Source organism: Thermobia domestica, chromosome 2, assembly GCF_964235325.1.
Source record: "Thermobia domestica chromosome 2, izTheDome1.hap1.1, whole genome shotgun sequence".
In the NCBI taxonomy this organism is placed as follows: domain Eukaryota; kingdom Metazoa; phylum Arthropoda; class Insecta; order Zygentoma; family Lepismatidae; genus Thermobia; species Thermobia domestica.
This window is the reverse complement of record NC_137455.1, coordinates 73,963,407-74,247,254: the sequence shown is the minus strand read 5'-3', so window position 1 is coordinate 74,247,254 and position 283,848 is coordinate 73,963,407. Positions and strand designations below refer to the sequence as shown.

The 283,848-nt window shown below is 35.8% G+C and overlaps 1 protein-coding gene across 3 annotated transcripts; it reads right to left on the bottom strand.

Annotated features, from left to right (window-relative positions):
- Nucleotides 1-185,217: 185,217 nt before the first annotated feature.
- LOC145672826 (eEF1A lysine and N-terminal methyltransferase homolog) lies at nucleotides 185,218-283,509 on the bottom strand. Of its 3 annotated transcripts, XM_081741977.1 has the most exons (11): nucleotides 283,206-283,508; nucleotides 254,486-254,608; nucleotides 245,091-245,307; nucleotides 240,599-240,817; nucleotides 233,999-234,252; nucleotides 232,005-232,191; nucleotides 224,551-224,731; nucleotides 217,020-217,201; nucleotides 213,149-213,284; nucleotides 210,968-211,096; nucleotides 185,218-185,576 (listed from the first exon to the last, which is right to left on the bottom strand). In XM_081741977.1, the coding sequence occupies exons 1-11, from the start codon at nucleotides 283,295-283,297 to the stop codon at nucleotides 185,296-185,298; spliced, it is 2,001 nt and encodes a 666-aa protein (XP_081598103.1). In that variant the 5' UTR covers nucleotides 283,298-283,508; the 3' UTR covers nucleotides 185,218-185,295. The 3 variants fall into 3 exon arrangements, with proteins under 3 accessions (XP_081598103.1, XP_081598110.1, XP_081598118.1); XM_081741984.1 differs by lacking the exon at nucleotides 254,486-254,608 and having other exon boundaries at nucleotides 283,206-283,509; XM_081741992.1 differs by lacking the exon at nucleotides 283,206-283,508 and having other exon boundaries at nucleotides 245,091-245,303.
- Nucleotides 283,510-283,848: the final 339 nt, after the last annotated feature.

Below are 283,848 nucleotides of genomic sequence, written 5' to 3'. Positions count from 1 at the left end.
CAAATTACCACCATACAGACGCCAAGTAACGTCAACAACGTTCCTAACGACAGTAGACTCATTCATACTGATAACACAGGTAAAAACTTCTGAGCTGATGTGACTACACTTTCCTGGATTGTCAAATAGCGCGTTCTGCTCCGGATAACACGGTGGGCATAGCTACCGTGTTCCGTTTCTGCATCAAATGCTATGTTTCACGACCGTTTTACGCAGTGTCATAATGATTTTTGAACCGAATGGGTTGCGCAGATCTGTTCAGCGATGGCGATTTGTAGAAAATCCTCAGCAAAAAGCATATCCTCCGCGGATGGACTTAGGGCTTTTTGCTTTGGAGCTCCTCAAATAAAACTGTAAAATCTATCGCAGTTTAGCGGAAAGTTCACTTATCTTCCAGTTTCAATATTTTACGTCTTATTCTAAGATTCCCAACTCTTTGTGCATCTCAACTATCAGTTGTTAAATGATGTTAGGCCAAATTCGCTGCGACTGATACACTTTGCGATATGAGATTCAAACGCCATTTCATGCATAAAAGACTAACTACATTTTATACTATGTCATGTTTTGTTGTGGTTTTCATTAAGGTAACGAGCTATTCTCATGGAAGACTGTTACCTATAATTTAAAAAATCAATAATTTGATAATTAATTATTACGCGTGTTTTATAACGAGACCATTTTATAGGGAGTTAGTGTTTATCTTTAGTTTAGGTATTTAAACTAATGAGGAAAGGAAAAATGGAAACAAAAAAGGAAGAAAAAGCTGACTTCAAAAACGCACTAAAAAGCAAAAAATTATATATATATATATATATATATATATATATATATATATATATATATGAACCAACTTCAAAATAAGGCACTAAAATGCTGAAAATAATAAACGCTAAGTCGAAAACTAGTTTAAGGTGTGCTCTTTCACGTAAAAATAAATTTGACTTGAACAAACCTATTTTAGTTTTCTTTCTTTCTTCAAAACTGTACTTACTTTTCAAACACACCTCGTATTAGTAAACATAGGTTACGCGTCCATGGGATGCCTAGGAAAGTGATCTTATAATTTTTCTCACGATTCCATGGCCGGATATGTTTGAAAATAGTTCAGGATCCTTAAATTAGTGTAAAAAGAGCAATTAGAAATTTATCTTAAAGTGAGCACTTTTTACTACTGTCATGATCTTTATGCACGAGAGTTAGCTATATGGCAATTCAAGATGTGTTTTTTATACCAATACTGTTCTTTATGAAGTCTAAATATGAAGGTCAGAAATGATTTTAAAAAAATAACTCCATACTAGACAGAAAAAAGGGAATAAAAATCCAAGTTCCTGTTCAAACTTCAAACACCTGCATTTCCCTACAACTGTAACATACTGGCTTTATATACAACTCTACAGAGTTGCATTTGCTATTTTTTTTCTAAGCTCTCAAGTGACTGTCTGCTTATACCTGTCCCCCTCCCACTAATGATGATGATAATAACGATGATGATGGTCTGTGATGGCTTTTGCCGTCAGCTGATGATGCTGTTGGAGGTCTGTTGTCGAAGGTGTTCGTTAAAAAAAAAAAAAAAAAAAGAAGAAAATGAACGTCAACTGGTGTTGCCCAGGAACAACCTAGGTCACCATGTGGACGGCGAGAGATTTTTGCCATCAGAAATTCTCTATTTTCGCCCTTCCCTCTGCCCCAACGGCCTTCTCCTCGCAACGCGCCTGCAGCCAAGCAGTTGTTTACCTTCCCCTTAAACCCCTTATGTTGGGCACAAGCCACAGTAAGCTGAACAACCACCTGTTTTGTTATATTGCTCCTTCTGTGATATCATTGTTTAAAAGGCATTTTAAAACTGATGCCCTAAGGAATCAGTGAATTCGTGCTGTACCTGTTCCGATTCTTTCTAATACTCTCCATATGCATGAGAGAAAACATACAGTGATTTCAGTAGAAGTGGTCTCTACTTAGTACTTTAAATTTTGAATCTAAAGACTGAGTAGCTCTTGAATTATAGGTTCTACTTTTTTTCTCCAATAATATAAACAACAACAGCAAATGAAAACAGAGGTGTGAATACGTGAATGTTGGCAGAATTGTTTGCAAGGCGATGCTGGCATTGGTATTGGGTTTAGGAGGTACGCATCTTCTAGAATGTAGCTATGACATTTGCTCTTCCTTGTCCTCAAGTATCAGGGCGTTTAGGATTACAATTCATGTCTTTTCATGTGATAACCAGTGCCGTGCCGTGGAAAATCAGCGCCCGGGGCGAGAGCATGCGGCGGCGCCCCCGTCCGTAAATTTCCCTCTCTTTTCTTTCCTTCTTTCCTTTATTTTGCTCCCGAATTTTTCTCCCCCTTACTTCGGCGCCCGGTGCCACAGCCTCGCTATCTCCCCTCACGGCACGGTACTGTGTGATAACCATTTGACCGGTGAATAAGATTCGAATCCAGAATCTCTGCAAAATTGCTAACCAATTACCTTCCCCCATTTCCCTCTGAAAACAATTCTATTCCCATGCACAAGAAATATTGAAACATCCATTCACTAGTTCTTATCCTTGTAAGTACAAGCTTCATAAATAGCAATCTTACAAAACGTGACACCTTCAGAAGATTTTAGGAAGATTCTGGCAGAAAAGAACGTTTTCACATCTCAGTTAAACTAAAGGTAAACTTTCACTTGATTGGATTAAATTGAATTGGACTTTAACCTCCCTTTTTAATAGCGAGGCTATATGAGCTGTAAACCTGCAGTTTAACGTGGGATCCGAACCACATGAGCCGGGCACCGAACCTGGGTCTTTCAAAGGCGCGTACGCTATTGGGAAGAAGGGATTTTAACTCGAAAATGCGTGAAAACACGTTACTCTCGTTATGTCAGGAAACTACTTCATTTATGGATCTGGAAGGGCACATGCGACCACGTCAAGGCCTCATCGAGGTATTAATGTAAACTGCCATCTCTAGCGGCGGAGGTAAAAGCTAACACTCATCTCCGAAATAAGAAGTTAGGTCGTGCCCTTAGGTCAGAGAAATAACACTACGTGGTACCAGGGCCGTGCTGGGATACTAATGAGGGCGGTGGACAAGTCTACTAAAAGGGCGCCCATACAAACGAGTATATATATTTGATTTCGATTTGAGGTTAGCTATTTACGTTAATACTAAAACAAATTTGGTGGTGATTTTGATATAAAATGACACCCATACTTTCTTTCAAGGTCTCTCTCTCTCTCTCTCTCTCTCTCTCTCTATATATATATATATATATATATATATATATATATATATATAGAGAGAGAGAGAGAGAGACCTTGAAAGAAAGTATGGGTGTCATTTTATATCAAAATCACCACCAAATTTGTTTTAGTATTAACGTAAATAGCTAACCTCAAATCGAAATCCTATTTACTAGAGAAAAACCTTTTAGTTCCTGTAATAACATTTCTGTCAAATAAAAAGAAGCTAAATGTATCAACAACTTAATATAGCTGTATGACCTATGGACGCAGGAGGTTCAGTGCCGCGTTTATAAAAGCTCTCCATTGATTTCTGTCCTTAGCCAACTGAACCCAGTTTCTACTTTATATTTCAATCTCTGCGAGAACCATTTTAATATTGTCCTCCCATCTGCGTCTCAGTGATCCTAATGGTCGTTTTCCTATTTGAACTTCCAATTACAACTTTGAAAGCGTTTCTAATTTCTTCCATTCTGTGCTACATAACCTGCCCATTTGAACCTCCTAGACTTGATGACCCTAACAATGTTTGGTAAACGGTATAAAATTCTGCAGTTCCTCTTTATGAAGTTTCCGCCTTTCCCCATTCCCGTTCCTCTTGGAGTTCGAATATTGGCTTAAGAATCTTGTTTTCAAATACTTTCAATCTACGATTTTCCCTCAGAGTCAGTGACCATGTTTCTCAACCATACAGCACAACATGCATGATTATCGTTTTATATTTTGAGCTACAGATTCCTCAACAGGATTAGCGACAACAAAAGATTTTAAACTGAATAATAACCCAAAATCCCTGCTTCCAGTTGATATTAAATTTTTTAGTGATTATTGTTTTGGTCTGTTAATAATGATCCTAAATATTTGAATGTATGCATTTTGTCGATTGGTATTTTGACACATCCATGAAATGCAGTATTACGAGCCCGACAAACTTCCATTTATTTAGTTTTCTCGCATTTACTTTTATGCCTATATCCCTGCAAGCGTTAATTAAGATTTCTGCATTCCTTTCTATTCTTGTATCATTTCCTATTAAATTTACATCGTTAGCATACGCCATAACCTGGCAAATACAATTCAGCCCTAGCACTTGATTGCTGTCTTTGATTTTCATTATAATGTTCTCCAGAACAAAGTTAAATAATTATAACGACAACGCATCTCCTTGTTTCAGGTGATTCTCAACGTGAAAGCTCGTGAACAAGAATTTTTCTATTTGAACCTTACTTTGGGATTCATTTAAACATATCCTAATTAATCTACCTTTTTCGGTGTTGCAAATTCTGTAAGCATATTGTACAATGTTTCCCTCCTACCAGAGTCTAAAGTCAATAATTAATCTACGTTTTTCGGTGTTGCAAATTCTGTAAGCATATTGTACAATGTTTCCCTCCTACCAGAGTCTAAAGTCAATAATTGATGTGCCAGGATATTGTATTTTCATTTCTTTTCAAGTATTACTCGAATGGTAAGTATCTGGTCGATAGTTTATCGATTTTTACCTACATCCGCTCTGATAATCTCCAATAATTTTATCTGCGTATGGGGTTAATCTTGCTAATATAATGTTTAAGAGAATTTATTGGATCTTGACAGAAGAGAAATGCCTTAATAATTATTAAATCTGTTTTGTTACTTTTCTTCTGAACTAGAACAATGATTGATTCTTTTCACTCTTGTGGTGATTCCTCCTTGTTCCAGATAAGGAGAATGAGTTTGTGTATCTTGCTCTACAATTCTTCCCCTCCAGCTAAAATTAAGTCAACCAGAATTTCGTCTGCACCCGGAGATGTGTGTTTCTTTGTTTTTTAAAATAACGATTTCTATTTTTGTCTGGTTAGGTTTTGGAATATACGGTTATGCTGTATGCATTTCACTTTCTCCACGCACATTAGTTTTTGGCTATGTGTTAAGCAAATTGTCAAAGAAATCTTTCCATCTATTTAAGATGCTATCCTGATCAGTGAGAACTGTTCCGTAGCTTTCTTTAATATATAAGCACGAGGTTTATAGCCTTTCTTAAACCTATGTTGATGCATTTATACATGTCCCGAATGTTTTTGTTTTCACTATTATCTTCAAGTTAATTAATTTTAACTTTCAAACGTCGCGTTTCTTTGTTCTAAAAGTTTTGGAAGTTTTCTGCCAGAGAACAATGAAATTTTATGTAGTTATTTCGTTCGGATTTTGTAGCCAACGCTGTTTCTTCTGTTTTCTCTTCTCTGCTACTTTAGTGCATTCCTGGTTGAACCATGTTTGTTCCTACGTATTTCTGCGTGCCCCAATATTTGTTTTGCTGAAATTTTAATGTTGTCTTTAATTTCAACCAAGTATACTAAACACTAGTGCACTCCGAACCTTCTAAAACTGAGAACCTACTCGACACTTCAATCTGATTCTCCTCTCATCTGACTCTCCTCTAATTTTTAATATTTTATTTCAGATATTGAATATTTTCTTTATTTAACGATACTCTCTCTCTTACTATCACAATCAACTCCTCTGAACGACCGAACATCAGTTGTGCTAGACTGTTTTCTTCTGTCTACTAAAATATGATCAGTTTGATTATGTGTTTTTCCATCTGATGAAGTCCAAGTATATTTATGAATGTCGCGATGTTGGAATTTTGTAATCTTCACGATAAGGTTTCTGGATGTTGCACAGTTCACGAGTCTAAAGCCGTTGTCACAACCTTCCTTATGCAAACATTTATTCCCTATAATCGGTTTGAAAATAACCTCTCGTCCGACTTTCGCATTGAAACCGCCTAACAGAATGTTCATATGGTAATGCAGAAGATGATCAAATACCCGTTCTATTCTTTCGCAAAAACTGTATTCTTTTAATCGGCATCCTTATTTTCTGTTAGGGCATGTGCATTTAAAGCAATAATATTATACCACCGACCCTTAAGAGAAGTAAAAGAAAATCTATCACTAACAAATACAACCCATGTAATTGCTGATATTACGTATTCGTTTGTGAACAAAAAGTTCTGTTCCTAGTTGGTAATTTTAGATTCGTTCCCCGTAAATGAATGTAAAATTTTTCGACTTGACTCATCTATTTCTAAACTCATTCTTTACAAATTTCAACGCGCCTGCCCTATAGAGACATCTTATATTCCATGTTCCAAATCTCATGTCGATTTTACTTTGCTGAGTTCGTGCCAAGTTATCAGTTCTGATCTGGGAATTCTGCGAACTTATCTGAACAATCCTTCTTTTTTTACAGGATAAGGTTGTTAGCCCCACACCAAATCCCCAAGGTGGAGAATCACCCCTTGTCTGTCCGCGACTTCTTATTTAGTATATTCGCAGCTAACCTCTATATCCCAGAGGCCACCTCCTCAATCCACAACCTGAGGACGTGCCGTGCCGTGGTGACAGGAAGACCACATTTTACGGGAATTAATATAGCTATATTTCAGAAATACAATAGGTACTGGTTATCCGAACACTGCTTTAAAACACACAGAAACAATCAATATGCTCGGATATATGGATGCGTATTAAGAGTGTGAAAGCTTCGATGCCGTAAAAATTGTAAATTAGAGACTAGTGTTAGTGTAGTATTACATAAATGCATCATACGTTTGACTATCCGAACTATTCTTGATGTATCACATTGTTTCGTTTTATAGCTACATAACTTTATAATAAGTGATTATACAATTTACCTGTTCTCTGCCAATAGCAACTAATGAATTTATAATACAAAACTGAAATACGTAAGAATAAAATTTAAAACAAAATATGTGATATTTCGCAGGGCATTTTATGTAAAGGGCGCCTTGTATTCTTCATAGGCTCCGTACTACCAGTCAGTACTTGAATTTATTATACAAAGCTGGTATACAGGATAACTAAAACCACTTATCTATATTTTCTAATGTTGTAACGTACCCTTTTACCGGTACTTTACATTGTTATTGTTTTACCGGTACTTTACATTGTTATTGTTTTACCGGTACTTTACATTGTTATTGTTTTTCTGTTGTTTTGTTAAGTGGCCCCCATTTAGTATAGTCGTGCCATTAGTGCAAATACACGTTTTATTTGTTTTTATGAGTTAGTTATCACTGTTAGTAGTAATTCATGTTTCTTCACTATGAACAAAAACTTTCGGGGGACAAGGTTACTCAATAACAATAATTGCACATCTATGCAATAACTGTACCCTATATCTTTATATAACCAATATTAGTCATAGGTAATTTCTAACGGTATATCGGCATATTTTTAAATTTTCTACGTAAAAACATATAATGAATGTGTTAAATTTGTTTTATTAACTAAAACTTACCTATAACATTGATCGTAAACATTCCGCAATCGAACATGGGTGATTCGATCTTCTTTTGTCGAGTGCTGTGGAATTATGGGTAGAAGAATTTAAGATGGCGCGTGACAGAATTCTTACTTAGGAGTGTTGTAAATTGGTGATTGGCCGAAGTAACTCGTACAAGACAGGAGCGAATAAGTGATGGGTATGAATACTTTGAATCTTAATTTAAAGAATTGGTAATGTAGTTTAATATATTCTAGTTGTTGAGAATTCATTAGATTTGCAAAATTTTAAGGCGGTAATAATAATAATGTTCATGTTCTGTGATATGGTATATTGCAAAATAGTGGGGTTTGTAATGGCCAAGCATTGCATGACGCTTCACGAATACAGCGTGAGAGGAAATAGGTGACACAGTCGGCGACCTCCAACTAAAATTGGAATTATAAGCACAAAACGGCTTCTTTTGGACGAACAGTTAGAAATTTCTGATTTAGGCTTAACCTGTAGTCAATTGGATAACATTTTTGGAGGCTCCCGACCTAAAATTCTAATCAACATATTTAGGCAAATAAGTGTCACCTGGACTATCATCTTCGCTTCGCGATGAGGAACCGAAGGGGATGGTAGAATTGCTGTTCTTCCTGCCGAGACACATTTTGAGACCGGCCCCTGCAGTCTACTGGAGAGGAGGGAACGAAAGGCGTCTGGGCTAGTAAAACAGCTTATAAGCAGGTAAAACCGATGTTTACCTTTTCTTTAGTTGAATCGATCAGAGAGATGACAACGTGATTTTATGGTACCATATCTTGTGTGGTGAAATTTTTAAAGCACTGAAACGTTCAAACTGTTTTACAAATTTTATCCGTACTTAGTAACAGTATGATGAATATGTACAGATAAATTTATTGCTGCGTTACGCATCTTCTGGTATCATCCTAATATTATCGCTAATCCGCTGATATTATGATCAAAATCTAGCATGTATCAGTACAATTATCAAATTAGCTTCCAGTGCGAAAATTTTACCGATTTAATTAAATGACGTAATTTGAAAGTTTAGGTTAGCTCCGGTATGGTCAAATAACTTGTCGTTTTTTTTTTGTTGTCTTCATTTCCTTTGGGAATAGTGCGATGTATTGATTGATCCGTATAATTAAATAGTACACTTATAGCATGATCAGGAAAGTACTAAAATTTACATTTGTTTTTTTTTCTTTCATCTTCATTTGTATATAGTACATAGTCATTTACAGGGATAATAAATGTAGTGTTTTTTTTTTCTTTCTTGTATTGTATGTAAAATGTGACCCATGGCGTATGAGCCAATATTATAATATACTACAAACATATGAATTATGAATTGATTCCCGAAGTGGAATCGTATTGTAGTATAAGTACGGGCACGTGCAAGGAACATTTTCTGTTATCATTTTTTTTTTCTGTAATCCTTTCTTTGTACTTTCCTGAGTTTAAATGAGCTTTACTGGATCAATGTATAATAATATGAATTAGTGCTAGCCAAATCTTATCATCGCATTTTGATGAGTATTGTCTCACCAAAGAATATTAACATATCTTAATCTGTTTGACCTACCAAAGAAGCTATTAATCATTTGTCATTTATATGTTTACTTTCTCTTTCTTGTACTGGAAAGCTATGGATATGGAAAACAAGTGTATTGAAATCTGTATAATGACAAAATGTGAAAACCAAAACAGCACAAAGTCAAGATATTTGAAAGCTAACATATTTCGAAATCAGTAACCTTGTTAAAATTGTAATTTTTCTTGCTGTGAATCAATAAACAACAACTTTAACTTTGAATCTATGATTACATTTCAGAAGTTCATATTAAACACCTAGATTATTTGATAGTATTAAGGTGCATTTTAAGTTTGTGTCAAACATGTGCTAGATTGCACATCGACTGAAAATCTCATTGAGGGTCTACCGCTACAGCAAGAACCTGCGATAAAGGTTAAATTCTTGTTGCGCGTGTAAATTAGAAATCATTATTAATTTTCATTCTGATTTTTAATACTGGGTTAAGTTAGTCAAGTTACTGAATCTGATATACGTTGAAATTTTTTTTTCTTTTCTCAATCTAGTCTAAGATTTTGCATGGTATATTTTCTATTTACTTTTATGTGCCTAAACTAGGACGTATCAAGATTGGCGACCCTTCAGCCTTAGGATATTTTATTAGTTTAAAAATTAAAATTTGTTAGCTTTAGCAGGTGGAACTAAAATGAGATTTTAGAATGATTAGCGGAAGTATTGGGATGAGACTGAGAGATGCGTAACTCAACTAATATACATGTGAAATGAGTGAAACAGATATAATGCATGAGACTGAAGAGTATAGTTGTTGTAACGGTGCTAATATTGATGAGAACGCTGTTGCAATTTGCTGTGAGAGTTGCGACAAATGGTACCATATGAACTGTTTAAACATTCCTGAACCGGAACAAGAAGTGCTAAAGCGGTCAGAGGAAAAATGGTTCTGTGCCAACTGTGTAGGTGAACAGCATGTAGATTCGGGTGCTGAGAAAGTGAGTCGTGCTCGAAATCCAAAGAAAGTGGTTCCGGAAATAGAAATTGGGGGAGGTCCATTGTTAGAGAAATTGATGGACATAATTAAAGATTTAAAGTCTGAGGTTTCAGCTGTAAGGGTAGAACTTATTAATCAGATGACCGTTAACAAGAATGATATGAAAACGGAACTAAACAAGATGAGCAGTGAAATAGTAGCATTAAAAGAATCTTTTGCAACGGTAAAGGGGGAGCTAAACAGTGAAGTATCTAAATTAAGAAATGAGATAGATGAAACTAAACAGAATTTAGGTCAAGCTGTAGAAAGTGTACGGGAAAATTGCATGTCTGAAATTTATAATGTGAATCAGGGTGTGAATAATGTTAAAGTAGATGTAGACAAGATCACTAGAAATTTTACTGAATTCACTGAGAATGTAGATTGTAAGTTAGAAACTACCGTTAAGGATGTGTCAATGTTGAGAAATGAATTTGGAAATCTAACCTCTAAATTTGAAACTGAGCTAAAGAATGTGAAAGAACGACAAGTTAATGACTATAGGAAATTTCGGGATGTAAATGAACAAACTGTAAATATGATTGGTATAGATATTGGAGCGTGACGTAGTGGATGCATATCGTCAGAACCGGGAACGATGTGAACGTAACACCGAGAATTTGAGAAAGGTACTCGAATCGGGTGAAAGAAATACAAAGAGTGAAAATTCTCCTCGTGAAGGGAACTTAGTTGAAAGTGATAGAAGTTATCAGGATGGTAGGGAACCTTCAGTTCCAAATCTCGAGAGAATTCGATTTGAAGAAATTATAAATACGACTGAGGTATCCTCCTCATCTGACGTGGAAGCGGTTGGGGATGAATCCGCTTGTAAACATAAAAAAATGAAAGAAAAGAGAAAAAGGAGGGAAGCGCGGTGTGAGTCGCGTACGAAACAAGGTAATCCGTTAGATTTAGTTGTCAATGACCAGGAAACCGTGGAAATATCAAAATTAGACCGTGAAAATAGACACTGGGACAAGAGTCCTTCGTATAAAAGGGGTGCAGGAACCTATCTGAAGGAACTGCATCACTTCCCAAAATTTGATGGACAGCTGACCCAGGGAGTGGCGAAAATATTTTTAGATGACTTGTTACAGACCATGAACATGTATGTACTTACCGATAAGGATCGATTATATATATTAGGACGAGTTTTAGAGAAGTCTGCCAAGATATGGTATAGAAGTGTTGCTTCACAAATAAGAACTTTTGATGATTTTATAAAATTATTCAAGATACAATACATATCGGAGCGAATGGAGAGGGCGCAGAAACGTCACCTCTATTCACTGCGATATGATAGATCAAAACATTCTTCGCTGCTTGGGTTTGTCCGTCACATTGTGGAAAAGTATAATTCGATAGTGACTTCTCCATCGGATCAGGAGTTGAAGGATTTGATTTTGGACTGTCTTCCTGGGGAGGAATCTAAAATCCTGAAGTTAGGTTCAGTTAGTACAGTCCAAGATCTAATCTTAAGAATTGCAGAGTTGGAATGTGGCCCGAATTCTATTCCAGAAAGTTATGGGGGTGCGAAATTCCAAAATAGAAAACCACAAATTCGGAAAACATTCCTCTCGACAACTCGTTCCGATAAAATAGATAATGCGGTGCAAACGGAACCAGTGAACAGAGAAGCGTTACGTAAAGATAATAATTTTGATAATACCAAACCTCGAAAATTTAATCGATCAAATTGGAAGAAACCTAAAAATCTAAAATCCGCCTGGGAAAATCGTAGCATAACTAGACCTATGCCACCATTCCCCATGATGTATGGACAAGTACCGGTATCATATGCGGTACCAGGAATGTATACTTTTAATAGTATAAAACCACCTGTTGGTCAATTCCTGCCTGGTCCAATGGTGACATCTCCATTTTCTTCGAACATGCCTGTAGTGACTACGGTCACATCTGCACTGAATCCGCCGTATTCTTCCGTTGGAGCGGAGTCAGTTAGTAACAACAGTAACAATCATGTTTCCCAGTTTGTTAGTAATCCTGTTATTAATCAGGAAAACATATTGAGCAGTCGTCATTAAGGGGAGGCGATGGCTGCTCGACTGAACTTCTCTCCCCAAAAGAACGTTTTGAAATTAGAGATGAAGTAGTTCCAAAACATAGTGAGCTTGTATTACCCTCTTTGAAGTTATTAACACACTTTGTTTTAAAAGAAGAAGAGGAAGGAAATATAACTAATCAAAATTTCGAGATATATCCTCGGAACCGAAGGGGATGGTAGAATTGCTGTTCTTCCTGCCGAGACACATTTTGAGACCGGCCCCTGCAGTCTACTAGAGAGGAGGGAACGAAAGGCGTCTGGGCTAGTAAAACAGCTTATAAGCAGGTAAAACCGATGTTTACCTTTTCTTTAGTTGAATCGATCAGACAGATGACAACGTGATTTTATGGTACCATATCTTGTGTGGTGAAATTTTTAAAGCACTGAAACGTTCAAACTGTTTTACAAATTTTATCCGTACTTAGTAACAGTATGATGAATATGTACAGATAAATTTATTGCTGCGTTACGCATCTTCTGGTATCATCCTAATATTATCGCTAATCCGCTGATATTATGATCAAAATCTAGCATGTATCAGTACAATTATCAAATTAGCTTCCAGTGCGAAAATTTTACCGATTTAATTAAATGACGTAATTTGAAAGTTTAGGTTAGCTCCGGTATGGTCAAATAACTTGTCGTTTTTTTTTTTTTTTTTGTTGTCTTCATTTCCTTTGGGAATAGTGCGATGTATTGATTGATCCGTATAATTAAATAGTACACTTATAGCATGATCAGGAAAGTACTAAAATTTACATTTGTTTTTTTTTTCTTTCATCTTCATTTGTATATAGTACATAGTCATTTACAGGGATAATAAATGTAGTGTTTTTTTTTCTTTCTTGTATTGTATGTAAAATGTGACCCATGGCGTATGAGCCAATATTATAATATACTACAAACATATGAATTATGAATTGATTCCCGAAGTGGAATCGTATTGTAGTATAAGTACGGGCACGTGCAAGGAACATTTTCTGTTATCATTTTTTTTTCTGTAATCCTTTCTTTGTACTTTCCTGAGTTTAAATGAGCTTTACTGGATCAATGTATAATAATATGAATTAGTGCTAGCCAAATCTTATCATCGCATTTTGATGAGTATTGTCTCACCAAAGAATATTAACATATCTTAATCTGTTTGACCTACCAAAGAAGCTATTAATCATTTGTCATTTATATGTTTACTTTCTCTTTCTTGTACTGGAAAGCTATGGATATGGAAAACAAGTGTATTGAAATCTGTATAATGACAAAATGTGAAAACCAAAACAGCACAAAGTCAAGATATTTGAAAGCTAACATATTTCGAAATCAGTAACCTTGTTAAAATTGTAATTTTTCTTGCTGTGAATCAATAAACAACAACTTTAACTTTGAATCTATGATTACATTTCAGAAGTTCATATTAAACACCTAGATTATTTGATAGTATTAAGGTGCATTTTAAGTTTGTGTCAAACATGTGCTAGATTGCACATCGACTGAAAATCTCATTGAGGGTCTACCGCTACAGCAAGAACCTGCGATAAAGGTTAAATTCTTGTTGCGCGTGTAAATTAGAAATCATTATTAATTTTCATTCTGATTTTTAATACTGGGTTAAGTTAGTCAAGTTACTGAATCTGATATACGTTGAAATTTTTTTTTCTTTTCTCAATCTAGTCTAAGATTTTGCATGGTATATTTTCCATTTACTTTTATGTGCCTAAACTAGGACGTATCAATGTGATGTTTCGTAGGGCGCCTTATGCAAAGGGCGCACTGTACCTTTCACGGGTTCTTTACCAACAGTAACTGTATGTATTTATTGAACAGAACTGTGCTATACAAAAGAGTAAATAAAATCGTTCATCTTTGATGTGGTCTCGCAAGGGCGCCTAATGTAAAGAGCGCACTGCACCTTTCACGGTTTTTTTACCAATAAAACTATAAGAATTTATTACTAAAAACTTGCACCTTTATTTATACTGTGATATTTTGGAGGGCGCACCGGGACACGTCCCGGTGTCCCGGTGGGCCAGCACGGGCCTGCGTGGTACCCCAACACGTATGAAAGAGGGTAGTTGGTGTTCCTAGTGGGGTATATCCAACGCCCTACTGGGAGGTTGCTGTGGTAAAGCCCTCAACTCAATGACTTTTTTAGCGCGTGCTCAAGGGTCCAGAATGGGACACATACAATATATCTCAACGCACTCTTATACCTCAAGAATAAGAAAGGAAGTGCGATCAATCCTTCGTCCCAGGTTTTGTAGATTTCACTAGGTACAGAATCCACGATCCTATCAGGGGAGCCGCCACTCCCAAATGGCCACTGTTTTTAAAGGAAGACAGTCTACATCACCCATTGGGTCTGATAATGTACAGTGTATCACAACCATAAATAGAAGAAGTCTCGTATTGTTTCGATGGTCCACTGAGGGAGGATGTGGTGGTCCCTCTCAAATGGGTCAACACATACTGTTGGGTTCGGAAGGTAGCTTAGTTACAACGTCTACATGCTACCTAATCACGTAAAAGACAGATAGTCTCGTAATGCTTGGATAAGCCTGCCGAATGTTAACTGGGACCAAGGGACAACTGAAAAAAATATGCTAATTCCAGGCTTCTGGATAAAAGTTTTCGATGACAGTGAATGGGAGGAAGCTCTCTGGGATAAGGGACTAGCATAAACTCAAATAGAGACTTAACACGGATCATTGGATCCGAAATTAGATATAGGAGTATCTTGATGTGTTCGCGGTAGAGACCTGGGCGGGCCGACTCTATTATTTCTTTGGCCCGGGCCGGGCTTGGGCGGGCCGACACTGATTTCTCTTCAGGTCGGGCTGAGCTGGGGCCGATTAATTGCAACTCTTTAATAATTATTGACATTCGTTAAACGATAATCAGAATAAAGGCAAACGTTGAAGAAATGTGAACATGAAAAATATTACAAAATGAAACTTCGAAAATTTATCGGGCCCGGGCCGGGCTTGGGCAAGAATTTTAAGAAACTTATCGGGCCGGGCCGGGCTCGGGCCAAAAATCTCCAAAACTTTTCGGGCCGGAGCCTGGCCGGGCCTACGTACATTCGGGCTGGATTGGGCTCGGGCCGAAAAATTCGGCCCGTGCAGGTCTCTAGTTCGCGGTACCTCTACTCGGAAGGCGGTAGTCATTGAATGATAGAGGTAGGCAGGACCGGAAATGACCAAGCCCCTTTAGACATCCTAGGGCACCCAGATTGGATTGGACTCTGCCGAGTTGTGGTAAAACCGTGAGATGCGGTAGCAAGTGCATACATGTAGGAGGTGAGCACGCCTAATGGTACTCGGGCGCCATTCTTGCAGAGCATGAAAGGACCTAACGCAGGGCCGCCTCGACCAGTAGGATAACTAGTAGGAATTCAGAACTTCGGTCTTGCCGCGTAGTGGACGTTTACCATCCTCTGGGAGACGCGTTATACGCTTACAGCCTACCAAGGTCGAAGGACATATCTTGAAGGTGCACTTTGTACACTCCGCATCAAAAAAATTGCGACAGCTAACGCTGTGCAGTTAGGCCACCCAATATACACCTTCTTATCCCATAATCGTGTCAGGTAAAGAGACCCCCTCTCTCTCCTCCTTTCTCTCCTATACTAAAATTAGCTAACAACATGAGTGCAATTCTTATTTCAAACTACACATGTATTAGTTTCGATAAAAATGAAATAACAAAACAGAGACGAAACAAGATTCATAAGTTGATGTAGGGAGAAACTGAAACACACACAATGAAAAATTGAAACTAATGGATGTCTATTACAGAGAGATGCAGAAATGAGGCAGGGAGAGAGAAGAGGAGAGAAAAAGAGAAAGAAAAGGGAGAGCAGATAAAACTATGGAATTCAAGCGTAGTAAGAAAAGAACCTAACATTATAAAGTTCCGTTTCCAGAAATCCAACAGTAATATAGAAATAAGGTTTGTTTTTACATATTTTTTCAGAACTATTCGAATATATAGAGGATTGCAAATTCGGTAGTGTTCATTGGATGTACTGTTCCAAAACACATCCTAATAAACCCAGTAGATAGCGTTGGTCATATCCTCCATTTCAGACTACTAATGCAAACTGAACAAAAAAGCAAAAAAAAAAAAAAAAGCAAAAAAATAAAAAAGAAAAGAAAGAAAAGAACTTATACTTTCCGATCGGTATAAGGAAGACATACCATCAGCGGCGTAGCGAGCATTACAAGATTGGGGAGGGGATGAAACTTGAAATTGCAAAGTCTTGAAAAAATTGCCAAGTCTTAAAAAATTGAAAAGTGTTTCGAAAATCTTAGTCTCACTTTTACCAACCCTGTGGAAATCTATTACAGCAACCTTATTTTCATATTCGTCCCATTCCATGCTTCGTCTGAGATACGAATACGAACAACCCTTGTTCCGCTTTCGAGTGCAATTTTACACCTCAACTCAGGATCACCATGCACGATGCACAACTGCTAATTTGACAACTTATGGCTAGGTTAGGTAATCCACGTCACCCTCCTCACGAGAACCTCTAAAGCTACAATTTGTTGTAGAAATGCATTAAAAAACGTAGAATAAGTTAGGCTATATTTACTGCTTGTGATATAGAGATATTTAATTTACATAAACATTCAATTGAGGAGTACAGTGAGAGACCAGGCTAACCTGCACACAAATACCTCCTTAGCTCATCTACTTCATATTTTAAGGACGTTTGGTAAAACGCCGGATCTTGTTAGGTAGGGTGGAAAAAGGCTCTGGCAGAGAAGGGGGAGGAAGCCTGAGGGAATGTCTTTGTAGAATGATTTTCTACTAAAATGAATAATGTATGTAGTTAGAGAAGAGGAAATTGCACTATAATACATATTATGAGATTTGATTCTACATTAAATTCATTATTTATTATCAAATTGAAATAGTGAATTTTATTGTGAAAAACAGGATGCGAAATCCTTGGGGAACAGGGGAATTCCCCTCACTGAATATTTTTGGACAAAATTCACTCACTTAATCCTTGCTGGAGAAGATAATACAGTGAAATAATGTCAGAAGTTTCCAAAGTAATTACCATAATTCATATGTAATCAACGTGTATTTCATATTTAATTATTAGATGAACTAGTGGTCAGCGGTATACTCGTAATACCTAACTTTGTATAGTTTACTACTTCTGGATGCCCAAATACATGAACTTTCTATATCGAAACTTCAAAGCATAAAGGTGCGTAAAGCTTTTTTTTTTTTTTTAACTCTTCAGTCCTCCAGTCTCCTCCCACTTCGATTTCTTGATTTCGCACTCTGATGAAATATATTAAATACCGGCAAGAAAAATACTAATAGAATATATAACCTCCCTTTAAGGCGTCCCTCCAACCACGCACCCGGGGCACGTGCCTCGCTTCCTCCCCCATAGTTGCGACTCTGTGAGCTACATAAATAACATACAGCGGTATATGTAATGCTTTGACTTCAAATGCTATAAAGGAAGAATTGCAATTTTTGTTTAACTTTCGAAAGAAGTAATTACAGGATTAAAAATAAAGGTAGGAAAGGCAACACATTTGTATGAAAATGAAGTGAAACACACATCGGTCTAGGCTTTTACCCAGCAGACGTATTATTTTGAACCCCAAACTGTGAATTTTGGAATCTTGCACTTAGGTTCACAGCGGAAGCGACGAAATTACTTGACTACAGTGCCGTGCCGTGGTAACTCAGCGCCCGCTAGAGAACTGCACGGGTCGGAATTTTTAGCCCGAGCCCGACCCGGCCCATGAATTTACAATTTGAGGCCCGACCCGAGTCCGAAATATGTTTTAGCATTTAGGCCCGAGCTCGTGTGATAATCAAATGAGCGGGAAATAAGCCCGAATTACAGAAACTTTATAATTAAACCAAATTTGCATTTTTATTTACAGCAATTAGAGGTTTAATTTTGCAGTTGTGCTTTAAAAGTTCTCCAGAAAGAACGGTGTAATATATATCGTTGTGCAGTATATTTACAAAGTTAGGCCCGAAAATACCCGAGAAATATGGTTATATATTTAAAAATTTACTGCTCGAGCACGGCCCGAGTCCGTGCAGACCTCTAGCGCCCGGGGGGAGTGTATACGACGGTGCCCCCGTACATATAGGTGAGACCAACAGACCAACCGCGAAGCGCCACCATGCTTGGCGCGAAGCGGTAATAAAAATTTCAAAATTAAACCTTGTTTTTTCTTGATTTTGAGCACTTTTAATTACTTTTTTCCTTGTATTTTATACATGTTCACATGCATTTTCCTCCCGAAGTTTATGCCTTCTTACATCTGCACTTAGGGCCGTCGCCCCACCCCAAGGCACGGCACTGCTTGACATCCATTGTAGCTTTTCTCCCTAACGAACAGCACCCCCAGAAATCAACTGTGATACCATTTCCAAAACACATTTTGTTTAATTCTCCCTACTCCAAAAGCCCTGTAAATAGAGTCTTACTGGAAAACAACTGAAATAATCTATTGTTTTCCTCTGTATTAATATGATGACTTTTTGTTTCAAAGTCAAAAGTCTATCATCCACACACAAAGCAGACACGGTTACACAATATATTCACTCTGGTATCAAAATCTACTTCCCTTTGATATTTTACTATTGGGAAAAGAACTCTTAAATTCGTCAATTTTACATACTATATGTACATAGTAAAAAGTTTATACTAACCAGTCACTGTCTTGTTCTTGTTTTATTAATAGGCGTATTGATTCTTATCATTCTCTTATTAATCTCCACAATCTGAGTGTTGTCTTGTATACGCTCTTGTATCAAATGCTTTTGCGTCCAATGCTCTACCTGCAACCGAAACTCTTCTTCTGTCTGTCTTTGTTTTAATTTTGCACGCCACGTCTATTTAGCTTTTGTCAGTGATACAATTTCCCGATTTTTCATTAAAGATTCTTCAAAATGCTTAGGAATATCAAATGAACAAAAGAGAAGTGTGATCACTTGCAAAGTCGGATTTAGGTTTAGTGGGGCCCTAAGCTGTTGAAAGTAATGGGGCCCTATACGTGTCCAGGTGAACGTAGGCACCCTATATACAGAAATGTATAAACTAATGATATTTTAGAAAGGGGGTTAGCAGAAGGGGCACCATTACTTACATCATAGTAGCCTATATAACAGGAAGCACTGTTGCTACGTATATGTAAATTTTATTTTATTGATTGATTTTCTTATGCTTTGGAAATGGATATCCAGTTTTCTTCAGGTTTTCGGGGCCCCCAAGACAGTGAGACACTAAGCTATAGCTTGTTTAGCTTATACGTAAATCCGGCACTGATCACTTGCAACAAATAAAGAAGCTTTCAACGAATTTATCAATTTATTTCAAGATAGGAAACTACACAAAATTTATGCCAAGTCCATAAAAGAACTGATAATGATTTGCAGCACGAACAAAACGGCATTCTTCAAATTGCCAACTAGGTATTTTAATTTGCCAATTTGTTAAGAAATTGGGAACTTTGGGGGGAGGGAAGCTTCACCCTCAACCCCCCTTAACGACGCCCCTGGATGCCATACTATTTTTCGATCGGTATGGTAAAATAGTATTTTCTATATTAATTACCGTAAATTATTAATTATATGTAAACTTTGTTATTTTTAAATGACTGAAACGAGGTAATCTTACGATGATGTTTTATAAGCTGGTCATTTGGGGGGGGGGGGCACGAACTCATTTGGGAGACCTGGCCCCGATGGGCCCCCTGTGGCTACACCGCTGATTCTTACCGATTGTATGGAGCCACGAAAGTCAGTGTATGGTATATTCCTAACTCGTCTGCAATTGCACGAACGTATTTCCGAGGACCAGCTTTAAAGATCATAACATACTGTTGGTTGGAAGGTTTATTTTCCAATTTTGGGTCACCAGCATGAAATTTCACAAATAAATGGCGTATGGTACGTTCATTCACCATTTTTTACCCAAATTTCGCTGCTTAATGTGCAGAAAGTCCCAGTTTGAAATCGTAAAAGAAAAACCACGAGGAATTGTATGTTTTGTGTTCTCCATGGAACTTTCACACGACCCTTTATAAAAAACAATGCCAGCCTGTTTTCTCAACATGTAATGAGTTTGTGACATAGCACATATGATTTCGGTCCACCCATTGATTGCGTTGCAGAGGGTGGTTTCCCAAAAGAAGTTTTGTAAAGTTGATGATTTTAATCGAACCAGCCAAATATCTTTTTGCAGTTTATTTTATTTTCCACGCTACATACTTGATTTTTGTATTATAGATATACCTATCAAAAGTCAAGGAGAGTTGGGATGCCTGAAACTGCACAGACGATGCTTGTGTGTAGAATGAAACAACCCGTAATAGCGTAATCCACACACTTTATTCAATATTTACTACTAAAACATCTTGAGGAAATTGTGAGTTCCTGCAGGTGACAGCCACAGTGAATGACTAACTTCTCGTTATTGTTTGTGCTCTATTCGTAGAAACAATAAATCTGAAAAAGAGAGTGAAGAAATAATTAAGAAAGGAGCCTAATCGCACTTTAAGTCTCATTTATTAAAGAGCCTATTTAAAATATCGCCTAGAGCCTATTTAATCAACTGTTAAACCAAAACAATTCGAATGGCATCGTATTGTCTTTGGAAAAATTAAGTAATCTCTTTCTTCTTCTTCTTCTTTCCTGTATTTTTAAAGACGAAACAGTGACAAAGGAACCAGTGATTTTTTAGGCCACCGTCAGTAACCACCTGGTAACACCTGCTTCTTGGTCGGCTAGAGGAATAATGAAAGCAGCGTTGCCAGATATAATGAAAGAATTAAATCTTTTTCTTCTCCAAATGTGTAAGAGGCTTTTCTTTTTCTTTTTCATTCCTTCGTCACCTTTGCAGTTGGGTTTCTTCTTTCTTTTACGTTTTATTTGTCTGTTTTCTGTCTGATCTTTTACCCTGCCTTTTTCTTTTTAATAGACGATAGTTAAACTAAAGGACGTTGACTTAAGGTGCGTTGCACCAATAGTCTTCTATATATCGCCAAAAATAATTGCAAAATATGTATTGAGCTACACTACTGGTCTTTCGAGGGAATCTACCTGAGTATTACGTATAAAACAAGTACAGGAGTAACAGAAAAGTCGTATGTGTATGCATCTTTGTAAGCCTTTATACCCATATATTGATCATATAATGTACATTATTATTATTATTATTATTATTATTATTATTATTATTATTATTATTATTATTATTATTATTGCCATAATTGCCACGCTTTGTTAAAAAAATAAATGATAGGAACTACATTTCTACAAAGTTCTGATTTCAAAATGTAATCAAAATTTGTGTAGCTATACACAAAAGGATAAACCCATCTCATCACTCATCATCAGATCTCCCGAAACCGTTAAACGTACGTACCAAAGATAGCATGGGCAATGAAAACTTGATCTATGACTCAAAACACCGTAACCCACCGTGACCCACCACCCACCGTGACCCAATCCGACCGACCACTCGCCATGACTCACTTTGACCCACCCCTCACCAAAACCCATCATCATCAACTCTCACCCATGATTCACGGCCTCTTCACTGATTAAAGAGCTTTCACTTGTAATAAAACAAGGCCGTGAAATGATCACTAATCAGAGTTTGAATTTCTATGGTCAATCGCTCAAGCACCGCTCTGTTACAAAAACGGTGGATCTGACCTTTACGATATAAAACGGTAAAGTGTTTGTCATGGGCCGTATTACGATGAATTTCAATTTAATTATCGTATATAATTTGTTGAATTACAGACACTTTCCAGTGGAAAATAGGATGAAATCAAAGTAAAGTAGGTAAACGTTAAAAAAATGTATAATTCGATTGTCTCTCAAACGGCAAATATAAGTCCTATTGTTAGTATTACAATTACAATTTTAATATCCAAAAATGATGGAAGATGTTTTTTTTTTTTTAATTTAGATATACTCATCTCAGTTAAGTAAGTAGATATAATCATCTCAGTTTATATTTACTTAAACAATAAAATGTAAGCAAAAGTAGAGGACTTGAAAGTAAAACGCTACATCGATAAAATCATCCTTTTCTTCCTTCCATCCCGGGTTCCGGCACCATATATAACGATAATATAAGATCACTGGTTCCTTTTTGATTTATATTTGAGCCATTAAATGATATACACTCCGTACCTCATTTTTATTCCATTTATTTATTATTATATATCTGGTTGCCCCTGACAGCCTGCTATCTAAAATCTTATTATTTTAAAACATTTGAATATCTCTTCCTTTATATCGATCTTATATATTTATAATTAATATATTTCTTTTCTTTTTCTTCTTCTAATAGTAGAATCAGCCAGCCTAGTACATATGTAAAATATCTTATGACCCAACAAATATACAACGTACCGTTGTATATTATGGCGCCCGACGAATTTTTCTTTTTATTCATTAACTCCATAAAAAAAGAAAAAGAATTCTGGACCGTTTACATATACATGTTAATTATTCGAGTTTTCGAATGCACCTCGCATACTTAAAAATTACAATTCATATAATTATACATACATATACGGTGTATATCATATTTAGTTTTATAACAATGTTATTATCATGTTTATCATCATATTTATTTAAACTTTATCATCTTCTTCATTTATTTATACGTTTCAACGACGATAAGGCACATTCGAGATTTGATTTACAAGTTATTTGATTCCTTTTCGGGGCCATTACATGCTTGTTACAATCCGACCATTATCTATTTGGGCAACATGAAGAAGGTTTTGAAAAAGATTTATGTGATATTCATATAGTTGTTCTTTGAACACAAAAATGATCGAATATAAGATATAGTTAAACAAAATATAGATTAAGATTAAAATATATCAGAACAGAAATAATAATCAGAACATAAAATAATAATTAACATCTTATTAACATCATAACATGAATAATGTGATTGATATTGCATTTTGGCAATCATAAGAAAAGCAAATTAATAGTATGAAACACAAATATTAAGTAATACACATAACATTAAGGCATATGCAGACATAAATTGAGTAACTGCGATCATAGACATGAACTCAAGATTAAATAACATAAAGTAAAATACAATAAACCGAGAAATCATAATGATATTTAAAGCAAAATCCATTGAATACGATCTTTTCGAACATCGGAATTCCAGTCTAAGTTACATGGCCAATAAGTTCATTTAAATCACATTGAAAGTCACAAATAGAAACACAATATTGCTCATTATTTACTTCTTCAGTTCTCGTTTCTTACGTTGAGAATTTTCGTCATCTACAAGATTTCTACGAAGTCCACATCGAACGACATTAAATCTAGGGCTTACATGCTTCTTAGATGTACGTGATCGTACTACACTAGGATTAGGTTGAGTTACACAATCACTACCACTGTTACTACTAGGATTAGGTTCATTTACATCACCGGTAAAATTAAGTTCGGTTCTCTTTCGTTTTACTGATGTCGAGATATCGTGTCTCTTAACATATCTGTACCTATTCTTTCCACAATACTCACGGTACTTTGCCCTACCACGGGTTTTATTTCTTCTGTGATTAGGTTCAGTTGTATCACCGGTACACATGAATTTAACATCTTCCTGCACATTGGGATCACACTTCAATCTCACATGAATACATCGAAGTTGGTCTCAATTAATGTTAGTCTGATTCAAGCTAGCAATGTATTGTATCATTGATGGATTTTCAAAACTTTGCAACATCATTCTTGGATGATGGAAACTAACGCACTGCATCACATTATGTAAAAGCATCATCGGAGTCTTCATTCTGGTCTTTTCGTCAAATGAACAATTCAACGCCTCCAATTCAGTTAAACAATCACTACAAGCATTGGTGGGAACGCACGCTTTCTTTCTGAATTTCACAAATATTGGAATCAACTTTCTTCCTGCTACATGAACCAAAGTCGTGTACATATCACCAAACGGTTCTATTACCATTACCTCATTTCCAGCATTAATTTCATATAGAATATATTGTGAATACAAACGATCAATAGCGTTCATGAGACGAAAGTGATCATAACTTCTCGCACATTGATACATACCAAAATCTTCATTATACACAAATCAGTATGACAATTAAAAACATTTGAACGAAGAGAAAAGTTAGGATAATCTGATCCAATCAGTACGGCAGTATGCTTATACGAACATTCAGCTAATTTCATACAAACATTCAAATCAATAATGTCATATTTCTTCGTCGATGCCAACTTTGAGTCCGCAGAAGGTTCAGGTTCATTTAACGTATTCCTGCTGACTGACGATGGAGTTTCGGGAACTGACACATCTTCTTTAATCTGATTGGTATGTTCCTTTACCGTTGTCTCAAATTTGGCATGTTTTAAAATAATAAGATTTTGGATAGCAGGTTATCAGGGGCAACCAGATATATAATAAGGAATAAATGGAATAAAAAATGAGGTACGGAGTGTATATTATTTAATGGCTCAAATCTAATTTATAAAAGAACCAGTGATTTTTTTTATCGATATAACGTACAGAAATTCGCCCATGTTCAGAAGACGCTGTCCACAATACACTGAGCAGAGTAAGACGGTGGGTCAATTTGGGTCGATGGGTCATGGTGAGTCGGTGAGTCAGAGTGGGTGACGGTGGCTGATGGATCGCAATGTGTCACGTCCGGTTGATCCATGATCCACTCACAAATCTTGACCCACTTGACTCAAGACCCATTCCATTTCTGGTACGCACCTGAAACTTTATTTGAATAATCTTGATACCTCAGCCATAAACACAGGTGATGCAGACGCTTTAGACGATTGCAAAATTCGATCCTTAAGTCGGTAAAGGGGATTTAACTCTTTCTGATATTCACCAGATTTCCAAAACTGTTAAACAAAGGAAGATGAAATTTTGTACAAATGGTTCCCTTGCGCCATAGGCTGTGAATAAGACAAGTTTCGCATTGCGAAATGAGATCCATAAGAAAGAAAGTGGGGTTGAACATATTTTTTCGCCATTCACCAAATCTCTGGTGTATATGTGCTTTCTGGCTTTGAAATCTAGACTGTGAATTGCAAAATGTGAGTGCCAAGTGAGGAAAGAGAAATTAACTTTCTCTGGTTTATTATCGGATCTCTGAAACTGTTGCGCTTGAAAGTAAATAAATTGTGTACAAGTGTTAACCATAAATCAAAGACTGAAAAATATTGGATGTGAAATATGAATCTGAATTGGAAAGAAAGAGTAGTTGAAACTTTTCGTCTTTTACCTGATCTCCCAAAGAGGAGGAAGTCAAAATTTTGTGCAAACGTTTCTTTTAAACCATAGACTTTAGGTAAGATGGCGTTGCGTGAATTATAGTCAATTAAGGGTCTTCACTACAGCGAAATTAAACTACCGCTAACTTTAGAGTTTTTCTGTAATATCTTCAAAACAAATAAAAATACTTGAAAAGCAGAAACGTAATGAACTAGACAATACAATTTTGCATGTGATACCGTTATCACAACTCATCTATTTGCTTTCAATTTGCAACTGTCGATAGATTTAGCATTTTTTGCGGATTCTTTAAATAGCGGCATACCAAAAGCAGATAGGTGAATTGTGGTCAAGGTATCACACGCAAAATCGTATTGTCTAGTTCACTACGTTTCTGCTTTACGAATATTTTCTATTTGTTTTGAAGATATTGCAGAAAAACTCTAAAATTAGCGGTACTTTAATTTCGCTGTAGTGAAGACCCTTAAGGCGTGAAATTGTAAGTACATATGGAAGTATTTTGCTTTACAGAATGTGAATCTGTCATACACTTAACAGGAAATCAAAACATGAATAATGTGGAAAAACGGTAAAGCAAAGTGCTGCTTAGTAGGTAACATGTAGCAGAAAAGTTTAATGATATAATTTGTGTGCTGTACATTTTGTGTGCTGTTTTGTTTATGTAATGTTGTGAACCTGTTTGATGCTTTATTTTATAATTTCATGTTCGTATCATACATAAAGTAAGAAAATTTTGTTTTAAAGTGGGCCCCACTCAAACAGCGGGGAGTTTCCCTGGGGGGAAGTTGCTCCCCTGCCCTCCAACAAGTTACGGACCTGGGTTAGAGCGTTGGACTCATATCCGTGTGGTCTCAGATTCGATTCCCGGCCAGTGCTTCTCAATTTGCAGTGTCCATCTTGCGTCGTGAGACAAACTGGGGAGTCACACGAAAACAAGACGTCACGGCCATTAGGGCTAGAAAGCTCCTCCTGCGGCTGTTAGTGACCACGTGTTTGCCGCTAGGCTGGACGTAGTTCAGCCTATCGCTAGCAGATGGCGCTGGAGCAGGCTTAGGCTCACAAAATGAGCTGTTATGCCAAGTGCTTTGATTTTTTAGATGACGTAAGTGTGACTTCTTTTACGCCGATATGGATCGCCACTTTACGGTTCGTCGGTTTGGAAATAATTAATTTCTCCCACACTTTTGGATGGTCCTATTTCTGGAATTGCCCACTTTTCCTTACAGATTAGGGATGCGCATGAGTCGAGTCGAGACAGGATTTTCCTGACAAAATTCGAGTCGAGACACAGCTCTTCCAATAGAAAAATATACGTTTTTCGAGTCGAGACATCACTTTTACAGCACATTTTCGAGACGAGACAGACTCAAATCTTGTCTCGTGCGCACCCCTATTACAGATCCATATGATTTTTTTTTTATTTTTTATTTTGATGTGAGGATTCACCCTTTAAAGTTCGAAGGTATAGTTCACTAACGCCCTGTATGTCTGTATAAGAACTAATGTTTCATATATCGATTAGATAATGATCTCTTTCTCTATTTTTTTTTTAAACCAATGTTCTACTTTAAATTCCGAGACTCTATAACCTCAGCAGACATTAGCGATTACATTAACAAGGCAATGAAGGGAAGCATCATATGTGCGATCTTCCAACATTTATTATTTAGACAAGACACAACGTGTTACTCGATCCATCTTACTTCCTGCTCACACCACTTATATGTTGAATTACGCACATCTTGAAACAGAAGAGCAGAAGAAGGGTACTGCGTGTTAACTACCATTTTGTAATTTAAGACACCTGTGATGAAGACGATATTACGTTATTTTTGATCAACGAGTTTGCGTTCAATGTATTCTGTATGTGTACACCACTTTTAGGGGAAATTAATAATTACCCAAGATTGCAACTTCTTTTAGCGACAGGTTTTTGGACAAGATGAGGCAACAAATAGTCCAGAAATGGCAGGTGCTATTAGATGGAGAGGATAGATTCATTTCTTTTTCTTTGTTTAATGCAAGAAGCATACTCATTCCTACATGCGTGAAGGAGGCCCCTCCTAAAAGTTGTTCCTAACCAAAACAGAAAAAAAAGGGCTTCAAACTACAAAGAACAGAATATGTGGTTAAGTACAATACTGAAACAGAAAGCATTGAACCAATTTCCTATGGAATGCTCATAAGATACAAACAACATATTTCATTTAATCAGTATACAGGAGGGTTGCCAGCAAATTATCTCTAGGGGACACAGTTCTAATATTGAGCACAAAATCTTTAAGTTTTATGTACCACGATTATGCCGGTTAGACTACAGAAGATGGTTGTGATGAAAAATGAATGGAATGGTGGAATGAATAAAGTGGGAGGAAATGGGAGAACCCAGAGAAAACCCACGCATACGGTGTTTATCCACCACAAAGTTCACTTGGGCTCGAACCAGGGACCCCAAGCATCAGAGGTGAACGCTCTACCACTGAGCCACTATGGCCCTAATATTGAATAGAATTTTTGCAGTAACAGAGTCAAGCATAGTCAGGAACCAGAGGTTAGGCTACGCTTCCATTTAGCAGTGTCATTAAATATTTGTCCTAAAAATTGTGAGTATTTTAATAATAGGGTCTAATAATAATAATAATAATAATAATAATAATAATAATAATAATAATAATAATAATAATAATAATAATAATGGTTGATTTGGAGTTTAGCACAACTTCAATACCAAGGCTAAATAAGACGTGAACCTACAGTTAACATGGTACCCGAATGATATGAGCTTCCATCAGGAATTCGGACCCGAGTCTCCAGGAGGGAGCGACAGGCATGTAGGCTAATCATATAGCCACGAGGGAGTTCAATTTAATAATAATAGCATTTTTTAGTTTAACGTCCTACGATTATGTATCGAGGCAAAGGGAGACGAAAACGATGAGACGGATGATGATAATGGTGTAATTATGAAAGTGAAAATATACGAGACAACCCCGAGAAAAACCACGCATATGGTGTTTGTCCATCACTTGGCGGGAGTACTGGCATTTCACCAAGTACTCCACGCGCCAGAGGTGAGCGCTTTACCACTGAGCCACCGCGGCCCCTAATAATAATAATAATAATAATAATAATAATAATAATAATAATAATAATGGTAGTGGTACCAACAGTAGTAAATCCATTTGTGATTGAAGATACAAGGCCTTTTCTTCTAATTTTTATAATTTGTTGTATTAAAATATTTTATGTTATTTATTTTTGTTTGTTTGTTTTTCAATTATAGCAATTTACAAGTCGAGTCAACTGGTCATTGGGACGGAAACCCTCTAACAGAACATGTAGGGTCAGAGATTTATGTGTGGTCGCCCTAATAATGATCTCTATACAACTCCAAACGAACGAACGAAACTCATTAGAAAATTATCGTTTGTGGATACACATATCTTCAAGAGAAATGAATATTTTCACCGACTCATGAGCTACTGACAAGATGGTTGGAACTGTTTTTTTTTAAAAAAAAAAAGAAAGAAAAGAAAAGAAAGAAAATAGGATTTTAAAAAGTAATAATTTATTTATCATGTTTTTTCTGTGTGGTATTCAAAGAGAAAACATATAGGAAAATAAAAAAATCCTTAAGTTTTACGTCCCACGGTTATGCCGGTTAGGCTAAAGGAGACGGTGATGATGAGAGAGATGAGTGAAATGGTGGAATGAAGAAAGTGGGGGGAAACGGGAGAACCCCCAGAAAACCCACGAGCGCGGTGTTTGTCCACCACAAAGTCCACACAGCGCGAGCTGGGATCAAACCAGCGACCCCAAGCACAGGAGGTGAACGCTTTACCACTGAGCCACCGCGCCCCTTATATATAGGAAAATGTACACATACGTATTGAGAAAATGAGTTGCATAAATGAGTATTCAATTCTCTAGGCGATTTAACAGTCATGAACAAAAGCAAAACGCACAGAAACCACTCTATATTATTGTGTCTATTAGAAAATTAAAATAAAATATTTCATGCCCTTTAGGCTAAGGGAAACGGATGATTAAGGCAAGTGAATAATAATGGAGGAATTTGTGGAATGAGAGTGTAAGAAGAAATCGGAGTACCTCGAAAAAAAAAACAACGAAAAGGATGTTGTCCACCACAAACTTACTAGCTGGGGATCGAACCAGGGACCCCACTGACCATAGATAAGCGCTCTATCATTGAGCCATCGTGAAGTTTTGCACTGAAATTTTTTGTACCCTCTTTTCTAAAAACTTCTCAATGATATCAATATACGAAATCCGGACCTTAAAGACAATCATTTTTATTAAATTTTCAGGAGAGAGAGAAAACAGTGACTTACTTCTTTCTGCCTTTAAGTGCCTTCGGACTTATGTCCAATTTTATTGTTGCTATTTGATAAAATATTCATAATACAACTACAAGTTTTCTAAGAATAAGAGATATCAGAACACGCGTTTCAAATCTGGCAATAACTCATTTTCAGAAAAAAAATGACTTACTCCCCTCTGCTTTTAAGGTCCGGAAATATTGCTTGAGAAATTGGTTAGCGGTGAAAAGTCGTGGAGCTGCAGACGATACGGAACGAAGTAAATGAGAATTAAGAAACACGAGACAATCAAATGTTTAGCACGGTCGATTTAGCGTGTATGGTCAACGATTCCATTCATCTAACAGTGAGATGCAAAATTTTACAAATAAATTATTAATCGTGCATACAAATTATTCCACTAACTAACTATTAATATGCTTTACAATGAGTGCTGGTGTTAATTGAATTAAATTCATGGATGTGGAATTCCGACAATGTAGAGAAGTGTTTGTGTGATAAAAATGTAATCAACTACGTAAGTGAACTCATTTAATAAGAGAAGCAGGCATATGATAACGCCTTGTTGTACTTGCTTGCACCTTTTACTACTACAGAAGATTTGCTAGTGAAGAGTCAATGCCCTCCGATATAAAACAGGTGTTCCATTTGTGCGCGAGACAAATCAACGAACGATTCTTTTGGGCTTGTATGTCCGCATTCTATTCCAACAACTGTTCAGTCTCACTGTCTGAGTCCGGTTGAACAAATTTTCATAACGTTTAAAAAAACGACAATCACTGAAAAATAAATATTTTGTTTACATCGAAACACTCCATTCATACAATAAGATATTAATTCAATGGCCTTGTTGTTTTGAAATACTCTCAAACACTCCTGTGTTATTCATTGAGGATTAATGACTGGTTTTACAAATATGAACAAAAAAGAACCTTTCCTTTCCAAAGTTAAGACATTACTTTTAATATTTACATTTCCATTATCATTAGATATACTTTGTAACTGCGATGCTTTTATTATTATTAATAATAACAATTATATTTATAAACTCTACATTTCGGTAGCAATTCTGCTACTTTTTGAGCCAGACGAAAAATTCGACGAAAAGCAATAATATCATTAGAACAATAATTACCTAAATAATAATATTTGATTAAAAAACTGATTGACAAGATAGGACACGAACCCTGGTCTTCCGCTTAGTAGTTTACGATACCACGAAGCTACAAGTCCTTCGTGTAAAGTGAAAATTAAAGTACTAGTTACGGAGGTAATATATTTTCGAAGCATATTTTACTTTAAAATATCTCGAAACTTAATTAATACAGAATTCTGTATTCCTGGACGTCTTGATAAATTTAAATAATTACAAAATAATATCTGCCATTTTTTCTTCCTTAGTTACGGTACGAACATTAATACTTCAAGCTCATCCTCAACTTGAGGAACTTTTTGAGAAGGTTTATACGACCTGTTTCTGAGTTGAATGAAATGATGAGTAACGCTACTAATGATCATCCCCTTATACAGCCTTAGTATCTGGACTAGTCTTAAAGGGGGTTGCCACGTTAGAAGAACTTGTAGCTGTCATAAAAAAAAATCTTGAAACCGTACCATATTTCACCATGTACACATAGTCTTGCAAGGGTCATAAAACATTTTTTTCATGTTGCAAGGAGTTCAACAGTGTGCAACTTTCTGGGACGTCTTGCTTGCTACCTGCTATCGCCCTCCCGCTGACATAAAGGAAAAACCAGTTTTGCCGCTTCCGAAACAATGTATTCTTTTGGACAGGGAGGAAAAGTGCGCCAAAATACACGTTTTTAATGAGGTTCACTGTTTGTCCACTAGAGTGCAGTGCTGCATAGCTGGAAATACTTTTCTTGCTTTCAAGAAGTTGTAATATGTATACAGTAAATAGAAAGATCGGGTTGCAAGTTTTTTTTTTTTTTTATGACAGCTACAAGATTCAATTAACGTGGCAATGTGGCCTTACATGAAAAGTTTTCAACTAGATAACACTTTTTGTGGAACATCTATTAAGTGGTCTGTTTAGGCAAGTGGTTACCACATCAGCTTCCTGCGAAGGCAGTTTTAGTTCCCGCAGATTCGAAACTTTTAACTTGCTTCAATTCCAATTTCAATCTATGCATTGTGTGATATGCAAGATCTTCTGCTGTGGAGAAGGAAAAAGATGTTCTAGTGACGATAATGACGGAGAATTGAAGTAGGTCCATGAATGGAGACAAAGATTTACAAATTTCCTTCATTCGACCGTTTCAAATTAGATATTTTCAGCTAATTTCAACCATTTTCTAATTCAGGTATGATCAGTGTTATTTTTTCTTCTCATATACAAAATGTAATACAATAATACTTTATGCACACAACGAATTATGTTATTTAATATGGTCACAAAGACCCATTACCCTTGAAAATAAGTAACAGAAACTTTTAAATTTACGTAAATCACTACACGAAAAGAACAATGACATGAAGAACAATGCTTTCGAGAAGTTTTATTAACATAGGAAAATTAAGTGTCCAAAGGATCAATCTGTCAATAGTCATTCTCATGACAAAGGATAATACGTCGCCAGGTTCTGTGGGGCATTTTGCGGAGTATTCCAGATGTAAGTTGAGTGAAAGCTCGTATCACAGCTTCTGTCAGTTTCGTAGTGGTATCGTAACGGTTTTGTGCAACGATGCCCTTTATGAACCTTCATAGCGCATTATCACAGGTGATGAGGTCTGGGCTTCGTGGTGGCCAGGCAAACGGTGCGGACTACCACGACCAATCCAACGCCCAGAAAAGACATCCGTAAGGTGTTCGCGTACGGCGAGGACGTAATAGGCATAATCATGCTGAATCCAAAATTTCTCTTTGATTCTGTGTTCCTCCAAGAGAGGAACAAACCAGTTTCTGCAACCATGTTTCTGTTCATGTGGATGGTCTGCCACTTCTTTCCTAATCTTTCACACTCCCTGTGGTGAATAGTTTCTGTTCCCATCGTAAAAGTGTTTGCTTCGGGAGAGGATCTCGTTGGAACCTTGTCCGAAAGTCTGCATGCACTTCTACCAGTGTCTTATCTATATGGTTTCTCTCATGCACTCAACAACTTGCAATAACATGTTCTTCGATATTGTAACTGGACGTATCAGCCATCGTTTAGATAATCTGAAACAATGGAAAACTTTATATTAGCATTTATAAAGGGATAACGGGGAAACTTACATTAGCATTTATCAAGGGGTAACTTGACTTTGTGGCCACCCTGTAGATATTGCACTACACACTACAATTAATAGAAATTGATTTCAAAGTGGATATTTTGTTTTCGTGCTTCAATTCCACAACAAAAGCCTGATTCAGTACTCCAAAGGCTTACAAACTGTCGTCTGCAGGTTGAAATGTTAGGTGTAAATTGGGTTAAAGTTATGGCCTCCTTCATTTTTCCTTTAATTAATTTTATCTAAAAGTTATTAGAATCCTTTCGCGTCACTAGAGATCGATGAAGCTTGTGATATTACAACATTTAAAATCATCTTTATCAGTGGAGTAGATTGTGTATCAGAGATGAAGTGGGGGTCGTGTGTCAAGATTTGTGAGTGGGTCAGTGGGTCATGGATCAACAGGATATGATTTACTGCGATCACTCTGCTTAATGCATTGTAGACAGCATCTTCTGAACACTGGTGAATTTGTACACGATTTACTTTCAAGGCCTGCATTTTCCTTCCTTTTTTATTTGTTTCTATTTACTTACTATACCTGAGATATGTATATCTAAGTGAAAAAAAAAGAAACTTGAGGTACTTTTGGATATTGATATTTAAACTGTAACAATAGCAATAGGACTTACTAGTTGGCTTTCTAGAAACAGTTGAATTTTACAGTTGTTTTTTTCCTTTATGTTAGCAAACTTTACCATGAATTGACACTTTCAAATTTCATCCTATTTTCCACTGAAAAGTATCTGTAATCCGACAAGGAAATGATAATTAAATTCAAATGATGACATATGATAATTAAATTGGAATTCATCGTAATATGGCCCATGACAAACAACTTACTATTTTATGATGTAAAGGTCACATCCACCGGTATTGTAACAGAGCGATTAAACGTAGAAATTCAAACTCCGATTAGTGATAATTTCACAGTCTTGTTTTATTACAAGTGCGAAGTCTTTATTCAGTTGAGAGGAGGGCGTGGATCATGGGTCAGAGTTGATGACAATGGGTTTTAGGATTTACATTTCTGGTCTTTCGGCATCTAGGGCAATTGAACCCGTCACGTGTTGAGGGATGAGGTCCCTCGACGAGCACACTATCCGGGGAAAGGGAAGGAAGGAAGCGGCCTGGGATATGTAAGTTAGGTACTACTACCCCGGGATTTGCCTGATGTGAATGAGGAAAACCTTATTCAGGATGGCTGGCCTGAAAAAGCGTTTTACACGTTTTTGACCGAGTGCGCCCACCGGGAATCGAATCCAGGACAGCTCGCACCGAAGGCGAGAGCGTTAGCGACTACAGTACGTGAGGCCACTTGATGACAATGAGTTTTGGTGGGTGGGGATCAGAGTGAGTCATGGTAAGTGATGGGTCGGAGTGGGTCATTATGGGTGGTGGGTCAGAGTGGGTCATGCGAGGTGATGGTTCGTGGTGGGTTCCCTGACAGCACAATTACATAGCAGGCATATGCGTATCACGTTCCTTCAGATACATGGAAATGTGTCCAGTATTTGCCTTATATACTTCTGAGAAAGAAACCACATGGATGGCAAGTGATAGTCACCGTCTATGTCCGCCCCTAGACACATGCCTGACATGTACCTGGAGAATGTGCCTAGTATGTTCTACTTATGTTCCTCATGCCGTAAGCGTCAATGAACCACAAAATTACTTCCTCAAAATATGTTAAATAGCCTATATGCGTAATGAGTTTACATTAAGGTGAGTCTAAACAACACTTTAAACTAGTAAAAAAAAATAGCGCTACCCTAGGGTGGGTGCGAACTACCAACCTTTGGATAACTAGCCGCGTGCTCTTCCGACTTGGCCACAGAAGCGATGAAGAGAAAGTCGCTTATAGAGGAATAAATTATTGAGGTCTTTTGCATTCGGCTAATCAGAGTGTTCCTTTAACCGCACATATTCGACTATAACCGTTTGGGATCAGATAAAATCTGCTTGCCATGTAATTTTATAACAAATTGACGAGAGTCTATTTACTTTATTTCATGGCTCTTCCATATTCACTTTCAAATGATCGGCAACAGTTGCCATCTAATAAAGTTGATGCGTTTATTGCTTCTAGTACACAATCGCTTAGGAGAAGAAGTAACAAATGCATCAAATGTGGAAGATGAATTTAGAACACCTAAATGGCGCATGCCTAGCACATCTTGTGTTGTTAGGGTATCTGAAACAATATGTGCCTAAAGGACGTACCTAGAACATGACATATATATGTCCCAAGTGACGACATAAAAACAAATGACTGTTAGAGTGAGAAACTGAGCCAGGTATATACATGCTATATTTGTGGTACATAGTTGCAAATATCAATTAGGTGTAACAAGTACATAAAATTGTTGCTAGCTGAAGTACATACTTAGCACATGAATAGCATATGTGCCATGTGTCGGGCACCTAAAAAGTAGCTGAGACACCTAAATGGCACATGCCTAGCACATCTTGTGCTGTTAGGGTCAGTTGGTCGTGAGTAGTTTTCTATGATCCATGCCTTCTCTGTGTACAGGGTATATTTACTTGTGTATCTTTGAACATTACTAAATATCCTTTATTGTGTTCGGATAATCAATTTATTAATTTATAGGTTTTTATACTATGTCTATGAATCATGTAATACTAAAACATTGAGAACTAAGACTTGGGTGAACTTTTGTTGCTGACGATACTAGGAAATTTCTCATCTTCAAAACAAAACAAGAATTGTTCTTTTTTGTCTCGTCTCGAATTTAAAAACATACTGCTCGTGCCATTTTCAGGACGTAAATATGTCGTTTCGTGGCCAACACTAGTTCATTGTAGGTCACGTTCTTCATAACATTGGTATTGCACAAGGACTTAAAACATAAAAACTAAGAAACAATTGAGCGCTGTTAAGTTCTATAAATGTGTGACAGGTTTTACACATTTACTAAGGAAGTTGTGTCAATGGAGACGTTACCTTACCTTCTCAACTACTAAATAAATGATCAAGTTTAATTTGTGAGGAAGTAGAAATGAAGACCTTCCTAACAAAATCCTTCCATTATTTCCTTTAGTCATGAGACTTAAAGCTTTCAGTGAATAAAAAGGGTTATTTCAGATTCTAACTTGTTTACTTCCATCAAGAAAATCTTGATGAAGCAACAACTGTCATGTAATTCCCATTTCTCGATTGGGTTGTTGTATGAGTGCTTCAGAAAGCTTTTTTCATTTTTTATTTCACAATAACACTTTCTTCCAGTGTTGCCAATAGTTTAACAGGTGTTTTCACTAGATCAATGACAAAAAGCAACAAAACAGTGATTATTTCAGATTTTTCCCTGTTGCTTAATACATGAGGTGAAAGTGTACTGCGAAAATATTGATAACCCATGGTGTGCACAATTGGAGATAAGCACGAGGAGAATTTGCTCCAGAGCTACCCTCTGAAATCATCACTGCACCAGAATACCACTGGGGGTCGCGGTGGCTCAGTGGTAGAGTGTTCACCTCTGATGCATAGGATCCCTGATTCGATCCCAGCTCGTGCCAAGTGGACTTTGTGGTGGACAAACACCATACGCATTGGTTTTGTCGGAGTTCTCCCGTTTCCTCCTACTTTCTTCATTCCACCATTTCACCCATTTCTCATCACCGTGTCCTTTAGCCTAGCAGGCATAACCGTGGGATGTAAAACTGAAAAATTTAATTTTATCTTATTTTCAGAATACCACTGAAAATATCTAAAAGTCGCTAACATTGTGTAAGAATCCAACTAGACATGGATTTAAAAGCAAGAACGATGAAGTTTTCCAATAGATTCTGTTTGGTGGAATTTCAACTACATTGTAAACATCACGGTACATCTCTTGGCGTGATGTAAACCGCGAAAACTACACAAGACTATGCGCTTCACTGACTTAAAAAAAAAAAAAAAAAAAAACCCTCCATATTTCTTGGTAGACACACACTTGTTATAGCAGATTCCAAAAGTTGAATAAAGTGGCAAAAACATTTCACAAGAGTCAGATGTGGGACGTCTCCCTTTCATGTTTGATACGCATCTTTATTCATTCACATCATTACACTCTGCAATATTCTACAGCCTATTTAAATCTATATTGAGTTCATTAAGCATATCTTTTGCAGTAGCCACAATGCTTGGACTTCACAACACAAGAGTTCTGCTAATTTCAGTTTCCTTTTCATACAATTTTACTTAATTACAAAGTAATGCAGCTAAATTCTTACATCGAAAAGATTATAATCTTCTTTTGTTTCTACCCTCTCGCTTGTTCACTGGCTAGCATGGATGCCTTTTATGCAACAGGTCCCGGGTTCGATTCCAGGTGGAAAGGCCTTAAAATTTGGTAGTTGGATTCCCCTTTAAACTGTAAAACCATGTATCATATAATATCGATGCTAACATGGACGCTGCACTCCAATCCTACTAACAAATCCTTTTCTTCTTCTTCTTCTTCTTCTTTTTTAAGTAGAACTCGCTTCCATGCTGCATGGTTTCAGAATCCTAGCATAGATCGTTAAGCTGAAACTTTCATTTGTTTGCATCTGACGAGATTTTCAAGAGAAGCTGGTTGTATTACCTATATTAGGCCTACTAATTCGATATTTCTGGATAATGTTTGAATAATTTCGATTTGCTCGTCGGAAAGAGCGGGAAGTGGGCTCGATGAGCAAGACTTTGTATATCAAATGGTCAGTTCGATATTAAAGATCCACTAGATGTCCACCAAAAATAATTGACGATCAATTAGATTTTCCCACTAGCCACCAGACTAAAAATTTCTCCACAAAACACTCAAAACCACCAGATTTGATAAGGAAAAAACATAATATTGGCAACACTGTTCTTCCCTCTCTTCTCACTTCTGTCTCTTTTTATTGAAGTGTGTGTTAGCATGTTTGTTACATTAGCTCAATTGTCAACAATGTATTCTGCTTGTCTGACATTATTACAATGTTTCCGTTTTTCATAAGCTCACATTAAGATAAGTAGCTTCTTAAGCGAAAATCAGCGTCTTCTTAGCGTGATGAAATAAAATAAAGCGCTCTTTTTATTTTGCTCCCTCACTGAGTATATGTAATGGTATCTTTGATATTAATCAAAAATAGTGTTTCTTAATATCCAGTACTAGGGGTGGATCGAAAGAAAATTGGAGGGCACAAAAATCCTTTTTCTTCGTCCATTTTTATCATTATTATTACCAGTGGCGTATTTACGATTTTGTTTCGGGGGGTCTTTGCTAACTTTCGGGAGGGTTTGCCTGAAAATGTGAAAATTCTGCAAAATATTTCATATACTTTACTATAGTAAGTAAGATTTCGGGGGGGCGGGGTTAAGCCCGGAAGCCCCCCTAAATACGCCACTGATTATTACTAAGCAGTGCCAGTATCAAGTTTAGTGGGGGATCGGGTAGAGGGGGCAGCTACTTCTATGATATAGACTATAATAGTCCTACATAAAATATATATAAAAAAACTGCCTCCTCTCCAAAATGTAGCTGGCGTCATTACTACTCACCAGATTAATGTCTTTCGATAAAGACATTTTGTAGGAAAGGAATTACGCCTACCTGTTTAGGGTAACTGTGTCACAGATTTATTTTCAATTGCTAAAAGTATTTATTGGGTTTTCCGTACATACGAAAACTGAGAATAATTCATATCAGTGTCTTTAATAGTGTTCGTAGACGGGGCGGGGGGTTCTGTCCTGAAAGTAACATATACAGGGTGGCCAAAAATAGGTATACGCCCCTGCATTGATCAAGTATAATATTCTAGTTTCTGAATTTAGCCTATTTGCTTCGATTGTGCCGGGCTTAAGTTATAAGAAACAAAAAACATTAAGAACAAATAATAAAGAAATTAGGTCTACCTGTTTGATAACAATGAGAAATTATATAATACGGGACGGGACTCTATACCTACTTTTGGGCCACCCTGTACATTGAAAGGTGTCCTTTAAGTAAAATTGTACTATATGCAGTAGCATTGATTAGGGGGTAGGCAGACGAGTTTAGAATTCCTTTCAACAGCAAGGCTATAAGAGACATGGACTAGCTTAACGTGGAATCCGAATCACACGAGCTCCCATCAGGAGTCTAACACGAATCTCCTGCGTCAAAGATTACGAGAGAGCTCAACATGCGAAATTGAGCTAATCTTATTTGGCTGTCATGTATGCAGCCCAACAACGAAACCCTCTGAAGAACGGTGTCTGTATATTTCTCCTCGTATGCACTCCCACTCAACAAAAACAACAACGTAAGTGGTGGGTGGGTGTGTAAAGTGCATTAAGTGAAAAATTAGTAATTTAGAGAAACTGCATTTGAAAGTTCAGACATAAATCCAAAATCAAGTTTTGGGAAAATGATTAGCTGTTGTACAGAAGCTCTTCATGTTAATAAGACTGTTTCATGGATTTATGTCTGAAACCAAAAACCGGGTATCTGAACTTTCAAATGCGACTTCTCTAGAACACTAACTTTTGACTTAACGTACTTTACATACGTACCCGCCAATTTATATATATGAAAAATAGTGCCGCCGCGCCAACACAAGAAAACAATGGCATTCAATCTAAATCCGGCGTTCTTGTTGGGTCATACCTTATTTTTGTAGTAGTTTAAGATATGGGAAACTGTGCTATAAATTAATAGGAATAGCTAGTTTCACGCGATAGCATGAATCAATATTAGCAAATAGTTCTGAGGACTATATGAGTGACTTCCTTGGACATATTAGTATAGGGGAGCCCCAAGAAGGGAGAACCAGATTGAGAACTCCGAAACTTCATAACTCTTTGTAAATAATATATCAAGAGCTCACTCACAGCGATTCCACCTGGTCCGGAACCCATCAATCTTTCGACTTTGGACCCCCTTCCATTTAAAAATTCTGGGTGTGCGCCTGGGGCATCCAAATATATAGTGGATACCATCGAGTCTGTGAGCTCCGTTAAGAATCCCGCGATAGTTTGTGTGTGATAACTAAGTTGAACAGCTGTTTGCTACTGTTCGAGAATTAAATTCTTGCATTTGACAACAATCAAGTAACTCATGCTGGGATTTGTTTAGCCATTTGCTTTAGCACTGTCCATGTAACCTTAAACTAATGAGACTGAAAGATAATTTATAAATGTAGTATCGTAAAACGGGGTTACTTTGCACATCAGGGGTTACTTTGCACAAAATATGAAAAGAGTTTCACAATCCTCTGTCGGCAAAACCATGAACAGTAAAGCGGAAGTTTAAACTGCCAGCGCAAGATACAACATCTAACTGTATTTTGGCTATAATGTTGGCGGCTGACATTAGTTCTAATTACTGGGAGGGTTCGTTGTTGTAGAGGTATGGAAGGCAGTCACTTTAAAATCCGCCAAAATTTGAAAGATATAACCTACAAGATTTTCCGTCAAAGTTAAGTCAGTTTCGTAGAATACTACTTTGTATAATGGGACTTTGATGCAATAGTTTAAATTGAAATGTGAAACGTTTTAAAGTCACAAAAAAAAGTAAAACTGGGGGAAGGCGGTTTCAGTGTCTACTCGAGGTTACTTTGCACCGATCCAAAATACCGCTTAGATAGGAAATTATTACTACTGGAACCTCCTGTATTTTAAATTTAGGTAAATTTCCTATTTAGGTATATGCCAGAATGAATTTCTTGTTGGAAAAGAAATTATGAACAGTGCGGATCCAGAAAAGTTGTTTGAGAGGGGCTTCACTCATAAAGGCTTCGTTATTTTTTTAAAAGAAATCACTAGACTTTTTTTGGAAGGGGAGGGGGTTGCAGCTTATACGCATAGGAATGACTAACATTAGATTTTTAAAAAAAGAAATCATACAATTGGATCCGCTTTAGCCTAAAAGTCCCAAACCCCGTACATTTTCCACTGATTACAGTTGGGATGATATTCTTGGAGACAAAGAATAACCTAGGCAAATGAGTTCACGAGGATTTTATTTCTGTTCCTGAGTTGGCATATGGCATTTTTGTGATACATATGCTAAACTATCAGAATATAGTTCCTGTGGCGGTACCAGAAAATACATAATTTTCTTTACAAATATCGATATTCAAACTAAGTACTGACACCGGTATCATCATTCTAATATCAATATTTGTAGACTGCATGCAGTTTTGTGTAGAAAGTAAAATGTATCAATACTGAAGGGAAAACATTGCACAGAAACGTTATGTTCGTATGTTGAACATACTTTTTTGTATGTTGTGCAACGTACCCCCACCTATGGGGTTACTTTGCACTAAAGTTTATATTTCAAAAACTATGGTCATACTAAATGTTTGCTAATGAACTTGCACTAATGTTTTCCTTATACAGACTGTTCCATAATTCGTGTTATTTTCTACAGTGCTGTAAAATTTGGCACTCTTATTGAGAAATATCTAGCTATTATATGTTTAAAATACAGTGTTCTAAATCATTACGTTTGTAAGTTACATGCAATTTTTCTATAAAATTGCTTAAATCTTGTGCAAAGTAACTCCGGTAACCCCGGTGAAGTGATGTCTTACGGTATTCAAATAGGTCAGCTTAGTAAATATGACTACCGTCATGAAATCTGTTTCCAACAAGAAATATTTATTTTAATGAATATAGTTACTCGTATAACAGAATTTGCTGTCCCCTGAAACTTCCCGCCCTGTGCAAATGCATGTGTTGCACATATGGTAAAAGCCGGCCCTGAATGTAGTACCTTTGTATGTTGTAAACTTAGTATGTTGTAATATGTACTCTGAACACCTGTTGACTGTCGGAGATTACATGGTAACACCTTTACATTATTTTCTTTTCTATATAATGTTTTGTGAACTGATGTTTATTCTTTTGATAATTTCTTTAAAGATAAATCCGGAGTATGCTCATCCTTCGTTTTAAAGATAAGAAAAGGGAACATCGGTCCAATGTTGCTAGTAGTCAGTAAAATGTTCCGGCACTAACTCTGAGATGGCTAATATTCGCAATTACATTACAAAAGAATATTCGCAATTACATTACAAAAAAGGGGGGAGAATACTGTACTGTGTTTTAAATCAAGCACACGGTCCAATTTGACAGTGTAAAATACCTGGTACATTGTACATATACACTATAAGTAAATTCAATATTTTTAGTTTAAAACCAGAACTTTCAAACTGAATCGGTTGTTCCAGGTCTTGTGTATTGTTTCCGATATCCAAGGGACGCCCGTAGGACTGAGGAAAGAATGTATTACATTTTACGCGATTTCTTCTCCTTGGCCGTATTACTCTCAATATTCGATTCAAATTTTATATAAATAACATATCCGAAAAAAAAGTATTTTCTAGACATTCATTGAATTTTAAAGGTACTTTGGGAAGAAGTAGTATGTTTCTTGGCACGTACCAGTATACATAATCAGTAGGCTACTTTTACTTCAGGAAGTATTTCATAAGCCCTGAAAATAAAAATTCTGAAATAATTTTGACAGTACGAATTATAGGAGCAACCTACATGTATTACATTTAAGAAACTATTTTTTTTATTTCTTTTAAGAAGAAGAAGAAGAAAAAGATACGTACCATGTTGAAATGAATAAACCACTTACTTATTGAAGATCTGCAGAGTTGTGTTTGCTCGTGCAAGAACTAAAAAAGAGTGCTATTGTGGCTGTCTTGTTACAACGTTTCTTTTCGTTTTCTTCTTCTTTTTAAACGAAAATATTGCACATTTCTCTCTTTGCGTCAACATTGCTAGAGAAAGACTTTTGTGTGCAGAACTGTCAAGGGATCCGTTAAAGATCGTTTTTAACACTGAAAACTGACGTTAAGTTAAACATTTCACTGTCTGAGTGAACGAGAGATATTCTACCTATAACGGTGGCTGTGTGGTATTGCCTATAACCTAATGATAGTCTCAAAATGTCTTTTTTTTTTCTCTCTCTCTCTCTCCCAAGGGTATTTCGTCAATGTGCGTATTACTTTTCATAAACACAAAAGAAGCTCAAACAGACATACATAGAGGGAAATGTAACAAAAAAGAATGTAAGACTACGGTATTGAAAGGAGCGTACGTATGCCATGATTCAACCAAGATAGAAAATGATTTGTAAACAAAATACACTATTGATTCAATCGTACTGGTGTAATTGTATACATACATGAAAACCTAAATTAAGAAGCTGAACAGTGTTTGAAAGCAAACATGGCGATGTGCAAATGTATAACACGTATGTGTGAATTTTAAACTTTTAAAGGCTCTTGTTTATTGCTCTTCGCCTCATTGTCAGAAATTTTATTAATAATCCAGTAATTATGAACTATACGACGCTATGATTTGGAAATATTTATTTATTTACTTATTTAAGAATACAACAGGCTTTAGGGCCCAATTACAGTATTCTGTATAGTGTTCTAAAGTAGTTCAACAGTTCAACTCGGAAATCGTTTGCAGACATACTACAGACAGGCACGTAGCCAGGATTTCGTGAACGGGGGGTGGGAGGGGTCCGTGACATGAAATACTGTGGTCACCACACGAGGGGCTCGAGCATTCTAAACTATTTTACTGGAACTTATATTAGTTCTTTTAGCCAGGATTTTTTAACGGGGAGGGGGGAGGCGTGACATGAAATTCTGAAGGCCCAGGAGCTCGATCAATCGAAAACTACTTTACTATCAACATATATTGGTTTGTTATGACAATAAAATGAGGATATGTTGGTAAGTATTTTAATAAACTATGAAGAAATCTCGAATGAAAGAATAAAAAAAAAAAGGTATGAAAAAAGATTTTACAATATTTATGTTGTTCCTCTGTACATTCAAATATAACAATTTTCCTTTCATTATGACCTCAACTATTATGAAAAGTACATACTCAATAATGTATTGTAAAATATTTTACAATATCTGCGTTCCTTTCTGTGTTGAATCAAATGTTAACAGAACTTTCTTTCCACATGATTTTTTTGTTTTTATTATTCCATCAACTACTCTCTGTTCCAAATGACAAGTTAATAAAGGAGCAGTACAAAATTGTTTTTGAAATAATTAATATGTTTAATACTGCAAAGACGCGATGACGAAAAATTATGATAAAAAAAATGTCCACGCTGTTACGCAACGGCACTGTGCTTTCGGACGCTTGAAATCTCCCTGACTAGCAGCAGAAATTCTGAGAATTCCGTAACTTTTCAAGAAATGTCAAGTTCCCTGACTCTTCCAGGATATCTCGCTCACCTCGCCACCATGTATTTCAAAAAATACAAATCTTCTCATAAGAAAGAGTAACCAAAAGCTTCCTGTATTTGTTTTTTTTTTTAATTTTTAACGCTGATTTTCCTTTTTCTCATTTCATTTTGTTTCATCCTTCCTTATTTTTTTCATTTCCGGTCTCGAAGGGGGGTCCGAACCCCCCTCCCCTTGGCTACGTACCTGACTACAAATATCTAAACTTTTATTTACCTTGCTGTACGCGTTATAAGAAACGCATTCGCCACATAGGAGACTTCATTAATACACTCGTCCTGGCTTTCTGACAGAAAAAGAAATCAGTTTGCTAGTCTTGGTCTTAAGGAAGGGACCTGAAGTATAATCTTATTTGTTATTTCTCAACAGTCAATCTCATTGTTAATAATTTTGAATAAAAATAATATATCTACGTAGTTGATATTAAAATACTACTATATAATCTAGTATTCACGACATTTTCCAACCGATAGTTGCAGAATTTTTAATAAATAAACAATGTTGTTTATGAATTTCACCTACGTATTTCTGAACTTTCAGAAACGATCTAAAACTTCCAAACAATTCAGGCATATTGAAGCAAAACCTGCTAAATAAATTTTTCAAGTTAGTCAGAAGACGAAACAAAAGTGACTCCCTTATGTTTCAGAATTGTTGAACATTTTTTTTTATTGGTCACTACTTAATGAAGATGAGCGAAATCTACCACTAAAGAAAAACTATTGTTCAACAATTCTGAAACATAAGGGAGTCCCTTTTTTTTTCGTTTCCTGACAAAATTAAAAAAATGGATTTAGCAGATTTTGCTTCTTTACCCTGAATTGATTTAATAATCTTGTATGTACGAGGGTCATTCGGAAAGTAAAGAACGTTTTGCGCTAGCGCGTGCGCGTGTTCCCCCACCCCTGCTGCCGCTGGGTTATTGACCTGGGCATACTTTAGCCTCAGTCTGGCACCAGCTGCGATCCGCTACGGTCCGTCATTGCTTCGCTGTGCGACTGTAAAATGTGCGATACAATTACTGATCCCGCCAAGTGTGAGGTTCGTAGTGTGATAAGATTTTTGAATGCAAGAAAAGTGCGTCCGATAGAAATTTATAGACAAATCACTGAGGTGTATAGAAATGTAATGAATGAAGCATCAGTTCGTAAGTGGTGCATTATGTTTAATGACGGACGGACGAATGTGCACGATAAGGAACGTTCGGGCCGGCCTTCTATTGTGACTGACGAACTCAAAGGAAGAATTGAGCGGAAAATGCAAGAGGATAGGCGATTCCCAAAGTTGAAAGACTTTTTGGGTGGAAGCCACTACGGCAGTGATGATGAACTTAAGGAAGCTGTTAGTGATTGGTTCAACAGTTTGGCGGCAACTGTGTATGCCGAAGGCATAGAAAAACTTGTACCACGGTATGACAAGTGTTTAAATTTACACGGCGACTATGTCCAAAAGTAACTTAAGTATCACATAGTATGTAACACAAATTTTGCCTTTGTATATCAGTTATTAAACTGTTTATACAAAAACGTTCTTTACTTTCCGAATGACCCTCGTACATAGAACATGCAGGTGGATTAGTTTCCAAGTTTAACATAACTGCTCATTGTCTTTGCGTTAAAATCAGTAGTTATTTGAGATTTTTCCAGGAAAGTGGAAGAGTTGTCGATCGACATAAGAATTTTGTGTTTTGTATTACTATATCAGGATACAAATTATTAAAAAGCACGTGTTTCTCAAATTCAGGAGGGCAATTTCCCCCGGTCCACCCTCCGTAGTTAAGATAAAAAAAAAAACATTGTAGCTTTTGAGTTGTTTTTGAAGGAATTTAACATCTTATATATTTATGGTGCAGTACATTTATCTTTTCTCTTTCCTAGGGTTACAATAGCTACTTATGTCAACATTTATGCAGACATCTGCATATTTTGGGAGTAAAAATTATTCGTCCACATACATTTTCCCTTATTTCTTGATTTATTTTCAATTCAATTTGAGACATTTTACACGTAAATATACGTTTGGCTATTTGTATTCAAAAACAAATATTGTCAAAAATGATAAGATCTACTGAAAAATATGAATAGACAAAATCAACATGATGATGTCTAAGTACTCTTGTTTTAGTTTTCATACATTTCAATATATTTTTCATAATGCTTTAAAATGAAACTTTGACGTAAAGGATAAAACTTATCATTCTTATTTCGAAAGTTAATTTTTGTGTAAGGAATTAACCAGATAAAAGTATGTTCGCACATCAGAATAGAGTAATGGTGTATACCGTTCGGGAATTACAGATCTTACATTAAATTCTAAATGGATACTTTTTAAAAAAGAAAAATGTAAAAAAAAAAAAAAGTGTTTATTTTCATTTTACGTCTGATAAGATGGAAACTGATTCAAGCTATTGCAATCAAACTAAGAACCAAACAACCCCTGTTTGTTTATTAATCAGAGTGTGAAAAGTAAACAGGGAGTTTCCCTCTAAACTGCACGAGTCATTTTTAAAATGTAAAATGTAATGAAATATAGAAAAGACAGAGCATCAAGTTGTGGAAATAGATTTAATTCAAAATTTTCTACTATTCTGATGTGAGTCAAACCACACTTAGTGTATAATGTTAAGATTAGGTTGGGTTATCTAGGTTTTGGTCCTTTGATGCCTGCACTCCTCCCCCCCCCACGTTACCTCAACCTTTTCCATATTTTAGCCCAGGAATAACGAAAACTAACACCGACCGATATTTCTAAACAAATAAGCATGATGAAAAACACATCAAGCATTCTGTGTTGATCTTTCACGTGGGGAGCGCGACTATTTTTTCTCTTTTTTTTTGGGGGGGGGGGATGGCGAAGCCGAATGTGCCTTCCCACAACTACGAATCTGCCCCAGACATGTATTGTAATGTAGGGTAAGTGATATAAAACTATTATTTTCGGTATACAAAAAAAATATGCTGCCCCCCCCAAAATCTTGTGCTCCTCCGTTTGACACCCCACCAAGAAATTAAAGCTGGCTCGTCATTGACTTAGACCCTAATGTGATATAGATTTCTCCTCTCAGAGCACAAAATATGATCCAAGATAGCCTTCGTAAAAATATAGATTTTCATGCAAGATTGAGTATATTTTTTGATGCGTCATAATCATTCCTACTACTTGGATTTAAAATCAATCGTACCTTCCCTTCACCCTAAGTTTAAAGACAAATGTGTTCAATGACAACTTTCGTAAATATTTCTCTATTTTAATACGATATGATGTGACGTGTTTATTGAGGTTTTCACCGAACTCCTACTCTTGTAGTTGAAGGTAGATATCAAGACTCACTTAACCCCACTACCACCACCACTGACGGAGATTAAACAAAAATTATATAACTTTCATTTAAAAAAATACAGTTTTGTCAAAAGTGGACTAATTTTTACTGAAATTTTCAATTGTCTGTATTGCTTGGAGTGAAATGGACCAATAATGAGGAAGCATGTTCTCCCCAATTGTATGTAATATATTTTCCTGAATATTTATTAAACACATTGAATGTTATAGAACATTGTGTGCATGGTCTCCCTCAGAGGGGAGGAAGGACGAAGTTACTCCCCTGGCTTTTCGAAGAGTTTTCAGTTCTTGGAAATACATCTCAAAACATACTAATTTGCTTTCACAATTAATATATTTATATTTAACTAGATGAACCTGCGCTCTCTGCACAGCGCATCATTCACATGTGAGCCTGAATCTCCTTGTCATTCCTGACAACATCTGTACATGTCCCTTTACAGACACAATTGAAAGACGTCTTGATAAGAATCGGCAAGGGGGACCATAAAGGGGAGAGTTTTTCGATTACTTTGTCAATATCTCGCACCGTTTGCAAGGTTTGAGCCTACTTCCGGTTGCATGTTTCCATGGCGAGTTTCTAATTCATGTATGATCAGTGTTTTCTTTTTTCTTGCATGCAGTACGTAATAAGCAAATACATTACATGCACAATTAATTATAATGTCAGTGATATGTGACATTCGTTGGGCAAAACATTCCAAACAATAAAAATTCATCTTAGAATGGAGAAATGGTTATCCTTCGCTTCTCAGTCTCATTTAGCCATCAAACAACCGCCTGAGAGAAATGTAACCCCTGTATACAACAATGTTGTGTTGGAATGTATAACTCATAGGATATGATACTTCTTAAAATTTCAACACTTTCAGTATACTTCTAAAAATGTAATAAAGAAATAACGGCCATGTTTTTTTTAAATATTCAATTAGAACTGGACAATCTACACAAAATTTGGAATCGACCAGCGAAAACGACACGTTTCTAGCACTTGTGTGTTTCGATCTCATTGTCGAAAGGATTAGAGACAAAAATATAAACTTTTCTTTGAAGACAAACATATAAACCTAGCATTTTAATATATAGATATTATAATTGTGGTTAATAAGGATATGTTATTATAATTGTTGTTTAATATGATATATATGCGCACACGTGCATCAAAGTGTGTGTGTGTGTGTGTGTGTGTGTGTGTGTGTGTGTTTATCTTTCCCCCAGGAATCAGTGTTTGGCTCCCCTAACGGAAAATATCTGCGACCTCCACTGATTGTGCGTGTTTATCGAACATTAGTGACTTACCTCTATATTTTGGAGTTGAAATTAATGGAAGATAAGGGCCGCGGTGGCTCAGCGGTAGAGCGTTCAACTCTGATGCTTGGGGTCCCGGGTTCGATCCCAGCCCCCACCAAGTGAACTTTGTGGTGGACAAACACCGTGTGGGTGGGTTTCCTCGGGGTTCTCCCGTTTCCTCCCACTTCCTTCATTCCACCATTTCATTCATTACTCATCATCACCGTCTCCTTAGCCTAACCGGCATAACCGTGGGACGTAAAACTCAAAAATTTCATTTCATTTCATTTCTTGTGTAGACTTCCATTGTTCCAATTTAAAGTAGTACCTCTTTCGGCAGATCATAGTCTTTACAAATGTTTCTTATTTCTCCGTACACCCACATGAATCATCATGATTGCATTGAGAGTTTTCAAGCTAACTAGATGTCCTATTTGTACCCTTTAATAAACAAAAACAACCTCTGTGGCTTGAAGAACCGAACAGTTTACTAAATTGTATTAGAAAATTTTCATTCTTGCAATGAAAGACGAAAATTAAAATAAATAACAAGTAGCAAATCGGGCCGTTACGGGAGCGACATTCTTTCTGAGTCGATTAAGTATTGTTAAATAGTTGTAAATCTGTAGATGAGGAGAGAGAAGAAGATTGAAAAACAAGTGTTTGTTGCGTAGTAAAACCCTCTGTCTAGAGAAATGAATTGATATGGTAATATATAATGACATATAGGTTAATTTTTAAGAATTACACTTTATTTTCAAAGAAAAAGTATTTTTAGAATTAATTTAATAACTAATAAAAAAAGCCAAAAAATGGCAAAACAGTTTCATAAAATAAGCTATATTTAAAGGAAATAAGCAGTGTTGCCAACAACCTCTCAAGAAAATAGGTAGATGGTCTTTAGAAATAAGCATTTTTACGCAAAATATAGCTGGATTTTGAACTGCTAACATAAGTATAACCCAGATTATAGATTTTAAACACCCTTTTTTGTGCATAGAACTATAAGTGAGTTATAGTAAAATTTGAAATGCTGAGTTTTATTTACTGAAGACTCACAAGTAACATAAATGACTTAAAATTACAATAAAATTCATCAACAACTCATTTGATTTGTGAAAGTCAACAGCCATAATAAGCAGTCGAATTGAAGTAAGTGATCATCAATGTCGTCGTAGCTAGCCGAAGCGCGGAATTTGGATGCACAATCGTTGGATTTTGTGGATTGATTGTGTAGGCTGCTATTGTCCCAATTTTCAGGAGTACTTCTTTCGGCAGGTCATAGTTCTTTTTTCACCGTAAACTTGCACGAATTATGATTGCATTGAATGTTTTCAACCTCATATATTCAAAATTTACGGAAAATAAAATTAACATTTAATTTTCATTTTCAACTGATAAAACAACATAATGGAATAGTGTGAATTCTTTCTAAGTTGCTGTATTGTTGAGTAGCTGTAAATCTGTCAAGTGGGGAGAGTAAAGTTTTTTTATTTTAAAAAAAGGAGATTTTTGCGTAATAAAACATCCTCTGTCTTAACAAATCGATTAATACGATGACAGATAGACTCATTTTTTAAAGTTTAGACTTTATTTTGAAAGGAAAATGTATTTTGGGAATTTATTTAATGGCTAATGAAAAGGCCAAAAATGGCAAAAGTTAGCTATATTTAAAGCTATAAGCATTTCGTAGATTTGTGTGGCTATATACCTCACCAAATATGCTAGATTTACTAAAAAATAGGTCAATTTGGCACCACTGGCTATAAGCATTTCGTAGATTTATATGCCTAAATACCTCTCCGAATAGGCTATATTTAGCCAAAAATAGGCTAAATTGGCATCACTGGTGGTTCGGGATGTATTGATAGTACTTCTATATCTACGGAATTTCTACATTACTTTACAAACTGGTTTCTTTTCATCATTTCAAATTTAGTATTTCGCTGTTTTCTAGTGCAAATAGAAATGGAAATTAAACCAGTTGAGAATGCTCCAAGAGCATTGCCAGAACGAACTTCAGGGACGGCGCTAAGGGTGGGCGGGGGTGGGCAACCGCCCACCCGATGGATGGCCTCGCCCACCCATCCGCCCACCCCAACAGAACAGGGGTGTCATTAAAGGGGGACAGGAGGGGGCAATTGCCCCCCGCAAGATTTTGAGGAATACATATACTTTATCGATTGTCTACTAATATACTAGTGCAAACTGTGAAAGTCTTATGTTGTTGGTGTTCTTGACCCCTCAAGCGAAGTCTGAAATGACACCCCTGCAACAGAAGAAGAAGAATAAAGGTGACCAGTGCCGGATTTCGGTTTGATGGGGCCCTAAGCTATTGAAGATAATGGGGCCAATTTATTTCTAGCATTCTTTTTCAGCGACAAAATTTCGCCTTTTCTGTTTGAATATATGCTATATGGTAATTTATGGACCTAATACATATCTATTAAGTAAATACGTTTTCGTGTATATTTCGTTAACTTAACTTACTGTTTTGAATACATTACAGAAAAACTGTAAAATTTGTAAAATTAGCGGTAGTTTAATTTGGTACCAATAAAGTCCCTTGCCGATCTTTTTGCACCAACTATGATCCACGCTCCACGCCATGCTTCTACAATATGTGGAGACCGCATCATTTCTCATTTCAAGTTGTTTCTATTCAGTTTAGTAAAGTTTGAAACGTTTCCAGGGATCCGTGTAAGTAAATACAGTCTAAATATCATCCAGGGTTGGTAATTACTGCCTGAAGCTCAACTAATCGTGTGAGCTTTTTCCAGGTCAGGTTACTGGAGTAACTCAAAATGGAATGCAACCCTCGAAGATTACACAAGGTGTAATACGACACAAATTCGCTGGAACCAGAGGCGAACTTAGAAGGTTTAAACTGGAGAAGGGGCAACTAAAACCCAGATTATGATAGATATATCGTGAGTTTACTCTAAACTTTCAAAAATATGTAAGTAATGGCTTCAATTATTTTTGTCATTCAAAAAACTGGGATCGTAGACCTCTCCGCACCTCGATCCGCCCCTGCCTTTAGTGATCCATTATCGCACTCTATAGATCACTATATGAGCTCCTCCGTGGCTAAGCGGTTAGCGTACGCACCTTTGGCGTGGGAGACCAGGGTTCGATTCCCGGTGGGAGCTCATGTGGTTTGGATTCCACGTTAATCAGTAGGTCCCGTCTCATGTAGCCTCGCTGCTGAAAGGGACGTTAAACTCAAAATCAACTCAACTCTATAGATCACTATGAAAATCAGTGCCAAGTTCTGAAAGTTATGAAAATACTTCTGCAAACTACTTTTCATACTTACGTACAGCGAAATAAAATAGCTATAATTTCGCGATGTAAAGATTATTGCCGCTTAGGGCTGTAATTCCTTTATATTTTACTATTATTTCGCGAGCTTGTCGTTTTATGCCTTCTTCTTAAGCATCCACTGTTACCAGACTCAATTTCTTGTCGAATTCCAAATAGTACAAGAAAGGGTAGCACTAGAGTTCTATCCGCATACAAGATACTGTATCACTTATGCTGTGAAGTCTTATTAAAGTAGCTAAGTGTAATGGCTGGAAAACAGGGTCCCGATTACAAATGGGGCTCTGAAACAAAATCCCCATTACAAGCGGAGCTGGGAAACGAGGGTTCCTTTATAAGCGGGACTGGGCAACAGAAATCCCATTGCAGGCGCGTTGGAAAACAGGGCCCTATTACTTGCTTCATGAGAGCTTAATACATAACAGTACAGAACACCGTTGTTGTATGTGCGTTTTATCTTATTTGCTTTTTCTTATTATTTGGAAATGACATTACAGCCACTTTTTCTTTAAAATTTTTGGGGCCCCCAAGAGAGCTATAGCTTGTTTAGCTTATACGCAAATCCGGCACTGAAGGTGACATCCTGTACTTCACAAGCAATAGGTATTACTTTCGATTGTAATGTAATAGGTTCTATGACTCTGTTTAACTCTGCAATGGACAATGATTTTAAGACAGATACTTGTAGTAATATAATGGATGCCAAAAGTCGTGATTAATGAATTGAAGTTTAACACACACGCACAATCGTGCTATTGAAACGCCAGGCCAGTGTTTGTATGTGCTGCACTGAAAAAAAAAAAAAAGTGCTTTCTAAAAAGCCAACTAAATAATGGACAGAGCTGGCCAGTATTATCTATTGTCTCATTTTGAGAAAGAGAGGGAGGACAGTAGTGCTTTGTGTCAAGGGCGCCGATCCTGGGGGCCCAAGGGGGCCCGGGCTCCCCCAAAGCCCATGTGCGCCCCCGCATTTTATTTATGAATATACAATATTTGGCATAATTTGAATTCAATTTGTCTTAAAATCCTCATGCATGCCTTCTGCATCTGAATGCCCCCCCCCCCAAATTTACAGAGAAATCGGCGCCCTTGCTTTGTGTTGGCGCGATAGCTTCTTATAAGAGGGTTCCAACTTGCAATTGTTTACAGCAATGTACCACATGTCTTACCCGTGTGGCATTAAAGAGATTTGTAAAAACCCTTATTATAGCATTGTTGAGTTGATCTCTGTTGCGTTCAGAAGTCTTGGCGGTCGGTGCTTGTTCAGCTAATATGTCGAAAAAATTCAGCGATTTCTTCTCAGGCTCGGTGTCTTTCTCGTGTTCAAAGAAGCGCGATTTTCAATCCGTTGATGTTAGTGATAATCCTTCTTCTTCAATGGGGAAAAAGAAAAAATACAAATACATGTGACAACCAGGATTCGCAATTTGAAGTGTTCGATTTCGAGGAAAGTGAAAATGAACTAGATGTTGGAGCGAGCGAAGACGACAGCATTGCTTCTGAAGTTACTCATTTATATTTTTTGCCTCTTGCTTTCTTGTAATAAATACTTCAAAGATAAAAATGTTTGCAGCAGCCTATTTTATCCTTGTTTTACTTTACCTACTTATTGTGTATTTTATGTTATTAACGAAAAGTAGAGTATTATCTGTTAGTCTGCGTTGTTTGAACCTTCTTTTATTTCTATGCATTCATGTGCATTCTTGGAGGGAGAGGAGTTAAAGCAGTCTTGAACTTCTTCGACTACACAGAACACACCGTTATTATTATTTAAAAAGCTGAAAGTAGAGGTAGTGTGTGTGCCACACGGAATTCGGTAGGTCGAGCATATTGCCACGAACTCCCGCAGCCCATCCTAAGTCCTGCATTTCTTCAGTCTTACCAGGTGAATGCTGGAATGGCACCTTCTATAAGGCCAACACAGATGTTCCACATCCTTGTTTCTCCCCTATTTCGGTCTGAGCCTTAGCTAACTAAAGAGTATAAAGATTGAAATTTAATTATTGTCAAAAAATGTCTACATTGCCCAGTTCTCATTTTCGTTGTCCGCCCACCCAGCAACTAGATCCGCCTCTTTCCGCCCACCCCATCAAGCGTTCCTGGCGCCGTCCCTGACGAACTTAAAAAAGAATGGAGAGATAGAACGGGTAGGATACCTGTGATTGTTTCTACATGTAAAAGTAAATCTTTTTATCCGCATCTTGTTCTGTTTCTCGCAAAATATCATCTCTCTATGACTTACAGTTCCCGAGATATGGCTCCTAAAATCTCCCGAAATTCGTATTCTCTTGGCCAATATCTGGGGAACCGTGGCCAGTTGGCCAATAGTCAGTTGATCCAGTAGCCATCGGTTACTATTTGATACCAAAATATATATCATTCTCTTATGTATTGATCAACACTAATATCATCTCTATATAATTTATGGTTCCAGAGACATGGCTCATTGAATATCTGGAAATCGACCACTGTTTGGCCAATATCACGAGAAACCAGTGACCAGTTGTACAGTGGTCACCACTTATTGTTTGGTACCAAAATATTTACCATCCTCTTAGGTCTTGATCAACACCAATATCATTTCTCTATGACTTAAGGTTCCCGAGATAGGCCTATGGTTTCTTAAATCTCTGGAAATCGGTCATTTTTTGGCCAATATCTCGGGAACAGTAAGAGTGACGCGAAAAATTTAATCACTTTCTCTGATAGGTTTTGATGCTCTATCTAATGCAGGGTTCAAAATTGAAAAAAAAGAATCGCAAATAACAGACGGACAGACAGGCAGACACACAGCCATAGATAATTTAGTAACGAACTTTTTAACTTCGTTGAAAATCGTAGTCAACGAATTTCGATTTTTTAAACCTCCAAATTATTTAAAACCTAGAAGTAAATGATAACTAGGAATGCAATGGATATACTCGATTGCAATGAAATGAGCTGAGCAAGCTTAAGCAACGTAATCAGTTTATTGTGACTTTTTAAAACAATCAGTATTTTTCATAACAATCGCACAATTCTTCGTCTTGACCTTTTGTTCCGGCTAAAAAAAGTTTTAAAAATCGTTAATTTGTTTTTAAATTGTGATTAAAATTGTAAATTTTTACGCTAAAAAAATAAAAGGGCTTCGCCGGAATTTTTGAAAATCACGCGCAGATTTTAATTGTTGACAAAAAAATCACGTGAAAACTTTTTCCCCATGTTAAGTCTATGGAAGCGTTTTTCGGTGATTATTCCTCGATGGTACATCGGATTTTTTATTTCGACCTATGTTCTCACTCAGCACGACATACTCTATCAGCGTGCTAAGTTTGGTTGAGATCGGCCAAACGGTCTAGGAGGAAGCGTTTTACGGTCATTATTCCTCGATGGTACATCGGATTTTTTATTTCAACCTATGTTGTCACTCAGCACGACATACTCTATCAGCGTGCTAAGTTTGGTTGAGATCGGCCAAACGGTCTAGGAGGAAGCGTTTTACGGTCATTATTCCTCGATGGTACATCGGATTTTTTATTTCAACCTATGTTGTCACTCAGCACGACATACTCTATCAGCGTGCTAAGTTTGGTTGAGATCGGCCAAACGGTCTAGGAGGAGTTCGCGGACAACCAAACGGCTAACCCGAGTATAAGAGCTTCGCTCGCTTCGCTCGCTCAGCTCAATAAACGAAAATAAAGTAATTAGTCATATGGTTCTTATAATTTGGAAAATAAATGGAAATAAATCCCTTCATGGGAATTTATATGCCAGGGAAAAAACCGAAATATTCCCATCTTTTATTTTCCTTCCAACTGGAAATATTTCCACTGCCCATCACTAGTCACTTCTATATGGTAGTATAATAAATAGCTATATCCCGCCTTTTATGAATTGGCGGTTAGTCTTATGCCGTGTAATGTTCACTTCAGTGACTGTAAATTTTTGTGAGAGTTTCTAATTATTTTTTTTTTCTTTTGCGAGACTTTTTTTTTTCTATTTAATCTTAACAGCTTGGTACAAAATGAACTCCCTTGGTTGAGTTGAGTTGATTTTGAGTTTAACGACCCTTTTAGCAGCGAGGCTATATAAGACGAGACCTACTGATTAACATGGAATCCGAACCACATGTGTTCCCACCGCGAATCGAACCCGAGTCTCCCCCGCCGACCCCCCTTGGTAGTCCGTATTACCAAAAAAAAAAAAAAAAAAACCTATGTAACGCAAGGGCTAAGTAACAATTCTGCATCCGGAAGAATATTATCGCAGCGTAGGACACAACTTCGTAATAAGAAACAATCCAATATAATACGGAAAGTAGCTGTAAAAGGAACCCTGCATCTAATTAGATGACATCTGGAAGCAGTTCTCTTAATTCATTTACAATAAAATATTTGTAGATACTACTGGGTTATTTTCCAAATTTTTGATGTTTTTTACTGCATTTAGGTTACTAAAATTCAACAAAATGGTTGGGAGGGAAGGTAATGTTATTTTCCACCGAAGAAATCTTTATTTATTGGGAAGCCCATTGTTGACAGATCTTTTATTTTGTTATTTCAACAATTAACGCATTTGTGTTGAGTGAAAAGCATTGTATGGGAGAACAAATCAAGATAAAACACAAAGTCATCACCTGCCATTCAAATCCGAAAAGACAAAACCTTTTAAGGGAAAAAAGTAAAAAGAAAAGAAAAAAGAATTGTCTTTTTACCAAAAACGTTAAAACATTCTTTGGAGGCTATTTGAAATAATTCTTCTGTCGCCAAACAACACAAGAAAAACACAGACAGCAGTGGTTTTACAATTAAAGGAGCCCTTTTACTTTTTTTCCCCCTCCATGCAACGTATTCACAGAACACCATCTGATGCTCTCAAGTATTATTGTTATTATGATTATTGTCTTGTAGTAGGCCAGACCACAGAACAACAGATTTTGTAATTTACAGCGTTGCCATCAACTTTAGTAGAATTTTCCATAAGGAATTACTCGGGTAAAGATCACTGATTTTGTGGTAAAATTATTATTAGTGTATCTAAAGCTCTGAATTTATAGCAAAATTCCATAGGATCCTGTAAGAAAAATTTAAGTTTAGTGTTTCAAGCCATACTTCTTCCCTTTTTCTAACATTTTATGTATAAAAATTGCAAAATTCTATTTATAGATAAAGCAATCATATCCAACTTCGCTGGTAGGTTGGATAGCCATTGCGTTTTAGATGCATAGTGTCCCGGGTTTAGGGTTACAAAATAGCGTACTTTACCCGGACATAGCCTCTGTTTTGGGCTCTAAAACTGCTCCGGGTATTTTTTTTTTAATATAATAGGGAAATTTTCCACTTTTTTTAAAGGTTACAGACAACTATTTCAACTTCCAAGATTTGTAATAAATATATTTGTAAATAGTTGTTATGTTAATATTGTGGCACAGAGAAAAATCCGTTCTCCGGACAGTGGTATATTGTAGAAATATACGGAATCCTCTTGCTTACTACAGAAATCAGTATGGAGCATACGTTATCCACATGACACATAGGCACTGCCCTTAGATGTTACATCATGCCGTTGCAGGATGTCTGACATCTAACTGTTTTCCGTATATCACATGCATATACTTACGTTACATTCCTCAGCTATATGTTATATACGTCCATTTGAATGCGAGATCCTGACCGCCTATGTTGTTTCATACGGAAAATACGTATAGATGGAACACTTATACGGAAAATATTATAACACATACGTTTTCAGTTATACGTCTGTTGTACGTTAAGTCCAAAAACTACAGGAATTACGCATGTAACCTACCTTTTTAAGTACTCCACTACATTTTTTTTCCTCAGTGTGCAATGTTTAAAATTCACGGAAATATACGTCCAGCTGTCGGTATTGTTAAAGTTTAGTTATATAAGTTATATTTTCTCTCTATGCCATTAAGAGACTTGACAAGGAATATATGAATAAACAAATAAACTTCCGATAGGAAGGATCGAAAATGGCACTTTCATGCATTTTTCGAAATTGAGAACAACAATTTCAGAAAAGTTCTGAACCATGTGTATGTAGTAAACATGTTAAATTTGATCCAAACCTGACATCTTGTGGTGACTCAATATCTTGTGGTGTGTATCAATACTTGCAATACACAGGAGTAGAAGTGCAAGGGTTCGAAAGAAACTGACTTTTTAAAGTTTTTCAGCGATTTTTTTTCTTTGCTTACAGAATTTTAAACAAAATATTTCAATTTTAGTGGAGAGATAACAGTACATTCGGCCTTTGTTTTCCCATTACAACACGAAAAATCATTTAATTACTGCATTTTGAAGACAAAATCCTGAAGACATTCATGAATTAAAAAAATCAAGTATTAGATAGGAAAGAGAAACTGCATATGTTATCTAGTTCCAACAAATTGTTTATAGAGTTTTTAGATTAACGTTCAACGATAAAAATGTTTTTTTGAAAAAAAAAAAGTTTGTGTATTAGCAATAACTGTTCTGAAAATGTAGTAGATTTCATGGAACAACAATTACAAATAAACTAAAACTTTATTGTTAACTCTGACATTTATTGAGGTTGCTAAAATTCGAGGAAAGAACGTTTAAAACGCTATCCACAAGTTTCTTATTAGAAAAAAACAAAAAAAAAAAAACATGGTGTAACAGTAAACAATAAAGGAAAAGTGATTCTATAAATAATGATGTTTAACTAATATCATACCCAGAATAGCCGTTGGTTTTAATTTTGTGAACTTAACTCTGAAGCTCGTAATAAGATGTTTTTTGAACGAACAACACGATATAAGCAACATTTTATCGAAAACAAAAATGATTTTCTATCTGTCCCTTGGTTTATGGCGCGTTTTTCTTGACTGCCAGATTGAAGTCGGGCACTTGATAAAATGTTTATGAAATATTTAGGCAACCAAAGCGACACTTGAGATATGTGGGTTGCATAGCTACTCTTGTATTCGACAACTGCATTGTCAGTTTGAGAACAAACCAAACCAACTATGGACTGAACATAGGACTCGCAAATACTGACGTTGCAAAAGGAACTTCTTAATTTTAGAATACACTATGGGAAAACATCCGTTATTTTCAAAAAAAAAAAAAACGTTTTTTTTTTTGCATATCTACTCAGGATAAATAAGAACAAAATTATTTCTCAAGCACTAACCCTTCCATTATTGCTATGCAGTATTATGTGGTGCTTTTAGTGCAAATTTCTCTATGCTAGTCGGTTGTACTGAACCTCGTCTAATATTCTACTCTCATATTGACGTGAGGCAGGCACGTAGCCAGGATTTCGTAATAGAGGGGAGGTCCGGGGAGGGCACACCAGAGGCTTGATCATTCTAAACTATTTTACTGCAAACATATATTGGTTCGTTTAGCCAGGATTTCGTAATGGGAGGGGGGCATAACATGAAATACTCTGGTTACACGCCAGGGGCTACACCAATCTTATTTTACTGGCAACATGCCCATATTTGTTAGGACAATAAAATGAGGATATGCTAGTAAGTATTTTAATAACGAACTATGAAAAATCTCCAGTAAAAGAATATAAAAAAAGTATTGAAAAATATATAATCTTCCGAGTTTCTTAAGTTATTCTGAGAGTCTATCAGATCGAACCGGTTTATCGATAGTCATTTGTAGTCCATAGGATTAGCATGGAGCTAGATGGAATTCAGAATGTTCCGTTACAATAATATCAGTTTTCAACTTGACTTCCCCCTAGTTTCCTTCACACAAAGCTCCTCATAAGAAAGAGTAACAGAACGCTTGCTGTAGCTTTATATTTTTAACCCTGATTCTTCTTTTTCTCGTTTCTTTTTGCTTCATCGTTTCTTAATTTTTTACATTTCTGGTTCCGAAAGGGGGGTCCGGATCCCCCGTACCCCCCTTCCTTGGCTACGTGCCTGACGCGAAGCAACAATTCTACATTCGTATTTGATCATTCAATCATGCAACTAGAAAAGACTTAACTGGAAATTACGTTACATATTTCATGACAATCGTAGAATTTTCAGTTATATGTATGTATGTTCTTTTTGCCGATAGGCTTATGTATTTCTCTTTGTTGAATTAGTGAATTTACTTCAGAATATACACTTCTACTGAAAACGGAGGTACAAAAACAAGAATGAAAGCAGTGTGCCCCATTTTTGGAGTACCAAAATACAATTCCTTAACTTTACTGACATATAAGGACACGTTACGTTACTTTCAGTTTCGTAGGTATAATGTTCCAGTTGTGAAAGAGCCAAATGGTATACTGTAGAAATTGCTGGTAAGGTAGCAATGAAAATCGAGGAAATTTGGGAAAGAGCATCATTACCAACAGTACCTGATAAAAGAATCGTGCAAATGATTCGTTCATATTTTACAATAAATACAGAAACATAAAGAAAAATATTAAATTCGAAGACTATGTCTTTTTTAAATTCTGTCTTCAAAAGTCAAGCGAAGACCCTCTTTGACATTTGTTTTTCCAAATGTAGAAACCAGTTTAAATAAACTTGCGAAATAATAGTAAGGCCCCAGTAATCTCAGGATCAGACAGAAAGTGGCTATGGCAGGCATAGATAAGTGTACTACCAGAAGATATAGGAAGAGAGTGGAAAAGATAGCTGAAAGTAATGCCACTCTGCCGGAAATTTGCCAGATATCATCAGGAGTGTTTTTCAGCTATGCAACTATATTTACAAGCTCTCTGTTAAGAGACTAGTGGGGTTATTAACGGAAGTGTTTGACAGAAATAAAAGGAAATAGAAAGTGTTGTGAACATGGCAGTTCTTAGCGGGGCCAAGAATGGTAGTGACCCCTCCTGGCTTTTTGAAGAGTGTTCAGTTCCTACAAATTAATGTCAAAACATACTAATATACTCTCACATACATTGAGCACTTACACATCTACATTAAATACAATAGTTCTATACTTTATTTACTGTAATTAATAAGAATACCTGCGTAGACAATTTATATATATATATATATATATAATGCATTATGGGCACGCATTCATCAAGGTGTGTACGTATTCTCGTCTGTGCTTGTGTGTCAATTTTCTGCCCATTGGTCTTTTGCTGCCTTGGAAAAATTCTGTAAGCGTCCCTAGTTGAAAATTTCGTGGAAAGGAACTTGATGAAATTGGTAGCATGGAAGGAGAAATAAAAGTGTAAACAAGTTAAGATTGGAAGAAAATTTTGCAGGCATATTGTAATTGAAAAACATGTTCTACTTGTAAAACAACAGTCGAAATATATTGATCACATTACACGCTTTCTGGCATATCTATCGATGAAAGCTGAAATCGTGATGGCTGTTGGTTGCGATGGAACTGTGGTGATCAAAGGGTCGAGACTTCGGTTGATAGACGAAGAGATCGGAAAACCACTATAATGGTGTATTTGCGAGTTGCATGCCCACAAGTTTCTTCTTCGTTACCTGCTACAATATTTAGGTTGACACACAAAGAGGGACTTACTCATTTTAAGGATCTGTCGGTAAAAAGTTGAATCATTCAAGAAGCTATTGACAGTTAAATTCGAAAGAGTTCAATCTTATTCCGATCTCGATCTCGGATAATCTTGATAAATTGTCTGGTGTAAATTCTCAGCTGTTCCTTAGTCTTGTGTAAGATGGTAGTTGACGATGGTTACAAAATGTAAGTTAGCACAGTTCAACAGGTCTGGTTAAAGCTATTCTGAGCTGTTGAAAGTGGAGAGTCTAATTCTATACTGATTGAGTCAGAGTAGAAGGAAGACAATGGGAGAATTTTTAACAAGGAAGAATTTCATTGCCAAAATTAAATATGTGTCCAACGGTAGAGGGTAGGCCTGGTTACGGGTTGAACTCAACATACAGCTACGTACCCATGATAACTCCCTAAACTAAATGTTTACGCTTACAAATCGGTTTTTGACGGAGATTGAAGGTAAAAGTGGCACTATTTTTTAAAATGTTATTTACTCAAATGCTTAAATTGGAAAATGAAAAAAATTCTAGTGTATTGTACCTAGGTTATGGTTACAACTCTTCAATCAACGGAAATATGGATGAAAATACCCATGTAAAGCGTAAAAATACCTACATTTGCATGGTGCCCAAAAATGACGCCAGTGACACCTTAAGATGTTTATTTGAACCTAATTTTGCACATCCTGGGTTCGATTTCCGGTGGGAGCACTCGAAAATGTGTACAAACCTTTTTCAGACCAGCTATCCTGAATGAGGTTTTCCTGGATCTTCCTCATTCACACCAGGCAAATGCTGGGGTGGTACCTAATTTATAGGTTGCAGGCCGCTTCCTTCTTTCTCTTTCTCTGGATAGTGTGCTCGCCGTGGGATGCCATCTCTCATAAATGACGAACTAAATGGTCATAGATACTAAAAACCCAGAAATCTAAATACTAATTTTACATATTTACTACGTGTACATACATCTGTACGCAATATTTCCGTGCTAGACTGCTTTCAATTCCGAAAAAAAAAAAAAAAAAAGTTTGAAAATGCCGTATTTGATCCACTCCATATCCAACACTACAACATCACGAGAGCAGGATGATTGACAAGATAGAAGATACAAGTAGTTAACAATTCGATTGAAAAGTGATTAGTTGCGGGTATTTGAGTCTACTGAAGATAGCACAATGGAGGCGTGGGAGACCTGGGTTCGATTCCTGCAGAAGCTCATGTGGTTCGAATTCCACGTTAATCAATTGGTCCCGTCTCATATAACCTCGCTGCTGAAAGGGACGTTAAACTCAAAATCAACTCAACTCAATAGTACAATGACCAGACAATGCATGACAGTAAGAGTAAAGATTTAGAAAACCACTTCCATGAACAACAATGCTAGGTTGGGGAAAATGAGCTCTTCCTTCAGCCATTAAAAGCAATGTCCAAATGTCCAAAGTGATCGACCAGCCACCAAATTTCAACATATGTGCTGCAGTTGCTGAATTCATCGAGCTATCACAACGTTAACCGAAACATAAACTAGCATCAGAACTCGGAACATCACATTCTACACAACGATGTCTGTGAACGATTTGTGTTCTAATCTTTTGAATAAGTCTTACTTTCGTTTCTCATTCTCATAATAAAGAAGACAAAAAACGGATGTAAAACAACAAATTGAAATTAGATTGAAAATTCTCGTTGCTTTCCAACAGAATTTTTCAAGTGGGAAATAAATACTCGCTTACTTGTAATACGTTCAATCCGCCCCAGCATCATAGAACATGGCAAGATGTATTGATAAAAGCAGTGATCAGAGTGGAAAATTGCTGAAGCAAGCAATCTCAGACGCAAAAAGCTCAACTGCACTGTAAAGAAACTTCACAAATTTTACAAAATATGGTGGCAATCTGTTTCAACTCATCCAGGGATGAGAAACAAAAATAAATAGGAAATTTTGGAAGGAACTTTACGATCCTTAAGAAAATATCATAAGTGTATAACAAACATATAAAGACCAAAAGTAAGGCATATAACAATAAGTAGATCTCATTAAGCTGAACATAATGCTATAATGGGTGAGTATAAATGCTTATGCATATTTTGTGAGAAAATTGAAAACAAAGCTTCTTTTTTAAAATATTAAAAATTTATGCTGTACCTACTAAGATAAAACTGAACCTGAAATATAACAAGCTTTTCATCCGAGAACGGTGGCTCAGTGATAGAACACTTACCTCTTGTGCGTGGAGTCCTTTGTTCAGTCTCCGACCAAGTAAATTTGTGATGGACAATATCGTGTCCGTGTGTTTTCTCGGGGTACTCCCGTTTCCTTACTTTTTTTCATTCCAACAATTCTTCCACCATCATTCACTTGTCTTAATCATCGTCTCCCTTAGCGTAAAGGACATAAACATGGGACGTTAAACTGAACGATTTCACTTCATTTCATTACGCTTTTCACTATGACACTACGAATGGGAGATGAACGAGATATAGCCAGAAATTATGGTTAGCTCCTAAACTTTATTTTTTTTTAAATAAAGTGTTTTAAAGATGAGGCATACAGTATGCCAGTCGGCAGACCATATTGAGATAAACAAACTGACAAGTTTGAGGGTAAATTCTAATGCTAATTGTTCGAGAAAATTCAGAAAAAATATTTTTTTAAGGACACTTAAAAGCATGAAGTTCGTTGCAATAATAATTGATAGTTTTTATTCTGGTGCGAAAGACTGTTTATATATTAATTTATTTATTTATTTATTATACATGTAAAAATACAGTCAAGTAGCAAATTGTATTGCTTATTGTTCGTGTTGTCGTTGCAAAGAAAAGACTGATCTAGAACCACCAGATTTTACACACAGACGTTATGACTCGATTAAGTATTTTTCTCATTTTACAAATTTCAAGCAACATCATTAAACAATTAAAGTAAATTAAATATGTTCACCAGATATAATCGCGTACGAGGCCCCTTTTTTAGATTTGCTATTCGGGGGTCGTGGAGGGTGAAAATGTATGCACGTTTCTAGCAGTAAGATGGTTTTAATAATATACAACCCGCATTGTCTCTTGGATGTGCGGGCTTACATATCAGCACAGGATAAACCCCCTTGCAATGGACTTTCTTTTCCTCCAGGTTCTGGAGTAAAACGACGGACGGGTGCTTACTCTTTCTATGCAGGTTCTGAATTAAGATCCGGCAACGACTGATTGTAGAGTATATTCAAATAGTTTTTCGGAATAATTTTAACAGGTAGTCCTCTGTTATGTATTGCCCGTAATATTATTTCAAATACTCCTTTCACTCTACTTTTCGTTAGGCTATATTACTGCTCAGGCCACTAATCAAGCTGGTATAGCATACGTCCTAGAAACATGGCATGATGAATAAAAGAATCCCACTGAACTTTCTGGCTCCAATTTCTCGAATCATGTCATGAATCAATTATAATTTATATTTTCAGAGAAACGCACGGAAAAAAATATCTTAAAAATAAAACTAAGAAACGCACGGAAAAATACCCTGAAAATAAAACTACTTCCTCACATTATTAGGGATGCGCTCGAGTCGAGACATGTCTCGAATCTCGACTCGACTCGACTCGAATTCGAGTCGAGATTCGAGTCGAGACACACTTTGTAGAATTCGAGACGAGTCGAGACAAACGTATTTCTCGACTCGAATTTTCGAGTCGAGACACGAGTCGAGTCGAGACGGCTCTTAAAAATCTCGACTCGACTCGAATGTCTCGAAAATTTTTCTATAATTTTTAATATTATTTTGAAGAAAGTATTCACTCAGAAACAGCCTTGAAACGAATTCCAGCTTTTATTCCTTCAGAAAGGTACAAAACGCATAAAATTAATAATTAATCTTTAAAGATCAAGATTTAATTTTCAGCTCAATTCAGTTAATTAGAACTAATAGTTAATGTTGTTGTATTTGGTTGTACTGCAAATATAATGATAATAATAATAATTGATTATCTAGTTTGTATAAAACTATTATCCGTAGTTTAAATCTAGTTTGTATAAAACTATTGCGATAAAGTGGATTTCATAAATTCTCTGAATGAGCAGTTGATAGTCTATAGTAATTTAGCATAGTTATAATTATTGTTTTTGTTCCCATGAACGCAATAGGGTTACGTAACTTCTGGATTATTCGCTTGCCCAACTATTTTGAGGCTTTAATATGTTGCAGCATATCAAGAGCTACGGATAATATATAATGAAACATTTGTTGTACATCACATATTGTGATACGAGACTATTTTACATAGTATATCTTATCTAATATAAATAAAATAAAGAGTTTGTTTGTGAGTTTGTCTGTCTGTTTGTGTGCGACCTGGGGACCAGACGAGTGGACCGAGAGTTCCCAAAATTTGGTCACGGGTACCTTGGTCCAGGCCCCAGATCAAGACGAAGCGTTTATTTTTAAATTTCGAACCAGGGGGGTCTCGGAGGGGACGTTTACTGGGACCGACCTGAGAACCAGACAAGTTGACCGAGAGTTACCAAATTTTGGTCACGGATACCTTGGTCCAGATCCCAGTCTAAGGCAAAGCGTTTTTGTCAAAATTGTAACCAGGGGGGTCTCAGGGGCGCGTTTACCGAGACATGTAGTAAAAGTAATCCAAATTGATCGACATTAGTGTCAAATCCATAGTTTTCACGGTCGCTGAGATCAATGGTGACACTTCCATCAGCGATGACTTGCAAATTCAGCTACCACTGTACGCGGGCCGGGTGTCAGCGGGTGAGGAATACCGAGACATGTATAAATAGCCCATATTGATTGATACTAGTGTCAAATCCATAGTTTTCGCGGTTGCTGAAATGAATGGTGATACTTCCACAGGTGTTGACTTCCAAATACAGCCCCCATGCTAAGAATGGGTATATTAAGCTAGTATTACAGTAAATGGACTGCTTGGATGCCAAGAACTAGTACAGATAAGTACCTTTCACTTCTGTGAATAGGTATTTTTTTAAAGGATTTTTGTAAACACTAAATTATAAAACAATGAACTACATACAGTAGTTATGGTTTTGGTTCCCAACATAAAAGAAATATGAATTGTTCATGAGATATTGAACTTTAACTTTCACTCCTGGAAAATTTCAATTTTGGAGTTAGGCCACTTGGCATCGAAGCAGTTCACTGTAAGATAAATACATTCCACACATTAGTAACATAGTTGTTCAGGAGCCTTCGATTTCCATCCTCTCAAATGAAAGCTGAACGATTGCTTGGTACATGCTGACTATATAGGAGAAATAGTGTATTAAGTTTTCGAGCTTTGGTGCGTATCCGTATTTACACTCTGATATAACTTTAAGTTCACACTCAAATCGAGCTAATTGTTTAATACATTTCGAAAGCTTTTGTTTATATGCAGCTCATTAAGGAAAATCTATTTCATAATCGTAACATTTATGTACTAAGAAACTATGAACGTAAAGTGGACTCGACCTAGCCTCGTGGCTGCTGTGACTCAGTGGCACAGCTTTCACCCTTGGTGTGTGAGGACTCTGATTCTGTGTGTGTGTGTGTGAACTCCGTGGCTAGTGTACGCGTCTTTGTCGTGGAAGACTCGGGTTCAATTCCCGGCGCGAGCTCATGTAGTTCGGATTCCACGTTAATCAGTAGGTCTACACTTCATATATCCTCGCTGCTGAAAGAGACGGTAAAGTCAAAATCAACTCAACAATATATATGTGTGTGTGCTTATGTGAATTTCCTCGTGGCTGTATGGTTAACACATACACCTTGATCGCGGGAGACTCTGGTTCGATTTACGGTGGAAGCTCATGAAGTTGTTACCGGTATTCCACTTTAAACTGTAGATCCATGCCTCATATAACCATACATATAATATATATGCCTTTGATACACTTATTTTCCGACTTGGAAGCCATCGAAAATTTCCGGACACAGAGTCCCGTAGACCGAAAATGAGAAACATGGCTACAGAGTAAAACTGCCATAAAAATTTAAGCTTTTTAGGCTAACTTAATCCTTATATATAATGCAACTAGTTTGGCCAAGCTATAATGAAGGAAATGCTATTATTTGCAACACTCTGAGAATAGAAAATGTTCGCCAGGTATTACTATCCTCCCCTCTCCTGCAGAATGAAAACCCTGACTAAAACTCAATATTATATATATATATATATATATATATATATATATATATATATATATATATATATATATATATATATAGTGGCGGATCTAAGGGGGGCTATAGGGGAGCCCCCCCTTGACGCTCGGGTATACACTGGATAAAATGGACTTCAATCCTGCTTTACACTGGATAAAACGGAAAAATATGGTTTAGCCCCTCCCTTGATCATATCCTGGATCCGCCCCTGTATATATATAACTATTTTGTGTAATGTAACAAACAGTGGCGGATAGTATTCATGTTTTGTTGCAGAGGTCCTTACGAGGGTTCGCTTCCATCTTCCTCTTCCCAAGAACTAATAAATTAAAAAATTGCGATTACTTGTCAATCTTGTACAGCGGGGGACACTTCTAAATGGTACACCTTAGCCGTAAATCTCCATATGGCTGTACCATTTAGAAGTGTCCCCCGCTGTACAAAGGACGCAATTAAAGTCCCAGTGTAACACCCCTTCACATTTAGATTTTTGCCCTGGAAGAAAACCAGTTATTATTGTTTCTTGATTTCTCAGTCTCACCTACATAAACATACGAATAGAATTAAAGGATAGGACATGTTTAGAGTGCTTGCACGTGACATCTAACTATATTTCTCATCAAATGTGTCACAGATGAAAATGTCCGTTTGTACTGCCTCTATTTTCTGGTACACATGTTTCATTTATGTTATGTTGCTAAAATTCGTTAGGAAACAAGTACAGACTGCGCCTGTGTGCCTGACAAAACGTAAATGTACTGGATAATTATTTCTTCACTTTCTTAAAAAAAAAAAAAGTAACACATCTCATGTCGGCTAACAAAAGGAGGTAGCGGACCAAAGATAGCCGTTGTTTACCTAAGGTCGTTACACAGCAGGGGTTTCACTCAGTCAGAGAGAAAAAAAAAATTAAAGTTTCTACATTTGTTTTGAACTGCAATATACTTCTTCCTTTTATTTTAAGAACCATTTCCTTGTCATTTGTCTGCATCAGAAAAAAATGCAAAAAAATCACTGAATGTGCCTATTTACCCAAAGTACGTACTAGATCACTAGTTCAATAGTAAAATCACTAAATCTAGTATTATACGAAATCATAAATGTGGCATCCCTGGGTTGGAGCGAAAGTAATGGTTGAAGTAAAAACTAGTCCGTATTTCTACTGCGTTCTGTTGTTGAATTCACAGAAATGTTCAAAAATAAATTCAAGAAGTAAAACACGATCCTACAAAAGACTGTTTACTTGCTCACTGGTTTTAGTATTGTGAACTGAAACTCAAGTCGCAGTCATGTTGAATACTTCTGTCCCTTTCTAGTAGTTTCTATTTACAACTTGAGGTAGGATGAGGGTCGAGTCGGAAGCGGTATGTATTGTTTATACTACTTACAATGTTACCCCCCCCCCATAAAATATAAATTCACCCTTTCTCCCTTCCTTTTTTCGAATACAATGAACCGACTCTTTTGCTGAAGAAAGATGCTAAGAGAAAATTGAAACATCTGTGTCTAAACTTTCTTTGAAGCGCATTCTTTTGTATTTGTAGGGTTTTGCGAGTGTTTTCACGTCAATATGAAGAGATAGCCAAATCTTTTACCATGGACTCCTGCTGCGAACTGACCGTGAGTAAACATGAACACCCGATCTCGCTGTGCTCAATTTCTCTCGCACACGTGAAATGGGTGTTGTTGTTTCCAAAACAAATAGGAAATTATCTTGTGCTTTTGCATTTCTGCACGCACACAGGTACCATTGCTATATTTTAATGATCAGAAGAAATATCAAAACCATCCAATATATATGATACGAAACAGCTAACAGAGGGAGGCAAAGATTATAGTATACCAAGTTTTCCGCGTGGTACCATTATGGAGAATAAATATTTGATAAAGTCACGTAGATGCCTAAACCTATTCCATCTGTCCTTATAATTTTTCTGGTCTCATCAATTTCTCAGGAAAATACGTACAACATATGTCCAAATTCCATATACACTATTTCTAAACTAATGAGTAAACTCATTAAAAACACCAACTGATATCAATAAACAGGAAAGAAAACAATACTTTATACTTCTATCATTTGGTACACATCTCTATGACGCACAGCTTGTTTCTTTTCGAAATAGCTCCTTCGTGTCACAGCTGTGGTTAGTTTTGTTTTGTGTTAGGATGAAAGAGAGAAATGCAACATTTGCTTCGCGATGAAGTTATATATATATATTATTAAGATGAGCGGTGATAAGCGAGGTTTAACAAAGAGTGCCTTTCGGATGCACAATTTAACGGGTAGTTGCAGTCTGTGTTGAGAATTGAACCAAAGCTATGTAAGACATGTCAATATTGAGCTCTTTTGTGGTAAAAGTGAACTTCAGAAACACACAAAAGATTTGAAACATCAAACTAATGTAAAGCAATTGAAAAATAGCCTACCTATCGCAGCATCTTTTCTGTGGCTAGGAACATGCAGTGTGTAGTAACAAGAATCGTGTTAAGGACTCTTTTTTTTTTTTCGAACATAACATTCCCTTCCACACCATAAAAGACAATATAATGTTTGTTAAAAGAAAGTGCACATAATATTTTTAAATTTTGTTTGTGATCCTATCATGCATAATTATAAATAATGCCTTTCATACTACGAGAATGAGTTCAACTATACGTCATGGCCCCTCTAAAGCGGGGCCGCGTTGGCTCAGTGGTAGATCGTTCACCTCTGGTGCTTGGGGACCCTGGTTCGATCCCAGCTCGCACCAAATGAACTTTGTGGTGGACAAACACCGTGTGCATGGGTTTCCTCGGGGTTCTTCCGTTCCTCCCACTTTCTTCATTCCACGATTTCACTAATTTCTCATCATCACCCCTCTCCTTTAGCCTAACCGGCATAATCGTGGGACGTAAAACTCAAAGATTTCACTTCATTTTTTCCCTCGAAAGCGATATCTTTCAAAATTATTTATTGTTAGATATTGTAAATTTACGGTATCTATTTTAGTGGACGGGAAATTTTGGATCTAATCGGATAATTTCATGGCTTCTAACAGGAATTCGCAGTTACGAAATTTGCATCACTGTCTTTTGAAAGGATGCCTAGAAAAAATACTACTAGAAAATAACTGAAAACACAAAATGGATTTGATAGCCAAATTCACGTCATCTTGGTTCGTCATCATTTTTCTTTAAATATTTGTATTTAGTATTAGATTAGAGTTTAGTGTCCCTTTCAGCATCAAGGCTATATGAGACGTGAACTTACAAATTAACGTGGGTTCAGAACCATAGGAGTTCCCATCGGAAATCGAACCTAGGTCTCCCGCACCAAAGACGCGTACGCTAATCATATGGACAAGGGTGTTCGATATTTAGTAATGTGTACATAAAGTTGTGAAATTGCGCTTGTATAATGGAATGCAATTCCTTCTACTGACATAAACCTTCACAATACTTAGCTGGACAAAGTATCTTTAAAAAGAAAATGTCACTCTTTATGTTTCAGTTCCTGGTTCGACTGAAGGATGGAACAAATTGCAATGAGCGTTTTTGGATCCTACGTTGTGTAGTTGATTCATCATAAACTTGGTATTTGATACGGATATGAACTATTACACTTATTTGGTGTTTATTTCTAAATAAGTCCTAATACAATTTCATAAAGTTGTAATTCTTCTTTAGTTTGTATCACTTTACACAATAACAAATCCAAAAGGTGTGTTGTATCGGTGCAGTACCAGTTTTTCACGTTTTTCAAAATGTTCCAAAACCCAAAGAATAATCTTTAATTTCTGATATTTTAGTCGTCACAAATTACAATTTTATAATGTAGTCAATGTAACGTCCCGTTCAGCAGCGAGGCTATGTGAGACGTGGACCTACTGATTAACGTGGAATCCGAACCACATGAACTCCCACCGGGAATCAAGCCCAGGTTTCCCACGCCAAAGGCAAGTATACTAACCGTTAGCCACGAAGGAGCTCCACCATAATTTTAGTGGGCGATAAGAAATATTTCGCCAGTGCTTTTACAATAAATAAAATTTTATAAGTATTAAAGAATAGTGGTAAGAGATTTTATAATAGCTCTTTTATTTATGAGATATGAGTATTTAAAAAAACAACTAAAGAATAGGTTGGCGGAACCAAAAAAGACTCATAAAATAAACTTTCTTATAAATACATACGCACCTTACTCACCTTTTATAATTGCTATGCTTACGTTCTCCATAAAAACAGAAATTCTCTTTTAATGATACTTTACACAAGATCATGAAGTGGGTTCAAATTTAATTAAAGGCAAAATACAATACAATAATCCACAAATATTGCCTCAAGTGAGTTTAAAGATTTCTAAACACTAGTGCGAAACCGGGCTCTGCCGTTGCGATCGATTTACAGGTCTTGAGACGAAAGTAAGAAGGGACTTACGCACACAGTAAGTAAAAACAATTAATATGCCTGTAACTTTCCCCCAAATGGGTGTATCTTAAAACTAACCTCACCATTATTTTTCTAATTAAATTCTAGCCCGAAATTATGTATCATATTACCCTATTCCCATTTTGAAAACTTGACCTTAATTCAAAATGGCGGATTTCAAGATGGCTGCCATCAAGGTCATATCTACCATACGACTTCCCCCAGGACTTATATGTATCCACATGGTTTTTCTTCACTTTTCTTCGTTAACGCTCCGTTTACAAAGGGTAGTAAGGGACTTCTGTAGTAATCTCTAATAACCACATCACAACTCTTAAAAGTTATTTAAAAAAATAGAAAACATGCACCATGGCAAAAATTTGTCATCACAAGTAATGATGCATACATGCCTTCTATCAGCAAAAAAAGTTTCATTGAAATTGGAGCCGTACATTTGAGTGATGTCCCTTGTGGGATGTGATTGAACGTGACGTCAGAACACATCGCCCCCCTTCCCGGAATTTACGGGAATTAGGTGACCTGAGTGAGCACATGTGGTGCCAGCTCTCTCCAGCGACCTATCAAGGATCATTGCGTGTATGCCAAGACGTGTCGCCGTTTTTATCCATGCCAAAAGTCGACATACTGACAATTAGGTAGGTAGTCATGATGGTCTGGCTGATGTGTGCGTATATTTTAACTCGTACATTTTGTCTCGACTCGAATTCGAGTCGAGTCGAGACAGAGACTGTCGAGTCGAGACACGAGTCGAGACAGAAACATATTTTCGAGTCGAGACACGAGTCGAGACAACATTTTCTCGAGACGAGTCGAGACAGGCTTAAATCTCGACTCGACTCGACTCGAATGCATCCCTACACATTATAGGCTTTTCAATGAAACATTCATTTATGAAAAATAAACAAAATCGTTATAGGCGTTTTCGATAAAATCGAAAATTTTATTTTTTATTCTTCCTTTACTCAATTCTTACTTTGGGGGAATCAGGTATTTATTATATTTTATGAAACTTTATTTTAGAGGTACTTATTCTTTCCGTAGTAATTGAAGAAATAACGTGTAAAAGGGAAGGGATGAATTTACGCCGGCAACTGTATTTAAGAAGGTAACTTTAGATCTAAACGCAAGAATTGTTTTTAGGTACACTCATGTCCAAAATTATTGTCACATGTCTATAAATATGTTTTGTAGGAATATAATTTCATAACGAATTCGCCGGGTATTTCTTATAATGTTAGTATGTATATAATCGGCAAAGAGATGTATGTGGTAAATTTCATGTCAAAAGAGCAGTAAATAAGAACAATAAAAGAAAAATAAAACTTTCTTGTCCATTTAGCAACATTTTGTTTTACGCATTCTAATTTTCGTAATTATAATTCTTTTCCTATGAAAGTTACCACAAATATACATTTCCCGATTATACACATACTATCAGTGTTAAAAGAACCCTGCAAAATCATTATCACATTCTATTCTTACAAGAAGACAGTTATAGATATGCGACAATCATTTTGGACATGAGTGTACATTATGATATGACTCAATTAAGTATTTTTCTCATTACAGTGTTTACTTTTACAAATTTCAAGCGAGATCTTAATGAAAGTAAATTAAACTTCCCGTATTAGAGTTGACGTGGCTTCAGATTGGACGTTATGTGGGCTGCACATGTTCCTTATCACTATTAATTCCGATTTTCTGAACCATAAGTTGTACATTTTAATTTAAGTATTGTTTTATAATATTGAAACAACATTTTTTGCTCCCACTAAAAATAAAATCATTCCAGACGATGCTACTAAAAGAGATTAGGAATTAGGATTTAGATTTCTGGGCTTTTAGTATCTAATGGCCATGTTAGCCCGTCACGTTTGAAGGATGACGTTCCTCGACGATCACATTATTCGAGGGAAAGGAAGGAAGAATGAAATTGGGGAAGGAAGGAAGCGACCTGGGACCTGTATGTTAGGTACCATCTCGGCATTTGCCTGGTGTAAATGAAGAAAACCCAGAAAAACTTCATTCAGGGTGGCTAATCTGAAAAGGCTCTTAAACGTTTTCGACTGAATGCCCCTAGCGGGAATCGAACCCGGGACCGCTCTCCTACTAAAAACATACGCGATGACAGAACAGCTATTTGACAAGTATTTTTATCTGAGTTCCGCTATTATAATATAGGTTGGCAACAATGCTTTGTAGCCGGAAATCAAAAGTGCAAATGTAGGAAGGCGAAGTGAGGGGATGGTCAGACACGTGACCCTCATCTGAAGAAGAGGAAGTGCGGGCGGGCACAGAGAGGAAAGGCTGTAAAAGATCCACGCGAACAGGCACGAGCCGAAGAGTGTTGTCAGATTTTTCACCGCAGGCTTCTCTTCTTCAATTTCCTTTTCTTTCCATCGTCGCTGCTGAAGGCATTTCTTTGCCCTCAAGTTCAGAATCTGTTTCCCACCTGAGTTGCCACATATGCACAACACAAAACACACTACATGATTTTTTATGTAGTACTCCCTCCTCCACCAACCCTTTCCAATCATTGGATGCAACCTTCATTACTTGAAGCTATATACCTGCAAGCAATACATCATTGTTTTTAATTTATTTTTTCTTAATCGGCTGTTTTTAAGTTTTTTTTTCTTAAGCGGTTAACTCAACCTGAACTGAAACTTGACCACCTGTCTACTTTGGTTTATATTTTGGCGACCCTCCAATATCCTATAAGACAAGCATAAAACACCCGTACCTCAAATGGCATTTTTTCTTTCACCACTTGAAATACCACGTTCTGCACTACACAATACGCAATATACGTTTATTGACCAGATGTGGTCATCCTTCAGTCCAGGAAGGACACTGGTAGACTAAATGGGTTATTAGCTGGATGACGTGTGATCTGTTCAGCAAATTGCTTAGAGTTATATTTTAAAATCGAGATTATTAGAGTTAAGCTAGGTTGTCACTTTACAAGAATCTTTTAGCTGTCATTAAAAAATCTTGCAACCCGATCTTTGTATTTGCTGTTTACATATTACAACTTTCTGAAAGCAAGATAGATAAATCTACCCATGCAGCACTGAACTCTAGTGGACAAATAGCAAAACTTAATTAAAAACGTGTTATTCGGCGTGGCTTCCCCTCCCCGTCCAAAAGAATCCGTCGTTTTGAAAGCAGTGAAAGTGTTTTTTTTTTTCTTTAGGTCAGTGGGAGGGCGATCACAGGTAGCAAGCAAGACGACCCAGAAAGTTGCACATGGTTTGACTCCTTGCAAGATGAAAAAAATGTTCTATGTCCCTTTCAAGACTATGTTTACATGGAGAAATATTGTAGGGTTGCAAGATTTTTTATGACAGCTACAAGATTCTTGTGAAGTGGCAGCTTGCCTTTAGTGATACAACTTTTGACCCACTTGTCCAACAAATGTTCTAGTTGTCTAGTTGCCATGTTTTGTCACAGAAACAAAAGATTATAATTCTTTGAAACTTCATAATACCACTATGAATTCGCTGGTCATTGTAAAATAATCGTACCAACATAACAAGTAGGCAGTGAAAGCCCTCATAAAATGAGAAACACTATGTAGCTGACCATTTTGCATTGAGCAAGCTCAAACTCGGACTAATATCCTTCAATAGGGCTCACGTTTACTAATCTCGCTGAAACTCGGACTTGACGTCGGCTGTACGACTATGACACTCATGAATCTTGATTAGATTAACACGCACACTGTTCTACCAGAAAGCACACAGTATATCAGTCAAGTGCTTTGTTAAAAAATAAATAATTCTCGAACTCTGGACATGAATCTATGTTTCAACGAGGGAATCAAACATATGTACTAGCAGGGAAATCATGCTCCTCTCTGAATTCTTCACGATGCTAGGTTAACATTGAGCACGGGGTGCTTTCCGTTTGAATTCAAGTTCGGAACCACAGCAAGCAATCCAACCATTCAGCTATAATTATTGGATTTTCCTTTTCTTTATTCGAATGGTTGATTAATTATATTCTTTATGAACAATGATAGAGCTCAGAGAGATTGTAATCGCAAACAATAATAATAATAATAATAATAGACTAAGTGTACCGATTATGAGACCGTGCCTAATATGAAACCCCAGTCTAACGCAGTAAATAAGTGCTCAAACCGAGCAGTATGTGGTGGAACTATTCTGTCATTAGGTGTGCCCGCTTTTGCGATGCCATCTTTACTATACATCAGTTGGAAGAACTAGGACATATTTCGTATGCGTAATTTTTTGTTATCTGTAGCTTTAGAAGCGACTTGAAATGTTAAGTGTTAATTTTTTGTTTTTTGTTATTGGATAATTCTGGTTGTAAAAACGTGCCTCAAAACTGAATCTTTCAATGTATTGCATTGTTTTGTTTTCCTTTTCAGACGAGATGAAAGGGAGCTTATGTACCGATTATGAGACCCCATACGGTGCCTAATGAGATCCTACAGGGCTAAGGTTTCATATGAAGACCACATTTTATGTAAATCCAAAATACGCCTAGGAACAAAACTGCAGACTATGTTCATATTTGTAGTATAAAAGCAATAAATTTTGAAATATGTATGTAATGAAAGAGAATGTATTTGTCTATAAGTTAGAGAATAAGAAGAAACATTGGTCATAAAGTATTGCAAGTGTCAGGCGCTACGTTACATCAAAGAACAGAAAAACATTTCCCTGTAAGCATACATAGTCTCTAACAAACTAGTGTGATTTCTAAAATTTATATAAGTGAATCATTATATGACAGAGTTTACTCTTTAAAAAAAGACGTTTAATTTATTTGAGAGATACTACCACGAGTATAGGTCTACTCTTTTATAATAAATTCCCTCCTTCACTTTCTCACGAATCGGTTCCTGATTCAATCTCCTTCTGCAATAGTTCCAGGGAAGATATTAATATCATGGTGGATTGATTTAAATCAGTCTGATTTAAATCACGATTTTAATCAAGATTTAAATCACTTGATTTTTTAAATAAAAATCGTTGATTTAAATCAAATTCTGAAATAAATTAATTTAAAGTGAAAGTAAGTAAAATCCCGTTTCTCTTCTGTTATTTCGATTATGGAAGATAATAATCATAATGCAATGATACTCAAATGTATGTAAGCACAGCATGAAAACGAATATCATGTAGGGAACGATCAGGGAAAATCCCGTTTGAACGGGTTACGGGTGAACCCTGCTTTCTTCTTTGTAACACATGGTTTTAAAAAAAATTATATTCCAACGGAGAAATCACCATGGACATTTACGATGAAAACTCTTTTGTGTCCACGTCTATCTATTTGTTTCCAGATAATAGGGGCGTATTTAGAGGGGCCCGATCCCCTCTCCGAAACAAAAAATAAAAAATGATTTTAAAATTTTGGGCGAAATTTATGTACTAAATACATAGAAGTTCCTAGGGATCGTAATACGACAAATTTTGGATTCGCTAAAATATCGAATAATACTTTTGATAAAGTGGATACTTGACCCCAATGCAGAACATGCCGCGATCTGCGATGTGATCGCAGAAAATTTGCCGCGCCTGTGCAGGAAAAATTGTCAGAGGAAATAAAATAGCCAAGAGAAATGTATAAAAACGTGCCTGCTATGTACAGTGAAACCTCTATTAACGGACACCTCTCATAACGGACATATTTTGTAATCCCCAAACACTGTAATGAAAAAAAAAAAAAAATTGTTGACAAACCTCTCTAAAGCGGACACTCTCTAGTACGGACACGGACAGTCTTTTCTGTCTCTTATAGGTATTATTTACCTCCATATTACGGACACTTTCTCCAGAAACAAGTTGAAAAGTACTGAAAAAATACATTTTCAGAAATGCATACATGTATCACCAAGGAAGCATTGTAATAACATTTTTCCTCGTCAACTGGCTGTTCAGAAACTCAGATGAAGCGTCTTTGTTTTACAACACCCTCATATCCTTTGTTTGCATTCCACTCCCACCCAACCTGTTTTAGAATCAAAAGTGATTGACAGTTGCCTGCCATTTGGGATGACACGTCATTCTATTGTTCCGCTGGAATCAAGCAGAAGACGTTTGGTATTTTTTGTCCGCGTATTCGCATATTGTCTTAGTGCCTCTATTTGTAGACGGAAATCTTTTTAAGTCATTCTGCATCGAATAAGCAATAAGGTGTAAGTTGTTGTGAGCTTTCAAAATGCCACGAGAAGCGCTAATGTTAAAATCGAATTGATAGAATTGTCGAAGAATACTGAGGTGTGCGAAGGATAGCTGAAAATTTTTGTATCGGTAAAACACAAGCACCTGAGATAATATAAAACCAAGACAAGTTAATAAAGTTGTGGTGTGAAAATGACAATGAAAATAGTGTCTCATTGCTTTGAACAAAGTTGGTGTGCAAGTGAATGTTTTTATAGAGTGCGGAATGAAAAAAAAAAATCCTGTGTTAGGGTCGATACTAAAAGCTAAGAATTTGGAGGTAGCAACAGAAATGAATGTTTCAGATTTCAAGGTCTCGAACAAGTGGTTAGAAAAGTTTCGGATTAGACACAAAATATCCTTCAAAGCGATTTGTGGAGAATCCGCAGATGTCGCCATGCCCACAGTCATAGAATGGTTTGATAAATTACCTTCAATAGTTTGTAATTACATATCACCTTATTTACTAATTTACGTAAGAAAATATCGAAACCTCTCTAAGACGGACACCTCTCTATAGCGGACAATTTTTGATTCCCCACGGCTGTCCGCTTTAGAGATGTTTCACTGTATATATGTCTTAAATGCTCGAACAACTCGCATTTGAACTGTTTTCCACGTCACATAAAGCATATTTTTAACAATCACAAGTGTTTCTTCTACTGGAACTGATCATCTTGATTTTTTTTTTATTTTGGAATTCCTGCAGAAAATTTTTGACTTACAAAAGCTCATCGTATAAAAACAAAGAAAGTTCTGCCATCGGCTAATATATAGGATCAGAAAAGGATATTCACGAAGAAATTAAATATCGATTAAAGCAGGGAATTCGTGTTATTATTCAGTTCAAAATCTCTTATCGTCGCGAATTGCGTCGAGGAATTTGAAGCTTTAAAATATATAATACGAAAATTATGCCTGTTGTGCTGTATGGTTGTGAAACATGGTCGCTTACGCTGAGGGAAGAACGCAGACTGAAAGTATTTGAGAATAAAATCCTAAAACGAATATTCGGAGAAAAAAAAAAACCGGAAATGAGGAATGGCGAAAACTTCATAACGAACTGCATAATTTATACCGTTCACCAAACATTGTTAGGGTCATCAACATTTGGAGGCTCAGGTGGGCAGGACATGTAGCGGAGAATGGAAGAAAGTAGGAATGCTTTCAAAGTTTTAACTGGAAGTCCAATCGGAAAACGACCATTAGGAAGACCTAGGCGCAGATGGGAGGACAATATTAAGATGGATCTCGCAGAAATAAGAATACAAAACAGAAACTGGATTCAGTTGACTAAGGATAGAAGTCAGGAGAGCTTTTGTGAACATGGCATTGAACCTCCGGGTTTCATAGGTCATAGAGTGAGTGATTTAATTTTAGGCGAAATTTATGTGCTTTATATGTATTTCATGCTGCTAGCTAGTTCCAATTGTTAAAAAATATGCCCCTGCCAAATGTCAGTAACTTTTGTGAAAAGAAAAGTGTCATGTTGATGTACATTGCTGTACTTTTTTCCTTAATGCTTAAGTAACATTGTTTGGAATTGAAATAGGTTAACGATTGGGAATTAATTCAAAATTAAAACCCAATACTTTCACTTAAATGGCATAATTAACATTTAATACTAATTCCTAATGTTTTTTCTTCAGTTCGCGACCTATATTATACGAAGAAAAATATTTGATTTAAATCAAAAAAATCGATTTAAATCAAAAAAATCAACAAAAATGATTTTTTTGAAAAAAATCATGATTTTTTTCCACCCTGATTAATATTGATATAGAAGATATAGATGATGCTCACGCCTAACGCCTTTTTCCTGACCGGTTTTACTCCCAGGACCAAAATGACGAAGAATGGAAAAGATTTCTACGCTGCAATCGGTGGACACACGTAGCTGTGGCGCTGCAGATATTAATTTCATCTGATCATCAGCATGCAAGACAGAGAAATTATTGTCGGAATAGGTGGTGTCTGTAAGGGTCTCACATTAGGTACCATCTTTCTTCTTCAGAAACTGGATTTTCTTCATTTTTATACAATAATAGAAAAATGTAAGAGAAAATAGTTTGCATTTTTAGCAATAAAAAATACATTAGATACTGACCATTTTCTCACTTTTATGTATTAATTTCACTTCCCATTTTGGAGATTGAGCTTATCAGAAAAATTGGCCTCATATTCGGTACACTTAAAGGAAGTTCGGGTATTATGGAATAGTCGGATAATATGGAATACCTCATTATTTCGCCTGTGATGTGTTACTTCCAAGTGGAGAGCGAGTGGAGAGCGAGTACTTCACGTTCACATGGTGTTTTACAATCAGTCTCCTTGTGAATATACATTCGTTGTGTTGGTAGACGTGAAAATCTGATTTCGTATTCGTGAAAACTTTTACAGGTAAGTGTTTTACAACCTATATATTCCTATTGAAATGTAATAGAAAAACAATTCTTTGTTGACTATGACGTTGGATATACAGAGTGATAGTTTGATAAGTACCATTATTCTATACGCTTTCAAATACGTTTAACAACTCTTTCGTTTCCAAGATGACGTAGAGGGCAATATAGAATAGTATTCCATAATACCCGCAAAAATAGCATGGTATTCCGTATTCTGCTTGGTATTCCGATTACAAAAATATCTGTCAGACATTGGGCAATTATGTAACTGTTTTTGAGTATAAGTTATTCGACTGTCTTATCTACAACTGTAAAGACGATTTCTCCACTCAGATCTGTAGTAGATACCAAAGAAGCTAAATAGTTAAAAAGTATACATAGATCCAACCATAGCGTCAACGCAAGTAGAAAAGCACGTGGAGTATCATTCATAGTACTTCATATATAATCTCTTCACACCTTACATTGTGGTGTAATTTATTTCCGTATTGGCAGAATAGGAAATGTGGTTTTCTTATAAAGTTTGGAGTTTGTTCAATTTTCTCGAGAACGATTATTGCGGATTTAAATATTTCATTACTGACCATGAAATGTGACAAAATTAATTTATCTCGCAAAAAATCCAGAAATAATATTTTACTAGTAAATGCCATCTTCGGATTTTCTCGAGAACAGCTCTAATGACTTTGATTGTACGTAGAGGTATAGAACTCATTATTATTGTTATTTGTTTGCTAAAGTTAGCCTCCCTTTTCAGCACCGAGGACCTTCTCAGTATCGAGGCTATATGAGACACGGACCTAGATTTTAAGGTGGAATCCGAGCCATAATATGTTCAAAGTCAAAATAAAAGGTCTTACTTAAGGAACTGGTTTTTCACTCCTCCTGTAAAATTACGAAATTATGACTTGGTTTAATTTACCTCTGAGGTCCAGATATAATAAAATCATCACCATCATCATAATCAACCATTATCAATCCACTGCTGGATGAAGGTCTTTCCAAGTCTTCCCCACAACTATCTATCTTGGACAATTATTTTCCAGATTACACCCAAGTGGTTCTTGATTTCGTCACACCTTCTTGTATGTGGACGTTTCCTAGGCTGTTTTCATTTCGTGGTATCCAGTCTAGAATCGTTTTCGTCTATCGATTATAATTTCTTCTTGCAATATGTCCAGCACATTTTCCAGCTCATGTTAAAAATTATGTCATTAGTACCAGTCATTAGTTGCCAAATAATTCATTTCTATATATTTGGGCAGCAATAGTTCAAATCCCCTACTTTTGGAACACATACACGCTACTTTTTGATCTTCGAATCTGGCAACACTGACTCAATGATTTAAATCAACACAATGTGAGGACCCCCATTTGGTCTAGCAGCTAGCAAGCTTGACTTCTATTCTCGTGGTCCGAGTTCAATTTCCGGTCGGGGTACCTTTAAGCGACCGAAGTGTTTCGGATGCCACTAAAATCAGTAGCTCCACGCATCCCTTAGCCGCCCTAGCATAACCGTGAGACGTTAAAGTAAAACAAGCCAATCAAAAATCAGCAATGTGTATTACTAACTGTAAGTTCTTCAATAATTGCAAATAGCTATATGATATGGATCAAGTTTGAGGTGGTTGATGGTAGTAGTGTAGCGTGGTATTCCGAAGTGGGGATGCCAAAGTTAGTCACTTGCACGACACAATACTATTGCAATCAGCAATACATAGCTATTCAGAGGGGAAATATAGGGTTCTGAAAAATTTAGAAGGGAGGCCTCCGTAATTGGTGGCCTAGTGCGACATAGAGAAGCAAATGCGTTGATTACGTTAGAAGCCAATAAGCAATTGTCTCAGCTTATTCTTGCCACTACCCTTGTGACGAGAAACCTCGACCCCACTGTTGTATAAACATTGTTTCCAGTATAGTTCCCTTGGGCAGCTTCTTTCTCCCCATACCATACTTCAATCTTGTTCTTGAAAAAATCGCCCCTACAAATTTGTCATCTTGGGTCCGGAACTCAGGCCCCCATTCGTGAATATGGGCCTGAGTGTATACGTATATGATTTGTAGATGCAAATAGAAAGTACTTAAACCAACTCTGGGAGCCTGTTTCTGCGTTTGTATTTCGTTGTCAGATATCCAGATACTGAAGGCAGTTGAGTAAATCTGTCTTCAACATTCGGGGGACGGGCAAGACCGTTCCCATATTTTTTTAAAAAGCAATGTTCAAATATTTATGAAGTTGAAAAACAATGCTGTGGAGGATCAGGGGAGCACAGTTGTCTTCAACATTGGGAGGAGGGTAGATTTGAGGGAGGAGGGCATATCTGAGGTTTTTTTCTGGGGGAAGCGGAGATGAGACTCAAATTACAGTAGATTAATCTGATTTCTGAGGTGAACCTATTGTAGGCGATGTAGATGAAATTGTAGTACATATCAGTATTAAATATCAGTGCCGTGAACACATTCTGTAATCTGAATACATGCATATTTATAATTGATATGTTTCTACTTATGCATCCACAATGATCCAAATTAAAATTTTAGGACACTTGTTTTGTAGTAATATAAATAATGACTTCCCCAAAAGTATGGAAGAAAATCAACTAGGTATGGCGCAACAATACTCTTATTTGAGCAAAATTATGATGATCACAATACATGAATTAAACAAATAGGTGAAAATAGACTAACAATAATTAATGACAATGAAATATTAAAGAATACGATTTTTTAAAAAATGAAACAAGTCAAGGCACATCAATTTCATCTCACTTTCCTTTGTGGCAGTCGCATACAAATCTTCACAATTTCAAATCGGATTATTAGGAAACACAGTTCCCTTGTTCCACCCATTGGAGGGGACATGTTCCCCTCATCTCCCCGGGATATGTGCCAGTGACTGAAAGGTCCAAGCAATCTTTGCGAGGGGCTCTCTCTTGACCTACCAGATCGGTGACCGTGATTCTACAGAATGCTTTATGTTTATGCTTGTGTGTGTGAGCTCCCTCAAAGAGTTTCTGGCAACGCCACTGGACATACTGTATATTTATGAAGAAGATTAATAATTTGCCTTTAATTACGATTACAATTACGATGCATTTCATTATGATTAAAGCATAACTATTCTTATACTATTATTTACATAACCGACTTGCTTCAAAAAGACAATTAACTAACCATTTCTGTTTTGTTCTATCTCCTTGATAGCGCTCGTACGTTCTGTACAGAAACTATAGCTTAGTTCAAAATAGATAGAGTTGGAAATACTTGAATATGCCAGCGTATATCTAAAGCAAAATGTAGAGTTGCAGGGATGTGAAAGGAAGTAGTTGGGCATGCGCATTCGACAGAAAGCAGACGAAAACCCCGTTGTTTGAAGTAGGCCTGGAAGCCCAAGGAACATAGCATCCAACAAGAGGAAAGACAGAAAATGTGTATCTGAGTGACGCTCATGCGTAGGTTCCGCTTGTCACAGTAAGGCGAGACGGTGAGAGCGCATCCAGAAGATTGCAGTGGGAATAATTGTGATAATAACAATTTATATATAATGAAATACGTATTTTTTTCTTATTAACAGGGGATGCCGGGCATACCGGCATTCCCTTACGCTACGCCGCTGGTTGATGGTCAAACTAAAACAAGTGAAATGTAATTAGGGTGTAATTAGATCTTTAACTAAGCACGGTTTTAATCTAAAGTGTACACCAGACCTAAGGCTTATGGGGAACAACTAGTGTTACTGAAAAGTTATCAGTTACATTTAATTTCAGTTACAATTTGCATTTACATGTATTGCTGGAACGAAAATTTTAGGGGGCTGTGGTAGAGCGTTTACTTCCGTTGCTTGGGTCCCTGGTTCGACCCCAGCTCGCGCAGTGTGAACTTTGTGGTGGACAAACACCCTGCTCGTGGGTTTTCTCGGGGTTCTTCCGTTTCCTCCCACTTTCTTCATACCACCATTTCATTAATTTCTCATCATCACCGTTTCCTTTAGCCTAACCGGCATACCCATGTGACGTAAAACTTAAAAAATTTCATTTCATTTTGGAACGAAAACTTGGACATCAACATTATAAGTAGCAAAAAGACTAAAAAAACGTCGTCTTTTTAAAACATTCTTGCACCATAAAACAAATTACAAGTAATTACAAGTAATTACAAATTACTTGTAATTAATTTTAAAATATTTTGCAGTTTAGCTATGTTATTTGCAATATATTTAGAATAATAATTAGTAATTTATTTAAGTTGGCAACACTGCTTAAAATAATGTAACTGCGACCTGTTATAATTAAGACCACCCAAAACTATTGTTGTAATGTTATAGAAGCGAAGGAAAGCAACAATCATTATAAAAATTTAACGCAAATGCGTCATTTTAAGAAGTGTAACAATCACTGTCCATTTGTTTGGTATCACTGAAACAGTTTGAAATAATTGTTGTAAATGGTATTATGACCCTTTAAGTCTTTTGGAAGCATCTATATTACGTGTGTAACTTTGTTACTTCATTCATTCGAAATACATTATACTATGATCATTATATTTGAGCTAATATACAATTGATGCGAATTGCACCGTCCATGCCATTTAAGTTATTAGAGATCTCCAAAATGTTGATGTTAGTAATACTGTATTGTCCTTTGTAACACTGAATAATGTGTGGTATTGTGGTTTTATCCAATATCTAAATTAGAAATATGCAATACCTTATGTAGTGCAATTTGAGAAAATACAACTTTGTGTTCCGTTGGCAACACTGCTTGTTTATCTAGTGGTATTGCAGAGTATCTAGAAAAAAAATCCCTCTAATATTTTACACATGGTACAAAATGGTACCGTAAAAAATTTCATCATTTTTAATATATATATATATATACAGACGCGTATCCAAGGGGAGGGCTATTGGAGCTCCTAGTCGCCCTTGACGCTCAGATACACACTGGATAAAATGGGCTTAAATCCTTGAATCTTACTTTCTTTACACTGGATAAAGCGGCAAACAATGGTTTAGCCCCCCTTGATCATATCCTGAATCCGCGGGCTATATATATATATATATATATATAGATAGATAGATAGATAGATAGATAGATAGATAGATATAGGTATATACAGAGAGAGGGAAGGCTATATACATCAGCACTGGATTTCGTTCTGGAAGAGGCTTGAGGAACAGGTAGGAAACATTTGTGTAGTACGTGCAATGCGAAAAAATGATCACAAATTTATTTCGGGAGGGGCTTCAGCCCGCTAGCCACACCCTAAATACGCCACTGTACATCAGTCAACCGTTCTGATATTATCTAACATAGCAACGAAACAAATTTTGAGTAAAAGGTAATTTTAATAACTAGCAGTGTTCGAGACGAGACCGAGGCTTTCGAGACTGATCTAAGTCTCGTCTCGGTCTCATTTCGATTTGTAGAGGTATATCTCGGTCTCGGTCTCGTTCCGGTACATAAAAGTCCGTCTCGGTCTCGATCTCGCCACATTGTCTCGGTCTCGGTACCGTCCCCACATCACACAGATTTTGCAAAAGTTTCCTCTGGGTCTGAGCTAGTGTGGCACAATGTGGCATCTTCTGATAATTTTTCCGAATTTGTGAAGGTGACACCGAATTTGTTTGACAATCATCATGTTCTAACGAATTGATATTCCTCAATGACTTGTCGTATAACCTCTATTACCCTGGAACGGCCGGACCTTATCTAATCTTCGTACATTTTTAAAAACTGTACGAAATTATCGGAACCAACGAATTGCTGTGTTGTGGTTCACTGCACTTTTGTCTTTCGCATGACAAACGCGTTGAGTGGCTGCCGTAGCGTTATGTCCAAGTTCGAACTCATACAGGAACAGTTCACATATCAGATGTTGAGCAACTATCGTCACTGCCACTAAAAAACTGATTGAAATACTTACGGAGTGGCAGCCTCGGTGTTAAATAGTAAGCTTGACACATTAACTCTTGGGCCAATTTAACCTTGTAGTTAAGGTCGATCATAACGTACACGCGCCTGTTGCTAGGGTTATGGAATTATTGAAAGCATTCCTTGCAGTTACGATAACCACAAAAAATCACGCCCATTATTTCAACAAATATTAGTATATTACTACAATGTATTCAGCACGCGCTCTTCCCCTTTGCTTCCCCAAGTTGACTGAGGTATCCATTTCGAAGATGAATCTAACAAGGGACCATTTCAATTTAGTGAATTTAATTGCTGAAAATGATTGCTAGCACCAGATTCAGTACCAAAAGAAACAGAGAAAAAGAAGGTTTGTATTGGCAGACCGACACCGTATACGGAGTGGAAGATACTAAATGAAGGTAAAGTGCGAAGATAGAACGTAGAAAATGTCTAGAAATGCCATGTTAATTTTTAAACGAGTAGAGGGATTGAGGTCAAATGTCGGATATGAGGAATGCCTGTAGAGCTCCACTGAATAGACGTAATGTGAACAGCGTTTTAATTGCCAATCGTATGTAACTGGTTGTGAAAAGAGTAACTAGTGGTACAACCAGCACGTTTTGTTGGAGGAAGACATTAATGTATCGGAACCCTGGATCGGACAGGTGTCTACGCCAGCATTCATCCAGTGGAACTACTTCTCATTCCGTTACACGGTGCAAACATTTTTCTTCATGTTCCAGAATTCGATTCTATCTCTTTCTACCCCTCGTGCATACTACATGCTCACGGATCTTACTACAGGGTCTCTAGTTCCTCATTCATGTCACCTTTACGAGAGTATTGTTACGTTGCCATAGAATGGAACGCCTCCTGTTACAAAGGTCTCAAACTGTATTGACCACTATTGATTTCAATAAACGATATGCGTTAAGAGCCGTATGTCACATAACCTCTTTCCCATATATTGTTCCTGCGCTAAGATCAAAATTGCGGCTTTTCAGATGTATCCATGATTCACATTACGCCTATTCAGTGAAGCTCTACATGCATTCCTCATATCCAACATTTAACCTCAACCTCTCTACTCGTTTCAAAATTAACATGACGCTTCTAGACATTTTCTGCGTTCTATTTTCGCACTCTGCCCTCATTTATCTCCCACCTTGTATACGGTCTGCCACTAAACACCCTCTTTTTCTCTATTTCTTTTGGTGCTGAATCCAGTGCTAACAACCATTCTCAGAAATCGAATTAACCAAATCGGAAAGTTCCCTTGTAAGAAGCGCATTTTAACGAAGGTAGAAAGATACATCCCCCCCACCACCATGGATGCAACTTAGGTCGTGAGTTGGCAGAGGTTACAGAAGCAATAATAATAATAATAATAATAATAATAATAATAATAATAATAATAATAATAATAATAATAATAATAATAATAATAATAATAATAATAGTGTGTAGATGAGGTGAAGTGGGATTAAATGTAAAAAGAAGTAAAAGAATGAATTCAAAGAGAAAACAAAAAAGAAGTTGATTAACAGGGAAATACTATTAAATGTTACTTCCACGTCATCACGACCAATATTGGGTACAAAAGAAAACTTATAAAAACACAATATATCATTTGAAAATCGGTAGCTAACTCCCAGGTAGTACTGCCCACGAGACCATAATAGTTGAAAAGTAAATTTATATTGTTTCATCTCTTCTCAATTCTCGAAGAATTCTATCTCGTCTCGTCTCGTTGTGTAAATTAATGTACAAAATGTCTACAATATTATTTTCTTAATTTTACTTAAAAGTCACGAGAATCCTTCCGCGTCACAATAGGTCCACGGATGATACGATAGCCTATTCTACCATGTTTATTATTGAAGTATATTCTATGACACAGTATATATATCTTTAAACGTTGGTAAGTGTTCTTCATTGTGTTCGTACAATCAGTTGATCATTTTATACTTTTCTGCGATGAATCTTGTAACACTGAAACAGTGTTTGAGAACTAAGACTTGGGTAACCTAACATTGACCATGAGACTTGAGTACTTTCTCGTCTTGTCTCAAATTTGTTTATTTCTTGTCTCGTTTTCGAGACGAGACAAGAAATCTCTCGTTCCTTGAGCAACACTAACCGCGGGAATTACGAAGCTAAGAATTTTTGAAAATTTTGTGGAAAAAAGACAAACAGGAGAGTGAAAACAGAAAATCAGCTAACAGCTATGACTTCTGGCGCGAAGCTAGTCAGCGAACCGGAACATGGGAGGGGAGTGATGAGTTGCGCACAGTGAGAGCGCTGTGGTCATGTGTAAGCTCTTAGCCAATTGTTTTCGCGCTGATGTAGAAACGTCATGCTGTGCGACTGGATTTAGAGGTGCACGTACGAATGCTCAAAGCTGTTCCGAAAATAATCTACCTACACTAAACTCGGAATGAATTACTCGAAAAATTTTGTCACTTTCGGTGACAACGAAAGTACGAGGTTTGAGAAACTATATTTTCGGTTCTAAATAGTACGTTTGCTAGGCAAAGAAAGCATTGGCCGAAATGTAATTTGCTTTTATTTTCATTCGATACTTTTTCTTACCTTCATTTCTTACCTTCATTGATATATTTACCTTTAAAGCTCCTTGTGTCAGAGCTTTAGACAAAAACTACTATTTCCTCTTTCATTATAAAGTTTACATGCCAAATATAAACTATAAGTTCCATATGTGGCAGATTTGTTTCCAACTAGAGTTGCCCATGGGAAAAGCAATTGAGGCGAAAATCGAGTCGAGAAGTTCCTTTTTAAATTCAAGACAAGGCTAAAAATTTCACGAGTATCGTCGGCATCACTAGTTCGTCCAAGTATTAGACCTCAAGCACTGTTTTCATGTTACATTATTCATAACATAACACTTATATATACAGGGTTTTCATAAAGTCTGGACGGATTTAATTTGCTTATAATTTTCATAAAAATGCTCATAATGAAATCAAATAAAGTGCAAACGGTAGCGGAAGGGTTAAATTTTTAGTTGGCAACACTGTTAGATAAGCGGCAACTCTGAACACGTTGAGAGAGGGAGAGGGAGGGCAAGGCTCAGTTTCTTTTTTGAAGAGGAGACCGTGAATAGAGATTCGTACCTGGATATGTTGCAGATATACCTCATTCCGGAACTGGAGGCACGTGGAATCCAGAACGACATCGTGTTCCAACAGGACGGGGCACCCCCTCACTATGCAATCAAGGTGAGACAGTTCCTTGACGAGAAATTCCCTAACCGATGGATTGGCCGCGGTGGCCCGACCGCTTGGCCGCCAAGATCACCCGACCTTACTCCCTGCGACTTCTGGCTTTGAGGTCATGTGAAAACGGAAGTTTATGCAAAGAAGCCAAGTGGTTTGGAGAACTTAAAGAACAAAATCAGGGCGTGTGTGGCTGGCATTTCGGATCAAACACGGCGGAACGCTGTGAGTGGATTCCAGCGCCGCCTACGCGAATGTGTGGACGTAAATGGCGCCCAGTTGGAGGTATGGCGGTGAATGAACTGAGCTGGGGCAGATTACAGGTAAACATTTAATCCTTCCGCTACCGTTTGCACTTTATTTGATTTCAATATAAGCATTTTTATGTAAATTATAAGCGAATTAAATCCGTCTATACTTTATGAAAACCCTGTAGATAAGGTAAATTGTATATATTCAAAGAGGAACATTTATGAGTTTTCATCACATGAACATTATGGAAAGGAATCGGTATATTGGTAGTCGCGGGCGGGTCCAGGCAGGGTCGTGATGGTTGAATAGACCTGAACAATATCGATCCAAAATCCATCACTGAGAAGAGGAACAGGGACGACGTTCTGTATGAACATGTGAGACTTTTCCTGTTCATGGACGGTAATGTCCGTTGTCATCGTGCCAACCTAATGGACGACTATACAGTGAAGGAAGGCATCCAATGTACAGAGTGGCCAGTGCGATTTCCGATCAAAATCCAGTCGAACATGCTTGCAATACACTAGGGACAAGACATCTTGGAACGAGAAGAGAGATCAGCTACCCAAAGAACTCCTTAACAACCTAATCTAACGGAGCGTCGGTGCCAGATATGAGTGGCTATTCTGGTAACTATACTCAGTATTAACCTATTTTCAGTACCGACAGCGTTCTTGTGGTGTGTGAGTTCGGTCCTTTTTTTTGTGTGTGTGTGTGTGTGTGTGTTTGCGTTGTGTGACCACCTGCTACCATGGTTCTTGCAAATGTGGTCTGTTCTGTGGGATAAGTGTAATGTGTTGATAAGCTGGTATAGTAGCTCCCTTTGATGCGATTAATTTACATTCCTCGCCTTATGCGCTTTTATACAGTCATTATGCTTAAGTTTTGGATACCTGTGTACGTATGTAGATATATACAAACAATACGTAGTAACCTCAAAATCGATACATACAAAAAAAATATATATACGAGTATATATTTCTTAAAACCGGAAGAAATCTTATTCTCACGAACAAATCTACCGGAACATACAGTGAACTCAGGACTGGTGATGATCCCGGAAAATCGGAACGTATGGCAACCTTGTGACCCAAAAGTAGGTATATACCCCTGCATTGATCTAGTATAACATTCTAGTTTATGGGCTTATTTGCTTCGTCTCTTCCGAGTGTAAGGTATAAGTCAAAGGACATTAAGAACAAAGAATAAAGAAATTAAGTCTACTTGATGTATAACCTGTAAAATGCAACGAGCTGATCTGTACGGTGCAGTATACCTACTTTTGGGCCACCCCGTATATATATATATATATATATATATATATATATATATATATATATATACAAGGGCGGATCCAAGGGGGGCTAAGGGGCTATAGCCTCCCCTTGACGCTCAGGTTTACACTGGATAAAATGCGCTTCAATTCAGCTTTACACTGGATAAAACGGCAAATTTTGGTTTAGCTCCTCCCTTGATCATATCCTGGATCCGCCACTGTATATATATATATATATATATATATATATATATATATATATATATATATATATATATATATATATATATATATATATATATATAATGGAAGCATGTTATTTTCCTATTTAGTAGTCATAGATTCTAGAGATTAAATTGTGTAGAAAATAGACAGATGGTCGTCAACCTGGATTTCAAAATCACGCCCGATACTTGCACGAAAATAGATAACATTTCCATTGCATTTCCCACATCGTAGGTAGAGGCATTCAGTTCCTATATTTACACATGCACGCATTTGCGTGTTAAAACTTGTCGCTGTGAATCAAGTATTTCATAAGCTATTATTGTTATTATGTATTCCATACTCGCACACGAACAACTTTATTCAAGTTTATCCTCCAAATGTCACTGCCATGGATGAGGTGATGTAGTATAAATTATATATTATATATGTTTTTGTTACATTTCTTTTATTTTATTACTCTGCAATATGAATAGAAGTGTATAATATTAACAGCCGATAATACTGTTAGATTTCACAAAGTGCATGAAAGTTCATACATAGCTACGCTTTGTTAACAGAATCACCAGATTGCTTCTATGAATATGATTGACTAGTGAGAATTGTGAATTGGGTGAAGGGTGTCTTCCTGTTTTGCCTATTCCTGTTTCGCCTACTAGCCTCCTAGCAATATATATTAAGATTTCTATGTTAACAATATTGTAGACGAAACAGGAATTCCTGTTTTGCCTACTTCTGTTTTGCCTACTATTAAGATGAATTGATATTTTTGAGTTTGGGATTTTTCTTGGGAATTTTATTTTTAATGTCAATTCAGTTATGTAGTAAAATAATTTAATATTAACGAAAATGCATAAATAGTAGCGATTTTGAAAACAACTACAATACGAACAACAAAGGGGGAAGTAGATGTAGGTACTTTCACTTTTACCAAAAATCATCTTAGCTAGTCGAAACAAATACTGCGCTCTGATTGGCGTTTCACTGAGGAGAGAACAAATCAGAATCTCAGAACATGTCTACCTTTGAAAGGAAACTTTTAATGAGCCACCGGGAATATAACGTATTTGGTAGTCTGGTGTTCAACTTCGTGTGTGTCATGTAATTGTGGAAGCTCAGAAATTTCCTAGGCTTTTTCCTGGGCCCGTGCCCCACAACTTTTAAAATTATAGATAGAATTGTCTTCTGAGTGTTTTGTGAGAATACTTTTGTAACAAGTTCCTTTATCCTCGAAGATATGTCTAACTTTGTTAACACTAAGCGTGGGGCAAACTATTTAAATATGAAGGTTATTTATATCGGATTAATAGGAGATATTTGGGCTCCTCACTTAGTCTGTGGTTCTATAAATTTCAAGATATACTTTTGTATGCCATCTTTCTGGGGGAAAGGTTGTTCCCCGGGGATTTTTTCCGTATTCTGATTTCCCAAGTATTTTTTATTGTATTTTATGGTTGTTCTTATATGTTGGGGAAATTATGTTTAATTTTCATTCTCATCCTTTTGTTTTTCTAGATGCAGAAACTAAGAAGTAATAACAATGGTTATTCTAATGTAAATTTAATGTTAGTTAAACAATGAATACTCTTTTTCAATTGCAGTTTTCTCTTATATATATTTGGAAAGGTCGAAAACCTGCAGAAACTCTGCAGTGGAATTGTTATAACAATGGACGGTAGGCCTACATTTAAAGCTGTTCCCAGAATTTTTCATCAACTATATTCTTTACATGGAAACTATTTGGGGCAGTGTTTTTCATATTTACTTTGTCTTCTTCCTAATAAAGAAGAGGAAACGTACTTCAGGATGCTAACTTTGATAGTAGAAAAGGTCAGATAATATAGTTTTTCCTTCATTCTACAGAAGTTATAATCCACTTTGAAAGAGCCGTTATAAATACTGTGGCTTGCATCTTCCCGAACGCTAGTGCGTGGATGTTTCTTCCATTACACGCAGTGTATTTGGAGGAAAATTTCAATCATTGGGACAGGGTGGGGTCGCAGCTCTCCCGCTTGTTGCACTGGAAAATATAGGTGACACTGTTCTCCATTTGCAGGAAGATGCACCAATGGTTCACAGATGCTTTCCATGATTATCTGGTGGAAACATCGGTGGACGAGATAAATGCGAAGATTCATCCGTAAGTATGGCTATCAAAATTAAAATTTTCTCGATTGAATCTACTTTTTACCATTGTCTATATTCCGAAAAACGTTTCCTAATGCCGTGTTAAACATTCTGCGTTGGCGAAGTGGATACAACCCTTTTATTTTACCTTAGCCTAGTTATTTTGATTTTCTGTTATAATGAACTTTGTTACATCTCATTATCTGAATTTCTTGTAACTATTTTGAACACCTACTCCACTTATCTTACTAATGTCTGTACTTATAGTATCACTGGCGCAAATCCCAGGGGGGACGAGGGGGACATGTCCCTTCCAATCTTGGACCTGGGGGGACTGTCCCCCCCAATAATCTGACTTAAAAAGTGCTTTTTGGGATAAGTGTGATGATTTGTGTCCGACTTCCACAAAGGAATGTGAGATGAAAATGAGTTCTCTTGGCTTTTCCATTTCTTTTAAAAAGAATCGTATTCTGTAGTATGTCAAACTGAACTTCGTGCTGTAGTGCGTTTAGTAGTCTCATCAAAATGTATTAATTTCACTTCCGCTACTTGGGCACAAATTGCAATAAACGCCAGAGGAGGATATGCCCCTCTCCTCATGCTAGAAAGTTATTGTCTCAGCTTTAGGTATGGGCACAAATTCCGGGGAAATGGGGAGACTTGTCCCCCCCAACATTGAAACTGGAGGCTTTCCCAATAATCCGATTTGAAAAGTGCTTTTTGCAGATAAGTGTGACGATTTGTGTCCGACTGCCACAAAGAAAAGTAAGATGAAATTGGTTTCTCTTGGTTTTTTCCATTTTTAATGAAAATGAAGGTGTGCGACTGTGTGTGACGCAACCTGATGCGAAATATCTCCTCCTCTCCCCTAGGCCCTAGAACACGAAGAGTATATAGACTACCCAATGTCAGTAGAACCCATCTTTTCAGTAAATGCGCATTTCATCTATTTGTAGTATCAGCCTAGGCATCTACTCATGCTTCGTAAGCTAACTAACTCTATAGCCTATGGGACCCGGAGGTTCAATGCCGCGTTCACATAAGCTCTCCATTGACTTCTATCCTTAGCCAACTGGATCCAGTTTCTACTTTGCATTCCTATTTTTGCGAGATCCATCTTAATATTGACTTCCCATCTGCGCCTAGGTCTTCCTAATGCTCGTCTTCCGATTGGTCTTACCGCTAACACTTTGAAAGCGTTCCTACTTTCTTCCATCCTGGCTTTATGTCCTGCCCACCTAAGCCTCCTAGACTTGATGACCTTAACAATGTTTGGTAAGCCGTATGATTTATGTAGTTACTCGTTATGAAGTTTTCACCATTCCCGTTCCTCTTGGATCCGAATATTCGTCTGAGGATTTTGCTTTCAAATACTTTCAGTCTATATTCTTCCCTCCGAGTAAGCTACCATGTTTCGTAACCATACAGAACAACAGGTATGATTATCATTTTATAAGCTTCAAATTTCTCGACAGAATTCGCGACGACAAGAGATTTTGAATTGAATAATAACACGAGTTCTTTGTTTTTAGTCGATATTTAATTTCTTCGTGAATGTGATTTTCCTCTGTTAATATTGATCCTAGATTTTTGAAAGTATCCACTTTATCAAAAGTATTATTTAATATTTTAACGCATTCATAATTTGCCGTGTTACGGTCCCGACGCACTTCCATGTATTTAGTTTTCTCCGCATTTCTTTCTATTGTTCTCATATCATCCCTTATTAAATTTACATCATCAGCGTACGCATAACCTGGTGAACTCTGTTCAGCTGTAGGCCCTGGTTGCTATCTTTGATTTTCCTTATAGCGTATTCCAGGGCAAAGTTGAATATTAATGACGACAACGCATCTCCTTGTTTCAGGCCATTCTCGACGTGAAAGCTCGTGGCCAAAAATTTTCCTACCCGGACTTTACTTTGGAATTCATTTAAACATACCTTAATTAATATAATTAGCTTTTTCGGTATTCCAAATTCTGTAAGAACGTTGTACAATATTTCTCTCCTAACCGAGTTGTAAGCCTTTCTAAAATCAATAAATAGTTGATGTACGGGGCTACTGTATTCCCACTTCTTTTCGAGTATTTGGCGAATGGTAAATATTTTGTCGATAGTTGATCGATTTCGTCTCTATCCGCACTGATAATCTCCAATAAATTCATCTGCGTATGGGGTCAATCTTTGCTAATAGAATGTTTGAAAGGATTTTATAGGATGACAGAAGAGAGATGCCTCGGTAATTATTACAATCAGTTGTGTCGCCTTTCTTGTGAATTGGAACAATGATTGATTCTTTCCACTCTTGTGGCAATTCTTCCTTGTTGTAGATAAGGAGGATGAGTCTGTCTATCTTGTTCCATAATTTTTAGCCTCCAGGTAAAATTAACTCAGACGGAATTTCGTTTACACCCGGAGATTTGTGTTTTTTAAATTTTTTATAGCGATTTCTACTTCTATTTGGTTGGGTTCTGGAATAAACAGTTCTGCGGTACGTATCTCCCTTTCACCCCGCAGATTAGTTTTTGGCTGCGTGTTAATAAATCGTCAAAGAAATCTTTCCATCTATTTAAAATGCTATCTGTATCAGTGATAACTGCTAAATCAGCTTTCTTTAATATAAGCACGAGTTTGATAGCCTTTCTTAAATTCGTTGATCCCTTTATACATGTCCCGAATGTTTTTATTTTTACTATTATCTTCAAGTTCCTTAATTTTAGGTTTCAAAAAATCACGTTTCTTTGTTCTAAAAGTTTTGGAAGTTTCCCGCCTGATGTCTATGAATTTTTGTGTAATTATGTCATTCGGATTTTGTAGCAAACGTAATTTTGCCTGTTTTCTCTTCTCTGCTAGTTCGAACCATGGTTTGTTCCTACGTATTTCCACGTCCCAATTTTTCTTTTGAGAGAGGATGCTTCGTAAGCAAAAAAAAAAAAAAAAAAAAAAAGAATTCAATTGCTGGAATAATTTTCTCCATAATCTTAAGATTACATCTGTTAACTAAAGAGTATATGACTGCGTCAGTTTTCGGTAACGATTCCTGTAATGTTATTGAGATTATCATCATTTTGCTCAAATATGAGTATGTTGCGTCATACATAATTGATATTCTTTCTTCATAGTTTTGGGGAAGTCATTATTTATATTATTATATTATTATAAAACAATTTTAACGTTGATCTTTGTGGATAACTAATTAGAAACATACCAATCATAAATATGCATGTATTCAGATTTCAGAATGTGTTCACGGCAGTGATATGTAATACTGATATGTACTACTACTTCATCTACATCGCCTAATATATAATATACTCTACAACAGGTTCACCTCAGAAATCAGATTCATCTACCGTAATATGAGTTTCATCTTCCTTCTCTAGAATAAGCCTCAAACCTGCCCATCACCCAATGTTGAAGACAACGAATGGCGTATTTAGGATTTTGTTTCGAGGGGCTATGTTCAACACAAGGAAGGAAGTGGGCAATTGCCCACTTGAGTTTGAGAATTAAATATATTTTAATTTATGCATAAATTGAAATTATAATGGCAAGAATTGCAGACCGATAAATCCTATATATGATATGATACAAAAATTTAGGAGTGAATCTAACCCTTTATTCTATTTACACAAGAAAAAGGAAGCATCCTCTTGGCCTTCCTAATTTCCCGGGCTAATTATTCCGTCGTTTTGGTTTTCTTTAATTCAAACATTTCCTTCTTTTAAAAATAACTAACCGATATAATTTTTCCTTTGTTATAATAACCAAAATTCTGTCGTGTTGACATCCGCGCAAGTTGGTGTGGAACACCAGCTTCGCTTATCAATTCCTCTTAGTTTTGGTGTTACTGATGACGGCCGACTTCAATCACAACTGACAACGGTCGATAAAGTATGATAGGCGAAATGAAAGAAAGTAACATCAAGAAAAAGAAACAGAAAAGTAAAAAGGACGAAAGAAAGAACAAAAGGACGCAGTTCTTACATGGAATGAAATTTGACAAATACAGTATTATTTCTGAACAAAGAACATAAGAAAATGGAAAGTCAATGTCACTCTTAGAAATGGTAAGAAGGATTGTTGGTGTACGTGGAATATGAAAAACTAACAAATTTATTTCGGGGGAGCTTGAGCCCGACAGCCTCCTAAATATGCCACTGAAGACAATTCTGCTCCCCTGATCCTTCCCAGCATTGTTTTTCAACTTCATAAATATTTTGAACAGCATATATATATATATATATATATATATATATATATATATATATATATATATATATATATATATATATATATATATATATATGGGAACGGTCTTACCCGTCCCCCCCAATGTTGAAAACAGATTTGCGCCTATGTATAGTATAGACATATAGAATATGACTCCCGAATCGTATTTCGTACAAAATCCGACAGTGTAGTTCCACTGAAAATGTATATTAGTAATTAACATTGCACTTTGAATTTAAGATTTTAGTAATATTAATGTATGTATTTTCCTTTTACTTGCAGTTACTGTTAGTAGAATGTTCCATCCCTTCCATTTGTCCACTTGATACATAACAGACATAAACTTACGTAACGGGCATAAACATATAGTGTATATGCATATAGAACTGACTTAAATATAACACAACTTAAAACAAATGCCAATATTAAATTTAAAAAAAAATAATATAAGGAAATGTATTAGGTTGAAATAGCATAGTTCTGCTACGTTAAGTTATCGAAACTGTAACCCTAATTTACTTTTTAATAAATTAAGTATTCAGAAAGGTTTAGTTATTCCTGTAGTAAGTTCCAATCGTTATGGATAGAGTTGCAAGATAACTAGAACATTACACTGCTGTAATTATTTCGTTATTTCTTTTGTTTTAGAGTACTGTGGAATCACTTCGACAGCGAAGGAGCAAGAACGACAGACAGTGTTGAGGGATGGCATTCAAAATTGAATAGAAAATTATCTCATGATCATCCCAATATATTTACATTGTTGAAGTTATTAAAGCGAGGACAGCGAGAGAATGAAAGTCTAATGTTGTTGCTGAAGATAGGGAACCGGCCAAATGTGCAGAAATTAAAGTACAAACTCTTAGATCAGCGAATTAATCCTTTGAGAGAGAGATTAAAATCTAGAGTTATAGGTTTGATGGGTTACGTTGATACTGTCCTATTGCATACAATTGGTAAACTGAGTATGAGTGTATGACAGAAAAGTGTACAAATAAATGAACACGTACAATAACATAGCACTTTTCTAATTTTCATTTCCTTTAATCCTGATCACTTAGTTTTATTTCAAGAATCAAATAATCGGATCAACAGAAATCAAATAATTTGTTCTCTTGTGTAGAGATTACTTAAGTATATAGTTTCCTTCTACGTTTCTTATTATAGATTTATTGTATTATAGCAACTGTACACAATCTTAATAATAGGCAAGTGCTTCTTCTGTACATAAGATTTAACAGTTTAAAAACTGATCATTTATAAAATGTTAGACTTTTTTTGCTTTTTTCTTATCGTTACAGTAAGTATTAAGAGTGAAAGGTGTGAAAGGTGGTAATATATATAACTATATATATATATATATATTAGCAACTTGCTTTGGTATTAGTAGCATGGTTATATGTATAGCAACTTGTTCCTTATCGAAGGACTTGTAGCAAAAACAACCCTTGTCGAAAAAGATTTTTTTCAGAAAAATGAATGGAAAACTTCATGTATGTGCATGTTTTAGAAAGTATCAGAGACACGCATAAAGAAACAATTTTGCAGTTTCTCATACTGTGTACTAAAGAAAGCTCTCTTTTCATTCTTCAGAGAAATTTTGTGTTTTGACCAGGGTTACTTTCCAAAAAGCCCCTCAACTGATATTAAAAATGGATATTTTTAATTAGATTATAGACAGACTTAATCATCAGGATTATATGTTTGGAGGCAGACAATAGTATATATATATATATATATATATATATATATACTATTGTCTGCCTCCAAACATATAATCCTGATGATTAAGTCTGTCTATAATATATATATTAATAATCATAAGCTGCTAATATCTACGATTTGTGGATAGTAACTTTTGGGCCGCGCCGTGATCAGTTTCGCACACGACAGAATAGAGTTGCTTATAACTCAGGCACTATTAGTCCTACACTAACATAAGTATACATTTTTTGAAAGAGCATAAAATGACGAAAAGCTTTTAGAGGAAACATTTTTCCGAATTCCATCTTGTAAAGAATCTGTGGCTAAAAAAAACACGTCACGCGCAACCAAAACTGAGTAAAAATAAAAATAACAAGAAAACCATTATATTTAGCTCAAAAATGCACTAGAATTAAATTGTAGAAGACAATTAGACAAACAAAATGAAAAGAAGTTTGAATTCTCTAGCTCCAATGGTTAAGGAGTTATAGTGAATAATAGAAACGGCTAAAATTCGGCTTTCTACCCCTCCCGTGAGGTGTTTCTTCTGGCATCCGGCATTTTTGTGATCAGTGATGGGTATATATTCAAAAAATTTCAGATGCCAAATTGTTACATGATTTGCCCTTAAACTCGGAAACGAGAGCACTTTTGTCAAGTTCATGCCTAGACTATTATGAGTTGAAGTGAATCTTGGAAAATAAGTTAGTATGTCTATTTTTCTCTCTTGTCACTTTGATTGAAGGATGTATCCTAAGGGGGGAGTAAGGAGTTTAAAATTTATACCAAAATAGGGTGTCTTCTCAGTTTTTATCATTATGCTTTCATTTTCATGCACATCCTAAGGGAAGAAAGAGGATTCAAATAATTTCCGTAAACTTATTCTCCTCATGCAAAGAACAAACTTTTCAGATGGTTTTCTCATAAAACTTACATTTGCTTGGTGTTACCCTATACAAGATAGAATAGTTCAGTATCTCAGTACATTTGCTAAGTATAATTTAACAACACATTTGCTAGCTGTCTGAATCTTTTTTATTTATGTTTATTTATTTATTTATTTATTTATTGCTTTCGAGCGATGATAGTAGACAGGCCCGCAACTAGAGGGGGCTAGGGGAGCCAGGCCGCCTAAACTTTTTGTGGCCCCTCCAGACTTCAATACAAAATGCTATTATTAATACAGAAAAACACAGTTTAGATATTTGTAAGATAATTTTTAATGACTTGGCCCCCTAGCTTATTGATGGTCCCCTAAACATCTGTGGCTGGTTTCGGGCCTGATAGTAGAGAAGAAAGCGTTGTCATTGTGCAAAGAACCCCTAATTTGATATTTCAACGCATTTGCACGTTTTTTGATCTCCACACGACACCAAAGTGATTCTTCCATCCTATTCCTCCATCCATTCTTCTCAATAAGTTCGACTAGCTTGGAGACAATACCATTCATGGTATCTGAACGAACCTCTAAACTTAAGTATTTCAGAACATTCTCTAACAGAGGTGAGGCGAATTTTCTTCCTACCCTAAAAATATATAGTAATTTAGTGGAGGACAAAAATGAAATATTGCAAATTTCTCAAAATCAGCTCTAACGATTTTGCTTATATTGTTATATATATATATATATATATATATATATATATATATATATATATATATATATATATATATATATATATATATATATAGCCTGAGTCTAACTTTCTAGAACTAGATGGACAATATTAAGATGAATCTTTTGCTATGTCAAACCCCTCCAGCACCAGTGTTGTATGAGACGTGTATCTATAATTTCTGAAGCATCGAAATGCTTTCAATTTTTAATATTGCTCTCTCACTGGGAATCGAACGTGGGACCATGTGTGCCAAAGGTGCGCGCGCTAGCCACTAGATTAGTAGAGAGCTCAAGCTAAAGAAATACCAGATACTTTTAAAGTATTGAGTCGTTATAAGATGTGGGAAAATAAACAGTTCTTCAATTACGTTATGCCACCTTTTTCCAGTGGTTTTATTTCATTTTAATATAGAAAAACCTTGAATTTAGAAGAAATGACATCATTAAAGACATTTTTCACAGCTTTCTCTTCTCCGAAATCTTTATTTTGAAGCAATGCTTCTACACTGGGAGAAAATGAAAATCAGTAGGAGAAATGTCCGAGATCATCGGGGATGAAAGAGAATATCATATTTTAAATTTTTCATTTTTAAGGCAGTCGTATGTGCCACTTCAGATCTCGAATAACTATTGTCTATTGGTCTGGTTGTCTTATGTATAATTTTCTGTGTATTTGTTCAATACAATTGCAGTATGTTTGTGTTGTCATAGTTTGGCTTGCTTGAAGAAACGAAAAATGGCCAACGTCCTGAGTTTTCACCGGACTGTCAGCATGGTCTTCTTAAAATGGGAGGTAGTTTCTGGATATAGTTTAGAATATTCTTTAACATAAAATCATTCTAATGAGCTTTTACGATTATCATATAACATAAATTTTTCATCGCAGGTGACAATTTGATGAAAAAAAAAGTTAAGCGATGTATTCTTTTAGCATCTATTAGTTCATGAGGTCAGTGGCGGTGTAAGGGCGGGGCGAGCGATGCTCCCGCCCCGGGCCCCCCCACTTTGTGGGGCCCCCGACGGCAGGTAAAAAATAATTACTAAGGAACCTTGTTAGCATGAGCCGTACAAGGGCCGTCAAGGTTTATAATCCACACCTTCCCTAAATGTAAACGCAATTAATTGTCAATCAATATTACACAGATAACGGATGAAACAACACAAATGTTTGTCTAATAAAGCTAATCAGTGCTGGATTTCCGTATAAGCTAAACAAACTATAAGCTTCGGACCTCTCTCTCTTTGGCACACGAAAGAAATTTAAAGAAAAAAACTGAATGTAGATTAAAAATAAATAAAATAAAAGTTTCATTATCTTGGAGGCTCCCAAAGAAATTTAAAGGAAAAAGCTCTGAATATAGGTAAAAAAATAAAGTAAATGTTTCATACTCTTGGGGCCCCCCAAAGAATTTTAAAGGAAAAGGCTGAATGCAGGCGAAAAAATAAAACAGACGTTTCACTTTTTTGGGGCCCCCAAGAAAATTAAAAAAAAAAATGTAGGTGAAAAATAAATAAAATAAAAGTTTTACTCTCTTGTAGCCCCAAAGAAATTTAAAGAAAAAATTATGTGGATTAAACTATGAATAAAATTAAAGTTTCACTCTGTTCAATAACCTCAGAGAAATTTAAAGGAAAAGCTGAGTGTAGATTAAAATATAATGAAAGTCAAAATATATTGTGTTGTTTACATTCTAAGATCTTATGATGCAAGTAATGGGGCCCCGTCTGCTAGCCTGATTCCTAAACTATCACTGTTTATTTATTTATTTATTCATATATCAGTTCAAGAGAAGGGTAGAAAGAAGGAATCAACGTATATAATGCTTTATTAGGGTACTAGCATTCTGTTCCTAATTAAGAGCTCTTTGGTGCAGATGCTATAGTCGCTGATTCACTTGTTTTCCTTCTGTCTTTATTCTTTTGTCCTTTACAAGTCGAATTTTCAGCGAGCGAAACCCTTTTGCTTAGCTGGTTTCCCCATTTCTGCTCTTGTTTTTTGGCGTGTGAATTTACATTTCAGCCCACAAATTTAGAGTGAAGAAAATGTTCAATAAGAAAACAAGTGTTCAAATAATTATAATCAAATATTTCAGCATTATATTTAATTCGACACCTGATTGTTCTCATATGGAACACTCGTCACAAATCATTCGATTTGTTGACATACAACGTGATTCTGTTCAAGTTCGGGAAGCATTTATTGATTTCATCTCTGTCGAAGGAAAGACTTCTGAGAGTATTTCTGCTAAAATACTAAAGAAACTTCAACGTGGTAGGCATGATATTAAGATTGCAGAGTCCAGTCTTGTGATAATCAAGCTACAATGGCCGGGCAATATTCTGGAGTTCAACCTTTCATACGGAATATAAGTCCTTTGGCCATTTTCGTTCCTTGTAACAATAATTCATTGAACCTTGTGGCTTACATGCTGCGCATGTTAACGTTATGGCGGTGACTTTGTTGGGAGCAACGGAACGTTTGTTGGTATTCTTCTCTAGATCTATTAACCGATGGAATGTGCTGCAAAATCACCTAAAGATTGGTCTGAAACGTGAAAATGACACTAGATGGAGTTCAAAAGCAGAAGCTTTAAAGGCACTTTCTAGTCAATTGGATGACGTAATTGATCCGTTGGAAGATCTGCGTGACACTTCGATTGAAACCCTTGATACTACAGAAGATGCTGGTCTTCTTCTTGCAAGCATTCAGTCATTTAACTTCATCGCTTTACTATATTTCTGGTCTGCAGATCTCTCATATATTGATCGGATCCAAAAATTCCTTCAATCTCAGGATATGAGTTTCAGTCAAACTCTTATTCAGTTACAGAGCCTGGTTAACACCATTAATATCTGGAGACTTAAGCTGGACAAGGAAATCATATCCACAGCTGAAAGAAGTTGCAGGGCATGGAACACAACTGTGGGTACACAAAGTAGAAGGAGATGCATGCCTGGAGAAGCAAAGAATGAAACCTGACTGCACAGGCCGAAGTGAAGCGCTCTATCAGTGAAATTCTAGATGAGATGAAACAACAAATGTGTTATCATTTTACTCAGATGCATGAAATGAACGACAGATTTGGATTCCTGTGTTCTATGGCCAATTTTGTGCAGCAGCTAGATGATGAGAGGAGGAAAGGCTAAAAGCATGTTGCTCTGATTTGGCTTTGCTCTACCCGAATAACCTGGATGGCTTAAAATTATTTCAGGATTGTAAGGATTTAATCCGTTCACTAAGATGTGCTCAGAAAGCTAAAGAATAACTTGACTTTTCACCAGAAGGTATCCTGAAATATGTATCTTCAATGGGGCTTGAATAGGGATGCACGCGAGACGAGACGAGAAATGGAAAAGTCTCGTTTCGTCTTGCAGCCTCAAATGTAGGTCTCGTCTCGTCTCGCAAATGTGAAGTCTCACTAGCGTCTCGCATAAAAGTTTGAGTCTCATCTGGCGCGAGACTTTCTCGCATGGTCTCGCAGTCTCGCATATATTCTGGGTCAAAATTTTGCAATGTGTTATTCTATGGCTGTTAATGAATGATGATGTGATATTCTGTCCGAAGGCAGGCATTTGACCTAAAAGTCCTTTGGCAAGGTGAATCCATAGTGGTTTGTCATTGCTTTCTATGGGATGAATGTTCATAACATCCTAAGGAGACGGAACCTAGAGTTCAATATGGTATCCGAACTTGTGTCCCCTCCGCTCCGAATTAAAAGAAAAGTCGTGCTGGAATTTGATTGCTGGACCATTAATTTTCGTCAAATTAATAGCATAATTTACAGCAAAACCAGCATAAATTGTTGCTGGATCCAACATTGTTTTCCAGCTTAGGATTCTCCAGCAATATTTGGCTCTTCTAAAATATCGTCGCCACTATCAACATTTACACGTTTTGGTCGTTTCCTTGAAGGGTGATTTTTCATTATAAAGATGTTTTTATACCACCAAAAGCGCTTGTAGACAACAAAAGAACTCCTCACAACACCATACGACCCAATTCTTTCGGTTCGTTCGCGCTTGTAGCAATGTTGCATTATCGCATTTTATCAACTTTCGCTTTTAACTTACATAGTGTTGCCAGATCTAGAAAATAAAACTACTGACAGATATAGAGCCATTCCTACCATCTCCCACCAAACCTATAGGGCCATCCTACCAAACCAGTGTTTGAATTAAACTTCCGAACTAGAGGGGGATGTTTTTGATAAATATATAGAAAGAAAATACTTATTCCATGTAAAAATAGCATGTTATTTCTGCGAGCCGGGCCGGGGATAAACTGACGAGAGGGGATTTCTTCGCTATCCCCCAACATTAATCGCTAGTAGTAATGTGAAAAAGACAGAAACAACAGAAATATCAAGTTTCGCAGCAATAGGGAGTCTTATTCGCTTTTCAGACCAAAAACAGAAGTACATGTATTCGTGCGCGCCCGCGTGTATGTGTTTGTGTCGCAAAATAAAGTCCTAAATCGATGCTGTAATAAATTTCCAATTTACAAAGCTTTTTCTTTTTAGAAACTAATGAAAGCTTTAATTCTGAAAATCAACCTTGAATAATAATAAATCTCATAAAATGTCTATTGCCCCAATCACTTTTTTGTTTCTGGTGGCATTAACACTCAATTTAGAAAACTCAATAAATGTAAAATCACTAAATATACAATTAAATGTAATTCATAAATGTTACGAGAAGTCTCGCGAGACTTAACCGAGTATCGTCTCGCATGGTTTAGTCTCGTCTCGCATAAAATTTTCAATCTTGTATCGTGTCTCGTCTCGCAAATGCGAGACGAGACTTCTCGCGTCTCGCGTGCATCCCTAGGCTTGAAATTTACTAAAGTTTGGTAACCGCTCTTCAGATTTTGATAACATTGCCCGTATCTGTCTCATCATGTGAAAGGCTTTTCACCAAAATGAAATTGATAAAATCATACTTGCGTTCCACAATGAATCAGGAAAGATTCACGAATCTGGCCATTCTTTCTATCGAAAATGAAATAGGATCCACTGGATTCTGATAATATAGTTGAGACTTTCGCTGCTACCAAAGCAAGAAGGTATCATTCTGAATGTTGGTGGAACATAGGTTAATATAGTAGTGGAACTACTGTCGAAAGTAGTTTCATGTTTAAAGTAGAGGCAATAAAAATACAAAAGTACCAAACGAAAATGAAATCTTTGTTTTACGTCCCACGGTTATGCCGGTTAGGCTAAAGGGGACGGTGATAATGAGAAATGAATGAAAAGGTGGAATGAAGAAAGTGGAAGGAAACGGGAGAACCCCGAGAAAACCCACGAGCACGGTGTTTGTCCACCACAAAGTCCACACGGTGCGAGCTGGAATAGAACCAGGGACCCCAAGCATCGGATGTGAACGCTCTACTACTGAGCCACCGCGCCCCCAAAAGTACCAAGACAGTAATAAAAATCTGACAAGACTTGTCAATTGACTGGTGATAGGTGGTAATGAAAAGTAGGATTATATAACCCGTAGTAGAATTCTGTGCTCACATATTTAATCTATAATATCCCGATTATTCAATATATTCAGGATTTTTTGTTATAATATATTCTAATACTAAGTAGGTTAGTAAATGATAATGGAAATAATCATAAATGACAGAATACAAACATGACTGAATTATTAAATACAAAATAATATAATCATAAAACAAGTGCGAAATCTGGAAACAATAGTAAAAAAGACAAGCAGGGAAGAAATATTCTCGTGTTTAACTATTCATTGATATTTCGGCAAAAGCAGCGGGACTAAATAGATCTTACATTATCACTGGAGAGAAACCGAATGTTAAAGTGAATGGGGCTCATTGGAGGAAGGAAAATCTAATCAAATCAAACCTATCTAAAGTAAAATCAGACAGCTGAGAAACTATGAATAAACTTAACTATATAAGAAATTGCGCAGGAGAAACACCAAGGCGAGAACCGAACAAAAATATTCTAGAAAACAGAGCTTACATTTAAAAATTGCATCGGTTATATTATTATTTGCAATTTTTTCAATATCAGCTAATGGTTAAGTTTTGTACGTAAATTTGTCTCTAACTGTATTATTAGGAGCATTACTTCCACTATTCCATCTAATTACAGTACGCGTTGATACTACGATAGTATAGGTGTAGGATACATTCTGGATTCTTGATTGTTATTTTTGTTGTGGGTTGTAGTTTCCGTTACACTTGTATCCTTAATCCTTTTTCTATCGTGTCCTTTGTTTAAAAATGAATCAAAAATAAGAAATGATAATCGTGGTCCAGTTTATTCCTGAAGGCGGTTCTAAGCATTTAAAAAAATAGACAGGAATGCTGAATGTCAGCCCTAATTGTTTAATATATCCCAGATTATAATGATCTAAACACACACACCAATGGAAAAGGGGGAGGAGCAAACAGAATGAATGATTATGTAAATGAATGTCAAAAATAAAGTGAATAAATGACGATTGTTTAAAAAGGGGCCCCAACCTACTTCACTGGCCCCGGGCCCCAGTTTGCCTTACGCCGCTACTGCATGAGGTACTTAGTTATCAAGTTTCTTTCATTTTACGTAAGCTCAATAAACGGTACATAGCTGCAGTAGAAACATGAAGGTGATCTAATATTTTGCGGGGTCTTGTTGGATAGTTGCTTGCAAATCCTCAGGTAGGCACAGATGGAGGTAAGATTCACATCTCCATAACTGAATTTGGCAAATTAATCTTACTATATCCTCACCAAAGGCGCGCATGTATTTGAGCTTGCTTTTTCACCATTATGTCTTAATCTATATTTGTATAATATGATGATCCGTGGCCGCTTTATGCCTGAAAGCAAACAAAAATACTATACAATATTAAGTTTAAAATGTCTAATATCATAGAACGTTATTACTAGTTCAATTAGGATAAAGTAGGTTATTTTAAATTGATAATTCATTCAATTTTTCGAAAAAGGAAGAAAAGAGATTTCATGTGTAACGACCCAATAGATAAAAAGTCCGGATTTGGGGCAAGGGACTCACAGAATACCATGTGTAAGACTTTGTCGTACAACGCACCAAAGAGTGTATAATAATTTTTGTTTTTGTTTATACGCAGCATAATTTCACATTTTAGTAATAAAGAACCAAAAAGCGTTAGATAGTTATCACGATCGGAACAAGAATAACATGCTTAACAACTCTCAAAAGACATGTAATTAATCGTTGTACAGCGACGCCAATAGACAATGTATACGCAAATATACATCTCTCTTTTATTGTACTGTAGTTATCAGCGTACCTACAAAACAGCTGCTGGTAGAATTAACAACCGTAACAACAGAATATATTTTTTCCTACACCACGTGAAATGTAATACATTAGTGTATTGTATGACCTATAATTAAGCACAAGAAAGCTCATTGAATTGGTGTAACCTTAAAGCGAGTAAAGTGTGTAATTACAGATACAAATCACTCCGTAGGGACTAGATATTCACAGAATCCAAGATGGAATTAAGTAAGCTAAGATGTATAAAAATGATTACAAAAATCTACAATATGAAAAACCTGTAGTTAAGACTATATGTATGTATGACACGATGAAATACTGTGTATACATATTTATCTTACAAATCATAATGATTTTGTTAGTTCGAATTAATCTTGGGTGATACCATTACAATTTCGTCTAGATCAGATTAATAACTGACGGGTGATTAGCAACACTGTTTATACTCTTCGTAATAATCAATATTGGTTCAGTTCACTTTTCTTAACTATTCTATAATACACTTGGAATTGTCCTGTGTTGTAGAAGTTACTCTTATTTTTTACTTATAATTCCCTACTTGTAAGCGCTTATCAATTAATGATCTCAGCATAGTTAAAGTGTATAACATAATAAAATAAAAAGAAACAAGAAAATATATACAGATATGATTTTATCACTTCGGTATAATGTTCCAATTACGTAATAGTGTCATTTTCAATGAAAAGTAAACAACAGTCCATCACCATTCATGATCTCAATTAGAGTCAGTCTCACTAAAAGCATGTTCAATCTTTCGTCTTCCTTTTTTTTTTTCTCTCGTACTATAATTTAATAATCAATACCACTAAATTACAACAATGGCTAACTGTCGTATATCGGATATTGACGGGCTATTTAAAATATTGGTAATTGACTGAAACGCTAACAAATTTATTCATTATCGCCAGTGACGCAACTAGGCTAATTGTTGCCCGGGGCAAGAACTCGCCTTAGCGAACCCCCCTCCTTGACCAACCAAACCAAAACGCTCCCCGATTAGATCCGATATTAGCATCACACAGTAATTTTTCTATTCCATTATTTCTTCAAGTGGTAAAGCTTGATTTCAAAATTACAGTACATAATTTAATTTTTAGTACAAAATAAAACACCAAACTAATTAATATTTGATTGCCAAATAATCTGAGGGTAGCATGCTTGACATGGTTTTATAGTCATATCATAATAACGGCAAATCACAATGTTTTTGAAATTATATCGGGATGTGCATATGGTAGAATGAATCAACACTCTGTTGCTTTAGAATACAATATGTCAAGCTGTCATCTCGAGTATTATACTCTGCATTTTGCAAATCACTTAAGTCGATGTAAGCTAAATGAAAACACAAAAAGCTAGAACTAAAATTTAACTTTGCGGGCTCTTTTGGCTGCAAAGGTTTTTACAATGTCCTCAAAACATAGCTTTCAAGCTAACTTATGCTCTATGGATATGATCCTAAGGTTGGTGAGTCGTTGTTGTTCTCTTAAGTTTCTGAGGTAATTTTTTATAATCTTTAGTTTGCTAAATCTCTTTTCCTTGCCTTATAATGAACATAAATATTTGTCCAGTTTTGCACCCCCCAATATGACGACCGGAGCACAAGCCCCGTTTTCCCCCCAATAGATACGTCACTGATTATCGCTAAATTTTTAGCGCTCATTTTTTTTTTTAAAAGATCATGTCATTTTAATAAAATGGCGAAACGCTTATGGTAATTAATAATTATCGTGACAGTCGTGTTCTTCTGTTTTTCTATAGTCTTAAGACCCGAAAATAGATAAAGGAAGTCAAATTCTGATTTCAGGTTCAGGTTAGCTAGTGCTGGTATTCGAATATTTGTTATTGGAATCATTTTTTCTATTGTTTCCGAATGTTCGTTTTCGATGTACAGTTATTCATTATCTTAATAATTTCTTGAATAACTAACGAATTTTGTTCGAATATTCAAAGAATCCATTAATCCAATATTCGAAAATTGTTTATTGAAATTCAACAATGTTAGTTCAGGCAATTCTACGCCTACAGGGGGAAAGTAAGGCAGTATTTTTATTTTTCATTAGAATTAGGTTTAGGAATTAGATTTCTGGGCTTTTGGCATCTACGTATGGCCATATGAGCCCGTTACGTATAAAGGATGACGTCCCTCGGCGATCACACTATCCGAGGAAAGGGAAGGAAGGAAGCGACCTGGAACCTATATGTTGGGTACTATCCCGGCATTTGCCTGGTGTGAGTGAGGAAAATCCAGGAAAACCTCTCAGGATGGCTGGACTGAAAAAGCTTTTAGACTTTTTCGACCGAGTGTTTTATTTTTCATAGTGACGCCCCTTAGAAGAAAGTAAGTATTATACAACTGAAATTTGACACAATCTAATTAATGACAGCCCGTAGTAACACATGAAAATTCCCAAATTTTTATATTTTAATGCAAAATTTCACGTAAACTTACTCCAAAGATACTGATAGGTGCCTACTGGTTTCAAGTTCAAAGAGACCTAACAAGTAAACCATTTTTCACCACTTAACTCTAAAAGCATAACCAACTTCGAAAATTTTCCTTTAATGCTAATAACATTTCAACATCCGAAAACTTCAAATAATTATTTTATTTTGTCCACATAGTTTTAAAAAATCAAAATAATACAACAGTGGACTCCCCTGGGACATTATCTTGAAATTTATGACATTATTATGGACATTCTTAACAATAGTATCGCACCAGCCACTCTAGAGTAACAAAAGAAAATATATCATTAATTGATTCAATATGTTTAATTGTTGATATTATTCACTTGTGAACGAAAAACCATGTTCCTAGACGGTGATTTTTATTTCTCTCTCTCTCTCTCTCAAAAAAAAAAAAAAAAAAAAAGAGTAAAATTTGCGATCTGCACCGCTTCTTGTCTTGTCTGAATTTCTACTACGTTCATCCTACTCGGGTTAGAATCAAGGTAAGTTATGAGTCCTGTTTTGAGGCTTTGTTCAACGTTTCTGAATAAGCGTCTTTCTTCATTGGATGAAGTTGTTACCCTCTCGCGAAACCCCTAAGCTGGAGGATTTCCTCTTGTCATCTATCCTCGACTGGCATATTCAATATATTCGCAACTAATCTCCATATCTAGGGGCCTCCTGCTTGGTCCGCAACCAATGGAAGCAGTATGCAGTGGTGACATAGGAACCTACGTTACATAATAACTAAATAATATTTACTATGCTGCAGTCATATTCGTGTTAGCCTGGGAGAGTCTCTTATGTGTGCAGGAGCTATTTTAAGTGGTGCAATGGCTATATTATAAAGATTAGACAGGACGTATCATGCCATAAATAACCAACATTAAATCATCTGATTAAATATTTATTTAAACTCAGGGTTTGCTCGCAACCCTACAAACAACCACATATTCTATCGGCAATTCCAAATACCACTTGTATTCAAATATTCATAGAACCAAAAAATGTACATATCACGATTCTACGCTACGTTATGCTTCACAACAGATCGAGGATGTGCCTACATTTCAAATCATTTCCACCCAACCCTAAACGAATTATCCTTCCACACTTGATTGCAGCTAATTGTTCAATAAGACAAAAATAATCCAATCATAAGAAGTACAAATGAACCGATGATGTCATTCAAACTCAGTGAACGAGATCCATTACTATTCATATCTAAAAATTGTTTATCTTTTATACGTTGAGATACCCTAGTTTCCCACGAAGTCATTATTCCTGAGTTCGTTATACTTTTCTCAAATATACGTTAAATATCTCAACTAAAGGAGATCCCTTATAAAATATAAAACCAGTATATAAACTTGGAAGTTCTTGTTTTGTTACATAAGTTCCTGCACTATATTACTATCAAATCTGTCTACATGCGTAAATGACCAGATTGAAGCTGTTCTAACAAAATAGCAATTTTCCTATTTTTCAGAAGTTGGTTAAGTCCGTCATAATCTGTTAATTGGTTAAGTTCGTTATCATTTGACGTAATTTCCTGTTTTGTTCCTTCAGAACTTCATCCCAAAGATCATGATCAGATGTACATTGTAGACCAGAGTATACGAACTGTTCTAAGGTGTCTATAGGAGTTTCGTACACAGGGATTGTCAGAAAAGATACAAGATTACAATTATAAGCAGTTCTCAACAGCACAGAGAGTGCAAACATACACATGATTATACATTTTATAACCTTAACACCATTATTAGGAATAGACAAACCAATAAATAAATTCACAGTACGCAGCAAACAATAAATATACGATAAGTAAGGATTTCTTGAATTTTCACGAAAAGTAATAGTATGCATATGAATGAAAACAAGTAGGGGCTACAAAAAAATAGAAGAACCTAAAATATAATATATTATATTCACAAACCACGTTGTACGCTGGAATGGAGAAAATATTGACCACACATTTTGTTTGTCTGGGAGCTGAAGTAAGTAATTTTAAATCAGATTGGTATGCAGGTACGGAAAGGTCGAATTGTTGATAGTATTCCAATAACATATATTCTCCTGGGATAGCAACATGATAATTAAGATCTTTTAAAGTCCCGTATAATCTTCCGCTTGATTCGTTATCTGATAAATGTCCTCATCATCTATAACAACCACTTCAAATGTAAAATTATATTTCTTAGAGAAATCAACCATAGATTGGTATTCGACTCCGTCATAAAACCTTCGTTTATTATGGTTTGTGGATTATAAGCCGTCATTAGTAATCTTAACGAAATAGCTGATAAATCTATTAAGACACGTCTTTTTACAGTTTGTTTCACTTCAAGCCTTTCATTTAGCCAAGTACCTAATATTTTAAGTTTGTTTGGTTGTAGAGTTTATCCTAGTATATAAGACAATAGCTTATAACAGTAAGGTTGTGTGCTTTATTTACAATTGCGAAATAACTGTAGGGAAAGAATGAAATAAATTTACAATTCAAATATTGATCGGATAAACCTTCAAAGTTTTCAAATAATACTATGTGTCTTCTATCAATTCTTTGCTTGGACAATTTATCAGTGTTATAGAGAACATTAAGTGTATTACAAACATTTAAAGGTGAAAGAATAAAGAACTTGCACCCCTCACTCATTACATTAAACGTGTTAATATTCCAATCACCATGATTTATTGAAAAATTTCCACTCACATGTACAAAATCGTTGAGTAAGATACTAATCAGTGAGTACACATCTTTCCACAAATTAATCCCTTCACCAATTGTCACAATGCATGATTGATCATCAAATAAATTCACAATTAGATCGTACGATCGTATTAGATCGTAATATATATATAGATATACAATTCTCTTGTAATATCGTTCATGTATGGTGAGATACGATATTTTCATAATTTCAAAGTATTTCTTGATTAGCTTCTTCTTTGTAATAGTTTTAATGATGCTAAATATAATTTGTGTCAGATCTATAAGCAAAGAAGAACCATTACAAGTAGTTATTTATTAGAAAATATATAATATGTGGTAAAGAGCTAACGATCATACCATGTACTCACGGTTGGATGAATTTAAAATTGCACTATTTATACTAATTTGAAGATGCTGAATTCAATGAAATGTTTTTTTTAAAAAAATATATGGTTATGTGTATATTTATTTGAGTTTGTATTTTTATTTATTTATATCCTAAATTTGAAATCAGTTTTCAAGGCACTCAATGGTTTTTTGTGTTTAAAAATAGTTTCATTAGTTTCACCATCTTCAAATTAGTATAAAAAGTGCAATTAGAAATGTATCGAAGTTTGCACACTTTTAGTATTTGGATAAGCAGTATTTCAAAGATCCCAATTTTGGGTTCATTTTCTTTGTAACGCCAAGAACGGATATGTTTAAAAATAGTTTCATTAGACTCACCATCCTCAAATTAGAGTAAAATGTACAATTAGAAATATATTCTTCAGCGTGGCAATCTTACCATTGGCATAAAAAAGCGGTACTTCAAAGATATTAACTTTGAGGTCATTTTTCTCGTGGTCTCATATATGAATATGTTTTAAAATAGTTTCATTAGATTCCTCAAATTAGAAATTTATCAAAGTGCGGGTATTTTTCACTAGTAGCATGATCGTTAATTCTGTGGTATATTTTCTTTAAAGTGATGAAATTTTATGATGTTGAAACAAAATCAAACATAAGCGAAAATTGAGAGATGTATTACCGAGAGGAAAACTGAATGGTTACTGTACTCACTTTTAAATCAAAAATTTCTAGTTTGAATCCTTCAGCTGATTCTCGTATTGACGATTTTCTAGAAATTTTCTAGCCCCCTAGGCCAGTGCTAAGATGATGCTTTGAATATACTATAGGACCTACATTAACTTCGTTCAAAGCACTTCCAATTCTTTACTTGTTATTATTTGAAATTTAAAATACTGAGTGACGCCAAACATCAATTTAACCATACAGTCTCATATTTTCGTTTTTTGTCTTCCCGTCTTTATGGGTACAAGTTTGAAGTTTTAAGCTATTTTTTAAAAAAATATTTTCCGACATTGACATGCATGCAAACAACGGCTGATAAATGAATTTTCAAATAGGAATTAATACAATTTTTTAATTTCAATTTTCACAAATGTTACAGTATTTGCAAAGTAGATCAATTCTCCACTCCGGTATATTATCCATATTTCATGGCAGAAGTATGGAAAAAACACGTTATCCCACACACTGTATTCAGTGTTTCTTTCAGAGAAAATGTTCCTGGGGGGCACATTTAGTATTTCTTGGGGCACTTCTGGTGCTATTCTATTTATTATTATATTATAGACGTATTATTTTGGTCTCCTCGGGGGGGGGGAGAACAAGTCCCCCCAAGAAAAACATGTCTGGAAGAATCACTGAATGTATTGTTGAACTTACGTGCAATGCTCACCACCAACACAGTACAACACGGGACTTACTGGGCCTTATGCAGAGTCATTCTGACGTGTGATAGTGCCATACTAAAGAGTTCGACTAACATATGTTTCCTGCACTAGTCACGCCTTTAGTATGACGCTAATCATACATAAAACATCTTTGCATAAGGCGTACTAATTTTAAAGTTACCCAAACAGAGCTCATAAGCTCACCTACAGAAAAAGTACAGGTTTGCCGCAATTATTACACATAAAAAGGATATATATATATATATATATATATATATATATATATATATATATATATATATATATATATATATATAATATTCATATTTTACATATAATAAACACAATGGGCCTTATGCAGAGTCGTTCTGACGCGTGATTAGTGCCAGACTAAAGGGTTCAACTAATATATGTTTCCTGTAATAGTCAAGCCATTAGTATGACCCTAATCAACGTCAAATCAACTCTGCATAAGACCCTATATTATTAACATAGGAATAGTTTCATTAAAAATAATTGCAACAAGTAAAATACGAAAGTGTTTTCAATTCCAATGGGAGCTCACGTGGTCCGGGTAGGTCCTCGTCTCATATACTCTCGGTGCTGAAGCAGATGCTGAATTTAAATTCAACCAACCAAGTATGCTACAGAAATCTTTGTCACCTTTTAATTGCATTTTGATGAAGATTTTGCATTTCTTAGAAGTAACACATCCTTTTGTATAAGTTTAAAAACTCCTTGTGCAGAACTTCGAAATACTCAACCACTCGAATTTCTGATTTTATTATTTCACAGTAGCTTCTGTTGCTGACGTCAGCAGATCACCATCGAACGAAACTACGATATGATCGAAACGGTGTTGACAGACAGAGGCTAATATGCTGAAACAAAACTATTCTTAAATATAAGGTTGGGATACCAATTAGATAGAAAACAAAAACGCAACATGTTGCATTTTCTCTATGAATACTAAGTTACATCGTTGGGTTGCGCTGTTGACAGTATGAGAAATTTATCTAATTTTAAAAAATTAAAATAAATAAAATAAAATAGGGTCTCTAAAATAAAAAATCACACTAATTTATAAAATAACAATCCAGGACTATCACATCTTTTATTTATTTCAAAAGCGGAAGAAATTTTATGGGGTAAATAAAAACGTATAGCACGGTACAACGCAAAATGTGCAGAAAAACGCAAAACTTACGGAGAAAACCTTATCGTAGTCTGACTACAAACTTATCACAAAGCACAAAATAAAAATATACTAGGAATAGTTTCAAAGTAATTTTTATTTTCAGGTGCTACAATACCTTCAATTACATTCCCATACCTTCAAATTATAGATTTGAGTCATTTAAATTTGATAATCTAATATCGTTTCAGGACAAGCGTGATATGTATAATATCTATTACGATGATGCTACTAGATCTTATAAGATTGTAGATGTTAGTACGTCCATCCGTTACTTCACACAACTCTTCAACGAAAGCGAATTTTTGAATTTTAATTTTTGCAATGGACAGCTAGAGTGAATACCTCGATTGAGTTCGTTAACGGAATCAATCCGTTAACATATTCGTGGATAACGGTGACTTCAACGGTGGCTATACATATTCCATACATTCTTTCAACTACCAGCGTAAATATGTACTTCATTCATAAATGTAAGTTTCACGTGACCTTCTGTCATGTCTTTACCAGAGTTTATTTTTCCATGTCAATCAAGGAAAGGGTTTAAGCGCCGAAAAGCCCTGACTTGCATATACCATTGAGTTTAGCCATCCTATTGAATATTAAAATAAGATCTACAATATGTGACCTCTCGCTGTCATTTTCTCATTATTATCATTATCGTTATCAATCACATGGCATATCTATTTCAGCTATATGGAACTAAAAACTATCGCATTTGTACTGGGAAAGCTACAGGCTTAAACAAGAATCCAACGTAAGTTGATAAAAATACGGTAGCAAGTCATGAGTTATAGAATGATTGCTAGTAACAAAGAATAGTTTTCGTATATTTAAAAAAAAAAAAAAAAACTTATTTTTAACTAAGCTTCCTTTCTGGTTCAGAGGCTAGAGTGTGCTTTTGGTACACGAGTTCCTGGCAGACTTGTATCCACGAGGGGTCTAGGGGGGGCGGGCCCCCTAAATTTTTACTCTCCCTCCTAAAATTTTTACGATAGGCTTGCAAATTAACTATAATATGTGATGAACAATACGGTTAGATCGCCCCCCTAACTTCTACCGGACCCCCCTACATTTTTGGGCTGGCTACCGGCCTGGTTCCTGATGGGACAGCATCGAACCCACTATAATGGTTCACACTCCACTTGAAACTGTAAGAATTATACCCTCGTTGCTGACAAAGAACGTAAATACAAATCAGTAAATTACATGTAATTCTTTCAAATATTTTGTAAGAGACACTCAACGTTGATGATGACACATTACACACAACAAATAAGGTAGGTGTACGCAATTTCGCCACGCTAAGCTTTGAATGCTCCCTGAATATTTCTGAACATTGATATTGTAAATATACTGGTTGTTGTAGGTAGCCTGATGTCTCTGGTAAAAATGTTTTCTTCCATAGACCAACAATTAATGGCTTTCAAGCACGACAAACAAAGCCCTTTCAAGTGACGAAATTAAAACAGAGGGTATGAGGTTATTTCTCCACGCTAAGCTTTCAGCACTTCCTGAAAAATTCTGAACACTTTCTGAGGAACTGCATATAAATACATACACGTATATAAGCTGAAAACGGGAACAAAATAATAAAATTAGCAACGAAAATCACAAGTCATGTTTTACTACAGCCTCCGACAACGAACTGAGCGACAAACCGTTTGGGTGGCCCAAGGGCAGAGCTTGGTTGACGTTCGGATTCAAAACTAACGTTCTTATTCCGAGGCCAAATTTATTCGAGTTTTTCGTTCGTGATACAAGTTGTTTAAGTTCAGGGGCGTTCGGATTCTGAGGGCAATATTGTAGTTATAATACCTATGCAGGGGACTTCTCAACCTGCACGATTAGAATAATGATGCCATGAAATGCAGCTCCTGCTTATAGTGATTACAATGAATATAGTTAAGAAAAATCAAAAGCAAAACTTGTAGAGTAGAGTAGAATAGACGAGACTAGTAGAGTAGACTAGTAGAATGGTACATGTTAGTAGCAGCGATGGTGCCATGTAAAAGCAGCAGTTGCAAACTTAAGTACATGCGGGCGCGCTCCCTACTTCCGAGTGCTACTTTAATATCTAGAAAATATCGAAAAGAAAATATCTTCTCTACTATCATATCTATTGATTTGAATTTAAATTCGCTATTATTAACGTAACCTTCAGTTCTTATTCACTTTCAAACACGATGGACAATAGCTGTTCAATGTAAGCTTAAAACTTATTTCTATACAAAATTTCTACATTGACCTTGTTAAACATTGGGAGATAAAACGTATAATTGTCTATAATGCATAAAGTATATTATAACAATTACGAATACTTCATTTCATTTACAAAATTAAGAACTGAAACACTACAAAATTCTCCAAGTACACTTGTAAAATAAGACAACAATGTATGATAACTGTTTTCATGCAGACTAAAAACAGATTCGCTGGGTTAAGTTTATAGTTGCCCCTCCGTGTTTTATAAAAATTAGGAAAATTTACAGGAGAAATGGGGTAAGAAATGATGATCTGGAATTCTTATGTGATGTTTAGGTGTGAAAGTTTGGCAGTAAAGTTATGTTTAATACAAGAAAAGATTTGTAGAATTATTTGCAAGACGCGGAAAGTTTCGATGACTGTCAGTGGCGTATTTAGGAGGGGGGCTTTCGGGCTTAAGCCCCCCGAAACAAAATCGTAATTACGTCACTGGGCACGGTAGTCGTATAGGGTTGGGAATCGGTGCGTTGAATATGATATTTCTGCATTGAGTTTTACAGAATTATATATGAATAATGAAGAAAATCTATTAAATTTTTATGAGAACCACGGATTACTGAATTTAAGTGATAATTGCTTACATGAGAACATGTCCCAGTCACTGTTCTAATCTAACTAAAGTCTTACCGGGTAACCTAACCGAACCTAAACTAACCAAACCTAACTTAAACTAACCTAACAATATTTAATGTTTTAACTGCATTTTTGTAGGTTGGAAACTGCAGGGGCAACTCTAAACTTAAGCCGATTTGCATAAACAACACTTTTTCTGGCCACGTGAAAATAACTCGAATTAAAGTATTTGCACTATCATCATGTTCATATTTTGTTTGTTTTTGAAAAGCGTATTTACATTTTCTCAATAAATCCTCCTCCTCTTGTTTTCCGCTCTTGCGCCACTTACTTACCAAGGATAGAAAATGTTGAATCAGGCACGCTGCCGGTGGGAAAATTCGCAACTATTATGGAATTATTCTGTCGGTTATCAAATGGCTGCAGTTAGTGATGAAAATTTTCCGATTCATGAAAACATACTCCACTTATTCCTACATCGTTGTTTAGTCGAGATGTGAGGTGGAAAATTTTCTTCTGTATTTTTCCGGAAAATTTTCCGTTCTTAACAAATGTCAGTGATAAAATAACAATTCGTCAGTATTCATAAAATTGATTCAATTCATATATAGAAACGTTAAAAAGTGAAAGATCGTTTAACGAATCTGAAAATTTTTATGGCTCAGACAATTTTCAGTACGATGTAGGAACTAGAGGAACAATTTTTCATTAATCGAAAAATTGTCTGTCCTGTACAGTGATGAACATTTTCCGGAATATTTTCCGATTCATAAAAACATACTTCACTTATTCCTACATAGTAGTTTAGCCGTGATGTGAGGTGGAAAATTTTCTTCTATAGTCTTCGGGAAAATTTTCCGTTCTTAACAAATATCAATAATCAAGTAACAATTCGTCAGTATTCATAAAATCGATTAAATTCATATATAGAAATGTTAGAAAGTGAAAAATATTTTAAAAAATCTGAAAATTTTCATGGCTTAGACAATTTTCAGTACTATGGAGCAACAAGTGGAACAATTTTTCATGAATCGAAAAATTGTCTGTCCTGTACAGTGATGAAAATTTTCCGGGAAATTTTGAAACGGAAAATTTTCCGATTCGTAAAAACATACTCCACTTATTCCTACATCGTTGTTTAGCCGTGATGTGAGGTGGAAAATTTTCTTCTATATTTTTCCGGAAAATTTTCCGTTCTTAACAAATATCAATGATCAAGTAACAATTCGTCAGTATTCATAAAATTGATTGAATTCATATATAGAAATGTTAAAAAGTTAAAATCATTTAAAGAATCTGAAAATTTTCATGTCTTAGACAATTTTCAGTTCTATGTAGGAACAGGTGGAACAATTTTTCATGAATCCAATGAATAAGTGGAGTATGTTTTTATGAATCGGAAAATATTCATGACGTAATAAATTGAACTTTTAAATAATAGAATGGGATATTTATACTGGGTGCAATGCTTTTGCGCACGCTTTCTTCCAGCTTATCATTCCATGCAGATAAGAAGCAAAACAAATAATCATTTTAATGCTTTTGCGCACAAAATGGTATGCAACGTTGCCAATTCATTCTTTGATATTAATATACAATATATTTTGTAGTTTTTTTGCAAAACAAGACAGGACTCATTTGATTAAATAAAACAAACTAATTTATTAAATTACCTAAGTAACTCCAACTACCTTATTTTCTTGGCTTCTTCAAACACACTAACTCACTTATCTAACAGAATACATAGCGAGACAGCAAGTGGTTCCTGATTGGTTACCGCCAGCTGGCGGCAGCCAATCCCGTGACAGCTTCCAAAAGAGAACTACAAAAATGAACTTTTAATTAACGACTTTCACTTGGCAGTAGCTGTCACGGCTCGTTAATTAAAAGTTCGTTTTTGTAGTTCTCTTTGGGTAGCTGTCACGGGATTGGCTGGCGGTAACCAATCAGGAACCACTTGCTGTGTCTCTGGAACTTGTTAACTACCAAATATGAATATATATACTGGAGGATACTGAGAATAATTGTAATCTGTTGAAACTGAGACGACAGTATGGACTTCGAGATATCAACTACGAAGAAAGGCGCACCATGCATAATAATGGGAGGTTATAAATATCGTCGTTTCCGTGAAGGAAGAGAAGGATCAACATGGAGGTAAGTTAAAATAGACTTACTAAATTGGTGAGAGCAGAAACTTTTGTTCTTCTCAGATTGCTTTGTGAACAATTTTAATTTCTACAGACTATGTCGACGTTTATAATCCTTGAGTTTAAACGTAGCTTACTGTGCCTCTCCACTGGCTAAAGTAAGGTAATGAAGCAGTGAATGTAAACTAACTTAATACTCTAAGATTTCGAACATTTTCGGTTTTGAATACATTTTCATACAAAAGTAGCAGAGTTAATCTATAGACCTTTTGGTGAGGCACCTGCTCACTATTGCTCCATCTACTAATGATTGATTACTTACACCAAACCATTAATTTTGCAGGTGTACCTTGAAAACATGCTCGGCTACAATTGAAGTTGATGGTACCGAAAGCAGGGTATTACAGAAGGGAGTGGAGCATAATCATCAAGGGAGTATTGAAAATGTTAAGAGGCATTTGTTGAGGGAAAACTGTAAACGTTGTGCTGTAGAATGCCTTGACGAACGGCCAAATAAAGTCATAAGAAAGGAGATTTCAAAAATGACATGCTTGATCATAAGGTTATGAAAACATGCAGAGAAGCAATGTATCGATCTCGGAGGAAGAAAATGCCCAGTAAACCAAAAGATATCACCGAAGCTATTCAACAATTGAAAGAAAGAACGAACGATATAACTATAGCTGGAGAAAGGTTTCTGTACGTCAATGAAGCAGCGCAAATAGTCCTTCTTATATGCAATGAAAACATCAGGTATGTGTTGCTTTTTAGTTGTTGTTGATTTTAATGATGTTTTTATATAGTTGTTTCTATATAGGCCTAGTGAAGAAAATGTTTCGCTTCTATGTGTTCTTTATTCTTATTCGGTATTATTATTCCTTTATTCTTTTTTCATTTCAGGTTCTGGTGTGATTTCCAGGACATGGAATTGTTTGCTGACGGGACATTTGCATATTCTCCACGACATTTTGCCCAGCTATATACCATTCACGGCTATAAGAATGGATATTATGTTCCTCTATGCTTCGCGTTATTGCCGAAAAAAGATAAACAGACTTACGAAGATATGTGGAAGATGGTTATCAGTTTAAACGCAAGAGTGACACTCAGATATATTTACACAGACTGAAAATTCTGCCATAGAAGCTATCAGAGTGATGTTCCCAGACTGTGATATTCGTTGTTGCAGGTTCCACCTAGGTCAAGCATGGTGGCGAAAGATACCAAGTGATAGCGATCTCCGTAGTGCCTATTTAGATTCAAAGTCACAGTTAGGTATGTACCATTATGATTTGTGCCTTAGTTACTTTTCTTTTCGGTTTTATAGTTACTTCTTGAAGCTGTGGACTTTTGAAATAACTCTACTATCATGACATTAGATTATGTCTTCTAAATATGAATTTGTGGCTACTACTCTAGGAAATTTAAGTTGTGAACTATCCATAAAAAAGTCAACAATGTTGAACTCAATTTAATTTCTATGGTTTTTAGGTTCTTGGCTAGACATTTTTTGGACTCCCGTATTTATCTCCAGAGCAAGTACCAGATGCCTTTGCTGATCTGATTTCAGTGGCACCTGACACCAAAGGATTTAGATTTTCAGATTATGTGCTGAACAACTACATCGAAGATAATTGCAGGTAATATTGCAAATCAGAAATAGCATTCTGGTTTGATAAATGTAAAACATATAATGAATTTTGGGGGCAATAACAATTCTGTGGCTTACACCCGTCCCGATCTGGGAAAAACCACTTAACTTAGTTTTAACTATTAAAGAATGATAAATATCAAAATTAAAGAGGTAGAGGGTCTCCAGCCAAAGTGATTAAAAACTGTCTAGTATATAGGCTAGAAGCATTCTCGTTTGAGAAATTAAAGGCATGAATATAGAAATAGCGCACAGAAATAGTAAAGTATTATATGAAATGAGATCCGAAAATTAGTTTCTACTTTATAGCAGTTCTGGAAATCAAAATATTATTTCAAAATAAAAAATTAAACGGTGATAGGATATGGTATTCATGATTACCTTTTCTTTTCAGGTACCTTCCAGTGATCTGGGCTTGTGAACCATCTCCAGCACCTAGGACAACAAATGGACCAGAATCTTTCCACCGTCACTACAACAGCCAGTTCTATTCTAGTGCACCTGATGTCCATAAGGTAGTATCAGTATTACTTGAAATACAGCATGAAACACGTTTGAAGATCGCTTCGGTACGGAAAGGTGATTCGAAACCACAAAGGAAAGAAGAAATTCAAAGGAGGGGACAAATCATGAAATTATACAGGTACTTTCAAAACTCCACACACAGCGAAGTTTCGAGAATGAAATATCTTAAAGTTGTAGGACACACATTTCAAGGACTAAAGTTGTAAAAAATGTACCATACAGCAGAATTGAATATAATAAACATTGAACAGCAGAATTGAATATTTCTTTCGTATCTTTCATATTTACCCTTATTCTTTAAAGTATTGAAACTGTGCGCAACTGCATGATTTGCTTAAGCATGATTATATTGAGATTTGGCAACGTCGTATTTTAAAACTGTGCGCAAAACCACGATTTTATACTTTTCGATCAGCTGTCAATCAACTACAGATTATCGTAGATCTTTGAGAGAAAACTGTGAGCAAACGAGGTGCACCATTTGTACTCTACGAACTCGAGGTATGTTCTCTGCACTTTGCACACACACACACACACACACAGAGAGAGAGAGAGAGAGAGAGAGAGAGAGAGAGAGGGAGGGAGTAGTTGAATTGAGTTGATTTTGAGTTTAACGTCTCGTTCAACAGCGAGACTATATAAAACGGTACCAACTGATTAACGTGGAATCCGAACTACATGAGCTCCCGCTGGGAATCGAAGCCAGGTTTTCCATGTCAAAGGCGCGTATGATAACCGTTTAGCAACTAAGGAGCTCGCAGAGCAAGAGAGAGAGAGAGAAACACTGTAAAATTTTATTTCCCAACTTGAAATAGAAAATTTTCCGGTTCCCGAAAGCTAATTGGAAAATTATAATTTGTTGTTGACTAACTTTCCTCTACTGAAATTCAATTTTGTAGCTCTATGTGCAGCTAAATATAGTGCAAAATTTTCCACCTAACATCACTATACATAATATCCAAAATTGTCAGGCCTATGAAAAGTGTTTTCCACTTGTTTCTACATCGTGATGAAAATTTTCCGATCTATGAAAATTCCTCTCACTTGTTTCTACAGAGCAATAAAACTTTCCGATTCACAAAAAAGTTGTTTTACTTCTTGCTTTAAAATGATGAAAACTTTCACTCATAAAGAGTTCTTCAATTTTTCCATATAAGGCCGAAACTATTTCGATTCATGAAAAATTGTTTAACTTGTTCCTACATAGTATTGAAAATTGTCTGAGCCATGAAAATTTTCAGATTCTGTAAACGATCTTTCACTTTTTAACATTTCTACACATGAATTCAATCAATTTCACGATTGCTGAGGAATTGTTACTTGATTACTGATATTTTTTAGAACGGAAAATTTTCCGGAAAAATATAGGAATTGTTACTTGATTACTGATATTCTTTTAGAACGGAAAATTTTCCGGAAAAACAGCGGAAAATTTTCCCAAATGGAAAATTTTCCGCGGAAAATTTTCCACTTCACATCACTAGCTGCAGTACGTAGAGGAAGGAAGATGCAATCATAAATGTACTATTTCATCTTTATAAAATAATAATAATAAACGCCCTGCCATATGCTCAATATTACTATATATTGTTAACGCGCTCATAACTATAAAAACAAAAGGCTTTCTTTCTTTCGGTGTTTTTATATGATTTTTTAATATATGTATCAATATTGTCTTGCACTAAAAAGCAACGGTTTATTATTTTTTTCAAACAATAACGTAACACTTCAAAACCATCTCTCAGAAATACACGGTTGCACAATCAGGCAATCTAGAGCACATCCGCGCCTACTTATTAGGTTAGGTTAGGTTACTACCACAAGCACAAATTAATTTATTTCGTATTATTCTTTGCGAAGTAAGAAGTTTCACCTGTTGTGCATGCCTATTCTTAATCTACACCTTGTTCTCAGTGTAAATACGAGCGGAAAGCCTAATTAGGAAAACATGTACTAACATTATACATTATTGCAAGAAGAGTTTTAAACTCCATCTTAAGGCAAATGTCACCTAGATACTTCAAAGGGTATTTCTTTGTTTCCCTCCCCTCATCCCCCTCCCTTAAAATCTACACGTTCTCTTATCACCTTTGAGCACGGAAGTGATTCTCGCTTGAACATATCACGAAATCCATTCGCTATTTAATATATGAGGCAAGATTTCGTAACTCCATTTCAACATTTTGCTGCACGAAAATGGACAAAGTACACAATTTGAAAAGATTATTAGCATTCATTTTAATAAGTTCTCTTTTATAGTTTGGTTTTGGAAGAGACACCACAGTCTAAGACAAACTTTTTCGAAAATACATCACAAAAGTTCAAATTTGATTGCCTCTTACAAATTTCACGATATGCTAATAAAACTCTCTTTTCAATGAAATCAGAATACTTAAGTGTGACTCTAAAGTGTAAATATAAGTTTTGGTTTCATTGATTTGAAAGTACTATGATTTTAAAAAACTTTTTTCCATCTGCACAAACTTACAACGAAATCTTAATGATGTGACAAAACCATCTTTCACAACTTCTCCATGAAATATTTAACATAACATCATTGCAACAGTTGTTTTATGATTTAAATTTTGCAAGTCTCTTAGATTCAGAAAGTTGTAGTAACTATTTTGCAAACTGACCTATAAAAGGAAAGATTTTTCATTTTTTTAAATGACATTACCATAACATACAATGTTTTAATTACACGTGAGACACTTTTATTTAATCCTCAATTGACGCCAATCTGGATAAAAAGTCAAGAACTGAAATGCGTTCAAATAGTACAAGAACTGGATTAATGTCTAGTCAGTGCCGGATTTATGTTTGATTGGGCCCTAAGCTATTGAAAGGGACCCTTTACACATCAAACTTTAGTGGCCCTTTATACGCCAAGATTTCTTTTTTAGCAACAAACTGTCGCCGTTCTTTAGGTTCGAACATATGCTATATGCTAATTTATGGACCAAGTGGATATCGAAATGGAAACAATGGCCCGTTACAAGCCGGGCTGGGAAGTGGGGGCTCCATTATAAGCGGAGCTGGATAACAGGGGCCCCATTACAAGTGGGGCTGAGAAATAGAGCCCTATTACTTGATTCATAAAAGTCTAGTACATAACAATACAAAACACCATTGTTGTATATGCGTTTTATCTTATTTTCATTTTCTTGTTATTTGGAAATTAACATTTTCTTGTTTGGAAATTAACATTTTCTCATTTTCTTGTTATTGGACTCCCAAGCAAGTGGGGCCCTAAGCTATAGCTTGTTTAGCTTATACGTAAATCCGGCACTGTGTCTAATGATTGTATTTTTCTTGACTTGATTGGCTCAAGAAAGATAACAGCTAGACATACTTATTTGGAAGAAGTGCTCTGATGTATTTGTCCTTTATCAAATACCCAAGCAAAGAAATTTAGATGCTGGGGAACGAAGGAAACTTTGAGAGAATGCGATTCCTCTTAGCCTCTCCCAAGATCGGCGCCCGCGGTTACCCTTACACAGTGGCTATCAAGGATATTATTAAATAGGATTCTATAACATCCTTGGTGGCTACCGTAAAGTAGCAGGCAAAGGAAGTAACAGATTCTTGATATCGCGAGTTCCTTAGGGCATGTGCCCACAATACATTATACACAAACCGATAATGCACATTTTGATTTCTGAATCAGTACATTGTCTAATATATATATATATATATATATATATATATATATATATATATATATATATATATATATATATATATATATATATATATATATATATAAAAAGTTCATTTTCCCTTGATGAATATTTGAGAACACCCAGTAAAACAGACGAAATATTGCAAAAATATCCCACGCAAAGGGAAAGAAGTCTCTTTTATAAAACCTCTGAACACATTGTCTGTGGAAAAGTGAACTCCAGACAAAGAAAGTTACATGACAAAGACTTCATCATGTCTTTGAGAAGGTATTCGGAAAGGCTATACTTATTAACCAGTCACTTTAAGTCCACTAAGAGATTTTTCATTCACAGAATATTTTTCTTTTACCTCTGCATCAATCCTTTCTACAATTTTCTATTATGCATTATATTCCCATAACTTTTCTTATAAAAAGTCCATTAGCATAGAAAGATTCCTGATAGAAGAACATTTTATAACCTGAAGTAGGTCTATATAGCTGTACAAAGTCAAAACTGCTTTCTTTTCTTTTTTTATCTTTTTGTTTGGATTATTCTTTCTTTTCTGCCTTTTCAACGTTATTCATTTCTTTTATTCTCTTTTTCCCTCTTGAAATATATAACAAAAAATGGGGAGAAAAGGGAATTTTTGAAAATCTCGTCTTTTAGTTACTTTTCTACTCATTAACGAACTTTTTTGAAAAGAAGAAGGAGAAAGGGGAGGAGGAAGAATGACAATCAGAAAAGTTAAGGAGGTTTGCGAAACGAGAAAGAAGAGAAAGAATTGTGCCATGAGAAAGAAGTCTGTAATTAGCAATAATCAATTCTTGCAGTTGTAATAAGTTCATCATTTATGAATATGTCTGTCGTGTGGAAAAAATCACTTTAATGTGTCTGAAGTTGATTCAAATCAAGTCACTTTGATTCACGCACTGTAATTTCTTTCTTTTTGTTGTCAATTTTTAAACAATTTTATTTCTTTTCTTCCGCACGTTGTTCTAATGCTCCTTCTGTCATTTTGGCTTACAAAACTTTTGATACGAATAGCTCCTTGTCCACGAGCGTAATTAACATCCAGAGGCAATGCGATTCGGCTACTTGATTATCCATATTTTAAATTGCTAAGAACAGAGGCCATTGTTGAAGTTGTCTCATAGCAGCTGGTACTGTGTGTCTGATGAGCTTAGAATATTTGTTTCGTGGAGTCACTGTTTTTTTAGAGCTGTTCCGATAATCGAGTAATTGATAACAATTCGATAAAATTTCAAAACCATTTCGTCGATAAAGAATTTTAATTTTATCGAATTACGGTACCGAACTTTCAAGACTCTCGAAGACCCTCGAAATGTGCGAGACCCTCTAAATGCTGGATGCACTCGAAGTGTTCGAGGCACTCGTGAGTCTCGAATTGTTTGAAAGCAGCAAATAGTGAAATATCTCAGTATGATTGCAATTTATTGAGTCGTTTGAATATTTTGAAAAGTTCGACATTATCGGAGGGTTTGGAGGAAAAAATGCAAAGGAGGTTATCATAGTTGTACATAGTATGTACTACATATATGCAGGGTGTTCATTTTAAAATTTGTCTCCCTTGAAATTAAGTGAAAGAAGAATTTCTTCCCACATGTCTTTAAGACCAATGTTTGTGTACCAGATTTAAGTACTTTGTTAGGAAAGGGAGAGAGAGAAAGAAAGAAAGAAAGAAAGAGAAAGAAAGAGAGTGCCGGCTTTAGCGGGTAGACTGGTAGGCACGGGTCTACCCCAAAATTTGGGTAAATATGTAAACGATAAAAGATACAATAAAGAGTAAATATATTTCCCACTATTTATAATAATGGTAGATAATTACTTAACAAATAGCATCAACCACTACTGTAAAAGTAATTTCCTACTGTCATTAATCAATCAAATGTGTATATGCATCCATAAACAAGGGAGCGAGCCTACCAAAAATTAAAATCCTAAAGCCGCCCCTGGTGAGAGAGAGAGAGAGAGAGAGAGAGAGAGAAAGAGAGAGAGAGGGAGAGAGAGAGAGAGAGAGAGAAAAGAAAATTTTCAACATGATGAGGTTCGGGGCCTGGTAGTGTCTCTATCATTTCACTCTGACGGTGCAACTGAGGAGAGGGAGAGTTATTTAAAAATGACCGAAAATGACTTATATTAGTGTCGAATCCACAGTTTTCGGGGTCACTGAGATGAACAATGACATTTCCGATACCATTTAAATCAAATTCAGCCCCGTAACTTGGGAAAGGAGGAGATATATAAAAATGATCGATATTAATGTCGAATCCATATTTTTCGGGGTCGCTGAGATGAAAAGTGATACTTCCGATGCCGTTTATATCCAAATTCAGCCCACAATAGTAATATTTAATTTGTACTGTCATTTTTACCAAACACATGACATAAGGAGTTGTGCATTTAGTTTTATTTCAACACTTCGAAGCGGGTAATCAATGATGTTTCTGGCTTTTGTAAACACAAAAATATGGATTTTATTGATCACATAAATGCATATTTGAACCATATTTTAATTTTAGCTCATATTTGGGCTTAAAGTTATATTAAAGCATATATTCTTATTTTACGCTAGTTTCATTTATTGCTTAGAAATATATCTCTCACTGTTGACAGCGAGGAGAAAGTCATTCAGCTTTTCTCTTTATGGGGTCAGCAAATTGCTGTGATCGATGTTTCAGAGCTTAAAGGTATCTGTTCAGACAAAATACGGGAATATTTTACTAAATGTTTATTTATTTTTGTGAATCACTCTGTCATATTTTTGTCATTTTTAAGGCATAAATGGATCCATATTTTCAAAGTTTTTAGATTATAGAAATTTGAGTCCTAGCTATCAACATTAAAATTCTATCAGGCAAGTTCCTTGCAGCTAAGGTTGTGAAAAACACGGTTTAAAAAAAACGGCCCAGTGGGTTTTATTGGGTTTAATTACGAAAAATCGGTTTTATTAAATTTTGTATTCACATTTAAAGCTGCATGCTTATTTAAAATACCATTAAATCATTCATGTTCTGTTGTACACATGAAATTGTGAAATTCCCTTGTCGTACAAAAGGAATCCATGAAGCTCAATCCGCTAGACATATTTCGATTTCTAGAAACAAGGAAGTAGGCAATTTTGTAAAGTAACAAACAGGTGGGTAATTCTGTATAATATGGAATAACATCCATAATATGGAACACACACATAATACAAATCCCTAGGACTGAAAACTCCCATAGTTTCCCTCAAAACAGTCCAGACCCTGGGATAGTAATTTAAGGTCAGGTGCCAGAGATGAAGAAAAAACGACTTTATTAAATGGATATTAAAAGAAAATAAACAAAAACATACTTCTTTTGGAAAAACTGAAATGTTGGAAACTATTTTTGAAAAATCTCATTTCCAATTGCCAATTTTTCTTTCTTACAATAGATTTTATGATTGTAAGAACCCTTGTGACATAGATAATCGTACTATAGGTCACACACTCCAGCAGATACGCAAGAAGCATTTGGAAGTTTTAACGGAACTCTTTCGTTTTTTATGTATATAATTAACCAAGTGTACTGTAGAGAAAACAAATTTTTAGTAATTTCCTTTTCATACTTTTGAGTGATGATAGGCGAGAAAAAGTATGGTGACCCTGGAAAGATCGTGATTTTAACGGATTTACACGTTTCGTGATTCTTACGTTCCGAAAACTGTCCATTTGTTCGTTCCGATGTAAAGATTTGACATTCATCTAGAGGCCATATCATTCAGTGTATTGAGACTAAGTTTTAAACTTAAGGTTTTTATAAGATTTTCTATAATCCGTTTTCCAAATTTCTTCCTATCCTCCAAATTAAAGGTAGTTTAATGAAGGGTAAAAGTCAAAATTTGTTATCTTCTCGAAAATGGCTCCAACGATTCTGTTCATAATTCATAAATCAATGTTTCATTAATAACTCTATAATGCGGTATAACTAGCTTTTCTAGGGAAAATCCGTGAAGGGTAGTTTACTTTTCGGAGCGGGGTGACTTTTTCTCAGACAATTTTTCAAAAACGATGCCGATTTTCTTTATATTATTCATAAAGAAGTGTTTCATTAAAAGCCAGGTAGTATTGCATAACAGATTTTTCGGACAATTTTCCCTAAAAAGATTCAAATGATTCTCTTCATTTTTCATAAATAAATGTTTCCTAACCTAACTGATAATGGTATAACTCATTTATTCTTAAAAAGAAAAAAAACGTGAGAGATTTTATTTACCCTTTGTGGGAGGTTTTCTCGAATGATTTTCTCAAAATTAACCCAATTTTCTTCATATTTCACAAACAAATGTTTCATTAGTAATCTTATAATATCCCATAAGTAGTTAAATTCGTTAACACTTTCAATCCGATTGTAGTTCGAGAACGACACGCGGTAAACTTACGTTAAATCCGAGCGTGGTTCGGAAACGACACGGCCATTTAAAATTTAAAATACCAAATAAAAAATTAATTCTGTACGCTGTTTCATTAGCGAAAGTAATTCTGGGTGTTTTGTGAATAATCTACTGGCAACCCTGGTCTAAGAATGCTTTTCATTTATCGTAGGGAGAGAAATAAAGCATTCGTTATCATTATCGCTCCACACGCAAGCGCGATTGATCATTTGTGGGCTTGTAATACCATGGGAGTGGGTACTGTGATGCCCAATAGAAAAGAAATGCCGCGTGCACCATTTGCTAAAAAAAAAGTGAAGAAAGGAGAAACAATTGTAATGCAGCGGGACCATCTTCTGGCTATAAAGTGGTGAGATGTACGGGATGTTTATATCAATAGTACTGCTCATAACCATCAAATGATAGAGCAGCCCACCACAAGAGGACAGCATCAAAAGGTAAAGCCATGTGCTGTAGTTGATTACAACACTTACAAAATAGGTGTTGATACGTCAGATCAAATGCTGTCGTATTACTCCTTTGAAAGGAAATCTGTAAAATGGTGGAAAAAATATTCTTTCGTCTCTTCGATCTGAGCATTTTAAATTCGTACATTTTACATAGAAAACTGGCAACGAGCAAAATTGCACTCCGGCAGTATTTGATTGATGTGGCAAAAGGATTGGTCTCAAATGTAGGACTGGAAATCCAGAAGCAATCCCAGGCATCAACCGCAGGTAGACTTTCAGGCTATGGACACTACCCATACTACTTACCTCCAAAGGGTGCAGATCCAAGCCGTAAATGACAGCGAAGGTGTAAAGTGTGTTCAGATCGCGAGAGATTGCGTACAGGGAAAGCCGGTGGAAAACAGATCACAACTTACTGTCCTGAGTGCGACGTTGCGCTTTGTATTGGAAGATGCTTTGAAGTTTTTCACACGAAAGACAAATATTGGGATGATTGAATGTAGGGTGGTAAAAACAATGTAATTTGTATATATTGAGCAAACTTTCAACTTTTAAGTGTACATATGTGTGTGGTCATTCAGTGTCTGATAAAGTGGAAAAATATCTATCAAATGGGCCTGTTGCTGCGTGGGACACAAAACCTGTAAGTACATGATACATTTTTTCTGATAGATCGCTATTTCTACTTTCATGTCCCAAAGTTGCAAAAGTTTCGAATAAAAACTTAGGCAGATACGATTTTTTAAAAAATAACCTTTATTTTGTGCCGGACACAGGGCTTTAATAATTTAAATACCCCTTCAGATCGAAAGTGTTAAAGTTAAATTCGTCTTGAAAAATTCGTCGAGAGGTTTTCTACTCTTGGTGATGAGTTTTAATCGATCAACTTTCTCAGAAAACAACAGATAATTTGTTCGTATTTCATAAATATATGTTCCATTAATAATCTGACAATGTGGAATAACAGATTTTTCGGACAATTTTCTCAGACATGATACAGGTGATTCTCTTCATATTTCATAAATAAATGTTTCATTAATAACCTTGCAATACGGGTTAGGACACCGTATTTCTCATGAATAAGTGTACAAAGGGTAGTTTGGTGTTGGGGGCAAGGTTTTGTTGGATGATTTTCTCAAACAACGATCAGAAACATGGACATTACGGAAAAATGATGAAAAACGACTGGAAGTGTTCGAAATGTGGGTGTAGAGAAGAATGGAGAGCGGAAAACGAACGAGAGAGTGTTAGAAATGATGAGAGAGACAAAGAACAATTTAGATATTATTAGAAAGAGGAAGAGAAACTGGTTGGATCGTTGGTTAAGAAGGAACGGTATCATGAAGGACGTGCTAGAGAGCACGGTGACAGGAAAGAGTTGGAAGGGGCAAAGGAGACTACAATTAATGGACGATATCAAAACAGAAAAATTGACCATGTAGACCAAGGGAAGAAAAAAAACAACCGAACATCGTCTGAGCCGGCACGTCTGATTGGCTACTCTCGTTTCCGCCATGATTGTTGGCTCGAAACATTGCGATCTTAGTGGCGTGGAGTGGGCAGAGTAGGTATGGCGAAGCTGTGACGTATGGCTTCATGATTTTGTTGTATGGGCAGATCCTCTATTTTATAACATCCTTGATGTAAACGAAGTTACTGAAGACCGTGGAGCATGCGAGCTTCTCAGTTGCAGCAAGTGACCTGCCAATAATGGCAGAATACCTATGATGATGATGACTGAAGCGATTTTCATTATATTTAATCATTGACCCTATATTGTTTCGCAAATCATTTCTCACGAAAATATCCACAAGGGTAGTTTACTTTTTTTTTTTTTTTTTTTTTTTAACAATTGCCTCAATCACGACTCATGTGATGTTGTTAATATAAACAAATATTTCATTTATAACCCTAATACAGGAATAGGCTCTAAGTCTTTTCTCATGATAAAGTTAAAAAACAGTAGTTTACTTTCAGGACTGAGTTTTCTTCGAAGTTTTGTTCGTAGTTCATAAAATGTTTGGCGGTTACTCGTACCTTTTATATAAATAAAAGGTTTGTAGTCTCTTTGATTCAAATTATGGTATTACAGAAAAAGTGTATGATTTGTACATTTGTAATTATAATAAGACTAGATTTTGTTTTCTTTTTTGTATCTCTTTTTGATTGTACAGTATGTATGTACGTACTTACCCAAATGTAGTATTGACAAAATAGAGATATATCTTTGATAATTTCCTTCTTTTTAAGAGTGGAGTTTTCATTTGTAATTAACTGAAATGTGGATAAAGTCATTTTATTATTTGTTTATACTAATATGCAAACATGTACAACAAACACAGGAAACGTAGTAGTATAGCTTTCTGTTCCATGTTACAGTTGAAGATTTTTACAAGGGAATTTGATCGAAAATGAAATTGAAATGAAATCTTTAAGTTTAAGACAAGTGAATGAAGATGAAAGAATTGGTGGAATGAGAATTTAGGAGGAAAAGGGATTACCGAGGAAACCCACGAACACGATGTTGTCTACCGCAATCTTACTTGGTCGGGGATCGAATCAGGGACCCCACACACCAGAGATAAGAATTCTACCACTGAGCTAGGCTTCTAAACCTAAAATCAGCCTGTACATGACAATACTGCTTTTTTTCTTTTTGCTCCTTTATATATATATATCCTCACACTGTAAATTCCCATTAGATTCTACTGGGACACGAATACAGAAACGTTGGGAACAGTTCAGTGGAACTTGAATCCATGGTATGAGTTTTTCACCTCACGATCATCAGTCTGACTGACGCCTCAGACTATCGCTACATCGTACAATCATTAATCGGCCACTGGAGAGACACTTCAAATCATACTGATTCTTTGAATATCAATATAAAAATCTTATCTTTCGAATCTTAACTTCAACCATCTGGCATCCTTTTCCTTTGAATTACATTTTTTAAGGGAGTTTTTGTAGCATTAAACTCTAACCTAGTAAAATCACGTGAACGAAAAAGTCATAGGTTATTTTTCGACTTAAGACTGATTTAATATTTAAAAATTCGCAGCAGTAGATCAAGTACGTTGTAAGCACATTGGCACAACGCTGTCGAGGCCAAATGGCAGAGCTTTTTCCTGATTCTCTCAGAGTGACAGCGTTCGTGTTGCAGCCCCTTGTGGTAGTTCATAAAAGTAACAGAAGACATGAGAAATCCGTGGGATTTTCAACAGATTCCGTCTTACAAAAAACATTCCGTCTCATCAGTTATTTATGCATGTCTTCTTTGGCGAATGACGGCCCCTAGCGGACATGAGAATAAAGCAAATCTACAACCTACAAGGGGGAAAAGATTCTTCAATAAAAACGAATTGATCTTTTATTCCCTCCACATCTTTATGCCATTAACAACATGATTCGCTCTAACAAGTTCTGCACATTAAAATAGTTTTTTTTTTCACTAATACGCATTAATCAATAGAAGTTGCAAGATACATATACATATACATACATACAAACATATATATATATATATATATATATATATATATATATATATATATATATATATATATATATATATATACTATAGGATAATTAAGAAATTTCTAATAACATTGTTTGAAGGTTTTTACATATTTTAAACACCAAGATATGAAGTCAATATATTATTAATTGATTATGATCTTTGATTGATTCAAATAGAAAATGCATATGTAACACTTCGGTAACCTTCATGTATGTCCGTAACTACTTATTAGTGACTGCTTTTTAGATATTTGTTTACACACATGTATGTTCAAAATAAATAAATAAATAAATAAATAAAAATAAGCAGTTAACCAATTCTTTGAGTTTATTTCACTGTATGCAATAAATACATAAATAAACTATCTATTTATAACATAAAAGGATATCAGTCTGTGAGTGATGCTAATTCCCAATAGTTCACAATCGCCGCTCCGGTACATTCGCCAGCTGTCTTTATTTGAAATTGGAAAGTGATTATTCTGAACATGAATATACTTTGCTATTTATTATTAAGACAAAGGCAGCATTAAATGGAAATAAGGTTGTAATTTCTTATATAAAATCCACAAGTATCTATTTCATGTCAAGTACAAAATCCCAGTTCGCGCCGTGTGAACTTTGTCGTGGAAAAACACAGTGCTCGTGGGTTTTCTCGGGGTTCTCCCATTTCCTCCCACTTTCTTCATTCCACCATTTCATTCATTTCTCATAATCACCGTCTCCTTTAGCCTAACCATAAAACTCAAAGATTTCATTTACAATATAATTTAGTAACTATGCAACATGAGCACAATACGAGGTAGTATCAAAAAGTTTCGAGACTAGTTTTGTTTACAAGAAAGTGTTTTATTTATCTACATTAACACACTATCACCTTCGAAATATTTAGCTTGTACCGCAATACAGCGCTCCAGCGTTTCTTCCATTGCTCATATATATTCTGGAAGTCTTCTTTTCGAAGTGTGTCAAGAACCTTCTACAATTCGCGCTGGATCTCCCCAATGATGCCCAAACGGCTATCTTTGAGTTGGATCTTCAGCTTCGGGAAGATGCTGAAGTCCACAGGAAATAAATCTTGCGAGTAGGGTGCGTGTGGAAGTATGATCATCTTGTCTCTGGTGAGAAACTCACGTATGAGGAGAGCACAGTTACAGGGTGTATTGTTGTTGTGGAACGGCCAGTTTTTCGTGCGCAACAGATCTAGTCATTTTCCGCGAATATCCTCCTTCAGACGCCTTAAAACCTGGTAGTATTTCTTGCTATTGACGGCCTGGCCCCTGGCGACGAATTCGTGATACGCCAACACCGCAAATGTCGAAAAAGACGATGAGCATGCACTTGGTCGAGCTGCGGACCTGCCTCACCTTTTTTGGTCGTGAAGATGGCGGGCTCTTACACTGTGAAGACTGTTGCTTTGTTTCAGGGTAGTAGCCGAACATTCAAGTTTCGTCACCGGTGATAATCCTCGATATGAAGAAGTGTATCCATAGCACGCTGACGGAGTTCTTGGCATATTTCGATGCAGTGTTCCTTCTGCTCCTGAGTCAGCGACCTGGGGACGAACTTGGTAGCAACACGGCACATGTTCAAATCACACTTGAGGATTACCTGCACTGTTCCTTATCACACGCCGACAGTCGCAGCAATGTTGTGGATTCTTCTCCTACGATCCTCATGCACAAGTTGCCAAGTTGCCGAATGGTTTTGAGATTTTCGGGTTTTGTGCTCGTTAAAGGTCGTCCTGATCTCTCGTCATCTTCCAGTGATATTCTTCCGCTCTTGAAGCGCGCGTGCCTCTCAAAACACTTCGAACGATTCATTGTAGCATCGCCATACACTCACCAAATCATGTCAAGCGCCTCTGTGGCGGATTTGCCCAGTTTCATACACAATTTTGCGTTTGCTCGTTGTTCTAACTTGTTGTTCATGATGAAATCGCAGAAGTGGTAATGCGCGTGGTCAGAATAGCACGAGCTGCACAGCTCCTGATGTACAGTCACAAAAGAAATAAATCAGCCGGGCAAGAGGAGAATTCCCAACCCTGTTCATGTGAGTTAACTTTTCCGAGAGATTTGCTGCTTTCACGTGAGGTCTGTAAGCAGCTCTCCCAAACAAATCCAGTGTCTGCTGAAAAGCAATGTTCTTTTCTATACTAAGCTTAGTGCTTTTAGACAGAGAAGAAAATAATACTTAAATTTATTTTCGAGGAAAACAAATAATTCATGCATAGTAGTTTACAAGTGCCAGATTACCTATTATAATTAATTTATATATCTAAATACTCATGATCTACTCACAGGTAATTAAGGAGTGAACAATGAAAAGTGATTTCGGAAATTCAAGACTGCATTTTTAGTCTAATACTATGAAATGAAATGGGAATTTTAACATCGCACGATTATGTCCTGGAGGCTAAAGGAAACAGATGATGAGCGAACGAAATGATTAATGAAAGGAACTGAGGAATGAAGTGGAAGGCAATAAAGAACTCTTGGAAACAAATGGACACAATGCTCTTCAACACGAACTCACATAGTATAGCCTGGAATCGAGCCTATGACCTTGAAACCAAAAGTGAGCACTCTATCATTGAGCCACTATACTCTAATTATGACGGAAAGGCGCTCCCGATTCCGACATCGATTGGTTGGGTGATGGATTGATTTGGAGTTTAGTATTCTGTTCAGCGCCGAGGCAATTTAAGACCTATATCTTAACGTGGAATCTGAACCACATAAGCTATCACCAGGAATTGATCCCGGGTCTTTCATGGCACTCTGACTATTACGAGGGAATTCCCCGTGGTCCGGTGGTGCTATTCAGCCGGTTCGCTAGAACCGGTTGTTAAAATATTTTCAGTTCGCAAAACCGTTTGTTAAACCCAGACAATAGTACATATTACCTAGTTATAATGAGAAACAGTGCATTTTTTTTATTAACTTTGATTCTAGAACCTCTTACAGCTACAGGGTTAAACATATTATCTCTCAGAACAAGGTATAAGCGCTTATTTCTTAATCTCAAATGTTCAGCCGGCGGGAGCTCATGTGGTTCGGATTCCACGTTAATCAGTAGGTCCACGTCTCATATAGCCTCGCTGCTGAAAGGGACGCTAAACTAAAATCAACTCAACTCAAATGTTCAGATATCAAGAATGAGAACTGCGATTACATCAGTATAGTTGTGACGGTTATTTATATTCGAAACGCATACATACCATTATCAACAACGGTCTGTCTTGTGGTACCTTCTAATGTCTAGACCGCTTATAGATTTTATGGACCGGTGGACAAATTTTCTACGAGCCTCCTCCTCTCCGTCAACGGTCAGCAAACTTCAAAATTTTATGTTGCCAAACTTTTGTTTTCACCAAAATTAGAAAAATAATAATTCAAAAGTTGTCAAGTTCGTATATTATTAATGGACTAAACTTTGTTCTTATAATCAAAGAGTGTGTAAGGAAAATTGCTAAATCCATATTTTTAATATTTAATTTCATTAAATATTATGTAATTTAATCTCTCATGATTATTTATTTTCGCTGTTGGGAATTTCAAACTTGACAACTGAAGGGAGGTAGAAAACTTTAAAGAAAGATATCTTTATCAGACCCATCAAATGTACAGTTATTCTCTACCTCCTTACTCATGGGCGGTTCTGCTACTGTATATCTCATAGATTTAAAATGTCATCTGCTATACTAACAAATACTTTGTGTGTATGAAAAGATTTATTCCGTAGTATCCAGCAGCATTCGTTGATATTTTCAGAATAAATTCAGAAGCAATGTTATAAGTTAGGGAAATGTGGTGAGGAAGAAATAATGTTTATTTTAAGGATGAAATAACGATTATAACTTTACAAACATGTTGTTCTTTCAAAAATGCTTACCTTCAAAATAAGTTGTCTTGTTCCTCACTCGTGATGGGGAAGTAGCCTCTCTGCTGACGTCTCCGTTAAACTGTAATCAATCGTCTAATCAACACTCTTACCTACGCATATCTTATATTTGTATATACATATCAGGGACGGATCCAGAACGGACTTCTAAGGAGGTAGGGGTGGTGGGTTGTAATACTGCTACTCAGAGCTACTTTTAAGAGCTCCAAACCAGAGCCCTGCAAACCCAGGCCCGAAGACGGCCCGGCCCGGCCCGACCCGAATGGATCTGAATTCTGTGCCCGGCTCGGCCCGAACACTGTGAAAGACGGATCGGAAACTAATGTTGGCAGCCTGTGTTAATCGTAATGTGTTTGGCATGGGCGGCGATTAGGGGGGCAAAGGGGGCCAGTTGCCCCCGCACTTTTTTAAGTAACCAATTAATGTATATAGTTTCATTTGAAAATGTAACGATTTTGTATGTGTTACTGATTAATAGGAAAAAATGCTGCCATATAATATTTGCTGTTGCGTGAATACGTATTGGTTGTCTTCCCGTGGAGTAAAGAAAGCTACAGTAATTGCGTTTTAATCGCCACAGAAAATAACCCCAAAAAATAACCTATTGGAGCACAATTTCAGCATACTTTCATTTCTTCTTACAAGGGCTCGATATGTTAGTGAGCCGCTTTGAAGCTAATCGAAAGAACATTATGCAAAAAAGTAGGGCCTATTTCACAAGTTATTCTTTAGTTGCACAAAAATTGACAGTTCCTAAAATGTCTTTTTTTCTTTCTAAAGTAAGGAATATCGATTAAAAAAAGCGTGATAAGAAACAACTTCTACCTTTTCCATTGTTTTGTAGTGTAATATACGAGTGAAGTGTTGTGTTTAAGGATGTACGAGTGTATATACAATAAAATTTAGTAAATTGAACATAATTCTAGGTTTTAAGTTTATTTTGTATAACTGAAGTGTGGATTGTAAGTATTGTTGTGTTTTGATGTGTTCCAAGAAAGTGAAATCTGCACCTAATGGCAACGAACATATTTCAAGAAGTTGCAAAAGCAAATATTTCTTTAAATGTCGTAGCATATGCTTGTAGTATTTACTGTCTTTCATTTTCTAAGAGTAATAACATACATTTAATAGCATGTGTGGAATTAAATATTAAGTTTTTCATTAATCCTCAGTTTCAATATAAGTTTTGCAAAACAAGCATCATTATTCATTACTATGATTAATATTATCCTTTCTATTTATTTGTTTTGCAAATTTATTAAATAATCTGATCACACAATTTTCCAGACAGAATTTTAAGATGTTCATGAGCAAGGAATCAAATCTCTTCTTACACTTTCGTTGTTTAAGAGTACAAAGGGCTAGTATCTATTTATACTTGCGTTGTTCTTCTCAATTTACTTAATAAACTATTATATACGATATACGGTATTTTAACTGAAAATATAGTATCCTATTAGTTATACAACCTTTCGTCAAACAAAATGTTAGAAACAACCAGGAAAACTAACATTTATATACAAATATTCAGATCATGTCTTGCCCCCTCACTTTTAACGTCCAACCGCCGCCACTGGTGTTTGGGAAATTAACTCTTTATTCAAGACTGTAAAGTACTGTACTTCTACTACTCTTATTACTACTACTATTGCTACTGCTATTATTATTATTATTATTATTATTATTATTATTATTATTATTATTATTACTTCTACTACTACAACTGCTACGAGCGTCAGAGTTGACATGGCTGGTGGTACCTACTTTACAATCTAAGTACAGAAAAAATCAAAGAAATACTAGTTATTATGGCCAGTCTGCGTAGTCTGGCCAGTAGAATGCATTCACATCTGGTGCTAGAGGTCGTCGGATCGATCCCTCCTCGTGTTATGTGAGCTTTGTTGTGGACAAAAATCGTGAGCGTGGGAGTTTTTGGATTAGACCGTTTTCGTCCACTGTCTTCATTCCACCAATTCATCCATCATCATTCATACGTCTTGAGCCGTAATTGCCTAAAGAACATATGAGAAAGTCAAGTCCTTGACCTACTAATTAGAATTTGTTCCGCTACATTAGACCACGGAGGCCGAAACCATGAACTGGCGTGTTCATAAGATTAGCGCAATTTGTAGTAATGTTCAATTAGCACGGCAGATTCCAAATCATATTACATGTTCCTGTATTCTTTATAATTCGATGCTACAATAATAATAACAAAAAACAATGATCAAATAAATCACCCAGACCCCAGGATCGATGAAGTGTTCCTGGAACGGTGCGTAACAAGTAAATAACAGAGCTATATGACGGAATGCGAGGCAGTAAATCAAAACAAAATCCACACATATCATTGTTGATCAAAAAATACCTCAAAAGTCCCCTGAATGAAAAATGTATAGATATCAGCTATCAAAAATGCCTCTTAACATCACATATAATAGAAGGGATAGTTGATATTAAGAAAATGAAAATATAAGGTTTCCTAAGAAACCAATAGTGCAAAATGAACATCGCTTTACTGTATGTCCTTGTACGCATCGAATAGCACGGAAACATATTCAACAGTTTCAGGCTTTAGAGCATTTCTCCGTTCCTGAGTACTAAAATCTCTTTCAGTAGACGCACTAGAAGCAGGGATGACGAGATACTGACGCGTTAATTTACACAATTTTGGTAATGTTTGTTCTTGTTGCTTCCACCACTGCAGTATATCTAGTTCTCTTACACATGATGACATGTTGAGGTAGATGTCTACTTCATCAGCAAATTCACCAGAGACTGAATGTCTATCTTCCCAATCCATTAGTTTATTCTTCTTGGTAGGTGGTTCCAAGTTATGCCAACTAGCCTAAAGGAGACGATGGTGAGAAATAAATGAAATAGTGGAGTAAATAAAGTGGAAGGAAACAGGAGAACGCCGCGAACCCCCCACACGGTGTTTGTCACCACAAAGTTCACTTGGCGAGAGCTCGGATCAAACCAGGGACCCCATACACCAGAGGTGAACGCTCAACCGCTGAGCTACCGTTCCAGGAACACCTAATCGACCCTGGCGATTTGGTGATTTATTTGATCATTATATTTTGTTATATTTGTAGCATCATACTATAAACAATACATGAACATGTAACACCATTCGATATTTGCCTTGCTAATTGAACATTATTACAAATTGCACTGATCTTATGAGCACGCCAGTTTATGGTTTTGCCCTCCGTGGTCCAATGGTAGCGTACCAAATTCTACTTACTAGGTCAAGTACTTGACTTTACCATACGTTCTTTAGGTAACTACGGCTCAGGCTGAATGGATGATGATGGGATGAATTGGTGGAAAGAAAACAGTGGGAGGAAGCGGGACCACCCCAGAAACTCCCATGCACACGATGTTTGTCCACAACAAAGCTCACATAGCATGAGCAGGGATTGATCCGACGACCTCTAGCACCAGATGTGAGGGTTTTTTCTGTTGAGCCACTATTCTCCCTCGTAGATCAAGTATCGGTTCACATTCTACGCAGACCGGCCATAATAACTAGCATTTCTCAATTTTATTCTGTACTTAGAAGGTAAATTCGGTACCATCAGACATGTCAACTCTGACGCGAAGTCGTAGCACTTGTAGTAGTATTAGCAGTGGTCGTAGTAGTAATAGTAGAAGTAGTAATAGTAGTAGTAGAAGTAGTAATAGTAATAGTATTACCAGTACATCATAGTCTTGAATAAAGAGTCAGTTTCCCAAACACATTACGATTAACATAGACTGACAGTAAGACCGTACAAACACGGCAAAAATAGAGGTAGTGGAGGACATTAAAAAAACAAATAGGCTGACAACATTAGTTTCCGAACCGTCTTTCAGACTATCGGGCCGATTCGGCCCGAAATGTGCCCGGCCCGGTTAGGGCCCGGTCCAGTTTGATATTACTTGAAACGGGTCGGGCTGGGCCGGGCACCGGGCCAAATCGGGCGCGCCCGGCCCGTGCAGGGCTCTGCTCCAAACTCTGGGATGGGTTTTATTTATATATAAAATAAGAAAGTTTCCTCTTCTTGGGGGGGGGGGGGGCAATTGCCCCGATCGCTTCCACCTAGATCCGCCCCTGATATTTATTTATCATCAAGAAGCAAGTACTCTGAGCAAATTGAGGAGTGAAAAATGTGGAAGGTATCGGAGAGAAAGTGCATTCATTGTTGGAATTCTAGGAAATTGAGGGAAATGTTAGATAAAATGTTTGAACAATACAATTAATTTTTACAAGAACAACACGTATGAAAATAAAGTATCAGTGAGTGGTTCAAACGCTAATTGCGATAAAGCAAAACCAGTAATAGGTAACGACGAAACAATTCAGTGTTCCAAGAATAGATTGTTTCGTAAAACCGGAAGTAGTGGAAATTCACTACAACTTCTGGTTTCAATATTGATTTTCATAGAGCAAAAACGGTAACACATATTGAAAAATGGCCTTTCGATGAGGATCCAGCGTGCCCAGAATAACTTTCATCCCGACCCCTACCCATCATTTCAAAGCGAAAGTGGGGAACACGGTGGGTCAGTGATGGAGCGCTTACTTCTGGTGCGTGGGGTCCCGGTTCGAACCCGACCAAGTAAGCTTGTGGTGGATAACATCATGCCCGTGGGTTTTCTCGGTATACTCCCGTTTCCCCCACCTCCTCATTACACTAATTCTTCCACCATCATTCACTTATTTTAATCATCGTCTCCCTTAGCCTAAAGGTCATAATAGTGGGACGTTAAACTCAAAGATTTCATTTCATTTTCATTTTCAAAGTGGAAGTGGTGTCAATCTACGATTTCAACACTGATTGCCATAGTGTGAAAAGGATAATAGATAGGAAGAAGTAGTTTTTAGAAATAGCACTAAGGGTTCTCTGACTTTATTTTGCTATTCAAAACGGAAGTCGGAAGTGACCAGTTCAGTCTTCAATAAATGATATATAGCATAAACGATATATTAACGTGGAATCCGAACCACATTAGCTCCCGCTGGGAATCGAATCTAGATCTCCCACGACGCTAACACCTTAGCCCGAAGGAGCTCACTTTTCCTTCTACTGAAACCAAAAGTAATAAAAACTAGCACAACTTACAATTTCAATACTGGTACAGTACCTATATAGTAATTATTGTAGTAGATAGAATATACTGTTGTTGATATTGATTCAGTAGCCGAAGAATAGGTTCTATCTCTGATATTATTCCTCTATTGCAAACCGAAAAACCTAATCTACTACCAGTTTCCGTATTAAATTTGCATAGTTTGGAACAAGGGTGTCATGTACAGGGGTTAATGACAGGGACAGTTGTCCCCTGAGTTTGAGAAATATATACATTTTAATCAGCAGTGTAGTATTATACTAACGAAAAGCGTGGGTGGAAGTTCTTGCTCCTCTATCTAAAGCCTGAAGTGCCCCTACTGGTTTGGAAGTTTACCATAGATTCACAATGTGAAACAAAATTTAGACGAGACACAGGAGAAAGTTTAAAAGCTGTAACAAATATGAGAGATCCCGAATAAAACGGAAAAATTAGCAACCTAAAAAGAAAACAAAATAAGATTGCTTGAAAAAAAATGATACATCTTGTTGAGTCAATGGCAAAGTACACATTTTGACTTGACTACAAGCGTATCTCATTAAACCTTACAAAAAATCATGAACATGGGTCAATCCTATTAAAGAAAATCTTCCTTTAGAAAGCGCAGAAGCAATAGAAGTGTTAATACAGATAGATCGGCAATTGGTTATAGAAATTAACGTACAACCCTGCTACCTAAATAAAGAAGTTGTTTAATACTGAGCTGATAGGGGGGAAAATGAAACATTTAAGTTTTACGTTCCACGGGCATGCCGATTAGGCTAAAGGAGACGGTGATGATGAGTAATGAATGAAATAGTGGAATAAAGAAAGTGGGAGGAAACACGAGAACCCCGAGGAAATCCACGCACAAGGTGTTTGCCCACCACAAAGTTCACTTGGCAGGGGCTGGGATCGAACCCGGGACCCCAAGCACCAGAGGTGAACGCTCTACCACTGAGCCACCGCGGGTCATGTTTCGCCCATCATTCTCTTCAGAATAGAACTGCCTTTCAGACGATATGACTCACGTATCTCCATCATGTATCTAAGACGGGAAAATTCCGAAGAAAGGAATTTTTTGGTCTAAATATCCCTTTTTTCAACTTTTAGCCCCTCTGGACCCCCCTGTTTTAACGCAGAGATCTGAAAAAATCTGATAAATACTACTAGGTAGGCTAAATGTTTATGCACAATTTCAATCTTCTAGGTGCAAAAGTAAGTCCGCCAAATATATATATATATATATATATATATATATATATATATATATATATATATATATATATATATATAAAGACAATGTACAATATTCCCATATGCAGAAGGATATTTTGTAAAAATTCCCTGAGACATCCCTAATTACCCTAGGGTCATGTTTCACCCATCATTCTCTTCAGAATAAAACTGCCTTTCAGACGGTATGACTCACGTGTGTCCATCATGTATCTAAGGCGGGAAAACCTTTAAGAAAGGGATTTTTGGGTAAGAATATCCCTTTTTTCAACTCTTTGCCTCTCTGGATCCCCCCCTGTTTTAACGCAGAAATCTGAAAAAAAAATCTGGTAAATACTAATCGTTGGACTGAATGTTTGTGCAAAATTTCAATCTTCTACCTGCAAAAATAAGCCCGCCAAAAATAATGAACATAAGCTTAATAAATGAAAATATATATTTTAGAATTATGACGTCATCACCTCCTATGTCTCGACGCAGGAAGGTGTGAAACCATACGTAACGTCTTCTACAATGCCTCTGGACTTGAAAAACAAAAACAAAAACAAAAAAAAACGGACGAAAAAGCTCAAATAGGAGAGTTATAACGCAATGTACCATGAAACACCCGTATGGTACAAATTGTACCATAAGATCCCCAATTTTGAAACTTTTCAAAACCCGGTTTTGGTTATCCTAAAAACCAAAAACCGAAAAACCGGTTTTTGTGCCTACCACTAGTTCCAATAGATGACGACTCTAGGCCTGATAGTTTATCCTTACTCTCACTTAATACTGTGTTACTGTTGTGCAACATTGATGACTTACAGTACTTGATATCACTACGACCCGAATATGGCGACTATTAACGATAACTTTGACTTTTACAGAGGTGTAATTGAAATGTATAACTCAGAAGCCAGACAGAGTGTCGTAACTAGAGGGTGGTATCCGGGGGCCAACATCTTCTCACCTCAGTTCCTTGAAAACGCTCACCTGTGAGTCTAGTTTTTTTCTTGCATTATGTTATACTCGTCATGTAGCTCAAACTAAGCTAGAGAAAAATATATCACAGTCTTCACGTTTTAGAGATAGGGTCTATGCGCATACGCACAATTATCTGCGCAATATGCGCAGTTCTGCGCAGGTGCAGACAATTCGTTTTTATTTCGTTTTAAAGCTATCATGTATCTACTATGGCTCGCAAAGTTTGCTTGATCTCGGTGGAGAAGTTCTCGAGATATCATCATGACAAATTCCTGCTAGTTACATTAGTTTTGCAAGGTGTCCTATTAGTCTACCAAGTTTCGTCAAAATCGGTTGTTGTGGATCAGACACCTTAATATCACAGGCCCTTTCATCATTATAGAATTTCTGTAGTTTCTAGTTCTAAACATTGTGAGAAATGGATTTCACAGGCATATTTTGAAACTAACTTAAAATTATTCAGGAAGTTCTTCAAGGAGTGTTGCGAGATCTTTTTGTTCTAAACAGTTCCGATTCTTTAGAAACGATTCATTTATTTGGTTTGTAAATTTTTCACGAACCTATAAACTTTCAAATAATGAAAAAATGTAAAGATAATTTTCAATCTAAAGTTTCTAAATATTTTTTTAATTCAAGAAATATTTTAAAAAATCAAATAAAACATTTAATCAAAAAATTTTAAAACTTCTCAATTAGCGCAAAAAACTTTCAAACTTGAAAAAATAAGTAAAAATATTGAAACAAAATTCAGAAACAGTGCTAAAAAAATTTTAAACAAGAGTTTACTAGAACTCTTTTTAAGATTTAAATTAAAATTTCAAAATGATAATCATTTTTTTAAAATTTAATTGGTGTACAATGTTCAAATCTGAAAATTTTAAACCAAGATGTTCAAACACAAAATAAAATAGTAATAAAAAAAATAAACAAAACAACTTTCAGAAATGTTCAACCAATCAAATTTACAATGTTATATATTCGAGTCCTGATGACATGATCCAAGGATTGAAGAAAGTTGTTTTGGAGGATTGAGGAATGAGTGTGGAACACATCGCCTGCAAAGTTGGCATTTCCGTAGGATCAGTCTACAGTGTTGCCAGATCGGCTTGTGCAAAGCCGAGATTGTCTTAGTTTGTTGTCACACGATGTTCTTCCTTCTTTAAACTGTCGTACCCACGAACGCATATTAGACAGATGCATGACACCATCATCACATGTGTCACGCAACTGGTGATGAATTTCAAGCGGTGTCACAACCACGCAAATGGAGAAAACGAATGATTACGCGCTGTTCTTGTAATGAAAACGTCGTCATTTTACAAGTATCATAAATATCAAAAAGTCATCACTCTCACCGCTGCTACTAGAGTTCTGTGTGCCGTACGGTGTTGCCATCTCTATCACGCATTATCAATGAGTGCTTGATTATTTTAAAATAAACGGTAACTGTCTATCTGTTACCAATCCTGAAAAAAAAATGGAGGTGTTATAACTTGAATGCACCTCGTATTGAACAAAAGACTATATGACCGAAAAAAAGAGAGGACATTGAGGAGGAACAGTTTGGATTTCGGAATAAAAAAAAAACACCAGAAATTCTATTGATTTACTGCAAATAATTGGAGAAAGGTTTAGAAGGTTGGGGTATGGAAGGACCGAAGACACATAAAGTGCTTGTATATGAACCAATAAGTAAGAGCAGAAGAAATGAAAACAGGAGTGAAACCGCAAGGGCTGTTCGAAAAGGATATTTGCCTTTCACCAACTTTATGAAAAATTGAAATAAATAAATTACGAAATATAGCCTTTATAATGAACTTGGTAGAATTTATGGGGCTTTGAGAATATTAGCGATTTTAGGACTTTCTTCGGTGATGGGAGGAGGATCGACTGTGGAATACCTAATTTCGAAAGAGGGAAAAGGAGAAAAAATGTTAGGAAATGGGGCGAATCTACAATTTTCGGATTCAAGAAGGCAATGCAATTTTGTAAAATTCATTTAGATTCAACATCGCAGGATCTTGAACTTTAGTGAGCAGTGTTTCTTCCAGGAGGGCACAAGTATTTTGTCAACCGCTCCATTCCTCAGAGCTTAAATTACGATTATTTGTCATTTTTGTATAGGATAGGTTCTTTAGCAAATAGTGTCGCAATGCAGTCCCCTCACATTTTGATTTTGCTCTCCAGACAAAATTTTCTGAAAAGGATCTCCCAGCAGATTCAAACTCACGTCAGCTAATGTCCTATCCTATCCTGAGCCTGAAGCTATACATAGGTGTATATGCTCCATATAGCCTATTTGCTATTGCAAACTTATTTCCTTTTATTTCAACATGGCTATTTGGAATATTTTACTATTGAACTTAATTAAAAAATAATTACTTCTATATATATATATTATTCTGTTGCCTCAGTTTTTGAGAGTCTGTTTAATCGTGTTTCGTACTTCAAAGGAGTAGAACGTTAGACAGGTTAAAACATCTGAACTTATTTTTGTTGATGTAATTATTAAATAGAGAAAGAACAAAGGATTCTTATATACTTTTTTCTTGTGATGTAATGACAGAGAGTTTAAAAACACTATCAGAAATGACCTATATTTTTGATCATTTGTATGAGCTAATATTTTGTCTTGTATCACGTTCTATCTCTGTAATTTTGTCTCTACGTCTAATTTCCTTTTCCCCTGTTATGATCTGTGTTCTTGTCATTTCATCGTTGTGATTTATAGCTGAAGCAGGACCGTCGTTGTAATCTTTATACAATTCGTTGTTAAGTATCTGGTTGTATGAGTAAGAAAATAAAAGAGTGTGGGTTAAAGTCTTCTTCTTTCTCCCGCTCCTGTCCACCATTCCACTCCACATAAAAGAGCCAAAGCGCATTGAATATCTGAAAACATCGCATGGTGTTTCTCATTTGTCATTGCTTCGCAAGGAACTCTGGGAAGTTGCATGAATTAATTATGGTTGCGTGAAGGTGGGTTATTCGTAGGATATTCAATGCACTGGTTATTTTTTCATTTCTCGTACATCTCTTTGGCCTCGTGGCGAATATTTTACTAATGCTCTTTGGCGGAAGAAGCCGAAAAAACATATGCGTCAAAACTTAATTGAAAATCCGTGTTGCTTAAGAACTTGAAAGCTCTGTGAAGCGATTAACAAAATTTTCACACTGAATATTTTAGGATAGTGGCTCCCGCTGGTGGGTGCTTTAAGAAGTTGTTTTGAACCTAACTTCTTCTTTTTTTTTATCCCTTTGGGTAATCTTTTATACTGTGCCCGGAATGATCCTGTTTCTTCATGAAAGTAAGCAATAATCAAATAGTACTCTAAGGCGAGAAATTATTGGATATTGTTAATTTTAACTTGTAAACAATCATAGGCATTGGATTTATATATTTTTACCCGGTGAAGTATGGCTTTTCTTTCAAGTATTCTTACTCGTAAATTATGTAGTTGAAATTTTCAACTCATCAGAGGTATGGGAGGATTTTTTTCAATACACGAGGAGTGAATAGTACGGACATGGGGGAATTTCATAGGTTGGCTGGAGTACAGCGATAGAAAATTGCGCGTTGTGGGGCTACAAGCAACTCTAGTTCCACTAAGGCGAGGTTTCTTTCGACGTAGTATTATCGCAAACGCTTTATATAATACGTAATAGTGTTAGTTCACCCTTTGGCCACGAGAAGCGTTGTGTACGCATGGTGGATTATGGCTTGATCGGCAAGCAAACTCCATCCCCAAGAACAGTTTTAAGTAACAGTAGCTGTCTTGATCGGCTTTTCGTGTTTTTTTTTCAGTCTAGGCGAACCCTTTCCCACGCACTCTGATGACAGTCTTAGTTTCAATATTGTAATCGTAAACCCAAACCTCATCTTCTGTTACGATGACTTCTAAAGTTTTTATCACATTGACACTCTTAATAAGTTTCTCACTGATTTTCACTTTTGTTCTGTTTCTGCTCCTCAATTAACACGTGGCACGAAGGGGATACATGTTCAGTCTTTCGGTTTAAATTGCTTACGCAATTCAAATTTGATGCCTACATCTCTCGCAATTTCTCTAATAGTTAGACACTGATTTTGGCAAACGAAATCACAAACAGCATTCCAATGAGCTTTGTGACAGGAAGTACGTTGTTTCGGGGATTTTCGACGTTCTTCCTGTTTTGGACCGACTGTAACGCTCAAAACACTGCGATCGATTCATGCTCTCGTCGCCGAAACTTGTCTGTTGAATTTGCCACGTTTCCAATTAACCACGGGTACTTTTCTTTAAATATGTTTTGGTCTTGGCTCCAACACACTATTGGATTTCAAGAATTGGCCACTAGTATCACTTGAACTTGCGCCGGCAGATTCCTCCTGTAGACTCCCAGAATCTTCCTGTGGAAGATCTAAACCGGAGTTAGTTTTCTTCGCTTACCACTAGAACACTGAAATAAGATTCCATTGACCACTGGGTACGCTTCATTTTCATTAATTGGCACAGACAACCACAACATTAAAGGAGCAGAGCAACGCACTTAGAAACCAACTGAATCTTGCTCGCATCTACACCCAACTGAATTAGACATACGTGGTTCGCATCAGCTAGATGTCGAAATCAACTTGTGTGTAAGCGTTGTAGTAAGCTGGGAGCTACGCGAACTAGACGAACTAAACGAACTGTTCTTTTGAACTGGTCTTTATTCCGAACTAGTTCCTTGGGAACTAAACCAGTTAAAGAACTGAATTTCCCTTCTCTACACTGAATGAAATTAAAAGGATTTTTTTTTTAAATATTCAAATATAAATTAAAAGGTAAGCGGCTTGTAAGGCTTGGGCTTACTATTGTTGAACCAGCCTTTAGACTTCTGCCGGCAAGCTGATTGTTGAGCATAGGGGTGTTCGATAAGGATGAGGACCTATCGAACTTCGAGAGTGAAAATTTATCGAATTGTCATCGGTTACTCGAAACCGTTCGAGTATTTGAAATTATTGAAGTTTCGGGTATTATCGAAATTTCGAGTATTATCGAAGTTTCGGGTATTATCGAAATTTCGAGTATTATCGAAGTTTCGGGTATTATCGAAAGTTCGGGTATTATAGACATTTCGAGTATTATTGAAGTTTCGGGTATTACCGACATTTCGAGTATTATCAAAGTTTCGGGTAGTATCGAAATTTCGAGTATTATCGAAGTTTCGGGTATTATCAAAAGTAGTGATGGGCAGTTCGGTTTCTTCACCTCTCCAATGATTCCTTCTTGCAGCCAAACTAATCAAACACCTTTTTTTTTCATCTGATAAGTTATTGCAAAGTTGTATTTGTGAGGAGAAAGGAACGTGTACAGAGAGGGATTGCTTTTTCGTCCGACACACACACACACACACACACACACACACACACACACACACACACACACACACACACACACACACACACACACACACACACACACACACACACACACACACACACACACACACACACACACACACACACACACACACACACACACACACACAGAGGAAGTTCAATTTCTTCCTGAATTTTATCTCTTGTTTATTATTTGCTGACAGATATTGTATCAGTGTTGTCAGACGTAGGGTCTTAAACGTACAAATAGAGTAATTTGCTCTTCATACGATATAGTATACGCCCAACACATCAACCATATTAATCGCGTACGGTGTTGCTAAAATGTTGTAGCAAAATTTTATTTTTAAGCCAAATGTGTTATCTTCTGTCGTGTTTGCTTTCTGTTAATGGCCACTAGTTCACACATTGCCGCAATCAGATATGTTGATGCTTTGGGCGCAAACTCCCCCTTTAGCCTTTCAGTAAAATAAATGTTAGTCAAATCAGTGGTGATTTCAGGGGTTTTTCAGGAGAAATATTCCCCCACAAACATATCTCTGATCATGTTCGCCGTGGCTTACCCGTATTTTTGTTACTTTCACCCTTCGTGTATTCAAAATTCTCCGGGGCAGGATTATCATAATTTCTAGATATTTTTAAGAATGGTGTGTGTTTATTAAGAAGTTAAGAAAAGTCTAATCTTAAGTTCCAAAAATGCTTATGCTCATTTTCTATACTTAAAATATATTTTTATATTATTGTCTTAATTATTTTCCTGAGTAAAGTATTCTTGCGAAGAACACCTTATCGCTATTTTAATTTTTTTCATAAATATCAGCACAAGACTGAAATGCAAGCCAAGCACTTGACCAAACATAGCGAAATTTCCCAGCTTTTCATTTTCCCTAAAATTTCGGACATTAGTTAATCTCAGACAATTTTCCGGACACGGCTTGAATCTAGGACGTATGGTAAGCCTACCGGGGGAAACCTTGAAATCATCACTTTAAGTTTAATGAAGATGAAAAACGGAAATAAATCTATTTCCTCGACAGTGAATATACAGTGTAGCATATGTTCTATACAGTCGGTTTGTATATACATGATGATGAATCCACATACTAGCGGATCCAGAAGCGTCGTTTGGTGGAGGCAGATTGCTTCCTGGACGAATAATGTAGGTTTTAAAAACGTAAGAGTTTTGCATCAATTCAGAATAACGTGGTGCATTATTTTATACAGAGTGTTTCAAAACAACACCGCCAACGTTTGGGAGGCGATTCCTGACATAGGGTTGCCATATTACCTGATTTTAGCGGATACCACCAGATTTTCAGGTCTTATATTCGTCTCCCGCTTAACCATCTCTTAATCACTTAAAACCACTCGCTTTTCTTGGATTGGAGGAAAATCTAAGACGACTTTGTTGATAAAGTGTTGTTATATTCAACGTAAACCGCTACATTTCTTTGTCAATCTCAATCGCGAATGGACAGATGACAGAAACAAGATGAACGTAGAAACTGCCAAATTATTACTACTGGTTTTGTACAATATGAAAGACGTATCATGCGTAGAATTTTATGATAAGATTTTATGCAATCGAGATTTTTAAAAAAAAAAAATTAAAGGGAATGAGAAATGTAAAAACATTTGGCATAATCATACACATTTTGGTTCAACCCATGAATACTAATATATGATCTCGTGGGTGCGTATTTCTTTGATAACATTCTGTCCAGTTCAACTGAACAAGTCTATGTTGTTACGTAATCTATATGTTCAACTAGTCTTTGTATATTCAGAAATGATTACAAATTGAACTACGGTATCCTTAGCATTTTGTTTAGATTAGATTCATTATTAATATTTTTTCTTTTAAAATGTTTATACTGTATTTCATATATTGTAAAACTGTGGTAATTTTGTATGTTAGTATGATTTCAAGTAGCAATCTTTGAAAATGATTAGAAATTTTATAAGAGATGGACCAAGACTCCTAAATATGTTTTAGCTTTCTTACGATAAAAGTTTAGAAATTATATTGTATTTCTTAGAGAGAAAACCGTATGAGATCTGCCATATATCGCTTGGTTAAAAAAAAAATGTCTTAAAGATATCATTATTAGAGGTATCTTGGGTAATACTTACTTTACAATTCGAGACTTACATTTGTTGAACTTAATAAAACATTAAAGGCAAAAAATAAATTTGTTTTACTTTAGTTTTGTTAGAAAAGTACATTGAAAGTGTCACTTAACAAAGAAATCACTAAAAAAAAATTGTCAGAAGGATCGTCAGTATTTGTAATACACAAGTTCACATCAGTACTTACGGTTAGAATCCCCCACTTTTCTAATTTCAAAATATGGCAACCCAAAGTTATCGTCGGATGCCACATACAAACAGACAGACAGGACGGCCTGTAATAGGGAGCTTTGTATCCAAAATTCTCAAGGTTTGTTTCACGAGAATCTCAAATACTCGAAGGCATCCGAGCGCCGGATAGTAAATCTTCGAAACGGGAATTTGATGTCTTCAGCCTTATCGAATTTCCTTACCTCTACCTATATCAGTAGCTGTCTCTATACAGAACTTTAAATTAAACTCTCGAAATCATATGTAAAATTATTTTTTTGCCTGTCCCGTTATTGGCGCAATCGGCAAAGTGACTATTAGTAGACTAATGGTGTCTTGGATTCCAATTCCATTTAGGTTATGCATGTTTTCTCTTCCTTTTTCTCTCTTCTGACAGACTGCTTAAACCTTGTACAGGTCTGCGGGGGGAAAACTTTTCCTTCACTTCATTGCTAAGGAGAGAAATTTTAAAATGAACACCCTGCATATATGTAATACATATTATATACAACTATAATAACTTCGAATACATTGTTTCTTCCGAACACTCCGATAACCCCGAACTTTTCAAAATATTCAAGCGACTCGACAAATGCGATCATATTGATATATTTCTGTATTTGCTGCTTTCAAACAATTCGAGACTCTCGAAGAGTTCGAGTGTCTCGAAGTTGTCTAATGTTTCTTACATTTCGAGTGCCTCGAACACTTCGAGAGTCCCGAACATTTCGAGAGTCCCGAACATTCCGAGAGTCTCGAACATTTCGGGAGTCTCGAAAGTTCGATAATTCGATAAAATTAAAATTCTTTATCGATGGAACGGTTTTGAAATTTTATCGAATTGATATCGATTACTCGATTATCGGAACAGCCCTAGTTGAGCAAGAGTGATTACGAAGTGGGGAAAAAGAAGCAGAGGCGGTATGCTTTCCTAAGATTTTGCTTGAACATATCAGCGATGTAAATACGGAAGAACACAGATGGTACATTTACTTAAACATCGTATTTACAATAACATGATGATCCAACGCGGCCTTTAAGTGGATTAAAACAATAAAACACATATATGCCCATATGCTTTTTCGTTTCGTTTTCAAGGCTTTGAAGGCACTCTCGTCTCCTCTCTAGTAGCTAATATTTAATGGCTCTTTTCAACCTCATTTCCATTTTCAAATGCTTCTTTTGGTCTTTTCTCGTCTCGTAGCCAACACTAATTTTCTTATAATTGTAAACATAAGTCCAGACAATGTGAAAAGAATAATTTTGAATTTAAAAACGAGCTCTGTCAATGCCAGGAGCGGATCCAGTTTAAATATTTTAGTCGGTCTGTACGGTAGTTAGAATTTTTTTAAGGGAGGTGGAATTGCTTGCAGAAATGTTGAAAACATCAAGAGCACAAATTCTGCCATTGAATAGGGTGATAGGAAACTATTATTTACTTTCTAAGTAGCAGCAACAAAATCTTTTATAGTACATATGTATTTGTTGACTCAATGCTAACGTCATACTTATTTCTATGTGTAAAATATGTTTCTTTGTTCTACACGCAAATTACAATTTAAATCAGTTATTTTTACCGGTGTGCCATACCGGCCGATTTTCTAACTTTCGGATGCATAACCGGCTCATACCGGCTCACTTTAAGCACTGCTGTGGAATACACAAAGACAACGTCCGTTATCACAGTTCAACGCAACTTTCGGCGACAGTTTCAGGCCGATCCACCTGACAAGAACTCCATTGAGAAATGGCATACATAGCTCATGGAGACAGGGGATAGAATTCGGCAATCCTTGCCACGCAACCCACGAAGTCAGTTCGAAAAGCGGGCCGTGAGTTAGCATTGCCCCGCTCAACAATCTAGCATGTTTTTCGTAAGCGTTAGAAATTCAAGACTTACAAGTTACAACTTGTGCTGGTACTCACTGAAGGTTAAAAAAAAAAAAAAAAAAACGCACTGTCTTCAGTATAGACATGTTGGGATTTCTGGAAAGTGACGATTTTAGGGACAGGTAGTCTTCAATGATGAGGTGACCTTCCATATCAACGACAAAGTCAATAGACATAATGTTGGAATCTCGGCGAATCATTGAGCATGTCAGAGTTTCTCCAAAGTTGGATGTCTTTGCTGCCATACGCAGAACGAAGCTTTATAGGTCATTTTTCTTTGCAAAAATAACTTTTAACGGGATACTCTTATTTTGACATACTCCAGATGGGGTTGATGTCATAACTTGAAGAGGACTCCAGAAATTTCATTTTCCAACAGAATAGAGCTCCAGCCCACTTTCATAATGACGTAATAGGATATCTGAATGAATATCTTCGACAGCGTTGGATAGGTCGCACTTGTCCTGATGATGAAGCGTTGTGGTGGCTCCCGAGGTCTCCAGAAATGCCACCATGCGACCTCTTTTTATGGGACTTTGTCAAAGACCGTGCCTTTGTTCCACCATTGCCTTTGCTGATGTTAAAAGACATATTGATTCAAGTATGGGAGGAAATGGATTATCGACTAGATATCTGCCGTGTCACGAACGGCGTGCATATTGAATCTTTGTAAGCTAAATAAAAAATTGATTTGTTTTCTTTCTTTCTTTTTCTTTTCTTTCTTTCTTTTTTTCTTTTCTTTCTTTTTTTTTTTTTTTTTTTGTATATAAAGGATTCTAAGATCACTTCAGGGAGCCCGAGAATATTTTTGAATAGGGTACATTCTATTTCGGACACACTGTATATCTACCACTTTGACTACCGGAAGTCGGTTTCAATATTGAACCCCCGTAGTTTAAAACTCTACCGTATTTTCACAATTTGAAATGCAACTCATTTGTTTAAAAATAAATTGCAACTTACATTCCGTAATTAATGACATCCATTTTTCTTTTATTACAAACTAGAGTAAGACTTAAAATATTGTTTTAAACTTTCACAATTGTAATTGTGCTAGATAGCATCATTGACTTATCTGAAAAAGTTTTTTAAGATTTCTTTCACTGATAGTTACAGTATTTCGTTTTATTTTAATCCTGTAATCGATATTTTTAATGACTGGAGATAAGACATCTTGTCGGAAAATGATAAATTACTTGAAAAATTACCCTAATTGAGACATAGAAGAACAATTAAGACACCATAAAAAATCTTTCTGATTACAGAACAGAATGCAAATGGTTAAAATGAAACTTCACTACAGAAAAAAAATATTGTGTAATAGTGGAAAAGAAGTACAAAATTAGTAGCATGCGTTCACAAAATAGTTATACTTGATTCTTCAAATTACTGCTCATAGCTACCAGTTTTCCAAGCTGTGATTGTAAAATCAGAAAGCACATCGCAGGAAAATGACAGTGCAAAGACTTATAGGACATGTTTTTTCACGTGTATCATTTAGACATGAATTAAATACGAAAAATACGATACCAACTAGCTACAATTACGCAAACAATTTACCTATTGATTACAAAGCTGTGTGAAATATCCAATGTTATGTCATGTGGTATAATGGGCTTTTCCCCCTTCTTATTTTTTTTTCTTTTGGGAGGAAGGTATAGTTTCTTTCTCGTTCGATTCCGTGGAATGAATCTCCTTCGTCACGGAAACATTAAAACTTCATCTATAAATGATAAGCGAAATGAAAATGGATACGACAGCCTTCTGAAGTCCTGATCACAGTGATGTCACATAAAATGTTACAATATTTCAAACAAATTAGTAAATACGTATACAGTGGAGTCTCGTTAATTCGAACTTGGATAATTCGAAATATTGGATAATTCGAACAAAAGTCCATTCCCCTTGAAAACTGTATTGAAAACAATAGTAAAAAATCGTAGATAAATCGAACTTTTGAACCTATGTTTTGGATAATTCGAAGTAAATACAGTTGAAAATTTTTAATGTTGGACAGAATTTTACCGTGTTTTCAGTTATCCAGATGCAGCCATAGGGAAGAGTAATAAAAAAGATTAATAGAAAATCTATATAATGATAAAGATGAAGGTGAGTTGGGGAAGAAGTAAAGATAGAGAACGTGTGCCAATCTCATCTTGTTTATAACACAATTGGATTGTGTTAGGTTCGGTTCCAGTTCGGGGCAAGTATACTTACGACCTGTGGGGCTCGTGTCTTGATCGGTACGCCTGAATTATGATTTCACTAAGTATAATTATTTATTTAGACACTGAGAATTCCCATTTGTAATGAATGTGAATGATGGAACGGAGTATAAAATTCTCTTTTGTGCAGTAGTGGTTAGAGATTGTGGGATGAATTGCATGTAGTCATTAATTAAGATGGGTTCGATCCAAATCAGTTTATGCGCGTACCCACGCTCAGTGACACGCCCGATGCACATCCGTACAATTTCTACACCAACCAAATATTCTTACCGTTCCAGTAGTGATTTTCGTGAGAAACTGGTATGGAGCAACTGAAACATAATGCATGTATGATATTGATTTACTTAAACACAAATATTATACAGACAACATACGTACTTACTTCAACATTGTAGTTTGATACCTCTGTAATTTTTATATTTTAGGATTTTCATTTGTCATTTACCATATTGAATACAAGCCCATGAATTTTATTGGAAAAATAAAAAAAAAAAGGTATTTTGAACACTTGAATTTGAATTTTGAACTATAACGACGAAGCCGGCAAATTGCTTAACAAATCACCAATTCACACACGCACTGGGGCTTTGGAGATTTTGAAAAAGGAAGGGGGAGGCCAATAGATGTATAGGAGGGCAGTTTTTTTAGAATTTTCTTCCCATTTTTCTTCGAAGGGATGTCCTGTTTTCCAACATAGTTTCTATTTTCATTATTCAGCTGCGTAGTTGGCAATGTACTGGCTTATGTTTCCACTGATTGACAATTTACAAAATATATTGATCTCTTGTTTTACCAATGTTCCTTTATCATAACATGAGTGAAATTCAACATTAGATTTGTTGTTTAGAGCTGAACAACAACGCTGTTACAAAACTAAAAAGGTGTGCTCGTACTTAGTTTGAGCTGATTTGAGGCATTTTGTATTATTTTCGTAGAACTTCACTAAAACTTACGTGAATTATAAAATAACACATTTTCGGCAGTTCACTTCAACTTATATTAATGGAATTTCACAAAGGATTGGTGAATTAAATTAGGATTTTGACGCTGTCCCAAGTACCTCTTCTATTCATTGCTGCATCCATTTTCGCGCACCGTTCCCGCCTTCTTCTTCTAGCGTCGGTTAGCTTACTCCAATCACACCAAAGGATTATTTAAAAAAAATATCCATAAGCAGTATTGTTAACCAAAATATGGATCACGGGTGATAAATAATCTTGCCATTAACATATTATACTTAAAATTCTGAAATCAATAAAAACAACTTAAGATGGCTTTTGAAACTGCGGCACTATTTTTTGGAACATCACCATATCACATCCTTTTTGTTCGGTCAACCGGAAATACAAGTTACTGCTCACAGCACTGCCAACTCATAAAAAAGGATAAAACTAACACAAAGTTTGCGTCGACGTATAATCCATGCGGCCTCATTCCAATTCAGCCAAGGAAAACTGGGAGAATTTAAAATGGAATGGGAGTGAGGGGGGCCACACGCTCATAAATGGCGTGCGACATGGACGATGATCTTCTTTGAAGATTATCAGAACCCTGGGACCTTGGGTTTCCTCTTCTTAGAGTTATTTTTCCGGTTATTATTCCTCTTCTTTCTTCCGTTATTAATATTGATCCATTATAGTTCACTAACATTTTACACAAACGTAGATGGGCTTTTATTTCATGGGCTATATACTTTAAATGGGCTTTTTTTTTTGTGTGTGTGTGTAAATATAAGATTACCTTTGTTTTTATAAGACAATATTTCAATATAAGTCGAGTAATATTGATTATCTATTACATTTTCATTTTATATTATATCCTATTCATATTTTATTTATTAACATCAAACCAATATATTTCTTACACTATTACTTAAATCAAAATTTTCAATTTTTTTTTTTTTTTTGTAAGTATCTGACTCGTATTTTAACATCTTACACTAAATATTCTTATCGTACTAAACACATGAAATTTTCAATATTTTGAGAAAAATGACACATGAAATGCAAAAATAACCTTTTCATCAATATATGCTTCCTTATAACTAATTCTCAGAATAACTCCTAATAATATAATATTTCCATTCTTCAAACCTTTAAAATACAACATTTAAACAGCACTATTAATTAGTTAATTAACTTTAAACACAATACAATAATACAATAACACGAATATATGAAATGAAATCTCTCATTCGTAAACAAAATTTTAAAACATATTACATATTAAAACTTTATTTCACACAATATTGAGTAATATACGTTTTGTCGAGATTTAATTAAATTTATCGGCGCCTTAAAGATTCACAGCTAAATTTTTAACAACGTAATAATTTAGTTATGACTCTCTCTGACCACTCGACGGGATCTGCCTGGCTAAATTTCGAAGGAACCTACCCACAATGAATTATTTGTTCTACCTCCCCGAGATGAGGCCGAATTAAAGAATACAAGGTTAAAAACTTAAAATAATAAAGAATGGGATTTACCAAAATAGCTTACTCCGAGCATTAAAAACATGTTACATTACCCAATACACATATAAGGGGGGGGCCTCATCTCCATGACTTGGCATATTTCTTTGCTAAATTTTCCATTGCTTTGGAAAAGAAATATCAACGGCCATCTGGAAGTCGCATAGCGGGTCACAGATGCCTGCATATATCATATGAAACGACTTTTTTTTTTTTTTTACATTCCTTGCACTTGTTCATTTAGTGCCACATAAGTATTCTGTAGATTTACTAACGCAAATTCCAACACATCGGATGAACACAAATTTTTACAGTACAGAAAATTCAAATACTTATCAATATCTAGCAATTTCTCCAATATTTTATGTATTCGTTGGTTATTACTTCTGGATTGAACACTTTGAGATAAACATACTGGTGTTGTGGTTAATGCATTGCAAAGAACAGTTTCAACACTGCTTTCTAGATCTGAATTTTTAAATTCGTTTGAAATTACATCATGGTATTTCTCAGAACTATGTTTTACTGCTAAATCTAACCAGATTTTACGAGTTTGTTTCGTAGGTTTCCACACCTTAAGTCTATCCACTGAATGTGAACCAATTGACTTACCAGTTAAAGGATCTAACAATTCGAACACCTTTTCTGAATTGGAGGGTTTGTTAACACAAAGATAGGGTCCTTTGAACACATTGAAAAATTTGGAAATTTTCTTGTCTGTTGCGGAACTTAAGTTTGTCTGTTTCAAAAAAACCAAATCATTCACCTGTATTTTGTGTTTACTCTCCTGTTGTGAGTTATACCTTTCATTTCGCTTTCGGATCACTTCTTTTCTTTTAAAATCTGCCATTACCAATTTATTGTCCCAACTTTCATTATCGTTTTCGTTCGTATCATTCGTAAAAATGCCGAAATGTTCGAAGATAGGTTTCTCAGCCTGTATGTTCAAATGTAAACTAGCTGGACTCGCGCCAAGACTGCTAGATATAGAATAGTTCAGCAACACAACGACTTGTGGTATAAATTTCTCCCAAGAACCATGATCATCTTTACAAAATAGCCTAAACAACCTATTCGTCTCCCGATGGATTCTCTCAACTGCGTTCGACGCCGGATGGTAAGGCGTTGAATAAAATATCTTAACACCATATTCTTCCATTTTCTGTTTGAAGTTTTTAGAGATAAAACAACTACCATTGTCCGCCAATATAGCTGAAGGTATTCCCAAGTGCACAAAGTACAATGTCTCTAAACATTTAACTACGCACTTCGTAGTAGCGTTCCGGATCGGATAAAGAACAAGGTAGCGAGTAAAGACGTCTAGAACTGAAAGTATAAATTTACACTTTGAGGGAGATGGCACAAGAGGTCCGATAATGTCAATCGAAATTAATCTCCTAGGGCCTTTCACCTGTATGGTTTCTAAAGGTCTCGCCGGGGGTCGAGTATCGACTTTAGTTCGTTTACACTCGAGACAATCGTTGATATAGTTCATCACGTCTCGCCGCATAGATTTCCAATAACAGATCTCGCTGATGAAGCTTACTGTTCTTTCGCACCCGAAATGTCCACGGTTATTATGCATTTCTTCAATAACCAGATTTACTAAAGATGGTGGGATGCAAATTCTCCAACTATTAGGGAAGTGAAAGTTCTTATACAACAATATACCATTTTCTAGTTTGTAAAATTTTTCTACATTTCTGTTTTGCATCTTACTATAGGGATCATTTGGTTTCTCTAGGAATTTAATGATTTTACTGTACTCAGGATGTTCCTTTTGTTTTTCAGTTAACTCTCCTGGTGTGAGATTTCTGAAGAATGATGGAAGTACTTCTAAATTGTTTATGTCCAAAATTTCACTAGGAGGAGCTAAAACTATCCTGGACAATGCATCACTAGCAACATTTTCACTACCTGAAATGTGCGTTATTTCTAAATCAAATCCCTGTAGTTCAAGACTCCACCGAGCCAAACGAGAGTTCCAATGGCGAATTTTATTCAAAAACACTAATGAGTTATGGTCTGTGTAAACTTTCACGTGATGGCCATATAATAAATGTCCCCATTTACGTACGGCTGTAACGATTGCATACGCCTCTAATTCTGTAATAGTGAAATTTCGCTGTGCACTATTCAAAGTTTTACTGTAGAAACCAAGTATGTGTTTTTCACTGTTAACTTCTTGAAATAATATACTTCCCACTGCTACCAAGGAACTGTCTGTCACTAAACAAAAATCGTGATCTAACAGCGGATGATTTAACAACACTTCTTCAGCTAACGATGCTTTTAACTGAGTAAAACTTTGCTCACATTCGTCAGTCCAAACCCATTTTTTATTCTTTTTCAGAAGTTCAAACAATGGATTGGCTAAATGAGGGAAATGATATACAAATTTAGAACACCACTCGAACAAACCTAACACTCGCTTAAGTTCCTTTACATTTTTCGGACGAGGCAATGTTCGAATTGTTTCTACATACGACGGATCCTTTTTCACGCCTTCAGGTGTGACTACGAAACCAAGAAATTGAAAACTCGTATTGCAAAATGAAGATTTCTTTAAATTTACAGTCATATTGGCTTCTTCTAATTTTGTAAACAACAAATTTAAAATTTCTAACTGTTCATCAAAAGAAAATGTTGGTACAGAAATGTCATCGATGTATGTGACTAACTTATCAAATAATGCATGACCTAAAACAACCAAAAGACAAGCCATTAATCCTACACCTCCATTTGCATATCCAAAAGGGATAGATGTAAATCTATACATTTTGCCATTCCACGAGAATGCCGTATAATCTCTACAATTTTCAGAAATTGGAACTTGTGTGTAACTTCCTACTAAATCAATGTTTGATACGTATTTAGCACCCTGAAACTTTAACAACAGATCATCAATTTTATTTACTTTTAATTGTTTTATTTTTACATGCTTGTTCAAAACAGTTAAATCTACCACTACTCGCATTTTACTAGTGTTTTTCTTTGGCACGCAAAAGATAGGGTGTGAGTGGATTGACACACAAGATTCTATTACGCCACATTGTAACCACTCATCGATTTGCGAATCAATATGCTCTTTAAATTTATATGGTAATGTATACTGCCTTTTAACCAAAGGTTGATCAGTGTCTACCTCAATTTCATATTCAAATTTGGTACAACGTCCGGGAATATTTTTAAAAATTTTCCTATGTTTCAACAACAATTTGAACAATTTCTCTTTCTCAAAATCAGACAATTGTGCTTCCATAACCCTTTCCCGTATTTCTGAAATTGGAACATATTCACTTTCGATTTTACTATCAAATGCATTACAAACTGCAGCTCTATCTAACGATTTACAATGCGATTTTTCGATCTCACAGTCTATTTCTGAAATTTGCTGTGAATAGTAATCAAACAAAAATTTATCTTCGTTAGCAACTTCTAGATTTAACAGTTTCATTTCTTTTTCATTACTACAAGAATTACGAACTTTATTATAAGCTTGATCAGAAAGAACAACGTGATTAACCCATTCTTTTTCTAATTTTTGTTTTTCACCGACCAAATTATTCACTATGGGACACTCTACATTAACTTTTCCAATCTCAAATAAAATTTCTGATTCATCATCGCTGTCGCTAGTAACATTCATTTTAGTATTAATACCAACTTGAGATACAAAATTTACCTTCTTCTGTACATCACCTTTAGTCAGAATTTTTGTAACTTTCATGTTGTCAGCTTGACCACCTAGCATAGGTACGTTAACAATTTCTCCTTCCTTTTCAACCGTAATAGAATTATCACCAAAATCTATCTTTGCCTTGGATTGTGTGAGAAAATTTCTACCCAATAAGCATTCAGTATTCAAATCAGAGACAACTAGCACACGTACGTCAAAACTAACTTTCCCTATTTCAATACACAATATTGTTTCACCTTGCACCTTTTTCTTTTTCTTACCTGAAAAATCCACCAACAAAATATGTGGAGCTGGTCGCAAGTGAGGGTGTGATATGATTGACGCTATACGTTTCCATGTCTCTAACGACAAAATACTAACCGAAGCTCCAGAGTCACACAAGGCTACTACCGGTTGATTTAAAATATGTACTTTTATTTCAGCTGACCTAGCTTGGCTATTAAATTTCTGTTCTTCATCACTACTTTCCGATGAATCAGTGTCCCAGCTTACTACATTTACTACATTTTTTCCAATTACAATAAGCTCGCATTGCGAATCATTGAGTGCATTTTGACTTTCAGTACCAAACTTACCATTTACATTACCAACTCTGCCAACCGCACTCGCGTTGGAGAGCAACTTTAGTTTAAATGTTGATCTTTGTTTTGTGGAAACATAGCTCTTGGGCTATAATACGGAAATTGTGGTCCAGATTGAGTATATGTAGACATTGGCTGAGTTCGGTTCATACCTTCATCATGGTTACTATTTACAAAGCTCACTCTTTCGTTTTGATTTGAATTTTCATACTCGTGATCATCTTCGTAATTACTACGATTATTACCCTGACCTTTATTGCGATCATTATTCCTTCTGTGATCATTCTTACCTTTGTTCCAATGGAACTTTCTCTTGTTCGGAGTTCCCTTTCTTCTGGGTCCGTCAAACTTACCTTTACCTGAGTTTTTGTGGTTTCCATTACCATAATTTCCCCTCTTATTAAAATTCTCGTAATCCCCTTGCACTTCGTCTACCTGATTGACACGTACAGTTCTACCATGAAAGTTGTTTCTATCGTTAGTATTTCTGCTGTCATAATACAGTGCTTCAAGATTTTGTATGGCTGTCAAAAATGAACTGAAATCTAAATTTGGGAACAACGCTAATTGTCGTCGGTAAGAAATAGGGATCAACTGTTTAATCGTATTTACGATGAAAGTATCCGGTATATTAGGTGACAAACCCCGTATCTTATTGAACCTTTTGTGAACGAAATCCGTAACCGTACCATCAGTTTTCGGATTGAACGCTTGCGATTGCAACACTGAGAGTTTGCTTGCGATGACTTGTTCAGAACCAAATTGAGCTTTGAATTCTTTAGTGAAATCTTTAAATGAACGAAATGTACCTAGTTTTGACTTGTACCACTCACGAGCGTTACCGGTAAAAATAAACCCTAATACATCTAAATATTGGGATTCAGGTACGTCTACAGCGTGCGCTGCGATCTTAAACTGCTCTAAAAACGAAGTTGGTGACTCATCATCTTCTAAACCAGAAAATTTCGGGAACATTTCGATGTCACCGTGACGCAATATTCGTCGTTTAGCCCTTTTTACGTCACCCCTATCTGATTTTCTTACTTTAATACGCTTCTTTAGTTTTGTTGTCTCACTAGCTGTCGAAGAACTACAATCTGTTTGGTTGTCACTACTAATTTCTTCCTTACTGCTGTATTTTGACTTACGGCCACTCCTATCATCACCGGATGTACTTAATCTACGCCAGTTACGTTCACTCCCCTTTCTGCTAGCATGTTCAGTCAATGAGGTTAACTTCGTTTGGGTTTCATCTACCTTAATTTCTAACCCTGACAACCTGTCACCTATCAAAGCAATATTTTGGTTCATGCTAATAATATCAATACCGGGAGGGATAGCGTTCTGTGACAAAATATCAACCCTACTGTGCAAAACTACGACATTTCTTTCTAACTTATGGGTCGTATCATTTAATCCCACTAACATTTTTTCTTTGTTTTCTAAATTATCTTCAATCTTATTTACTGACCCCTCGATTGCTTCAATTTTCTCAAAAGCTCGGTCCGCCTTTTCTTCACATTTACCCAAATCGACCGTAATGTTCTCGAGTTCCTGATAATTCTGAAGTGTTTTCCCCCATATTTTCTCACATTTATCATTTACCTTTTCATATTTCTCATCCATTTCTTTGGATATTTGTTCATATCTACCTACGCATTCTTTTTTGAATATTTCTAATTGCACCTCAAGTTTATCGTCGATCTGCTGTTTTGTTGCCTCTGAAATTTCTAACATCTTGTTTTCTAAGGAATCATTGATCTCAGCAATTTTGCTTTCTAAAGACTCGTTAACTTTTTCAATTTTGTTTTCTAAAAACTCACGTACGTTATTAGTTTCTTCAACAACTTTTTCTATTTTATTTTCTAACGATTCACGTAAATTTTGCATTTCGGTTTTATTTGCATTAAGTGCATCCAGCACTAACTTAACATTACTTTCATCCATTTTTTGCAATTACAGAAAATTTCTAAGTACGAGTCAGATACTTTATACCTTTACGTTTCTGCACATAAATCACCACTTTTTACATGTACGGTGAAGGAGTTCTGTCCCTGTTCGGGCGCCATTTTTATAACACAATTGGATTGTGTTAGGTTCGGTTCCAGTTCGGGGCAAGTATACTTACGACCTGTGGGGCTCGTGTCTTGATCGGTACGCCTGAATTATGATTTCACTAAGTATAATTATTTATTTAGACACTGAGAATTCCCATTTGTAATGAATGTGAATGATGGAACGGAGTATAAAATTCTCTTTTGTGCAGTAGTGGTTAGAGATTGTGGGATGAATTGCATGTAGTCATTAATTAAGATGGGTTCGATCCAAATCAGTTTATGCGCGTACCCACGCTCAGTGACACGCCCGATGCACATCCGTACAATTTCTACACCAACCAAATATTCTTACCGTTCCAGTAGTGATTTTCGTGAGAAACTGGTATGGAGCAACTGAAACATAATGCATGTATGATATTGATTTACTTAAACACAAATATTATACAGACAACATACGTACTTACTTCAACATTGTAGTTTGATACCTCTGTAATTTTTATATTTTAGGATTTTCATTTGTCATTTACCATATTGAATACAAGCCCATGAATTTTATTGGAAAAATAAAAAAAAAAAGGTATTTTGAACACTTGAATTTGAATTTTGAACTATAACGACGAAGCCGGCAAATTGCTTAACAAATCACCAATTCACACACGCACTGGGGCTTTGGAGATTTTGAAAAAGGAAGGGGGAGGCCAATAGATGTATAGGAGGGCAGTTTTTTTAGAATTTTCTTCCCATTTTTCTTCGAAGGGATGTCCTGTTTTCCAACATAGTTTCTATTTTCATTATTCAGCTGCGTAGTTGGCAATGTACTGGCTTATGTTTCCACTGATTGACAATTTACAAAATATATTGATCTCTTGTTTTACCAATGTTCCTTTATCATAACATGAGTGAAATTCAACATTAGATTTGTTGTTTAGAGCTGAACAACAACGCTGTTACAAAACTAAAAAGGTGTGCTCGTACTTAGTTTGAGCTGATTTGAGGCATTTTGTATTATTTTCGTAGAACTTCACTAAAACTTACGTGAATTATAAAATAACACATTTTCGGCAGTTCACTTCAACTTATATTAATGGAATTTCACAAAGGATTGGTGAATTAAATTAGGATTTTGACGCTGTCCCAAGTACCTCTTCTATTCATTGCTGCATCCATTTTCGCGCACCGTTCCCGCCTTCTTCTTCTAGCGTCGGTTAGCTTACTCCAATCACACCAAAGGATTATTTAAAAAAAATATCCATAAGCAGTATTGTTAACCAAAATATGGATCACGGGTGATAAATAATCTTGCCATTAACATATTATACTTAAAATTCTGAAATCAATAAAAACAACTTAAGATGGCTTTTGAAACTGCGGCACTATTTTTTGGAACATCACCATATCACATCCTTTTTGTTCGGTCAACCGGAAATACAAGTTACTGCTCACAGCACTGCCAACTCATAAAAAAGGATAAAACTAACACAAAGTTTGCGTCGACGTATAATCCATGCGGCCTCATTCCAATTCAGCCAAGGAAAACTGGGAGAATTTAAAATGGAATGGGAGTGAGGGGGGCCACACGCTCATATGTTTCAGAATTGGTTGAAAATGTAAGATAAATTATTGATAAAGTCAACCAAATGTTATTAATACCGTATTCCACGCAATACATGAAATTCAAGATTTATTGACCGTACAAAAACAATCAAATTTAAGCAAATGAGGTTTACGACTTCTTAAAAGTGAGAACAGAATATTCAAATTGTTACTGGTATTAAATTGTTTGGGCTATTCAATGTATGCTGTAGTGTTGAACGTAAATATATTTTCCATTGTGCACGTAGTATGAATTATGTGGAGTCAATGTCGTTTGTTAGTTTGCTGTATTCGATCACACAAATAATAAGCTGCTTTAAAGGTAAAGTCTACACCATATGAATATGTTTTTGATGCACAGTACTTCGGTTTGTTTGTTGTTATAAATGTGAAAATGAATGTTGTTGGATAATTCGAATTTTGGATAATTCGAAGTTTTTTCGTGTTCCCTTGGACTTCGAATTAAAAAGAATCCACTGTATATGACTAGGTCACGTGTCTTTTTTTGTGCATGTGAACTGAATTCACACGTTTCTTTTTTCTGTGTGCAGTGACGGCTCTTTAGGGAAGTCACATTGTTACAAGGGAATATATAAATATTTAAATTTTATCGTTACAAGGGAAGAAGATTCATCTAAACTTTCGGAACCTGTATGAAGCTTTCTGCATGTAGCTTATAGCATCAAATTTAATTTTTTACAGTTGAGGTCTCCTGAGAAAAAGATGCCACTGATGTTAATCCGTAGAAAACCAAGAATAATGGAAGCCTGTATGTTGACTACACACTACCAATTAAGTCATCTGGATTGAAAGCACTTCATAGGGACGGACTTAATTTTTTTTTAGCATATAGCATAATTCTGAATAAGTTTGCTAGAATCTGGTTTAACAAATAAAACAAAATCCGGTTCTAATAAAAGGTAGAACGTTAAAAATAAATAAAATAATAATAATAAAACTTGTATACGTATTGGTGGTCTCCAGAATATTTTTTCCAGAGAAATGATTACCAACACATTGTAGCGTTATTAATCCGTTTCTTTGCACTGTGCTTCTGAACAAAATAATACATTTACAGATAAATGGCTCGGTGGAGATCATATGGTTCAGATTCCACGTTAAGTTGTAGGTCTACGTCTCATAGCCTCGTTGCTAAAAGGAACACTGAACTGAAAATCAAATCAAATATATTCTTGGGACACTTAATTCATTACTTAAAAAAACTCGCTATCTGTACCATTTTCACTCAATAACAATCAACGTTAAAACCGGAAGTAGTTGGTTTATAACACTTACGCTTTGAATAGGAGCCTAAGAAATACATTGCTTACTCTTAGAACGCTAAATCGATTACATAAAGTCGCTCCTTGCTGTATTTTAGCGTTTTTACTCTATGTATTATATATATATATATATATATATATATATATATATATATATATATATATATTGAGACCAGAACTCATAGTAAATTTCTACCATTTCCGGTTTTAGTACAGACTTAAAAATGAAAGTATAAAGTATAGTTGGGACGCATAATCGATTCAGGAAACCGCTTCTCTCTATCTATGACCGTTTCTACTCTATAGATCAACGTTAAAACCGGAAGTGGTTGATGTTCTGCAACTTCCGGCTTTAATAGAAAGATTAGAGTGCAGATAGAATATATTCTTGAGATTCATTTAAAAAAAAGCTTCTCGCTGTTTGTTAGTGTGTTTGATCTATGCAAATCAATATCGGAACTGGAACTTGTAGTGGATTTCTTCTACTTCCGGTTTAAGTACAGAGTTAAGGATGGAGATGGCATGTATTTTTCAGACGGTTAACCGGTTAGAGAAAACTGGATCTCTCTATCTCTTACTGTTTGTGTTCTACAGCGATCAACGTTAAAACCGGAAATCTTAATTTCTACCACTTTCAGTTTGAGTATTGGACCCAAAAAAGAACATGCTTCTAACTTTTGGTCTTTTATATTTCCACCAAATTTGATGATGATTGGTAAAGCAGTTGAGATTTTTTTTATTCCCGAAAGGACAGGGTAAATATATAGGCCTAAAAGAGTTTTGGTAAACCAAATTCGTTAAAAATTATTGTTTATAGTAATTTCCTTACAAATAACTTGTAAAAATATATAAATAAACCAAAAGCTGTTGTTTTCTTTCTTCAGACTTCTGGTTGAGTAACGCTTTATGCAATATTCTGGGGCAACAGAAAATGTCTTTAAACATTCTTAAAAAAAAAAAAAAAAAAAACTACTACTGTCTTAAAACACTATTCACTTCTTGACTTTCTGTTTGTGTTCGAAATTTGTGCACGGTTTGTGTGCTAGGCAAAGGAGGGATTAAAGGTCAATGAACAATAGCGATGTTGCCAATAGTAAAATTACTATCCTTAGCAAATATGTCAAGGCCAAAGGGAGAATTATAAATTCCGCCAGTGTACATTTCCAAAATGAAACTACCCACTAGTGATCTGTGATTCGATACCAATCCATTTTACCTAATAACTTAACTGACCGGAACTGACTCTTACCATCATGTTCGCCCGACCCGCTCATATAATGGGAACTACAGGAATAGTACTTTTCACATAATCAGAAATGAGAACGTGAAAGAAATTCCCACTGTTTTGGCATTCTATGAAAAAACACACTGAACAATTACATTTTTAACAGACTCAACATTAAAAGAAAAGAGCTTGACTACAAGCCCCCCCCCCCCTTCCTCTGATAATCTGGAGGTATACGCACGATTTAATACACGCGGATGTAGAAGAAAAGATAAAGAAATTTTCAATAGCTATTTTACAAATTCGCTGATTTACAACATACATTTACAAAATAGCTTTTACTTTTCTCTTTTTCATAGTGTTACTGTATATATAAATATGCAAGAGATCATATCCGTACGGCACTTCTGTCCATAAAGGAAACCAAAAATTAATTGCAAAATTGGTTTGTTGTGTATGTAAGTAAAACATTGTCAAAACTTATATGTTCTTTTTTGTGCAGTGACTGATTGAAAATTACACACTCACTATAGAATTCCAATATTGTTCCGTCCAGATACGAACTTTTTCGAATAAAAGAAAATATTGAGTTTTGACAGAGACTGAAAAAGAAAAACCTTTCAACAGTGCAATGTTTACAAACATTATAAAAGGCTCCAATCGTTACGGTAATACAGTTGGAGTAGGAGATTGTTATTTTATACGTGCAATCTAAAAGATTAACTTTTTTCTTTTCTTCCCATGGTGATGCTGTCGATAAATATGCTTTATACTGTATACTCAATGTGAAAGACCAACAGGCGATGGGTAATAAAATAGAGTGTTGAAAAGCGTAGAAAAGTCATGTAATGTGGGGTTCTGTTTAGAAAATTGACAAATTACTTTACTGATACTAGTACTTGTAAAACATTATTGGTAATATATTGACTGTGTATGCGCGTGCAGTTGTGGTAGATTCTGTTTTGTAAAGGAATATTTGAAAGGTATTATGATATATTCTTCTTGTACAGGGATTATATATATATATACAGTGGCGGATCCAGGATATGATCAAGGGAGGGGCTAAACCATAGTTTTCCGCTTTATCCACTGTAAAACAGAATTGAAGTCCATTTTGTCCAGTGTATACCTATACGTCAAGGGGGGAGATATAGGCCCCCTTGGATCCGCCCCTATATATATATATATATATATATATATATATATATATATATATATATATATATATATATATAGTGGCGGATCCAGGATATGATCAAGGGAGGGGCTAAACCATAGTTTTCCGCTTTATCCAGTGTAAAACAGGATTGAAGTCCATTTTATTCAGTGTATACCTAAGCGTCAAGGGGGGAGATATAGCCCCTATAGCCCCCTTGGATCTGCCCCTGTATGTATATATTATAATGGGTCCTTTTTGTACAGATTTTTTTATTAGAGGGTAGAGTATACACGAGAAGTGAAATCTTTGTTTTACGTCTCACGGCTATGCTACATAGGTTAAAGATCGAAGTACACACAAGTATACTAAAGTAATGAGTAACTTAATCGAAAAGTCCAGAGTTTGGTATTCCCTACTCTTTTCTTGATTATTTTAGTCATATCACTTATTCTTGACTTTAGCTTCTGTAGTTTCCTTACCCTGCCCGACAGACACCATCTTGTATTGTGTCGAGTAGGGAGGATTGGGTGCTGCACAAAATTTTAGACCTATTTCAAAGGCAAATCGCTACTAGAGGGTCACTGAAGCCGAATCGGTATACAAGGAATACTCAGACGAAAAGTGTCCTAGAAGCTAGTAACAGTTCTTCTGGTGATTGGAGTGGACAGTGACTTTAATGGTTGAAACATTGTGGTTTGGAAAGCAACGGAGAAATTATCACTCCTCAGTCTGTCAAAAAGCAAAGCCAGAAAACTATGTACAATTGGCTCGTTTTCTGGGACAAAAGATTCCTGAATTAAATATTCCCACAATAGAATATTGTATTGTTTACTGGATGGGAACGATCGCTAGATAGTATATACTAAGAGCAGAAAACTGGTTGGTACACTGACAGAAAACTGAACCTGCATTTTTAGTACGTGGCGTCCAATTTAAACGTGAGGATGGGCCACCCTGTATATATATATTACCTGACCAGCGAACGACTGCGGGTGGCCGGTTTTGGAACTAAAATACAAACAACAGTGTTTCTAACCGGATTACTTGTAATTAATCTATCACAGTTGTTTTTGTCCTATCCGTAATAAACCACTTCACGCATATGTTCAAGTTAAGACTAACACAGTTTCAAAAGTTATAGAAGTTATTTCCAGAACATTTTAAGGGGACTGCACAAAAAAGTACATACACCCTCCATATTAATTTGGCAATAACTTGCGAATAAACTAACCTCAGTGTTTTACAAAGAAACACTACGAACTTCATATCATTCGAGTATAAGGAATTCCTACTTCTTCTATTAACAAAACCTCGAAGTTCATCTTTGTGGATCAAAGTTATACTTTGGCAACTGTGCATTCATTGTTTAAAGTAAGTTCTATTGTGTAGTTTTGGGATAAGACGTGTTTCCGATCAATTGTTTAAGCAGTGTCTTGAATAACAAAATTCTTTTGCATTGAGATCATTTTCGGATGTGCTTTAAAAGTCCGGTCAGAGAGAAACTGATAATCTTTCACCGCCAAACTCTAATCGCCTCCGAAGGAGACGACTTGGATCCGCCCCTGATTGAGAAGATAGATAAACATAACTCTTTCTGATGTCTAACCTGCCATTATTTAGCATGGTTTGGTAATTTAAAAAGCCCAGTATTTCTGCCATATTTTGAAGACTTCCTCAGTCCTCTGAAGTCAATCGACAAATGATTATGTATTATAGACACAAAGATAACACTAGGTTCCCAAGTTTTAAAATTATACATTGTGTATGAAAACAGACAGTAGAATTAATTCTTTGACACCTGAGATGTAGAGTCTGAAAGAAATTCAGAGGCAGTTTAAGGGGAATTTCTGTACGCATAAATAAAAGTTGTGAATTTATTATGTGTTGAAGCAGTGATAGTAAGATTACATTACCCATACGCTGATGTTTTATCAATAAATACTTTTATTCCACATTTACCAAAAGGCTGGATTACGATAATAATAATAATAATAATAATAATAATAATAATAATAATAATAATAATAATAATAATAATAATAATAATAATAAAAAGATGCACTGTAATCAGATTTTAAAAGTCAATCCCGAAAGGCAAGGTATCTAATCCCATAGCCCTTTAAAAAATGAAGGAAAAATGTCTTCTTCACTTCCTTTTCCCTCCATTCATCGAAAAAATTAAATTAAATTCCTTTAGTTTAACGTTCCATGTTTATGCTCTTTATGCTAGAGACGACAAATAATTAATGACAGTGGTAGATTTTAAAATTAATTATTGAGTTCTCACTGGAATTTCAACCCAGAATCACAAACAACAAACGCACACGCGTTAGCCAATAGACCAACGGAGAGAACTTTCACAGTTCTCAAGTGGAAAGGTATCGGAATTCTTCCTTGGCTAAAACTCGAGAAAATAATTTATTTATCAACCGATAAACATACATTTAAAACAAACACAAGCATCGCGAGCCTTGATTTCAACTTACAGTTATAAGGTATTGCGTACTCTAAGCTATCAAAACTTAGTTAGTTTTTTAGTCATTGGCATCGTTATGCCTGCGTTTTACAGGTTGCTCCTGTCTTATAATGAAATCAAATAAAATCAAATGAAATCAATTTTTATACAATCTGCTTAATACATGGTAGACACTCACTTGCATGCTATGTTTTTCTTAAATTATTAATTTCCATGCATATGTCTTATCCACAATACATCTGCATTACGCAGGAATAACCATTCCTACATTCAATATCAACTATATAATTTATAGCGTTCTTTATTAAGCGAAACAGATTAGGCTACTTATAACATGTAAACTGCAACTTTTAGAAATCGTTGGATACACTGCAGAGTGGCGGTGGCGCTCTCCGCTCTCCTGTCCCACCGCGCTTACCTAGAAACTGATGTAAACACAACAGCAGCGTCTCCTCCTCGAAAAACGCACTATCCTGGTCAGGTAATATATATATATTGATGTTCTGACCACGTATGACTACTGCAGCGACAGCAACGAGGATGGACAAGGATCCCCGAAAATCCTGCATAAAGGGAGAAGCATCAAACACCTCGAGATTCCGTCCATCTTATACACTGCTGACTAGTTACTCAAACTTTCTACCCTTCTTGTCAACCATTTTAATAAGCACTTACCTTCCGCTTTGATTTTCTTTGATATTGAACGAGTGTTTGATACTGTTTGGCATGAGGGCTTAGTTTATAAACTAAATCGTCTGATTCCTCATTACTCTGTACGATTAATTGCCAATTTTCTCCATCAGAACCAGGCTTTCGTTCAGATCAACATGGCGAAGTCTCGTACTATTCAACTCAGCGCCGGTGTGCCACAAGACCTGTTCTGTCACCTTTATTATATATTCTTTATGTAACCGACTACAATTTGCTGATGATACTGCTTACCTAGCGCTGGGATCTTCGGTTGACCACATTAATCTACTCCTACAACCAGCTCATTCCAGGTGTCTGAAATGGAAGCTCAAGCTAAATTCAAACAAGGCTCAAATGACTCTCTTTGGGTTTAAACGCGATAAATACTGTAACAGCTACAATTCGGAACGTTTACATAAAACTCTTGTCGATTATTTAATACCACTTCAAAACCTCAAATACCTGTGTGTAACCTTTGACAAACATCTTATCTAGAAACATCATCTCAAGCAACTGAAAGCTAATATCCGCGACGTCTGAATCTTTTGCGAAACCTTAAAGGCACCATGTGGAGGCGGGGAGGGGGAGGTCTCAATACTAAGCTTCCTCTGCTTACATACTCGTATATGAAATGTTTGTATGTCCAGCAATCATATATAGTCATCTCGCCTGGTTATCAGCAGCTCCGACTTTCTATGAGTCTCTCAAAGTTCTCGAATGACACGCCTTACATCTCGCCAACTCACTTGCTCTCGGTACTCCCACTGCTGAAATAATTTTCTTGCTCTCGATAGTCTTACTGCTGAATTATATCTCATGTGTAATTTCCAACCTTTCTCACTGGTTGGCCAGGAGAATCACACAAATAACCCACTCTGATTGACTGCTTGGATCGTGGAGTTATCCCTACAGGCTGTCTGAGGCAGGAGCTATCCCGTACAAACACTCACCGTACTCATTCCTTATTGCTTAGATAAAAAAAAAAAAAAAAAAAAAAACAGGCTTATTGTAAGAGACAATTACTCTACAGAATTTGACTTTATAAAGAGGAATTTTGTATCCTAGTCTTTTGTAATAAAAGGGTGAAGATAGAAAATACGAAGTCTCATGTACAGAGTACTATCTCTCTACCATCGAAACGTTACAATAAATGCATTATAATCAGTCAGCCTCAGGACTAATTACATTTTGAACACCCCGTAAACAGAGAGAATCTTCTAGTACTATATTTATCTATCCACTTCAAAATTTTAATACGCAGTTCGGTGTTATATGAAACTGGATAAATGGTACATGCAGAAATAAAAGGCTCAAATATTTTAAGTAGTAAAGGGAAAAAATGACGTACTACAATAAAGTTTTCATACACAATTTCTCCACAAAATCCAATGATATTCGCTAACCTGTATTTTAAAAGTAAAAGTTATATCATCTAATCACGTGGTCTGTGATAAATAGTGATGTACAGGATCCATTTTTAGCTCCCGCCGTAAGCATAGTGAAAAAAAAAAGTTATCAAAAATAAATAATAAACGACCATCAAGTAATATATTCGAGTTTTGTCTTACCATTGGAATTCGGGAACCATTTCAAATTGTCATTGTTGGCGTCTAGTTTACGGCGCCAATCAGTTGAACACGCGTTTTGATTAACGAAGGATGCAATATTGTTTTAACGGGCTATTATCGGTACTGAAAAGTATTCGAGGATTATATCGTTTGTTTAAGTTAACTATTCTATTGAGTCTTACTAAATACAACGAAATTAACTTGTTTTTAAAATAACTGTAGGCTTATAAAGCAAAATCCACATCCGCTTCAGAAACTACGGAAAGAGATCAATAATTTTCCAAGCAGAAACCAAAAGCATTTTCAAGTGGACGAAAGACACTTTTAAATTAGGATAAGAAAACAATTTTAATTACTTTTTATTTATATTAACAGAAATCAAGCGTTAAAAAAAGCCGATTACAAACAAATAGATGAATAAAAAAGAAGATATTTTTATCTTCTTCAGCTCTCTCCAAACAACAAGTAAAACTACCAGTCAATATAATTTGGACATGACATGACTACAAAGAAAGCAAAGGTTAGAAGTACATTGATAAAAAAATAAATAAATAAAATAAATAATAATAATAATAATAATAATAATAATAATAATAATAATAATAATAGTCGTTACAAAAAATACAGAAGTATAGTAAACATTTAAACAGTGCCATAAAAATAACTAAAAATACTAAACTCACAGTATCCTGAGTTGGAACATTTTAAAATTAATATTTTAACTACACTTTTGGTTCTCTCCTTAATACACCTTTATTTAGTTAGTGTATTTTTAATATTTACCTTCGTCCTGATAATGGATATAGAGTTGCATCAGAAATATGCTGACTAACAGTCAAACGTGCGTTTGTGACCAAACCTTCCATTCACACCGTAATTTTCTGATCTTACAATAAAAAACAGCAAGTAACAACAATGACATGACGGTTCTGGTTCGGGAAGAATTTCTCTCTTAAACTTCCTTCGGACAGTCTTCTCATTATCCACCACTTTTAAACCTGGCGTTATACTGATTGAAAATCGATAACTTTCAAAGAAAGAAACTCAAATAAAATAAACATGTATTGTCCACGTAGTGACCGCGAAAATATAAATTCATTTATATCTTTATTTTTCGTTACGAAGACCTCATTTTTTCCCTAAATTCTCTCCTTGCATATACATTGCATCCCTGGGCACGTGCCCATTTATGAAAATGTACCTACGAAGTTTTACTTTTTTTCTTTCTTTTTTTGAAAGGAAAGCAATGACATATTTTTTGAATCAAAAGATTCAATATATTTCAGTCAAAAATTTTCTTGTAGACCTTATATCTAGAGAACTATAATATAGTGTAGCCACACCCAAACTATCACTTAACTCAGTATGATGTGCTTATTCCGTTGAAAATACTGCCGCTAACTCGATTTAGGGACCGTTCAAAAATTTTGTGCCCGCTGGAGCTACCTCGTGGCTAAGTGGTTAGGTACCGGGATGGGAAACCCGGGTTCGATTCCCGCCGGGAGCTTATGTGGTTCGGATTCCACGTTAATCAGTAGGTCCACGTCTCATATAGCCGCGCTGCTGAAAGGGATGCTAAATTAAAATAAACTCAATTTTGTGGCCCCTGATTTAAACACCAATTATTGGCCAAGATCGCAATCTTTTGATACATTTTTTTTATCATTCCTAAAGTTCTTGTTAAAATTTACTTGTTATTTTTCATGAAGAGATTTTGTTACAAGCATTCCTCAAATAGCTAAGCATGTCTCAAATTACTAAAAAAATTATACAGAAAAAAAACAAAGAAAAGAAAAATCTATGTTTTACAGTTGGAACAGTTGAAACTGCCTAATTCGTATTTATATAAATGTCCATCAAATAACTCAAAACGCGTAACACGCAATTAGACCTCTTGTATTATTTCAAGTATATTTTATCTTCTCTTTTCTGTATTCTCCGATGACGAGCTTTTAATGAGTTCAAAGATATGTTTTTCTAGTGTTTCCTTCAGTGAACTATGTGTGACGGTGGTGCCAATCATGGTAGTATGTTAGTTCAATAAAAAGTCACTCTGACACTTTCTAAGGTAATAGAGACTTATTTCATGACAAACAGGTTTAAGTCTCCACTTAAGTCCACTAATTTTCCTCATAGATAGATAAAATTACGGATAACATTTTTACAGGAGCCGCGCGGTTTAGTTTTGACAGTGATGGCACATAATCACCAAGAAAACGGATGCGGCAAAGAAATTATTTTAGGAGAGGAAATAATTATAATGGTGCACGGTCGAGTGAGCACGCTACATGAGGCATTCTACGGAATCCACAGTAGGTACACATTTTGTTCGTGTAATTTCGGAATGTTGCATTGAAGTATTGCCGTAAATCATTTTTACATTTTTTGATATCGAATAATGTGTTTCTGTTTAATTTTCTCAAGAAAATATGAGGAATTTACTTTGCCTAATATGCGCTTGTGAAAAGAAATTTTTGGTAGGTAATCAAATCATTATAACCCCCGCCATATCACATAGTATAGTCATCATAATCGTACCTGGTGATGCTTGCATTTTTTTTTTTTTTTTTTTAATGGAAAGGGAATTACCGTATAATGTCAATATTCTCGTGACTGCAGCGTACTTTTAGAATTAAAATATTATATCTAAATTTCGTCTGCTGAGATTAAAGGTAGTTAAATTCTACAATATCTTACACACTCAATATCAATGATTTTAGTTTCTTATCGCCAATTCTTCTTTTTGAAAGCATTCAAGATATGGGTATCCGTTTTTTTATTTCTTTCTTTCTTGAACTCAATCTTCACCTCCGAGGCTAATTCACACACAAATTTCGGGCGATCTTCAATGATCAAGGATTCTATTTTCTTGATGCTACTACTGTCAAATGAGGACGGCCTTTAATGGGCTCCGATTCCATAGATGCCGTTCCACATTCAAATTTTCTTGACAGTTTCACAATGCTACAGGATGGTGCTTCAATCCTTATATACATCAGTCATCATCTCATGGGTTACGTCGGAAAAATTTACCCTTCAAAAGCAGGTTACTGTTCTGGTTTCAATTTTACCGATGATACTATCTCAACAAATTATTTGTTTTGTAAAATGAAATCTTCGAGTTTAATGTCCTAAGATTATGCCCCTTAGGCTAAGGGAGACGAAGAATTGATAACGGAAGAATTGGCGAGATAAGAACATAGGAGGAAAACGGGAGTACACCGAGAAAATCCACGTACACAATATTACAAACTTTCTTGGCCGGGGATGGAACCAGGGATTACACGTACCAGAGATAACCGCTCTACCACTGAGCTACTGCGCCCCCATCTGCTTTGCAACGCAAGATGAAGTTGAAATTTTGTAGGTGTAGTAGATGAAATGAAAAATGAAATTTTTCAATTTAACGTCTCACTATTATGCCCTTTCGGCTAATGAAGACGCATGAATAAGGCATGTGAATGATAATGGACGGAGGGATGTGAATGTGGGAGGTGAAACGAGTACCCTAAGAAAATCTATGGACACGATGTTGTCCATCATAAGCTTACTTGGTCGAAGATCGAACCAGGGACCCCACGCAGCAGAGGTAAACGCTCTACCACTGAGTCTCCCATAGGTGTAATAGATATGTAAAATAAAACACACAAAAATTTCAGTGTTTTGTGGAATATGGCGAGGATAATTCTTTACAAGTACCCTCCACTTGTAAATTAACCATTAAGCAAAGTAAGTGCGTGCTTAGGATATCAAGGGAAAGGGGCACCACAGAAATTTTCCATAGTCAAATTTACCATGGTCCAAATAGTGCAGTTGAACTAGTATCCGCAAAACAGGACCCGCATTTTGAATGAAAAATTATATACAGATACATAAATAATAACAAGAGCGTGTAGATCTCCGCAAAGTGTCATGAAACCGAAGGAAAAGGAATCCCCCGTAGCCTAAATAAAAGCAGGGAAATCTTTGTGTGCAGTCTATGAAATGTGTATATTTTCTGTACAGCGTCAGTGGGGAAGGGAGAGGGTAGAGAAGCACACACACACACTTCATCAAAAACAACCTGCTTCGCAGAGAGTAATGAAAAGGTAATAATTAATAATAGTAATGATTGATTTTGCTATTAAAAGGCTATATATATATCACAGGGGTTGGACAAAAAATCTAAAACGTTTGCAAAAGTGTGAAAATCATACCCAGTATGGTGTGGTGCTCCTTTTACGTCCAAAACAGCTTGGATCCGACGTGGAATGGACGTATACAGCTCCTGAATTGTGGTGTGTGGAATTTTGTACCATTGTTCCTCCAAAACATGCTCCAGTTCGGTAATCAGACCGAACACGTCTTTCTAACTCAGACCACAATGGTTCAATGATGTTCAGATCTGGTAATTGTGGGACCCAGGGGAGGTGTGATAGCTCCTGGTCTTGTTCCTCAAACCATGATTTCACCGTTTTTGCAGCGTGACAGGGTGCCAAATCATTTTGGTAGATGCCATCACCATCAGGGAGCAATATTTGGGCCATGGGTAGAACCTGGTCCCCCAAAATGGCCTCATACGCCTTAGCATTCATCATTCCATGGAGGGCTATGATGGAACCTGCAGAAAACCACGATATCACTGCCCATACACTAACAGAACCACCCCCATGCTTTACAGTTAGGAGCAGACAGTTTGTATCTTAGGCCTGCGACGGTGTTCTCCATACGTAAACACGACCGGTTGCTGGAAACAAGGTGAAGGTCGATTCATCGGACCACATTACGTGTTTCCACTGCTCATGAGTCCATGCCTTGTGGTCCTTGCACCAGTGGATATGCCTCTTCGCTTTTACTGCTGTGACCAGGGGTTTGGCGATAGCGGCCTTGCCATGAATTTTCATTTTATGAAGTTCCCGTCGCACTGTTTTCGATGAAACCGGGTTATGTAGGCGTGAATTCAGTTCACACGTAATTTTCAATGCAGTGGTCTTCTTTTTAGCTGCTACAATCCGTTTTAATGCCCTCCGGTCCCTATCTGACAGGATTTTCTTTCGACCACTGTTGTGCTTTGCAGATGTCGTTTGCCCATGAACTGTGTATGCCCTCGTGACATTGGACGCAGGACCTTTCGATACGCGCACAATGTTTGCCACTGTTGCCACTGAAGCTCCAACCAGACGGGCACCAACGATTATGCCTCTTTGGAAGTCTGTCAGGTCGCCCATTTTACCGCACCACTTTCACACCACGACACTCACAGGTGAACTGGTTACTGCTGATGGAAGAGGAAGGTCCACATGAGACACTGAAAACAAAAAACGATCGGCAACCGCAACACGTGTTGTACAGTGGAAGGCCAAACTTACGTGTCCTGTATGAAGTGTTTTTAGATTCTTTGTCTATCCCCTATATATATCATCAGAAATATTCTATTATTAGCAGGTCACTTACCGCAACTGAGAAGCTTCCATGTTCCAAAGTCTTTCTTCATCTTCTTTCTCCATCGTCGTTTTCACGTACGATTTTTCTGTTTTGATATCGGCAATCAACTGTAGCCTCCTTCCTCTTTTTCCTGCCACCATACCCTCTAGCACGTCGCTCATCATGTAGTTCCCTCTTAGCCAACGTCTCACCAATTTCTTTCCCTCTTCTCAATAATATTTAAAACTTCTTTCTTTCCCCACCATTTCTAACACCATCTGATTAGTTTTCCACTCGACCCAAATATCTCTCTCCATTCTTCTTCACACCCATATTTTGAAGGTTTCCAGTCCTTTTTCGTCATTTTCGCGTAATGTCCATGTTTCTGTCACATACAATACAATACTGCACAGAAGCATTTTGTGTGTCTTTTTCTCAACGCTGAACAAGTGGTGTGGGTGGCGTAAATTCTCAGGCATAGTTTTCGAAAAATATGAAGAAAGTTACTTTTGTAAAGCTAAAAATTGATGCTATACAATAATCATGCTACCTGTCTACATGAAACTGAAACTGAAGTATACCCTCATCATCATCATCATCATTTTTTTTTTTTTTTATTTAAGATGACACTATCAACACGATAGTATGCAATATGGTTCATGAAATCTTAGACATACCCCCAAAACTGTGATTAACGCGAGACAGCCCATGCTAATTTTACTCTAAAAATGGCCAAGGGGTGCCTCTGCAACTCCCTGCTGAATATACAAGCTATCTGAACCCACCGCGACCATTTTTATTTTCCGTCATCAGTAGAAAAGGCTAGTCACTACTTTGCTATGTAATCATTTGTCAATGGTAATATCAATAAACAGTATCAAATTATTAGAAAAGTACATATTTCAATAGGAGCCTCAGAGGCACATCTTGGGCCTTTACGTTAGTATAAAAAAATAACTCTATTTTTTTCTGAGGTAAAAAAATGCTTAAAAAATGCAATCAGAGGGTGTATTTCAAAATTATAGGAGAATTTTAGAGCGCAGGACACGGGACGAAATATCTATTAAGAATAATGGCATTAAAAGTGTACCAGGGTGCCTCCGAGGGACCCTTTGGGCTTTCTTGGGTTAACTCTTCGTCTTTAATGATTGTTTAACTATAGAACTGTCCCAAGCTGAGATACATACATCAATAAATAGATGACACCGAAATGAATGAAAAAAAAAAAAAAAAAGACATGCTTGAGGGTAAATTATCATGCGTAGTTTTCAAAATAGTCGACAAAAACCGAATTTTTATGGCGTTATAAAGCATGTTGTTCGTTGCCAATACGACAGATCTTGTAAGTTAAGCATGAACACAGCTAGAGATACGTAATTCTCCTGTTTTTCCGACGCATCTTTTTGTGTACAGGTTACTACAGGAAATATAAACAGTTGCACATTATATCTTCCTTAATGTATATTTATATCAATTAATTTCCGTATTATCCATCCATGTTTCTATCTACGAACCGTATATGGTAATTTTCCTTATGCACACAACGCACTTCCGGTCATTCTTAACTATTACATTAGTTCTCGTTCAATCATATGTACAAACAGCGACAAAAATTCTTTCGGTTTGATGAAATTAGTTTTGTAAATAACTTCAGAATGGAAGGACAATTTGAGTCGAGTTTTCAGTAAATTAAAAAGAATGTAATTTTCTGTACTTTCCAGCCTTACCTCAGTTATTCTCAAAATAAATTTTAGCGAACGGAAAGAACTTTTGTTGCTGACTGTATATTAAATGTAAAAAAAAAAAAAAATCAGTGGGTAAACAACCCCCCCCCCACACACAAAAAAAAAAAACATTCTACTTTTCAACAAGAACTTATTTATTCAACTCACCTGTTACATACAGTATATTATTTATTAGTACAAAAAGATTGTCACGTAATCTTTAAACACTTCATAAAGTCAGTGATATTTACAAGATCATCAGTTTGTAGTTTTCTCTTTTTCGATATTGCATTCACTTTTGTCACAGCTTCTTCCACACAATGTTTCAGTTCGTCCGTGTGTTTCAAATTCGTTGGTAAACAAAAGAACACTTCATTCACTTCTTCTTTTAATTTGTACGAGCATAATGTTCCAAACGTCTTCTTCAAACTATTTACTACTTTCTCCTGAAGGGACGAATCTCTGCATACGAGATTCAAAATGAACACACCTGTTAATAATAATAAAATAAAAATAATAAAAGAGCGTGTCGCATACTAACCCAGATTACACAAACTAATAATATGCAAACACTATGTACTATGCGAGTCATATACACTTTTCTTTAGAATGTTTACTTACATTAATTATCTTTCTTAATTAAAATTCATACTTGCTTAATACATTTCCAATATGAAAACTATTGTTGAACTCTTATTAATTAGCTAATGTTTTACCACTGGTGTTGCAAGAATATAAAGGTTCAGTACCATATTTATAAAGCATATTCTGTAATTGAGTTTTTGCGCTGCAGTATTACAGTAGTTTTTCATACGCAAAAAATCTTATGTTATAGTTAATGAAAATTTGTGCTGTATAAATCCCGACTTACGCAACGAAACCTTGAACAATCTATTTACGTAAGTCCAAGACTGGTTGTATACTAGCAACATATCCGAAGTGTGTTTGACTATTACTTTTGGTTGAATTGATTTGAGTTTACTGTCCCTTTTCAATACTGAGGCTACGTGAGACAGGGTTTGTTGTTTCAGGTGGGATCCGAATCACTACTCGGGTTTGTATGCAAGGCTGGTATTCTCGTCAAGAATCGAAACCAAGAACCACCCTCACAGAAAGCATGAATGTTAGTCCCACCGCCAGAAAAAGGAAAGCTATTATTACTTATTCCATTAACTCTTTCAAGCACGGTGGTGACCGTATTTGGATTTGTCTTGTCGCTTGAAGCATGGTGGTGAGACACTCTCACCGCCAGGGCTTTAGTTCTTGAAGCTTGCTTTTGCTGTCAGCAGACTAAAGCGAATACAAATCACGTTAAAGCCGTGTAATATCAGTTATGGCGGACTTAGTTGCGGAGAATGGTTGTGTACGTTGTTTTAATGCTGAGGTAAGTATACTTTAATTTTGTAAGATTTTTAACAATTTCTGTTGAACTCAAGTTCATGCTTGGTAATTTTAGTACTACAGACACAAATCATTAATTGATAGGATAATAACGCTATTGTTATAGTAGTAATGGGGACACCCTATCGAAGTTTGGACTTTGACCCCGACCTTTGTGACGTCAAAGGTCAATGACCTTGGCCCGGGGTCAATGACCTAGGGGTACATAGGACCACCCCCTCTAAATTTTGGCAGGGGTACCATGGCCCACCCCCTAAATTTTGGCAGGGGTACATAGGACCACCCCCCTTAAATTTTGGAAATTGCCAAATCTAAAAATTTGGTATGGTAGCCTAGGACCACAGTATGTACCTCTATCCGTATTGGGTGTCTATGTCGTTCCCTTTCATGGGTAAAAAATTGCCAAAAAGTCAAATTTCGGGGTTTTTTGACCTAATTTATCCCCTTTGATGAGGTGTTATTACCCTATACGGTTATATGGGCGTATACAGGGGTCCATTCCCTTTCATAAGACATGGGTATATTAATGCACCCCTTGAAAAATTTGGGAGGGGTACCTTGGCCCACCCCTTAAATTTTGGAAATTGACCAATTTAAACATTTGGTATTATAGTACAGGACCCTAATATGTATTATGATAAATTTGGATGGTCCACCTCGTTCCCTTCTAGGGGTACAAAATTGCCAAAATGTAAACGTAAGCAATACGTAGTACCACGTGTTTGGTTTTTGGTCGATTTTATCCCCTTTGATGAGGTGTTATTATCCTATATAGTTATATGGGTATATTTGTGCACTCCTTTAAAAATTTGGGAGGGGTACTTTGGCCCATCCCTTAAATTTTGGAAATTGCTCATTTTATATATTTGGTATTATAGTATTGGACCCTAACATGTATTATAATAAATTTGGGTGGTCCACCTCGTTCCCTTTTAGGGGTACAAAATTGTCAAAATATAAACGTTGTACGTTGTACCACGTGTTTGTTTTGGCTCAATTTATCCCCTTGGATGAGGTCCTATTACCTTATATGATTATATGGTTATGTATATTGGTCCATTCCCTATTATAAGACATGGGTATATTGATGCACCCTTTAAAAATTTGGGAGGGGTACCTTGGCCCACCTCTTTATTTTGGAAATTGCCCAATTTAAACATTTGGTATAATAGTATAAGACCCTAATATATATATATATATATTACTATAAATTTGGGTGGTCCATCTCGTTCCCTTTCATGGGTACGAAATTGCCAAATTTTACTACAACCACGTGTTTCGTTTTTCACCTAATTTATTCACTTGGATGATGTCCTATTACCTAATATGATTATATGGTCATGTATAGGGGTCCATTTTCTATCATAAGACATAGGTACATTGATGCACCCCGGGAGGGGTACCATAGCCAATCCCTTAAATTTTGGAAATTTTTCAATTTAAGCATTCGCTATCATAGTACATGACCTCAATACGTATCATGATAAATTTGGGTGGTCCACCTTGTTCCCTTTCATGAGTAAAAAAAAATGCCAAAATATAAACATAAGCAATATGTTGTATCACGTGTTTGGTTTTTGGCCCAATTTATCCCGTTTGATGCGGTCTTATTACCGTATATGGTCATATGGTCATGTATATAGGTTCATTCCCTATCATAAGACATGAGTACATTGATGCACCCTTTAAAAATTTGGGAGGGGTATCTTGACTCATCCACTCAGTTTTAGAAATTGTTTAATATAAGCATTTGGTATCTTCGTACAGGTCTTCAATAGTATGTACCACTATAAATTTGGATGGTCCACATCGTTCCCTTTCATGGGTAAAGAACTACCAAAAATCAAATTTCGGAGGTTATTGACCCTTTGATAAGTATTTAGCACGTTATATGGTTTATTACCTTTATATGTTTTTGTTCTCTTTTAAATTTGGGAATTATAAAATAACATAATTTGGTAAACGTTTTCTAGGACCCATTGTAGATGTTGGTGTTCCTCTTATGGCCAAATATTCAAAATTTAAAGGTTATTGACCGGCTTTATTATTGAATAACTACAGGATTTATTACTTTTTCATAAGACACAGGTGTATTTGTGTACCAATCTTAAATTTTGGGAGGGGTACATTTCTTATTGTCATATCAATAATTGGTGATTGCTCTTAAAATTGGATAGTATTTCATTCATTGGGTAAATCATTATGATCACGTGATCAGTTATTGACCTATGATGGGATTAGGAGTCCAGGACATTGGTACATTTAAACTTTGTAGGATAAATTGAGAATGCGTCATTGGTATTGATTATTACAGCCAAATATAAACGTAAGCAATACGATGTACCACGTGATTGACCTTGATGAGGTAGTGTACAGGGATACATAGCTAACCTTATTGAATCTTATGACTCATAGTCTTAAGGGAATACATGCTACAACACTGGCAAAGTTATTGTTGATGTAATTTGATTGGTTGATCACTATCTTTCGTGCAATCTGATTGGTTGATGAGTTTCAAATCTTTGCTGCATTCAGTTTTGTTTTAACATTAACTACAGGATTTATTACTTTTTCATAAGACACAGATGTATTTGTGTACCAATCTTAAATTTTGGGAGGGGTACATTTCTTATTGTCATATCAATAATTGGTAATTGTTCTTAAAATTGGATAGTATTTCATTCATTGGGTAAATCAGTATGATCACGTGATCAGTTATTGACCTATGATGGGATTAGGAGTCCAGGACATTGGTACATTTAAACTTTGTAGGATAATTTGAGAATGCGTCATTGGTATTGATTATTACAGCCAAATATAAACGTAAGCAATACGATGTACCACGTGATTGACCTTGATGAGGTAGTGTACAGGGATACATAGCTAACCTTATTGAATCTTATGACTCATAGTCTTAAGGGAATACATGCTACAACACTGGCAAAGTTATTGTTGATGTAATTTGATTGGTTGATCACTATCTTTCGTGCAATCTGATTGGCTGATCACTATCTTTCGTGCAATCTGATTGGTTGCTGATTTTCAAATCTTTGCTGCATTCAGTTTTGTTTTAACATTTGAAAAGTTTTTGATTTTTTTTGTTTGCAACTTTGGTTTGACATTTTTTCGTTTGATATTTTTAGTTTAAAAATTTTTGTTTCGAAATTTTTGTTTGAAAACTTTGTTTCAAAATTTTGTTCGAAACTTTTCGTTTGAAATTTTTGTTTGAAAAATTTTTGTTTGAAATTTTTGTTTCAAAATTTTGTTTGAAAATTTTTTGTTTGTAAATTTTTGTTTCAATTTTTTTGTTTAAAATTTTTTCGTTTGAAATTTTTCGTTTCCAAAATTATTTTCTGTTTAAAAATTTTTGTTTGAATAGTTTTGTTTGGAAAATTTTGTTTCAAATTTTTTTGTTTGAAAATTTTTGTTTGAAAATTTTTTGTTTGAAATTTTTGTTTGACATTTTTAAAAGTTTGTGCACTCATTAGTAAAGAACCGGAACTGTTTAGAACTAAAACCTCTGGCAACATTGTGGTGCAATAGTACACATCAGAATATGGGGTTGTACTTGAAATGAAAAAACACAATTCATTGAAATGGATCATTTTATTACACTCCACATACATCCATACCAGATAGTGGTTCTGGATATTGTCGATACAATGTATTTTGAACTTCTTGCACTAGTTTGTCTTTAGCGTATAATTTTAACTCCAATTGAAGTCTTTTAAGGTCTATTGCGATATCAATTGGTGGAAACTCAATGTCCATTTGATCACAAATAAACTGTTTATCAATACAGGTATGCACCCACGAACGATGTTGACAACCATCACAATATCTAGATACATGTTGTACAATATGCATAACATATTTTTCAAAATAGTACTTTTTAAGAAATATACTTGTTTTGTTGCACACTTCCACTGCATGTTTAACACACTGAAATACGCTGATGAATTTGTTCCATTCCGTTTGCGTTAGATATACCATGTTGCGAGGGACATGCAATGTACTCTTTTTACGTAACAGCACCATCTTCTCTTCGAGGACTGTACGCAGCACCACTTCATGATTTGAGCCTAATGATTTGACTATGGTCACATTTAGCTCATCATGAAAATAATCGTTCATTTGGTCGATTCGTGAACATAATATTTGCCATTCTTCACAGGTCAGTTGTACACCAAATTGTTCTGCTTTGCCCAATCGAATTACTGGTTCAAATGTTCTAGCACTGATACCAATCATCACATGTTTTGTTTGAAATATATTTATTGGATAATAGCTTGCGAAGATGAACTCTTTATCGTTAGAAGTACACATCTTTCCTCCTGAAAAGCACTTGCTCAAATGATTTCGTGGGATGACACTTTATTTGCTGGTTTATAGTTATTGCTGACGTCATTGGTAAGGAATGTGCTGACATTTGAATTCATGGTTTCATCACAGTTGCTGACGTCATGCTGACCAACCACATTCATACAACTATGTCTGATGTGCTGACGTTTGAATTCATGATTTCATCACAATTGCTGACGAATCCGGCTGTGTACTAAATTCAAATTGATGACTTCGACCCAAGAATCCTTTGTAACATAAAGATAGAGATCCAGGATTTAAGAAACGCAGCAGTTCTTCTTGTTTTGATGCTTCCATGGGTAAATATCTTGCTGGTAAAATTATATCCTTATCATTTTCAAGCTTCACTACGATTCTTAATCCAAACTTTGTAGGGATCATTTGGCTAGCTAAGATTCTATAAGGTACATTCTGTTGTAAATCAGTAATCTTGGTAAATGATTTCATCACATCACGTGTGTTTAGAAACTGCAGACAAGTAGCCATGATGATGTTATCATGAATACTAACTCGAACGATACTTATATATGATGCAAAACTGATGACGTTGCATTATCATATTCTGACGTGTACTATTGCACCACATGTTGCCAGAGGTTTTAGTTCTAAACAGTTCCGGTTCTTTACTAATGAGTGCACAAACTTTTAAAAATGTCAAACAAAAATTTCAAACAAAAAATTTTCAAACAAAAATTTTCAAACAAAAAAAAATTTGAAACAAAATTTTCCAAACAAAACTATTCAAACAAAAATTTTTAAACAGAAAAAAATTTTGGAAACGAAAAATTTCAAACGAAAAAATTTTAAACAAAAAAATTGAAACTAAAATTTACAAACAAAAAATTTTCAAACAAAATTTTGAAACAAAAATTTCAAACAAAAATTTTTCAAACAAAAATTTCAAACGAAAAGTTTCGAACAAAATTTTGAAACAAAGTTTTCAAACAAAAATTTCGAAACAAAAATTTTTAAACTAAAAATATCAAACGAAAAAATGTCAAACCAAAGTTGCAAACAAAAAAAATCAAAAACTTTTCAAATGTTAAAACAAAACTGAATGCAGCAAAGATTTGAAAATCAGCAACCAATCAGATTGCACGAAAGATAGTGATCAGCCAATCAGATTGCACGAAAGATAGTGATCAACCAATCAAATTACATCAACAATAACTTTGCCAGTGTTGTAGCATGTATTCCCTTAAGACTATGAGTCATAAGATTCAATAAGGTTAGCTATGTATCCCTGTACACTACCTCATCAAGGTCAATCACGTGGTACATCGTATTGCTTACGTTTATATTTGGCTGTAATAATCAATACCAATGACGCATTCTCAAATTATCCTACAAAGTTTAAATGTACCAATGTCCTGGACTCCTAATCCCATCATAGGTCAATAACTGATCACGTGATCATACTGATTTACCCAATGAATGAAATACTATCCAATTTTAAGAACAATTACCAATTATTGATATGACAATAAGAAATGTACCCCTCCCAAAATTTAAGATTGGTACACAAATACATCTGTGTCTTATGAAAAAGTAATAAATCCTGTAGTTAATGTTAAAACAAAACTGAATGCAGCAAAGATTTGAAACTCATCAACCAATCAGATTGCACGAAAGATAGTGATCAGCCAATCAGATTGCACGAAAGATAGTGATCAACCAATCAAATTACATCAACAATAACTTTGCCAGTGTTGTAGCATGTATTCCCTTAAGACTATGAGTCATAAGATTCAATAAGGTTAGCTATGTATCCCTGTACACTACCTCATCAAGGTCAATCACGTGGTACATCGTATTGCTTACGTTTATATTTGGCTGTAATAATCAATACCAATGACGCATTCTCAATTTATCCTACAAAGTTTAAATGTACCAATGTCCTGGACTCCTAATCCCATCATAGGTCAATAACTGATCACGTGATCATAATGATTTACCCAATGAATGAGATACTATCCAATTTTAAGAGCAATCACCAATTATTGATATGACAATAAGAAATGTACCCCTCCCGAAATTTAAGATTGGTACACAAATACACCTGTGTCTTATGAAAAAGTAATAAATCCTGTAGTTATTCAATAATAAAGCCGGTCAATAACCTTTAAATTTTGAATATTTGGCCATAAGAGGAACACCAACATCTACAATGGGTCCTAGAAAACGTTTACCAAATTATGTTATTTTATAATTCCCAAATTTAAAAGAGAACATAAACATATAAAGGTAATAAACCATATAACGTGCTAAATAGGGGTCAATAACCTCCGAAATTTGATTTTTGGTAGTTCTTTACCCATGAAAGGGAACGATGTGGACCATCCAAATTTATAGTGGTACATATTGAAGACCTGTACGAAGATACCAAATGCTTATATTAAACAATTTCTAAAACTGAGTGGATGAGTCAAGATACCCCTCCCAAATTTTTAAAGGGTGCATCAATGTACTCATGTCTTATGATAGGGAATGAACCTATATACATGACCATATGACCATATACGGTAATAAGACCGCATCAAACGGGATAAATTGGGCCAAAAACCAAACACGTGATACAACATATTGCTTATGTTTATATTTTGGCATTTTTTTACTCATGAAAGGGAACAAGGTGGACCACCCAAATTTATAGTAATATATATATATATTAGGGTCTTATACTATTATACCAAATGTTTAAATTGGGCAATTTCCAAAATAAAGAGGTGGGCCAAGGTACCCCTCCCAAATTTTTAAAGGGTGCATCAATATACCCATGTCTTATAATAGGGAATGGACCAATATACATAACCATATAATCATATAAGGTAATAGGACCTCATCCAAGGGGATAAATTGAGCCAAAACAAACACGTGGTACAACGTATTGCTTACGTTTATATTTTGACAATTTTGTACCCCTAAAAGGGAACGAGGTGGACCACCCAAATTTATCATAATAGATGTTAGGGTCCAGTACTATAATACCAAATATATAAAATGAGCAGGGTCAATGACCTAGGGGTACCTAGGACCACCCCCTCTAAATTTTGGCAGGGGTACCTTGGCCCACCCCCTAAATTTTGGCAGGGGTACATAGGACCACCCCCCTTAAATTTCGGAAATTGCCAAATCTAAAAATTTGGTATGGTAGCCTAGGACCATAGTATGTACCTCTATCAGTATTGGGTGTCTATGTCGTTCCCTTTCATGGGTAAAAAATTGCCAAAAATTCAAATTTCGGGGGTTTTTGACCTAATTTATCCCCTCTGGCTGCACTTCAGGACACTTTTTGGCCCCTGGGTCCCTGCCTCAGGACCCATGGTCCCTGGCCCACCCTCTCCTGTAATGACAAAGTACAACACAAGATAGGTTGAATGGTTGGATTTCGTAATGAAAACAAATGCGACTTCCTGTGGCAAGGTCGGTTAAGATGATTTCTGCAAGTGTCAGCATCAGCTGTACGATAACGTTTCATGGAAAGACTGACGAATGAAGTTTACGCACTGTTGTGAAACAGCGATCCTTAATAGTAGAACGGCGCAACACTGGTATCGTATCTCAGGGAAGAAATCAAACTAACATCACAAACACGTTTTCAAGAAATCCTATTGCAGAACACGAAGCAACTGAGCTTTGAATGATGTCGCAAAACAAATCTGCAAATGCTGCATTCTTTACCGGTGACAAAACTGAATGATTTCAAATGCAAAATCAACATTTCTTTAAATTGAAAGTTGATTAGTTTACAGTATAATATTGTTTCAAGAGATTGGTTGGGTCGATTGATCTCATCAGATGGGAATCCCTGTGGTAACTAACCTTTTCTTAAAATGGTCCCAGGTTCGATTCAAGGTCTTGAAATATGCGTTTATGGTTGTTCTGTGGTAGGGATTCAGAGTTTTACGTAGCGTAGCGGCTATGACCAGAAGAAGCTTGGCGTGCTTTCATGATGATACGAAAAAAAAAGTCCAATTATGGCTGGCCGTTGATCTGAAACAAAAAAATGCACTAAAACGGATCGTAAGTTAGTACTGTCTGATGAAATAAAGCTTGATTAAACTTCATTTCAAGCAATATCAATGTCTCGGTCTGGCTATGGCTTACCAAACGGTTCATCTGTCAAAACTTAGTCCCAAATATTTCTTCAAGACAATTAAAATTTTAAAATCAGTAAACGGCTATGGTTAAATATTTTCAAGAAGTTTGAAAATTTCAAATTATTTCTTTTGTTCGAAACTTTAACTTTCAGTTCGACAATTTTGGTTTGAAATTTTAGGTCCAAAAATTTGATTTGAAAATTTCGTTATAAAAATTTTTTAGTTCGAAAACAGGTTGAAACTTTTAATTCGAAAAATTTTAGTTTCCACTTTCTAGTTCTAACATTTGGATTGAAATGTTTTAGTTCGAAAATTTTGATTCCATTTTTCGAAAAATTTTAGCTTAAAATTTCTAGTTCAAAAATTTCAGTGTGAAACTGATTGATTTCAAAAATTTGAATTCGAAAATTTTAGTTTCAACTTTCTAGTTCAAAAATTTGGACTGAAATGTTTTAGTTCGAAAATTTTGATTTCATTTTTCGAAAATTTTAGTTTAAAATTTCTAGTTCAAAAATTTCAGTGTGAAATTGTGTGATTTGAAAAAATTTGAATTCGAAAAGTTTTATTTCAATTATTTTTGTTCGAAAATTTTAGTTTCAACTTTCTAGTTCTAAAATTGGTTTGAAATGTTTTGATTCGAAAATTTTAGTTTAGAATTTCTAGTTTAAATATTTCAGTGTGAAATTGTTTGGTTTAAAAAGTTGAATTCGAAAAGTTTTATTTAAAATTTTAGTTCGATGTTTATAATTCGAAAATTTCAGTTTTTTCTTTTGTTTGAAAATTTGAATTCGAAAATATTGATTTCAACTTTTTTGTTCGAAAAGTTTAGTTTGATGTTTTTAATTCGAAAATTTCAGTTTGAATATTTTTGATTTGAAAAAATTTGAGTTCGAAAAATTTAGTTTCAAATTTTCACTTGAACTTTTGTAATAACTGGAAAATAGTGGACTCAAAATTTAATCGAATAGTTAAAAACCGTTTATTTGTTAATCGAATAGTTAAAAACCGATAAATTTTAATCGAATAGTTAAAAACCGAATAACGTTTGGCGGTTAACCGTGAAACAATTTCCTCTTTGCACTCACTGAAAAATTTTGGCTAAAATATTTTGAGATGATTTTAACTAAACCGTCAATGTTATTTAAGATATAAATTACACGAACTAACACCAAGACCAAGAAGGTAACCTTAAAATATCGTGGTTCTCTCTTATCAAAAAGCTTAAGAGGAGTGCATAGGGGTATTATAGTGATCTATATTAGGGTTCTATACTATTATACCAAATGTTTAAATTGGGCGATTTCCAAAATTTAAGGGGTGGACCAGGGTACCCCTCCCAAATTTTTAAAGGGGTGCACAAATGTACCTATGTCTTATGATAGGTCATAGACCCCTATATATAACCATATAACCATATAATGTAATAGGACATCATCCAAGAGAATAAATTAGGCCAAAAGACCAAACACGTGGTTGGGCAATTTATAAAATTTAAGGGGTGGACCAAGGTACCATTCCCAAAAATTTCAAGGGATGCACAAATGTACCTATGTCTTATGATAGAGAATAGACCCCTATACATGACCATATAACCATATAAGGTAATAGGTCCTCATCCAAGAGGATAAATTGGATCAAAAAACCAAACACGTGGTACATCATATTGCTTATGTTTATATTTTGGCAATTTTGTACCCCTAAAACGGAACGAAGTGAACCACCCAAATTTATCATGATACATATTAGAGTCCAGTAGTATAATACCGAATGCTTAAACTGGAAAATTTCCAAAATTTAAGGGGTGGGCTATGGTACTCCTCCCAAATTTTAAAGGGGTGCACAAACGTACCTATGTCTTATAATAGGAAATGTATGATCTGTCAGGAAAGTAAATGTACACCTATTTTTCGAGTCTGGCATTCCTGCGCTCCATCCGTGGAGAGTATGAGAATTAAATCAATCAAATGTTTACTGAGGGGCAAAAAGAAAAGCTTAATCTGAATAAGACATTGCAGAGGGGCACAAGCTGTGAATACGAATAGTGCATTGTGTAAATAAAGGACGACACCGAAAGAGAAAGCCAGAAACAGCTGTTAAACTTACAAAAAAAGAGTAAAAATTGTCGAAGTGGGAACATAAAACACAAATACAACAAATACGCCGACAACTAAACAATCACCATGCCATGATCTTGGTGTAGTGGTTAAGGTGCTGGCTTACAAATGCAAAGGTCGCCAGTTCGAATCTTAACCGAGGACATTTAAAAAATTTTTGATTATAATATGTACAACTCATGAGAGATGGTAAAAGAGGTCGTATTTAGTTTTTCGTAGCAATTATTATTGGTAATTTTTAGTACTGATAATACTTTTTGTCTTTGCGTATTGCTTTTGTTCTTGTCTTCATTTCGAAAGAGAAGAATATCCGAACAAATGCCACCAAAATTCCTCATATTTTGAATGTAAACGCCATTTGCAATTAGTGAAGAATAAAAATTGAACGTTCCGATGTAGCTGCAAAAAGTAAAAAGAAAAACATGGAAGTGGACCATACTCATGGTTATTAAAAATACAATTTCTACATGCCTTACACCTCCCGACCACGTTTCTACGTTAGCAAGTAAGAGGTTTGTGTTTAGGTTAGGTTGGTCAATACGTTTTGCAAAGGGGCCCGGTTTAGCTCTGACGCACCACATGTGCAAGAAGGGAGAAAAACACTTTCTCTCTCTCCCTCTGTGTGTCTATTTATCTATCTATTTGTATATATTTAACGCTATTTGTGAATGCCATAACCACCCTAATTTTCAGCGGATTGAGACGAAACTTGGAACAAACATTAATTGTTGAAATATCTTAATGAGTTCGTTAACCAGAATAATCAGATGAAAATGTTCAAAATGGTGCCCTTCAAACTCTTAAAAAGTTCCAAGGGAACCAAATTTCGCCCATAAATAGGTATTCAGAAAGTTTGAATAAATTTTCCTCTTTTACTGAAATATTTGTGAACAGAAACTTATTGAAATATTGGACCCGATTAATCGCCTAAAGAAGGTTCACGCCCTTTCGCTACGGTCAGTTTTTTTTTTTTTTTTTTTTTTTTTTTGCAGGAGGGGGTTATTTTCCTATCGGAACAAGATGATTGTTAGTGATGATGTGAAATTACACTCTGATAGTGAAGTAACTTGTGAAATGTGTTATTTGAAAGAATAATATAATAAATGTGCATTCCTCTAACACAGAGAACTGTAAATCATGTATTTCGAGTTCGGGAGCCTGAATGGCTAGGAGTGTTATTTGATTTGCTTTTTAGTAACACATTGCATTGCAAATAAAGGTAGGCAACATTAGTGGTAAGTAAAATAATAATAATAATAATAATAATAATAATAATAATAATAATAATAATAATAATAATAATAATAATAATAATAGGTGTTGTTTGTGGCAAGGTAATACCTTAATCAATTCTTCTTCAAGCGTAATGATTGTAACGCCATATCTCCCTTACAAACAAAATATTAGCAATTTATATCGAGAGAACGAGAAACTGTAGAGCGATGGGAGCAACGTTGGACAGTATGCACTCATAGTACTCAGAAAAGTAAGCGATTTCAATGCAAAATGAACGAAGAGTCATTGTCATGGGTACTCATGGGGCCACGGCAGAGCCCTCTTTAGGCAAAATGTCGATAGCTTATATCGAGAAAACAGGAGGTGATACTGGGATGGGACCAACGTTGGACACCGTGGACCCATAAGGCGCATCGAAAAAAATTAGGGGGCGAGCCAGCCTTACTTATTTCCACATAATAATATAAAATTATATTGTCGAAATACACACACGAGTTACCTACTAATATTTCATATTATTATTATTATTATTATTATCGACAGCGTCTTTTCATTACCTGTGCGTGTTTGACATGAATCCAAAGAGAAGATCCATCATTCGTAGAAAGAATAATAGTCAGTTACTTTAACTGTGAACGACAGCGAAAATACGAAAAGAGTGGACTACCTGTAGCGTAAAGAAGCAATATTTTCTCTCAAATGGATAAAAAATCAAGCCGAGATTGATTCGAACTCGCATGGACGGCGCGAAAAGCCAGTGCTTTGTCCACTTCTTTTTTTTTTTTTAACTGACTCACTGAACGTGTTTCAGTAACTTACTTATTGCTAATTTTACTTGCTTCACTCGTTTAACTTGCTTTTTCTAATAACTTATAACGAAAGGGACACGAACACAGAAACACCGAGAACAGTTAAAAATCATAGATGCTCTTCCGCCGGGAATCGAACCCGGAACTCCATACACCAAAGGCGCACGTGCAAGCGACTAGACCAGCGGGAAGGGCACCACTCTCTCCCTGTGTCGTTAGGGATTACGACCACTGTCTTGCCAGCTATCACTTCTGTGGGTTGTATACTATGATCACATGTTTCTTCTCTGCTGGAAGAGTAAAACCTACATTATATGTAATACATGAGGTATTTAGACCTACAAGCTCTTCATATAATGTAAAAAAAATGGTCATGCTGGGAATAAGAAAAAGAACATTCCTTGGACAAAACGGAAACTATTGGCATCAGAAATATTTATCTACGAGGCATGCGCAGTAGTATATTTCAGAATAGTTACTGTTTTGTTCAGTAAACGAAGAAAGGGGTATAAAAAAGCAAATATGTCGCGTCAACGAGATCGACCAGATTTGACAGGGGCGGAAGCAGATGTATAGTAATACAACAACTTCGCTCAGTTGATACGAGCCGAGCCGGTTGATATCACTACCCGAGTTGGTCTTCTGCTTGGGCTCAAGAATTCGACCGTGCAGGTCTCAGCCTTAATTTTAAGAACTACAGTATATACTTATATTGGTGATTACGACATTTGAGGCTGTCTCGTAATAATAATAATAATAATAATAAACTCTTGTCTTCTCGTTATCTAGACGAGACGAGATACACTAAAATTGCCCCACGAGATGCACCAAAATTACGAGAGGAGACGCACCCTTGCCGTGAGCAACACTAAAAGTATCCCACATTACTGCCTACATTTCTCATGGCTTTCGGTTTCCAGTCTAATCAGGCCATTATTTCAAAACGAGTTAAAACGAGCTGAACGAGCGAGAGAGCCATTATAAAACTCGACTCAACTCGAAACTCGACCTCGGAAACAGCGCCTTGGCTTGGAACTCAACTCAAGAAAAATACCTTTGAGTCGACTCGGATTGAACTCGAGTCGAGTCGAATTTTGGCTTGACTCCTGCTCATCCCTATTCGTATTTGTATTTTGTTTCCACTTCAACAATTTCTACTCTTTTTTTTCTTCGTTTACCTATTGTTTCTGGATTTCTCTGCCGGTGTCGTCCTTTATTAACACCATGCACTATTCTTATTCCCAGCTTGTGACCCGCTTCAATGTCTTATTCAGTTTAGGCTTTTCTCCTTACATTGACTTGACATGTGATTGATTTAATTCTCACTTTCCGCGCACGACCGATGAAAATGTTTTATTATTATTATTATTATTATTATTATTATTATTATTATTATTATTATTATTATTATTATTATACTATTGAACTTGCACGGCGAAATTACTGTATAATACGATATCATTTCTGTAATTTTACTCCATTGTATGTTATTTAGTTTATTAATGGGCACTAAATTGTCTCCAAATCAACGAATAAATTAACTACGGCATGCACTTTGGTGGAAATATCATTGCAATAAGATTATTGGTTCGTTCCAAACATGTTCATGTAATGATATTTCCACCAAAGTGAATGCCGTAGTTAATTTATTCGTTGATCTGCAGACAATTTAGTGCCCATTAATAAACTAAATAACATACAATGGAGTAAAATTACAGAAATGATATCGTATTATACAGTAATTTCGCCGTGCAAGTTCAATAGTATAATAATAATAATAATAATAATAATAATAATAATAATAATAATAATAATAATAATAATAATAATAATAATAATAATAAAACATTTTCATCGATCGTGCGCGGAAAGTGAGAATTAAATCAATCACATGTCAAGTCAATGTAAGAAGAAAAGCCTAAACTGAATAAGACGTTGAAGCGGGTCACAAGCTGGGAATAAGAATAGTGCACGGTGTAAATAAAGGACGACACCGGCAGAGAAATCCAGAAACAATAGGTAAAAGGAGAAAAAAGAGTAGACATTGTTGAAGTGGAAACATAAAATACAAACACGAATAGGGATGAGCACAAGTCGAGCCAAAATTCAATTCAACTCGAGTACAATTTGAGTCGAGTCAAAGGTAATTTTCTTGAATTGAGTTCCGAGCCAAGTCGCTGTTTTCGAGGTCGAGTTTCGAGTTGAGTTGAGTTTGATAATGGCTCTCTCGCTCGTTCAGCTCGTTTTAACTCGTTTTGAAATATTGGCCTGATCAGACTGGAAAGCAAAAGCCATGAGAAATGTAAGCAGTAATGTGGAATACTTTTAGTGTTGCTCACGACAGAGGTGCGTCTCATCTCGTAATTTTAGTGCATCTCGTGGGGCAATTTTAGTGTATCTCGTCTCGTCTAGATAACGAGAAGACAAGAGTTTATTATTATTATTATTATTATTATTACGAGACAGCCTCAAATGTCGTAATCACCAATATAAGTATATACTGTAGTTCTTAAAATCAAGGCTGAGATCTGCACGGTCGAATTCTTGAGCCCAAGCAGAAGACCAACTCGGGTAGTGATATCAACCGGCTCGGCTCGTATCAACTGAGCGAACAGCTCGAGTCGGCTCGGTTGGGATGAGCCGATGACCCGAGCCGGCTTAGTTGGAACAAGCCATCGACTCAGCTCAATTGAGCCGATGGCTCGAGCTTTCTCGGTTGGGATGGGTCACCTACTCGGCTCATGTGATCCGGTTCGAGCCAGCTAAGTTGAAACTAGTTCATCAGCACGTTTCGACTCAGCTCAACTAAGCCGATGGCTCAAATCGGCTTGGTGTGGTGAGCTGTTGGCTCGGCTCACTTCTCGATTCGGTTCCATATTGAATGAGCTGTAAGCCGAGCCGCTCGAGCCGTTGAGAAGCCCAAACCCGGTCCCAGCTGTTTTGAATATGTTTGGATGAAGCCTATAACTTTTAACAATTTTTTGCTCAAGCCCGAATACTTGCCCCTTCGGAACTCAAACCCAGAACGTGACCGATGTCCTTGCCTCCTGAAGACTTCCAGACGACCGAGATCGACAGTCAATTAGCTTTTACTATTCAGATACAAACCGTATATCTTTTAAAGATTATACATGGAGTTGATATAATAATAATAATAATAATAATAATAATAATAATAATAATAATAATAATAATAATAATAATAATAATAATAATAACAGTTTTAAACTTGCCCTGAAATTTGGCAAAATTTACTTAAAAGTAGAGATTTCGGGGAATGGGATCCGTACCTTCAAGACACACCTCTGCAACTACCAACATTTTAAACTAGAACCTTTTATTGAAGTTTCATGTAGAAAGTATGTTTTGAGGAAAATAACTGTAATAAATATAACTGAATATCACGCGACAGTAAGGCATATAATAAACTAATTTTTAGGATATGCAGAGGTAAATATAAAAGCTTTGCTACAAAAATACCTACACAGAGCATAATTCAATGAGCTCTGAAATACAATGTAACGAAATAGCCTATGAGATTCAGTCTACAGAGCAATTGTTACTTAAAGAATGGACATACACTATTTCGAGAATCGAGACAAGACGGGAAATGTTTACGATACTTTTCGTCTCGTCTCGATTCTCATCTCCAAAGACAGACGAAAATTTTGATTTAGCCCTGACCCGTCTCGAATGTAAAATGTTAATTCTCATGTTATTTTATTTGTTTTAGAAACGAGATGAGAAACTCCTCTTCTCGTGAGCAACATTAAACCAAACCGAAATATTCTTTCCAAATGTCACGTTTCTCCTTGTAATGGTATGACCTGAGCGATAATTTAGCTTCTAGCTTTTAATCTTCTACGAGATAATAATAATTATTATTATTACTATTATTATTCCTGAAGATTTGATAGTTCAAGTATTGAAACATCCGAGTATTCAAATATCTGAATATAATAAAACGTATGTTATCGCTGATCAATCGCCATCAAAAATTCTAAAGTAAGAAAAAAAAAACTTGCAACGTGCATTTGCAGAAGCACCTTGACCACTGAACCGCGATCGCTACGCGGTAAACGATCCGTCTTTAGTCTGGTTACGTTAGGTTTCTTTGTCTCCGCTTGCAAACTTGTATGTTATATTTTTCGATTCAAAATGTCTTTCGTATTTCTTTTATGAAGTCGGCAAAGTTTATATTAACAACTTGAGTTTTTCTTAAACCACGGGTTCACAAGTTCGTTCTTTCTCCACACGAAACTACAAATATGACAGATTGAATTCTCATACTCCCCATTTCTTTCAAAGCAGTCGCCATTACCTGGTCAAAGACTTATTTCCGCCACGATTCATATTAACCAAAATAAATTCATTTTTCGGAAGCGGAACTTTCACTTTCCGGATTTCGCAAAATTATGGAATTCAGTTATACTTCGGAATTCAGAAGAATTTCGGAACTCGGAAAGAATCCGGAATTTAGAAAATTCCGGAATTGAGAAAACCTCCGACTTTCGAAAAAATCCGGATTTTCCGAATTCCGGAATGTTAACGAAATCAAAAATTTCTAAATTCCGGATTTTTCCGAAATCCGAAATTATTACAAAATTGGAATTTTCCGAATTCCGGAATTTGTCCGGCTTTACTTTCGGGAGTCCGAAAACTAATAATTCCGGAACGGGCTATCCCTAGTTTATACACAACCTTTCAGAACACTAAGCTAGTAGCTGTCTACAAACAAACAAGTAATGCAAAGCATGTTGTATACTGCAATACGTCATGTATTAAAATCCGACACCATGACCCTTTTATTACATTATATGAAGAGCATGTAGGTCTAAATACCTCATGTATTACATAGAATGTAGGTTTTACTCTTCCAGCAAAGAAGAAACATGTGATCATAGTATACAACCCACAGAAGTGATAGTTGGCAATACAGTGGTCGTAATCCCTAACGACACAGGAAGTGAGCGTTGTCATCGCCGCTGGTCTAGAGGCTAGCACGTGAGCCTTGGGTGTATGGAGTCTCGGGTTCGATTCTCGGCGGGAGAGCATCTATCATTTTTAACTGTTCTCGATGTTTCTGTGTTCGTGTCCCTGTCGTTATAAGTTATTAGAAAAAGCAAGTTAAACGAGTGAAGCAAGTAAAATTAGCAATAAGTAAGTTACTGAAACGCGTTCGGTGAGTCAGTTAAAAAATAGTGGACAAAGCACTGGCTTTTCGCGCCGTCCATGCGAGTTCGAATCAATCTCGGCTTGATATTTTATCCATTTGAGAGAAAGTATTGTTTCTTTCCGCTACAGGATGGATTTTCTCTTTGGTTTCATGTCAAACATGCTCACGTAATGAAAAGACGCTGTAGATGATGATGATAATAATAATAATAATAATAATAATAATAATAATAATAATAATAATAATAATAATAATAATAATAATATATTAATAATAATAATAATAATAATAATATATTAATAATAATAATAATAATAATAATAATAATAATAATAATAATAATAATAATAATAATAATAATAATAATAATAATATGAAATATTAGTAGCTAACTCGTGTGTGTATTTCGACAATATAATTTTATATTATTATGTGGAAATAAGTAAGGCTGGTTGGCGCCCGCCTCCCTAATTTTTTCGATGCGCCTTATGGGTCCACGGTGTCCAACGTTGGTCCCATCCCAGTATCACCTCCTGTTTTCTCGATATAAGCTATCGACATTTTGCCTAAAGAGGGCTCTGCCGTGGCCCCATGAGTACCCATGACAATGACTCTTCGTTCATTTTGCATTGAAATCGCTTACTTTTCTGAGTACTATGCGTGCATACTGTCCAACGTTGGTCCCATCGCTCTACAGTTTCCCGTTCTCTCGATATAAATTGCTAATATTTTGTTTGTAAGGGAGATATGGCGTTACAATCATTACGCTTGAAGAAGAATTGATTAAGGTATTACCTTGCCACAAACAACACCTATTATTATTATTATTATTATTATTATTATTATTATTATTATTATTATTATTATTATTATTATTATTATTATTATTATTATTATTGTTGTTGTTGTTTTACTTACCACTAATGTTGCCTACCTTTATTTGCAATGCAATGTGTTACTAAAAAGCAAATCAAATAACACTCCTCGCCATTCAGGCTTCCGAACTCGAAATACATGATTTACAGTTCTCTGTGTTAGAGGAATGCACATTTATTATATTATTCTTTCAAATAACACGTTACACAAATTACTTCACTTTCAATGTGTAATTTCATATCATCACTAACAATCATCTTGTTCCAATAGGAAAATAACCCCCTCCTAAAAAATATGACCGTAGCGAAAGGGCGTGAACCTTCTTTAGGCGATTAATTGAGTCCAATATTTCAATAAGTTTCTGCACACAAATATTTCAGTAAAAGAGGAAAATTTATTCAAACTTTCTGAATACCTATTTATGGGCGAAATTTGGTTCCCTTGGAACTTTTTAAGAGTTTGAAGGGCCACCATTTTGAACATTTTCATCTGATTATTCTGGTTAACGAACTCATTAAGATATTTCAACAATTAATGTTTGTTCCAAGTTTCGTCTCAATCCGCTGAAAATTAGGGTGGTTATGGCATTCACAAATAGCGTTAAATATATACAAATAGATAGATAAATAGACACACAGAGGGAGAGAGAGAAAGTGTTTTTCTCCCTTCTTGCACATGTGGTGCGTCAGAGCTAAACCGGGCCCCTTTGCAAAACGTATTGACCAACCTAACCTAAACACAAGCCTCTTACTTGCTAACGTAGAAACGTGGTCGGGAGGTGTAAGGCATGTAGAAATTGTATTTTTAGTAATCATAGTATGGTCGACTTCCATGTTTTTCCTTTTACTTTTTGCAGCTACATCGGAACGTTCAATTTTTATTCTTTACTAATTGCTAATGGCGTTTACATTCAAAATATGAGGAATTTTGGTGGCATTTGTTCGGATATTCTTCTCTTTCGAAATGAAGACAAGAACAAAAGCAATACGCAAAGACAAAAAGTATTATCAGTATTAAAAATTACCAATAATAATTGCTACGAAAAACTAAATACGACCTCTTTTACCATCTCTCATGAGTTGTACGTATTATAATCAAAAATTTTTTAAATGTCCTCGTTTAAGATTCGAACTGGCGACCTTTGCATTTATAAGCCAGCACCTTAACCACTACACCAAGATCATGGCATGGTGATTGTTTAGTTGTCGGCGTATTTGTTGTATTTGTGTTTTATGTTCCCACTTCGACAATTTTTACTCTTTTTTTGTAAGTTTAACAGCTGTTTCTGGCTTTCTCTTTCGGTGTCGTCCTTTATTTACACAATGCACTATTCGTATTCACAGCTTGTGCCCCTCTGCAATGTCTTATTCAGATTAAGCTTTTCTTTTTGCCCCTCAGTAAACATTTGATTGATTTAATTCTCATACTCTCCACGGATGGAGCGCAGGAATGCCAGACTCGAAAAATAGGTGTACATTTACTTTCCTGACAGATCATACATCTGTATATGTCCATATAACTATATAAGGTAATAGGACCTCATCCAAGGTGATAAAATGAGCCAAAATACCAAATACGTGGTTGCAGTAAAATTTGGTAATTTTGTGTCCCTAAAAGGAACGAGGTGGACCACCCAAATTTATAATAATATATATTAGAGTCCTATACTATTATACCAAATGTTTAAATTGAGTAATTTCCAAAATTAAAGGGTGTGGGCCAAAGTACTCCACCCAAATTTTAAAGGGGTGCACAAATATACCCATATCTTATGAAAGATAATGAACCCCTGTATACGCCCATATAACTATATAAGGTAATAGGGCCTCATCCAAGAGGATAAATTGGGCCAAAAGACCAAACACGTGGTACAACGTATTGCTTACGTTTATATTTTGGCAATTTTGTACCTCTAAAAGGGAACATGTTTTCTCCTATTTCGTCCTATCATTTCTCATCACCATCGTTTTTTCGTTGGGGACGTTAAATTCAATATTTCCTAAACTAGCACCAAGAATCGAACTCGGTACGATTGCAAGGTATCCATGTTCACCCCTGAAACGGAACAAAGTGGATCACAAAGTACGTATCAAATTTAAGGAAATAATTTTAAATACGCCTCCATATAACGTAATAAGGCTCCAAAATCGATAATCATCAAAGGGAACGAGGTCCGATACTCCCCTCCTCCCCCAACTCCTGATGTAAATTAAGGTGATCTTATGTGTCCTGAGTGATCCCTGCCCCTGAGTAAACATAAGCATAATTACAATAGGTAATGCAATCCCAAACCAAAGCATCTCTAACTCATTCACTATGGTCCATGTGGGGTCCCAAAAGTGAAATAGGGTCAGCCCGACGTCAAACACATTAGCTCAAACCAATTATCTCTACTTCATTTGCACCAATAAGGGACGTGGTGGCTCAGTGGTAGAGCGTTCACCTCTGCTTTATGGGGTCCTGGTTCAAACCCCCGAGAAAAATAGTTTTGTGGTGGACAACATTATGCTCCAATTTTCTCCCACACTTTCATTCCTTTCTCATCGTCACCGTCTCCTTTAGCCTAATCGTGGGACGTAAAACTAAAGATTTCCATTTGCACCAGTGTTAGTCCATCTCATCAAAGGGATAACAATCCGAACCGCATGAGCTCCTTCCGGGAATCGAACCCTGGTCTCCCACGTTAAAGGCGCATACGCTAACCGGTTAGCCACAAAGGAACTCCAAAGTTTTCGAGTTTCATATTAATACTAATTTATACTATTACTGGGGTCTACTAATTCATAATGTAATAGGTCATCAAGAAAGAGATCAAACCTTGTTTTGGTAATTTTATACCCATAAAAGGGAACGAAACAAGCCATCATAAGCTCCAAGCTAAATCACAGTTCAGTGACGTCAAACGAACATATTAGCTCGAACCAACTACCTCTAATTCATTCATACCAGTAGAGGTGCGGTGGCTCAGTGGTAGAGCGTTCACTTCTGCTGTATGGGCCTTTAGCCTAACCGGCATAATCGTGGGACGTAAAACTAAAGATTTCATTTGCACCCGTGTTAGTCCATCTCATCAAAATATAACAATCTCCAAATTTTATGCCATAAAAGGGAACGAAAGCATTCGTAAACCTGTACTATTTCATAACGTAATGAATCATCAAGACCATATTTTTAGTAATTTTAAAGAATCATCATGACCTCTGATCCAATACTCACAATTCAATGACGTCATAGCAGGACCAAGGTACCTCTGACTCATTCGTACCATCGTGCATGGCCCCTGAATAAGCATAAGCAAAATTTCAATAGGTGACGTAATCCCGGGCCAAAGCATCCCTAATTCATTCATTATGGTGCATGGGGACCCAAATTGAATAATCGAGAGTTAGGCCAAGTGGGGCGATTACTACTGTTATGTAGGTAATTACTCGAGGTCACCACTACGCCAGATATACAGTAATAATATCAGGAAGTGATCTGAATTTACAAAATTGTAAAAGTCGGAGTTTCATTTTCTGAAATTATTTTGTCAGTTTCTTATGATCATAAACGTTTATACACTGTTTCTCTGAATCAATGTTTCAAATATTACTATAAACAAATAATTAATATTTAAGACATTAAGAATAAATATATGTATAAAACATATATTTTATGTTTATTTGTACAAAAAGTAACACGTACACTCCCTCATTTGTCTACATAGTTTTACTGATTTCGGTACACGCTCTTACAACGCGTCGAGGCTAGGCAAATATCCTAGTTCTTGTTTACTATGAAATTGAAAATACTATTCTAGTTCTGAAGAAAATCTTATTTCTATGCTCCCATCAGGGTTTCAATAGTCACTACCCACACCACAAGAACACTAATAAAATGGCTAAGCTGTATTATAAATATATTTCTGGATAAAAATAATCATAAGAAGAAGAACGAAGTAAGGAACACTTTTTTTTTAATAATTTCTAATTATTTAATACAGAGTGTCTCAGGAATACATGGCAAGTTTCTACAATGAATATTAGATATGTACTGTACATACTAGGTGAAAAATCCGAAATAGTTGTTTTTAGAAGTACCAAGATTTATGCGCACCATATTTTTGATAGAATATTGACTATCAAATCATTTCAGCTTCCTTTATAAATTAGACACGACAGTTATCTCTATAAACAGGTATATAAATCTTTTCTATACGCTTTAAACATTTGAAGTCCAATGACTAAAGAAAATGTTTGATCTTTAAAGATGACTGGGCGTGATAAGAAGGCCCTTGAACCCCTTGAAATTCAAAGACTTCTGGATGACAACAATTTTATTTAGAACGACATTCCATCAGGTCCTTAAAGCAACATCGACAGTGACATGTTGAAGACGTGAATGATATATATTACGTTCCTGAACTACAATCTAAAGCTGAATTCCCAGTTCTTATGTTTAGTGACAGTAATTCTGAGAGTGAAGCTGGATTACCGAAACAAATTAGAAAAGTATTTACAGACTTAGACAGTAGTAGTACAATGCATCCCCAAATACTATAGCATCATCATTATATAGTAGTGTTACAAATGATTTGATAGTCAATAACATCGGAAACTGAAGCTGCCACCTCACTAATTTCACTTCCGTACAAGAAAAAATAAACTTATGTTGCCACGAGTATTCAATTAGAAAGTTCAAAACATTAGATAAAACATGCATCATCCGAACTACAGCATTAGCAGGAAATAAGTGTGTACTGTATGGAAGTGCAGCACCTGTCAAGTGCCTTTGTGTTTGCGCGGCGCAAAAAAATTCTTCCAACGAAAATGAAATGAAACCTTCAGTTTGCGGCACACGATTATGTCATGTAGGTTAAAGTGTAACGTTATTTCTTCCATTACAATCCCTGATTCAAAATATATTTTGAATATTTATATACTACGTAAGATTACGATAAAATCACACTTCGAGTATACACTTCAAAATATATATTTCGTACTATATATCGAATTTGTCACATTGAAAAAATGAACAATTATATTCCTACAAGATGGTTCTTCGTTCTTTCTTTTTGTAGTTACCTTAACAACAAGATAAACAAGTTGTCATAGCAACGAAAACACGAAATATATCGATATAATACAAAATATTTTAAATCATTTCTTTATATATTTTCTTCTTCTTCTTCTTAACAGCTTGTGCCTTTTAAATAGCACTTTTGCCCGTAAATAGAAACAATACTTGGAAGTACATACAAAATATACATTATCATTGTAAAAGAAGATGGTGATTATAAGAATGAATAAAATAATGGAATGAAAAAAGGGGAAGCAAACATGATAGATTCGAGAAAACCCACATATACGGTGGTCTCTCCACTCTACACGAGCTGGAATGAAATCTAGTACCCCACTCACCAGAAGTGAACGCTCTATCACTAAGCCTCCGCAGTTCAACTGTTTCCAACAGATCCTCTACAATCTGTACATTGTGGCACGGTGGTAACACAGGCTCCCAACCTCCGATTAACAAATAAAAGCTTGAAGCGTTAATTGAGTGTTTTTTTTATACTGCACTATGCCATTGTAACGTGGAATAAATAAAAGTTGTGAGTTAAAAAACTAAGTTTCTATGCTGGAAAGAGTTAATGAGATGCATATTTAATAATAAAGCTTTCAGTCACATAAACACGTAAACATCTCGTGCGTATGTGAGTACAACACTAATATATATATATATATATATATATTTGTGTGTGTGTGTGGGGGGCAATCATACGATGCAAATATTACTTATATATTACTAACATGTTTCCACACACTTACCGTTTTCCGTAATGCACATTCGAACAGCTTGCAGTACTTCATCTGACACAAACTGTTGGGGTGGACAACTCATGCCTACTTCCACATCTTTACTATCAACATCAAATAAGATTGCATCGAATTTTTGACCTATAAAAGAGAAACAAATATTAATATTACACTCCTGCAAATAACACTGTCCCGAAAAAGAAATAAGTCATGCGAACAAACTCATAGATTTACGAAAGAAACCACTCTGATATTTTGCTTTTATGACTAATACATGAGACAGACTTCTGACTGTTCACAAATAATAATTCTGATATTTTGCTCACCTGTCTAACAAACGTTTTGAATTTAGTAAATCCTTGAGAAGTGGCCCATAAATTAAATCACTGGTTACTTAAAACTAAATCAAGCACGTTATATTGATAATAACTGATGTTTTTTATAAATCTTTAATGTCTGGTAGTGATGACTTGTGTGTGTCAAGTACACCTACGACGTTTGACTGTTTCTGTTTAGAAATGGCGACAGATTGCCGTATTTTCTGCGATTAGCATAATGGATTATACAAATCAGTTCTCACATATCGTAAAGTGGACGACGACTATTATTATTATTATTATTATTATTATTATTATTATTATTATTATTATTATTATTATTATTATTATTATTATTATTATTATTATTATTACTTATATTATTATTACTACTACTTATATTATTATTATTGCAGCCTGGTACAACTAAACAAGTTACAAAAAAAAGTTAACGTCTTAGAAATGTGCACCTAGGCTAAGGAAGACGTGATCATGATACTGAACACGGTGGAAAGGAGAACATGGGAGGAAACGGGAGAACAAACACAAATACACGGTGTTTATCCATCATAAATACATAACCTCACTGCTGATATCCCCACTAAACTCCTAGTAATGAATCACTTAATCAAAGCAACTTGAGATCGAACTAGGGACTCCACACACCAGAGCTTAGCGCTCTACCTCTGAGCCACCGCGGCCCCATTTTTCTTTTCCATGTTTAAGCAAAATTTACAGTATTTTCTTCTCAGTTCAACTCTAAATTACACGTTACATTCTGAATCTTTGTATCTTATTAAATTCATTTACTGATTGATTTGTATTTGTCTTTCTTCAGAAGCGAGGCTATATAGGACAAATCTGCAGTTTAAAGTGGTATCTGAGCCATTATAGTGTCCTTGATGCTCTCCCAACCGGGATTGAATCAGGGATTTCGTGCATCAAAGGCACGAGCGCTAGCCACTACAAATGTATGCGTAGCGAGGATGATGTATCTTATTAGGGAAAAGAACTTTAGAGTGGATGATAGAAAAGAAAAGTTACTACATGCAATTTTAAAACATTAAGAAATTCTACTTCATAGCTGGAAGTAATTAACTCTAAAATTATAACAGAACCATAATTACTAGTAAATTAATACAATCACATACCTTAGCGTATTTGTGTTTTATTTAATCGTCGATCACTTCGATGTCATATTGACATCCTTTTTCAGAAGCGCAACTTGAATTGCTCCTTGAGTTGCTGATACCTTACATTTTTGATCTTGTGTCTTCCACTTCCAACTGCAATACCATTTCTTAACACTTCACAAATATAAACGGAGTCTTCAAACACTAGCGAACTAAACTAAAAAGCATTTAAATTAATGTTAAAAAAAGCATTATATAATTTTCAAATACCACATCATCATCTTGAAAAAAACTGTTTAAATTTGTGGAGTGTTAAGAAATAGTATTCCAGATGGAAGAGGAAGACATAAGATCAAGTGTAAGGTATCAGCAACCCAACGAGTAATTTAATGTGCACGTCTGGAAAAAGAATGTCAGTATGACATTGAAATGCTCGACGATTAAATAAACCACAAATACGCCAAGGTATACAATTTTATTCATTCTTTATCAATTACATAAAAGCGTATTGTATACAAAAGCATTTCGATTTCGAACAGAAACAAACACATTTTTTAAAAAAGCGATTTTGTGCTAAACGTCTTTTGTGTAAGTGGGAATCATAATTTTTAAAAGTTTTTAGGGAAAATGAGTTTACTGTGATAAGAATTGAATAAGTTTTAAAGCCACCTTTAGAAGTAAAATTGAAAGTATATAGGTAAAGATCAACATGATTAAGTCATGAAACAAGTTCATATACTTACCTTCCTTTGAAGAATCGTGAATAAACTGGATTCCGTCCCCAATATGTATTTCCATTTGAGCATCCTCAGTTAACTCAAAGTAATTCTTGGCAACATTGACAATTGCAGGGTCGATTTCAACACCAACAACTTTCATCTGCAAAACATGTAATATTATCTACAAGATTGTGATCAGTTTCAGTAACTCCAAACATCAAATGATTCCACAACTAATAGTGGATACTCTCTAACACATATATGTATAAATGAGGATTATACACAGACAAAGAATGTCAATTTCACGTTGAAACAACTGTTCAGCCATTAGTACTTTTCTTAGTAGTTAAATGAAGACAAATAGAAATACAATCTTTAACTTTTAAATGCACTTTTTAATCCCTGTCCATATTATAGTTTTGATAGTCAAGACACGTTAAATTGCAGACATTTTAATACATCTTTAATACATTTAATAATTTTACCTTTTTTGTCCTGTCATGATAATGGAGCATAGCTGTATCAGAAATATATTTGTTAGTTTTATTTGTGCTTCTTGGAAAGTTGTAAGATAAGGTTCTTATTCTATCCTATTTTTTATTATGACCATATATCAGTTATACTGTAGCCTAGCCACCTATGTTAAACTCAGCAGTATGCCTTGAAACGAAGAACTGTCATACAATCAAGTTAAAACGATTATTTCCTATCTCACAGGCCTCTGTTAGGTATTCAGTACACTTCTCTTCTCTTGCACAATTCAACAGGCAAAGCAAGTACCAACTTCTATAGCTTCCTGGAGCAATTTAGCTAGCGTGTTTAACTTCCTGTGTGTTAAGACAATATATTCTACGAACTTAAATGCCTCTAGTAGTAAATTTATTATTATTATTATCAGGGTGGATTGATTTAAATCAGTCTGATTTAAATCACGATTTTAATCAAGATTTAAATCACTTGATTTTTTAAATAAAAATCGTTGATTTAAATTAAATTCTGAAATAAATTAATTTAAAGTGAAAATAAGTAAAATCCCGTTTCTGTTCTGTTATTTCGATTATGGAAGATAATAATCATAATACAATAAGACTCAAATGTATGTACAGCACAGTATGAAAACGAGTATCTTGTAGAGGATGATTAGGGAAAATCCTGTTTTGAACGTGTAACGGGAAAATCCTGCTTTCTTCTCTTCGTAACATAGGGTTTTTTAATCGTTAATTATTCCAACGGAGAAATCACCATCGACATTTAAGACAAAAATTTTTTTATGTCCACGTCTGTTTGTTTGTTTCCAGATAATAGGGGCGTATTTAGAGGGGCCCGATCCCCTTTCTAATAATAATAATAATAATAATAATAAAACTTTAGGCAAAATTTATGTACTAAATACATAGCATAGAAGTTCCTCGGGATCGTAATAGGGCAAATTTTGGATGCGTTAAAATATCCAATAATACTTTTGATAAAGTGGATTCTTTCAAATATCTAGGATCAATATCAACAGACGAAAACGATATTTACGAAGAAATTAAATGTCGACTAAAAGCAGGGAATTCGTGTTTTTATTCAGTTCAAAATCTCTTGTCACGAATTCTGTCCAGGAATTTGAAGATTAAAATATATATGCCTGTTGTTCTCAGGGTGTCTAGCAAGCAAGCATAATCAAATTCCCTGACTTTCCCTGACAAAATTATAATTTTCCCTGACTCTGTCATTCTTTTTTCTTAGTAACTCATGAAAAGTAACTTATATTTAAATCATGAAAATGAAATCTTTCAGTTTTACGTCCCACGGTTATGCCGGTTAGGCTAAAGGAGACGGTGATGGGTGAGTGATGAATGAAATGAAAAAAGTAGGAGGAAATGGGAGAACCCCGAGAAAACCCACGACCACGGTGTTTGTACACCACAAAGTCACACGGCGCGAGCTGGAATTGAACCAGGGTACACAAGCACGGGAAGTGAACGCTCTACCAGTGAGCCACCGCGCCCCCAACGTATATTTAAAGTGAACTGTAAGTTTTCACCATTATTTATGTGCTTATACAATATTCTACAAACGTACAAACGAACCCATTCATTTACCTGTAATTTATGACTATTTTAGTTGCATCCCTTCACCCGTCACAGCCTGGAAAAGATTTTTCCCTGACACACAATGAAATTCCCTGACCCTGCAAATTCCCTGACTTTCCCTGACTGGTAGACACCCTGCTTCTATATGGTTGCGAAACATGGTCGCTTACTATGAGGGAAGAACGTAGACTGAAAGTATTTGAGAACAAGATCCTGAGACGAATATTCAGACCCAAGAGGAGCGGGAATGGGGGAAACTTCATAACGAGGAACTACATAATTTATACGGTTTACCAAACATTGACCTAATGGTCATCAAGTCTCAGGTGGGCAGGTCATGTAGCCAGGATGGAAGAAAATAAGAACACTTTCACATTCTTAACTGGAAGACCAATCGGAAAAGACCATTAGGAAGATCTAGGCGCAGATGGGATGACAATATTAAGATAAATCTCGCAGAAATAGGAATACAAAATAGAAACTGGATCCAGTTGGCTAAGGATAGAAGTCAGTGGAGAGTTTCCGTGAATGCGGCATTGAACCTCCGGGTTCCATAGGCCATAGAGTTAATTAGTTAATTTTGGGCGAAATTTATGTACTTTACATGTACTTCGTGCCGCTGGCTAGTTTTGATTTTTTAAAAATATACTCCTGCCAAATATCAGGAACATTCGTGAAAAGAGAAGTGTCATGTTGATAAACGTTGCTGTACGTTTTCTCCTTAATGCTTAAGAAATATTGTTTCGGATTGAAATAGCTTAACGATTGAGGATTAATTCGAAATTAAACCAAAATACTTTCACTTAAATGGCATAATTGTCATTTAATATTAATTCCTAATGTTTTTTCTCCAGTTCGCGACTTGTATTATACGGGGAGAAAGATTTGATTTAAATCAAAAAAATCAACAAAAATGATTTTTATTTAAAAAATCATGATTTTTTTCCACCCTGATTATTATTATTATTATTATTATTACAGAATATAACTAACTTTATAATAATCTGTACTATTAGTTGTAATGATACTAGATATTACTCAAAAGAATCGATAATAAGCTTGAGTAATAGTGCAGAATCAATACGTTTGGTAACGTTGTGAACTTAAAAACTAAATTCACCTAATTTCAAGGCCCAGGAATACTGACACCATAATTCCAAGTAAATTTCATCACGATTTTTTTTTTCCCGAAAGATTCTGTAATGATGATTTAAACATATGATAAATATTCTACATGTTTACAAGAAATCACTACATTTAGCTTGTCCACAATTATGTTCCCTGGTATTAGAGTCCAAAATAAAAGACTGCTGACGGTCAGATGATACAACTGCGTTGTGTTTGGTCAAGCTCATCGTCTTTCAGTGCTCTGATTTCGCTTTCCACACCGGATGATTCACGTACAGCCCCAACTGCATCAAGGTGATGGTTTAATACCAAAAATTCTGCGCCCCAACCTAAATAGATCGCAACCGCAGGCATTCATGTTAACGGTCAGGTTAGAAGGGAACTCTAGAGTATAGTAAATACATATTTAAAAAAAAAAAAAAAAAAAAAAAAATCAGAGGCGACAATTTTGCATGAACCTCACTCAACCTTCCACCCGCAGATCTCAATGGACTTTGATCTCAGTAGACTCAAAACTCCCTGATCTTTAAGGATATCGACTTGACAACTTCACTTGCTGTATCTCAATGAACCTTCACTCATATTATAAAGTTGAAATCGGTTAAGCAGGAGTTCCAATTTCGTGAGTTTGGACTCCTTTGACCAAGTAGAATCTTGTTTAAGTCAACGTCAAATATTTAGTATCTAACCTTGGGAAAGCAGCGATGAATATACATACATAGGCCTCCTCCACCCACTCCAATAACTGCTGTTTTTAAGTCGTCTCTTGATTCAGACAGAAGACCTAACCCAGCAACCATGTACGTATGGTGTTCGCACGCAAGATACGTCCAGTCCACTACTTTCTTGGGTTTACCTTTTCTTGATTTCACTGTAAGAACAAATTAAGTGCAATCAATTATATTTCCGATATTTACATCACTCCGTATATTGATTACAAAACTTACATGGTTTTTCAACATGATCATCGGGGTTAAGAAAGATGACTGTGAAAGATGGAAACGATTTTTATTAACTTTTATCACTATACTTATCACACTTCCTATAGTGTATTTACTGATATTCCATATATTTTTAAGTATTTCTAGCTATCTTTAGATATTCAAATGTCTGTCACAGGCAGAGTGGAGTACGACCTTCATAATGCTTTAATACTTTCAATTCAATAATGAATTACGTTATAGGAGGAAAATCAACACAATTCTCTGTGCATACTTCCCCCTCTAAAAAATCAGAAGATAAGAGAGACTGAAAATATGAAACATCCAAATTAGAAGATTCTGTTCATGAACGTTAACGAAACTAACTTAAGTAAAAATTCTATTCTTTATGTAAGGCCCCATCCAAATATACAATGTAGATCACAATATTCTCGTTCAATTGAGGTACAAGCATTCAGTCATCATATCGAGAAAGTACGATCTAATCACGTGGCTTGGCGTGAAAAACGGGACCAAAGATTTTTGTTACTAGTTTACCTACAAATTCATTGATTTTTTATCACTTTCCCGCTCTTAACAAGAAAGAAAAAAACTATCTTGTACAAGAGTTGCTGGGTTTTCGGAATGAATATTGGACCGACTTACTTGTATTTACGTCCCTTGTCGGCAGCGAGGGTATATAGGACACGACCTGCAGTCTAAAGCAGGATCTGAACTACTGTAGTGTGGTCGATCCTCTCCCATCGAGAATCAAATCCACGACCTCGGCATTACAGGTACGAGTTCTAGTCACTAGACTAGGGAAGAGGGCTGATCTATGATTTTATGCTGTAGAGTTTGAAGTGAAGTAGCTTCCTTAAAACACCTCACACTGCTGTTTATGGAATGTTCAGTTTCCTTTAAGAGCAGAAAAGGTTTTCGCACTCCGTACTAGAGCTTCTTGCATGTGTTCCACACTTCCCTATGGGACCTTTCGTCTTGCACAAACACACTTATATGCGGAACTGAGTATTTTATTATCGTATAGAATTCTCTGAAGATATCTCCTACTAATACTCTGTACAGATGTGTCGCTAAGCTACTTGGACAGACCTGATTTTATCGAATTCCAGGACATAAAATGCATTTCACTATCCGCCACTTCGCCAAAACTGACTACTGACGGATGTTAAGGTAACTGATCTTATGAACATTATCTACAACAAAAATTGAACAGTTTATCAAAAGATCGCAGAATAAATTAGTTTACTGAACAATATAAAACCAAATAATAATAATAATAATAATAATAATAATAATAATAATAATAATAATAAATAATGAAATGAAATTAAATTTTTAAGTTTTACGTCCCACGATTATGCCGGTTAGGCTAAAGGAGACGTGATAATGAGAGTGGGAGGAAACGGGAGAACCCCGAGAAAACTCACGAGCACGATGTTTGTCCACTACAAAGTCCACACGGTGCAAGCTGGGATCGAACCAGGGACCCCAAGCACCGGAGGTGAACGCTCTACCACTGAGCCACCGCCTCCACAATAATAATAATAATAATAATAATAATAATAATAATAAGCTCCTTCGTGGCTAAGCAGTTAGCGTACGCGCCTTTGGCGTGGGAGACCCGGGTTCGATTCCCGGCGGGAGCTCATGTGGTTCGGATTCCGTTAATCAGTAGGTCCCGTCTCATATAGCCTCACTGTTGAAAGGGATGTTAGACTCAAAATCAACTCTAATAATAATAATAATAATAATAATAATAATAATAATAATAATAATAATAATTATTATTATTATTATTATTATTATTATTATTATTATTATTATTATTATTATTATTATTTTAACCACAACAATCACTCTAGAATGCTTTGTAACTCTAAAATTCGGCCATTCATATCTATCGAACTACTGGCAATAGACACACTTCACCATTTGTTCGTTTTTAGTAGCTTTATACTTCAATGTACAAAATAAAAAGACCTTAATTTTCCCAAAATCGAGTGTTCTCGGAAAAGCACAATAATAAACACGTTCATCTTTTAGTGCACGTGTGCAAGTTTGACTACAGGTAGGATTCTATTTCCACTAGCCTTACGGGTGTAACAACAACAACAACAACAACAACAACAAAAAAAAGTAATTAAACTTCTGAAATAAAACATATCTTTTTATTAAACATTTTTAAAACATATATGAACCGACTTTTAAAAAAAAACTAGATGGCAGGCAATAAAAGTGCTAAAAAGCAGAAATAATATTAAAAACGCTTAGATACAGAAAACAATTTATTACTACTATCTAAAAAAATTGAGTCGTGCCAAGCCGAACAAATTAATCCTAATATAAAATTATTTCAATAGTAATTTTATGAGGAATTATTACGTTTAGATTGGCACGACTTCAAAAAAAATTTTTATAGATAACAGTAATTTCAACTACAGACCTTCTAGTGATTCTTGGAGCTCGGTTCATATTTTTTTAAAAGTTTTTTCTACCTTTACTGCATTTTTAAAGTCAATTATTTTCTTTTGTTTTATTCTTTTAATTTTTCCACTTTCTCGCTACCCGGTAGTTTAATTTAAAACCTAAAGGCAGCCTTACGAACTCCCTATAAAATGGGTCCCCCTTACGAAACATGGGTGAACAAATGTGTCATAATTAAATATAAAAATTACTGACATATTTTTTTACACATAAAAACTTTCCTTGGGAACAGCTCATTACATTAGTGAAAACTGCATCAAAATATCAGATACTCTTTGAGCCTTTTGCACACGTAATGGTGTTAGCGTCTTGAATCGCAGAATATATGAGTCGCAGCAGGTCTGTCTAATGCCATTTAGCAGTTGACAGTTGAAGTTAGTCAGATGTAAGGTATTACGCCGTGAAGATGAATGAACTTTCCGTAAAACAGTGCTACATTTTCTATTTTAATTTCGACAAAGGTGCAAATGCTATACAAGCCCGTTAAGAAATTTGTACTGTTTATAGGCACGATACGTTATCAGAAAGCAACAGCTAAAATATGATTCAGATACCTTCGTTGTGGAAATTTCTATATTCAAGATATTCCTCGCAATGGCCGACCATTTCACAGAAAAAGTAGATAGATATTCTGGCAAAAGTCAAGCAAGATCAGCGTGTTAAGCAGTGACGAAATCGCCAATGACCTAACCGTTCATCACCAAACAATTTAAACCATTTGGAGAAAGCTTGCTACAAAATGTTTCTTAACCTCGTTATATGCAACTCACTTTACTTTGTTGATTATCTGGTTCCTGGATATTTTGTGATAAAAAATTTCATCAAGCTTGCAGGAATTCTTTGTTTTTTTAATTAATTAATTAATAATTTTTTCAGATATTTTATGTGTAAGAACTTTCCCTGGGTACAACTTACTTGATTAGTGGAAACAGCATCGCAATATGACCAACGGTTCTCGATATAATCGCAAATATACCTAAATACAAACATACAAACATACACACATACACATCAAACAGTTTTTAAGGTTGAAAAGTAAGATGTCTCCTGGACTCCCCACTGGCTTAGTAGCTAGAACGTACACTTTTAGTGCACGGAGTCTCGGATTCGATTTCCAGCGGTTTGTATTCCTATAGCCCGGTGCCGAAGAGACGCTAAATTTCACCGAACAAATAAAGTAGATGTCTTCACTTTTTCATGATTTCGCGATATATTATCTCTGATCGTTTGATTGAGAACTGACATTCCACGCTAAAGTAGTGAGTTCAAATTCTGTTCAAATCATGTAGTTAAACAGATGTGTATTTCAGAGTGTACTACTGTTTCCATCTATATGTTCATTTACTTTGATATTTCTTCAAACTGAAGGAATTAATTATGGAACTTTATTAATTATGGAATTTTTATCTAATTTATTTCAAAACTATGCAAAATCAATTTGATTAAAACCTGACCTCATTAGAAAACTTAAACACAGTAGTAAATATTCTGGGAATTCTTTTTCATTTCTTTAATTGGGCTGTACAATTGGCGTTTACTTTCTTTTAATTTTTGATGGAAGTTTATGAATTACGTTCTTTCAGAAGAAAATCAAAGGTTATGAAATCGGCGAAACTCGAGTATTCAAATACGACAGAAGAATAATGCCATGTGCAATCCAGAAATACAAATTACTATTATTATTATTCAAATATGAATGCAAGTACGCATAAAACAACCTTGGCGAACTAACGATCAAACATTAATGTATGCATTTAACGCACTAATGTAAATAAAAGAGCTAATATTGATACCTGTGATGTGGTGCGTCGTGGAGTTTCTTTTGCTGCGATACTTCACAAACTTCACTATTTGCTTTTATCAGCAAACCTTTTCTCTGAATAACTTTTTCAATCAGTCTTAATAATGTTTTTTCTCTTGCGTACGGGAAAATAGATAGCTGCAGCACTTAATAAATAAATAAATAAATAAATAAATAATAATAAGAAGAAGAAGTAACGGTTCAAGAAATAATAGTAATAAAAAACTTGCTGACAAAGCAAACAATGAGGTTTCTGAAACATTGCACCAAAACAAAACTCCACAACGCATCACACAGGTAACAAAATTTACACTTTTATACAACTAGCGATGAAATATTACACAGATACCATCTGAGACATTTTGTTAAGATTTACACTCATCTATAATGTGCTCTTTAAGGTTAACTAACACTCACCTACAATGGACGAATTTCTTTTTAAAGGTATGGATTACTAGACTTAAATTATCTTGTCTGAAGAAGAGAAGAAAGAACAACAAAGATAGATTTCAGGTTAGCTGCAAATCACCCACAAATACTGAAAAGCATTTTTCGGATTATAAAAAAAATATTTTATGGAAAACAATGCAAATGCCGGGTTTGCTAGGCCATTTGTCAATGTTGACAGTTTTTGCATTGAAATTAGAATAAACTAAATTATCAGGTTTTCTAAAACGTATCGAGTCTTTGGAGGTCAAAACGGAGAATACATTTATTGTGATTTGAAAATAACATCATGAAACCACACATGCATCATTTTGTTCGATGACCTTCAATCATTTTCCCGGAAATAACATAATCCAATTCCTATAGATTTTCTGTTGTTTCTGGTATTTTTTTTTAAAGTAGTTTTCATAGGCATTTTTTGAAACTAACTTAATACAATTCAAGGAGTTCTGTAGAAACAGAAACAAATTATAATCTGATGGTGCCAGGTCCACGCTATACGGTGAATGCATTAAAACCTTCCAGTCAAGTTCTCGCAACTTCTGACAGGTCGTTGAAGATGTACGCGGTCTGGCACTGTCAGCACAGTACAGATTCATCGACAGTACAGATTCGAGTCTATCGTTCTGTCCGGTGGCAGCAGCTCGTGATGCACGATGTCCTTCTAATCCCACCAACCTCACACCATAATCCTCCTGGGTGCCAGTGTGGGCTTTGGCACAGACTGTGGAGCTTCTTCTCGCTTCGAACACGACCTTTTTCGCACATTCTTGTAGGTGCATCACTTTTCATCACTCGTGATCAACTGCTTCAGAAATGGCTCGAATTCGTTGCGTTTCACTAGAGATTTGCAGATAGAAATTCCATGGAGTAGATGTTCTTGAGTCAAATTATGTGACACTCAAATGTCGAATGTCTTTTTTTAACTAGCTTTCTTCAAACGTGTCAACACTATTTGTGATGGATGTTTAGATCATTGACGATGTCATGAATGTTTACATGCCGGTCTTCTGTCAGCTTCTGCCAGAATATCATTTTTGTTGTGATTAGTCGCCCACAGCGAGGAGCATCTTCGACATCGAAATTCTTAGAATAAAAGCGACTGAACCATCTTTTGGCTTTTGCTTTTGATTATATATTTTGGCCATAATTTCTTCATGGGCTTGCGTGGATTTTGCGGGTATATCAAAATAAAATTGTAAAATGCAGTGTAGTTTTTTTCATTCATCTTTCCGAAGCAATGCTTTACGTTTGATTATAAGAATTCCAACACTTTTTGTATCTACTACCTCTAACTGACAACTGTCAAATGGCTTAGGTTGACCTCCTGCGACTCATATACCCTGAGATTTGGAACACTAACGACATCTTATGTGTAAAAGAGTCAATACTTTTTAGACTACCTGATCAAAGAACATATAGAGATGGGAAAGTTCAAGATTTTGCAGTTTCAGGTTCACCAAAACATCTAGGTATAATCAAACACAAGTAGAGGTGAAAGTTACTTTAAAAAACGTTCGTAAGAACTTCGAACATTACAAGTAAGAACTTCGACGAAGGAAACCTCGACTTTAAGAACTGGGATTTAGTTATAAACAGCTTAATTCTAAAACGTAATCCTCTGTGACTTAATATTGTATAGCTAACACAAATTTTCAGATTTGTGCATAGGCGGATTTTTGTAAGTTGATGCAAGGTTAAAGAAAAAGGAAGCAACTGAAGTGAAATAATGTGAAATATTTAAAACTGTATGAAACGTGTCCTAAGTAAAACATGGTAGATCGCATTTCATTGGTATTTTTAAGTTGTGAGTTAGTGTGTATAGTGGTCACTAAAATTTTAATAACTTATTGCTGATTTTAGAATTTTGTACGGAGAAAGGAAGTTGAATCATATGCAAAAATATTTGTGAGGCCAATGCTCTTCATTACTGTCTAGCCGTCGAAAGTAACAGGATTGGTGACCGAAATTATATTAGGAATATAACAATCCTTTTAGGGAAAAATGAAATGAAATCTTTGAGTTTTACGTCCCATGATTATGCCGGTTAGGCTAAAGGAGACGGTGATGATGAGTAATGAATGAAATGGTGGAATGAAGAAAGTGGGAGGAAACGGGAGAACCCCGAGAAAACCCACGCACACGGTGTTTGTCCACCACAAAGTTCACTTGGCGGGGGCTGGGATCGAACCCGGGACCCCAAGCGCCAGAGGTGAACGCTCTACCACTGAGCCACCGTGGCCCCAATCCTTTTAGGATTCCCAGAGTGCATTATAGGTAAGAATTAGTTAACAATGAACTGATTCTTCAACTTGAAATAACCCACTCATTTCAAGTGCCCTGGATGCGTTTGGGCCTGCTGGCATAATTTCAATAGCGTCCATTGCTATCATCTTCAGGCAAATTTCAAAATAATAAATGCGTTAACAATAATGTGCCAAATGCTACCTTTATCACATTTTAATGACTCCTTAACAGTTAAAACTAACTTACTGAATAATATATGAATTATAATAAAACAAACTTTTCTGTAAATGTACTTACTCATTTTCATCCTAGCTTCAGACTGTATAATATTTTGATTCTGCAAGAATATTAGCCTTCTATATAACTGGCCACCATCTCCTTCTATCTCTTCCACGACAAACTCTCCAGAGAAGTCACTCTGGCCACGAAAACAGAGCTCCCGCTTACCTACATCTTCTCCAGCAGACAAAAATGGGACCTACATATAAAAGGAAAATACCAATGCAATATAGCATAAGCACGTAACGAATTGTACAATAAATACGCAAAAGTTAAAGTTCAATTAATGAAAACTACTAATTGCTTAATTACTTATTGAGCGTATGGAACACATTTTCAATATAGATAATACAATGGCTCACCTGTACTTTTCTTTCAGTGAATGCTTTTTTAGCCTGTATTTCAACTGAACTCATCAATCATGATGTAAGAGCCTGCATATAAAAATAACTTAAGCCCTCTGCCCTGAAGATTACTGACCACCAGTTCAGCTAAAATATAGGCTGAAAAAACAAACATTGAAGGAATATTACAGGTGAGTCATTGTTATTACTTATACTAACTGTTTATTACATGAGTTTTTTGAGATTATATTTCGGTTAACTTGTTGCAACCATCACCTGTTCATATTCAGATGTTCTCTGGATCCAAAATGTAGACCTCATTTCCTGAGAAAGTGCTTGTCTCAAGCTGTGTGATCTAAATACAGTTGAGATTATTTGTTGGACACTGAAGAATATACTACTGTTAGCTACAATCAAATATTCGGTATTTCAAAAAAAAAAATATTTAATCACAGTTTACTCAATAGAGAACATCGTTTTCATTAATAAAGGTTACTCACGTGAGTGAACATTGAATCTTTCTAATCACTAACAACATATCTTACGTGAACGTATTATTCTCAATCTGTGCTGGTATTATCTTCCTCATTCATTCCCCTATATATTTGTACCTAACTTCCAATCGCACGTTATATCTTCGTAATCGATTTCTTCCTATTCCAGGTAAACTTGATTAACACAATCTATCTATCTGTAATTCTAATCACATTTTTTCACTAATTTTTATATGTACAGGCTATTACAATTATCAACTCGTAAGACAGTTCCCAAATTAGTGAATACTTTTTACCCAACAACCTTACTCCTAATATCCAACTATTACGTTACTAAAACTTTAAAAAGTACATATATTAATATACACGCGAAGTAAATAATAAACCATGAACTTACTCACTGAATATGTGTCGCACATAGACGAGATGTCACTGGAACCGATGTAGCTATAACCACGTTCACTGAATTTTCAAAGTGTGTTTAATACAAGCGTTAGTCATACGTCTTCAATATATATCCACAACCTTAACAGCAGGCGAGTGTATGCGCCATGATCGACAGAAAGTGCAAGGTCAAGCTATTCCAAGAGGTAGTGTGTCAAGCGAACTATTTAACACGGAGCGCGCTGCTCCGTCAGTACTTTTAGTTAGTTTTTAGTGGCAGTGACGATGAAAATGAAATGAAATCTTTAAGTTTAACGTCCCACGGTTATGCCGGTTAGGCTAAAGGAGACGGTGATAATGAGAGTAAAATGGTGGAATGAAGAAAGTGGGAGGAAACGGGTGAACCCCGAGAAAACCCATGAGCACAGTGTTTGTCCACCACAAAATCCACACGGCGCGAGCTGGGATCGAACCAGGGACCCCAGCACCCGAGGTGAACGCTTTATCACTGAGCCACCGCGCCCCCTAGCAGTGACGATGAGTGCTCACCAATGTTTAATATGTGCAAACAAACACCGCCACCACCACCAGACGAGGGCTACACTTTGAGTGTTAATCTGCTTTCAATGTACTGTTGTATATATAGGTATGTTGTGAACTAGAATATTGCAACACTTATGACTCAGCCTTTTAATTTATGCTAGGTATTTTTATTTTCTTTTTTTATATTAAAATAACTAACAACGGCTTATGAAACCCGAAAGTTCAATGCTGCATTCAAACAAGCTGTCCACTGACTTCTGTGCAGCCAACTGGATTCAGTGTCCACTTTGTATTCCTACTTCTGTGGATTTCTTCCATTCTGACTACAAGAACTGCCCACCTGAGTCTTCTGAATGATCCTAACAATGTTAAGTAAACTGTATTAATTACGCAGTTTCTCGTTATGAAGTTTCCGCCATTTCCCATTGTCGTCCCTCCTGATTTCGAATATTCGCCTCAGGATCTTATTTTCAAATACTTTCAGTCTGTGTTCTTCTCTCACAGTAAGCCATCATGTTTTGCAACTATACAACATAACAGGTACTATTATCATTTTATAAATGTTAAGCTTCAAATTCTTCGACAGAATTCGAGAAGATAAAATATTCTGAACTGAGTAATAACACCGAATTCCTGCATTCAGTCGGCATTTAATTCCTTTGTGGGTATGGTTTTGTCTATTAATATGGATTCTAAATACTTAAAAGAGTCTACTTTGTCGAAAATATTACTTGATATTTTAATATATCTATAATTTGCAATTACTATGATCACGGCATGTATTTAGTTCCCTCTGGATTTACTTCTATAACCATGTCCTCGCAGGTCTTCAACAAAACCTATGCTTCTTTGTATTGTAATGTACTTAGCCATGTAGCACTTGCCAGCCACCACAACAGACTACACTTTACTTTGTGTCACATGTCAACGAAGAAAAAAGACGTCATCTACACTAACGCCAGTGCCGAAAGAGACCCGAAGATTAGCCTTAAAAGGAGAATCAGCGAGCACTCGGCGTCAGTCCGCTCTGGGATTGACCGTACCGACCTCTCCCACTCTGGTCGTATGATTAATAAACCTGGAAATGAAATAAAATCTTTCGGTTTAACGTCTCACGTGATGACGTTCAACCTAAGGGAGACGGATGATTAAGGTAAATGAATAATAACAGAAGAATGGTGGAATAAGAATGTTAGAGGAAACGGGAGTACCCAGAGAAAACCCAAAGACACTGTATTGTCCACCACAAATTTACTTGGGCTGGGATTGAACCAGGGACCACAAGCACCAGAGGTAAGCACTCTACCACTGAGCCACAGTGCCCTCCTGATTAATAGACATGAATGATTATAAAAGAATTGATGGAATTAGAATATAGTACTATCCACCAGAAGCTCCCATGGTCTGAGATTGAACCAAAGACTCCCCGCATCAGATATGAGCTCTCTGCCACTGAGCCCCAGTGCCACTTTATTTTAGTCTGATAAAGTAAAACCTATACATCTTTCCTTGATATAACCTTCCTCCTTATGCACACACCTCAAGAAAGTTGATAATTGAGACCTGTTTCTAACGTAAAATGTTTCATGCTGGTCTAACATAATCGAAACGAACTATGATTTTTCAATTTCTTTTAAAAAAAAAATGTTTCAATCACATCACTAATTACATGGACTACATAAATTTCTGCACCGCTCGATACTTCTTGAAAGCAAAAGATAAGACCAATGAAACAGTTTTGATAAAAGCTCACTTCCACAAAACCAGTGGATCCCATTTGCGTATGGGATCAATCTTACTAATATAATGTTTGAGAAAATTTTATGGGATGTAGACCAGAAAGAGATGTCTCGGTAATTATTACAATCAGTTTTTGGCATCAGTCTAGAGAATTGGTACGACTAATTCTTTCCCTCTCGTGGCAATTCGCCCTTGTTCCAAATAAAAAAAAAATATTAAAAAATCAGTTTATGTATCCAGTTTCAGTATATTTCCCTTCAAACTAATATTAATTCAGCAGAAATATGTTTACATTCAGAGATTTGCGTTTCTTTATAGTTATTCTGTTTCTGTTTGCTTAAGCTCTAGAATATGAAGCTCTGTATCCATTTTACTTTCTTCACCAAAATCATTTCCATTAAAATTATCTTTAAAAAATTAGGGTCGTATTAAATTCGATATTTTACTATATTCAGGCCAATATAGTATCTGATTGTCTCTAATGAATATGAACAGAAGCATCACACAGATACAACATCTCTCTATAGAAAAACAACACCAAATTACCTCTCAGTGGCATCACACAGATACAACATCTCTGTAGAGAAAAACAACACAAAATTACCTCAATGCCATCACACAGATACATCTCTCTATAGAAAAACAACACCAAATTACCTCATTCAATGGCATCACATAGATACATCTCTCTATAGAAAAACAACACAAAATTATCTCACTCAATGGTATCACACACAACACCTCTCTATAGAAAAACAATACCAAATTACGTCACTCAATGAATTTTTACATATAAAAGGAACGTTTTATGCTTATTAATGGAGCTCTTCAACATTATTACGTAAAATACAAACTACCTAATTCACTCAACTATACAAATAACACGGGTGTGCTGTTGCTGAGTGGTAGAGCGTTTACTTCTGCTGAATGGAGTTTCTGGTTAGATTCCAGCTCGCACCAAGTGGGCTTTGTAGTAGGCCAACACTGTGTGCGTGGATTTTCTCGGGATTCTCCTATTTCCTCCCACTTCCTTCATTCCAACATTTTACCCACTCTCATTATCATCGTCTCCTTTGGCCTACACAGCATAATCGGAACGAAAAACTGAAAAGGTTTTATTTTATTTTATTTTTATTTATTTATTTTTTCATTGCTACAAGCCACACTTCAACTATATCTACAAAGAAAATTTAAGAATGAAAACATGTGTAACTGATTCAAAAATCAATCCTGAGTTTCTGGCTCCGTGCCAGTGCGCTAATCACTATGCTACCCAGTCCAGTCCCTCAATAACTACACACGTTTCACTCTTTCCGCTGTATAGGTTATGCCTAGAACTTCAACACTGATCGAAGTAAGCTTATTTGAAGCTTTCTATATAATGACCAAAAAAAAAAAAAAATCCAAAGTTGAACATGGAAAAAAGATATTTTGATAAATATTGGAATACTGTGTTAACAAAATTCAGAACAATGATTATACACAAAGAAGAAATAAATACGTTTATAAAGTTTAGAATTTTTCATTACTACAAAAAATTTAAAATAATAAAAAAGTAAGTATTTCTTCACAGACAGTTGGAAAGTCTATTCAGAGGAAATATCTTGTGTTATAGGAATAAGTAATGAACAGGAGAATTTTCATATGATATGAATTTAGATTTGCTGACGCCATTTTTACTAATTAACCTCTGATATTTTAGTGTTCACTGTATTTTATTATTAGTTCTAGTGTACTATAAAAGTAACCAAGAAATTTCTGTCACTTTTTGTGGAGGTCTGTGTTCTATTAGCCCTCACACCGTGAGTTGAATGAGAATGGAGATAAGGTGAAGGTCAGTTGTTGGTGTGGGTATATCCAACATACTACCTGGTTGTGACAGTTCAGTTACATCATAAGGGCAGAGTGAACATGGGACCTCCACAGAGCGTCATAACAGCCTTTATGCTGTACGAGTTCAAACTGGGGTCAAACGTCATTGCAACGGGGCGGAAGATATGCCAGGCCTTTGGTGAGGGTGTCGTGACTTCGCGGACAATACAGAAACACTCGAAGACACAGCACGTGTCAGAAAACCAACACACGTACAAAATGAAGATCTTCAGGCAACAACTGAAGTGAACAGTGGCCAGACATATGAGGAACTAGGACTACAACTCAGTGTGAGTGGAGAAACCATTCGGCAGCATCTCCATCAACTACACTACAAGTTGGGTCGTTAAGTCTACATGATTTGACTCTGGGCCAGAAGACAAAGCGAGCAGACACATGTGTTTCTTAGCTGTCTCGTCTGAGGAAGGAGCAATTTCTGAACAGGGTGTGCACATGTGATGAGAAGTGGGTCCTGTACGAAGCTCCACGGTGCCGTCATCATTGGTTAGCATCCCATGAACCGGTTCCAAAGCACCTGAAACCAGCACTGTACCAGAAGGTCCTCCTGTGTGTTTTGTCGACTGCTCGCGGCATCATGCATTGGGAACTGCTACCAGCTGGTCAGAGCATCAATGTAACTGTGTACTGTCACCAGTTGAGCCGTGTTCAAGAAAAACTCAGAACTCTGGAACCAGCACTTCTGAATCGGAAAGGGGTCCCTCCTGTTACTGGACAGAACTAAACCCCATATGGTTAGGATGACCAGGGACACCATTCAACACCTTGTATGAGAAACACTATTGCATCCGCCATACTCTCTTTCGATTATCACCTGTTCCATTTCTTGGACAATCACCTTAGAGGAATCTATGGCCTTCCAAAACGTTGGCAGATGGTCGTCGATGCTGATGGGGACTATTTTTGATCTTCCAGGTATGTCTTAGGTGACATATCGATATTCGAAGATGGTGGGTGAAAACGCGACAGAACTTTCTTGGTTACATTTATATTATGAACATTAATTACCAACAGCATTTTCATTATACTTTCCAAGCTATAACCGCTAGCAGAATTTAAGGAGATTGGTTTACCAAAACTACTTTATACAGTTACTAGTACACTGTGTACATTTATCCAAGGGGAAAAAATAATTTGTTCGTGCAATCGGAAAACAAAATCTCAGGAGCTAGTTGATGAATCACATCAATTTAGTCAGGATGTAAGGGGTGAAAAGTTAGAAATCGGGTTTGTTGATGGAGGTGATATTCAAACCGGAAGTGGCAGATATCAACAATATCCGGTTGTAAAATTGATCATTGTATAGCAAAACCAGTATTAGATGGCGAGAAGCTGTTTTCTGCAATCGATCAAGCGTTGTCCCAAGAATACATTTCATCTCCACCCGCAACTCTCTACTGAAACCGGAAGTGACAGAAATCCTCTAGAACTTCCGGTTTCAATATTGATCTGCACAGAGCAAAAACGACACGAGACAGCGAGAAACGGTTCTTCTTTAAATCAATTTAGCGTTCCAAAAATAGGTACCATATTCTCTCTCTGTCCTTTATTCAAACCAGAAGTGGTAGAAATGAACCACTTCCGGTTTTAACGTTGATCGCTATAGCGTAAAAACGATAAACTGATAGCAAGAAGCGGTTTTCTGTAGTCAATTAAGGGTCCCAAGAATATATTCCTCATATCTCTCAACTAAAACCGGAAGTGGTATAATTCTATTACTACTTTCGGTTTCAATGTTAATTGGGAAAATATCGCGCTTAACACGCCAATTTTCTTCACGTCGTCTGCACATGACACTGTTACTTGTTCTTATAAACCATAAAAGGTATTTTTCACATGGAGTACTTCACTAAATAGGATTGTCAAATTCTACAAACTCTTGTGTATTCTAACGTGATGTTTAAGCACTTTTCTTCAGTAGGAAGTAATTACACAACTTCAAAAACCCTTAAAGAATTGGAGCGTTAATTACAACTGCTCCCTCAAAGCATTCTCTGTAAGTACTAATTTTATATTATAATGTGTTCCATTTCTCAATTTCAAGTTACTATTATAATACTTACATTGTTTATCTTACCTGTTCATTTGAGCCTAAATTAGGTGGAGCTAGCTGCATAATACTGCTAGAAAGTTCGTCACGTACTGCATCAAGACTATCGTATTGCTGATCCCTATGCAATGTTACCACTACCAGACGCCCAACATTTGCTGTCTTCAAGAGCTGCAACCTTCCTTCACTAGTTGCGAATAGCCATTCCGTTTCCCTGAGAGAATATTTGAAGTACACATAAAAAAAATACACAAACTTTTTCGTTCATATTTTCTGCACGAAAGTTCAAATTGAAACGTAAATGCTTTTTCATTAGCTTTATCTATATTTAACTTCAGCTGCAGTCAGGTTCGTAACCAACAATTAACTCTATTTAGCCCATTTTTCATCAAATACCTAAAAATGCAAAAACCAAGTACATTTTTTAAACAACTGAATCTCCATATAATATATTTCTAAATAACTAGATCTGTAGTAAATAACTTACTATTTACTATGGTTTTTACTACAAATGAACGCAGCTGATTTCCACTGGTTGATCTGTTAGCCCTGGAACTATGTCGCCGCTTTTATCGTTTCTGAAGGAAATCGTTCAAACAAATGCTAAGCGTCCAAAATCAAAGTTCTTACAATTATTAGAGGGTTGTCACTCAAACTAAATAAACGAATTCACAGTTTTCATCATTCAGAATTTTTCAATTTCACAGTCGGGAAGTTTATAAAAGTAAGCTTTATTGACCTCAAAACTACAATAAAAACCGCCCATTGTAGCTTTTGATATATATATATATATTTTTTTTTGGTATTAAAAATTTGAAACATTTTTAGATTTTCACGGTTTGATAACGAAATTCACGGTTTATTCCTGTTCTTTCATGGTATATGAAATCTATGGCTTAATCATAGTTGGGTGGGCACTCTGTATTAGGTACCAAGAACCTTATCTATTAGTGCAGCGACTGTTAAATACACACGTAAAATTGAAAAATAAAAATATATAAATATACCTTTGTCTTATTTTAAGACAGCTATGCGTGATAAAACAAAGTTTACACTGACATTTTAGCACTGATTTCCCTGAATTTCCATGACTAAGTAAGTAAATTTTCCTTGACTCGAGAACACTATCATTTATGGTCAGGTTTAGAAAAAACAAATTTTTTAATCGACTCCACCATCTCTATACCCGTGCAACTATATTTTAATTTTATGTACAGTGTAAGCTTATATTCTTATTGTAAATAAGTATTATGAGTCAAACTTCCTCATACAATACCACACACTAGTATTATACATTCACGACATATGTAATACTTTAGCATTCTGAATACACTCATAAACAAATCAATACGTATCATAATTTGATATAGCTCTCTGATTACCGACAACCAAGAAAGCCAACTTTTTTCTTCAGTAGTACTTGAATTATTGATTTAACACTCAGACTGACCCTTCCAGGCATGGGCAATGCAGTATGTGTCATAAGTTGTATAATCAATATGTATTACTCTTGTAACCAAAAAAATATATATTTTCCTTATAAACCAATTTTTTCCCCCAACGCCGCTTGTGTTTATGATACCGGCTAAATGAAGCTACCATAAGAAACTGGTGATCGGTGTGCACACACTGTGGACACCTCTACCTGAGCAGCAACATCTATATGTGCCCTCATGGTGGGCTACCCGGCGCCCTGGTATAGTACAAAGGCAGCCGACGATGTCGGCAACATGACAGTCTACGTATTATTTTTTTTTATTATTTGAAAGCTTAGTTTTAACATTTTTTACCTTCAAGCTTCTTTATTTCTCAAGATATTTTTTTTTTCAGTCTTTTTCTTATCTTCTTATTTTTGAATGTCTTAATTCTATACGGTGTTCTTCATAATCTTCTGTGGACAGCTATGTACATCAAAATTGTAAGGATCTAACTTTAAAAAACATACGCTAGGTACGTAAATATTTATTTTCTTATTTAGAAGAAATAGAGTTGATAAATATATAACAGCATGACATACCTACCTCCCTTGAGGAACGATAAAAGCGGCGAATTTCTTTTTGACTCCACCCGGGTGATCCACCACGTGAAGTGAGTATCTTGGTCTGTTTTCCCCTGGACGACACAATTCAAGGGTTACCTTGCTGCCAGCTAACGACCCTCTTGCTACTTGAGAGCATACGAGAGCGGCTTTTTGAATCGATTTTACTGTTGCTATTAATTCTTCTGCATTGTTTAACCTTTGGACATCTTTCTCGTTTATGCACAATTCTATAACCTTTAAATAAAAATACAGATCATATATATAGCTGTAGAGTCTAGCAAGTAATCAGTAACTTATATAAAGCAGTATAAAAGTACAGTATAAGGTATTGTAGGCAACATTCACACTTTTACAATTATACCTATCATTGCTGTAATAACACTTGGATTCGTGAAAACAGAAAGGAGAAAGTCATATTCAAAACAGGATTTCATTTAATTTAAAAGTATCTTCCGAATGAAGAGATTGTTTAACTAGACAGTCTGCAAATTAAAAAACAAGTAATTTAATTTAAGATAAAAAACACTGTATTCGAATTTACTAATCCATTTAGAAGTTAGAACAAAATTTAAGCTAGAGGAAATCTATTTTGGGGCGTAATATTGTACACATAAATTGAACCATGCAGATAAATTGAACTTAAACGATGTTGAAGTTTCAAATTATTTCATATTCACATCATATCAGCGTATATTGAATTATCCTAGAAAAATATACAAGGTTCTCTATTTCGTAAACAGAGGTCCGCCTCCCTTCGATTTTTAAATTTGATGTGAGTTTAGCGTCTCTTTCAGCAGTGAGTTTGTATAAGACGTGAACTTACAGCTTAACGTAGGACCCGAACCACATGAACTCCAGCCGGAATCAAACTCAGGTCTCCTGCGCCAAAGGTGCATACGCTACCCACACAGCTAGAATGGAGCTTCCTTCGATTCTCCTCGAATACAGAGATAGTATTCCTCTTAGGTTTTTTTTTTTTTTTTTTTTTTTTTTAATAATTTATAAACGTTATTTTCCTTTGCTTAAAATAGAAAAATTTATACTGCTGTTTGATTCTGTCCCAATTTCGTTATTTTGCATAAAATGAATATCCATTTGTTCCATACACAGTTTTAAATTTCTTCAAATCACATAGATCCTTACTATTTCACTAAGTCTACAATAAAAATATGGTGTGTTCCACTTAGGATTTCGTCAGTTTGCCTTAATTATTCTAGGCAAAAGTCCTCACAGTTTATTAATGGAACTAAGCATTTTTCATTAAGAGATGGTAGACTAGTTATTTAGATCTTACTTAAAACAGAACAAAACGCACGCAGGCTAGCCATAGCAACTCGAGAATCCTCAATCAACCTCCAAACTTACGTTGTACACAATTTAATAACATGGAAAAATCTGGTCGCCACAATTGGTGGGAACTCGAATTCCAAAATCTCCCTTACTGCCCGATTATTCTACCAACTGACCTAATAAATTATACCATGTGATTCAAAAGTCGCGCATATCCAAATTCAGTTGTTTCTAAATAGTGTTATGGTTGAAAAGTTCCATTGGCTATCGCAAGATAGCACCATGGGTATTAACAACATTGAGATGTATATTGAGCACACCATTGAGATGTATATTGAGCACACGACGCCTGCATCAGTGCATTCTGTATTGCTTGGTGAGCTCATTGCTGAACATTATTTTGCCAGTGGATATCCTTACGCACGTGCTGCAGACGAATTTCTTAGGAAATATCCTCGTGTGGCCTAAGAATTCAACCATTACGAGATTAATCGTCCGTTTTAAAGAATGTGGATCTGCTGCAGACAAGAAGGGAACCGGCAGACTGCCCATTTCGAGTGATGCTAAACTGTCAGAGGTTAGAAATGTGATATAGCGTTTGCCCTCAATAACCTTGAAGGAACTATCAGCGCATTCTCAATTTCATATGGAAGTACTCAGAGAGCGATGGAGAGACTTTCGTGTCCATCATGTTTGCAGTGTTCAGGAATTGAAGAAGAAGGGTAAAGATAAACGCGTAGTGTACTGTACAGGGTTTCGCTCATTTGTTATTAACCATGGCATTGCAAAGCCTGACTGTGTATTCTTCACTGATGAGACGTGGCTTTACCTTAGTAACTACGTGACAGTCAAAACACTCGAATTCGGTCAACTGAAAATCCACATGTGTTACAAGAAACTCCATTACACTCTCAGAAAATTGGAGTTTTGTGTGCCATATCACGTCGTCGTATAGTGGGACCAATTTTCTTTGAAACTACAGTGAAGAGTATCCCGATTTACGTTCCCTGATTTCTTCCTTTGGGATTACCTCAAACGTATAACAACAGGCCACACATACTGGTGGAACTGAAGATGAACATAACAAATGAGATTAACAACATCAGTGTACACATGGTCCACACAGTAGCCTCAAATATAGTAAACAGACTGAGTGAGTGAGGCAGCCATTTTGAATATATGTTGTAAAATTTACATTAAGAGGTAATATAATGTGAAAATACACTATATTAAATATTATTAAGTCACTTGTAGCTCAAACGATAAAAACAATCACCCAGTAAGCGGGAGATCGGAGTTTGAGTTTCTGACAATCTACCGGACAAATTCTATTCTGGTTTATGTCTACTGGTACTCAATGCATATGAAATAACTGTATACACTTTCTAAAAATTTATTTGCACTTTGTTTAATTCCCTATCGTTTAAAATAGAAGCCTTCGCTCAGTTTCGATTAATTTTTTCACTATCGAGTGAATTAAGAAGAATTTTTGTTGGATATCTGGATTTGACTTCTGCTTAAACAAAGTGAGTAACTAATTCCTTTTCCCTTAAAACTTCATTTTTTTTCTTCCTCAACTAGCTGACTATTTTGTACGTAATTCACTCAATGATGTCCAACCCTTTCGCTTAAGGAAAGCGAAGGTAAATCACTGCAGAAACAAAGCCTCTCAATTGGATTGTATCCTGTGTCACGTCAATATTCTCTGGACTGTTACTACTTACCTACATACAATCCTATTTTATATTAGCCTCCAACATATTTTTCTCTTCAAAAGCATTTCTTCTTCTTCTTCTTCTAGACTTCTGGCTTAAGACTATCCATTCCCATACGTGTAACTCATAAGAGTGACATGTCTAGACTTTATTTTTCTTCATAATACGAGAGGACTTGAAGCTTTTGTGAAGTTACACTTTGCGCAACTTCTTTAACAGTCGATCTTTTCCTACCAAATACTTTTTTCAAAACTTTCTTTTCGAAAACCCCAGTCTCTATACTTCTCTGTAAGTTAGCGACCAACTTTCACTTTTATACAATAGACTTTATATCTCTTGTAAATATTTCGACATTTGTCGCGATGATATGTATTGTACAGAGTAGTGATATGCACTTCTCGCATTAATCTTCTATCTCTTAGTTTATTTTGTTCTATTTATCTAGGTGATGACAGTAGGAGTTCTCAAGTCTCAAGTTAGGAAAGCTGTTTGTCAATTAACATGAAGCAACTCAGGTCCTTTTCGAACATCCGTAATTTCGCTTGTCAAGCAAAAGCATCTCGACGTAACACCATATAGAACTTGTTCCCAGCACCAAAGCTGCAAACTTCGTTTTCCAATTTTCGGATTTGAATAGAATTTGGCATCATTTCAAAATACTTACACAGATCTTTCAATTCGGTCAATGATCATGTAAAGAAGGGTTTAAACTACGATGAACTTTAAACTAATTTTGTAAATATCATTTTAAAAAATCTGAAACGATGCCAAGTTCTACTGATTTCATTTTAACTTTATTTTTTTAAGAATTCTTTCAGTCTCTGTAAGTATGGTCCCTTAATCAGTGGGTGTGTATTTCACTATACTTCTATCATCTGTCCAACTGTATGTCTAAGATGTTATCGAAATAACGCATTCATCTACCTGAAATGTTTCTGCGTACCGTCTCGCTGTATTCCCTCCTAAAAGTAGGAGTAGCTCCTTATTTACTATTCTCTGTCTTTCCACGTTCACAGTGCTAGGAGGTAATCTAACCCATTTCTTTTGCAGTTTATTTATGTCCTTACATTTCTAATTGAAACACACTTTACGCTTCTCGACCTTGCCACATCCTACACTTTTGTCCGCTGAATTTTCACAGTATCATGAATATTTTCTCACGTTTCGACAACACCATGCCAGTTTTATTGTTACCATCATTTTCGTTATGTTGTACATCCTGCAGAGCTTCAATTAATTCTTCTAAATTCGCAGTCTTTGATCTTCCATCAAATTTTCTCCTATTTATGGTTTTAGAGTTAATCTTTATTAACGGTCTTTGTCCTGTGTCGGTTTCGCAATCACTACTGTGATCAGACTAACAATCTAATCCTCATAAGAACGGACATCTAAGACGTTGGTATATCTCTAGTTATTTACTAAATTATGGTCAATTTGGTTTCTTGCGCAACCGTCCAAGGAAGTTTATATATATTTATAGACGTATTTATATTGGAAGTGTGTTAATTTAGTTATTAGATTCTTTAAGGCTAAAAATACTTACCACTTTACGGCTAAAATACTTATCAATCTCATTCATTGGTGTTACTTACTTTTTGTGAGATTTCTTTCCCGATTGTTGGACGGAATCAATTTTTTCATTCTATTCTCTCACTGAAATCACATGTAATTACGTTTGTCCCGCTCTTTGGAAACTGGTCGAAAACACAAGGATTTCTTCGTAGAAATTGTCTTTTAGGCAATCTTCGGTTCCCTTCGTAGGTTCATATATAATTATTAGAGACACGATTTTTTGGTGACACGCGAAATGTACCAGTTTTGTATGAAAATGTTGTGTACCTAAAATATATATATATATTTTTTCACTATTTGTTAGGTCATATAACGCTCGCGATTAAAAGTGAAATTCTGTTGAATTAACGAAATTTGCAACAAGTCTCCATATTCCACGAAATTTACGCAAAAATGACAAATTTTCAACGTTTTTACGATTTATTCATTACCATTATTTCTCCCATCTGCATACTTGACCGTGAGTAAACGCTACTAGTTCGTCATTTGTCTACCATAATGAAATATGGGACTGCCAGCTGTCTGGGGCCAGCCCTCTCTCAGTTTGTGTTTTCTTGGCTACAATGATTGTGGTCCCACATTTGCTTCGTGTACTTCTGAACGGCAAAGCAACCGGTACAATGCCGAAAAATCACACGTTTCGATAGAGCACAAGAATTTAAAGATCATGGTTTCTACGTTTTTGATGCACATCAAAAAATAGTTATGTGTAAATTTTGTAATATTAGACTAGCCTGGAAGAAACGCGATTAGTGTGTGGAGCACAATGAAAGCGAAAATCACAAGAAGATGATGTTGTTTTGTGTTACCGACAAAAAAGAAAAAAAATTAACACCAGAAAACAATGAAACAATGCTTCTGTGTTATGTGCATACGTAAACTGTGAACACTAAAGTTCTCTTTTTCTATTAATGTTCTCTGTGTGCGTGTATTTTTCTTAAAATTATACTTTTATTCAATGAGGATGCTTAGTGCTATTTTTTAAAAACTCAAACATTGTTTAACATAGTCATGCATGAGCTCATGTCATGATGATTGATAAGTGGAAATTAAGGTGAAACAACAGGTACCAATTGTAGTTGCCAAGGAAAATAGTGTTCTTACATTGAATTTTTATTCACCGATTTTATCCCGCTTTACGCATGTTTTTATAACGAAATTACGCATTTTTATTTGCCACAAAATCGTGTCTAATAGTTATAACAAATATTCTGAAATGGTCTTTTAGTTTGAAAGCTGTTCTAATGAAGAGACCTTTAACTACGCTGCAAGCGAGGTTCTCGTATACGAAAACGTGAATTGTCAAATCAAGGCGCTATTACTTTCGATTTACCTGATTTCTTGAATCGCTATTATATCTAACCAAATTTTATACGTTTCTTTTAGTACCTCCTATCCTCACGCTTTATACAGATTTCTCACATCACAAGAGCAATTTACCTGTGGAATATTTTATCGCAAGTGTTCCATAGCAATATTGTTTCTTGATCAATTCTTTATTATGGCACTGGATTGTCAACCCTACGCAAAATCCAAGATCTGAAGGAAGGAGGGTCCATTTGCAGTGTTCCAACAGTTAAAATTCCTTTGATTACAAGGTGAAATGAACATCAAGCTGCCGTAATAATCACTATAATGTCTGTCAACAGAACTACTGTAGAAACTGGTGCCTTCTCCCTGGACATATTCCGTCCAGCTAACTCCATTTAAATCACAGCCGCCATTCCATATCTCTTCCTTTTTACTCTATCTAATTCTCTTAATCTGAAAACTCATTAGCATCCCATGATTTTGACCATCATAAACTCATATGAAATGGAATCGAACACGAAACCCAAAGCATTTGACGTAAGCATTATATTCCTGAGTTATGTGCTCTCACAAAACTCAACAAAAAAAGTGTAAGTACGTTTTCCTTTTGTGCGTATTCATTTCAATCAACACTGAAAGAAATTTAAATGACAAAACTTGTGTAACCCTACAGATTTGTCATGTATACTTACAGAAGGTATATTTGGAAGCTTTTTGAACTTAGTACACACTACCACGAACACAGGGAAGACAGGTCCTTCATGCGCATCCTGCTCGGCCTCCGAACAGCGGCAGACACGAAGCATCCATCCAGCCTCTGGGAAATAATCTAACAATGCCTGTAGAATGTGTTCTTGCAGAAGTGATATACACACGTATCGACCACCAATTCGCAAAACCCTGTCGATTTCCTACAATATAATAAAATAAAATATACAAATTTGATTCTAAGCTGTACAATAGGAATTCATTATTTCTTAAGAAAAGTCTTCTTACATACAACTATCTCAAACTCACTCATGCCTTCTCGTTTCAATTACAGAGAAAAATCCTTTACCTCCTACACAATCAAATAAACCGAAACTTCATGGTCCATCTACTAGATACATCTATCTTAGCAACTAGAAATTCTTTCAATCGTTCTCTGAGAATCTTTTGTCCCAACAATTTCTTCTAAATATATAGAAGGTTGTTCCGGGTATGTTTGACCAAACTCGATTCCTTTTCCACGCATGCAAAATAAACTAGCCCAAGACGTGTCTGTCAGTGTAGTATGTGAGCTGTGAGATAGCGCTTGTGTTTTCTCGCAGAGTTGAAAAGCCTACTCAAACAGAGGATCCTTTTCCAAAAAGTACGTTATATAACTTGTTCAGGTGTTCGTGTTTTTTTGAGGGTAATGCAGCTGAAACTGAGTTGCTTTTGGGAGGGTATGTTACAGCACTTTACGATGCAAAGTTAAGTGTTTCAATGATATCAACAACCAGTGTAAGAGCAAGGGTTATGACATTAACTTGACTTTATTCAAGAATGTGATCGGCAAGTATAAGGATTCATGGTTCTAGCGTTCGCTCTCCAAAAAAGGAGAGAGCACAGCCGTCCACACAAGCCACAACCAGCATATACGCCACATTTCACAAAATGGCCATACAACAGAATTCCTCAACCCCAAGACAGATGGTGAATCGACCTTTAAATCCGAGCACAACTGGGAATTCATTGGCAGCATGTTGATATATTTCAAATATTAAGTACTGCTTCCTAATATGCACAGACAAGAAAAAAGATTTTCTTTCCACTTTGAAAGCAATCAGCTACAGAGCTTATTCCTTATTTTCATCTTAGCACTCCACAATGCGTTTCCATTGTAATACATGATAAAGATAACCACATAGAATGTGTTCCATTTTATACAAACCTACAATAATGGCCTATCATTGTTTTTATCTTTATATTAAATAACCAAGCAAGGAGTATATTTATACCATGAACACATAAAAATGCATTATAACTCAGGGAGACAAACTTTAAAGTTTATTTGTGGAATAAAACATTACATAAGTTGATTTCGTGTATCCAGTAAAAGGAGAAAAACACACGGAAGTAGTACTAATAAGGAACAGGAGTTTAGATCATTTTGATGAATGTTCAGCATGATTGTTGGAAATGCATAAAAGAAACCAAAACAATAACATCAATTTCTTTAAATTAAGTTTCTGAACTTTCAAATCTATCATATTAGTACAAAAGTATCAAATTCACATTTGTTTCATTTTACTAGTGAGGAGAACCTGTGAAGGAAGAATCTAGAACATAATTGCAGAAATTAGCATTACAAAACAAAACATTTTTGATGCTATACAATAATCAATTATCAGAAAGTTTCCGCAATTTCCACTTCTGGTAATTATACCTGTAAAGGTTTAAGTACTTATTATCTCTGTGGATTTCTTTAATTTCCCAATCGAAGTTCTTCGTGCATTCATTTTAAATATTATAATTTATTATTGATATAATTCGGCAATTTTCTTTCTGAAATATCTATCCATCGAAAGTAGTTAACAAATTACGTTTTTTCTCCTTTCGGACATCATCACAATATTTGAACACTTCATGCCCTACGAATGAAGTATACAATTAGATAGCCTACAACCAAGTATGCAATAGCTATAAGGTCCAAGGAATAATTTTAAGTTCAAAATTTGTACTATTATGTTCAAAGTAGATGTCCCTCTTTATGTTACACAAACTTATTTTCGAATGGAAAAAACAATTCCAGTACGATTTTCGGTAACTTACAAAAAAAAAAAAAAAAAAAAAAAAAATGATAAGAGAAAAGACATCTCCACCCTATGAATTGTTGACTCCCGGTGAGTACCGGGGTCGATATGGGTATGTAGAGAACCAGTAGGCTCTGTAGGTTACGAATACGTTGGTTTGATGTCGCAAAGTGAGGCGTGTCCGAACATGTGTCGGAAAACAGATCGACGGTCCCGATAGTGTTGTAGTCACTTCTCGGGTCACCGTACGCTACGGGAGAGGCTTCCGGTGGAAATCGTTGGGTCTATCTTCATCTCCGGACTATGTTGCATAATTCTATGCCACACATTACCCATGAAACCACACCACCAAGAAGTGACGGGAACCGGCCAAAAGCACAGATTGTTTACTTATGGGGGGCGCGTATCTCCGGTGAGCGACGAGTCCCTCAGGCATTTTGGGTATGGGGCAGGGTTGACAAAAGCCATGGTTTTTATTGAAAAAAAAAAAACAAAAATCCCATTTTTTGGTTTAAATTTTTTTTGTTTGTTTGAACCAGTTTTTTGGGTTTAAACCTTTTTTTTTTTTTTTTTTTTTTTTTGTTTTGTTTAAATAATTTGCTCTATGTATCTATATCACATATGGACAGAAATAAGTTTGTTTTGCCTTGGTGTTATTATACAACAACCGGGTTATGCCAGAAGGGGTCACATAAGCTTAAAGCGGAATCCAAACCGCTTCTCGGCTTACATCCGAGAGAAATTCTCAATTTGAACTCAAAACCGGGACTAATTGGCCACAAATTGGATAAGTTTGCCGACTCACTCACGAAAGACTCCTGATAAAAATACCTTGCACTAATCTTTACATACTTATTAACATAATTGTCAAGAGTCGTTTCAGAATGACAAAAAGATATACAGTTCCACAAGTGAAACCATTATACAGAATTACATATGGACAATTTCAAAATACTGTAGAGTACACAAGAACTAATTTAGTCCAAGTTAGTTCACTACAATTTTTATTAGTTCAAGTTAAAGAAATACGACGACTTAATTTGCATATCAGTAAGAAAAGTGAATAAAGATATGAATTATTTGAGTCCACTTTGGCTCTGACCCATCTATACATAAATAGATACCAAAGATACTTCTGATTTCAGTAAATGCCTCTAGTGGGGTTTGTATAATCCCCCCCCCCCCCAAAGAACGGCATTTCGATGTATTTTATTAATAGTAAACAGTAAACATTATTAAAACAAAACAATATTTAGAATTTTCTTTGATTGCAATTGCATAACAATAATAACAAGCTATAAAAAATCACAAAAGAAACACTCATAAGCTTATTAAAAAAAAAAAAAGTTGCTTTTGTAGTATAATATCTTTGGGTAATGAATGGGAAATTTAGGTCTCAATATAATACGAATAATATACGGGAGTGAAACGTGACAACCCACAAATGTGTGTTCAATATTTTACGAACATTTACACTTTTACGAACATTTTTCTTTTTTGGTTTAGACTAATCCCCCCCCCCCCAAAAAAAAAGTTGGTGTAAACCAGCCAACCCTGGTATGGGGACAACGGAAAGACACGATAGTTTCCTAATATGCAAATCCCGGTGTCACATTTGAAGTTGTTCCAGTGCCAGAGCTCAAAACGGCCAGACACTGCTGATCGCTCTTGGCTATTTCGACAAAATACGTCAGCTAAGCTTGGTTTGGTTCCAGTTGGAACTCATTCTTGGGCTTAGTGGTGATATCCAACAGGCCCGTAGCTAGGAGTGTGTTATGGGAGAAGCACAGTTCAGTTTCTTCCCTGACACACATACCAAACACATACATACACACGAACCAAGCTCAGCTGATCCATGGATCAAAATAGCCGAAAGCAATCAGTAGAGTCTGGCTATTTTGACTCCTGGCACTGGAACAACTTCAAATCCGACATCCGGATATTCGGAAACTAGGTTGTATGCACGATTTCCCATACCCACAATGCCCGAGGGGCTTGTCGGTCACCGGCCTAAGTAAACAATTTGTGCTTCTAAGTCGGTTATCGTCACTTCTTGTGGGGGTCCTGCTGAATCTCTGTGGTTTCATGGGTAATGTGCGGCATAGAATTATGCTTCTGAGTCTGGAGATGAAGATAGGCCCAAAGATCTCCACCGGAAGCCTCTCCAGTGGCGCATAGTGACCCGAGAAGTGACTACAACACTGTCGGGACCGCTGATTGGTTTTTCGACTCCTGTTTGAACACACATCACTTTGCGACATCGAAACCAATGTATTCGTGACCTACAGAGCCTACCGGTTCTTTACATATCCATATCGACCCTGGTACTTACAGGTCAAGAAAGTAGGGAGTAACCTTTCATGACATGGAAATTACTATTGTATTAAAATACCGAACAATTACTTACAGAAAACATTTTCGTAATTCTTTTCTGAGTTTCATCTTCAGTGTTTGGCATTAATGCGTCCAAAGTACCTTTATCCAGGACACAACTGAAAGCACCATTCTCAAACGTCAAGTCCAAAACATCCATTTCTTGAAATACCATCTCGGGACGAGACGAACTATGCAATTCCTGCATTTGCTTGATAACTACATGGCTGACATCAATATTTGTTATCTGCCTGAAAATTATATATATAAGTGTAGGAAAATTCGGTGTACAGAAAATTTGGTGTGCGGAAAACTCGATGTGGGGAAATTTAGGTGTAAGGTAGATTCGGTGTAATACATAGGCCTATTGAATATTACAACTTACGATAATTGACGACACTTATACTGTGAAAACGAAAACAATAAAATGTAACGAATAAAATGTTATTACCTATTTCAAGAAAAGCTTTTTTTTTTTTTTTTTTTCCTCTGACACTTCTTGTCACAAATAAAACAATTACAACTATAAGTTCAGAGAATAGTTATAGAAACAACTAAAAACACCTTTCATATAGTACATCATAGATCATATACAGGATGATTTTTTAAAACTCACGGATTTCATTTGGGTCTAGAATTTCTAACTGAAGTCCGATTTTCGTGCAGTTTGTGGCAAATGATCAAGGAGAGATGGGAGATTTATGGGACTATGTTTACTGGTTTATATTCATTTGGGGTAATATCGGCCACGCCTCTAGAAAAACAGTAAATATTCGCCAGTGTACCTTACAATTGGAATTAGGTGAGGTGCGGTATGGAGATTTAAGTTTCTTCGTTAGATGGCAACCTCGCGAAGGTCAAGAAGAAACAAGAAACTGGGCCGTTGTATTGAGAATTATGCTGTGCTACTGTATCAATTTGATCAGGACACAGTTACAATAATGTACTCTTTGGAGCAACGTGATTTTACCGTTAAAAAAAAGTTTTTAGGGAACGGAATCTGTTGTTGCTATGCAAAGGGCATTTACACGCATGGTCGTTAGTGAATAAATTGCAAGAAACAGGATCGCTTCAGAATGAGACAGGTTAGCATCGGACGCCGCTGGCGGATGTTGTGCAAGATGTCAGTTACCGACTTTTCTGTCGTTTGTAGCGAGAAACCGGTTATAGCTATTCAACATGTGATTTATGTGTGTTACCATTAACACTTAATTTGTATTCTCACTAACACTTAATTTGTATTCTTCAATTTCGCTTCAAATATCCAATATCTCATTCGTACTGTAAGGTATTCTGGCGAATATTTGCTGTTTTTATTGCGGCCTGCTCGATATTACCCCGGATGAATTTAAACCAGTAAACATATGAATTTAAACCAGTAAACATATGAATTTAAACAAGTAAACATAGTCCCATAAATCCCCCATCCTTCCTTGATCATTTGCAACAAACCGCATGAAAATCGCACTTCAGTTAGATATTCTAGAGCCAAATGAAATCCGTGAGTTTTAAAAGAATCACTCTGTATATACATATGTAAGATGCAAAAATATATTGATCAAAAAAGTCTTAGTGGAACGGGCAATATAAAGCAGGATGGCTTTATCAGATAATAGTTTACAAATAGTTGACTTCTCCTCCAATCAGTCACTTCAGTTTGTTTGCCTTAAGTTAAGGTAAACAAGTACTGCAACCCTATTGACTCCTTATTGACATCTCCTCCAATCAGGCGTAGATACTTTAGTAGAGGCATGTATTTTTACACACTTTTTTTAAAAAAATCGTTATAGTACACAGTAAAAGTAAGTTCTACACAAAGTTTGAAATTAAAACTAATACGCTCCTTTATCTTCAAACTTAAGTTTCTAATGGATTTTACAGTCTACTACAACAAATCTTCCTTTACACCTAGCATTCCCCACACCGAAATTTTCTGCTCCCTATATATATATATATATATATATATATAAGTAGTAGAAAATGGATCGATCTGGGACAACATAGAACAGCATAGAACAACTCAGGAGCCCCTGGGAAATTGAGCACCTTACACCGTGAGCCCACGGTCTTTTACGACCTCCAGTTTAGGGGTGAATTTATTTCCTTTTATGAGCACTTTTTAGGGGGTGTATTCGTTCTCTTTTACGAGCACATTTTTAGGGGGTGAACTCGTTCTCTTTTATGAGCATATTTTCCAACCCCTATTAACACATAGCAGAACATCAGACTACGTAACATAACGAACACATAGAAGAGAAGATAACACATAACACTACGTAACACACAGCAGAACAGATAACACAAAAGAGTACGTAACATAACAAGGGTGTACTCGTTCTCTTTTATGAGCATATTTTTCAACCCCTATTTTAACATAGGAGATAACACATAAGATTACGAACACATAGAAGAGAAGATAACACATAACACTACGTAACACACAGCAGAGCAGATAACACATAAGATTCGTTCCCTTTTATGAACACTTTTTCAGGGGTGAACTCGTTCTCTTTTATGAGCACATTTTAAGGGTGAACTCGTTTCCTTTTATGAGCACTTCTTCAACCCCTATTTTAATTACGAACACATAGAAGAGCAGATAACACATAAGAGTACGTAACACACAGCAGAGCAGATAACACATAAGAGTACGTAACATAACAAGGGTTCAACCCCTATTTAAACATAGCAGAGCTAATACAAGAGTATGGCTTATTTTCCAACTCCTATTTTAACATAGCAGAGAATACATAATATTCATTCCCCTACGAACACATATAAGAGCATAAGACTACATAACATAGCAGGGTGAACTCGTTCTCTTTTATGAGCACTTTTTAAAGGGTGTACTAGTTCTCTTTTACGACCTCCATTTTAAGGGTGAACTCGTTCCCTTTTATGAGCATATTTTTCAACCCCTATTTTAACATAGCAGATAACACATAAGATTACGAACACATATAAGAGCATCAGACTACGAAACATAGCAGGGGTGAACTCGTTCCATTTTTCAACCCCTATTTTAACATAACAGAAATGACATAAGAATACATAACTCATTCCAACCCTTATTTTAACATAACGAGCAAAGATTACAATCGAACACCCACGGTCTACAGATAATCATTTTAGAGGGTGTATTCATTCATTCTCTTTGATGACCATTTTTTCCACCCCTAATGAAATTACATAGGAGAGCAGATAATACATAAGATTCGTTCCCTTTTATGAACACTTTTTAGGGGGTGAACTCGTTCCCTTTTATGATTACTTTTTCAACCCCTATTTGAACATTTTAACAGCAGAAATGACATAAGCATGTCCTCAAACTACTGACCATCGTGAACAAAGGTCAAACTCGAAAACGAAACAACATATCGAGGTGCTGTTTCCACATTTAGCAATTGGTCATCAAAAAAGTACTGACCATCAAGGTCAAAAATTAAAACTCGAAAACAGAGCCACATTTAGTAATTGGTCATCAGGTACTACATGTCCCAAAATTAGTGGCCATCGAGGTCAAAGGTCAAAATACTTAAAACCCAATAACTCGAAAACGGAGCCACATACTCAGGTGCTGTTTCCACATTTAGTAATTGGTCATCAACAACTACAAGTTCCAAAATAGTGGCCATCGAGGTCAAAGGTCAACATACTTAAAACCTAATTATTCGAAAATGGATCCACGTATTGAGGTGCTGTTTCCATATTTAGCAATTGGTCATCAGGTACTACAAGTTCCAAAATAATGACCATCGAGGTCAAAGGTCAAAATACTTAAAACCTAAGATCTCGAAAACGGACCCACATACTCAGGTGCTGTTTCCACATTGAGTAATAGGTTATCAGGTACCACAAGTTCCAAAATAGTGGCCATCGAGGTCAAAGGTCAAAATACTTAAAACCTAATAACTCGAAAACGGAGCCAAATATTGAGGTGGTGTTTCCACATTTAGCAATTGGTCGTCAACTACTACAAGTTCCAAAAATAATGACCCTCTAGGTCAAAGGTCAAATATTTAAACGCAAATAACCCTTAAACAGAGCAACGTATTGAGGTGCTGTTTCCAAATCTAGTAATAGGTCATCAACTAGTACATGTTAAAAAGTACTGATCATCGAGGTCAAAGGTCAACATACTTAAAACCTAATAACACGAAAACTGAGCCACATATTGAGGTGCTGTTTCCACATTTAGTAATCGGCCACCAACTACTACAAGTTCCAAAATAATGATCATCGAGGTCAAAGGTCAACATACTTAAAACCCAATCACTCGTAAACGAAGCAACATATTGAGATGGTGTTTCCACATCTAGTAACTGGTCATCAACTACTACAAGTTCCAAAATAATGATCATCGGGGTCAAAGGTCAACATACTTAAAACCTAATAACACGAAAACTGAGCCACATATTGAGATGCTGTTTCCACATTTAGTACTAGTTGATGACCTATTACTCAATGTGGAAACAGCACCTGAGTATGTGGGTCCGTTTTCGAGATCTTAGGTTTTAAGTATTTTGACCTTTGACCTCGATGGTCATTATTTTGGAACTTGTAGTACCTGATGACCAATTGCTAAATATGGAAACAGCACCTCAATACGTGGATCCATTTTCGAATAATTAGGTTTTAAGTATGTTGACCTTTGACCTCGATGGCCACTATTTTGGAACTTGTAGTTGTTGATGACCAATTACTAAATGTGGAAACAGCACCTGAGTATGTGGCTCCGTTTTCGAGTTATTGGGTTTTAAGTATTTTGACCTTTGACCTCGATGGCCACTAATTTTGGGACATGTAGTACCTGATGACCAATTACTAAATGTGGCTCTGTTTTCGAGTTTTAATTTTTGACCTTGATGGTCAGTACTTTTTTGATGACCAATTGCTAAATGTGGAAACAGCACCTCGATATGTTGTTTCGTTTTCGAGTTTGACCTTTGTTCACGATGGTCAGTAGTTTGAGGACATGCTTATGTCATTTCTGCTATGTTAAAATGTTCAAATAGGGGTTGAAAAAGTAATCATAAAAGGGAACGAGTTCACCCCCTAAAAAGTGTTCATAAAAGGGAACGAATCTTATGTATTATCTGCTCTCCTATGTAATTTCATTAGGGGTGGAAAAAATGGTCATCAAAGAGAATGAATGAATACACCCTCTAAAATGATTATCTGTAGACCGTGGGTGTTCGATTGTAATCTTTGCTCGTTATGTTAAAATAAGGGTTGGAATGAGTTATGTATTCTTATGTCATTTCTGTTATGTTAAAATAGGGGTTGAAAAATGGAACGAGTTCACCCCTGCTATGTTTCGTAGTCTGATGCTCTTATATGTGTTCGTAATCTTATGTGTTATCTGCTATGTTAAAATAGGGGTTGAAAAATATGCTCATAAAAGGGAACGAGTTCACCCTTAAAATGGAGGTCGTAAAAGAGAACTAGTACACCCTTTAAAAAGTGCTCATAAAAGAGAACGAGTTCACCCTGCTATGTTATGTAGTCTTATGCTCTTATATGTGTTCGTAGGGGAATGAATATTAGGTATTCTCTGCTATGTTAAAATAGGGGTTGGAAAATAAGCCATACTCTTGTATTAGCTCTGCTATGTTTAAATAGGGGTTGAACCCTTGTTATGTTACGTACTCTTATGTGTTATCTGCTCTGCTGTGTGTTACGTAGTGTTATGTGTTATCTTCTCTTCTATGTGTTCGTAATCTTGTGTGTTATCTCCTATGTTAAAATAGGGGTTGAAAAATATGCTCATAAAAGAGAACGAGTACACCCTTGTTATGTTACGTACTCTTTTGTGTTATCTGTTCTGCTGTGTGTTACGTAGTGTTATGTGTTATCTTCTCTTCTATGTGTTCGTTATGTTACGTAGTCTGATGTTCTGCTATGTGTTAATAGGGGTTGGAAAATATGCTCATAAAAGAGAACGAGTTCACCCCCTAAAAATGTGCACGTAAAAGAGAACGAATACACCCCCTAAAAAGTGCTCATAAAAGGGAATAAATTCACCCCTAAAATGGAGGTCGTAAAAGACCGTGGGCTCACGGTGTAAGGTGCTCAATTTCCCAGGGGCTCCTGAGTTGTTCTATGCTGTTCTATGTTGTCCCAGATCGATCCATTTTCTACTACTTATATATATATATATATATTTCTTCAAATACAAAGTTAATTAACTTATATATTTATGGAAAAAATACTATAGCAGCATGTTGTTTTGTAATTCACAAGTTTTCTATTCATACACTTAGTATGTTACGAAGCAACACTACGTTAAAATATGCCTGAAACTTGAGCACCTAAATCAGATGCTCTTAATCTACTACGCCTATTTACTAACCGGACGATCTGGGGCAGATTTCTAGTGAGGGCTCAAAATTTCTATCGCTTTATCCTCCTTCCAAGGTGGCTGAGCTTACCTAGCCTCTCTAAAATGGGTACCTAGGGCTATATAGGAAGTGAAGAAAACCAGGGTGTAGTCTTACTACATCATTACCTTAAATTTCGAAGTCGCTAAGTGCGAACCTCTACTCCAACCTAGGGTTGCCATCTGTCCCGAATTAGGCTGGACATCCCGAATTTTGAGAAAATTTGCAGTATCCCGAATTTATGTGTAAAAATAACGAATTATATGGCAGGACGCCAAGTGGATTGATTTAAATCACCTGAATTTTTAAATAAAATCGTTGATTTAAATCAAATTCGGAAATAAATTAATTTGAAGTGGAAATCCCGCATGTTTCTGTTATTTCGATTATGGAAGAGAACAATGAGATTTAAACGTATGTACAGCACAGTATGAAAACTAGTGTTTCGTGCAGAAGATGATTACGGAAAATCTCGTTTTGAACGAGTAAGGTGAGAAATCCCGATTTCTTCTCTCTGTAACATAGGGTTTGTAGATCATTAATTACTCCATCGGAAAAATCACCATGGACATTCAAGACAAAAATTCTTTTGTATGCTGTTTGTTTGTTTCCAGATAATAGGTGAGTATTTAGAGGGGTGCGACTTCCTATCCGAAACTTAAAACTCTTGTACATTTTAAATAACTTTAGATGAAATATACGTATTTTATGCATTTCGTGCCGGAAGCTAGTTCTGGACCACCAGATTCTTTTAACGTATGTCCCTGCCAAATATCAATAACTTTTGTGAAAAAAGTGCCATGTTGATAAACGTTGCTGTACTTTTTCCTTAATACTTAAGACACATTATTTGAGATTGAAATAGGTTTGCGATTGTGGATTAATTTAAAATTCAACCTCAATATTTTCACTTAAATGGCATAATTAACATTTAATACTATTTCCTAATTTTTTTCTTCAATTCACGACTTGTATTATTCGACAAGAAAGATGTGATTTAAAGAAAAAATGATTTAAATAAAACATTAACAAAAATGATTTTTATTTTTAAAAATCATGATTTTTCCCCGCCCTGCAAATTATCATAAATATTGACAAAAAATGTGAGTAACATTTGTAAATTTTGACCCATGACCAACGACTATAGAGATATCAAGTCGTCAAATCACCACCAATGTTATTCTTTATTTTTGCAGATTCATAACTTCTGCTCAAGTGGCCGCCAAGAAGTTGACGCTAAGAAATTTTTGCAGTGCGAACTTTTAATGTAAATTTCCAATGCAATTTTCACTCATTAATTTATGTATTTCCTTTTACTTTTCTTAATAAATTGTTCCAGGTACAATTTAGATACGAGACCCATCGATTACATGTTCGAAAAGTGTGACTCGCTTTAGGCTTACCGAAAGGTGGCAATCCTACTTCGCTCTCCTTAGGTATGTCCCGAGTAATCTTTATTTATTACCATCCATGAGTTCTTCAAAACACATAAGCACATTAAGGGACATATAATTTCGTGAATTCCTTAGCTTCGGCAAATACATTAAAACTAAATGCAGATAAACACGTGTGACTACTACCATTTATCTCACAGAACATCATAATTACCGCAGATAGCCGTGAATAATGACATTTACTAATACCGTAAAATATTTAGGTATGCATTCAGATGATAAATATTTAGGTATGTATTCGGATGATAAATTTTTAGGTATGTATTCGGATGATAAATTTTCATGATAAGAACACATAAGACAAACTAAAGAAAAAAGTCTAGGCTATGTACATAATATGAACTTAGTCACAATATTGAATCTATGTCCCTGTACTATGCTCTATTTTATTCTCACATTAAATACAGTATTGCCTTCTAGGAGTCTTCGCCACAACTTCAGAATATATTCAAACTACAAAAATATGTCATAAGAATCGTTACAAAATCACAAAAACGCATCAGATATAAGAAATTATTTGAATCATTGAGTATGACGACCGTTCCTTCCTTGTACATATTTGAACTACTTAAAATTACTTGGGATCATTTGGATAATATTAAGAGAGAGATTATGATACAACTATCCTACGCGTGAAAAAAAATAACTTATCTACTGTGTATCACAGACCATCTGCATATTGAAAATCACGTATCTATATAGGTGTAAAACTGTATAATAAGCTGCCTGGGTGTATATATATATATATATATATATATATATATATATATATATATATATATATATATATATATACTTATTAGACGAGTTCCTTTGTCAATTCAGTGCCTAAACGGTTATTAAATAAAACTTTATTTTTTTTAACAGTAAATGAATATCCAAGCAGGTCATTGTGCAACTTCAAAAACTAATTAAATCCCTACTGTATATATCAGGTGGTAAATACAAGTACCAAACGTACACATATATACAGTAACTGAAATAGTAATTAAGTTCATATACATTATTACTATATAGATTGTAGAAATGAAATGAAATCTTTGAGTTTTACGTTCCACGGTTATGCCGTGTGGGCTAAAGGAGACGGTGATGATGAGAAATGAATGAAATGGTGGAGTGGGAGGAAACGGGAGAACCTCGAGAAAACCCACGCACACGGTGTTTGTCCACTACAAAATCCACTTGGCGCGAGCTGGAATCGAATCAAAGACCTCACACACCAGAGGTAAACCCTCTACCACTGAACCACAGCGGCCCCCAGATTGTAGAATTTTTTTTAATGTATTTTTCTTAAGTTCTTAAAAGAAGAAGATTTTATTTGTTCTAAGTATTGTATCTGTTTTAAACACTGACGATTTCTATACCTTTTGCACAAACGTACATGTAATATGGTCTACAGAATGATGAGTAATCTAATGTAATTTAATCTAATCTAATATAGTATAACCTAAGCACGATCAGCAAGAATTATTTAGAACTAAGGAGATATCTATATGATACCATAGTAATTAGAATGAAATTGTGCCTGGCATTAAATAAGTAATCTTTTTCTTAATAGTCTTAAACCGTGTCATAACTTAAATATCGAAAATCACCTGTATCCAACATCATAGAGATCAGCACTTAAGGTAGAATTTCCACAGCCTACAACTAGAATTGTGTCCTTTGGTTTGATATATTTGTGAAGAAGTCCACACAACTGAGGGTATTCGCCATACCTACACAAAGAAAACCATAACTTAAGTAAACAAAATACAAACATTACACGGATTTCTTTATATATATATATATATATATATATATATATATATATATATATATATATATATATACCCGGTGATATCTAAATTCTTAAAAGACTTCACCAATTGCTCCGGAAATTGTCAACTATATATATATATATACAGTGGCGGATCCAGGATATGATCAAGGGAGGAGCTAAGCCATAGTTTGCCGCTTTACCCAGTGTAAGCCCCCCTTGGATCCGCGCCTGTACATATATATATATATATATATATATATATATATATATGTATATGTTACGGTAATGTCTAAGAAACAATTAAAAAAAAAAACTTTAAAGTTGAAATATATACATACTTAGAACGAAGAAAGGTTCAAATCATAATCAAGGGTAAACCAACAATGAAACTAAATCGGAAATGATACTACAGGATTAATAAAAAATTAATATAATTATTGAATTTAAAAAAGGCAACAAACAAACATACAGTACGAATGTAATAACCAGTGTGTTTTCTGTAGATACAGTACATGAAATAAACTTTCCCAAATTCAAGAAAACACCCTCCAACAATATTTTCGTAAGCATTCCGTTCCTACATTTTATATGAATATGCATATTTGAATATTTTATATTTAACTACAATACACCCCAGCACTTTTCTAGCGTTCTTGCACTTTTGTTTCAATAATAGAGAATGTTATATATATATATATGGTGCCTTCCATTTCAATTCAGGCAGAGCATGTACCATCACCATCTCAGATATTGTTGAAACTTTTTTTATAGCAACTAGATATGTTTTTAAGAGACCCATATTTTTTTGTTTTGTCGAAAAAAATTTTCCCGCCAAGTAATGGGCCATCAAAGACGGGAGGTACAATTTATGAATTGTAGAAGACATGGAAAATGGTCAACTTCGGAGCCTCACAATTCGGCTATGGAGACAGGTAGAGTTATAATTCTTGTTGTGGTATGTACATAGGGATGTAAATAAACTATATTTTATTATAGTTTGGTTTGCGCATGCGTATCATTTTGTACATAAATTAACAAATGAACGTCAATTTATCTGAAAAGTCGAAGTTTGCGAATTTTTTTCGAGCACTTCCGGTTCGAATTTTAAAATTCTGTTTTCACGGTTGGTAAGACCTGGTTACCCGCTTTCCGGAAAAATTTTTGTATCGATTCTGTGTGCAACCGTTTTGTCGCAAAAAATTCGAGAAATTGTAAAATTTTCAAAAATCGCCATTTTTGGGCGCCATTTTCTCGAAAACACCATCTTTTAAAATTCTGAAATTTTGTCAGATGGTTCAACTTTACATGAACAATAAACACACCAAATACCATTCTCGACCAATGCTTCATGAATTAACTGCAGCCTTTTAAAGTTAGCGAAGTTTCGTTAACTTTGATGTCACAGTTAGCAACACTGGGAACAATAAAAGTGCAATGATTTGATGATGTTTGTGGTTCACATTCATTAAATGAAGAATAAAAGGTTTTCTTGACTGTTTTTTTCATTATTTTGATCAAGAACGCTCTCTGAAATAGTAAAATGAGCCTCCCCCTACTCCTCCGTTTTCTTAAACCGAAATAATCTGAGGTGGAAATTACGATTACGAAACACAGAAATTTTAAATTCACTTGAAATGGCCATCCAATAAATTCTGATGATCTACAAAAAGCTGAACTATTACCTCAGTGATGATTTGGAATGCTCCAGACAAAGTCTCAATTAAGTGCGATGTCATTACAGTGATCGAAAAAGGACAAAAAGTTTAAAAAATCGAAACGTTTTCTTACGCGTTCCAAAGAAATTTACTGACTTTTTAAACAGAACAATCCCAACATAAGAATGGTTCACTCGGAATTTTACAATGTTCGACTAAAGTGGGTCAGTCCGCAACTTGCGAGGGAAGTGTGTATGTGTGTGTGTGTATTGTGCAAATTTTAAGTTAGCTGCTACTGCGTTGCTACAAATCAAAAGTGCAGCCTGTATTGAAGCTGTCATGAGTGACCTATTTCCTTTAGTAGTATGATCCGTAGAAAATGACAACTATCTTCTTCAAGAATGTGGTGAATGTCCTGGAGTGGAAGGAATAAGTGTGGAGTCTTTAATTATTGATCCTGATGAAAATGAAAGTGTCATGTATGCCATATGGGAAAACAATTATCTCGTTAAAATACTGTTCCATTTTCTGTTTTTGTATCGTACATTGCTGGTTTAACTGTAAGAATTGTAATTCATGACTACATCAAGAAAATCCAAAGAGAATTAATTGTTACCGAAAAGCACCGTATAAAATTTCAAGTTACAAATTCTATTTTACTTCATTTGGACTTCGCTGAAAACTGGACTGTTATTCTGCAAAGTGAAATTCAGAGTTATCACCGGAATATGAAACAACTGACAGATTTGTTGTAATAAACGACGATAAAACACACGATTCGGCTCATGTACATATAGCCATAGACAAGATTCTAAAAATACTCGAAGAAAAGCGAAAATATATTTTATAGAAAAAGGCTTGAATACGTGAAAATAAGTGTCTACAATTTCCCAAACCGTGTCAGTGATTTCTGATAATGCTGCATCCCACTTTAAAAATCGCTTTCAGATGTTCGAGATGCAGACAGGTCCGATAAAGCAGTGGTTTCGCAGTGAAACCGGCCATGCAAGGGTCTGTGCGACGGTATTGAGGGGGGGAGGTGTAAAGAATGTGGCAACGGGGCACAACCTTAAGCAAAAACAGATCCACAGTATTAAAACCGCAGAAAAAAAAACAATTCTTCAAGTTTTACGTCCCACGCTTATGCAAGTTAGGCTAAAGAAGACGGTGATTATGAGAAATGAATGAATTGGTGGAATGCAGAAAGTGGGAGGAAACGGGATAACCCCGAGAAAACCCACGAGCACGGTGTTTCTCCACCACAAACCCCACACGGCGCGAGCTGGGATCGAACAAGGGACCCCAAGCACCAGAAGTGAACGCTCTACCACTGAGCCACCGTGTCCCAACTAAAACCGCAGAAGAATTCGTGAGTATAGTGCAAGTACAAACTCCGGGTATTACTCTCGTTTTGTTGCCTGGAACTAAATTCGACGACTTCCGGAAGAAAAAAAAAGGGGAAAATATGCGACCGGTAACTGGTATTCAACGAAGTCATTTTTGGCTTTCGGAAAATGGCGAAGTTTTTATGGCAGTAACGGGTCACCATGAACTAACTTCAAGCTTCCCCCAAAATCGAACTTCTGCAATTCAAAATGAGAATAAGAAATCTGCAAAAAGGAACTTTTGTTACATACATATATGTATGATAACCAGTGGTGCGTAGCAGAAATATTATGAATAAATCATGAATTACGTGAAGTTGAAGTGCTGTTTATGATTCTACATGGACCTTCAGCATTTGTGACTATGGACAATGTGCTACGCAGGGGCGGATCCAGGACGGACTTCTGGAAGGGGGAGGGGATAATACTGCTACTTAGAGATAATTTTAAGAGCTCCAAACTCTGAGATCGGTTTTATTTATATATAAAATAAAAAAGTTTCTTCCCCCTAGATCCACCCCTGGACGAGTTGTGAGTGAGCCAACACCTATTGGAGCACCTGCACAGTTACATGCTGTTAGCGAAGAAGACACCAAACAAACAAATGATTGGTCCACGTAAAAAAAAAAAAAAAAAAAATAATAATAATAATAATAATAATAATAATAATAATAATAATAATAATAATAATAATAATAATAATAATAATAATAAAGATCAGTGAAATTTTGTTTCCGAAGACCATTTTAAGTAAGTGAACTTGAAATTTGTGCGTTTCGTAATCGTAATTTCCACCTCAGATTATTTCGGTTTAAGAAAATGGAGGAGTAGGGGGAGGCTCATTTTACTATTTCAGAGAGCGTTCTTGATCAAAATAATGAAAAAAACAGTCAAGTAAACCTTTTATTCTTCATTTAATGAATGTGAACCACAAACATCATCAAATCATTGCACTTTTATTGTTCCCAGTGTTGCTAACTGTGACATCAAAGTTAACGAAACTTCGCTAATTTTAAAAGGCTGCAGTTAATTCATGAGGCATTGGTCGAGAATGGTATTTGGTGTGTTTATTATTCATGTAAAGGTGAACCATCTGACAAAATTTCAGAATTTTAAAAGATGGTGTTTTCGAGAAAATGGCGCCCAAAAATGGCGATTTTTGAAAATTTTACAATTTCTCGAATTTTTTGCGACAAAACGGTGGCACACAGAATCGATACAAAAATTTTTCCGGAAAGCGGGTAACCAGGTCTTACCAACCGTGAAAACAGAATTTTAAAATTCGAACCGGAAGTGCTCGAAAAAAATTCGCAAACTTCGACTTTTCAGATAAATTGACGTTCATTTGTTAATTTATGTACAAAAAGATACGCATGCGCAAACCAAACTATAATAAAATATAGTTTATTTACATCCCTATGTACATACCACAACAAGAATTATAACTCTACCTGTCTCCATAGCCGAATTGTGAGGCTCCGAAGTTGACCATTTTCCATGTCTTCTACAATTCATAAATTGTACCTCCCGTCTTTGATGGCCCATTACTTGGCGGGAAAATTTTTTTCGACAAAACAAAAAAATATGGGTCTCTTAAAAACATGTCTAGTTGCTATGAAAAAAGTTTCAACAATATCTGAGATGGTGATGGTACAATTTTATATTTTTTTGCCTGAGTTGAAATGGAAGGCATCATATATATATATATATATATATATATATATATATATATATATATATATATATAGGGTTGGGGCAAAAGTCATAGCAACTATTTTTTTTTTCTTGCAGATATGTGAGCGGATCACAAACTTATATGTGTCGTGTGGAAGTTCTGCAGGCATAGTGTGTATGCAGAACAACAGATGGCTCTGTGATAGCTGGTAGTAGCACAGCGAGGGCTGTAAAATCAGTCAGTTAGTGAGTGTCGTGCGAGATGGAAGTAACCCGTGTTGAGTAGCACGCTTACATCAAAATAGCCGTTCTCCGAGGGAGAAATGCGATGGAATGTCACAGTGAATTAGTGGAAGCCCTTGCGAATAATGTCCTACCATACCGGACAGTAGCACGGTGGGTAGGAAAGTTTCAGCAAGGACGTGTGTCAACAAGTGATGAGCAACGTTCGGGACGACCTGTCAGTGTGCGGAACGACGTAGCACGTGCCGTCATCGAGCAGCTCCTGGATGAAAACAGACGACGGACACTACTGGAGTTGGAGGAGGCATCGAGAAACGCACCGTCCACAGGATTTTGTGTAATGAGCTGCAACTACGCAAAATCACATCGCGGTGGGTACCGCATGCACTGACGGAAGTTCAAAGGTGGATGCGCTATGCAATATGCTCCGACCACCTTGCACGCTGGCAACAGGACGGAGATCAATTCTTGTTACGAATAATCGCCATCGATTAATTTCGGACCAGGGTATACGAACTAGATCTGAAACGTCAGTCCGCGGAGTGGCGACATGCTACATCAACAAGGAGGCAGAAGTTCCGTCAGAATCCTTCCCCAGTCAAATTGATGGTGATCGTCGCGTATGACGTCAGGGGTGTCATTGTTTGCCACTTTGTTTCACATGGCAGAACAGTGACCGCACACTACTACAGGGACTTCCTGGTGCGACAGGTACGATGTGGCGTTCGGGAGAAACGTCCGCATCTTGTGGACAGTGCAATCATCCTGCACGACAATGCAAAACCACATAAAGCAGAGTGTGTAGGGCAGCTACTGCGACGTTGGCGATGGAAAGAATTGGAGCATCCACCGTACTCTCCTGACATTTCGCCCTGTGACTTTGATCTCATTCGAAAGATTAAGGAACCACTACGTGGTAGGCGGTTTGCAACACGCGAGGACATTGCTAATGCTGTGCGCGAACAGGTGACCCGATTCACACAAGATGCGGCAAATGATGAGACGGATGGTATTCAGCGTCTCCCATATCGTTGGCAGCGTGTGGTACAAGTAGCAGGGGACTACTTTAAGGGTCTTTAGGCCCAGGTTTGTCATGTCAACTGTATGCGTACTGTGTTGTCCTTCTTTTGCTCCGTGAAGGCCATACTACCGTGTGTTGTCATTCTTTTGCCCTGTATACAACCGTAATAAATTAGTGTGTTACGATATTTCAGTGTTATTCATTGTCCACACATGTAGTTAACACCTTGTTCTTTCGTCTGTATATGTCACATTTTCCAACCGGACTGGTATCTTCAAGAAAAAAAAAATAGTTGCCATGATTTTTGCCCCAGTGTGTGTGTGTGTTCGAATAAAGTGTAGAGATGCAAGGGCTTGTAAAAACTGAAGCTTTTATCTACGGCTTTTTTGTCCGGGAAAGTTTCGGCTACTTTATGATCTTTTCAACTTTAGTGAAGAAATAACAGTAAGTTCCCCCTTTTCTTTCTCAATATCACACGAAAAAACATTTAATAACTCAATTCTGAAGAAAGAAAAAACATGAGAAGCTCAATAATCAAAGATAATCAGTACTTGACAGGAAAGAAAAAGGGCAAATCGATGGACGCAATAGGTTTTATACTTCGAACGAATTGTTTGTGAAGTTATTAGAGTAATTGTCCACGCGAGTAACGTTCCACATAAATGCGGAACAAATTTATCTATCTACCCAAGTTTCCCATATAATACGTAAGAAAGAACAAATTACATTAGGTTTTAATAGAATATCTGAAGCTCACGATAGTAGAGATGCAAGGGCTCGGAAAAAAACCGGCTTTTTTGGAAAAAAACTCGTTTTTTTCTGCTTTGCTTTTTTGCTTGGGAAATTTTGGGCTTTTTTCAAAATTCTGCTTTAAATCGATAAAGCAGACTTTGTTTCGCTTCTCTATAACACAGAAAGTGTTGATGCCGATAATAATATAAAACCTCGAAAGTAAACCATGAATTTCGAAAAGATATTTTAAACAATTTTACTTCAACATTTTTACATTATGAATTCCAAAGGATTAACCAATGTATATAATAAACACATTTTAACCTCCTATATACAAAAGTAAGCAGAATTGGCAAGAACCATGGTTGTTTCTGAAAATGCCGAAAACCCGTTTTGGGGGGCAGTTTAAACCAGGCTTTTTTGGGGTTTAAACCAGGTTTTTTGATTTAGATATTTTGCTTTATGTATTTGTATTACATATTCACAGAAATAAGTTGGTTTCGCCTTGGTGTTATTATTCAACAACGGGGTTATGCTGGAAGAGGTCCCATAAGCTTAAAGAAGTCCGGTCAGTAAATTTCTTAAATTGAGAAACTCCCGCCCTAGCCATCGGGAAAATCCCGTCATTCTTTTAAATGTAAAACAATAACGGGAAAATCCTGTAAAATTTAATTTGCATGTAAAATTTAAAGGTCAACGTATTATAATCAGTACGCTAAAACTGAGTGACACACAATCATAGTCAACGTCTTGCGAATAAAATCAGAAAAATAAACACACTGCTGAACAAGACTGCACTTATTTAATATAAAAACACATTTACACGTGACGTTTCGATCTTCTATCCAAGATCCTCATCAGACGTGAGAAACGTCACGTGTAAATGTGTTTTTATATTAAATAAGTGCAGTCTTGTTCAGCAGTGTGTTTATTTTTCTAGAACTGAGGTATTAAATTACAAATTTAGTATGTTGGTATCATTGAAAGTCCAATCCAAGCTAATGTTGGAAGCTAAGTAGGCAATCGATAAATTTTACCAATTTTAATCAATATATTTAAGCAACCTTCGCTTCTTTATAAAACAACAGGCATGCAGAAATATATAATTTGGTTTCGTTTTGTATGTTTAGGCTTAACATCCTTACGTAATACCGAGGTTATCAAGGAGAAGACTTTCGCTTAAAGTGACATCCGAAAGAGTACTTGGCTTACACATGAAAGAAGGGTTGTGGTTCGACCGACAATTGAACATGGGACACCTTGATTAAAAGGTGAAAAGGAAATAAGACTAATGCAGATGGTTTGACATGTGAAACGTCACCATGAAGTTCACACGATTTGCATTTTTGTTCTTTTAATTTTTTTAGTTTAAACCGGTTATTAAAAAAAAAACAGCTGGTGTAAACGAGCCAACCCTAAGAGTAAAAACTTCTTTCAAAAAATACACAAATAACTAGCAAAATTGTATGTAGTATTTTTACTTCAAAATATTCCATACCCTCTTTTTGAAACAAAATAAAATTAAAATAAAACATAAGAGAAATACTTAGATTTGTATGATACAATTAAAGGCTGCACATGGTTCTGTATATTCTTGAAATTCTACAGTCAAGTTTTTTATAACCACCATCAAGGGCCCCATCAGGGGGGTTAAGGGGGCGCTTGCCCCCCCTAGAGGAAAATGTACTTCAGAATATTGAAAATCCAATAGGATTTTTACATTAGTTACAGCAAAATTTGAAACTATTTTTGAAACGTCGCTTATACTTCCCCTCCTCGGAAACCACAACATGGGCGCCCTTGACCACCATCACGGTTTACCCAGTCCTCAAGTTTTCTGAATTTTTAACAAGAGGGATTCAACATATCATTACGGAACAAAACAAAAAAAAAAAAAAAAAAAAAACTACGGAATATATTTAAGTTAAGCTAAATACAACTGCACAACAAACGTGACTGAGTGGTTGGCTTTTGCGCTTCTATCGGGAAGTCCGGGATTCAACCCAGCATTCGACCATTCTGACAAAGCCTTCCTTTATTCCATCTGAGAATGTAGAAATAGTGCGTGTACTGGCCGACTAGGAGTGTAGGAGTTGGCCGACTTCCTTTCTTATTGTTTTTAAATCGTTATTATTACTAATTACCAGCAGTGACGGTTTTGCGAAGGTTAGAGGATCGGTCTTTCGAACTGAAGCCTGTTCTCCAAAGTTGTGGAATGTCTAAAACGAACGAAATATCTATTAGTTATGCCTTTACTCATAAACTTTAAGCTCCCGTCAAATAAAAGTTACGAATGTTTAGAAAAACTAAACATTAGTAGTAAGAAAACCTCTCCCAAAACACTTTTTTTAATTCGCCACTGATTCTCAGTATAAAATGATCTTCAAGGTTGTATCCGGAAGATTATTGCTAAACATATAAACGAAACGAAATATTAGTTATGCCTGTACTCATAAACTTCAAGCACCTCACAAATAAAATTAGGACTTTTTAGAAAATGAAACAATCAGAGAACCCCCCCCCCCCCAAAGTACTTTTCTAAATCCGCTATTGATTATTTGTATAAATTGGTATTCAAGGTTGTATCTGGAAAATTATTGCTAAATCATTGCACAACTACAGTATAACAGAAATGTGCAAATACGGTTTGACGGACATATTGAAAAACGTATGCTTTGACGGATATATAGAAAAACGTAAGTTTAACTTTCGTGCTAGAAGCTGGAGTACTAAGCTCTTAGAAATGAAACATATAACAAAATACTTTGGTTTGAGTAATATTTACCTGTACCTTGGGCAGAAAGTACTCATACATGTGCACTATACTTAGTAGAATGTTCATTTCATATTAACAAAAGAAGAATGTTTTTAATATATGTAAGTGATTATTATGGGATAGTTGTTGATATGGACATGTTTTATGGTTACCTAGTCAGTGAGTTTGTGTACTTAACAGTTTTAAGAAAAGGATATTATAAGTTATATCAAATAATAAACCAGTTTAGCACCGTTTATAGACGTTGTCTTTTTTATTAAAAAGGTGAGATTAATGGTACATAATTATCAAAGCTAATATTTTCATGCCAAAGAAATACTACCACTTCGAATTTTTTATCTCAGCAAACGAACCAGGTTTACGACTATCATTTTGATAAGTCGTTGTAAAAATTTTGGTTTACCTCACCCAGGACTTTGTAAATTCAATTCCCGAAGAAGAGTAAGGTTGAATTTACTTTTATACTACAGTTAATGAATACGAACTTAACCATATTGCGAAGTGGTAAAGTAATCATAAGAAAAATGGACAACGAAACAATGCAGCAGGAATCAAATACTAGTGACAAAGGTGAAACTAGTGTAACACCAGGATTGACATCGGAGGATCGAATCTTGTTAGCTTTACAGCGACAAATGATGCAGATGTCTACCGAGATAAAGCAGACCATGGAACAGAAGTTCAACGAATCTAACACGACCATGGAACAGAAGTTCAACGAAGCTAACAAACAAAATGAAGAATTAAGTAGACGAATGGAACAGAAGTTTGACGAAGCTAACAAGACCATGGAACAGAAGTTCAACGAATCTAACAAGACCATGGAACAGAAGATAGAACTGAGGTTTGACGAAGCTAACAAGCAATATGAAGAATTAAGTAGACGGATAGAACGGATAGAACAGAAATCAGATGAAACGAAACAGACAATTGTCCAGGTGGTGAACGACATATCCTCACAGTTCGAGGAAAAGTTAAAAAGGATATCCGATGATTGTCAAGAAAAGCACAATCACCAAAACCAAGAAATTAGTGCTGTAAAAAAAGATTTAGAAGTAATAGAATCTTCCATTAAACAGCAAAAGATCCAGGTCAGCAACAATTCTAATAACATACGTGTAAATACACAGTTGTTAGCTACTATTCAGGAAGAGATTAGAACGTTACAGGCTAAAGACAACATTTACCGTAATAACTTGGGTAGTGATCGCTTTGAGTTGCCCCACTCACCAGAGATGAACTCGCCTTCGCCGGGGTCTGATGAGGATATTATACTAGAAGAAAGTTGTCCGAAGAGTACTGATGAGCGAAACGTAGATGGTGCGACGACACAGCACGTCATGGATAGGAACTATCACTTAACAAGAACAAGGCATGAGAAAAAGAAGGTAAAATTAAGTGTTAAGATGAGTGAAATTCGAGCTATGAGCAAATTCAGTGGTAAGTGTAATGAGAATGCTACTTCTTTCTTAGAGAAATTCCAAGACGAATGCAATATAATGTGTATCGATCGATCACAATATATGAAATTAATACCCCATGTATTACTCCCACCTTGTTCCTTATGGTTTAAAGCAATACGTGATCACATTAGTACATATGAGGAATTCAAAGCGGCATTGATCGCAAATTATGAAAATGACTTTTTGCTGGCAAATAGAGATGCCACCCTGAGAAATCAACACTTCAATCCTCGATTGCATAAATCTGTTGTAGAGTTTGTTGTAAATGTCTACAACGAATTAAAGGTTGTTAATCCTTTGCAATCGGAATCGAGAATAATAGCATCGATTCGAAATTTGCTTCCATTTAAATTGCAACAGATCTTATTTTCCACACAGTGTATGAGTTTCAGCCATTTATTGATGCTTGTCCAATGCTACGAAACTCAATACCATGCCCTGAATCCACAATCAGGAATGGGTAAAAATAAGAATAATTCAGATCATTTGGTGCCAGTTCGGAATTTAAATATCCGAAGTGTGAATAATACGGAACCTAACCTAAGCCGAGTATACTCTAGCAATCAAAGTGAGCAAAATAGACAAGGTTATGTAGGGAATCCGCCTAACCTAATTAATCGTAGCAATTCATATGTTAGACCATATAGTCAAAATAGGTTTAAAAATAGACGTAATGTATGGCGAAATTCTAGAAATACAGCGAACTATGTGGATAGACGTAATTGGAGATCAAGAGATGGCACTTCATATCAAAATCAAAATCACGATGAAAGACATGTACAACATAATGTAGAACCTAATCATGATTGTGCGGTACAATGCACTTTATTAGATTCATATGCAAGTACGAATGTAACATGATTACCGTCAATGAAATTAGGTTAAACCCATATTAGTTATAGATTCTTGTGAATTTTCATTTTAAAGTTTATGTGTTAATATCAATAATGAAAACGATTCTTAAAAATACTTGAAATGCTTAAATAGAGTTTTAAGTAGACTGGAAAATTGATTTTCAAATGATTTTTATTCTTTCTTGTTCATGTGAAGAATCATAATTCGATTCATAAATGATTAAAAGCAAAGATTATTTATATTAGATTGATTTGTGTTGAAAACTTAATTGTCAAAGATTATGTTAAGAATAAGATCCATTCTATAAAACTAATTATTCAACGACTACCTTGAATGAAATTCTTCTTTATTATAACATCTTAGTGCTACGATGTATACCTTTAAATTCAACATCTGACTTATTTGTTATTTAATGCGCCCTTAAAGATTAATATTATTTGTAACCCACGTTTGTCCTTTACATTCTTTGAAATCGTACCTTTCATCGATTAATTAAATAAGCGACGATATTTTTAATAAGAAAATATATTAATAATATAATGGATAATAATGAAATAAATATAATTAATGTAATTAAAGATAAATATTGATGAAATGAAAGATTTGTTATGAATGTATTTATATATATGTATATGTGAAATGTAATGAATAGATACACAAGGTGCGATCAAAATATGATGGACATATGTAATGTAAGAACACTAATGTAAACGGACCAGTGGTTCTTGAAGATAAAAGCCAAGCCAATTCATGACTTTTTATTCAGTCCCTTTGTCGAGCGACATTTTTATATAACAAAATACTTTGGTTTGAGTAATATTTACCTGTACCTTGGGCAGAAAGTACTCATACATGTGCACTATACTTAGTAGAATGTTCATTTCATATTAACAAAAGAAGAATGTTTTTAATATATGTAAGTGATTATTATGGGATAGTTGTTGATATGGACATGTTTTATGGTTACCTAGTCAGTGAGTTTGTGTACTTAACAGTTTTAAGAAAAGGATATTATAAGTTATATCAAATAATAAACCAGTTTAGCACCGTTTATAGACGTTGTCTTTTTTATTAAAAAGGTGAGATTAATGGTACATAATTATCAAAGCTAATATTTTCATGCCAAAGAAATACTACCACTTCGAATTTTTTATCTCAGCAAACGAACCAGGTTTACGACTATCATTTTTATAAGTCGTTGTAAACACGGATGACAAACTAAAATGATCTAGAGAAGGAAAAAAAATGTCGATAACTCAAAAGTTAAAATAAAGTTAAATAACCTGTAAAATTGCCCTCAAATACTACATTCTTCATGTTAGCTTTAATTCGTAAAATATGTGCTCCATCCATCTTGATGGTGAATTACAGAGCTAAATATGGCATTCAGGTCGTGGAAATCTTATCTAACTATAGAATATACTACAAGAAAGCTATTTGGATAGAAAAATCATGAAAATGAAAAAAGCCAAAATTTCCAAAATTCTCGTTTTTTTTCCAAAAAAGCCGGCTTTTTATGTGAAAAAAACCATCGATTCAAAAAAGCCGGCTTTTTTGCATCTCTACACGATAGTGTTTTTCGAACGGAAAACGAGAGTAAGCCAAATTCTATGCCAAAACAAAAATTGGTTCATATCTATTTCTTGGTTTGATACTTTTTTCTTCTTCTTTTTGTTTGTCAGTTTGAGTTTGACATCTGATTTGTCTGACATCTTGTATCTTTGATTTTTTTTTACCCAAGTTCAAGTACGAAACAACACTTGGTTTCTCAAGTAGCATATCGATATTTAAGAAACACAAGCAAATTTTAAATGAGTTCTACTCACTAATTGGATGTAAGGAACTCATTGATATTAAACTATTGACAAGGAAATGTTCATATGAAGTTCAAAAAGTCATGACATTTCAAGCATCTGATGAAAGGCAATCAAAAGTTTACTTGAAATATCGGTGCACTTTTGAAGATTGTTGTTACTCTTGGGAATACTTCCAAGTCACTAGTTCAACTTAACTTAGTTTCGATTCTTACAATTCCATTAAAGAAGACTCCATACACACATATATTTCTGATAAAACTAGAAATAGAATCAAGAGAGTTCAACACATGGAGTGGATTTTACATCAAGGGGACCAAAGCTTAAGGAACTTTTTTCACATCTAAAAGTTCCTTAAGTTCACGTGTTAGTTCGAAGTAGCAGTGAAAATGACAAATCATTTGTGTACTTAGAACTTCTATAGTTATTACCTACTATTCACTGAGATATTGTTTTTTAATACTTAGTTCTTTCAGCTTGTTACCGGCAAACATACTGTACCTATAAATTTTTCATTACAACTGAAGCCGTAATAAGTGACAAACAAGAACGTTACAGCATTTAAAGCTAATAAGTGACTGAAACAAGAACGTTACAACATTTAAAGCTATTATATTTGCTGCACATTATCAATGGTGGCATGGTTTATGAATTTTGTTTACAAACGTTACAGGTAGGCTTAACCAACCACGAGACATGATTAGAAACAGCAGTGTGTGTTTGGGTTTATATATGTAAAAGCCGCGGACGAAGGTAAAAGTTCCCATTGAAAATTTCGGCAGTAATAAATACCTAAACGCATTCCCGAGTTAAACAAATAATTAGAATTATGGTCAGTTCAGTCCCTTAGAAAACATCAAAAATAGCTTTACAGAGTATCGAACATCGAAAGCTCTGCAGGCTTTTAATAACGTTTTCCGAGTCAGTGTAAGTCAGCAATGACGCAGTGAAAGCTGAAGCGCAAGGACGAAGACAATAATTCCTGATAATTCAGCAGTATATACATACCGAACTCAGACGATGCAGACTAAATACCGAACTGTCCTCATCTGTGACAAAGGCATAGTGTTAGTGGTTATTATTATATATTCCTTTGTGGTAGGGAAATGTACATACGTATATAATGTCTCTGAATAGCTGGCAACACGCCAGAAATACAACGTCGACATATAAATTATATAATTTGTTGAAAGTGGATTTGTATGTTAAGCGAATATTGAAATACATTCAATACTGTATATATGAATCCACCAGCTTACGTAATATATTTTAATATTTACTTACCATATATCTATTTTGAACAATTATGATTAAACACAGGTAAAACAGACTAATTTCGAACTGTCCTCATCTGTTGCAAAGGCATAGCCATCAGTATTCTGAGTTTTGGAACTATCCATACAAATTTATTGTAATCTATATATATATAAATAAAAGTCACTACGATTGTGACTAGGTACCGCTTGAACCACGAGACAGAACTCGAGCACATTTTCAACATAGATGAGCTTCGGGCCTGGGATGTTTTTTTTATCATTTCACTTTGATATCTGCTTAAAGTTAGTCTATTTCTACGCTGTTACTCACGCTTTCTCATGTAGATACTAATATCTGATTACGTTGGGATTAAATAATAGATGACTTCGGCACTTTTCTATGTAACAGACCACTGTAGTCTTCGTTACAGACAGTTTGATCTTAAGTTGTTTACGCATTTACCAACTTCAACACGTCATAATTTAGTAATACCGCGTCCTTTTCCTCTAATGTTTTATCCACACTCCAATTTCGATATTTTGTTAGTATTTCGAGTTGTTGTGTACCCTCTTGTAATTTATTAATACTGTTTTATTTTTCATAGCATTATTGTGAATTTGCCATAAATATGTATTTATGGCAAATTCACAATAAATACTTAATCTAAGGTGCCTTCCATTTCAACTCAGACAAAAAATAAATAAATAAATAAAACTAAAAATAAAAATGTACCATCACCATCTCAAAGTGTTGAAACTTTTTTCTATAGCAACTAGATATGTTTTTAAGAGACTCATATTTTTTTGTTTTGTAGAAAAAAATTTTCCCGCTAAGTAATGTGCCATCAAAGACGGAGTACAATTTATGAATTGTAGAAGACATGGAAAATGGTCAACTTCGGAGCCTCACCATTCAGCTATGGAGACAGGTAGAGTTATAATTCTTGTTGTGGTATGTACATAAGGATATAAATAAACTATATATTATTATAGTTTTGTTTGCGCATGCGTACCTTTTTGTACATAAATTAACAAATGAATATCAGTTTATCTGAAAAGTCGAAGTTTGCGAATTTTTTTCGAGCACTTCCGGTTCGAATTTGAAAATTCTGTTTTCACGGTTGGTGAGACCTAGTTACCCGCTTCCCCCCAAAAAAATTTTTGTATTTCTTCTGTGTGCAACTGTTTCGTCGCAAAAAAAAAAAAAAAAAAAAAAAAAAAAAAAAAAAAAAAAACGAGAAATTGTAAAATTTTCAAAAATCGCCATTTCTCGAAAACACCTTTTTTTAAAATTCTGAAATTTTTTCAGATGGTTCAACTTTACATGAATAATAAACACACCAAATACCATTCTTGACCAATGCTTCATGAATTAACTACAGCCTTTAGAAGTTAGCAAAGTTTCGTTAACTTTGATGTCACAGTTGACAACACTGGAAACAATCAAAGTGCAACAATTTGATGATGTTTGTGATTCACATTCATTAAATAACAAACAAAAGTTGTTTCCTGACTGTTTTTTATTATTTTGATCAAAAATGCTCTCTGAAATAGTAAAATGAGCCTCTCCCTACTCATTCGTTTTCTTAAACCGAAGTACCTTGAGATGGAAATTACGATTACGAAACACACAAATTTTAAGTTCACTTACTTAAAACGGTCTTCGGAAACAAAATATCAGATTTTTTTTTCTTTCACATGAACCAATCATTTGCTTGCTTGGTGTCTTCTTCGCTAACAGCATGTAACCGTTTAGATGCTCCAATAGGTGTTGGTGCACTTATAACTCGTAGCACATTGCCGATAGTCACAAAACACTTATTTTCACTTCTCTTATGCTCTTCTGGAAACCTGTACCCTGCTGAAGGTCCATGTGGAACCATAAACAGCACTTCAAATTCACGTAATTCATGATTTATTCATAATGTTTCTCCTACCCACCACTGGTTATCAAATATGCATGTAACAAAAGTTCCTTTTTGCAGACTTCTTAAATCTACTCTTTGAATTGCAGAAGCTCGATTTTGGGGGAAGCATGAAGTTAGTTCATGGTGACCCGTTACTGCCATAAAAACTTCGCCATTTTCCGAAAGCCAAAGGTGACTTCGTTGAATACCAGTTATCGGTCACGCACTTTCTCATTCTTTCATTTTTTTAGTTCCAGGCAAGAAAACGAGAGTAATACCCGGAGTTTGTACTTACACTATACTCACGAATTTTTCTGCAGTTTTAATAATGTGTATCTGTTTTTGCCTAAAATTATGCCGCGTTGCCACATTCTTTACAACCCCCCGCATACAGCCGCAGACTCTTGCATTGCCGGTTTCACTGAAAAACCACTGCTTTATCGGACCTGTCTGCATCTCGAACATCTGAAAGCGATTTTTAAAGTGGGATGCAGCACCATCAGAAGTCACGGACACGGTTTGGGAAATTGTAGACACTTATACTCACGTATTCGAACCTTTTTCTATAACTTATATTTTCGCTTTTCTTCGAGTATTTTTAGAATCTTGTCTATGGCTATGAGTACATGAGCCGAATCATGTGTTTTGTCGTCGCTTATTACAACAAAACTGTCAGTTGTTTCATAATAATATATCACTGCCGTAAAGATGGAAATTTGCTCGTTTTTCCGGTGATAACTCTGAATTTCACTTTGCACAATAACAGTCCAGTTTTCAGCGAAGTCCACGTGGAGTAAAATAGAATTTTTATCTTGAAATTTTACACGATGCCTTTCGGCAGCAATCAATTCTTTTTGGATTTTCTTGATGTAGTCATGAATTACAATTCTTACAGTTAAACCAGCAACGTACTATACGAAAACAGAAAAGTGGCACTTCCTTTTTTTTCTAACGAGATCGTTGTTTTCCCATATGGCATACGTAACACTTTCATTTTCATCAGGATCAATAATTAAAGACTCCACACTTATTCCATCCACTCCAGGACATTCACCACATTCTTGAAGAAGACAGCTGTCATTTTCTACGGATCATACTACTAAAGAAAATAGGTCACTCATGACAGCTTCAATACAGGCTGCACCTTTGATTTGTTGCAACGCAGTAGCAACTAACTTAAAATTTGCACGACACACACACACACACTTCCCTCGCAGGCTGCGGACAGATCCACTTTGGTCGAATACTATAAAATTTCGAGTGACCCACTTTTATGCTCGGATTGTTCTGTTTAAAAAGTCCGTAAATTTCTTTGATGGAATGTTTAAGAAAACATTTCGATTTTTTAACATTTTGTCTATTTTCGATCACTGTAATGACATCGCACTTATTGGGACTTTGTCTGGAGCATTCCAAATCATCACTGAGGTTAGAGATCAGGCTTTTTATAGATCATCAGAATTGATTGGATGGCCGTTATAAGTAAACTTAAAATTTGTGTATTTCGTAATCATAATTTCCACCAGATTACTTCGGTTTAACAAAACGGACAAGTAGGGGGGGGGGGCTCATTTTACTATTTCAGAGAGCATTTTTAATCAAAATAATAAAGCACAGCCAGGAAAAACTTGAGTTCTTCATTTAATGAATGCGAATCACAAACATAATCAAATTGTTGCACTTTCATTGTTTCCAGTGTTGCCAACTGATATCAAAGTTAACGAAAGTTTCCTAATTTCAGAAGGATGTAGTTAATTCATGAAGCATTGGTCGAGAATGATATTTGGTGTGTTTATTATTCATGTAAAGTTGAACCATCTGACAAAATTTCAGAATTTTAAAAAATGGTGTTTTCCAGAAAATGGCGATTTTTGAAAATTTTACAATTTCTCGAATTTTTTGCGACAAAACGGTTGCACACAGAATCGATACAAATTTTTTTGGGGGGAAGCGGGTAACTAGGTCTTACCAACCGTGAAAACAGAATTTTCAAATTCGAACCGGAAGTGCTCGAAAAAAATTCGCAAACTTCGACCTATTAGATAAATTGACGTTCACTTGTTAATTTATGTACAAAAGATACGCATGTGCAAACCAAACTATAATAAAATATAGTTTATTTATATCTAGAGATGCAAGGGATCGGAAAAAACCGGCTTTTTGGAAAAAAACTCGGTTTTTTCTGCTTCGCTTTTTTGCTTGGGAAATTTTGAGCTTTTTTGAAAATTTTGCTTTAAACTGATAAAGCGCACTTTGTTTTGCTTCTCTACAACAAAAAAAAACTGGTTTAATTAGTGGTTGATGCAAATAATAATATGAAACCTCGAAATTAAATCATGAATTACAAAAAGATTTTTTTTTTCTAATTCTTAACATATTTACATTATGAATTCCAAAGGATTACAATATATGTAATAATATTTTAACCTCTTATATACAATAAGTACTTAAAAATTGATACACAAATAACTACCAAAATTTTATGTAGCATTTTATGTAGCTACATAAGATTTTTTTTTAAAATTCTTAACATATTTACATTGTGAATTCCAAAGGATTAACCAATATATGTAATAATATTTTAACCTCTTATATACAATAAGTACTTAAAAAATGATACACAAATAACTACCAAAATTTTATGTAGCATTTTTACTTCAAAATATCACAACCCTCGTTTTGAAGCAAAATAAAGAAAAACATGAGAGAAATCTGCACATCAAGAGCTTCGTTTCGGGTGGTTCTGTATATTCTTGAAATTTTTCAGTTAAGTTTTAATTTTCATATACATTGTACGAATATTTCGAACAAATTTTTCACTGATTGATCACATACGTAATAATCTGTTACCACCTATCAGGTGCTTCGGATCTGCAAAATCGGTAAAGCTCCAAATTCTGTAATGCACTGACTGTTCCTTAAGCTTGTTCAGGATCGAGAAAGTATCGATTTTTTCTGTTCATGGATCATATACGTAATAGACGGTTCATCTGAGCGTATGGTTTCCTAGGCTGTAGAATATATAACCACCATCACGGTTTACCCAGTCCTGAAGGTTTCTGAATTTTTAACAAGAAAATTCAACATATCGTTACGAAACTTTTATTCATTTATTTATTTTATTTTATTTTTACAAAAAAGAAAAACTATGGAATATATTTAAAAAGAGTGAAAGAATCAGTCACTTCTCCGGTTCACAAGAAAGACGAAAAAAATTGATTGTAATAATTATCGAGGCATTTCTCTTAACATTCTATTAATAAGATTGACCCCATACGCAGATGAAATCACTGGAGATTGTCAGTGTGGATTTAGTCGAAATCGACCAGATATTTACCATTCGACAAATACTCGAAAAGAAATGGGAATATATTACCCAGTACATCAACTGTTTATTTATTTTAGAAAGGCTTACAACTCGGTTAGGAGGGAAACATTGTACAACATTATTACAGAATTTGGAATACCGAAAAAGCTAGATTTATTAAGTGTTTAAATGAATCCCAGAATAAAGTCCGAGTAGAAAAATGCGAGCTTCCACGTCGAGATTGACCTGAAACAAGGATATGCGTTATCGCAGTTATTATTCAGCTTTGTTCCGGAGTGCGCTATAAGAAAAATAAAAGATAGGAACCAGGGCCTAGAGTTGACTGGTATTCACCAGGTTATGGTGTATGCTAATGATGTAAATCTCATAGAAGAACAATCGAAAGAAATGCAGAGGCCTTATTAAACGCTTGCAGGGACATGAGTAAATGCAGATAAATCAAAATACAATGAAATTCACAAGGATCGTAATACGGCAAATTATGAATGCGTTAAATATCAATTGATACTTTCGACACAGTGAATACTTTCAAATATCTTGGATCAGTATTACCAGACCAAATCATACCCACAAAGAAATTAAATGTCGACTGAAATCAGGAAATTCAATGTTATTATTCAGTTCCAGCTTAAAATATATAAAATGATAATCATGCCTGTTATGCTTTATGGTTATGAAACATGGTCGCTTACGCTGAGGGAAGAACGCAGACTGAAATTATTTGAGAATACAATTCTGAGACGAATATTTGGACCCAAGAGGAACGGGAATGGGGAATGGCGGAAACTTCATAAGGAACAAATACATAATTTATACGGTTTACCAAACATCGTTAGAGTCATCAAGTCTAGGAGGCTCAGGTGGGCAGGTCATGTAGCCAGAATGGAAGAAAGTAGGAACGCTTTCAAAGTTTTAACTGGAAATCCAATCGGGAAACGTCCATTAGGAAAACCTAGGCCCAGATGGGAGGACAATATTAAGATGGATCTAGCAGAAATAGGAATACAGAATAGAAACTGGATTGAATTGGATAAAAGGGATACGGACAAAATCTCGCGGCCGAAACCTCGCCGGGCCAAAAACTCACCGCCCAAAATCTCGCGTTACCAAAACCACGCCTGCTCAAAACCTCGCGGACCAAAATCTCGCTTGGCCAAAACCTTGCGGAATGAAACCTTTCCTTAAAATTTACCCAATGAGTTTGTTAATATGCAATTCTATATTATTATTATTATTATTATTATTATTATTACTAATAACAATAATAATAAAAAGAAGATGATGATACAAAATATCGTGAGCGTGGGCTTTCTTGGGTTATTCCCGTTTCCTCCTACTTTCTTCGTTGCATCATTTCCTTCATCCTGATCATCTACGTCTGCTTTAACCTACAAAACATAATCGAGGGATGTAAAAATTCAGATATTATTTCATACTTTCATAAATATTATTAGATTTTGTTAAAATTTCCTAAGGTCAGCGTCAAAGTGAAGTAAAAACCATCCCAGGTTTAAACCCCATATTCTTGAAATTTTTCAGTTAAGTTTTAATTTTCATATACATTGTACGAATATTTGGACATATATGTTGCAAATTTGATCGAGACCAATCGAGTGGTTCAAGAGTTATTAAGTCACAAACGCAGCCACTTTCATTTTTATGTATTTCTATATGTCTCCACCTTTCCCTCCCTCTTCCCGTCAAAGTGGAATGATAAAAACCATCCCAGGGTTTAACTTAATCTGTGTGGCAAATTAGATCGAGATTGGTCTCGTGGTTCAAGAGTTATTAAATTTTATTTATATATAAATATATCACCCTCTTCTTCGTTGTGCCGCCAAAATGAAATTTTAAAATACATCCCAGGCACAAACCTCATCTATATTGAAAATTTCATCGAGATCGGTCGAGTGGCTCAAGAGATATAATGTCAAAAAATTAGTCATTTTCATTTTTATATAGGATAGATTTTCAAAGCACGCGTTAGAATTTTTCTTCTCATTATTTAAAATGCAATTATGTGTTATTGCAAAATATATACAAACAGCAATAGAGCATTCAACATCGAAGAAATCGTCGTGACGACGTTTTATACTGACGACATTTCCTCCACGCGAGATTACGTCCTGCGTAGTTTAGACCAGGCGAGATTCTGTGTCCCGAGATCAGGACCGCGAGGTTTTGGCCAGGCGAGATTTTGGGACGCGAGGTTTTGGCCGGCGAGATTTTCGCCAGCGGGTTTTAGATAGGCGAGGTTTCGGCCCGGCGAGATTTTGTACCCAAACCTGGATAAGGACAGAAGTCAATGGAGAGCTTTTGTCCTAGAGAGAAAGAGAGAGAGAGAGAATACATTTAAGTTAAGCACAACTGCACAACAAACATGAGTGAGTGGTTAGCTTTCGCGCTTCTATCGTGAAGTCTGGGATTCCACCTCGCATTGGACCATGTTGACGAAAGTTTTTCTTAATTTCATCTGTGAATGTAGAGATAGTGCGTGTATTGTGAGTCCTGGCCGACTTCCTTCCTAATCGTTTTTAAATCTTTGTTATTACTAATTACCAGCAGTGATGGATTTGCGAAGAGGGTGAGGGTGGGGATATCTTTCGGATTGAAGCCTCTACCCCGAAATTATGGAATTTCTAAAACAAACTAAACATTAGTTTTGCCTTTACTCATAAACTTCAAGCTATCCTCAAATAAAAAATTAGGAATTTTTAGAAAAACTAAGCATTAATAAGAAAAGCCCCTCCCAAAATACTTTTCTAAATCCGCCACTGATTATCAGTATAAAATGGTCTTCAAGGTTGTATCTGGAAGATTATAGCTGAATATACAAACGAAACGAAATATTTGTTATGCCTGTACTCAAAAACCAAACATTATTCAGAAAAACCCCTCCCAAATATTTTTCTAAATCCGATACGGATTATTTCTATCAAATGGTATTCAAGCTTGTGTCAGGAAGATTATTGTTAAATCATTGCACAGCTACAGTATAACGGAAATGTGGATGTACGCTTTTACGAATATATTGAAAAACGTTCGCTCTGACGGATATATTAAGAAACATAAGTTTAATTATGTGCTAGAAGCTAGAGTACTAAGCTCTAAGAAGTGAAACACGGATGACTAAAAAGAAATGATCTAGAGAAAAAAAAAATGTCGATAATTCAGAAGTTAAAATCAAGTTAAATAGCTTCTAAAATTGCCCTCAAATACTACGTATTTCATTTTTACTTTAATTCATAAACCATGTGCTCCATCCATCATGATGGTGAATTCCAGAGCGAAATATGGCATTCAGGTCATGGAATCTTACTTAACTTTAGAGTATGCTATAAAAAAGCTATTTAAACAGAAAAATCATGAAAATGAAAAAAGCCAAAATTTCCAAAATTCTCGTTTTCCAAAAAAGCCGGCTTTTTATGTGCAAAAAACCATCAAATCAAAAAAGCCGGCTTTTTTGCATCTCTATTTATATCCCTATGTACATACCACAACAAGAATTATAACTCTACCTGTCTCCATAGCCGAATGGTGAGCCTACGAAGTGGACCATTTTCCATGTCTTCTACAATTCATAAATCGTACTACCCGTCTTTGATGGCCCATTACTTGGCGGGAAATTTTTTTTCGACAAAACAAAAAATATAGGTCTCTTAAAAACATGTCTAGTTGCTATAAAAAAAGTTTCAACAATATCTGAGATGGTGATGGTACAATTTTATATATATATATATATATATATATATATATATATATATATATATTTTTTTTTTTTTTTTTTTTTTTTTTTTTTTTTTTTTTTTTGCCTGAGTTGAAATGGAAGGCACCACAGATGGAAGTTATCAAACAGAAGGATATCATAAATAATAAGCCGATATTTGGAGTGCTTCACTTGTGGGACATTACAAACTTATTCTATCACATCCTTTCTATTTTTATAACGTTTGCTTGCAAAGCATAATTTATTTCGCGGCTCACTTAAAAGTGTGGAAGCTTTACTTAGTGTAGGCAAGCGAGAAACATAGGGACAGAGTGCAATTTCGAATCATTGCCCGTCAGTACACCATAGTACCTGCAGAAAAGTAGCCTGTCGGAGTATATAGGGACTGCAGACCAAATGAGGGCAGTAAGTTAGGTTAGAGAACCATTTTTCTTTGACTGTTCTTTGTTCAAATGATTCTCTAATACGTTCTGGACTCTTAGCACCCTAGCGAATGTCCAAACAATTGCGCAAAGATTTATAATATGCGTACAAACTGATGTAGTTTTGGACATATGCCACGAAAACGGCTATGCAAAGACACAAATCAACTTATGTTAGGTGATAACTACAAGCGGGAAAGTTCTAGAACACAGCCCCCCCCCCCCATATAGGTTAGTAGCTAGGTTGGTTCTTTTCTGTACTAACATTAAATATTTGATTTACCTAGTATTGCCGAGCGAGCATTAGTGAGTGAAGGCGGGTTAGAGCCCCGCAGGGCACGTTGTTTCCTGCCTTTATTACTGCTAAATGGGAAGGGGGACTTGTGTTCTAGAACCTTGCCACTAAAAGCGATAAAGCTATCTAACCGAATCACGAAAGGAGTGCATCAGCAGAAACGCGCAGGAGTGCGTACGTAAGAAGCATGGCGTTAGCAACGGAGGATATGCGCATAAACAATGATAGTGCACAAAACATTAGATATCGCATAAAATCACATAGGTTAAAGAGCACTTGTAATGGTTTTCACACAGAAACATGAAATACAGGTTTTCTAGATCTACAGAAATACTACACCAGTGGAAGTTAGTGTTACACAGTCGTCTTTGATGTGTAGTCCTACTACAGTATTTGTAATATTCCTCACTAGTAACATTACACCATAACATAAAATACTCGTTTCCTACATTGTGCAAAAATGCTCCGACAGTAAAAATATCAAGCACGCAAGTAAACAGTTAACCAGTAAATAACATGTTATGGAACTTATGAAGCGACTATAGTATATTGACGGAAGTTAAAATTATGACCTTCAAATAAAATATTGATGCTAAACTTTATAACATACGCTCCAGCTGCACATCGATACATAGGGCCGTTTTAAAAGGGTATAGTAGAGTACGGCTGGGAGGTAAGAAGAATAGTCCGTCATAAAAATGGTAAGTTTACGGTTAAAATGAGTTTACGGATAAAAAGCAAGGCGTAAAATTTCCGGTCCGGGCGAACAGTGTTCAGTAGGAATGGTTTCTGTCTAAACTCACAGGGCTGCGCAATTTCTGTTTCGCACAAAAATAATTGTCACTGAATGAGATAAAACACTGCATGTAAAGTCTTCACAACCTTGTAATTCGCCCCTCCTTTTTCACCCTCAATCAAAATAGTCTGCCTCTTCAAGAATGATACAGCAGAGTGGGGGGGGGGGGAGCTCTTATAATTTGTACGAGAGATATATTGGCGACCACCATTTTTGGATTGGCAAGTGTCTTACTTGGAAATTTTGCGCCCTGTAAGAAAAGGCCTGTGTAGAATATTAAATTCCATTGTTGGAGGAATTTTTCACAATGTAGAAAGCCAGTATTTCAACATTATAAGTATGAAACAATTATAAGAGGTATGCTAGGATTAAAATAAATGAGTGCATATCAAAGACGACTGATTAACATACTAATTTCCACTGCCGGAATATTTCCGGACGCTGTAGAAAAAAGTATATATTATGTTTGTATGTATAGAGTCACAAATGTGAAACCATTACAAGTGCTCTTGGGATTTTACGTGACATCAGATGTTTTCTTGCATTATCTTGGTTTATACATATATTCTTCGTCGCTGAAGTGCTTGCTCTCTGTGGACGCACGCCCACGCGGATTCCCTATGCCACGCTGCTGATCTCACTTGGTTAGATAGCATTCATACGTCACAACGCGTACTTATACCAGTAAGGGAAAGTACTCGTAAAATGAATGTGCACACATGAATGCAACTTCTATCCTAAGAAACAACTCCTAAGACACCGCGAGCAAATTCCGCGATGAAATAATTGCATATAATAGAACAGGTAGTGGGATAACACGTACGCAATTTCCAGGCCGCATCACGCATATTAACAATCTGTACGCAATCATTTGGGCAAGTGTAGGTGTAATGGCAGTTCAGAACGTATTACGGAATCACTTAAAGCAAATAAAGTTTAGCGGAAGGGCTTGAACTATTCTTAATCTGCTCCTTAGTGAATTAAGTGCTGTATCGCCGGACCAAAGCTAGGATTTAAATTGTTCCCTAGTTAGGTTTGGATTCACAATATTTTCTTACCTATATTTAAATTTTAAGGGAGGAAGAAAAGTTAAATTGAAGTGTTATAACGAAAACTATTTGCATATTAAACTTTCAAGTCGATCGGCGAAACTTTCTATTTACTTGATTTTCTAGTTGATTTTTTTAAACAAATTGATTGTTATAAATATTTTTTTTTGTAATAAAGTTGTTATAATTGAATGGTATTGTCTTATTATTTCTGGTTTTATATATATATATATTCTCATATCATTTAATCTGAATAATAATTTTACTGAGCCATTGAGAGGGTGATAATCCTACTGATTTATTATTAACAAGGTAAGAGTTCAATAGATTTGAGATAAGCTGATCGTGAACCAGTTACTTGGAATGACCTCTGCCCAAAGCGCCTTATTAAGGAAGGTTGAGTAAGTTTGTTTATAATTTTTTTCTACTCTCCGGCATCTTTATGGGCGCGTTACAAATATGAAGGTCAGGGAAACAGCTGATGTTAAGAAAGCGGTTGTTGTAGGCTGTTTTTGATGTTGTAAGCGGCACTGTATGTGGAGGCTGAAGGTACTATTTGGCGGAAATACACTTATGATTTGGTGTTGGGTAAGGAAGTGTGAAAATGCTACGTATATGTCAAGATTGTGACATACCGTGTTTGAGTTTCATAGAATTATACAAACGAGCGTCAGTTGTTGAAATTGTGTGAAAGACACGCTGTACTGTTTACTAGTATGAAACGATGACAAATGCTATTGAAATTCGTATCATTGCCAAAACCCACGTTTTCTCTACCCTCGCTTACGCGCCTGCCCCTTTCGTACGCACCCTCAAGCTATCGTGCTGACCAACCTACTTCGCCGTACTTGTCTCAACATTCATGATTTTAGTGGCCACCTAACACCGGCTGGTTTAGTTTTTGCATTGTAGTTTTCATGTTATACATCCGGACATCGTATTTATTCGCAAATAGTAATTTTCCATTCCAAACTAAAAGTTTACTCGCTCCTGTTTTGAAGGGAACTGACTTGTAACCAAACCTGACGTACCTTAATGTAGCGTAGCGTAATGTAACGTAATCTAACCAAAAGTAGTACATTTGGGTACTTTTTTTCGGTCGATAAATTTTACAAGACAGCTCCAGCTGCGCATCAATAAGTAGGGCTCTAAAAAAGTTGAGTAGGGTATTACTGCTGTATCGTCGGACCAATTTGAAAACCAAAAAAGTACCAAAATGTACTGCATTCGGTTATATTTGATTGGATTACATTACGTTAGATTACGTTACTAGGCGTGTAGTTTTACTATACGGATCCATCACAATATTATTATTAGTAGTAGTAGTACTAGTATTAGTAGGGAGAGGAGGAACGTGTTAGAAGACCCGCAGAGTTAGTTGGGTTCTGTTCTCGACATGAAATGGGCAAATTAAAGACTTGCCCAAATTTTTCGTGCCCCTTTTACAATCTATGGATCCATATAGTAAAACACAAGTGTACCTCTCCGCGAAATAGTCCATCAACCTCCACATACAGTGCCGCTTATAACATCAAAACAACCAAAAAACACAACCATTTTCTTAAATTTTACTATTACCCTAACCTGACTTTCACTCACTCTTCCTCACAAACTGAAATAAATTCTCCAATTGACCTGGTAAATTTCCTAAAATTTGTCCGGCGATACAGCAGTTAAACCTAGAGTAGGTAAGATATAAGTAGGGTAGGGGTTAGGAACGGGTTAGCTTAAGATTAATTAAGTTTTGATCCATTTTCATAAAATTATTAGTGTAATTTCTCGTTTCTGAGTGAGTATACCTCCTGGAGCGGGCGTTGTAAAGTTAACCCTTTTCGGTTTTCGTGTAGTCCGGCGATACAGCACAAATGCGGGGAAGGTTCTAGAACACAGGTCCTCTTATATAGATTAATAACTAAGTTGGTTCTTTTCTGTACCAAAGTTAAAAATTTAATTCATATAGTATTGCCGAGCGAGCGCGAGCGAATGAAGGCGGGTTAGAGCCCCGCAGAGCACGTTATTTTCTGTCTTTATTACAGCTAAGTGGGAAGGGGGACCTGTGTTCTAGAACCGTGCCATAAATGCCTTATGTCAGTGTAAAAATACAAATTAGAGCGGGTATTTAAAGTTCGCCCAAAATTGAATTTGCAAATCTCACCATTCGAAACTCTTTGCTCCTCTTTTTAGGAAAAACTTATTCCAATACTCCTCTTGACTGAAATCTGTGTGTGCTTTGGGCAAAAGATTCATTGTTTACATTTCTCAGCATTTACGTTCGTAGTACATACACTCAAAACACAAATAGGGTTCACTAAATTATCTGATTCTTCTCAGCAATTCGATTTCCGTTCAAAGTTGCCCGTCTCTTTGTTTTGATGCTCCAGAAAACAGATGTCCAATGAGCAAGCCAAGCAGTAAGATGTGGACCTATAGTGGCCGCGACGACTCGTGAGCCTGAGTTTTACACGAATTAGTGTTGTGTCGATCATGAACGATTCGATCATGATGAACGAATCATGTCGTGAATCAAATGAATTATGATTCTTTCCACAAATGAATCAATTCTTCTAATGAATTATTTGTACTTTTAACTGAATTGCTTGCCGTGATCGAAATTAATTGTGAATCACAAACTGCCAGCTTGTATGAGAGAGTTGGTAGAGTTGCTTCTGCAAATGCGCTTGCAGTTTACAGGGAGTGAAAAAAGAAAAAAAAAACATATGCTCCCTTTTTTCTTCCTGCTTTCGTAGATACGTGTGCGTGTTTTTTTGGAACCGCGCCAAGGTTGGACAACGACAAGC

What these genes read in the sequence shown, in the direction of transcription:
- LOC145672826 (XM_081741977.1), bottom strand. Translation starts at nt 283,297, where the DNA reads ATGAATCTTTTGCCCAAAGCACACACAGATTTCAGTCAAGAGGAGTAT. An exon ending in GAATTACGAAAATGTTTTCT is followed by an intron (nt 240,818 to 245,090) that starts GTAAGTAATTGT and finishes ATTATATTGTAG; the next exon opens with GAAATCGACAGGGTTTTGCG. An exon ending in TTCATCGCTGCTTTCCCAAG is followed by an intron (nt 213,285 to 217,019) that starts GTTAGATACTAA and finishes CATGTTTTGCAG; the next exon opens with ATGAAAGTTGTTGGTGTTGA.